Raw genomic sequence first — 286,143 nt, 5'->3', positions numbered from 1 at the left:
TAACTGCTGGGGCGGTGTTCTAACTTGGGGGGCGCGGGCTCTGATTCAACCGGCAACGGTTGACTGGCTGAAAAACAGGATATAGAGCCAGGATATGGGCTGTTTTAAGCTTCCTGATTCATAGGGGCTAAAATTTTCCACAGCTCCCAACACCTTAGTCCAAAGGTTGATGCTGTAACCACTGAGCAACCGGCTAGGTTACAACATCTAAATGAAGATAAGCCAGTGTAAAATTGGGAGGGGGTAGGAAATAGGCTTGATTAATCAAATTGTTAGGTAGGATAAGGGTCTCAGGGTCTGAGCAGTTCTATGTTATTTCTTCCTGATGTAAACATGTAGCATGGTATTTTTCAGATGCAGTATAGACAGAATGAGCTGCAAGAAACCCAACCAGATAAATGTTGCCAAGAAATCAATAAAATTATATTTTTTAAATCTTACAAATTAAATGACTTCTTTTTTTAAAATAATAAACCTTTACTGTTCATATTACTACAAATGTTCCTCATTTTCCCCCCCCTCCATTGCTCCCCTCCACCAGGTTCCACCCCACCCTCTGCCCTTTCCCCACCCCCCATTCTCCTCATCCATAGCTGCACAGTTTATGTTCAGTCTCTTCCCACACCCCCCACTCCCATTTCCCCTGAGAGTCGTCAGTGCACTCCCCTTCCATACCTCTGATTCTATTATATTCACCAGTTAATATTGTTCATTAGATTTTTTTTAAAATATATTTTATTGATTTTGAACAGAGAGGAAGGGAGAGAGATAGAGAGTTAGAAACATCGATGAGAGAGAGTCATTGATCAGCTGCCTCTTGCACACCCCCTACTGGGGATATGCCCGCAACTAAGTTACATGCCCCTGACCGGAATCGAACCCGGGCCCCTTCAATCCCCAAGCCAACGCTCTATCCATTGAGCCAAACCGGTCTCGGCTGTTCATTAGATTTTTTAATTCTCTTGGTTTTTAGATTCACTTGTTAATAGTTATGTGTTTGTTGTTCATAGTTTTTATCTTTATTTTCTTCCTCTTCCTAAAGAATCCCCTTCATCAATTCATATAATTCTGGTTTGGCGGTGATGAACTCCTTTAGGTTTTTTTTTTTTTTTTTTTTTAGTGAAGCTCTTAATCTGGCCTTTGATTCTGAGTGATAGCTTTGTTGGGTAGAGTATTTTTGGCTGTAGGTTCTTGCTATTCATCACTTTGAATATTTCTTGCCATTCCCATCTGGCCTGCATGGTTTCTGTTGAGAAATCAGCTGACAATCATATGGGTGCTCCTTTATAGGTAACTACCTGCTTTGCTCTTGCTGCTTTTAATATTCTCTCTTTGTCTTTTGCTCTTGGAATTTTAATTATGATGTGTCTTGGTGTGGTCCTCTTTGGATTCCTTTTGTTTGGGGTTCTGTGTGCTTCCTGGACTTGTAAGTCTAATTCTTTCACCAGGTGGAGGAAGTTTTCTGTCACTATTTCTTCCAGTATGTTTTCGGCATTTTGCTCTCTCTCTTCTTCTGGACCCCATAATTCTGATGTTGGTTCGCTTGAAGTTGTCCCAGAGTTTTCTTACATTATCTTCAACTTTCTGGATTCTCTTGTCTTCTTGCTTCTGCGGAGGAGTGTCTTCCTGCTCATTATGTTCCAAATTTTTGACTTGATTCTTGCGATCTTCCATTCTGTTTTTAGGACTCTGTATAATATTTTTTATTTCAGACAATGTATTCTTTATTTCTAGTTGATCCCTTATCATCTCCTCATAGGTCTTGTTTATTTTATTGGCCTTTTCTAGGAAATTCTTTTTTCTTTTTTAATGTATTTTATTGATTTTTTACAGAGAGGGATAGAGAGCTAGAAACGTCGATGAGAGAGAAACATCGACCAGCTGCCTCTTGCACACCCCCTACCGGGGATGTGTCCACAATCAATGTACATGCCCTTGACCAGAATCGAACCTGGGACCTTTCAGTCCTCAGACCTACGCTCTATCACTGAGCCAAACCAGTTTTGGCTAGGAAATTTTTGAAGAACCTTATAAGCGTGGTTTTGAGCTCTATATACAGTCGCTTTTTGTCCTCCATTTCTTTCGTTTCTGATCTGTTTCCTTGTCTCGGCATTTTCGCAGCTTCCCTCAGTTGGTAGCCTTAAAAGTCTCTGTGTTCAGCTTGGATGGAGAGGAGTTTCAGCGTGGAGCCTACAGCCTTGGCTTCTGTCAGCCCCGCCCTATGAGGCTCCTGAGTCTCAGTGTTCCTCAGTGTCCTTCGGTACTCGCTGCAAGCACCTTTGTGAGAAAGGCGCCCTCGAAGTTAGCCCACTACCAGATAGTCTAGGCTCTCCCCAATGAGCCCAAAACTGGGGTTCAGTTCAGTTGGAAGTGGGGTTAGAAGTGGGGTTCAGAGCAGTCTGGAGCTTATGTCTCCTTCCCGCCAGGGCAATCCAGCGGCACAGTCAACCATCCTTCCTCTGCGAGTAACGTGCGCGCCTCCGGGACTGCCTTTCGCCGCTCTCCTGAGGTTCCACCTTACAGCCCAGGCTCCCTCCGTATGTGTCTGGGTCCCCAGGGTCTCTCCCAGAACTGGGGTTCAGTGCTGTCGGAACTGGGGTTCAGCCCAGTCCGGAGCTTTTATCTCCCTCCCTCTAGGGAACGCCAGACAGGCACTCAGCCTCCCCCTCCTCTCTGGCTTTGTTCTCTCCTCGCGCGCAGCGTGTCTCCGTACCTTAGGTTTTTACAGCTCCTCTGATTTTCCTTCTGGATTTCTCTTTCCTTCTCATTGTAGTATTTCCAGTCAGTCAACCTTCCTGTAGTTCTGGATAATGTCCATTTTGTATTTTAGTTGTATTTTTTTGAAATTGTTGTGTGAGGCTGCAGTTAGGTGTTTACCTATGCCTCCATCTTGGTTTCCGCTAAATGACTTCTTAATGTTGTCATTTTACTTTGATGACGTGATTTTGATTTAATTTGGGACACTTTTAAAAGGATACTTTGTGTTTGTAATTATCTTTAAAGAGTTTGCAAATAGCCTGGCTGAGTGTGGATCAGCAGTTGAGCATAGACCCAGCAAGCAGGAGGCTTTTGGTTTGATTCCCAGTCAGAGCACATTAATGTTTCTCTCTCTCTCTCTCTCTCTCTCTCTCTCTCTCTCTCTCTCTCTCTCTCTCTCCTCTTCTTCTCTGAAATCAATAAAGATATTTTTAAAAAAGTTTGCAAAAGAAATTTCTTCTAAATTAATTATTTTCTATGATTAGAAAACATAATTATTGCCCTGGCCAGTGTGGCTCAGTTGGATGGGTGCTGTCCTGTGCACCAGAAGGCTGCTGGGCTGGGTTTGGCAGGTGCAGCTAACCTCTGCTGGGGTGACTAGATTGGGACTAAGAATGTCAATGCAGCTCTTCAGCTGGACCCCTCTCTCTCCCTGATAAATCTCTCCTGCTCTCTTTGGGTGGCCTCTCTCCTACAGGGTAGTCAAACTTCTCTACAGCACACATGGTTCTAAGAGGGGAAAATGGAAGCCACAAGGCTGAAGCCTAAGAGTCATGTGATACCACTTCTACCATGTCCTATTGGTCAAAGCAAGTTGTAGATTCAAAGGGAAAGAAAAGGTAGATGCCCCCTCTTGGTGGGAGGGGCAGCCTGCACATATAGGAAGATGAGAGGTCTGGTCTACCATCTTTTTTTTAATCCTCACCAGGGCATATGTTTCTAGTTTTGTTTTTGTTTTTTAACTTATTTTTATTGATCTCAGAGAGGAAGGGAGAGGGAGATAGAAACATCAACGATGAAAGGGAATCATCGATCAGCTGCCTTCTGCATGCCCCACTCTGGGGATCGAACCCACAACCCGTGGGAATGGAACTGTGACCTCCTGGTTCCTAAGTCGATGCTCAACCACTGTGCCATGCAGGATGGGATGGTTTTATGATTTTAGAGAGAGAGGAAAGGGGAGAGAGGAACATGGAGTATGCACCAACCTAGGTATGTGCCTTGACCAGGAATTGAATCCACAACTGGACTATGCTCTGACCAATTAAGCCACACCTGCCAGGGCATACTTGTTTGATCTCAAAGGGAATGCAGGCCTTCTATTCTCCAAGTTCACAGGGGGGATGAGCCACATTGTCTAATAAAAGCTAATTCATCCAGACATCTGGCCCTGGGCCTGCAATAGAGATTTAGAAAATGATATAATCCGGAAATGCTCTGTAGAAAGGCAAGTCATAATCATCATGGAAAGGCCCCAAGATTGGCAGTCAAGAGACCTTAAGTCTGGGCTGGCCTCTCCACCTACTTGCTGTATGTCTCTGAACAAACCATGGTCAAATCTCTGGGCCTCAGTTTCCTATAGATAAGGCGAAGGCTTTTAACTAAGGCCCCCAATAGTTCTGATACTGTCTCTTCAGACAGAACTTCATGAATCCATCCAGGTAACAGCTGGCTCTATATACACTGCCACAGAGGCTCTTGGGGTCCATGAGGGTCTGAACAGGTGAAGGGCGGATGAAGGCAGGGCTGGAGGAGAGAACTGTATGCAGTGTGCAGGGCGGCTGGGGTCCATCTGGAAGCTGGCACAGAGCCCAGAGCAAGGGCAGCAGTGGCAACAGGCAAGAAGGGGTGGATGTGAGCGAATACCAGGGAAGGCTGTCAGGACCCAAGGGCTGTCTGAATGTTTGCAGGGAAAGCCCAAGGAAAGGCAAGGGGTACAGATAACTCCAAAGTGACTGGGACAATGAGGCCAGAAGAGCAGAGCAATTCTAGGGTTAGGTTGGAGGAATGTGGAGGTTATCATGATATATTTCTCTCTTCATTATAGAGGCAGTCCATGTTCACTAAAGGGAACTTGGAAAATAATTTAAAAACTAAAAAGAAAATAATTTAAAAATTAAAAAGAAATACCCCATATTTCCACCATTCAAATGCCATTACTTTCACCACTTTGTTAGACCATCACTTTTTTTCCTCTCATGTGTAGTCTTTCTTTTTATCAGAAGCAGCTTAAGATAGTGAGGGAAATATTGTGTTTTTGTTTCTTTGTTTTTAAATATATATATTTTATTGATTTTTTACAGAGGAAGGGAGAGAGATAGAGAGCTAGAAACATCGATGAGAGAGAAACACCGACCAGCTGCCTCCTGCACACCCACCACTGGGGATGTGCCCGCAACCAATGTACATGCCCATGACTGAAATTGAACCCGGGACCCCTCAGTCCAAAGGCCGATGCTCTATCCACTGAGCCAAACCGATTCCGGCTGTTTCTTTGCTTTTTATTGATTTTTAGAGCGAGAGGAAGAGAGAGGGAGAGCCTGCAACCCAGGCATGTGCCGTGGCCTGGCGTGGAACTGGGGATCTTTTGATGCTCCAGAGAGTGGGATGACACCCAGCCACCTGGGCCACAGCCAGGGTGAAGGAGTGTAGTTTTTGTTTGTTTGTTTGTTTGTTTGTTTTGTTTTTTAAATATATTTTATTGATGTTTTTTACAGAGAGGAAAGGAGAGGGATAGAAAGAAACATCAATGAGAGAGAAACATTGATTCAGCTGCCTCTTGCACACTCCCCACTGGGGATGTGCCAGCAACTAAGGTATATGCCCTTGACTGGAATCGAACACAGGACCCCTCAGTCCACAGGCCAATGCTCCATCCACTGAGCCAAACCGGCCAGGGCAAGAGTGTAGTTTTTGATGCCAGAGAGACAGGATTACATTCTGGCTGTCCCTTTTTTCAGATAGCACTTATTGAGTACTCAGTGTCACATATTTTTTTTGTATTAATTCGTTTAATCCTCATAATAACCCCATGCAGCCCTATTTTGCAAACAAAGAGACTAAGGCACACTGATATTAAGTGGCAGAGAAGAGCATTAAACCCAGAAGTCTCAAGTGTGAAGCTCACAAGCTCAACCCCGATACAGGCTTGCCTCCCACTCTTCATGTGACCTGGGCAGTCAGTAAACCTCTGCAAAGTGGAAATTATTCTGAGTTGTGTGAGCATTAGCAATTATATACACTGAGTGACCAGATTATTATGATCTCCTAACACATAATAATCTGGCCACTCAGTGTATATCCTATACAATAAAAGGCTAATATGCAAAATTTCCCCTCGATTAGGAGTTTGACCAGCAGGCAGGCTAGCCAACCACCCATGTCCCCTGCTCCTGGCTAGGCTGGCCGGACCTCACTCATGCATGCATTCATACAGCGGGCATCTAATACACACACATACACACACACACACACACACACACACATACACACTCGCGCGCTGAGAAGCCAGATTATTATGCATTCAGAGATCATAATAATCTGGCCACTCAGTGTATGTCCAGTGCCTGGCACACAGTAAATCTCTCATCTATTGGTGGCTGCTTACCACTTGAGTTTGTGTTTCAGTAAAGGTGAAGGTGGAACTTCCATCTGAACTCAGAATTCTAAATATGGAAATGCCCACTGAAGCAATAGAATTGCTTGCTGGGGCTCCAATCCCCGCTCTGTTAACTGCCACATGATTAACAAGTTAGTTAACTTGTCTGAGCCTGTTTGCTCATCTGGAAAATGGGGATAGAAATAGTACCTACTTTCTTGGTTTGAATGTATGGGGCAATATGTGGGAAATACTGAGCAACAGGGTTTGGGCACTGTTGGTGCTTGATAAAAATAGGTTTTGTAATGGTGTGTATAATGGATGTAATAATAAATCTGTTGTAATATAGTATTATCATAAGGTCAAATCTCCTTATTAGGATTCCTGTATGTATAAGGTTTTGGGGGGAAATAGGAATTAAACCATAAAACCCTTTATTCTCACCCAGCTGTGACAAAACTCAGAAAACCCAGAGAAAGGGATGCAGACCCTAGATTCCCACCCATAATGTGGACAGCGGGGAGATGTTGCAGCTCAGTCAGAAAAATGACCAAAGGTTTTGCTACAAAACCTAGTAGGTAAAGCCATTCTAGAGAACAAATTGGGAAGAATTTTCCCATGGAGGGGTCGGGGGTTAAGTCATCATGAAAAGATGTGGAGTCTCTTTTTTGGGAGAGAATTAATAGGACTAATCTTGCTTTGTAAAGAATGGTCTTTAAGAGGAATTCTTCATTCAGGAAAAGCAATGAGCATGGCTTAAAGGAATCCACGGTTCTGTGAAGGTCATTAATTCAACCACTTTGGTGAGCTGGAACCTCTAGCTTCCGAGGATGACATTTCACTGGGAGAGAGTGGCCAATTCCAGACCAGGAGCATCCCTGAGTGACAGGGAAGGCATCTGCGCACCAGGCGGGGAGCAGCTGACCCGGGAGCACCAACAGGGAGGGACTCAGCTCCGACAGACTCCAAGGTATCAATAAACAAACCCCAACAAAAGATACCACTGCGGTCCAGCAGAGAAGTCGGGCGGCGGGAAGAAGGGCTTCCCGGGGCTGGCAAGGGTGGTTTACAAGGTGCAGGCACCCGGATTCCACTCCTCGGAGGCGCAGCCGCACAGATTCCGGGATCCCTCACCGCCAGGTAAGGGATATGATTTCCCGAGGGCTGATGGCGGCGGCGACGGCGAAGTCATTTGCATCGGGCTTTCCCCCGTGTCTCCACTCTCGCCCCATCCGGGAGCCTGGAGCCTGCGGGAGGGACTGCTAACCCAGACCCGACAGGGAAGCGGGAGGCAGCCGCCCCACCCAGAGCGCCCGACCTTCTGGTGCCCCACTTCACTGGCGCGTCTGGGCCTCCGGGGCTCGGGGTGCTGTTCTGGGGCGCAGGCAACCCCCGCCCCCCGCGAGCTGGACTCGGTGGAGCCGGCGTAGAGCAGTCTCCGGGACGCGGTCGAGGGCGGGCGCCTCGGGGCTCGGCCCTCGGGGGCCCGGCTGCGGGGGAGGGCCGGGGACCCGGGCCGCGGACAGGTGCACCGGAAGCGGGGCAGGGGAGCGCCGGCCGAGGCGCGTGGGGCGTGGGCTGGGGCGGCGGCGCCCGGGTTAATGTCCGCCCCGCCCCGGCGCGCTGACTCAGTTTCACCAGAAACTTGGGAGAGGAGAAGGCGGATCTCCGGCAAACCTTGCACCTGGGCGGAAGCGGCGACCGGAGCCGCGCAGGAAGTCGGGACCGGAACCTCTGACGCCCCGACCCCACCCCGCTCACCTGCGCAGGTAACCGGGGCCCGGAGACGGAGCGGGCTCGGAGCATGTTTGGCCCTTTGTTCCCCGCTCGTGCGTGTGTCCGGGTACGCGACCTCCTTCCCCGTCCTTGGGGCCGCGGGTGGGCGGCCGGGTGTCCGGGGTTCCCCTAACTCCCCAGCTCTTCCTCCGGCCGCACCGCCTCCCTGGAAGGCTCCCCGGGCGGGTCCGGTTCCCGGCGGATCCAGTGCCGCCACCTGTCTCCTCCCCTCTCTCAGGTCGCCGGCGCCCTCGAAGCCCAGAGGCCAGCTCAGTGAAGGTGACCCCCGTGGGCGAGACGGCGACGGCCCCTGGGACGACCATGCCTCGCGGCCCTCGCTCCCGGGCCCGCGCCCCGGCGGCCGCGCTGTGGCTCCTGTGCGCGCTCGGCCTGGCGGGCACCCTCGCCGGGCCGCCGCCCACGCCCCCCGCGCCGCCCGCCGCCGCCGCCTGCCTGGACCGCTTCACCCCCGGGGTGCCCGCTTTCGTGCTCGACACCGACGCCTCGGTCAGCAACGGGGCCACCTTCCTGGGCTCGCCCGCCGTGCGCCGCGGCCGGGACTGCGTGCGCGCCTGCTGCGCCGCCCACGGCTGCAACCTGGCGCTGGTGGAGCTGCAGCCCGCCGGCGGGGAGGACGCCGCCGCCTCCTGCTTCCTCTTCAACTGCCTCTACGAGCAGAACTTTGTGTGCAAGTTTGCGCCCAAGGAGGGCTTCGTCAACTACCTCACGAGGGAGGTATACCGCTCCTACCGGGAGCTGCGGACTCAGGGCTTTGGAGGTAAGACGGGGGGGGGGGGGGGGGGTGTTTGGGGGGGGTGGTGGTGGCGATGAATGGATTGAGGGAGACCCCGAAAGGGAGACGGCTGTGGGGTCCTGGGAGCGGGAGCTTCAGGGAGGGGTTACTGAGAAGAGTCCCATTAGCCCAGTCCCCCCTTAGACGCAGGCGGTATGCACAGCAAACAAAGGTGCGGGAGCAGGGCTGGCATCCCAAAGCCGGGACCCGCGCCTGGAGGGAGGGGGTTGAGTGGGCTGGCGCTCTGGGCAGTGTGTTTGGGATGGAGGAGGCAGCTCCTCCGATTCTCGGTTTCTGGCTCTGTTATGCTGCTGAGTCGGGGAGTGAGCTGCCTGGAGGCCTCCCGATGACTAGAGGGCACCCCCGGGGCCAGGCACCCCCGGGGCCAGGCACCCCCGGGGCCAGGCACCCCCGGGGCCAGGCATCCCCGGGGCCAGGCATCCCCGGGCCCAGCACGCTCTGAGGCACCAGGTGCTCCTGATGGGGGAGAGAATCCTCCTCCGAGGATGGGCTGGGGACAGGTCAGCACCTCTGCACCCTGTCCCCCACCTGTTGGCCTTTGGTGGCCTGGGGGAAGCTGCTGACCACAGACACTACGAACAAGTCTAGTTGACCCAAAAAGGGAGGGGGAGGGGGCATAGCAGCCAGAAGCTCTGGGGTGGGAGTGAGAAGGGCTGTGGGTGAGTCAGTTCATCAGTATGTATACCTGGTAGGGCAGGGATGTCAGCTGTCCCGGCAGGTGTGTGTGCGTGAGCCAGGCCGGGCTCTCTCTCCCTGCCTTAGGATCTGGTACCAAGCCTTCTGCTCCCCTTGTTTACTTCCGGGGATAAAGGCAAAGGGGGCCGGGGCTCCTCCTCTTTCTTCCTGGGACTGAGCAATTAACTGAGATCAGGGCCCGTCCAGAGACCTTCGCTCCCAGCGCTCCACCTGCTGTTCTGGCTCCGGGGCGGGGATGGTCACAGCTGATGACCTCTGTTAGCACTTTACAGCTTTCTCACGGCTGTGCCACTCACCCTCTCCCCGAGGCCTCCTGACAGCCCCCTCTGAAAACGGGGCTGTTAGGAGTCGTCCCACTTTTCAGATCAGGAAACTGGCTCCCATGGTAAACAATGTGCCCATGAATGGTAGACCTGGGACTCAGGCAGGACCTCCGAAAGTCTGCGCTGTTTTTCACACAAGGCCGCCCTCTGAAAGAAACAACCCTGGGGGTAACCGAGCCCCGGCCCAGGGGCTGAGTCTGGGGGTGACCTCAGTTCTGGAAAGCGGAGAGAGACTGTCCTCTCCAGCCCTTTTCGGGTCTAGTCTCTCTCCGGGTTAAGGGCCCACTCTTCCCCCTGCCCTTCAAGGAGCTCTCCTGGGTCTCTGGGGTGGGGATTCCAGGAGGGGGCCCCGTGCCTGGGCCAGGACTGAGCCTGTTCCACAAGGAAGTGGCAGAGTGTAGGCGGTGATGACTCTAATTGACTTGCGCTGCCAGTGGCGCCCTTGGGAGTCCCCTCCGAGGCCAGCGCCTGGAACCCCGGAGTCCGGTCCGGGGGCTGCGCTGGACGGGCCACATGGTCTTGGAACCAGCCATTCTCATCGGGAGACTTTCCCACCCAAACTGGCCTGGTTGGCACAAGACAGGATGGAGTGGGACTCTCCTTGGCGCTGAGGGAGCTGGGTAGGGCTTGGACTGGGTGTGAGCCCCGGGCCGTTTCCAGGGTGCTACAGTGTTTGGGGAGTGGGGGAAGCTGTGGTGCCAAGGAACCCATACTCCGCTGAGTCCAGTTAGAGACTGGAGGTGGTCAGCGCCCGAGAAAGCCACTTTGTCAGGCAAGAGGGGCTGGTGCTTAGGACTTTAAACCTTTGGTTCTTGTGTGAGGCAGAGAAACCCTCCCCAGGACGGGTTTGTTGTTCCCCTTTCTTCCTGGGGCCGGGCCGGGCCAGTCCAGTCCAGTCCGGATTCCTGTGGCCTCCTGAGCACCTCGCTCCTTCCTCTCCTGCCTTCTCCCCCTTCCCCTGGGAGGAGGACTCAGGAGGCGGAGTCTGTTTGCCCGGAGATGTCCCGGGGCAGGCAGCTGAAGGCAGGGCTGGCTTTATTACCACTCTGGCCCTTTGCTCTCCTGGGCTGGGAAGGAGGGAGTGGTAGGACAGGTCATCTGCCCCTTGCTCCTGGGCACTGGGGCTTGGAGACAGCCAGCTGTGTGGGGGTGGACATGGCTGATTTGGCCTCAAGTCTGACACATCGCTCTGCCTTCCACTTCCACCTTGGGTGCCGGTGTCTGCCTGCCAGGGAGACTGCCCATAGTCTGTCTTCTTTCCCGTTTAGGTAGCCGGTTACTCAGTGAGAAGAGCAAGGAGGGAGGAATGGCTCCTCCCGGGCACTGCCCCCTCTGCTTTGTCTCTCAGAGGTCTCCTCTGAAGTGTCCCTGTGCCTCAGACTCCAGCCAGCTGTTCTTATTTCTCTACTTTCTCTTCTCCCTTCCAACTCCCTCTGACGCTGGACATGCCCTCTGTTGATCCCCTGGGGAGGCAGTTTGCAATATCCACAAAAACTGTACATGCCTGTTACCCACAGACAGTTCCTCTTTCCATTCTGTGGCTGCATTCTGCGTGCGTAGCACAACTCACCAGCCAGGTGTTCACTGTCGCATTGTTTATGATAGCAAGAATGGGAAAGGTCACAGTGTTTGCCAACACGTCCTGCAATTGAGAACTGTGGTGATATATTAATAATAGTAATAATAAATCCCGAGGCAGCATGGCGTGGTTGTTAGTAGAGAAGGAAGGGAAGGCCCTAGCTGGTTTGGCTCAGTGGATAAAGCATCAGCCTGTGGACTGAAGGGTCCCGGGTTCGATTCCTGGTCAGGGCACATGCCTGGGTTGCGAGCTCGATCCCCAGGAGGGGGCGTGGAGGAGACAGCCAATAATAATTCTCTCTCATCATTGATATTTCTATCTTTCCTTCTCCCTTCCTCTCTGAAATCAATAAAGAAATGTTTTTTAAAAAAAAGAAGAAAGGGAAGGAGGGAAAACTAAATCAAGAGGAGACCGGTGGTCTGGTTAAATATTATGGTATATTTATATGAGTGTGTGCAACTAAAAAAAAAACTATGTTGCATGCTTATGGGTTCAATGTCATCTCTGTTGATAGTCACACCCACACAAACTAGCAAGAGTAGATGTCTCTGGAAAGAACCTGGGCATTTAGGAGAAGAGGGAACTTAATGCTCACTATCCTTTTGTACTTTTGAATTTTACGTCATGTATCCCTATTACCTAAACTGAAAACAAAAATCCCAAGATTATAAAAGCAATCAAAAGTACACCGCTAAGCAAGTGAGTGGCCTGCAATATGGCATTTTGGAGAAAGAATGAGCTATGGAATCAGATAGAACAGGGTTCAAATCCCAGCTCTGCCATATAGAATCTGAACAACCCTGGGCAAGTCATTTAACCTCTTTGGTGCCAATTTTCTCCTCTGGAAGGAGGGATAAGAATGCAGTTGCAGCCCAGCGGGCATGGCTCAGTGGTTGAGCATCGACCTATGAACCAGACTATGATCGATTCCCGGTCAGGGCTCATGCCCAAGTTGCGGGCTCAATCCCCAGTAAGGGGTATGCAGGAGGCAGCCGAACAGTGGTTCTCTCTCATCATTGATGTTTCTCTCTCTCCCTTTCCCTTCTTCTCTGAAATCAATTTTAAAAAATGTTTTTTAAAAAAAGAATGTAGTTGTAGCAGGTTGTTTAGGAAGGTGGGTGATGTAGATCAGGGTGAGCAAACTTTCTGTGAGCTTCCAAATAGTAAATGTTTTATGCTTTGTGGACCATGCAGTCTCTGTTGCAATATTCAACTCTGCTGTCGTAAGGTGAAAGCACCATCCACAATGTGTAACTGAGTAGGCGATGCTGGTTCTGACACAAATTTGATGTTCTTTTCATGTCACAAAATATTATTCTTTTTGTTTTTTTCAACCATTTGGAATGTACTAGGTGGTGGGCTGGATTTGGTTTGCAGGCCTCGTTTGCCTACTCGTGCGGTCGCTGATGCAGGGGAAGTACCCAGCGTGGCAGCTTTGCTAATGACGACGACTCCAGCTTTGTTTCCAACTTTGGCTTCTCTGGAGCTCCCACTGTGTCCCTCCCCTCTGGCTGGTCTTACCTCCCTCGAATTTAAATTCCCTGTGACTGAATGCACACATTTCCTCTATGTCTGATTTCCCTCTGCCTTACCCTACCTCTCCATTCCCAGCACCTGTCAGACACACCCAACACTGATGCTGACACCCTCCTTTCCATTCCCTTAGCTCTCCCTAATTCAGGTCACTCTCATTGCATCTGCCCTGACCCACTGTACTGGCCACTCGCCAGCCTCCTAGTTCAGACAGCTGGCAGACAGGGGTCCCTGCTCCCCAGGCCCCCAGCCCATGGCCCTACCTTAGCCCTCCCGGTGTCCATCAGGCATCTAGGTCAGTGTCTGCTGCAGCCAGGGCTTCGAGGACTCTTACCCCTCTCTTGCAGCCAGTGTCCCTCCTGTACCACCAGTTGTGAAACATTCAAATGTCACTCCTCCTGCGTCCACATGCCCTGGGCCTGTATTCAAGGCCCTTTGAGGTCTGTCCAGGCCAGCCAGTCTCTTTCATGTCATGCTACCAGCCTTGCGAATCCCCAACTCCTTGCTTGGGCCCCTCATGTTTTCTTGTTTTAAAACAGTTTTTGTGCTTTGTTTTAATTGATTTCAGAGAGAGAAAGGGAGAGGAAGATAAAAACATAAATGATGACAGAGAATCATCGATTGGTACCTCCTGCAGGCCCTCTACTGGGGACCCTGCCTGCAACCCATGACCTTCTGGTTCATAGGTCGACACTCAACCACTGAGCCACACTATCCAGGCAAGCCCCTCATAATTTCTTTTGTCATCAACAACATAGCACATTCTTCCCCACAACTAAACAAATAAAAACAAAAATAAAAGAATCAATACATTCTTTCTCCCTTCTCCAAAAAGACTTTTTTTTTTTAATGTATTTTTATTGATTTCAGAGAGGAATGAAGAGGGAGAGAGAGAAACATCAATAATAGAGAATCATTGATTAGCTGCTTCCCGCACACCCCCCATTGGGGATCAAGCCTGCAACCCAGGCATGTGCCCTGACCCGAATCGAACCTGGGACCCCTCAGTCCACAGTCCACTTAGCCAGACCAGCGAGGGCCAAAAATACTTTTCTGCTTCTTCTGGTCTTTCAGAGCCTCTCCCTTCTCCGGATGTCCATCCACTTCCTTATCCTGTGTACACACTTCCTATGGCTGCATCTTGTTGGGTCTTTTCTCCCAGACAGCTTCATGTGCTTGGGTCTTACCTGCCATCTGGGTTGCAAGTCGTTCAAGGACCGGACTAAGTTCCTGTCCTGTGGCTGCTGTAACAACGTATTACAAACTGGGTGTCTTAAAATCACAGAACTTTGTTGTCTCACAGTCCTGGAGGCCAGAAGTTCAAAATCAAGGTGCTGGCAGGGCTCTGCTCCCTCTGACAATCCTGGAAGAGGGTCCATCTTTGCCTCTTCCAGTTTCTGGTGGCACCAGGGCTTCCTTGGCTTGTGGCTCCATGACTCCGGTCTCTGCCTCTGCCTTCACACAGCCCTTTCTTCCTCACTCCATGTTCTCCTAGCCTGTCTTTTTTTTTTTTTTTTTTTTTTTTTTAAGGTATACTAGAATAGAAACTGTTCTTTAAAAAAAAAAAATACATTTTTATTGATTTTGGAGAGGAAGGGAGAGGGAGAGAGAGAGAGAACCACCAATGATGAGAGAAAAGCATTGGTCATCTGCTTCCTGCATGCCCCTTACTGGGGATCAAGCTCACAACCCAGCATGTGCCCCGACTGGAAATCAAACTGTGACCTCCTGGTTCATAGGTTGATGCTCAACCACTGAGCCACACCGGCCGGGCTAGCCTCTCTCTTATAAAGACACTTGTCTTTGGCTAATCCGGGATGACCTGATGTGGAAACGCTTAACTTGATTACTTCTGCAAAGACCCTTTTTCCAAATAAGTTCACATTCATGAGTTCAGGAGGTTAGACATGGGGTCTTTGGGGGGCCACCACTCAGCCTACGACAGGCAGGAGTCCTGCTTTGTGCTTTGTGTCTCTCTTCAGCTCCGGGGAGGTCTCAGGTGCAGCCGCTGTCAGGCTGAGGGAGGGCCTGGTTCCCTTGGGCCCTCATACCTGGAGGCAGGTGTGTCTGAGGTGGCAGAGGCACCCTCTTCCTGTGGCCGCTCTCCCCGGACACCAAGACTTGTCACATTGCTGCCTGGGGACTCTGTGTGAGGGTCTCTGTCAGCAGAGGGGATGATGGATCTTAACTCTATGTTTACTTATTTGGCTTCTCAAAATTATTGTTGCTTTAACTTTTTTAAAAATATGTATTTTCATTGATTTCAGAGAGGAAGGGAGAAGGAGAAAGAGAGTAAGAGAAACGTCAGTGATGAAAGAGAATCATTGATCGGCTGCCTCCTGCACACTCCACACTGGGGATCGAGCCTGCAATCCAGTCATGTGTCCTTGACTGGAATTGAACCCAGGACCTTTCAGTCCACAGGCCAACACTCAACCCACTGAGCCAAGCCAGCTAGGGCGCTTTAACTTTTTTAAGCAGTCAGCACAAGACCTACTTAATGTAGAAGATAGGACTAAACCTCCCCTAAAAATTTTTTTAAATGGGATCAGATGGCACATGTTGTATAGTAATTTGCTTCAGAAAGTAAATCTTACAACATAAAAATGTATTTAATAGACCAAAGACATAATAAGTATAAATGGAGAGCAAGATGGTTTAGCCCTAGCCGGTTTGGCTCAGTAGATAGAGCGTCGGCCTGCAGACTGAAGGGTCCCAGGTTTGATTCCGGTCAAGGTCATATGCCCAGGTTGTGGGTTCAATCCCCAATAGGGAATGTGCAGGAGGCAGCCGATCAATGATTCTCTCTCATCATTGATGTTTCTATCTCTCTGTCCCTCTACCTTCCCCTCTGAAATCAATAAAGAAAAATATGAATAAATTAAAAAGAAGATGGTTTATTTGTGGGTTCCCACCTGTGCCCCATGCTGGTTGCTGAGTCCTAGGTTGGTCTAGGTGTGGCCCATAGAGCTCCTCACCCCCAGGAGAGATCTGGTCCGTTCAGTGAGAGTTGACCTTCCCCCACCCTCCCCCCAGGATCCAGGATCCCCAGGATCTGGGCAGGCATAGACCTGAAGGTACAGCCCCAGGAACCCCTGCTGCTGAATGGTGTGGAGAACACAGACTGGCACCTGCTGCAGGGTGACCCGGACGTCAGGGTAGAGGTGAGACATTGGTCTGGCTCCCTGGTTGCACCCAGCTCTCCAGAGCCCCCTTTCTCTCCGGGGCCATAGGCCAAGGTGGATAGATGCTGAGGATACATCTGATAGCAGGTCCCTCTGTTCGCCTGGGGTGGTGGCGGCTGGGAGGGCCCGGAGGAGCCCAAGGGTAGCAGGGGTCCCAGCCTGATGGCCATTTGTATGTATAGAGGAAAGACCCGGACCAGGTGGAGCTGTGGGGACTCAAGGAAGGCACCTACCTGTTCCAGCTGACATTGGACAGCTCTGACCAGCCAGAGAGCACGGCCAACATCACCGTCACCGTTCTCTCCGCCAAGCAGACGGAAGGTGAGGGGTGGGTAGGCGGCATCTAGAGCCGCCCCATCTGTTGGTTGGCCCCTCGGCCCGCTCACAAGCTCTCCTCCCCACAGAATACTGCCTCGTAACCAAAAAGGTGGGCCGCTGCCGTGGTTCCTTCCCCCGCTGGTACTATGACCCCAAAGAACAGATCTGCAAGAGTTTCGTGTATGGAGGTTGCTTGGGCAACAAGAACAATTACCTTCGGGAGGAAGAGTGCAAGCTAGCCTGCCGCGATGTACAAGGTGGGCCTTTGCATGGAGGCTTTGGGGCTCAGGTGACTTTCCCTCAAGGTAGGTGGTCTCTCTTTCCTAGTCAGGGAGGTGGGGAGGAGAGTCCCCCATTCCCAGGCCCCCCAGCAGCTCATCCCTGCCTATCTCCTCTCACGTCTTTGTCTTCTCTTTCCCAGGTTCCTCCACGGAAAGGCGCCATTCAGGTAGGCTTTGCTCCTTTCCCTAGTCCCCTCACTCCTGCCAGATCGCCAGCCCATATCATGTCCACGCCCTTGACCAAGCTGCTTTTGCCCAACCCATTCCTCCCCGCATAGTAAGTGGACCGAGCACAAGCACCCCACCCTTTGCAGCCTAGCGTCCTCCTGCAGGACCTGCCCCGTGTGTGTGTGTGAGGAAGGGTTCATGGGGGGCAGGTGGGGAAATAGTGGGCGTGTTGTGATTCTGTGCTGGGGCAGGCAGGGCCAGGTAGAGGATGGGCCCTTGGTACTTGCTGGCCTCTGCTGGAGCGTGACCTCACCCCCTGCTGATTCCTGCCCCACTCAGTGTGCTCTGACACCTGTCCCTCCTCCGAGTTCCGCTGCAGCAATGGCTGCTGCATCGACAGCTATTTGGAGTGTGATGGCACGGCCGATTGCTCTGACGCCTCGGACGAGGCCAGCTGTGAGGAATGTAAGGCCTGGGAGGCGGAGGAGTGGTGGGCAGCAGGGAGGGAGGTCCTGACAATCTACCCTGCATCCCTGGGAGACCATTGTGGGGGCTGTGCCTCTGAGCTTTCGTTTTTGCAGACACGAGTGGCTTCGAGGAGCTTCAGAGCTTCCGTTTCCCCAGTGACAAAGGTGAGGCCCCCAGATCCTCCGGGTGAGGGCAGGTGCTGTCACCGTGCCAGAGGCCTGCAGTGTGCCCGGCTCTGGGCAGAAGAGCCAGGGTGGGCTTCCAGCTCTCTTCTTTGGCTGTTTCCTAAGTATAATCAGCCTCTTTTTTCTTTTTCTTTTTTTAATGTTTTTATTGATTTCAGAGAGGAAGGGAGAGGAAGAGAAAGAAACATCAATGATGAGAGAGAATCATTGATCGGCTGCCTCCTGCATGACCCCTACCGGGGATCAAGCCCGCAACCTGGGCATGTGGGCCTGTGGGCATGTGCCCTGAGCAGGAATTGAATGATGACCTCCTGGTTCATAGGTTGACACTCAACCATTGACTCACACCAGCCTCTTAACACCTTCAGAAATGTAGCCATGCCTACAGATCACTGAGGTAGTATTTACTTAATATTTTTATTATCCAGCCGAAACCGGTTTGGCTCAGTGGATAGAGTGTCGGCCTGCAGACTGAGGGGTCCTGGATTCCATTCCAGTTAAGGGCATGTACCTTGGTTGCGGGCACATCCCAAGTAGGGGCTGTGCAAGAGGCAGCTGATCCATGATTCTCTCTCATCGATGTTTCTAACTCTCTATCCCTCTCTCTTCCTCTCTGTAAAAAATCAATAAAATATATTTTAAAAAATATTGTTATTATTCAATTACTCTTTTAAATTAATGTATTAAAAAGGAAATTTTACATCACTACCATAAATGGAAATTCACTATTACATACCAAAACTTGAGACTGACTATTAAAATAAGTATAATAAGACAACATTAATAAATTTTAGCTGGACATGGGTGTCTGCCAAGGCTTAGACCCTCAGCCACTTTTGTTAAAAGGTAGACCATCGTCAGTATTAGAGAGAAAACCAAGACCTTGACACAATCAGAAAAGCCGAAAGATTGTAAAAGGGATAATTATGTGAGTCAGGGTAGTTTACTTCCGTGCCTATGATTATTGTCCATAATATGTCTTTCTGGCTTCTGGCAATGCTGCACATGGGCCAGATGTTTCTGGGGCCCCCGCCGCCCTCACAGCCACAGCCTTCCTCAGTCTGATGTGGGTTGGGAGGTGGCGGGCCGCAGCTACGTAGAGCCTGGTAGAGGGCTTGCTCAGTCTCCTGTGCCTGCCCCTCCCCCCCCCAGGGCACTGCGTGGACCTGCCTGACACCGGCCTCTGCAAGGAGAACATCCCCCGCTGGTACTACAACCCCTTCAGCGAACACTGCGCCCGCTTCACCTACGGCGGTTGTTATGGCAACAAGAACAACTTTGAGGAGGAGCGGCAGTGTCTGGAGTCCTGTCGCGGCGTCTCCAGTGAGCGGGGCAGTGGGCAGATGGAAGATGGGAAGGGGAAGGCTTAGCTAGAGCGCCGTGCTCTGTCCCAGGGCCTGGGCTGGTCACTCCGCGTCTCGGAGCACCTGGAACGGGGGTGGGAGAGGAGGGCAGTGGGAGTCGGGTGCTGTGGAGCCGCTGAGCATCAGCCCTTCCTATTGACTTGTCTCTCCCCCATCATGCTGTAGAGAAGGATGTGTTTGGTCTGCGGCGGGAAGTCCCCATTCCCAACGAAGGTAAGTCCGGGTCTGCCCTATTACCAATGAGTAGTATCAACTCAAGCACCAACTGCGTACGATTGGTTGTGACTGCCTAAGCCTGTGTTGAGAAGGACCCTGAGGTTGGCTAGAGGGACAGAGTGTCACAAGCTATAGTCGTACCTCCCATCGCAGGGGGGGCAAGCACCGTGGAGAGTGTGTAGTGTTTGCTGTCAGTCCCAGGCCTTTCTCCAAGCTCCCTGCAGACAGAGCAGCTTGGAGCTGAGACCCGGGGCCCCATCAGAATCCGTCCCACTGAGCTCCCCATAGAGCCATTCATCCGACTTGGTCCTCCCGATACAGAGCGGGGTGGGGGGGTGGGCACAGAACTGAGCCGGTCCCAGGGGCTCTTCGTTCTGTCCTGTCTTGCCATAGGCTCCGCGGAAGTGGCCGTTGCGGTGTTCCTGGCCGCCTGCATCGTGGTGGTGGTGGCCATTCTGGGGTACTGCTTCTTCAAGAACCAGAGGAAGGGCTTCCATAGCTACCGCCACGGCCATCGCGCCCCCCAGCCCCCCACCCCCGCCAGCTCCACCATCTCCACCACAGAGGACACCGAGCACCTGGTCTACAACCACACGACCCGGCCCCTCTGAGCGGGGCCCTCCCCGGCTCTCGCCAGCGCTCACCTGACCCCGCTTCCTCCTCGCCAAGGAGGAGGCCCGGGCTGGGACAGACTCTGGGGCCGGACCCTTCCTGCCGTTCCTCAGGCCTCTGCCTCAGAGGCTTGTCAGAGATGTCTGAGCTACACTCAGACCACTTGTTCCTGGGACGGCTCCGTGTCTGAAAGGAAAGAAAGCCTTGGAGCCAGGAGTCCCACAGATGGACCTGCTTACCTCGGATTTCAGAGGAAGTTGCAGGCCTGTTTCCTGCCCCGCACCGTGGTGCTGGGGAGGGGACTGGGCGGCGCCAGAAGCTAAGGCCCAACCCTGTCCTCCAGCACCACTCCTCCCACTCTGCGCCGTTCAGAGCGGGGAAGGACTCCTATGAATTCTGTGCTGTACAGAGTTGCTTTTTATTTAATGCCCCCGGCGGGGGGGGGGGGGGGGGAGGGGGGTTGGAATGAGAGGAGTGAAGAGTGGCCATCTGGCTGCTGCTGCCTCTTCCCTTCCCCCAAGAGTGAGTCCCAACTCGGCCTGACCTAGCCATGGAGCCAGAGCTGCTCCCAGCTCCCTGCACTCCCCAGGCCTCCCTGGCACCACCCCCTCCGCGCCCCCACCTCCCACAGGCCCAGTGCACCCAGAGTGTAATAAAGACGTTTGTTCCGTGGGGCTTCTGCCTCTCTCTGTGGGACCGGAGAGGGACAGGGCTTGGGGGGGAGGGGGGATGTGACCGCCCAGTCCAACCGGTTCAGGCTCCGGCCACCCTGTTGAGCAGGTTTCCACCCTTCCCGAAACTGCACCAGCACCTGAGGGTGGGGAGAAGTGCCAAGTTTGACCACCAGAGGGGCGGGGTGAGGGCCATGGGAGGAGGGGGCCCAGGGAAGCCGCATGCTGCCCTGTGGTATTTCCTCCCGGTTTGATCCTGGGGCAGGTCTTCACTGCAGTGTGCAGTTAAGACAGGGAGGGTGGGCACACAGACGAGCCCTGGTTCTTCACTGCCCTTTTTGTGGGGCCCAGGTCACCCCTGTCCCCTCCCACCCACAGGAGCCTTGGCCTCACAGGAGCAGAGTGCTCCCCGGACTCTGGACGCCCACCCAGGAGCCTTTAGTTGTGCTCCAGTCCCACCCACACCCTATCTCCCTTTGTTTGAGCCACATCTTGGTGCAAAAAACAAGGCATGCTTTTAATTAATTCGTTTATTCTTTAGTTCAACAAATTAAGCCTCTATGTGCTAGGTATTGCCAATCATTAGGAATTCTGTCTTGTCAAGATAAGCACACACAAAGCACTATGTAAATGCTTTACGCGTCTCAAGTTACTGTCTCAGCACACAATCCTGTATGTAATACTGTACAGGTACTATAATTCCCATTTCACAGATGAGGAAACGGACAGCAAAGTTCTCAAAGTCTTAGAGCTGGTGCGGGGAGACTGGATTTAAATCCTAACTGGCTCCAGAGCCTAGTCTTACAAAAGGGAGACTCGGATTGCGGTAAGTGCTCTACAGAAGAGTAAAATGGCAATGTGAGAGGCTGGAGGCTAATTTTAAACAACTGGAGTCTGACCCAGGTGGACATGCATGTCACAAGTGCACAGCTCTGGGTTTCCATAGCTGCGCACATCCAGAAGATAAACACCCAGGTCAAGAAGCAAAGGGTCCTAGCTCCCCAGGACAGGGAACTTTCCTCTCTGTTTTTTGTGTGTGTGCCTATTGTGCTCAGCCTGGACCACCTCCCCCTTTCTCATCTTTCAGCCTAAACTCGTTATTCCTGAAATCCTCCTGCTCACAGTCAGTGAGTGACATCCCTGCTTCACACCCTACGTCTGCTAACAGGACCCTGCGCTCAGAGCACCCCCTTTCCCTTTCCGGAGCTTATTGTCTTCCCACGGGGCTTAGCTCCTTGAGACACAGATGGCGTCTCAGTGGTCTCTGAGTCTCCCCTCACTCCATGACCGTAGTGACTGGTGCTGCGCTACACGGAGTGGATGGCAGAGGGTTGGGCCCCTGACCTTGCTTTGCTCGACCCCTCTCACGGGGCACTGCATTTTTGTTTCCGAATTTGCCAGCCACTCATCCACCCTTCAAGGCTCAAAACGACTTGCTCCTCTTTTGGTCCACCCAGCATTAATCAACTCCTATTATTTCAAAAAGCATTTCGAGGGCTGAGGTGATTAATGACTCCTTAAACTCTGTATCCCATTTCTTAGAGCAGTTATCAACACAGAGTAAGTGCTTAATGAGTGTTTGTTGGGCCGAAGGGAACATCCTCTCAGGGAAGGGTAGAGATGAAGTGAGTACATGCCAGGCAAAGAACCATCCCTGGGTCAGCCACGGCGATAAGAGGTGAATTCGCACAAGGGCCACTAGGGGGCGCTCTCACCGCTGTTGGGCGCTGTGATCTTGGCTGCAAGGGTTTGAGCAGAGTACACAGTCCCAGGCAGGGGTCAGGTGTGAAGCAATGAAAATTGAGATGCCATCCCTGCCGAAACCGGTTTGGCTCAGTGGATAGAGCGTCGGCCTGCGGGCTGAATGATCCCAGGTTCGATTCTGGTCAAGGGCATGTACCTTGGTTGCGGGCACATCCCCAGTAGGGGATGTGCAAGAGGCAGCTGATGGATGATTCTCTCTCATCGATGTTTCTAACTCTCTATCCCTCTCTCTTCCTCTCTGTAAAAAAATCAATAAAATATATTAAAAAAAAAAAAAAAGATGCCACCTCTGTTCTCCTGGAGAACAGGCAGAAGAGATGTATATACTGTTGGCTCCAGATTGCTCCTTATCTTTGTGACTTCCCCAGCTGTCCTCTGTCCATTCCCACCCACATGACTCCTTTCTCGGAATCTCACACCTCCATCCCTTTGCACAGGCAGTTACCTCCACCTCAAATGCCTCTTTTCCCTGGAAACTCCTACTTACCCTGTCCTCCAGCTCAAAGAGCCGTCCCTCGTTCCCAGGCAGAAGTCAAAGCTGCCCTCCATCCTGTCAGGCTCACACAGCTCTGCCGAGGAGTAGATGTCTGCCCTCGTGTGGGCAGGACTCCTCAGGACAGGGATGGGGCCTTGTTATCTCTGCTTCCCCTGTGCTTGTGGCTCTGAGGTATCCAGCAAATGGCTGCTGAAGAAAGCAGAGCTGGTCAAGCCTTAGAGATTAAGAAGGTTGACTTGGGGTGGTAAACACACAATACAATGAACAGATAATGTAGAATTGTATACCTGCAGCCTATACAGCTTTATTACCACTGTCACTCCCAATAAATTGGATAAATAAAAAGAAGGAGGTTGGAGCTTCAGGGAAGAGGTATGAAGTGAGATGCGCAGGCCCTGGCTGGGGTGGCTCTGTTGGTTCGAACATCGTCCCATGGAACAGAAGGTGGCAGGTTAGATTTTATGTCAGGGCACATCCCCAGGTTGCAGGTTTGATGAAGGCACATGCAGGAGGCAAGCAATTGGTGTTTCTCTCTCTAAAAATAAATAAATTTTAAAATGTGGGCTAGAAGGGGTCAATGGGGGGTGTGAGGGTGGGCATACGTAATACTTTCAACAATAAAAATTAAAAAAAAAAACACCTGTGGGTGTTCCAGGCATAACAAAAATCATAGAGAGCAAAAGCTGGGTAGTGGAGATTATGGATCTTGATTTGTTTGGAGACCAGCAAGCTGCTCAGTTTGGCTCAAGCACTGACAGGGAGGTTGGTGGGTAGAGGCCACATTGATGGGCACTTGGGGGTTTGGGCGGGTGAATGGGCTGATCTAAATTCACGTTTAAGAAATAGACAAGTCCTGGCTGGGTAGCTTAGTTGGCTAGAGCATCCTCCAATACGCCAAGGTTACAAGTTTGATCCCCAGTCAGGGCACATACAAGAAGCAACTAATGAATGCATAAATAAGTGGAACAACGATTGATAGTTCTCTCTCTCTCTCTCTCTCTCTCTCAAATGAATAAATTAATATTTTTTTAAAGTTGAAAAATAAATTTAAAAAAAAAGGCAAAGAAATGGGCAGGTAAGCAGGCCCTATCACTAGAGGTCGAGCCACAGGGAGAAGGAGGTAGCCATGCCCAGTAAATAAGACAGAGTAACCTATGTGAAGTACAATACATAGTAGATGTACAGTAAAGACTAGCTGAAAGGTTGTACCTGGCAGCCTGCAATCACACTTTGACCCAAACAGTGCTTTCTTTAGTTAAGTTATCAACATTTAAAGAGTCAGGAAACTTCATTTAAAAAAAATCCTGCCCTAGCCAGTTTGGCTCAGTGGATACAGTGTTGGCCTGCGGACTAAAGGGCCCAAGTTCGATTCCGGCCAAGGCTCATGCCCAGGTTGCAGACTCGATCCCGACCCTCCCAGTAGGGGATGTGCAGGAGGCAGCCAATCAATGATTCTCTCTCATCATTAATGTTTCCATTTCTCTAGCTCTCTCCTTTCCTCTCTGAAATCAATAAAAAAATATTTTTAAAAAATATCCTTTTCTAGCTTCTTGTGAAAACAGGGCACTGGCAATCAGGAACCCATATTTCTGCAATAATGCAGGCGCCAGATTCAGGTCCTCTTGAGGTGGGCAGGTGCTAACAGCCTGTCGCTCCCAGACATTCAACTTTGGGGCTCCATCATCTTATCCCTTATAACCATCCCGCCTTCCCTATATTGGAGAGTTTTAACAAAATTTATTTGTCCTAACAGTTCAAATAAACACTAACAAAACCCTGATTGTTTCTCCCAAACCTATCCCTGCTCACTTAAACAAACAGCCCTGAATGAGGAGCGGTTTGTCCTATTGCACAAGACCGCTCCCTTCCCCACCCAACCACAGCCAGGCTGAAGCCTGGGAAAGTACTGCTCAGGCCCCCACCCCCCACCCCCCGGGAGGGGCTGTCATCAATAGTGCCGCCTGGAAGCCCCACACCCCGAAGCTCAGCTGGCCTGGGGGTGCCCAAACTCTCCCACAGGCTCTCTGAGAGCCTGCCGGGTGGTTCCTGGGCGATCAGCCGGGCGCCAAAATCAGGAAAACAAACCGAGAAGCCCCTTGCTGTGGGGTTAAAAAAAAAAGACAAAACAAAACAAATGTCCACAGTGTTAGCTCTCATGACAAAATGACAGGTGGTTTTTGTTTTCTTCTTTTTGTCAACCTGCATTTTCTAAGTTTTCTACAATGAATAGCTATTGCTTTTGTAATAATAATTGTGTTTTGAGCAGGTATTCAGATATATTTTAGAAAGAAACAAATCATCAGTCCATGAAACTCTGGGGTAGAAACAGTGGGGATGGAAAAGAAGCGAGAGCTCTGGAGATCTGGGGAAGGAACAAATTCAAAACTTGGTACCTGGATTGTGAAGAGGGAGAAGCGGAGTCAGTGGAGCCTCCAGGTTTTCTGTCCTGGGAGTCTGGATGGGTGGCTATGCCACCACCAGTGACAGGGCTGACTGCAGGAGGGCCAGCTTCAGGGGAATCAGGCAGAAGGTGAGGGGCCATCAGGTACCAGGTGAAGACTGGTTGTATTGATATTATTATTGGCATCTTATTTTGTTTGCCTATCACTTGCCTTACTGAGGAAGGAATATATTGATATATATATTATTATTTATTTATTTATTTATTTTCCCCCAGAGAGGAAGGGAAAAGGAGAAAGATAGAAACACCAATAATGAGAGAGAATCATTGATCAGCTGCCTCCTGCACACCGCACACTGGGGATTGAGCCCACAACCTGGGCACGTGTCCTGACCCGGTATTGAACCGGGACCTCTTGGTTCATAGGTCAATGCTCAAACCCTGAGCCACACTGGGCTGAGGAAAGATTTAAAGAGGACTATAAATTATGACACGAATAGAAAGTAGGACCAAGAATAAAAAGAGCAAGAAGGAGCATAAAATAGGGCTAGGAACAAAGCAAAACCATGAATCTTGTAGTCTTTGGGCCATATAGTTAGCTCTGAGGGTCCCAGTTGTGGTGCATTCTCATGAGGCTCAAACACATTGGAGGTGAGGGGGTCTGGGCTTGGTGCAGAGTATCAGGCTCCTGGATTTGGGCGTAAGCCCAAAAGGTGAAGAGGGAGAAGCGGAGTCAGTGGAGCCTCCAGGTTTTCTGTCCTGGGAGTCTGGATGGGTGGCTATGCCACCACCAGTGACAGGGCTGACTGCAGGAGGGCCAGCTTCAGGGGAACCAGGTGCGGAGTGGGGAGATTACGGTGAGAGAGAAGCAGAGCAGACCTAGAGAGGAGAGAACAGACAGTGAGGCAGAGCCTCTTTTTATTGACTCACTAACTCACTTGGAGTTATCCTCCCAATGGATTTTTTTCTGACCCACTTACTCTCTCCTGCATGATCCCCTTTGCAATCAATCAGTTTATGACCTTGGGGTAATCAGGTTGACCAGGGTTAGTCTGTGGTTCCCAGACAGATCTATGAGAAGTAAAGGACTTGGACTAGATGGCAAGATCTTTTCGATCTTAAAATTAGGATGTTATTTCTTGTTGCAGGTTCCAGGGCCCCTGAGTGCATAGCTGGGGGAGGCTATCAGAGCCAAGTCATTGAGGCCAGAGAGGGGCAGTCACTGGCTCCAGGTCACACCGCCAGTGGTGGGGACAGAGCCTGGCCAGGATGCCAGCATTCCTGAACCCCAAAGTTTTTGCTCTGTTGACCAGACAGCTGGGCTTGGTTTCTGTCCTTTCTCTGGAAATGAGACAAAGGAGCCCGAAGCTGGGCCAAGAAGCTGTCAGGGCTGGTCCCGAGCCCCAGGAGGCTGGGAACCCACGGCCACACCCAGGTAAACACAGGCCAGCACTGATACCTCTCACTTGGCTCTCGATAGCTTCCTCTAAATCAGTTCCTCGCTATTATCTTGCTGATTCCTGCAGGTGCCCTGGGAGCCAGGGAGGGGCAGAGAGTATTAGCCCCACTTCGTAACCGGGAGAAACTCGGATAAGGAGGAAGGCCGTAATTTACCCAAAGTTGTCCAGCAAGTCAAGGATGAGGCTGAAACAGGAGGCCTGAGGAAGGTGGAGTGGCCAGCACACGGCCTATTGGGTAGGGGTGGGGAGGTGCTATGGGTAGAAAATGCACACAGAGGCAGGTCCCTTGTCTTCACCGGGAGGGTGGTCTTGCTGTCCCTGGAGGGATAGCTCTGGGGACAAGCTGTGCTAGCTGCCCAACTGTGCAGGGGACGGGGCAGGGAGAGGAGAGGGGTGGAGGCAGCTCATGGCCACAGAGAATACAGGTCTGAGGGAGGAGGCCGGCATAGGTCAGGCATCCTTGAGTGAGGTGTGTGCTGCCTGCTTTTCTTCCAGCTTCAAGTGGCCCCAGGGACCCCTAAGCCCACACTGGGCCCAGAGGCTCCTCTGGTGCCCTCACTACCAAGGGGCCGGGGAGTCATCCGGATACCCGGGGACAGAGGCAGGTTGGCACAGGTGAGAGTCAAGGAGGCCATGGAGCTGGTGACAAGGACTGGCTCTGCCTTCCAAAGGGGTTAGAAGCAGGATGAACGTAAGTCCAGGTTATTAATAAAGCTCCCCTTCAATTTCAAAAATATCTGAGTCATCCCAGCTAGGGGACAAATCCTAGGTCCAGTGGAGAAAGGCTGGAGAACATTCCATTAGAAAGGCAGACCTGATTCAGTGCTGACATCTCTCCTCACATCCCACCTCCAGCCCGGTCTCCCTCCACCTCACTACCCAGCCTACAACAACCTCGTCTGTCCCATAAACCATGTTTCCCAGCCTGGCCCTTTAAGAGAATCATTTCTAGGGGCTGGACCCCCCCCCCCACACACACACACCCAGGTGGCACACTGGAAAGAGGCCTGGACGCAAGGTCAGGAAACCCAGGTCCAAAGCCCAGCTCTGCTTTTCCCTTGGTGATGTGGCTCTGGGCTGCGGTCTCCTCATCTGATAAGTGGAGCTAATAAGAGCCATGGGGGCCCTGGCTGGGCGCTCAGTTGGTTAGATGCTGTCCCAATACGCCAAGATTGGGGTTTGACCCCTGGTCAGGGCACATACAAAAATCAACCAATGAATGCATAAATCAGTGGAACAACAAATTGATGTTTCTCTCAAATAAATAAACATTTTTAAAGAGCCATCTGGCCTATCTTGAAATCCAGTTGTAAGAAGAGAAGATGGTAATAGGTCAGGCTGCCTAAGCATGCTGCGTTCAGGGCCAGAAAGCAATGGCCCCTGGGACAGCCAGCACTGCTTTGCCACCGGGTGACTAATGTGGCCCCTCAGCTGGCGGAGCTCTGCTCACGGAGGATCTGGCCCAGGCCCAGGAGGAGCTGACAGCATAGCCCTGCTGGGAGCCGGGCTTCCTGGCAGCAGGCACCGTGGCAGGTCTGACCTGTGAGAGCCACAGTAACCGCCTGGGGCCTGGGCTGGTTGCAAAAGGGGCCCGGGCTCCTGACGCAGTCTGCTCTTGGTCTCACTCACTCTGCCAGGCGGGTTCCCAGGAGAACGGGAGCTCAGGGAGGGTGTGTCACCTCTGCCCTGGGCTCTGTTCCGCTCCCAGGGGAAAGCAACCAATGAATTGCGAGGCACACACCACGCCAGGCCCGGCACACACACCCAGCAAGAGGTGCACACGGAGAAAGACAGCCACACAGAACTGACGTTAGGCAGACAGATACATAGACACTCAGCTCCCAAGAAACTAGGCCCAGACACACATACAGGACTATGTATCAGACACACTCCTAAGGGCAGACTTCCGGCTACACAGACACACGTACAGAGCTATATACATCTTCTATAAACATAGACATCCACACTTATAGACATAAATACACAGACCTGCATGAATATGGAGTTATTTAGAGTTTTGCATAAAGACAATACACACTTTAAATACACAAGAGCAAAAACAGGGACACAGAAAAATGCACATGGACACAGATATATAAATGTCATCATTTAGTACTTGTGCTGATTGGACACCTGCAGTCTGCTAGTAATGCTTCCATAGAAAGAGCCTCTCCCCACCAAGGCGCACATACATGACACCAAGATCCCTCAAGAGAAACTTGGGCCCAGCTGGTGTGGCTCAGTGGTTGAGTGTCCACCCAAGAACCAAGAGGCTGCGGTTCAATTCCCAATCAAGGCACATGCCCAGGTTACAGTAGATCAATGTTTCTATCTGTTCCTCTCTCTTCCTCTCTCTCTAAAAGCAATGAGAACTTTTTTTTAAAGAGTAACTTGGGATTGTATTGGGGCTCAGTTTCTAAGTCAAAGACAATAATGTCTTTTCTGTAGGTGGTCACCAACCAATGATAGAAAAAATAATCAGCCAAAACCGGTTTGGCTCAATGGATAGAGCGTCGACTTAGGGTTCGATTCCGGTGAAGGGCATATACCTTGGTTGTGGGCATATCCCCAGTAGGGGGTGTGCAAGAGGCAGCTGATCGATGACTCTCTCTCATTGATGTTTCTAACTCTCTATCTCTCTCCCTTCCTCTCTGTACAAAATCTAATATATATATATATATATAAATAATCAACTATTGATGTAGTCTTATTTATAATAGGGGGGAAAAAAAGTTAAAGAGCCCAAATGCCCCCCAAATGGGGATCTAGTTGAAGAAGTTATTTATAGTCAGGGTGAAATAGTAAGCAAACAGAATCTATGGTTACAGCCTCAGAATTTATAATTACATGAAAATTACTGTTAAATTTTTAAATAAAGAAAAGAAAAAATACAAAATTGTACATGTAACATGTCACAAAAATGCTTCTAAAATATGCATATAGCCCTGGCTGGTGTTTCTCAGTGGTTAGAACATCGGCCTGGACACTGAAAGGTCCTGGGTTCGATTCCTGGTGAAGGGCACAAACCTGGGCTGCAGGTTCCATGGCCAACCCTGGTTGGGATGAGTGTGGGAAACAACCAATTGATGTGTCTTGGGTGAGGATTAATAAAACAACAACAAAAAAATTTTCAATATGCATACAAGGAAAGACTGGAAGAAAGTTTATCAAAATGTAATTATTGCCAAAATCGGTTTGGCTCAGTGGATAGAGCATTGACCTGCGGACTGAAAGGTCCCAGGTTCGATTCCGGTCAAGGGCATGTACCTTGGTTGCAGGCACATCCCCAGTAGGAGGTGTGCAGAAGGCAACTGATCAATGTTTCTCTCTCATCGATGTTTCTAACTCTCTATTCCTCTCTCTTCCTCTCTAAAAAATCAAAAAAATATATATATTTTAAAAAATATGTAATTATCTTGCCAGGCCAATTTTGCTCAGTGATTGAGTGTCCACCCTTGAACCAAGAGGTCACTAGTTCGATTCCAGGTCAGAGCACATGCCCAGGATGCAGGGTTGATCCCAGTAGAAAGCCTGCAGGAGGCAGCCAATCGATGATATTTCTCTCATTGAAGTTTCTAACTCTTTTTTTTTTTTTTTAAATATACTTTATTGATTTTTCACAGAGAGGAAGAGAGAGATAGAGAATTAGAAACATAGATGAGAGAGAATCATCGATCAGCTGCCTCTTGCACACCCCCTACTGGGGATGTGCCCGAAACCAAGGTACATGCCCTTGACTGGAATCGAACCCGGGACCTTTCAGTTCGCAGGCCGACGCTCTATCCACTGAGCCAAACCGGTCCTGGCTGAAGTTTCTAACTCTTTATCCCTCTCCCTTCCTCTCTCTCTAAAAATCAAATAAAAACATATTAAAGCCCTAGCTGGTTTGGTTCAGTGGATAGAGCATCGGCCTGTGGACAGAAGGGTCCCAGGTTCAATTCTAGTCAAGGGCACATGCCCCAGTTGCTGGCTCAATCCCCAGTGCAGGAGGCAGTCAATCAATGATTCCCTCTCATCATTGATGTTTCTATCTCTCCCTCTCCCTTCCTCTCTGAAATCAATAAAAAAATATATTTTAAAAAACATATGAAAAAATTTTACCTTTGAGAGTTCACACTATGTAAATTTTTAATCTTCTAATTCTTTGAATTTTCCAATTTTTTCTGAGTATTTATATGAAAAAACTAAACACATTTTTAAAATCCACTAAGGGGTGGTTACACAGACATTAAACATTTTTTTTTTTGAATATATTTTATTGATTTTGTACAGAGAGGAAGGGAGAGAGATAGAGAGTTAGAAACATCGATGAGAGAGAGTCATCGATCAGCTGCCTCTTGCACACCCCCTACTGGGGATATGCCCGCAACCAAGGTACATGCCCTTGACCCGAATCGAACCCGGGACCCTTCAGTCCCCAAGCCGACGCTCTTTCCATTGAGCTAAACCGGTCTCGGCCAGACATTAAACATTTTAAATTGATAAGCACATATGTACAAATGTATATGTAAAAAAACGAATTTTATCCAGTTAATCTAAGCAAAAGAAGGAGAGATAGAGAAAGAAATAAAAACAGTACCAGAAAAGTAGAGAGAGCCCTGGCCAAGTAGCTCAGTTGGTTAGATTGTTGTTCTGATACACCAAGGTTGCAGGTTTGATTCCCAGTCAGGGCACATACAAGAATCAACCAATGAATGCATAATAAGTGGAACAACAAATTGATGTCTCTCTGTCTCTCTCTTCCTCTCTCTCTAAAGTTAAAAAAAAAAAAAAAAAAAAAAAAAAAAAAAAAAAAAGGTAGAGAGAGACTGTGTTGTAGAGAGACAGAAGCAGGGTTTGGGACCAGAGGTGACACACAGGCCTTTCTGGCAAAGCCATGCTCTTAGGCCTGTCCCAGGCTTCAGTGACACAAACCCGGAGCTGAACTGGTTGGCTTCTTATCTTAAGCTCTTAAAGCCCAGCAGCAAAAACTGCTTGAGCCCAAGATCCCATGAGAGCACAGAGGCATGAGTGGGACTTTCTCTCAGTGTAGCTGGGGAGATACAACTTGAGTGCATGACCAAGTTCAGTGTCTTCGATGTGCTGAGGGAGCAGTGTGGCCACTGCTACAGTAAGACACATTTCCTGGAGAAGGCAGTGTTGGAAGATGGTTAGAGGAGAAACAGGCCATGAGTAGGGGACACTTTCCAAACTATAGGATTTGGCAAAAGCAAAGACTTGGAGTCAGAATTCCAGAAATAACTGGGAATCAGGAAGTGGGGATCACTGAGACAGGCTGGCCTAGTCCAGGTTGGGTCAGATTTAAGCAGGCCTTGAACGCTGAAATGAGAAGCTGGGAGTTCATTGCAGGCACTAAGAGCTGGTAACAGTCTTGAGGCAGAGGTGCCAGAGGGAAGGCAGTAGTGTTGGAGGGACATAGGGGTGAGGCTGATGGAGGTTCTGACCCGGCTCGGCGACCCAGCAGGAGAGGACACAGTGATGTGGAGGCTGGTACCATCAGAGACAGAGGGAAAGATTGGGGGGGAGAGGGGCGCAGGGCAGAGGTCATCTGATCACACTTCCTCTCCCAGTCCTTGGTACATCGAAGGACCCTTGGAGCAGTTAAAAAAAACCTCTAATTCAGAGTCCTGAGTCTTTCATTTTGCAAATAAGGAAACTGAGGCACAGAGAAGGGAAAAGATTTGCCTAAGGTCATGGTTGATGTCAGACCCTATCTTGAAGCCAGGTCTCTGCCCCAGCAGGGGCTGTGTCAGGCCGGGCTGAGGTAACAGAAGGCTGTGCAGCTGGAGTGTGAGACTCCCTCAGGACCTGGCAGCCGTGGGCAGCTCAGCTCCACGGGAAGGGCAAGGGCACAGAGGGAGGGGAGTAGCTGGGGCTCTGGGGGACGGGCCCTGGTGGGGCAGGAGCCGGACCGTCTTGGCTAAAACTAATCTTGGGGATTATCTGAGGTTTCACTTGGCTGGGCTTTCCGTCCCTCAGCCATTCTCTTCTTCACACACACACACACACACACACACACACACACACAGCTGGAACTTCCTACAGAGGGAACTGGACCGAGACAGGGTGAGCGCTCACCTGGCCCAGCAGTTGCTTAACAGGTGTCTGCGGTGTGCCTTAGAAATCCCTCTCCGCAGGAGCAACGCTTACCCATGTACCTGACTAGAGTGTGCAAAGTGCTCCTACAGCCACGTGGTGATATCAGTGAGACATTACCGTTTCCTCTGGCCTCACTTCCCTTGCGGGTGAGATAAAGTGCTCTTCCCGCACCCCCTGCCAAGGCGCCCTTTAACGTTCCTTCCGGCTCCGATTTCAGGGAATGTTCTCTGGATTCCTGCTCCTCTCAGGGTCCTCACAAAATGAACCCTCACTCCCACGGGATTTCTGAGCCCAAATTGCTATTTAAATGATTGACAATTGGTCCTGTGACTAGGTCCTCACATGAGCTTTGAGTGCCAATCAACCCAAGCCCAAGAAGTGTGGCCGCTTGCTGACGTTCAGGCTGCATGGGATTCTTTCGTGCTCAGGCTCTGAAACAGAGCCCCCGCCCGGGGCCCGGGGCCCTGAGGACTGTTAGAAGGACCTGAGAAGGAGGGTTAGAGGGCTCAGGATTGCCCCAGAACTCAGCACTGAGCAAGGTGCTCAGGGAAGGAGGGGGAGAGGGAGGGGCACCGCCCGCCCAGTGAGGTCATGGGAAAGCAGCTCTGGCGCTGACACCTGGGGAAACCCGTTTCCAGGCTGCTTCCCACGCTACCTCTCCTGGGAACCAGCTAAGCCCCAAGCGGGGAGCCCCAAACCTGCCCCCCCCCCCCAGTCCCGTTCCCATCACACTGTCCCATCTAGCCCAGGCCCCACCTTTCAATCTAGCCTCAGTCCTCTGGTACCCAACCAGTCTCTGTCCTCACCACTGGGCCTTGAGGGGGGCTGTGGGAGAGCCATGGGTTCATCATTTCAAGAAATGACACAGAGCCAGCAGCTTCAGAAACGTAAACCTTTATTTGCAGTCCGCATGGCCCTACCTTCTAGGCTGCGACCTTGGAGAAAAAGGTGATCCCCGGCCCCTTCTTCCTTCAGATTCTGGTTTGTAGCTTCTCCCCCCTCCTCTGCTGGGCCTGGTCTCTCTCACTTCCTGCCCCACGCCTGGCCCAGCCAGTTTGGGCAGTGCTAGGGAGCCCTGAGACCCAGTTCTTCCCAGGGACCAGCCCCGCCCGCCCTGGCCTTGGGGGTTGAGGGCAGCCCCGGTATCAGTCTTACTCCTCAGCTGCTCCACTTCTCTGCTCTGCTCTCCCTCCTTCCAGGCCCGGCTCTCTCATCCACCTGCCTTCTCCTTCCAGAACTCCAGTCTCAAGGCTCCAGAAGCCTCATTTCCCGCTCCCTCTTGACCTCTCACTGATTTCTACCTCACACAGTCCATCCCAAACTTTCCGAAGAGGGCTGGGTGACACCTCCCCGCTCTCCAAGATGCCCAGCTACTCCCTGGGCTCTCCCTCACCCCCGTGCCAAGGAGGAGGTGGGGACCACCACAGGGGCTCCTGATTCAGCCAGCGTGACCTGAGGGCCCACGACAAGAAGCTGGGAATTGGATCCCAAACTGCCTGGAGGTGGCCGACACTGATAGGACCATCCCGTGAAAACCAAAGTGCTGGGATCTCTCTGTAAGCCTGGAACCACAGAAATCCACCTTACAGCCTTCCTTCTGCCAGGCCCGAGGCTCCACCCGGCATGAGTGGGCAGTTCGAGGCCCCCGTCCCCAGAGAGTTCAGAAGGGAACAGAGTCTCCCGGGGTAGCCTGGCCCCGCCAGTAGCCCCTACCCCCGGCTCCAGGTGTCCGTGTCCGTGGCTTTGTGTCCATTGCTCCCCCCTCCGCCGCAGCTGTTCACACAAAGCAGAAGAACTTCTTCCAGCGGCAGCGGGAGAGGGTGCGCACGCCCTTGGCGTTCAGTTTCTTCTCCAGCCGGGCCTTGTGCTCGATAGCGCTGAGAATGGCAGAGTCGAACACCTCCTTCAAGTTCTTCTGGGTCAAGGCGGAGCACTCGAGGTAGCAGCAGGCCCGGATCTTCTCAGCCAGCCCCTGAGCCTGGGGCTGGGGCACGGGGCCCTCGCGGCCGCCCTGGTCCAGCTGGATTAGGACATTGACATCGTCCCTGAGGTCGGCCTGGGTGCCCACCAGCAGCACCGGCGCCTGCGGGTTGTGGGTGCGGATCTCGGGCAGCCATTTCTCCGTGATGTTTTGGAAGGAGCTGGGCTGCACCACGCTGAAGCAGGCCAGGAAGACGTCGGTGTCCGGGTAGCAGAGGGAGCGCAGGCGGTCAAAGTCTTCCTGGGGTGGGAAGGCCAGGCCGCTCATGAGTGGGATTGTTTATTCCCCACCGCAGGGAGCGGGAACCGCTTCCCACATGGGGTTGGAAACCCGGGGAGACTCTGGGAGCCGGGGAGGGGCGCAAGGCCTCCTCCAGGCCTGATGCCACTGGGGCCTCCCAGCCTCCGGACCGCCTCCCCCCAAGGCCGGCAGCGGCCACCCCAGCCTCTCACCTGTCCCGCCGTGTCCCAGAGCTCGATGCGCACCGGCGCCCCGTCCACCAGGACTTGCACTGCAGGGGGGGGGGGGGGGAAAGAGGGGACGGGGGGAGTCGGTGAGGGCGGCGTCGGGGCCACCAGGCCTCACAGCGCCACCTCCGGCCCCCTCGCCTCCTGTGAGGGGCTTCCCGCCGCCCCGCCCCCGCCCCCCGGTGCTCAGTGTAAGGTTTGAGGCCCCCGGCGGCGGGGAACCTACCGGAGAAGGTGTCCAGCGCCGTGGGGCGGTAGCACGCGGGGTACCCATTGCAGGTGTAGCTGACGATGAGGCTGCTCTTGCCCACCGCGCCGTCGCCCACCAGCACGCACTTGATGCCCAGCTCCGTGGTCGCGCTGCCCCGCCGCGGGGGAGGGGTCGGGGCCCGCAGTGGGGACGACTCGGCCTCGCTCAGCTCCCGCGGGGGCATGGCCCGCTGCGGGGACGGCCGGGCGCCAGGCTCCGTGCGCCGGGAGAAGCCGGGTCCGCCGCCGCCGCCGCTGCCGCCGCCTCCGACTGGGTCCGCCGAGGCTCGGCGCGCCGCCGGCCGCTAACAGCCCTTATACGAGGGCCCGCCCACCTCATCTGCATATCCATGGGGCGGCCCCGCCCACCGCCGGGCCTCCTCCGCCCCGCCCCCTGCGGGCGCCGCGCCGGGTGTCAGGCCGGCGGAGAAAGGATGCTCGCTCGGAGAATCGCCCAGGTGCGAGGACAAAGAATCGCCAAAAGGAGGCAGATGGAGGTGCTTTTCCAGAGAAAGACATGGAGGATGTGTCTTTAGGAAGAGGAAGCAAGTTGCGGAGCATCAAGGGCAGCTAGTTCAAATGAAACTTATTCAAATTAAAACAAACCTGACATATGGTTGTACGGGTATACAAAGTCTGGATAATAATTTTATCAATTAAAGAATTATTTTTAAAAATATATGGACGAGCCGAAACCGGTTTGGCTCAGTGGATAGAGCGTCCGCCTGTGGACTGAAGGGTCCCGGGTTAGATTCCGGTCAAGGGCATGTGCCTTGGTTGCGGGCACATCCCCAGTAGGGAGTGTGCAGGAGGCAGCTGATCGATGTTTCTAACTCTCTATCCCTCTCCCTTATTTTAACCATTAAAATGGTAGGATCCCCACTATCCACTTCTATTTCCCCATGTCTACATCCTATTTCTCCTGTGTCCAAACATCTGGGGATGCTAATAACCCTTAATTATAGTCCCAAAGACTTCTCAGCCACAACCACTCATGTTTATTCACCTAGTGAGTGAAAAAGGCCCCAAGCTGTTGTCTTGCCATTGTGTCCCACAGAAGGTCTGGAAAACTGTTCTTTTCACTGTCCTGGAAAGGGAGGAAAGAATGGGGACTTTCACACCAGGAGACCTGTCACAGTATTCCTAGTTCTTCGGCTCATTTGCTGTGTGACTTCCTGAGAAATCACTTAACCCTTAAGTGCGTTTATTTCTGAAAGCCCTTCTGGTGCTTGCAATCTGTGATTTGGAGAATGTAGACAAGTTGACCCAGCCTACACACACACACACACACACACACACACACACACACTGTTCTTTACAGTGCTCTTGTCCTTTTACCCAAGTTTTTAAAAATATACATATTTTTATTGGTTTCAGAGAGGAAGGGAGAGGGAGAGAGAGATAGAAACATCAATGGTGAGAGAGAATCATTGATCGGCTGCCTCCTGCATGTCCCACACTGGGGGTTGGAACCCACAGCCTGGGTGGGCATGTGCCACAACTAGAAATCAGATTGTGACCTCCTGGTTCATAGGTCGACACTCAACCACTGAGCCACTCGGGCCAGGCTTACCCAAGTTTTAATAATAGTTTAATTGCAGCTGTAAATGTAAGAGTAATCCTGTTTAATACTTTTTGTAGGCAGGAGGAGTATATATGATACACAAATGGGGGGAGGTGTCAGCTGGGCCTGGGTAAAAGCTTTGACTTGGCCGAGACAGGCCATTCTTCTCTACCCCACTGGGCGGGGACACTCTGACCTTGGTCCCTCTGTGGGAGCTGGTTTAGGGACAGTCTTGTCAGCAAGAGGGGGAGGGAGGAGACAACCTGGGAGCTGGTGAGTCACCTATTTCTCAGTTAGGACTTGCACTTCTAGCTGCTTCTGCTGGGAAAATACCCTCCTAAGGTGGGTTGAGTCTCACGGCCCACCTGTCAGATCACTTTCCAGCCACACTGACTGCACATTTGCTACGATTTAAACTTGCCCGACATTCTCCTTGGGGAAATGATTAATTTTAGGACTCGGTCAGGAAATACACCAGATGGATCCTGTAGCATTTTATAGTAGCAGAAGGAAGTATAAGCAAATAAAAGAAGAGGAAGATGGAGATATGAGAAATGGACACAGGAGCCAACTGAAAGAGCTTCCAAAGGCCAAATCTGGAACAATGTGAGCAGCAAAATACAGAATTATTGAACCACAGCCTAAAGGATAAAATAAATATCCATAGGTCTAGTCTGACATAAATAAATGATCAAGCCCACAAATAAAAGGGGGATAATAGGCAGATTTCCCATGGAGAACGCAAATAATGTATGTACACAGTCCGCCCTCACGGGGGAGCATAAACCCCTACTGTGCATAGAGACTTCCTGGGGGAGGGGCAGATGGGTAACTTTACAGGGGAGAATCCTTAACATTCTTTCAACCAGGTGATGAAAATTAAGATCCAGTTAACAGTATGTCCCCTGGATATGATGTGGTGCAATGGCGTTCTTACCTCTGGTCTTCCCCACAGGATCATCAATCTAACAAGAAAAACATCAGAAGAAAAATGAAGAAAGAAAAGCATCAGAAAAGTTCCACTTGAGAGATATTTTACAAAATCTCTGCCCAGTACAGTACTCTTCAAAATTATCAAGGAGGTAATGGGGGAATAAGGACACATATGTAATAACTTAATAAAGAAATTAAAAAAAAAAAAGAGGCAAACTGGCTATTGAAAAAAAAACAAACTGTCAAGGTCACCTGGCTCTTGTGGCTCAGCAGTTGAGTGTCAACCCAGGAACCAAGAGGTCACTGTTCATTTCCCAGTCTCTCTCTCCCTCCTCTCTGAAATAAATAAAACTATATTAATAAAAATAAAAATCAATAAAGGAAAAAAATAGACAGTCAAGGTAATCCAAAACAAGGAAAATCTGAAAATCTGTCATAGTCAAGAGGAGCCTAAGGAGGCATGATAAAATGTAATGTCTGCTGCCTGGGTTCCTGGAACAGAAAAAGGACAAGGAATTCTGAATAAAATCTGAACTTTAGTGAACAATAATGTATCAGTGCTGGTTCATTAACTGTGACAAATGTCCCATAGTAATGTAAGATGTTCATAATGGGGAACCTGGGTGCGACGTATATGGGAACCCTCTTATTATCGTCTCAATTTTTCTATAAATCTAAACTGTTCTAAAACAAAGTTTATTAAATAACAACAAAAGAAAACAAAAAAACTAAAACGTGTCCCTGACATTGATGTTTCTCACACACACACACACACACACACACATGCACCCGGTCTCACTTCCTTTCTCTATAAAAGTCAATACAAATATATTGAGAATTTTTTAAAAACCTACAGGAGTCCCTATCAGCCACAGATAGAGGGTAGGGTCTCTGCCTGGCCTGGTACCAGTTAGAGTAACTCCCTGGATAGGATAAACAGTCACTGAAAGTGATTCTTAAAAGAATTTTCAAAGACATGGAAAAATGTTAAAAGATAATGTTAAGTAATGCAGAATCTTGAGCCCAAGTATTTTTAAAAAGTGAACACTTAGAATAAAAGAGATTCCAGTATGAAGGATATATACCAAATGTGAGTCATTACCACTAGCTGAGAAGCGTGTTTTGCCTGACAAAGAATGAGCATGAAGCATGCTAGCTATTAGTACTATGCTGCTTATCAGCATTTTCTCCTTTTTCTGAGATGAACATACTACTTTAAAAAAAAAAAAAAAAGTTACTGAAGTTTAAAATATATGTTTATTGTATATTTAGAGAAAAAGAAAAAAAATGCACTGACATGTCAACAATGATTCCCTCTGGCAGAATTATGAGTAGTTTGTTCTCATTCATCCATTCTGTGAGATTTTTCACGGACACACTGAACAAAACACAGTGCAAAGTGCTGAGCACACAGTGAACAAAACAGGGTTCATCTGTTCCCCAACTTTGCTCTGCCTGACATTAACCCCCTTTCTCTGAACTCATTGTTTCACAAATCCTAAAAACGTCCCTTGTTTCTTAGGTGCACATCTCGCACTTTAATCCTATCTAATAAAGAGGGAATATGCTAATTGACCCTCATGCTATTGCAAATATGGCGGCACTCACAGTCAATAAGGAGGAACTATGCTAATTGACTGTCACACCCTCAAAGATGGTGGTGCCCACAGCCAGAAGATGATGGCACCCAGTCCTCTCAGCCTCACTCGGGTGGCAGGCACTCAGCATGGCTGGTCCCACCAACCAGGTGGGTCCAGCTGCTCTGTGCGCCTGTCTCCATAGTTCCCCAGTCCCTTAAGCCCCCCAGCTGCCAGGGTAACCAGGGCTGGCCGAGGCTTGCACTGCAGGCAGTGGCAGCAGCAAAAGTGTGATGGCGCGTTGCCTTCTCGTGATTGCTGGGCCGCCTCCCCCCTCTAAGAGCTCCCAGACTGTGAGAGGGGGCAGGCTGGGCTCAGGGAGCCCCCTCCCCTCCAGTGCATGGATTTTCATGCCCTGGGCCTCTAGTTAGACTATAAGCAGCTAGAGGACAGGGAAGGTCTTATACCACTCTGAGCTCTTACTGCCTCAGCCCAGTAGCATCTCACTGTAGGAGCTTACTAACTACTTATGGAATGAATTAATATATCAATGGTGAAGCATGGTTTGCAAAATGACAAGAAGACTAATTGGTGGGTTGCCCCACCTTTCCGGATGCCACAAGTACTTGTCCAAATGGCCAAATGCTAGGCCAAACCAAATCCCTACTGGCTTCTCCCCAGAGACTGGCTTCTCCCCAGAGACTGGCTCCAGGGGTCCAAAGCCTCCTCTTAAACAGAAGCTGGAGCCTGACAGTGCTGAGGTCCATTCAAGTCTCTGGAGTTAGCCCTAGAGCATTGATGATAATCATGGTCACGATGGTCATCAACAAATTTACGAAAAGAAGACTGAATAAACAAGTATTCAATTAATACCCACATCACGCCAAATTCTCTTCTTGGCATCGCTTACATAAATTTACATTATACATAGTTATATCAGGGATCAATTATTTAGCACCTGACATGGCCTCAGAAATATGCTAGTCCTGCCCTGGCTGGTATGGCTCAGTTGGTTGGGTGCCCTCCTATGCACCAGAAGGTTTTGGGTTTGATTTCCATCAAGGCATATGACCTGGGTGTGGGTCCTATCCCCAGTGTCGGTTGTAGACAGGAGGCAGCCTATCAATGTTTTGCTCTCATATCAATGTTTCTCTCTCTCTCTTTCTCCCTCTCCAAAATCAATAAAAACATTTAAAAAAAAACTTGAAAAATATTTTTTAAAAAGATGCTAGTCTTGTGCTAGAGCAGCTTTTTGGAGGAACTCTGGTGGTATGCTTGGCATTAACACTTTACATTAACCCTTTAGTGGTGGGATCCTCTGGAGGATGGCAGGGAGGGGCACTCAGGGAAGCGGGTATTTTAACCTCTGGTGCCCATACTGGCATGAACCTGCTGCACTGCAGCAGTCTGGCTGGATTTGGAATGAGTATGAGTCGAGCAAAGAAGGCTTGGGAACAACCTGAAGAAACAGCAGGAATCAGGCACAGAGGGGAAAGAGAGAGTAGAGAGACTGTGGTCCAGTTTGGAACTAAAAGTAGCTCAGCCTGGCTGATGTAGGGACTTGTGAGAATGAGCTGGAAAGAGGCAGGAGCCTGGTCCAGGTCACACCACAGCTCCTCTCACTGGGGAGCAGCTCCGCCTGGGGTGACCAGGAAAAGGTGTCCCAGGGAACAGAACTTTGAGTGCTCACACCAGGAGGGTCGGTCCCCCTAAGCAGGTCTCTTGTTGCCCCTGTTAATAGTTATAGCCTGTTCTTACAGCGCTTGAAACTGGAAACAGAGCAGGATTTTCCAAACCATCATGCAATCAGCTTTCACTAGTTTTATATGAAAGAACTTACAGAAAAGGTATAGCTTTGGTTCATATTTAAGTTTATATAAAGCTACTATCCGAATCCAATTCATTTCCCCTCCTTTATCTCCAATGACAGCTTTGCCAATAAGAGACACGTTAGCTTGGTGCTTCAGAGCACGGGCTCTGGGGCAAAGCATGTGGATCGGTATCCTGCTGGTGTCACTGGCTGTTCTCTTCTCTGCTCGTCTGTCAGACAGGACTGGAGAAGCCCTCACCTTGTAGAATGTTGTGGAATCAGAAAAGCCGCACAGAGAGTGCTCTGCGAGGGCGCGCTGTTATTGTACTATAATTGTCTTCCTCCCGGTCAGGCACATTTGCTCAGGTGCCGTCAAGGCCCTGCCCGGGAATGAACAACACCTGTTGGCCAGGTCAGGTAAGGTTCAGGATTTTGTTTTCTGTGATCCAGATAGGGAGCACAAAAAGAAAGTAGTGTTTATTCGGGTCATCATTCTACCATACTAGTAACATTACTGCCATCCCTATTTCATAGATGAGGGCACCGAGTCTTCATAGAGGTCAAGAGACTCGCCCGAGGTCTCACCAGCAAGAGAGAGCCAGATCTCGGAGCCAAGGTCCAATAACACCCTCTCTTTGTCCCTCCCTTAAGAATTACAAGCTACAAAGTGGATTATCTATTGTTTTGTTATCTTTTGCCTTATATACACTCATTGCCATTCAGACATTTGGTCAGAGATTTTCTTTTTAATATATTTTTATTGATTTCAGAGAGGAAGGAAGAGAGAGAGAGAGAGAGAGAGAGAGAGAGAGAGAGAGAGAGAGAGGAACATTAATGATGAGAGAATCACTGATGGGTTGCCTCCTGTACGCCCTCTATGGGGATGGAGCCCACAACCCAGGCATATGACCTTGACTGAATCAAACCTGGGACCCTTCAGTATGCAGCTCTATCCACTGAGCCAAACCAGCTAGAGTGGTCAGAGATCTTTCCTAAATTTTGTGTTGTCATCAGCTTTAGAAATCATTTTCACACAGGATGCACCCATTTTAACTGTATAGTTCAATGAATTTCAACTAGTATGTCCACCTATGTTATCACCACCCCCACAATCAAGATACAAAACATTTCCATCTCCCTTAAAATGTTCCTTCTTGCTCCTTTCCAGTCAATCCTCCACCCCACGCAGGTCCTGGGCAACACTGATCAGCTTTCTGTCACTATAGCTTAATTTTTGCCTGTTTTAGAACTTCAAATAAATAAAATCATGCTCTCAGTAATCTCGTGTATGGTTTCTTGTGCTCAGCATGTTTTTAAGATCCATTCATGTTGTGTGTAAGCTTAATTTGTTCTTTTTTATTGCTGAATAGTATTCCATTGTATTGATATATCACTATTTATTTATTCTCTCTTTTTTGGAAGAAATATTGATTTTTGGAGAGAGAGATACATCAAATTTTTTTGTTTGTTTCACTTATTAATGTGTTTATTGGTTGATTCTTGTATGGGCTCTGACCAGAGGTCAAATCCACAACCTTGGCATATAGGATGGCGCTCTAATCAGCTAAACTCCTGGGCCAGGGATATTTGTATGTTCTCTCAGTGATGGACATTTGAGTTTTTTCCAGTGTGGGGCTATTAAGAATAAAGTTGTGCCCTAACCAGTTTGGCTCAGTGGATAGAGCGTCGGCCTGCAGACTCAAGGGTCCCAGGTTTGATTCTGGTCAAGGGCATGTACCTTGGTTGCGGGCACATCCCCAGTAAGGGGTATGCAGGAGGCAGCTGATTGATGTTTCTCTCTCATCAATGTTTCTAACTCTCTCTCCCTCTCCCTTCCTCTCTGTAAAAAAAAAGTCAATAAAATGTATTTTTTAAAAAAGAATAAAGTTGCTCTGAGCATTCATATACAAATCTTGATATGGACATATGTTTCCTTTCTCTTGGGTAAATACCCACAAATGGAATTGCTGCATCATAAAGTAAGTGCATGGAAGTGGCTGTTAGTGGCTGTACCATCTTACATTCCCACCAGCAATAGGTCCCAGATGCTCCACAGCCTCACACCCTTGGGGTTGGTTGGTCTTTTTAAACAGTTTGGATTTTATTGTTGTTGTTGCTATTGCTTTTTTTTTTTTTTTTTTTTTTTTTTGCTATTGCTTTTAAATCCAAAAAAATCTCATTAATTTTAAAAGTTTAAAACAGTTTCTGCAAGAGGCCATTGTGTGGGAAAGCTTAATTCAGACATATGCAGTGTGTCATATGTAACCATGTGAATGCACATTAACATGCCAGGTCATGCGTTCATTCAGCAGGCACTTCCCAAACCCTTACGGGTGTCAGGTCTTATGATCTAAAGCAGGGGTCTTCAAACTACGGCCTGCGGGCCACATGCGGCCCGCAGAGGAGTCTGATCCGGCCCGCCAGGTTTTTTGGGCAGTGAGCGCAGCCGAGGTGTTACAGTAGGAATTAGTAGTTCATATAGTCCGGCCCTCCAGCTCTCTGAGGGACCGTGATCTGGCCCCCACTTTAAAAAGTTTGAGGACCCCTGATCTAAAGGGTTGGATGCAGGACAAGGGCTGGTTGTTAGATGTTATGGGTTTCGTATTAATCAGAGAAGGTTCCCTGACTCAGACATCTTTTGAAAAGTATTCTAAACCAAAGGACAGATAAGAAGCATGGTGACTGGCTCTGAGGCAGTGTCCTGGGAACCCTCATTTCCTGGGCACTGTCCCCAAAGGTCCCTAACTGGACTGTGACAGGATTTGGCGTTCAGAGAATCACAGAAGGTTAGAGATGGACACAGTAAGAAAAGTTAAGGTTTACAGTTGAGGAAAGAAGAGGAGCTCAGAAGTGCTAGGTGAGTTTTCCAGCAGCGGCATGTGGCTGCGTGTGATTTGTATCCTGAAAAGGGGAGGGGGCTGAGAAATTGCGTGGAGGGGAGTGAGAAGAGTGCCACGGACCAGCCTGAAGTCGGTCCCGGCAGAGGTGGTGCTGGTCAAAGCATGGACCCCACTAAGATCCATACTCCCCAAAAGAAGTTTATAAAACCATACCAAACACTAAAACTTTTCATTTTAAGACCCAGTGGTTGCAAAGGATGTCACTTCTAGCATACTGTGAATATTGAAGTTTAAATAAAGCTATTACCTCACTTTCAAATGCATGCATTGGAATTTTTAAAAATATTTTTTTATTGATTTTAGAGAGAGAGAAAAAAATTGATCAGCCATGGCCGGGCCCAGGGCAGCCGGACCCAGAGCAGCCGGGTCTGGTGCGGCCAGGCCCGGAGCAGTGGTTGCCAGGCTGGGAGCGGCCAGGCCCAGAGCAGCCGGGTCGGGTGCGGCCAGGCCCGGAGCAGCAGCAGCCAGGTCCAGAGCAACTAGGTCGGGAGCGGCGGTGACCAGACCCGGAGCAGCTGGTTGTGGAACGAACCAGAGCAACAGAGGCCAGGCCCGGAGCAGCCAGGCCCGGAACAGCTCACTCCTCGCCTGCCCCTGCCCCACGGCTGCCTCTCAGACATGGCTGGAAACTTTTGCGGGAACTTGAGGGTCTGCTGAATCAAGTGATGAAGGCTTAGATCTGGATGTGTTGAGTTAGTATAGGGCTGGGGTGTTGATCTGTGAGTGCCTTGGGTGGGGCCTGGATGAGGCTGGTTGACCTATTTGGAAATGTCTTTTGTGTGAAATGTATCATTGGGCATGTGGTGGTATTATTGATATGAGAAAATGCTAAGTAACTGATTTACTATCGAAAAGGGATTTACTATCGGGGAAAGGGAGGGAGGAAGAGACTGAACATAAACTGCACCTATGGATGAGGACAATGGGGGATGGGGAGGGGGCGGAGGGTGGGGTGGGAACCTGGTGGAGCGGGGAAGAAATGAGGAACCTTTGTAACAATATGAACAATAAAGATTGATTTAAAAAAAAAAAAATTGATCAGCCACCTCCTGCATTGCATGTCTCCCCCCAACCAGGGATTGAGCGAAATTCAGGCATGTGCCCTGACCGGGAATCAAACCTGCAACCTTTTGGCTGATGAGATTATGCCCAATCAACTGAGCCACACGGGCCAGGGTAATATATTACACATTTTGATAAAAATAATTATACATAAAAAATAAAATTATAGCCCTATCCGGTTTGGCTCTGTAGATAGAGCGTCAGCCTGTAGACTGAAAGGTCCCAGGTTCAATTATGGTCAAGGGCATGTACCTTAGTTATGGGCACATCCCCAGTAGGAAGTGTGTGGGAGACAGCTAACTGATGTTTCTCTCTCATCAATGTTTCTAACTATCTCTCTCCCTTCCTCTCTGTAAAAAAACAATAAAATATATATTTTAAAAAATAATTAAAAATTATATTAGAAATACATCTCTTTATTAGATGCATGACTTTTCTGTTTATATTTTCAAGTAGTTCATGTATTCCTGGATAGAATGCTTGCCTGAGATAAAGTTCAGCATCAATTCTCTTCCTATGTATTTTTTGTTTTGTGTTGATATAAATGTGGAGAAACTTTGTTCACATTAATCATTAGCTGGGAATAAAAGGAGGTTTGATACAGCAATAATACTGGGATATGTGACCCCCTTCAAAATTATATGCCACGACCTAGTTGGTTTGGCGCAGTGGATAGAACATTAGCCTGTGGACTGAAGGGTCTTGGATTCAATTCTGGTAAAGGGCACATGCCTAGGTTGCCAGCTCGATCCCCAGTAGGGGTGTGCAGGAGGCAACCAATCAATGATTCTCTCTCATCATTGACTTCTCTCTCTCTCTCTCTCCCTTCCTCTCTGAAATCAATAAAAATATATACATATAAAAATCATATGCCACAATGTGGGGGAAATGGGGACATCTATAACACTGTCAACAATAACTTAATTAAAAATTATATGCCAAAAATGTTAGTGACTTCTTTCCAGTCTGTTAAAACCAGCTTAAGTGACCTGGCTTGTGTGGCTCAGTGGTTGAGCATTGACCTATGAACCAGGAGGTCACAGTTTGATTGCTGGTCGGTTGCAGGCTTGACTCCCAGTAGGCAGTATGCAGGAGGCAGCCAATCAATGATTCTCTCTCATCATTGATGTTTCTATATCTCTTTCCCTCTCAGAAATTAATTTTTAAAAAAACCTGCTTAGGTTCTCAAATTGTATTTGAGTTAAAGAACTACAAACCTGTTATCTCGTCTTTGTCCTTTTTGCGGGAATAGCAGCAGCAATTCCAGTGGTCTCTACAGATCTCTCTGCCCTAAAGCGCTGGCTGCGCTGAGGGGTGGGCTGTCTCACTATAGGTTAATGCGTGGTCCCCTGTTCTGTTAAAGAGAAGCCAGGGAGGGAGGTGGAAGGCCCCTGCTTTTGCTAATTACTTTTATTTTTTTAAATATATTTTATTGATTTTTTTTTTACAGAGAGGAAGGGAGATAGAGAGCTAGAAACGTCGATGAGAGAGAAACATTGACCAGCTGCCTCTTGCACACCCCCTACCAGGGATGTGCCCGCAACCAACGTACATGCCCCTGACCGGAATCGAACCCGGGACCTTTCAGTCCGCAGACCGACGCTCTACCACTAAGCCAAACCGGTTTCGGCTGCTGGTTACTTTTAGAAAAGAGCTAAGGAAAGCTGGGGCTTTGGTCACTGATCCCCTTAAAACTATTTGGTTCCTTGTGCCCCTTGGGAGCCTTCTATGCCCCAAAGGGTGGGTGAAGCCTGGTGTGGAGGGCTGTGCTCCTGAGGAAGCTTTTATTTCTCACTAGACCAGCGGCCCACAGCCCTGGCAGGTGCTGGGGATGGAGGGCAGGCGGGTCCGCACACGCTGAGGGTGGGGCTTTGACATTCACTCAGCGGGAGAGGAGATAACGGTAACAGGGAAGAAAGAAGGGTTTTTGATCCTTGAGGAGATTCGGTAGGTGTGGAAACATCTGGAAGGGAACCACACAGGTAAGAGAAAAGACTCAGCGTATTTTAATAGGAGCCAACAACGCGCCAGGCTCTGTTCCCAGCGGGGTACACAACACACCTGTCCTGCCCTCAGTGAGTTTCCATAGTCATCCCAGGGTGGAGGCAGAAGCAGAGGGAAGTGGGAAGAGGAGAGTGAGGGGGGAGAAGAGGAAGCAGGGGAGTGGGAGGAGAGAGGGAGCTAGAGATAGAAAGTTATAGGGCCATTGTAATGAAGGGTGGTCGTTATGTGGGGGCTCAGGGAGTACCTGTGAGGGGCTCTGATCCTGGCAGGGGAGAGGATCAGGGAAGCCAGTCCAGAGGGGACAAACCCCAAGAATAAATTCTCAAGTGTTTGGGGGAGTAGGGTGCATTCTGGGAATATCCTTAGATCAGCACTGAGAGAGAAGAACAGATCCAATCGAGCTTAACTGGGCAAAGGACTTCTTCGTTTCCTTAATAAGTTTTGTAGTTCTATTTTTAAAATGTACTCATATATTATGATGATTAAAATAAAAATTAAATTTCAAAACAAATTCCTAAATCTCCCACGAAGAATTCCAGATGATTTACACTTTACCTTCAAGGAAACATAAACCTCCACTCCTCTGGTGTGGGCTGTGTGTGATGTCGCCCTGCCAAAGAGTGCAGTACGGGAAGGGGAGAAAGAGCAGCTTTCTGACGGAGGAGGCTGGCAGGCACTGCCTCAGGCAGGTGATCAAGGTCAACATCAACAGTGAGAAGTTATGTTGATATGAAGTGTGATAATGGTACTTTACCTTCCCAGAACCCATAACTGCCCTAACCAGTTTGGCCTAGTGGCTAAAGTATCAGCCCCATGGGCTGAAGGGTCATGGGTTCAATTCTGGTCTAGGTCAAGGGCACATACCTTGGTTGCAGGCTCAACCCCCAACCCAGTAGGGATGTGTGTCGGAGGCAACCAATCGATGTGTCCCTCTCACATTAACGTTTTTCTCTCTCTGTCTCTCCCCCTCCCTTTCACTCCCTCTAAAAATCAATGGGAATATATATATATATATATATATATATATATATATATATATATATATATCTCCTTGGGTGAGGATTAACAAAAACCTATAATCCCAGCTATAGGTTTATCAAACCCATATATATATATCTCAAACAAATTCCATTAGAGAGCATCCTACAAAATACCTCTTCAAAACCGTCAAGGTCATTAAAAACAAGGAAAAGTCGGAAAAATTGCCACAGTTAAGAGGGACAGGCCCAAGGAAACATGACAACTAAATAGAAGGTCATATCCTGTACGGTGTTTCTACATTTCACAAACGTAGAAACAAAAGCATGAGAACGCTGATTTATGCAATTGTTTAATGAATATTTATTAGTGAGTTAGTGACTGGCCCACGGTGCGAAGTCTCCTCCAGTCAATGCCCTGCAGGGGCTTCAGGTGCCACTGTTTGGATTGAGCTCAATCATGTGACCTCTGCCTCTTTCCCCCAAGCAGCTCCTCCTCCTCCTGGGCTGTGGTGTCACTGCACCATCTGCCAGGCTCCCAAGAGAAGTCCTACCCTCTTCCTCCCTCCTCCCCTGAATCTAACTTCACACTAAGTCCAGCAGGTCCTTCTCAGAAATGTCTCCCCAGGGTCTCCTCACTCTGTCTTCAGATGGGGCCGTCCCTCACCACTTGTCCTCTGCACCTGCCTCAGGTCCCATCCTTCCTGATGTGGACTCCACCCAAGCCACATCAGATGACTCATCCCGAACCAGCGCCTCCGAGGGCCCATCCCATGGCTTTCTCAGGCTGCCACAGCCAGTCCCACATGCTCCTCCACAGTGCTCGGCTTTCCCCCAACTTCAGACGTCACACTGTTTGCAGGCCTTTGCTCTTGGTTTCCTTTCTTTTCTTTTCTTTTTCTTTTTTTTTTTTTTAAATTATTTATTGATTTTGCTTTATATTTTTTTATTTATTTTAATTTTAATTCTTTATTGTTTAAAGTATTACACATGTCTTCTTTTTCCCCATTGGCCTCTCCCCGGCCACTCCCACCCCCGATTTTGCTTTTTAGAGAGTGGGGAAGGGAGAGGGAGAAACAATGATGTAAGAGCTTAACACTGATTGGCAGCTGCCTCCTGCACGTCCCCTACCAGGAACCGAACCTGCACAGGACGCCGGAGGAGCTGAGCCACCCCGCTCAAGGTCCTCTTGGTGTTCTTGAGCCCTGTCTAATGCCTTTCTCTTTTTGCCCTTGGAAATCAAGCATGCACTTCAAGTCCTAGCTCAAATTCGCCTGCTTTTGTATTCCAGTCCTCTCTCTCCCTCACCCAGCAGTCAGTCTTGGTCTGTCTCATGGCCCTACCACATGGATCCGGAGGGACAGGAGCTGCTGGTGGATCTGTGTCTGTCACTGTGAGTTCCCTGAGGCACCTCTGTACTCCCGTGCTCAGCAAAGTTTGAGTGATTTCTTACAATCAGCTTCTGTTATATCACAACAGAATGTCAACACTTCATAATTAAGTGCCAGTAAGTGGCCAGGGCAAGGAAAGCCATTGTAGCTCTTAGGGGGAGGTTGTGGTCCAGCGAGGAGGTGACTTGAGAGTGACTGTCAGATTAAATTCCTATTTAGAGTTTATTGAGCATATGTTCTTTTTTTTTTTAAAATATATTTTATTGAGTTTTTACAGAGAGGAAAGGAGAGGGATAGAGAGTTATAAACATCGATGAGAGAGAATCATCGATCAGCGGCCTCCTGCACACCTCCTACTGGGGATGTGCCCGCAACCCAGGTACATGCCCTTGACCGGAATTGAACCCAGGACCTTTCAGTCCGCAGGCTGACACTCTATCCACTGAGCCAAACTGGTTTTGGCTATCAGGAGCATATGTTCTATGTTAGACATTATGCTATAGCAATGAGCTTTCTCCTAGATCACTTCATTTACTCTTCAAAACAGACCTCCTAGGTAATTATTGCATCTATTTCTGTAGATGAAGAAACCGAAGCTAAGAGCAATCAAATGTGCAGTGTCACAGCTAACGAGTGACTGGGGATGGATAAGAGAGCTGGGCTGCTGAGACGGGTTTTGCTCAGTGGATAGAGTGTCGACCTGAGGACTGGGGGGTCCTGGGTTCGATTCCGGTCAGGGGCATGTACCTTGGTTTCGGGCACATCCCCGGTGGGGGGTGTGCAGGAGGCAGCTGGTCGATGATTCTCTCATCAATGTTTCTGACTCTCTATCCCTCTCTCTTCCTCTCTGTGAAAAATCAATAAAATATATTAAAAAAAAAAAAGAGGGCTGGGCTCTGGGCTCTTCCAAAGTCCAGCCAGCATGTGGGAGATGCGGCTGTAACCACCTCCGCAGGGATCCAGTGTGTTCCGTGTCTATAGTAAGCCAGGCCCACGTAGGCCCCACCCCACACATCCCAGAGAGCAGTGGGGAAGAGGGAGGCTTTCAGAACGGCGAGGGGGTGGCTGGAAGGACGGTGTCCCTGAGAACACCCCCATGCTGACCCGCTCCGTGCCGGGGGGTCACTCTCTCCGCACAGTCCACACCTGAGGGATCAGCTGGGCCTCCCTTTCTCAGCTGGCATTAGTGCACAGTGTGCTTGGATTTGAATATGGCCCCTGGCCTCCCATTTCCTGGTCAAGACTTTGAACAAATTCACCATCTGAACTTCAGTTTCTGCTCTTGTGAGGTGGGGGAAAGAGCAGTGCCTACTTCACAGTATTAGCGTGCACATCAAATGAAATAACAGCGACTAATTGGAACTTAGTCTGGTGCGTGGCACACTGTCGGCAATCAGTAAATGTATCTTTTATGATGACTTGACCTTTGGCTGGACCTGTTTATGTTTCCCTGATGCAGATGACAGGTGAAATGGGGCGGGGCCTCATGCGAGGAGCAGGACAGCTCTCCGGCCGGGATCCCTCCTCCCTGCGGAGGCCTCCTTCCCTGCCCGCCGGCTGCGGCGCAGCGCCCCTGGCGGGGAGAGCGGCTCGCAGCCGCTGGTTTCGGGCAAGCGAAGGGAGACACAGGCTTGAAGGTAAGTTACCTCAGACGCAGTAACCTGTCACCCCATCCCCGGCAGGGGCCACTCCAGGTCCAGGGAGCCCTCAGTGTGGGCTGGGGAGGGTGCAGTCCTCAGCGCCTGGCAGGGAAGTTTGGCAAAAGAAGCGTGACCACAGAGAGAACTGTGCAAACCTGGACCCTTTTGAGAATAAAGCGGGAGCTTTTAGTCATTACTTGGGGGCTACCGGTTAAAGCTGGATGGTGGTGTCTCTCTCCTCACTTCAGCAAAGCAGAGTCCATGGGCCTCACAAAGAAACAGACTCCACGGGCCGGTTGTGGCTCAGTGTTTGAGTGTTTGACACTCCACCCCCGTCTGGGCACTTGCCCAAACTGCAGGCTCGATTCCCAGTGGGGTATACGGGAGGCAGCTGATCAACGATTCTCTCTCATCACTGACGTGTGTGTCTCTCTTTCCTTCTTCTTTCTTCTCTGAAATCAATAAAAAGTATTTTTTAAAAAAAAAACAAAAAGAGCCGAAACCGGTTAGCTCAGTGGATAGAGCGTCGGCTTGTGGACTGAAAGGTCCCAGGTTCGATTCCGGTCAAGGGCATCTCATCAATGTTTCTAACTCTCTATCTCTCGCTCTTCCTCTCTGTAAAAAATCAATAAAATATATATTAAAAAGAAAAGAAAAAGAAAAAGAGCTGAAACCACAGTTTGGCTCAGTGGATAGAGCATCGGCCTGCAGACTCAAGGGTCCCAAGGTTCAATTCCAGTCAAGGGCATGTGCATGTACATTGGCTGTGGGCACATCCCAAGTAGGGGGTTTGCAGGAGGCAGCTGATCAATGTTTCTCTCTCATCTATATTTCTGACCCTCTATCCCTCTCCCTTCCTCTCTGTAAAAAATAAATAAGTAAATAAATAAATAAATAAATAAATATATTTAAAAAAAGAAAAAGAAACCGACTCTGAGTCAACTAGTCGGTGGAAGAGGGAAATCAAACTGCAGTCACACCCGATTCCTTGCAGTCCTGTTGTTTAGGACTCCACACCCACCTCCAAAACTTATCCCTAGCTCCTGCCGGGTTTGAAGGTATTTGCAGCACTCTGGCCACATCTCTGGGTAGCCCCTGCTGTGCCCCAGAGCTTGGAACCGTGCCTGGCACAGAGAGAGTGTGTTTGTGAAATGGGTGACCTGAACAAATCCATCAACAACGTTCCTAGCATTAATTATTTACTTATTGGCCATCGACCTTCAAGGATGGTACCGTACTTAACTCTGTGACCCCAGCACCTCGCCAGAGGCCAGGCAAAGGGTAAGTTTTTGGTGAATGAGTGAATGGAAGCAGCCTGGCACCCCTTAGCTGTGCCTTGTCTTCTGCCTTCCTGTCTGGCCTCCCCCGACCCCAAGGAGCCTTTCACTGCAGAGCAGGTCAGAGGTAGGTCAGGGAGCACATGACTTCCCACTGGCTGGGGCACCCAGCTCTGCCCCCTTCTGTAAGCGGGCCCCTGGTTGTGGAAGAAGAGATCAGGACTACTTCCCTGTGCTTTGTGAAGGCAGGATCCAGACAGCGATTAGACTGAGGAACAGGACGTTCTCCTGGGGACCTAGGACGTTCTCCTAGGGCAGCGAGCTGCTTACAAAGGTGGGAGCGGAGCTGGCCAGGGAGGCTGAGTCCAGCTGAGGGAGGAAAGCCTAGGCATGGAAGGTGGCAGGGACCCGCGAGGCTGGAGCTGGAGGCTGGGCAGGTCGGGGAAAGGGGCTGAGAAAGCCGGGATTACCTCCTCGTGGCAAAGCCCGGAACTGCAGCGGGTGTTGGAAGGAGAGGCTTGTGTTCAGCGAGGCCAATCCGCCACCCCACTCACTGGCCTGCAGTACCAACGCGGCCAGGCCTCCGCCCCAAGCTGGGAACCGCAGCTGCACTCTGGTTCCCGCCCTCAGGGGAGGACTGGGTCCAGGCCCCGCCCCCGCCCCGCCTGGCCCCGCCCATATGACTGGCCCCGTCCGCTCCGCCCGGCCCCGCCCCTCCTGGCCCCGCCCCTCTCGCGACGCCACCCAGTGGCCGCCCCGCGAAGTTCCTGCGCCCGCGCACGAGAGGGCCTGAGAACCCGGAAGTTACGTAGTCGGCGCGCGTCCAGGGGGCGGGAGTCAGCTGAGCTACCGGGGCGAGTGGGGATCACCTGAGCTCCGCTAAGGGGTCGGGGATCTCTTGGCGGCGGGCGTGGGGTGCAGGACTGCTCCAGGTTCCAGGGGGAGCGCTCCTGAGCCATCTCGTTCCGTAAGGCGACAGCGAGAAGGTCCTCGGGATTTTAAAGAGCAGGAGGGCGGCGATCGCCAGGTCTGTCAGATCGCTGTGTAGAAGCTGGGGAATCGCAGGCTCCAGTCGGGGCGCAGGGATCCCTGGCGGAAGCCCCGTTTGTAACCCTTGGGGCGGCGAGTCCCGAAGCCAGGCCCCATGGCGTCCATCCTGGATGAGTACGAGGACTCCCTGTCCCGCTCGGCCGTCTTGCAGCCCGGCTGCCCCAGCGTGGGCATCCCCCACTCGGGTAAGGAGAGGGAGGGTGGCTCCCAGAGCCCTGGTTCGCCTCCTGGGCGTGCAGTTTGGGTCCAGGCCCCTGGTGCTCCCCGGTCTCTCGTGGTGATGGTCGAAGTTTGAAAGAGCAGCCGCGTGATCCGGGCCCTGCCACTAGGGTCCTTGTAAGAGGGAACTGGGACCCAGATAAAGAAGTAACTTGCCTGCAGGGCTGCAGTTGGGAGAACTGAGAATAATAGGCTTCAAGATTCACCTGATTCTGTGCTTTTCTCGAGGGCCTTTCTGGAGATGGGAGGAAGAGACTGGGGAAAGAAACTGGTGAAAGGCGGGTGTTGTAGGAGAAGGAGAGATGGTCCTAGAGCTAACTTCGTCCCCAAACAGGAGGAAATGAAGTGTTTTAGGCCTTTGCTAGAGCTGGGTGAAGCCTGGCACTGAGAGGAGACATTTTTGCAGAAAGTAGTACAGAATTGGCAGAGGGGTCTGAAGTGCTGGGGGTTTTGAGCAATGGTAAAGGAATGAAGTAAAGCCAGAGAGAAAGCAACTTCTGCTTGTTAACCAGCTGATTGGAACGGTTTTCCCAGGTTCCCTGTAGACTCACTGAGAGCATTACTGCACGGGCAGGGAGGAGGGGAGAGGGTGAAGCTAGATGACTTTAGTTGAGCTGGGGTTGCTGGGCCAAAGATTGATAAGGGAAAATGCCCAACCCCCACTCCCCATAACCACTGGGAGCAGGTACACCAGGGCGTGACAGCATCCACAGCATCCCAGGGGTTCCAAGAATCAATTCCTCACTTCTGTCCGAAGGGTGGGAAGAGCCCAGGACCCCGAATGCAGAGGTGATTAGTAAGCTACCTGACATATTGGTTAGTTAACCAAGGCCCTGGGTAGGACTCTGTTGGGAAAGTGGAGAGCAGCACTGTTTCGTTGTTGTTAATCCTCACCGGAGGACACTTTCCCATTGATTTTCAGAGAGAGTGGAAGGGAGGGGTAGACAGAGAGAGACATCGATATGAGAGAGACACACTGATTGGTTGTTTCCTGCACGCTCCCTGACCAGGGCTAGGGATCAGGCCTGCAACAGAGGTATGTGCCCTTGACTGGAAAGGGACCTGAGCCCTTTAGTCTGCAGGCTGACACTATCCACTGAGCCGAACGGGCTAGGGCGGGAGCAGCTTGTTGCTGTTTCTTGCCTTTCTCCCTCTCTCCCATCGCTAACCTTCCCTTTGCCTCTCCCCTGTAGGGTATGTGAATGCCCCGCTGGAGAAAGAAGTGCCCATCTTCACGAAGCAGCGCATTGACTTCACCCCGTCCGAGCGGATCACCAGTCTTGTCGTCTCCTGCAATCAGCTCTGCATGAGCCTGGGCAAGGACGCACTGCTCCGGTGAGTGAGGGCCGGACATGTGGGAATAGGAGTGGATTGGTGATACTTTGGGACTGTTAACGAACTCGTGCCTTGCTACTTCTCGGGGCAGGTGAAACAGGGGATTTGGAATTTTCAGGAAATATTCTTCCCCAAGAGAACCAGTGTAGGGTGGTAGTTAACAATAAGATGAACCTGGATTCACATTCTAGCTCTACTACTTGCCAGCGCTGGAATCTTGAGTAAGTCAGCCAGTCTCTAAATGCATCCCTTCATCTGATAAAGATAATACCAGCCCCCCACTTAGTCACATGGGTCAGTGGAATCCTGAATAAATCCACTCTAAAGGGAAATATGGTCTGGCTGGCGTGGCTCAGTGATTGAACGTCAACCTATGAACCAGGAGGTCATGGTTCAATTCCCGGTCACAGCATATGCCTGGGTTGCAGGCTCGATCCCCGGTGTAGGGGATGCAGGAGGCAGCTGATCAGTGATTCTCTGTCATCATTGATCTCTCTTTCTCTGTCTCTCTCTCTCTCTCTCTCTCTCTCTCTTTCTTCCTCTCTGAAATAAATAAAAATATATTTTAAAAAATTGAGATAATGTATTTTAATACATCTGGAAATAAATACATATATAAGTTGACAAAGGTATTAGCAAATTATCCCAGGAATAATTACTTGGGATAAAACAGCTAAACCTCTATGTCACAGAAATAAATTCTAGGTGAAATCGTTATCGTTATTTAAATATAAAATATAAACAATGCACCCTGGCCCTAGCCGGTTTGGCTCAGGAGAGAGAGTGTCAGCCTGCCAATTGAAGGGTCCCGGGTTCAATTCTGGTCAAGGGCACATGCCAGGGTTTCAGGCTCAATCCCAGTGTGTGTGTGTGTGGGGGGGGGGGGGCGGTATGCAGGAGGCAGCTGATCAATGATTCTCTCTCATCATTGATGTTTCTATCTCTTTCTCCCTCTCTGAAATCAATAAAAAAACTATGCATAAAAAGAAAATAAATAAAAATAAACAACGCACCCTGGTTGGTGTGGCTTTGTTGGTTGGAGTGTTGTCCTGTCATCCCATGCGCCATAAAGACGGCGGGTTTGGTTCCCGGTCAGGGCACATACCGAGGTTGCGGGGTTTCATCTCCAATCGGGGCGCATACTGGAGTCAACTGATAGATGTTTCTCTCACATCAATGTTTCTCCCTCCTCCCATCTCTCTCTCGTTCTCCCTACCTCTCTCTAAACATATTCTCAGATGAGGATTTCTTTCTATATATATATATATATATTTTAAATCTTTATTCATATTATTACAGATGTTCCTCTTCCCCCCCCCCTCCGTTGCTCCCCTCCACCAGGTTCCCACCCCACCCTCTGCTCTTTCCCCACCCCCCATTGTCCTCATCCATAAGTGCACAGTTTATGTTCAGTCTCTTCCCACACACCCCTCTCCCCTTTTCCCCAAGAATCGTCAGTTCACTCCCCTTCCATACCTCTGATTCTATTATATTCAACAGTTAATATTGTTCATCAGATTTTTTTTAAATTTCCTCGGTTTTTAGATTCACTTGTTGATAGTTACGTATTTGTTGTTCATGGTTTTTATCTTTATTTACTTTCTCTTCCAAAAGAACCCACTTCAGCAATTCATATAATTCTGGTTTGGTGGTGATGAACTCCTTTAGCTTTTTTTTATTAGTGAAGCTCTTTATCTGGCCTTCGATTCTGAGTGATAGCTTTGCTGGGTAGATTATTTTTGGCTGTAGGTTCTTACTATTCATCATCTTGAATATTACTTGCCATTCCCATCTGGCCTGCATGGTTTCTGTTGAGAAATCAGCTGACAATCATATGGGTGCTCCTTTATAGGTAACTACCTGCTTTTCTCTTGCTACTTTTAATATTCTCTCTTTGTCTTTTGCTCTTAGAATTTTAATTATGATGTGTCTTGGTGTGGTCCTCTTTGGATTCCTTTTGTTTGGAGTACTGTGTGCTTCCTGGACTTGTAAGTCTAATTCTTTCACCAGGTGGGGGAAGTTTTCTGTCACTATTTCTTTCAGTATGTTTTCGATATCTTGCTCTCCCTCATCTTCTGGGACCCCCATAATTCTGATGTTGGTTCACTTGAAGTTGTCCCAGAGGTTTCTTACATTATCTTCAATTTTCTGGATTCTCTTGCCTTCTAGCTTCTGTGGAGGAGTGTCTTCTGGCTCTTTATGTTCCAAATCTTTGACTTGATTCTTGCGATCTTTCATTCTGTTTTTAGGACTCTGTATAATATTGTTTATTTCAGACAATGTATTCTTTATTTCTAGTTGATCCCTTATTATTTCTAGTTGATCCCTTTTCATATGCTCATAGGTCTCATTTATTTTATCGGCCTTTTCTAGGAGATTCTTGAACAACCTTATAAGTGTGGTTTTGAACTCTATATCCAGTCTCTTTTTGTCCTCCATTTCTTTCGTTTGTGATCTATTTCGTTGTCTTGGCATTTTTGCAGCTTCCCTGATGGGGCGGAGTTTCAGGGTGGAGCCTACAGCCTTGGCTTCCGTCAGCCACGCCCTATGCTGCTCCTGAGTCTCAGTATTCCTCAGGGTCCTTCAGTACTCGCTGCAAGCACCTCTGAGAGTGAGGTGCCCTGGAGTTTCGCCTGCTACCAAACAGTCTAGTCTCTCCCCCAATGAGCCCGGAACTGGGGTTCAGTTAGCCAACCGTCCCTTCTCTGCGCACAATGTGCGCGCCTCCGGGGGCTCTGCCTTTCGCCACTCCCCCGGGGGTTCCGCCTTACAGCCCAGTCTCCCTCTGTATGAGCCTGGGTCCCCAGGGTCTGGCCTAGAACTGGGGTTCAGTGCTGTCGGGTCTGGGGTTCAGCACAGTCTGGAGCTTTTATCTCCTTCCCGCTAGGGAATGCCAGCCAGGCACTCAGCCTCCCTCCTCTTCGGCTCCGTCCTCTCCGCGCGCACCGCGTGTCTCCGTACCTTGGGCTTTTACAGCTCCTCCGCTCTTCCTTCTGGTTTTCTCCTTGCTTCTCGTTGTAGAATTTCCAGTCAGTCGACTTTCCTATAGTTCTGATTAATGTCCATTTTATATTTTAGTTGTATTTTATTGAAATTGTTGTTGTGCGGCTGCAGTTAGTTGTTTACCTGTGCAGCCATCTTGGATCCTCCTCTTTTTTAATATATTTTTATTGATTTTAGAGAGGAAGGGAGAGGGAGAAAGAGATAGACCCATCAATGATGAGAGAGGATCACTGAGCCACATCAACCAGGCAGGTGAGGATTTTTAAAGAAAAGAATATTTAATAAATTTCTACGTTCTTGGGCTGAAGGAAGGTCTTCCTACTTAAGCTAGAAAATCCAGATGCCAAAAGCAAAAGATATAATTAATTGCATAGTAATTGCTATTGTGACAGAACAAATAGCAATGGTTCAGTTCAAGACAAAAGATGGTGGGAAAATAGTTTTTCCACATGACTAACAATCTACATCCTTGTTTCTTAAAAAGCCCTTAAAAATTAATAGAAAAGGGAGAGCAAAGAATATAAACAAGCAGTTCACAGAAGAGGAACTCCAAATTTCCACTAAACATCTGAAAATATTTTTAACTTCTGGGAATTCAAATTAAAGTAACACTAAGATGCCATTTTAAAAAATCTATCAGATTGGCAAAAATTAAAAACAGTAATATGTGTTGCTGGTGAAGATGCAGAGAAATGGACTCTCATACATTGCTGGTGAGAGTATAAATTGCCACTATCTTTTGGAAAAATAATTGGTAATGTCTGTTAAAATTTGAAATTATAACTGACCCAGCAATCCCATTTTGGGAAATACATAACTATAGAAATAAAAGTACTAGTTGCAAGGATACAGATTCAAGGATATTGATTGCAGCATTATTTATCTGTTTGTTTGTGTATTTATTTGTTTTGTTAATCCTCATCTGAAGATATTTTTTCATGGCTTTTCAAAGACAGTAAAAAGGAGAGGGAGGAGAAGAGAGAGTGAAACATTGATGTGAGAGAGACACATCAACTAGTTGCCTCCTACACACACCCTGCCCATGGGCAGGGAACAAACCCACAATGGGGTACGAGGAACAGGTCCTTGACCAGGAATTGAACCTGAGACCCTCCAGTGCCAGGCTGGTGCTCTAACCACTGAGGACACTGGCCAGGATGATTGCAGCATTATCTCTGGTAGGAAAAACGACATGAGCTGAATGCTTACCAGTAGGAAATGATGATTAAATTATGGTTCAGCCATAAAAGAAATATGCATTTATTAAAACAAGTTAGAGTTGTATCTGTTGACTCAGTGAATGCTCATGAAATATCCAAGTGAGAAAAGCAAATTATAAGTTAAGGTGTGTCCCCCGCCCCCCCCACACACACACACACGCACTATGAAGTCATTTTTGTAAAAATTGACAAAACACTATATTATAAATATGGAGAAAGTTGTTAGCATCAGTGTTCTCTGTTGGGAATGACAAGTTTGAGAAGAAAATCATTAGTTTTTTCTTTATACATCTTTACAATGATTTCTTTAGTTAGAATGAGCATATAATTTAAAAAGATTCTAATAAGGGAACTATAATTCAAACAGGAGTATTTCTCAAGGTTATTGTGAAGATTGAGATCATACTAGATTAAGCTCTTGGCATGGTGCTTGATATATAGAAAGAACTCAGTAACCATTAGCTACAATTTGTTGTTCATTTTTCACCCCAGGAGTCTGGCATACCCCTGCTTATTTTCCTGGATGCACTGGAGGTCTGTTGAGTAGAGGAGAAAGATTTCTGCTTAGTGGACTTCTCAAAATGAGGTTCGGGAGTTCTCAGCTGAGGGTTAAGGACCTGCCTGTGTTTCAGGGTCCCCGTGGGATTGTGTTCAGAGTTTTATGTGTATATGTAGATTTCAGGGAAGAAAGGCTGTGGCTCTCATCAAATTATAAGGAGGTCTGTGATTCGAGAAAAGGATCTGCCCTCCTCTTGTCCTGACAGCATTGACCTGGGCAAGGCCAATGAACCCAACCACGTGGAGCTGGGGCGCAAGGATGATGCCCGAGTTCACAAGATGTTCCTGGACCACACTGGTAAGTGGAGGATGGCGGGCGGGCGTGGGGCTGAGGTGAGTCACTGCCTGGCGGCGGGGGTCTGAGGGTGGCAGGGGCCAGGAGGAGGCTGAGGGTGGGATAGCAGCAACCTCCGGGATGCCACGCTCTCCCCTGTCCCAGGCTTTCACCTGCTGATTGCTCTGAGCAGCACGGAGGTCCTTTATGTGAACCGTAACGGACAGAAGGTGCGGCCGCTGGCACGCTGGAAGGGGCAGCTGGTGGAGAGTGTGGGCTGGAACAAGGCCCTGGGCACCGAGAGCAGCACAGGCCCCATCCTGGTTGGCACTGCCCAAGGCCAGATCTTCGAGGCAGAGCTCTCCGCCAGCGAGGGCGGGCTTTTCGGCCCTGCCCCGGACCTCTACTTCCGCCCGCTGTACGTCCTGAGCGAGGAGGGGGGCCCGGCCCCCGTGTGCTCCATCGAGGCCGAGCGGGGCCCTGACGGGCGCGGCTTCGTGATCGCCACCACCCGGCAGCGCCTCTTCCAGTTCATAGGCCGCGCGCCGGAGGGAGCCGAGGCGCAGAGCTTCCTGGGGCTCTTCGCCGCCTTCGCGGACCACCCACCCCCGTTCCGCGAGTTCCCCAGCAGCCTGGGCTACAGCGAGCTGGCCTTCTACACCCCCAAACTGCGCTCGGCGCCGCGGGCCTTCGCCTGGATGATGGGGGACGGGGTGCTGTACGGGTCCCTGGACCACGGGCGCCCCGACTCCCTGCTGAGCGAGGAGCGGGTGTGGGAGTACCCAGAGGGGGTGGGCCCCGGCGCCAGCCCGCCCCTGGCCGTGGTCCTGACCCAGTTCCACTTCCTGCTGCTGCTGGCGGACCGGGTGGAGGCGGTGTGCACGCTGACGGGGCAGGTGGTGCTGCGGGACCACTTCCTGGAGAAGTTCGGGCCGCTGAGGCACATGGTGAAGGACCCGTCCACCGGCCACCTGTGGGCGCACACCGAGCGGGCCGTGTTCCGCTACCACGTGCAGCGCGAGGCCCGCGACGTGTGGCGCACCTACCTGGACATGAACCGCTTCGACCTGGCCAAGGAGTACTGCCGGGAGCGGCCCGACTGCCTGGACACCGTGCTGGCCCGGGAGGCCGACTTCTGCTTTCATCAGCGCCGCTACCTGGAGAGCGCCCGCTGCTACGCCCTGACCCAGAGCTACTTCGAGGAGATCGCCCTCAAGTTCCTGGAGGCCCGGCAGGAGGAGGCTCTGGTTGAGTTCCTGCAGCGCAAACTGGCCAGCCTGAAGCCGCCCGAGCGCACCCAGGCCACGCTGCTGACGACCTGGCTGACGGAGCTGTACCTGAGCCGGCTCGGGGCCCTGCAGGGCGACCCCGAGGCCCTGGGCCCCTACCGGGAGACGCGGGAGCGCTTCCGCGCCTTCCTCAGCAGCCCCCGCCACAAGGAGGCGCTCTTCGCCAGCAGGGCCTCCGTGCACGAGCTGCTCGCCAGCCACGGGGACACGGAGCACATGGTCTACTTCGCCGTGATCATGCAGGACTACGAGCGGGTGGTGGCCTACCACTGCCAGCACGAGGCCTACGAGGAGGCCCTGGCCGTGCTGGCCCGCCACCGGGACCCCCAGCTCTTCTACAGGTTCTCGCCCGTCCTCATCCGCCACATCCCCCGGCAGCTGGTGGACGCCTGGATCGAGATGGGCAGCCGGCTGGACGCCCGGCAGCTCATCCCCGCCCTGGTGAACTACAGCCAGGGCGGCGAGGCCCAGCAGGTGAGCCAGGCCATCCGCTACATGGAGTTCTGCGTGAACGTGCTGGGCGAGACGGAGCAGGCCATTCACAACTACCTGCTGTCGCTGTACGCCCGCGGCCAGCCGGCCTCGCTGCTGGCCTACCTGGAGCAGGCCGGGGCCAGCCCGCACCGCGTGCACTACGACCTCAAGTACGCGCTGCGGCTCTGCGCCGAGCACGGCCACCACCGAGCCTGCGTCCACGTCTACAAGGTCCTGGAGCTGTACGAGGAGGCCGTGGACCTGGCCTTGCAGGTGAGCCCGGGAGTCCTGTCGCCATCTAAGAGAGGGGCCGGGAGAGCAGCAACGTCAGTGCTGAGGGGTTCGAGAGGTGGCTGTGCCCCGGGGGCGCTGGCTTCCTTTGCGGAGAGGTGCTGCAGTACAGAGGCTAAGCACGGGGACTCTGAAGTTGGGATTTGAATTCCGATTCTCCCACTTTCTAAGCTGTGTGACCGCAGGCTAGTTCTGAACCTCTCTGTGCCTCCGATGATTCATCCAAAGAAGGAGGTCATAGGAGAGTACTTCCCTCAGATGAAAGTGCTGAATAGGAAAAGCACTCAGAACAGTGCCTGTTGCTTAGGTAAGTCCTACACACACGCTAGCTATTGTATTACGGTCACAAATGCAGAAGGACATTTCTCAAATCAGTTGAATCAAATGAGTTATTACCTAAAGGACTTACTGAATGTCTGAAGGCAGGGCCCCAAAATTGGATTGTGATTGTTTTTAAGTTCACTAAGATTGAAGCCCTCCGTCATAAGTAGCTTTTGCAGAGCTGTGGGGGGACGGGCCCACCCCTGACACAGGTTTCTGGCTCGGCTCCCAGAAGCCCCTCCTCAGGCCCAGGGTCTCCCTCGGCGCCGGGCTCTCCCACAGCCTCTGTCCTGGGCGGGAGGAGGCTTGACCCTAACACTCGTGGCTGCCCCCCAGGTGGACGTGGACCTGGCCAAGCAGTGCGCCGATTTGCCCGAGGAAGATGAGGAACTTCGCAAGAAGCTGTGGCTGAAGATCGCGCGGCACGTGGTGCAGGAGGAGGAGGACGTGCAGACCGCCATGGCCTGCCTGGCCAGCTGCCCCCTGCTCAAGATCGAGGACGTGCTCCCCTTCTTCCCCGACTTCGTCACCATCGACCACTTCAAGGAGGCCATCTGCAGCTCCCTGAGGGCCTACAACCACCACATCCAGGAGCTGCAGCGGGAGATGGAGGAGGCCACGGCCAGCGCCCAGCGCATCCGGCGGGACCTGCAGGAGCTGCGGGGCCGCTACGGCACCGTGGAGCCCCAGGACAAGTGTGCCGCCTGCGACTTCCCGCTGCTCAACCGCCCCTTCTACCTCTTCCTCTGCGGCCACATGTTCCACGCGGACTGCCTGCTGCAGGCCGTGCGGCCTGGGCTGCCGGCCTACAAGCAGGCCCGGCTGGAGGAGCTGCAGCGCAAGCTGGGGGCCGCTCCGCCCCCCGCCAAGGGCTCCGGCCGGGCCAAGGAGGCCGAGGGCGGCGCTGCCGCCGCGGGGCCGAGCCGGGAGCAGCTCAAGGCTGACCTGGATGAGCTGGTGGCGGCCGAGTGTGTGTACTGCGGGGAGCTGATGATTCGCTCCATCGACCGGCCCTTCATCGACCCCCAGCGCTACGAGGAGGAGCACCTCAGCTGGCTGTAGGAGGGCAGGCGGGCAAGCACAGCGACTCGCCGGGTCTTAGGAAGGCGGTGAGGGGGCTGCTGCGAGGCCGTGGCTGTAGGAGGGCGCGGATTACAGCCGGTGCCCATGGGGTATCCGCGCTGAGCCCACCTGCCCGCTGCTCAGGCTGCTCCTCGGCCGCCTTCGGGCTGCTGCTCCGCCAGGCCGGCAGCCCGCCTCCGGCACAGGGCACGGGCCTCTGACCGCCTTCCCGCCCCCTCAGCATCGAACAGCTCGGCTTTCCTTCTCGCTCTCGGCACACTTCCTGCTCAGCTTCTAGAGCACATGTGTCAAACACAAGGCCCGCGGGCCAAATCCAGCCCGCCAGGCCTTGCAATGTGGCCCGCACCGCGCTGTCATCACTGCACTCCGCTGTCAGTTTATGACATTGTCAGTTTATGACTGTTCAGTAGACCATTCGGCCTGCGATTAGGCTGGATTTTAGATTTTGGCCCCTTCTCTGATTGAGTTCGACACCCCTAGTCTAGAGCAAGAGAACCGTTCTCCCCTTTCACTCCGTGCCTCTCCTCTCCCAGAGGAAGCCCTCTCTCCTGTCTGCCCCCGGGGCGCAGGAGTGAAAAGAACCCCCTCCAAGTCTGGGCGTGGGGGTGGGGAAGGCGGTGCGGCAGGGGGTGCGGGCGTGTGCACCCTGTTGGGTGTCCGCTGTGAGGGGTGCCCGGGCAGAGGCCCGTGGAGGGCAGCGGGAGCTGGTGATGGCGGAGAGCATTAAACTGCATTGCACTGTGGCTCTGGAGCTGGTGGACCGTGGTGATGCTGGCTGAGTGGGCGGGGCCCGGGAGGGTGGGGGCCGCGGGGAAGCTGCCTGGGTCCTGCGTGCTTCCGAGCCTTGGCCCTGTGTCTTCGCCTGGAAGTGTGACAGGATGGTCGGCCCGTCCCTCCCCTCTGTCCTCTGATTCTTGGCTTCTGCTGGAAATTACCACCCATCGTCCTGTTTGGAACAGGGGCTGTTCTTCCCTCTGCCAGCAGGGGGTGCTGCTCCCCACAGAATCCTTTGCACGCAGGCAGCGGGACGTGCTGATTTCTCGCTTCCTCCAGGAGTGCTTCCTCAGTCTGTTCCTTCCCCAGGTGTCCCAAGCATTTTTCTGGGTGTCTCGGTGACCTCACCGTGAATCTAAGCCCCTCGCTCCTTCTCCCTCCATCAGCCCTTACAAATACTAGGTTTTACTTCCCCTCTCTGCCAGCTTGGATTCCTGAGGGCCAGGTGCTGCCCCTCTGATGCCGCCCCGTCACTGTCTGGCACTTAGCCATAGTGCTGAGGTCCAACATGGAGGGGAGGGTGCCATTGCTACCATCCCTGGCATTTGGCAAACAGGTTTTTTCCTCTCTAGCTCCTGTGCCCTGCCCCTCCCCCATGTTACACTTCTTTCGTTGTGGCTGGAAGCTAAGCCACAACCGAAGATTCTCCGAGCGGGGCCTTCCTGTGACATCAGCGAACGGCCTGTGCTCCTGACGCGGGGTCCACAGTCCACAGCCTGCTCGCTGGGTGTGGCCCGCTGGCTGCCAGACTGAATAAAACAACAAGCGAGTGTTCCTGGAATCGGGCTGGGGTCAGGGCACCTGGCTGGTGTCTGCAGTCTCTTCTTTCTCCCTGCGGTCAAATCCTCCTCCAAGACGTGTCTGCTGCGGTCCCGGCGGAATCTTGCCCATCTGAGTTCCCCAACCACTGGAACAGCAGCAAGGCTCTGCCAGCCTACGGGGCTGGAAGCTGCCTCTCCGATGAGCCTCAGATTCCCCATGTTCCCCCAGAAGTGAGAGTGGGAGTGTGTGTGTGTGTGTGTGTATGTGTGTGTGTGTGTGTGTGGGTGTGTGTATGTGTGTGTGTGTGTGAGGGGGGGGGTCTCACTGGGTAAGCAGAGGACATCAGAATCCTGTTCCTTTCCCGATCCAGGGAGATCTGGAAGGCTCCTGTTCCCTCTCCCCATGGGCCTCAGGCTCTCCGCACACCTACACGTGCCCAGTAGAGGACCCGGGGTGTTGTACCTCCCCCCGCCCCCTCCCATTTGTACATATTGGGTCTAAGCCTTGGCCTGCCCCTGGCACGGTCCCTTCCCTACTTAGAACAGCTTGGGGCTTCTGTCTGTGCACATAATGGGGGCCTAATATGCTAGTTAAACAAACACTGCCTGTCGCCCCCTCCTCCCCGAGAACTTGGCTAAGACAGCCCGGGACGCCCCTGCCCCTTCTGTCCTCTCTCAGCCTGCCCATCTGGTCCCGGGCGGCTTCCTCATTCCTGGAAAAAGGCCCCAGGTTTCCCTGGCACTGACAGAGAGAGAGGGGTTCCGTTGAGTCAGGGCAACGGGAAGCCACAGCTCTTAGATCCCTGGAAGCCAAGCAAGGCCTGGAACGAAGGGGAGAGAGAAGGCCCTCAGGGCCTTGGCCCTAAGCCTGGGGGAGGGCCAGCGAGGGGGGGTGGAGCGGTGTGGGCAGCGGCCAAGATGAATGAGCTGCTCCTGGAGCGGCCACTGGAAATAGAAGGAGTGGCCAGAGGCAGTGACGCTGGGATCAGGGCAGGAGGCCTGTAAACAAGGAAGCCACCTGGGGGAGATGCAGGGCGGCCGCTGGTCCTGGGAGCAGGTGCTTCCTGAGGCCCGCCCTTGAGAGGCCCCTGGGGAGCCGCCCCGCGGGCTGGCAGAGGACACTAGGGGACGCTGTCTACTGGCTTCCCCGGCCGCCGGCTCCCTCCCACAGCGCCCGGGGGAGTGGCCCTCGGAGGGTGTGCCAGCCCGGAGTCAGGCCTGGCTCACCCGCCTGGCCACCCTCCCTCCTCTTGTCCCCGAGGCAGGCTGGCCAAGGGCACCGGCCCTGGCAGGGAGGGCTCCGGGCACAGTCTGGGCAGCCTGGTGTGGACTCATTCCCCAGGGACCACCGACCCTCAGAGTTCCTGCCCCCAGGGCTTGGATGGCAGGCACCGGGCCCATTGGGGGCCACAAAGCCACCGTCTCCCGGGCGCCCCCCCTGGCGCCAGGGAAACGAAAGGTTAGGGGCCCGGAGGGACTTATCCGGCCCCACTGGGTGGGTGGGGGCGTGAGGGGTACACCTCCCCCCCACTCCCCCAGCTCTGCAGATTCTTCGAGACACTTTCACAGGCGGAAATTCCCAGAGGTCAGAGGAGGGAAACGGTTAATTCCTTTTATTCAATGGGTCCCCCCCTCCCCACCTCCCCCCAACTTCCTCCCTCCACTTCCCGCCCCCCCCTGTGTGAACAGGAAGTGGAGAGGAAAAGGCTCTGAGCGGAGCAGCTGGGAGCAGGAGGCAGGGAGTGGGCGGCAGGCTTGGTGCCAGCCCTGCCCCTCATGGCTCCTTGCTGCAGGGCCAGGCCCACTGCGGCCTGGGAAAGACCCCGCAGCCCCGCCGCCAGCGGCCGGGGAGCCGGGAAACGGCCCAGCGTCCGAGCCCCTGCCCGCAGCCCGCCCCCGCCCGCCCGGGTCACCTGCGAGGCATCCTCTGCCCAGGACCCAGCTGCCCTCGCCACTGCAGCCCCACCCCCACCGCAGGCTGGGCACCCGAGCTGGCAGGCATCTCTTTAGGCAGCCGCCAGTCCTGGCACTGGCTCCAGCCCCTCGGCCCTGCCAGTTCTTTGAAGCTCATGCAGCGCTTCCTGTTTGGGGCGGGCAATGCCAGGGCCCCTCCCCCACCATTGTTCTGTAGAGACCATAGGTCCATCTGTTGCCCCATGGTGGGGCCCCTAGGCAGTGCCACAAGGGAGCAGCACCACAAAGGACCCTGCTGGCAGCCCTGCTTCTGTGGAGTGCGGCTGCGGCAGGCTGAGGGTGGATGGTGGTCAGAGGCAGGCCCGGGTGGGCAGCGGGACAGAAGCAGGAGGCCAGATCCAGTTCTTGGGCAGCTGGAGCCTCCACCTGGAACACGGAGGTGATTATATCCAGTCAGGGGGCGCGGAAGCCAGCAGGAGAGGGAAACCATTCTTACGCCCGGATTTCCAAAGGGAAAACTGAGGCAGAATGGGATGGTCTGGGATGGCCCATTCAAGGGGCATCAAGAAGGTTCTTCTTTCCGAGGGATTATTGCCCCTGTGGCTGAACGTCCTCTGACGTGGTGCTCTCTCTCCAGAGCAGCTCTGCCTTTTCTCAGCTCTCGCCTTGAAGTAGCCCTCGAACTGGGCGGGCAGGAGCCGTGAGGCCATGGGAGGCGAGGGCGGCCCCAGGTTGGCGATCAGCAACCAATATCCGCAGAGAACAAGCCCAGGCAGGCCTTCAGAAAAAGAGGAAGGGGCAGTGGTCTGGCCACCGGGAGGTTCCCAGGCTGCCCGCCATGGCCAAAGGTCTGTTTGCTTTTCCCAGGTGTGAAGGCAGGTGCCGGAGCCCTGCAGCTGGCCTCCGCTGCCGTAGCCCCATCTCACAGCTCTGACCTCGACCTGCTTCCTCTCACAGGGCCAGAAGCCCAGCCACGGTCTGGCCCGTTTCCCTCACCAGATCCTCTGGCTCCTCTTGCCAACCCAGGGCCTGAACTTCCTAGGTCACGGCTCCCAGGATGTCAGAGCGGCAGAGGCCTCCGAGAAAGGCTGTGGGGGGACGTGGGACCTTTGTTTCTGTAAAAACTTGCATGGATGTCCCAACGCCTGAACTTCATAAGCTTCCCTGCTGGAAGCCAGGCTTGGGGGAGAGGCACGCCCCTATCCACTGTCCTCTCCCATCTCTATCTCTAGGGGAGGCCAGGGTGCCCAAGAATCCAGCTTGAAAATCACCGAGCTGCCAGTCCCACCTTCTGATTTGACAGGTGCCAGATCTCGGGAGAAACGGGTGGCGGCACTAGGCGCCATCCAGGATCCCGTCCCTTCTCCAGGAGACTGAGCGTCAGTCAGCAGCGGATTTGGGAGCCAACCACTGTCCCAGGCCCCTCACTGCGGTCGTTCCTCATCCAAGCGGGTCGTGCGAGGGCCAGGGAGGTGATCTGGAAAGAGCAAGCGCGGGTCTCTGCTCGGCCGTCCACCAGCCGCCAGCTGAATCACACCCTCGGAACCTCAATTTCTTCGCCCGTGAAAGGTGAAGCTCAGGCCAGAGCAGTGAAGCACATCTGCCAGGGGCCCGGGGCCCGGGGCCTGGCGCCTGGGCAGTTCCCCGGCTGCTCTCTCTCCTGCTCTCTCTGTGCCTCACAGGGCACCCGTGAGCCCTGCCATGGCTCTTCCCGCGGAAACCCCTCTGGTCCCTCTGGGAATCAGGCTGGAATCGAAAGAGGCTTCGGTGAAAAGGTTTTTCTGGTTCTCGAACGTGGCGATGGTGGGGAAGAGAGGCTGCGGCTGCGGCTGAGAGGAAGCCCTCAGGCAGGTAGGAAGGATACAGCCGCGCAGGTGGGACAGGGGCGCACCTACCTTGGGGGACGGGTTGGGGTTCTGGAGGAGAGAGGCGGACAGGATGACCGAGGAGGCCGAGCCAGGCCGGCCCCTCTGCCAGCCTGCCCTCACGGTCCAGCCAGGGCTTGCACAATAGCCGGGCTGACTGGAGCGCTGGCACTCCCCCGGGAGCCTCAGGAAGTCCCCCTTTGACCTTTGACCCCCAGGCCTGCTACAGGCCAGAATCCCAAGCAGCTGTCCTCTCTTTTACCTTCTGTCCTGGTCCTTTCCCTCGGGTGAGACTCAGAGACACCCAAGCACGCACCTCAGAGCTCCTCCTTTCTCATGTTCTTGGGGGTGGACCAGCCGGAGCCTCCCCGGGCAGCTCCCCCTGTGGGCTGAGGGACCCTGGGAGTCTGGCTGTCTGAAGGATGCGCCCCAGCAAGTGCTCCTGGATGTCCAGCCGTCCTCCCAGGTGCGTTCCTGGCTTCCTCCCGGTCCCAGAGCCCGCGGGTGACACCGGGACAGCAGGCAGCGCCCGCCCTCTGCCACGGAGTCCGGAGCCCGAAGAGCCCTCCACTCCGCGGAGCCGGGTCCGAAGAGCCCCGAGGCCGCTCCACGCTGAGCGCGCTGGGCCTCACGGCACGCAGTTTCACAATCAGACAATTCCCTTCGGTTTTCTAGCGGGATTTTTGCTTTTATTTTTTAGGGTTTCTCTGCTTTTTTTTTTTTTTTTTTTTTAAGTAATCAGTCTAAATTTGTCATTACAGATCCCCCATTTCCGTCCCTACGGGCCTCACTGTCATCCCCTGGAGCCTGGAAACCATATGTGTGGGCAGAAACCCCCCAGCACCCCCCCGCAGTACCCGGGCCCGGCCTGGCCTCCGCAGGGGCAGCCTGCTGGCTGGGGAGGAGTCGACACTCCAGGCTGGGGCTGGGAAGGGAGTTTCTCTTTGGACCTTCCCAGCTTCAGCCATGGAGAAGCCGTGTGGTCTGGTGGTTAGGGCTGGAACACACGGGTTCTGTCCCCAGCGATCTCTTTGACTAACGCCAGAAGCCTGGGAAACTCCGAGGGACTCAGTTTCCCCGCGAGCCGGGGGACTCCGGACTTCACTGCCTGGCTTATCTCCTATCTGTCTGGGTGAAAAGTGCTTGATCCAAAATTTTTACCGCCACTTACAAGCTGTGTGACCTTAACAAACGGCGTAATCTCGCTGAATGTCAATTTCCTCATCTGTAAAGTAGAAGCTATTATTGTACCGACCTCCTGGTTGTTGTTAAAGTTAAATAAGAAAGCATGTTCTCAAGGGCCCAGGGCCATGCCTGCTGTACAAGCCAACACACAGTAGATGTTACTGTTAACAAGTAGAAACATTGCCGAAACCGGTGTGGCTCAGCGGTAGAGCGTCGGTCTGCAGACTGAAAGGACCCGGGTTCGATTCCGGTCAGGGGCATGTACATTGGTTGCGGGCACATCCCCAGTAGGGGAGTGTGCAAGAGACATGGGAGATGTTTCTCTCTCATCGACGTTTCTAGCTCTCTATTTCTCTCCCTTCCTCTCTGTAAAAAAATCAATAAAATATGTTTTTAAAAAAACAAGTAGAAACACACAGTGAGGTGGCAGCGTGGTTCTCCGTGGTGCTGGCCTGAGTCCCTGCCGGCCGGCCTGCCTCTCCTCTCAGGCTGCCCAGTCCAGACCTTCCTTGGGCCTCCTCTGGCTGGAGAAGGGGCAGGGATGACTACCAGTTGTGAATCAGAGCAGAGGCCTGGCTCCTAGTCCCTGTCTCCATGACGACCCCAGCCCCTCCCCTCCTTCCTTCCTCAGGAGCTTTCTGTTTACTGTAAACAGCTGCCCCAGCTCAGCCCTAGCTGATCCTGCCCAGGGCCAGCCAGGCCCTCTCTGAACCTCTGAACCGGGGATTGACGATGTGCGAAGGTCTAGGCCCGCATCCCGGGCTGTGTGAGGCCTTGAACAGGCTCTGCTCTGCCATCTTGACTGGAGGAAAGGGGAAACGGGGAGGGGAAGGGCCTGTCACCTCGGACCAGGCCAGCCAAGGCCTGAGACAAGGAGCAGATGGGACTTAATTGAGGAGGACCGTGCTGAGAGAGCGTGCTGGAGAGACCTGTGCCTTGGCCTTAGGCTGACCTGGGTTCAAATCCTGACCTAGATTTACTCACTACGTGACCTCTGGCTGGGCATTGAACTTCTCTAAGCTTCACTCCGTTTATCGATTTGTAAAACAGAGATAACCTTTCTCAGAGGATTGGCCGCTGTGTAGGTTGGTGATAACGCATGTACGTTATCACGGCACGTTGCTAGCCTGCACTGAAGGTGGCTGGATTTATTAATTCAGCTCTCAGATTCTCTCCTGCTCAGGGGTCTTGCACGAGTCCCTGCCTTTCTCTCCATCAGACACCTCAGTCACACAGCCTACACACATGTGTACATGTGCACCAAGCACATATACCCATGCACTGCACAGAGCAAACACAAACCAGGCAACGAACTGAAACTCGCAAATGGCTGGTGCCCAGTAGAACCTCCATGAGGTGAAGTAGGAGTCTAGCTGCTTTCTAAGCCTGTGCCTGGGCCTGAGCGGCTGACACTGGAGCTGGGTCACCACAACTGCCTTCCTCTCCCTTCACTCTGCCCCCAGGACTGCATACACACACACACACACACACACACACACACACACACCCTGCCCAGCTGCCCACAGCGCAGGGACACAGGGCACGGTTCTCCTCCTGGGTCAGGCTTCCAGGACACAGTGTCTGGGCTGTGAGCTCTTGGCCCCCAGCTCCGAAGGGGCCCACATTTGACTTTCCAGTATCCTTGGAAGTGCCAGCCGGTTCGGAAAGCCTTCGAGGGTGAGACTGAGGCCTGCATTCCCCTGACCACTAGAATCAGGCAGATTAAGGTTAGGCACGGGGCATTCATCGATTTGAGTCACTGCCCACAGACCCATGAGTAAGAGCGGCCCTGGATTTCCAGCCCAGCGTGCCCATCGGGGTCTTCCCCAGCTGGGCCCTTGCTGGTTCCAGGCGCAGCCATGGGGTCCTGCCCGGGCTCGGCTCCCTCCGGAGCTCAGAGCCATCAGCGGAGGCTTGTGGGCTTAGCTGACGCAGTGCCCCTGTGTCCCTTTGCCAACTATTGGGTCTAAGGAGTTTGTGTGCCCACCGGGCCTGGGCTGCGTGAGAGGAGAGGAGCCCCCGGACTGCGGCTAGCGCAGCGGACCGGCTGGAAATCCCCTCTTCTTACCTTGGCCGGGTGAGGAAACAGCTCCCGGCAGAGGGCCGCCTCCCGCCAGGGACTTTTCTCCTGGGGGTGACACAGCCGCAGGGCAGCTGCCGGGACCCCAGCCACACTGCGGCCTGAGGGCGAGGGTGGTATCGCACAGGACCGCTCTCTCCCTTCGGGAAGCGTGGCAGCCAAAGACTCCAGAGCCCACGTGGGGTTTAAGCAGGCCTGGGGATGGGCGGGCAGGAGGGAGGGCTCGGGGTGGAGAGGGTGTGGGGGCGGGGGTGGCCAGGAAGGTCCACGCTGTTGGTGACATTTGGTAGTCTCACCAGGTCCAAACCATCCGGTACCCAGCCCTCACCAGCCCCTCCTCCACCCTCCCTCCCCTCACCCAGCATCCAATCTGAGCAGCTCCTGCGGGATAGAAAGCCCTCACTCATCTCCCAGCGGGGTGGTCTCCAAACTTTTTTATTATGAATATTTATGTATAAGAATATGCACTACAGTCAAAACATATATATATTAACGTTTATCTTTTACCTAAAAAATAAGTCTAAATAGAAGCCCTCCTAGTCCCCCCTTCACAGGTGACCTTGCTCACTCACACACACACACACACACCAGGAGCCTACCCCACAGACAGAGAGGGCGGGAGGGCTTCTCAGGGCAGACCATCCACCTGGCAGGAGGGCCAGGGCTGGGGGTAGGGGCTGGGGCTAGTCTCTTACTCCATTGCAAACCACAAAGAACTGAGTCACCCACATCTGAAGCCCTGCTATTTGCTGTTGTCAGCGTGAAAGAAACGTGGTCATTTTAGATCGGGCGCTATTGCCGCAGCCGTGGCCGTGCTCAGCTCCCATCCGAGGGCCCGGGCAGCCTGTCCCTAGAACCTCCGCACCCCAATGGAGAAACGGGATGTTCAAAAAGGAAGGACGCACAGGCCCCTGTGTGTGTGTGTGTGTGTGTGTGTGTGTGTGTGTGTGTCACGTGGTTCACACATGTACATGTGGGCCTGGGGTGTGCCATCCGAAGAGTATTTGCTCAGTGGCAGCCTCTGTTTCCGGTTTGCTGGCTGTGGGGGCCTCAGGCAGGTTACACAGGTATGGCAGATGGAGGAACTTGGAAAGTCTTAAGAAGCCTTGACATTGACTCAGATACTTTATCTCATCTGCATGCTCACAGCATAGCTGTTTAGGTGTGTGTGGGGGGGGCAGATCAGTAAGTCTGTGCTGGAGGTGCGAGGGCAGCCTGCCTTTCTCCCCCGGACCCTCTCCCTGTGCTGGCACACCTGGCCCGGCCCATGGGTTAACCCTGCTAACGGGGAGCGGGGCCCACCGGCAGAGGACGGTCTTTCCTGCCACGGCCAGACTGCCCCTGCTCCAGCCTGGCTGGCGGAGGGCCGGCTTCCTCCTTCACTGGAAAGCTCAGCTTGTGAGAGCAGCGGAGGGGGAGGGTGGAGGGAGGGCTCGATGGCCAGTGCCCTCCCCCCTCACTGACAGCTGTAATCTGCTTGGGAAAATCTCTTTTTTTTCCGCACAGGAAAAAATATTAGTTGTCCCGATAACAAGGAAAACAAAATCCAGCGCAGGGCATCAGAGACTTCCTGAGGCGGGAAACAATGTCCAGGGAGCTCGGCGGAGGAGCCGGGGCCGGGAGCTGAGGGGGAGCGGAGAGGACACTGGTCCAGGCCTCTCTGCCGTGGGGGGAGGGGAGTGACAGATCGAGGAACTTGGAAAAAAGATTTCCCCCACAAAAACCTTGAAGTCCAGGCTGTTAAGCTATATCCGGGAAATGATTCAAGACCGTCACACATCCCTGCACGGAGCAGGCCCCTCAGCTCAGGTGCTCCGAGTCCACCCCTGTCCTTCCCTCCCGGGGGCCCAGCTCCTTCTCCTGGGTGCTGCTCCCCACGGGCACCCCTCCCCCAGGCTGCTGGCCTGCTCTGCCCACAGCTGCTTCCCCGGGTAACTTTCCACTGAGGGTTAAGGGGTGAGGAAGGGGAGGGCCTCTCCAGAGCCCCACCCCCAGGCCTAGGAGCCTCCGGTGCCCATTTCCCTCTGCCCAGGACACTTGTGCTATTTGCTCCGATGGGTGTGGCCTCGAGGGGCAGGTGCGGGCCTGGGAGTTGAAGCAGAGCCCTGAGCTCCCAGCGAGCAGTGGTTCCCAACCGCGGCCGCACACGGGGTCACGTAGGGAGCTTTCAGAAAACACCAGTGCCTCCCAGGCCTCATCCCAGAGCAGTTACAGCAGAATCTCTAGGGAGTTATCCAGTGGTTCTTGTGTGTCGTCAAGGCTGGCAATCCCTGCTCTGTGACCCTGTGACCCTTTGGTCACTTGCTGGCTGGCCCCTCGGTTCCAGGTTGGAGCCCCTCAGAAATTGCCACCTAGCTGTGGCCTCAGAGGTGCCCGCAGAGTTCTCTGCCCAGCTGGAGGCCAGCTGCTTAACCCCAGAGCAGGTTCTGGGTTACCCGGCCCCTTCCCATAGCTCTTTCTCCTCCTCCTCCTCCTCCTTCTCCTTCTCATCCTCCTCCTCCTCCTCCACTTCGCCTCCTCCTCCTCCTTCTCCTCCTTCTCCTTCTCCTCCTCTTCTTCCTTACTCCTCTTCTTCCTCCTCCTCCTCCTCCTCTTTCTCCTTCTCATCCTCCTCCTCCTCCTTCTCCTCCTCTTCCTTACTCCTCCTCCTCCTCCTCCTCCTCCTCCTCCTCCTCCTCCTCCTCCTTCTCCTCCTCTTCTTCCTTACTCCTCTTCTTCCTCCTCCTCCTCCTCCTCCTCCCAGGGCAATGATGCCTGGGTCTTTGTTCTCAGCCAACAGGAGCGTGACCAGAAACCTGCCCATAGTCAGTCCCACTCACTGTGATTAGAACCCCACTTTGTCCAGCTCTCCCGCTCAGCATCCCCCACATCCCAGTGTCATCTCCAGCCTGATTCTCAGAGGACCCAGGCTTCTTCCCTTACAGTGCCCTCAGCCTTGCTCTGCACAAAGCCTCGGGCCCCCGCTCTGAGCACAGGGGCTGTCATTTTCCCTAAAGGTTGGGGATCCCTACCAGGCTGTTGCTGCTGTGCTGTGCCAGATACTGGGCTTCCATGGTTCAACTTTGAAGTCAGAGACCATTCCGGTTCGTTTTTTATTGTTTATAAGCAGGTAGCAGGCACCTAAGTGCTAGGTCTTCGGGGGGAATCACGTCCAAAGAGCCATAGTCCCTCCTCTCAAAGGCCTTCACAGCACCGAGGCCGGGCTGTCCTGAGCCATCACACCGTAGTGCCCTTCCAATTCCCCGAAACCTTCCCGGAACCCTTGAAGGAATATTTCTTTCCTAAGTAGAACATAGTATGTCCCTCCCCTAACAGAAAAATAAAGGAAGGTATTTCAGGGGCCAGGGACAAAGTGGGGTTCCCATCGCACCAAATGGAAGGGGCAGGGCAGCATGGGCTGGGGCCGCAGCCTGGCTGACGAGAACTCACCAGGGTTTCTTTTTGTTCCTAGTCAGGTCCCCGGGGTCTGGCCAGAGGGCCCGTGGGCTCCCACCCCTCTGCTCAAGTGTCACGTCCACCTAAGGATCCCGAGAGCCTGAGAGGCAGGGCCCCGGAGCAGGCTTTTCCCTCCTCCTAAGGGGCCTTCTTGGCCTGGGCCTCACAGGGTCTCCCCTTCCCTCTGGAGGAGCCCAGCCGGCTCCCAGCCCCCACCATAGCCTTCCAAGCAGGTGGAAGATGCACGGACAAGCCGCCACCTGGCTGGGGCGAGGGGAAGCCGTGCGTGTCCCTGGGGCCCCGTCCCTCCAGGGGGAAACAGTTGGCCGAGAAGCCTCTCCCCAGCGGCTCAGGCTCTGACTCTCGGCCGGGGCAGCGGGCAGCAGGCTTCGGCAGCGTGGGGTGAGGGGGCTTGGGGGGGGGGGGCTCTACCCCAGCTGCCTCGCTCTGGGTACTAACAGGCCACACCAGGGGCAGCCAAGATTGAGGGGGGGCACCACCACCTGCTTTTCCTTGTTTTGTTTTCAGGGCACTAATTACTGTGCTGAGCTCCGAGCTGCCTAATGAGGCCGTTTGGATTTCCTGTTGTTCTGGCTTCCCAAGACCCTTAAAGGGCCAGCGCCGCACTCGGAGTGGCCCGGGCGGGATACCGGCCGCTCTGGTGAGAACGAGCACAGGAGGGCCGTTCCTAGGCTCAGCCTGGACGCCAAGGGCAGTGGTGGGGGTCTGAGCTAACACTTCCGGCCGCTCTCCAGGCCCTCCGGGGGGCGGCCGCTCAGAGGTGCGCAGGCCGGAAGCAGGAGCTCCAGAGCGGTGTGGCCCGGTCAGAGCCCGGGGCGCAGGGGAGGAGGAGGTAAGGAGGCCAGGCCGAGGAGGAAAGGCTGGTGATGTCACCGGTGCCCAGACTGTGAGAACCGCTGCCGCCCCGGGCAGGAGGGAAACTCTGTGACGTCCTGTCCGCCCCTGCCCCCCGCCCTGGAACATAAACACTTGTTGTCCAAGAGGCCAGCGCCACTTCCTACGGGGCAGACAGGCCGGGCTGGAGGCCCAGAGGCAGGGCTGAGCCCGCTCCGAACAAAGGCCTTTGCCCCAGTTGGATGCAGAAAGGCCTGCCGGTCAGACGCCCCCTCACTCAGCCCCTCCGTGGCTCGGCCTCCAGCGGGGCTTGCAGGATGCACCCTAGGGATCCTCTCTGCCCGTGGAGGAGCCGAGCAGAGCTGGGTGTGCCAGGCAGCCCCTTCCAATGCTCGGTGCAGGCTGCAGATGGGCTGGCAGGCAGGTGGGGGGATGGGGGGGGCGCCCATCTGCTTCCCGAGTCGCCCTCAGATGGAGGCCCAGCCTCAGTCCTAGACCAGTCCCAAGCGCCCCCCAGGCTGCCCCAGACTGTGGGTCCCCCGGGCCCGGAGGCCTGGCCTGCAGCGCCCGCCCCCCCAGACGGGGTGACGACATTGTTGTTCTTATACAGGGCCTTCCGCCTGGAGTTCCGGCTCCGCTAAATGGTGGGAATGAGGGTCCCGGGGACAAAGCCAGCCTGGTTCCCGCAGCCACCTCAGAATGGACGGAATCCCCATTGTGTGCGGGGCGTCTTGTGCCCGCCCTCCCCTTGCCCTAGCCGGACATGCCAACAAACAGCTCATTGAGCCCGGGGGAGGGGCCGGAGACAACAATGTCCCCCAGAGGACCAGGCCAGTGAGCTCAGCTGGGGGTGGGGGCTGCCAGGGGGGCCGGAGGGCGATGATCTCAGCGCGGGGAGGGCCGGCCTTCGGGCAGGCTGACCACAGCCTGGCCTCCCCGCGAGGCTGAGAAGGGCTGGCCTCACCCTGGCTGCCCCACCCCCCAGGGCTGAGCTGGGAACGGACTGGCACTTCTCAGGCTTAGATTGCCCCAGCCCGGGGCGCCAAGCAGGCGCAGCGGGGGCGTGGGGGACCCAGCAGAGCCACCTGGACCTAAGAGGCTGGGGGACCCTCCCTCTGGCAGAGCCATTCCACAAGCCCCTCAGTGAGGCCCAGCCCATACCACCAGCCCACACTGACCACAGCGGGACTCGCAGATCAGCAAGAGGATGCCCTTCCTATGGCCAGACCCATCTCACCAACAGGGATCAAACTATCTCCTGGGGGTGGGGGTCTGTCCCTGGAGGAATTCAAGCCCTGGACTATAGAGTATGGGGTTTTCTAAGTGCCCGTGAGAGCTCACCCCACCCTGAGCCTCTGGATGCAGGGCCCCCGCTCATTCCTTACAGATACCTCTGCTCTCCCTCTGTGGGTGAGCCAGCCCTTTATCCTCTTCCGCCAAGCCTGGGCGGCCAGGCAGGGCCTTGGGCCTCTGAGAGAAAAGGGAGGCAGGGGGAGGGCTGGCTGGGAGAGAGGCATGGCCAAAGCGGGCCCCAATCTCAGGATAGGAGCCAGGGAAGCCCTGAGCCGGTCATTTGTGCAGGACTCTATCTGGGAAGCAGGGGTGAGCGGGGAGAACAGCCGCTGGCAGGGACCAATGAGCCTGGTCAGCAGAGGTCTGGCATTCTCAGGGGCCAGCCATCTCAGGGGCAGGGCCTAGGCATCGGTGAGCACCTGGCCACCAGCCATAGAGGCCTCTGGTTGCCCCCGGCTTTCCTGCTGCACCTCCATGCTCCAAGCCACCCTGTATGCCACAACCAGACGGTGATTAATACCCTCCTCTGCTCAAAACCCAGCTGGTTCCCTCCAGCCGTCAGTCAAGTATGAGTTCACCTGTCTAGTGGATTTCCTAGCTATCTAACCTCAGGTCCAACTCCCTCCACATAGCAGGTTACTCCAGCTGTACCTTCTTCATTTCCACCTGATCCTTTTCCTCTCCCCATCCCCCCTGCGAGGAATCCTCTCTTTAAAAAAAAAAAATATATATATATATATATATATATATATATATATATATATATATATATATATTATTGATTTTTTTACAGAGAGGAAGGGAGAGGGAGAAGGATAGAGAGTTAGAAACATTGATGAGAGAGAAACATTGATTCAGCTGTCTCCTGCACACTCCCCACTGGTGATGTGCCTGCAACCAAGGTACATGCCCTTGACCGGGATCGAACCTGGGACCTTTCGGTCCACAGACCGATGCTCTATCCACTGAGCCAAACCTGTTAGGGCCTCTCTTTTCTCTTCATCTCAGTTCTGCTGTATTTTCCAGGCCCGGTACAATCCCCCTCCCCCACAGAGCCTCCTTTGTCCCTTGAGGCCCCAGTCCCTCTCTGAACCCTCGTTCTATAAGTTGTTACACTCCTTTTATGAGCCTTGATTTCATCTGCACATCCCATGAGCATCAGGAGTTGAATCCAATGTTCCCTTTGGCCTCACTGACCTTAGCCCAGTGCTGGACCCATCGTAGACTCATCCACAGCTGGTTGACCAATGAACCCAAACTCTGCGCATGCCTGCCACACACACAGGCCCCGGGAAAACTAACCAGGGAGCACAGTGCCCTGCCCCAGGTGAAACGTCTTTTGCCTGCATTCTCTTCTTGATTTCAGAAAGGAAGGGAGAGGGAGAGGGAGAGGGAGAGGGAGAGGGAGAGAGAGAGAGAGAGAGAGAGAGAGAAACATTAATGATGAGAGAGAATAACTGGTTGGCCACCTCCTGCATGCTTCCCACCGTGGATCAAACCCACAACCCAGGCATGTGCCCTTGACCAGAATCGAACCCGGGACCCTTCAGTCCGCAGGCCAAGGCTCCATCCACCGAGCCAAACCGGCCAGGGCTGCGTTCTCTTCTGTTGATGGCAGCTTAATGGACTTGCCCCAGCTCTCCCCAGCTTCCTCCTCACCTGGAGAAGGACTGTGGCAATGGGAATGAAGCCACAAAGGAGAGAAGGGGAGGCAAGAGGAAAGGAGTTGGCCACAGGGAGACACAGGGACCTGCATGGCAGAATGGCTCCAGCAAAAGGCGTGTTCACGATGCCCAGGCAAGACTCACGAGGCTAAGGTGAGTGGGTACAAGAGGGTTGAAACCTGTCTATTTCTAAATGGATAGAGCTCGCCCAGGCTGGCTCCCTGGTGTTGGAGACCCTGAGCACTCACAGTTGCTCTGGAAGTTCATTCTGGGCTGGACAGCTCCAGAGGGCTTGCTTTTCTGAGCATGGCAGCCAGAGGGCTCGGCAGGAGAGGCAAAGTGGCATTAGCTCACAGCGGCCTAAGGTCTAAAAACCTCCCTGGGGCTGAGAGGAGGCCTCAGTCCTGGGGCCTCCCGGGTGTCTTTGGATTTCTTCCCTGGGGACAGTCTAGACACAAGGAGAAATCTCTAGGCCGGAGGTTCTTTGCTAATCACAGTGTAGTTACTCATTAGTAATCACCAACATGAAGTCCTCATCAGCTCCAGGGGAGAGTTCAGCCTGGATTACCAGCTGGGATACATCGTCCAGGCGCTGTCACAGGAAGTTCTCCCTGTGTCTAACCTCAATCCTTCCTGCCACAATGGGAGCCTGCTTCCTCTCATTCGGACTGTGGGGGAAGAGGGAGACAGCCAGTCACCATCTCCTGCGTAAGACCCCTTGCCTACTTGACCACGGCGGTCAGATTCCTCCTCGGCCTTCTCCCGGGAGCAGGGACCCGCCTGCTCAGGCAGCTGTTCCCGGACTTGGCACCTGTCCCTGGTTTCTCTCTCTGCGTGTGCGAGCATCTGAAACAGCACTTTCTGGTTCGGGCTGGCCCTTCCTTCCGGGGGGCTGCAGGAACCATGGCCCGAGCAGCCCGCACCCCCAGGTTCCTGCTGCTGCAGAGGGCGAGCCGCCTGGCTTCAGGCCCTGGGTGGCACCTGGGATCAGAGGTCAGAGATTGTGTGAAGAAGTGAGGAGAGGTCAGAGTTTCCTCCAGAGGAGTTGCTGCTCCGTGGAGGGAGGTGAAGGGCACACAGGACCAGGGACACCGGAGTCAGGGGACACGTGGGCCTGGATGCCGATGGAAAACCAGAAAAGGGGGCTGAGGGGGAGGGGGAGGGGGGCTGCGAGAACGCCCCACCTGTCAGTTGACAGAAAAGAGAGGTTTCGGGGACAGTGAGCTGTACGCCGGGGAGAGGGCGTGAAGGGAGGACAGTGAGGCCAGCACAGCCAGGGCAGGACGAATGGGCGAGGGAACGTCTCCGACAGGAAGGAAAACCTCTGGGCAGGGCAGCCGATCCAGGATCTAGGACCAAGGCTGCTAGAACCTTTGCTTTCAACTCAGGCTCTGTGCCATACCCACCCTGTCCCTCAGCTCAAGCTGGCAGAAGGTTCTCTTCTGGCCCCGTCACTCTCAGCAGAGCCTCCACCCTGTGCCCCGTTCTCCGGGCCTGCAAGCCCTCCCCAGAGTCCTCTCCTCTGTGCCCTGAGGGGCCTGGGCAGGAGGGAACGGTGAGGCCTGAGCTGAGGGTCTCCATGCAGAGGCCTCCCCGAACCTTCCCTCCCTTCCCCTCAGCCTGCTGCTCCTCGGCCAGGGTGGGGACAGGAAGGAGCTAGGGAAGGGGAAGCCAGGGGCTCTGGGAAAGTTGCTGCGGAGTCTGCCCTAAACCCCGGACTCCTCTGTGGCTGGAAATACCCGCTGTATAGCTCTTGGCCCTGGCCTTCCAGGCATCCCCTGGGTTTGGCAATGAATCGGGGGCAGTTGCCAGGTCACCTCCAATGAGGCCCCTTGCCTCCAGCTGGCAGGTCTCCACCCTGCCCCTCCTCTCCCCTTCCCTCCTGACCAGCACCCAGAGGCCTGGGCGGGCTTCCAGGGGGCTCTCACTCAGCTCAGGGGTCCTCAGCCTCTCCCCTCCCGAGCCCATTGTCTCTGCAGCCAAAGCTGCTCTCACTGAGAAGAGAGGGCCCTGTCCCTATCAGTTGCCACCTGCCCCGGCGTTTGGAGAAGACAAAGGCATTAGCGTGCGGAGTAAGCGGAGTGAGCCGAGGTCCTCGGGCTCCTGGGAACCTGGGAGAGAGAAGGCGGGAGGCCTTCCTGGTTCAGGAGGAGCTGGAGGAGGCTCTCTGACTCATGCATAATGGTCTCACCCACTCGGACATCCTTTCTTTCTTTCTTTTTAAAAATATGTTTTTATTGATTTCAGAGAGGGAGAGAGAGGGGGAGAAAGAGAAACATCAATGATGAGAGAGAAACATCAATCGGCTGCCTCCTGTATGCCCCCTACTGGGGTTTGAGCCTTCATCTCCTTTCTATGCCCCACCTGGCTTTTCTCCCTCCCTCCCTCTCTCACCTTTTGCTCCTCTTGCCTCATCGCCATGACTACCTTCAGCTCTTCTTTTCCTTTCCTTCGCCGTCAGGGGCCTTCCTCTCCTCCACGTCTGTCCCTGGCTCTCAGGGTGTCACCTGACATGGACAGGGCCCTCTCTTCCCAACGAGAACAGCTTCGGCTGCAGAGACAATGGGCTGGGGAGAGGCTGAGGACCCCTGAGCTGAGTGTGAGCCCGCTGTGAGCGGTGTGGGAGGGAAGCCCGCCCAGGCCTCTGGGTGCTGGTCAGGAGGAGAGGAGAGAGAGGAGGGGCAGGGCGGTGACCTGCCGGCTGAAGGCAAGGGGCCTCATTGGCGGTGACCTGGCAACTGCCCCCGATTCATGTGTCCCAAATGGGAATCCACCATCATAGGTCAATGCTCAACCACTGAGCAACACAGGCTAGCCTCAGACATCCTTTCCATAGTACCTTTGGGTCATGAATCATGGACCACTGGACAGTCCAGCCCAGTCCGTGTGCCCCCTTGGTGATGGGGAGGGCAGAGCCTCCTGAGTGGCCAGCAGCCTCCATGGCCAGAGCAGTTCAGCAGTTGGCTTCTTCCTCCTACACACGTCTGCTCTGAAACACACTGTGAAGGACGAGGAGTATCAGCTCAAGACCCGCATTTGGCCCTGGCAGAGTGCCATTTCTGGAAGGCCAAGGCCATGGGCGATTGGTTCTCCCAAACCTTGTCTCTTCTCCAAGCCCATTCTTTTAAAAAGAAATAAAGAAGAAAGGAAGGAAGGATTTCAGAGTGGGAGAGAGATAGAAACATCAATGATGAGAGATAATCATTGATTGGCTGCCTCCTGCACGCCCCCTACTGGAGATCAAGCCCGCAACCTGGGCATGTGCCCTTGACCCGAATGGAACCTGAGAATGACACTCTCTCCACTGAGCCAAACCAATTAGGGCTCCAAGCCCATTCTTAAACCTCCCGGCTTTCCTCTCCAGCCAGGAACCTTGACACACCCTCTCCCCACAAGTCTCTCAGACCGAGGGTTTCCACTCGGCCCATCTCCTTTCTGGGCCTCACCTGGCTTTTCTCCCTCCCTCTCTCTCTCACCTGTTGCTCCTCTTGCCTCATCCCTATGACTATCTTCAGCTCTTCTTTTCCTTTCCCTCTCCTCCACGTCTGCCCCTGGCTCTCAGGGTGTCACCTGTGAAAAAGGAAGTTAATGTGTTTTGGGGGGTCCTGCAAAGGCATAATCACCCCTCCAGGTCACTCTCACCATTATCCTAATGTACAGATGAGAAAACGGAGGTGAAGAAGCATAGTTAACATACAAGCCCAGAATAAATGACATGGGGGGAGTGTAGAGGGCGGAGAACAAGCCCAAAACCACACAGTTGGGAAGTGCCAAGGGCCGGGTCCATGCCAAGCTTATGGGCAGACTCCTAGTAGGTTGGGGAGAGGGCTACACTCGGCACCTCAACCCTCCCCGTCTCCCTCCGGAAGATTCTTCAGGACGCAGTGTTTCGGTGGTGTCCATGCCCAGGTCCTAGCCCTTCCTCTTCCTCACTGGGCTCTCCTGTGTCAGCTGCTGCGTTCTTCCCCGCCCCGCCCGCCCCTCCTCAAACGCCGCGAAGCCCTTAGCAGGTCCTCAAGGCGGCCACCACGCCATCATCTTCCTCTCCTCCGCCAGCTCAGGCCTGTCCTGTGGGGAACCCGCTCGGCGCCGCGGGAAAGACCCGGAGCCGGCATTTCCTCGAAGCGAGTCCAGAGAGAAGCAAACCGGGCCCCGCGGGGGGCCGCCGGCCGGGCGGGAATCCCGGCCCTAACCACTGGGGGCCCTGGCAGGGGAGGGGAGGGAGGGCGGGAGCTGGCTCTGCGGCGGCATCTGTCCCCGGCTGGCGGGAAGCTGCTGCATTAAATTGTAAAATCGATTTATTGACCGGCAGGTGCGAGCGGCGGCAGATGGAGAGTAGCGCTGCCGGGGCGCATCTGCGGGGAGCGGCGGCATCGATCCCGGCCCCCTCCGAAACCCGTTGGCCTCGCTCTTTTCTCCTTGGCTTGCTCCCATTCGCGGGGCCAAGGTCCGCGGAGCCGCGGCGCCTAAGTGTCTAGGGTGGCTCGGCTCCGTACCCTGCCCGCCTCCCGCCCCGGGGCCGGGCTGCACCCCGCGGCCGCCGGCCCTGCCAGCCCCACTGCCCCAGTTGGCACGCGGGGCCGGGCTGACGCGTGGCAGCGCCCGGCAGCAGATGAGGCACGCGCCGGCCTCATTTCAATGTGAATGGAGCGAATGGAGCAGCCATGTGGCAGCAACAGTTTGCAAATCTCCCCGCCTTCTGTGCTGCTCCCCCAGCCGCCGCTCCCTGCACGTGGCCCCTGCTCGGCGGCGACCGCAGAGGCACTCCTGGGGCTTAAGTGCCCCCCCCCCCCAACCAGGCCTGCTCCCCGCCTCCGCACCCCCTGCTCTCCTACCTGTGCTATTTGCCCTGCGGAGAACGCCGTCCCAGGGCTGGGGCGGGGGGGGGGGGGCGGAGGGGGGGGCTGGGGAGTGGGATGGGCTGCCCAGTGGGGAGGAACCCTTGTCGCACCCCAGTAACCCGGGGTCAGTCTGAGGGCAGGGCTGGAAGATAACCTTGGAGCTTCAGGCCAGGGGGTGCGGGTGCTGCCTGCTGGGGGCTTTGTGCAGCTGGCAGGCAGGGAGGGCTGCAGAGCCCCCCCCCCCCCCCCCCCCCCGCAGGAGGCTGTGGAGTCTTGCATGAAGCTGGCCTGCACCGGGTTCCGGCTCAGGATTCCAAACACACTGGCGGGTGAGGTTAGGGTGAGGAACTGAAGCCCTGGCCGCAGGCGGAGGTCGGTGGGGCCAGCGTCTGTCTACCTACTGGCAGGGTCAGAAGACATCCATCTGGGTCCAACCCACTGAGCCGTCCGGCCTCCCCTCACCTCACAGCCTCCTGTTCCTGGGACCCTCCAGGACTCACTCCTGCCCACACGCTGGGAGTGGGAGAAAAGTGGGGAGAGCCCCAGATGTGGAGGCTTCAAATTTCGGTTTCCTGCCCCCCAGTCTGCCCCTCCTGCTCAGCAAAAGTGAGCAAAGCTTGCCCGGCCAGTGTTGCTCAGTAGTTGAGCTTCAGCCTACAAACCAGATCACAATTCGATTTTGGTTAGGGCATATACCTGGGCTGCCAGCTCAATCCTCTGTAGGGGGCGTGCAGAAAGCAGCTGATCAATGATTCTCATCCATGTTTCTATCCCCCCTCCCTTCCTCTCTGAAATTAATAAAAATATACTTAATAAAAAAGTGGGCAAAGCTGGAGCTCAAGTGGGTACCAGAGCGGGCGGCAGAGTCCCGGTGGGATAATTCATTTCAAACAGGTGCTTCGTAATCGGTGGTGATGTCTTCCCTCCTCAGGTGAGAGGGTCTCTGCGTCTCCTGCCTCTGAGGAAAATGGTGATGCTTTTGTTTGGTCTTTGTGTGCCAAGAGCTTCTGGACATGTTAGTCCGGCGTGTATGAGGAGAGTGTTTCAGATCTACCAGGTACTAAGCACACCCTGTGGGGCTGGAGTCTCCAGCGCCAGAGAAGAGCAGAGCCTTCCTGAGTCCCCAGGCCAGGACTTGGGGTAAGGGGACAAGACGCAGGGGGGGCTGGGTGTCCGCTCGCTCGGGGAGCGCCGAAGGCCGCTCTTTGGCACCCTGGGTAGGTCTAGGGACCCACCGAGTGTGGCAGAGAGAAGATGGAAACCCCACTTGCCGGGTTGGCTGGGAGGCATCCCCAGGGCCTGGGGCCTCCGCCTGCCCATAACCTACATTAACTCTGGAGCGCAGCCTGGGCCCATCTGCCGGCCCCCGCCCCACCGCGGCTCCCCACGCCAAACCCCTCGCGCCAGATGGTGGCTGGGAGGGGTGGCCGTGCGTGGGGGACCCCGGAGCCCGGCTCTTCACCTCGCCCCTCCCCCAGCCCACGCTCTCAGCCTCTTGTTTCTCTCACCCTCCACCTCCCGTCCTTCACCACCACCCCGCGTCAAAGGATCAGACCGTGCTCGGCACAGGCAGCTGTTGGGCTCCACTCCGAGCCCCCCTCAGCCTCTCCCGGGCCCGCACCGCGTCCCAGCTCCCCCCGCCCCGATCTTATCGCCCGACGACAGCCATCGCCGTTCCGGAGGGCTGACAGCTGAAGCCACTGGGGTCCTCCCCCCATCCCGCCGCCCTCAGCGTAGGGGGGGAGGGAGAGAAAGAAAGAGGGGGGGGGAGAGAGAAAGAGAGAGAGAGGGCTCTCCTGCACCCCCTCATTCCCCCTTCCCCCATTGGGAGAAGCCGGCCTTCCCCGAGCTCAGGTCCCCGGGGATCACGCAAGGTTCCGGGAAAGCAGCTGCACCGCCGCCGCCCGGAGAAGTGGGGCCGCCGGGGAGACTCCCGAAACTAAACCCTGGAGTCCGAGGGCTTCCAGCTCCGCCGAGGAGGAGAGGGCCGGGTTGGCCCGGCCGCAGCCCTTCACCTGGACTTGAATCCGCTCCGGAGCCGGGAGAGTTCCTCTCTGCACCGGCGGAGCGTCGGGACGCCGGCGGGCCGGCGGGGGGGCGGGGGGCGCCGGGCAGAGCGGGGCCAGGTGATGGAGGGGGCGTGGCCGGGCTCATTAGCATACAGCTGACGCCCGCCGCGCCCACCTCTGGGCCACGCCCCCTCCCCCGCGGGGACCGCGCGCCTTCGGGCTGGCACGCGCCGCCGGCGGGGGAGGAGGGGGACAGAAGGGGACAGGCACGCGCTGCACACGCCCCCCGCCCCCCACCCCGCCCACCCCCCGCCACGAGGGAGGGAGACACCCACCAGGTGGAGGGAGGGAGGGCGCAGAGCCCTCGGACGCTTGGCCTCTCTCCAGGCGGCGAGCGGCCACCGGGAGGGTCCGAGCTCCCGCCGGCTTCCCTGCTGCGCCCGGGCGGCGCGGTGGGTGGGCGCTCGCGCGGGGGGGGGGCGGGGAGGGAGGCCCGGTCAGGCACGGGCTCCAGAAGCTCCCTGAAGAAGCAGGAAACCGGAGTCCTGTAGCTCTGGTTTCGCTTTCCCGACATAAGTCCTCTTTACCTGCAGCAGGTGACTAGCGCGGGCTGCGGGCGCCGTGCACCCGAGGACTCTCCCTCGTGTCTCCGCCCCCACTCCCGTCCCGGAATCGCCCGCTCCGCTCCCGTCCCGTTCACCCCGGCCCTCCTCGCATCCACCCCGGCCCTCCTCCCACTCTCCCCCTGCCCGGGCTCCGCGCTGAGCTCCGCGGCGGCGGAGGCCGGTCTCCCGGCACGCGCGGAGCTGGGGGACCCAGGGGCTGCGAGCGGCGCGGATGGGCGGGGACCTGAGCCTGACTGGCTGGCGGGGAGGGGGAACGGCGGGGGCGGAGGCCCCCTCCCGGCGGCGCTGAGGCTGTAGCGGCGAGAGGCCGGGAGGGGAGGGGAGAGTGACAGGCAGCCAGGAGAGGAGCCAATGTATATAAGGAAGGCTCCCGGGCGCGCAGGTTTCAGTAGCGGCGCTGAGCGCGGCTGGGATCCCGAGGCCGGGAGCGGCAGCAGCTCCCTCCGCCTCCGTGCAGCGCGCCCGGGCACCCGCCGGCCTGCAGCCCCGGGATCAGCCGGAGGACACCTCCTCAGCGCGGCCGCCGCCCCGCCGCCCTCACCTGGATTACCTCCCGCGGCGATCTGAGCGGACCTAGCGGGGAGCCGCGGCGGCAGGGAGCCTCGGAGCGGAGCCTGGCTTCTCAGAGACTCCTCCGCGGGGGGACGCACGGGGAGGCGGCGTCCCGGACCGAGCCAGCTTCAGGGCGGGCGGGCGGAGAGAGCGACGCCCCGGGGAATGGCAGCCGCCTCCAGTAGCGCGTCTGGCTGGGCGCTACTGTTGCTGGTGGCACTTTGTCCGCAGGTAACGTCCCGCGCCCCCTCCGCCCCCTCCCGCCGCGCTCCGCGCCCGCCGAGCTGACGCCCCCTCCCCGGTCCCTGTGCGCAGCGCGCGGCCGGCTCCGGCGTCTTCCAGCTGCAGCTGCAGGAGTTCTCCAACCAGCGCGGCGTGCTGGCCAGCGGGCTGCCCTGCGAGCCCGGCTGCCGCACCTTCTTCCGCGTCTGCCTCAAGCACTTCCAAGCCGTCGTCTCGCCGGGGCCCTGCACCTTCGGCAGCGTCTCCACACCTGTGCTGGGCACCAACTCCTTCGTGGTCGGGGACGACAGCAGCGGCGGCGGACGCAACCCTCTCCAGTTGCCTTTCAACTTCACCTGGCCGGTGAGCACAGCCTGGGCGCGCTGCGAGGTCCCGAAAACCCAGAGGGGAGGGGGGGGATCCCTGGTACCAAAGCCTTCTCCCCAGATGTCCTTGCTCTCCCACAAAACAAAACCAGGGGCGTTCTCTTCTGATCCTTTCTTTCAAACCCCCCCCCCCCGCCCCCATCCTTGGAAAGGCTCTCCCCAGTCTCCCTTCCCCACTTCTACACCCTCTCTCCGCCCAGTTCTTGGGATGTGGTTGCTATCACCCCCGTGCGCCCCCCGCCTCCGAAAGGTCCTCGTGTGCATTCCCCCATCCTGCAGCCCTCCTCCCGCCCGGGGCGCTCCTCTCGCCTTTCGTGCTCGCGCGCGAGGCGGTGCGCAGACCCGTTGGGTTGACCCGGGCGCGGTAACTGTATCCTGCAATTAAATTAATTAAACCGGCAGCAGCCACCAGGCACCCCACCACCCCCGTGCTCATCTCGCTATCTCTCTGTCTCCCCCTCCCATCCCCCTCCTCCCGGCTTCCCAGGGCACCTTCTCGCTCATCATCGAGGCTTGGCACGCGCCCGGAGAGGACCTGGGGCCAGGTGAGTAGCTCGCTCCGCCGCCACTGGGGGGCGACACGGCGCAGCGCCGAAAGGGTTAAGGTGCCGGCCAGGCAGGGGAAGTGCGGGGCGAGGGGGCGGGGGGCCGGACGCTGAGCTCGGCCGGGAGCTGCGCCCCGCGCTGGCCGCTCGGATTCCGCCCGCTGCCTGGACTCCGAGCACAATTGCGTTTCCTGCGGGTTATTTTTGGCGTGGGAACGCGGGGAGCACGGCGGTGAGAAAGGCCGAGGCTGCCAGCGCCGCTGACGGGCCCCTTCCTGTATTTTACACCTTTCGCGAATTCCGCTCCTTTGGAAAGGGAATAATGGCTTTGGGATGTTGTTCTGACACAGAGGAAAGGGATATTTCAGCAGCACAACAATTCTCACTTTGAAAAGGAAAAAGAGAAGCATTACCCACCTCTGAGGGCAGGACCCCTGCATGGGCACCCGGGGACCCCCTGCTCCCAGGGTCCTCTCTTACACAGCTTTTCTTTCTTTCTGATTTTTTTTTTTTAATTTTCCATTTTGACCTCTTTTCCTCTTTCCCCTGCCTATCTGCTTCCAGAACACTAGGATATCTTAACATCCTTCTATTGTCCCCCTTTTGTTTTTTTAAAATATTTTTTATTGATTTCAGAAGAGGAAGCGAGAGGGAGAGAGAGATAGAAACATCAATGAGGAGAGAGAATCATTGATGGGCTGCCTCCTGCACACCCCTTACTGGGGATCAAGCCCTCAACGCGTGCAGGTGCCCTTGGCTGGAATTGAACCCGGGACCCTTCAGTCTGCAGGTTGTTCTCTGCCCACCCAGCCAGACTGGCTAGGGCTCTTGTCCCCCTTTTGAGTAGTATCAGGCCCCCTGCCCAGGCACACACACAGGGCAGCTAAGGAGAGGGACCTTTGGGTTCCTTTGGACTGTGCTTGCTGGCAGGTGGGGGTCATCTGGACAACTGGTTTGAACCAGCAGCTGCTGGCACCCGTGGGGACAGGCTGCCCTTCCCTGACCTGGCCCTCTGCCCCTTCAGAGGCCATGCCACCAAACGCGCTCATCAGCAAGATCACCATCCAGGGCTCCCTCGCGGTGGGCCAGAACTGGTTACTGGACGAGCAGACCGACCCTCTCCCGACAAGGCTGCGCTACTCGTACCGCGTCATCTGCAGCGACAACTACTACGGGGACAGCTGCTCACGCCTGTGCAAGAAGCGCAATGACCACTTCGGCCACTACGTGTGCCAGCCAGACGGCAGCCTGGCCTGTCTGCCGGGCTGGACTGGGGAGTACTGCGAACAGCGTAAGCAGCCAAGTTCTCTGCCGCTTGCCTGGGGGGGGGGGGGAGGGGCGGGCTGAGCAAAAAAACAGACCAAACGTGTCTTCTCCTCACTCGCTGGGCCTCGGGAACAGCTGGGGGTGCTTAGGACAGGTCTGAGGTCTGAGAGCTCCTCCCGGTGGTGCCAAAGCCTGTGAGGATCCCATTAGTGCATCGCATCCAGCCGGGCCTCTCCTTCCCAGTGCCACCTTTTCAGACACCGATGGGTCCTCTGAGAGGCCAGGAGTGGGGCGTGAGGCCAGGAGAGCTGGGGGCACCCCCAAGGCCAGGATAGGGGGAGAGGGCCCAGAGGCGTTGGCATCCCACCCTCACCCAGCGCTGTTCTCTTTCCTCAGCCGTCTGCCTCTCTGGCTGCCATGAACAGAACGGCTACTGCAGCAAGCCGGGGGAGTGCACGTGAGTAGGGGACAGGAAGTGGGCCAGGGACATCCCTGGGCCAGGCCACCAGCTCACCTCAGCTTTCCTTTTGTTTCACAGCTGCCGCCCGGGCTGGCAGGGCCGGCTGTGCACCGAATGCATCCCCCACCACGGCTGCAGCCACGGCACCTGCACCACCCCCTGGCAATGCACCTGTGAGGAGGGCTGGGGCGGCCTGTTCTGTGACCAGGGTGAGTGGGGGCAAAGAGAGGGTGCAGAGGGGGTGGGAGAGATGGGCAAGCGGGGGGGGGGGGACAGAGGTATCACCTGGGCCCTTCTTACGGGGTGACCGCCGAGCTGGCTTTCCCTTATCCTTCCGGGAGCTTGGGGCTCTCACAGATCTTCACAACCAGCCTAGAATAAGTTGGGGGTGCTTCTCGTCCGCTGCTGAGGAGGCAGGGTGGCTGGAGAAGCCCAGAGGGTGACAACTGAGGTTGCACTCACACATCCTAGTAAGGCCATGCCCTGGCGGGTGTGGCTCAGGTGGGTGAGCGTGGTCCCAAGCGCAAGAGGTCAGAGTCAGGGCACATGTGCGGGTTGTGGACTCGATCCCCAGTACGGGCGCGTTCAGGAGGCAGACCATCAGGTTCCTCTTTCATGGAGGTTTCTGTTTCCCTCCCTCTCCTTTCCTCTCTCTCTCAAATCAACAAAAACATTAAAAAAAAAAAAAAAATTCTAGTAAGGCCAGATAGAGAGAGGGATGCTGGGCTTAGTTCCTCCTTCGACCTCAGTTACCTATTAACCCCCTAAGTGTTTGCTTACCTGCCGGGGCTGTTTGAGCAGTGCTCCCCTACACAGCTGTCTGGTGAGGTGTGCCCACCAGCTGCCTGAGGCCGTGTGCGCGGGCGCCGGGCGGAGTGGCATCTAACTGACTCTGCAGTGTGGGCAGGAACAGTCGCCCTTGTTCATCCTCGGCTGCACTTGCCAGGCAGCTGCCCGAGCCCACACTGCCTCTTCCTGGTGTTTGGCGGGTCCGGCCGCTCCTCGGGCCGCGCTGGGGTCTGCCAGCTCCAGCTATGGAGGAGGGCTCCTTTATCTCTTTCATCCTGGGAGCCAGCTGCAGCATGTGCCTCCCGTTTTCAGGGGCAAATGGGGTGGCTGCTGCCATGGAAACACCAGCACAAGTCTGGGTAGGGTAGGCAGAGGGCTTGCCAGGAAAGAATTTGCCCAGGCCCTGCCTCGCCGGCACCAAGGGCTCAGAATTCAGCCCCTGTATTCTTTGTGGGCGTATTGCTTTCTACCCCTCCCGGCAAACACACACACACACACACACAGACACACACAAGCGTGTTCTCTCTCCTCTGCCCACATTTGCTCACAGGTGACACAGTCATATACTCATCGCATGCAAATACAGCCCTCACAGTCCCAATATTTGTTCTGTCTGGTTCTCCCTCCCTGTCCTTCCCAAATAGGAAAACAAACACTTACGTTTCAAAATACCCTCCTCATGAATTCCCCTTTAAAAAAAATGTCGTCACTGCTTACGGTGGCTCTCTACCATCTCCACCTGTTCAAGCGGCTTCTCTCAGCCTCCCCTCCTCCGCGAAGCCTTTTCTGCCTTCCTCCTAAACACGTGCCGTGCCCTCCACTCCTCTTCCTCGCCTACCTTCTACCCTGCCTGCGCTGTCTGTGAGCTCACCCGGCAGGCGGCTGTCACCTGTGTTTTTCAGCGTTGACTGGCTGCACTGGCCACGTATGCGTCCAGGTGCTTCAATTCAGGACTCCTTTGGGGAGGAGGAAGGGTGTTGGGGCCCCCGAACACTGAGCCGGGGCCTCGGGGCCAAACACAGGCAGTGAACGCACACTGCAAGCAGCCCGGAGGTGGGGCTGATTCCCTGGCTCTGCTCAGCTGGCCGGCTCCTGTCTCTGCAGATCTCAACTACTGCACCCACCACTCCCCGTGCAAGAACGGGGCCACCTGCTCCAACAGCGGGCAGCGGAGCTACACCTGCACCTGCCGCCCCGGCTACACCGGCGTGGACTGCGAGCTGAAGCTCAGCGAGTGTGACGGAAACCCCTGTCGCAACGGAGGCAGCTGCAAGGTGAGGCCCAGGCTGGCGCGGGGGGTCTGGCCGGGTGGTTCCCGTGCCTTCTCACTCCAGGCGGCCGCAGGCAGGCCCTGGGGGCATGCGGGAGCTAACCCCGCCGCACACCCCCGCCCCAGCGCCTGACCTCGGCCCTTTTTCCTGGCGTCTCTCCAGGACCAGGAGGACGGCTACCACTGCGTGTGCCCCCCGGGCTACTACGGCGCGCACTGTGAGACCAGCAGCTTGAGCTGCGCCAACTCCCCTTGCTTCAACGGGGGCTCCTGCCGGGAGCGCAGCCAGGGCACCAGCTACGCTTGCGAGTGCCCTCCCGACTTCACGGGCTCCAACTGCGAGAAGAAAGTGGACAGGTGTACCAGCAACCCGTGTGCCAACGGTGCGTCCTGCTGTCTTGCTAACCCGCCCTGAGAGCCTTCTGGCGAGGGAGAGTCAGGAGAGGAGAGAGGCCTTGTCTGTCACCCAGGCAGGCTGACCTGGGCCCCCTTCTGCTCTGGGAGGTGACGGGCTTGCTGGGTCAGCTGGTAGCTTTGGAAGAGGAGCAGGTTAGCAGTGGGTGCGGGCCTTAGGAGAAGGAGCGGCGTGTATCCTGAGTGGCTTCTATTCCTATTCCCATCGGAGCCCTGTCCCTGCTGGGGTGGCCTCTCTCCCCCCTCAGGAAGCCCTGGGCTGGAGAAAGGGATGTTGGAGCCGCCTGTCCTCCCCCAGGGAGGCTGGGGAGGCGGGGCCCTGCTGCTGAAGACCTCGCCTGGCTGCACGGCCGGCCGCACGAGCCTGGGGTGGCACAAGGCTCCGGGAACGGTCAGCATCTTTGGGGATGCAAAGCATGCTGGGTATCTGTCTCCTTGGCCTCCCGGTGACTCCGCTGAGGCCGGTGGCCGCACTGTGCCCGGGGAAGCCCCGGGAGCTGGAAAGGAGCTGGGAGGGCTGCGATGGCGTCTGCTGTCCGGCTAGTCACTCAGCGAATCCCTGGGGCCACGGTCTCCGTCACGGGATGGGAAATTGAAGGCCTGGCCTCTGCCTTTCGTGGCTGTGAGGATTAGGTGAAGCAGTGACACTTACATTTGTTTGAACATTTCCTATGCACCAGGCATGTGCGCCTGCCCTCAGGCATCACCCCCCCTCACCCTCAGGGGTCTCCCGTGGAGGGGACAGCATGGGACTCCAACTTAACACACAGGGAAACCGAGGCTTAGGGAAAGGTGAAGCAGCAGGTGCCAGACCCACAGCTAGAGACAGCTGAGATTCAGGCCCCCGCTCATCGGGCCGATTCTCCCGTAAAGCTCCGGGAGAAGCTGGTGGTGTTTATTCCTGAGCCCACGAAGGCGCAGCAGCCAGGGTCCCCTCCGCTCCGGGCCTCAGACCCTCCGCGCAGGGTCCCTCGGTGGGGAGCTGTGACCTGGGCAGAAGGACCCGGGCTCTCACCCTCTGCACCGGCGGGGCTCGCAAGCGGCCGATCGCTGACCCGTGCCCCGTGTGTGCCCACAGGGGGCCAGTGCCTGAACCGAGACCCCGCCCGCCTGTGCCGCTGCCGCCCCGGGTTCACGGGCACCCGCTGCGAGCTCCGCATCAGCGACTGCGCCCGCAGCCCCTGTGCCCACGGCGGCACCTGCCATGACCTGAAGAGCGGGCTGGTGTGCGCCTGCCCCGCCGGCTTCTCCGGCCGGCTGTGCGAGGTGCCCCCCGGCGCCCACGCCTGCGCCTCGGGACCCTGCCTCAACGGGGCCACCTGCTACCCCGGCCGCGCCCCCGACAGCTTCGTCTGCAACTGTGCCTACGGCTTCGCGGGCGGCCGCTGCGAGTTCCCTGTGAGCGTGCCACCCAGCTTCCCCTGGGTGGCTGTCTCCCTGGGCGCGGGGCTGGTGGTGGTGCTGGTGCTGCTGGGCATGGTGGCGGTGGCCGTGCGGCAGCTGCGGCTCCGGCGGCCGGACGGCGGCGGCAGGGAGGCCATGAACAACGTGTCGGACTTCCAGAAGGACAACCTGATCCCCGCCGCCCAGCTCAAGAACACGAACCAGAAGAAGGAGCTGGAAGTGGACTGTGGCCTGGACAAGTCCAACTGTGGCAAACAGCAGAACCACACGTTGGACTACAATCTGGCCCCAGGCCCCCTGGGGCGGGGGCCGCTGCTGGGGAAGTTCTCCCACAGCGACAAGAGCTTAGGGGAGAAGGCGCCCTTGCGGTTACACAGGTGAGAGCGCCTGCAGGCCGGGGCCTGGCCGCTGGGCCCCCTCAGCACCAAGCCACTGCCGGCTCTTTAGCAAATGGGGTTTTGCTACTGATTTTCCAACAAAAGTTCCGCCAGGGGTCTTTGTCCCTCTCATGCATGCATTCATTCATTCATTCACAAGGTCAGGTGCCCACATTGTGCCTCTTGGGACTTCCGGCTTTCTGTCACGGCTTGCCTCTAGCGGCAGTGCTGGCCTTCGCCAGGCCTGGACCCTCGGATAAGACCGGGGTTCCTACCTGCCCCCTGGCCAATGTTGGGCATCCCCAGTCCCTGTGTCTTCTCCTCCCAGAGCCACTCCTGCCAGTGCCCTTTGGCTCTCCAGGGTCCGGGTTAGTGCCCCCCCCCCCCCCCCCGCCCTCTCCCCATACCTCCCTCAGCGACCGGTCTTGTGTTCCCTCAGTGAAAAGCCGGAGTGTCGGATATCAGCGATATGCTCCCCCAGGGACTCCATGTATCAGTCCGTGTGTTTGATATCAGAGGAGAGGAACGAATGTGTCATTGCCACCGAGGTGAGTGCGGGGCTCGCCTGCCCCTCCCGCCTGGCCCTGCCTGCCTTCGGGGCTGGGACAGTGGCCTGGGCACTCTTGACCTTGGGGGCCCCTCTGGGTGGGTCAGGACCCTTCCTTGGCAGGCCAGGCTCCGTGGCTCTCGGGTCCCTGCTCGTCTCCTTGCAACAGCGGGTGTGAAACAGGAGCTGTGCCGGTGAGCCCTGCCTGGTCTCTTCCCGCTGTGAGCGCGGGGCCCGGCGGCCTGGCACCCGGCCAGCTCCCGGGCGCTGCTTCCCAGCTGCCGGCGGGCACGGGTGGCTGCCTGTGCCTCCTGCCCCTTCTCCCTGGCCGCCTCCATTGGCCCACTTACGAGCACAGGCCCCCAGGCATGTGCCCGTGCTGGGACAGGAGATCAGGGGGCTGCCCTACCTCCCCTTCACCCCGTCCGCCCTATTGGCTTCTCCCAGGGAGGCCCAGGGCGGCCACGGCGGGGGGGCTTTGTGCGCCAGGTAACCCACTCTCCCACCCTCCCCGTGCTCCCCAGGTATAAGGAGAAGCCTCCCAGGACATCCCAGCTTCGCCCCGCGGCTGGACCTTCCTTCTGCATTGTTTACATTGCATCCTGGACGGGACATTTTAATATGCAACGTGCTGCTCTCAGGAGGAAGACGGAATGGCATGAACTGGACAGACTGAGCACTTGCCAAGAGATGCAGTACCTTCCGCACCGTTGGGTGTCTGCCTGGCATCAGATTGGCAGCCGCACAGCCAGGGGAACGGAGAGGAGGAGGGGTGCCACGTGGGCTCAGAGGGCTCCTTCGGAGTCCGGCCTGTGTTCCAGGGCGCGTGGCAGTGGTCCCGCAGGGCCCGGAGCCGCCGCGGCCTCCGCTGGCATCTGTGTTTCCAAAAGTGCCTTTGGCTCAGGCTCCGTGGTGACAGCTGGGTCCGGATCAGAGAGGAGAGAGGAGGCCGGTCAGGGCAGGGCCGTCCGGGGGCCAGGAAACCACCAGGTGTGGCTGTTGGCAGGGGTTGCCCTGCAGGTGAGGTGAGCACCCAAAGTGGGAGGAGCACTTTCTGCCCACGTGCCTCCAACCGCTGCGTCTGGGCCTTCTTCAGAACACCACCCAGCCCTCCCTGGGCCAGGCCCACTGGGCAGAACGCGGGTAAGCCCTGCCTGGCTTCTGCAGCCTCTGGCTTTGGGTGCCTCTGGGCTCCTGGGAGCAGACAGGTGGAGGCCAGCCAGGGTGCCAGGCCCGACGAGGGAGCTCAGGGCGGTGAGGCTGGAAATGCCAGGAGGGAGAAATCGGGGTGTCATCACCCAGGCCCTTTCCTCCCGCAGGCCCATTCCTGTGGCCTGGAGCCTGAGCTCCCCCCATGCCCACTACTGCCCCTAGCGGATCTTCAGAAATCAATAATATGAGTTTTTATTTTGTTTGTTTTTTTTTGTAGTTTATTTTGGAGTCTAGTATTTCGATAATTTAAGAACCAGAAGCACTGACATTTCTACATTTTATAACATTATTTTGTATATAATGTGTATTTATAATATGGAACAGATGTGTATAGGAGTTTATTACTTCTCGGGTCCTGTCTTTGTGATGGCCGAGTGGAATCCTGTCCCAGCCTGACTCCGCTCCCCGTACTGCGGCCGGTGGTACGCACTCAGAGTGTCCCCTGGCCCTCTGCACACACTGGGCCTGGCCCGCCGTGCTCCAGGCTCTGCTCCCTCCCAGGCCTCGCCCATCCAGGCCCCAGCCTCGGCCGCCTTCCCTGCCTGGCGGCTGGAGGCTGTCTGTGGCTCTCCGTCCTCCTTGTGCTCCCAGCCCTCCTCGGGTGATGTGCCCTCTGACCTAAATCCGTCCCCCTCTTCTCTCAAGTCTGAAAGAGCTCATGGGCTCCAAAGTCGGCCTGGGGGGTACAGGCGTTTGGGGGAAGAGGACAGTCCTGCCTGTTTCCCTCTTTCTGAAAGGATTCCGTGGTTGGGGAATGGAGGCTCTGAACACGGAGAATCTGGTCCTCCTTCCTGCCGAGGCGGGGTTTAGGGGGACTGGCACCGCTCTCTCTTCCCGCCCCAGCGGGCGCCGGTCTGGGGGAGGGGAGCTTCGCCTTGGCCTGTCCTCCTTGCAGCCGGACAAGAGCTGAGTCTGGGCACCTGGGCAGCAGGGAGGGGAGGAGGAGGGGAGGGTGGCCTTCCTGAGTCCAGGTTTCTTTGGCCGAGACACTAATGAGGGAACTGCCAGGCTCAACTTTATGCCTAGTTTCCTCTCAGGTGCAGAATGGTCCTAGGCTGCCACAGTCCTTTTTACAGCCACAGACATACCCCATGGAGAGCAAATGATGGGGGGGGGGGGGGCGGGGGCGGGGGGAGAGCCATTGACAGAAAGCTGAGCAGATGCTCCCAGGGCTCAGCCTGTCCACAGGAAGGCAAAACAGAGCCTCCAGAAGCTCCCAGTGGAGTCCCCGTGTATGCAGTGCTATTCGCCTCCTTTTCCCTCTTTCCCCTGCCACACACACAGCTCGCCTGCCCCTAATCTGGGTGCCTGCGCCAGAGCCCAGGGAGCCAGAGACCGGGCTCAGCCCACTCCCGGCCCGCACAGCTCCACGCCCCCTCGCTGGTCCCTGTTCCCTTGTTGCACACACAGGGTATCAAACAGGAAAGCATTCAGGGAACCGTTCCCACAGCCGAGCCGGCAGCGGGGGGAAGAACAACACGACCTCACTCTTCCTGCCCAAAATGAAACAGGAAAGCGGCTCCCGGACCCTGGGGGGCGGGGGAAACCGGGCTGGGACACGCAGGCCAGATGACGAGGCTCCCATGTGGGGGACAGGTAGGACACCCGCAGGCCTGCACGTCCACACCGCGAGGCCGTGCTGGGCGGCACGGGCTGCCAGCGCCTCCGAGCCCTGGAGAGCGCTGGCCGGCTGACCCCTCGCCGGCTCTGCTGCCCTAGACCGGTCGTCGGCAAACTCATCAGTCAACAGCACAACGATTGAGATTTCTTTTGAGAGTCACATTTTTTACACTTAAACTTCTTCGAACGCCGCTTCTTCAACATAGACTCGCCCAGGCCGTGGTGTTCTGTGGAAGAGCCACACTCAAGGGGCCAAAGAGCGGCGTGTGGCTCGCGAGCCGCAGTTTGTCGACCACGTCCCTGGACAGAGAGCTGGGAGAGCCCACCACACCAGCTTTCCGGGGAAAGCGGTCTGGGCGGCTCCAGCTTGTAGCTCATGCCAGTCTCTGCCGCTGTGGACATGGCAGGAGCTGGCCAGGCCCTCGGGGTGTGAACAGACCTCAGTGGAAGCCCCTCTCTCCCCAGGATTCCCAGGTCCCTTCCTGGGGGTCCAGCCCCTTCTCATAGGTAAGGCCCCAAAGACCCTCCTGATGGAGTGTCCAGGGGCACAGGAGGGCTCCCGGGCTTGGCAGGAGCAAGGCCAGGTGACGGCTCTAGGCTCACGGTGGAGTGCACGCTGGGCTTAGCAGATGCCCATGTGTAATCAGCACGGGTGTTTCACAAGAGAATCCAGAGCGTAGCAGTTCCTTAGCAGCCAGGAGGCAGGCAGCCCTGCCCACAGGATAAGTCTGACCCCACAGTGACCTCCAGCTCTGAGGACAGCTGCTTTTCCAGGGCCAGTGGCTGGGAAACACCTGGCTCTCACTGCAGGGAGGTGAGTCAGGGAGACGCTGTGCAGAAGAAAGAATGAATGCCTTTATCCTGCTTGCTCAGCCCCGGTGCCCTCTGCTGCCACAGGGCCCGGTCAGACCGGTCAGGGGTACAAGAAAGGAGTGGCTCCGACCTCCCCCGATTCCAGCTAAAGGAAGCCACTGGAGCAAACTAGGGCAGTATGGATGCTCCACCCCTAAGGGGACCCCCGGGCTCTCCCCTCCCTGCAGCACCCCCGTCTCCGCGTGGGTCCCCAGGACCCGCGGCCGGCCCCTCCTCACCCCCCGGGCCGCCGCATTCCGGGAAAGGGGGGAAGTGACTCACTCCGGGCGCGATGACTGTCCCGTCCCGCGGGGAGGATGCGCTGGGAGGTCCCGCCGGCTTCCCGGGGCGGCCGCGCCCTCCCTCGCGTCCAGCTCCCGGTTCGACCCCGCGGCCCGGCGGATCCCTCCGGCCCGGAGGCGATCGGCGGCGGAAGAAGGCGGTGCGCGCCCCGCGCCCTCCACCTGCCGCGGCCGCCCGCGCCCCGGAGGTCCGGCCCCCGCCCCCGCCCCCCGCGCTCTTTGTTGCAGCTCCGCTTCCTGTTTGCGGCCGCGGACCGGGGCTCATTTCCCGGGCCGGGAAGCCGCCGAAGGCCGCCAGTTTCTCGCAGGCTCCCCCGCCCTCTGGCTCCGCCTCCCGCACCCCCAATCCCGCTTCCCGCCGCCCGGGAGCCGCTCACCCGCCGCCCGCGCTAGAGGGCGCTGCGGGCCGCCGGCCCCCCGGGCGGGGTCAGCCTGCTCGGCCCTGGGCCCGTGGAGCCAGCCAGGAGAGGGGCAGCTGGACACACATTCAGTTTTCTTTCCTCCTCCTCCCCCTTCTCCCCCTCCCCTCCCCCTCCTCCTTTTTTGTAAAAAATATTCTTAATGATTTCAAAGAGGAAGGGAGAGAGAAACATCAATGATAAGAGAGAATCATTGATCAGCCTCTCCTGCATGCCGCCTCCTGGGGATGAAGCCGGGCATACGCCTTTGACCAAAATTGAATCCGGGACCCTTCAGTCCGCAGGCTGACACTCTATCCGCTGAGCCAGACCGGCTGGGCATGAATTCAGTTTTCCCCGGATGGTGCAGAGTTCCCTCCAGGCCCCGCACCCCAGCAGAGGGAATATACCGGAGAGAGCGCAGTGGGAGGCTTTCCCTTAAATATGACTCAGAGTGTCCAGAGGCAGGGCTCTTTCGCATACTCTGACCTGGCACAGCGGCCAGCTCCCTCCCGCCTCCTGGGCCTGGCCACAGTCTGCAGTCCGCCTGCCTTCTCTCCTCCAGCATCCTGAGTGGGAGGAGATGGGGACGGTGGACAGGGCACCGGGTTTGAGTCCGGAGGCTGAAGCTCCGTCACACCACCTGTCATTGCCAGGTGACTTGGGACAAGTCCCTCCTTCATTCCGTCCACACTGTTTGAGCCCCTTTACATGCCAGGCATTAGTGGTTAAATATGGTCACTGCCCAGGGACGCCAGCCATCTCTAGTTAATTATCTGTGACCTCTCAGAGGATGGTAACACATCTGGCACATTATGAGGTTGAAATGATTAGGGCAGTGGTCGGCAAACTGCGGCTCGCAAGCCACAGGTGGCTCTTTGGCCCCTTGAGTTTTTAGCAAAGGCCAGCTTAGGAGTACCCTAATTAAGTTAATAACAATGTACCTACCTATAAAGTTTAAGTTTAAAAATTTTGGCTCTCATAAGAAATTTCATTCGTTGTACTGTTGATATTTGACTCTGTTGACTGATGAGTTTGCCGACCACTGACTAACTGTTAGGGTATGAAAATATTTGTGGCCCTGACCGGTTTGGCTCAGTCGGCCTGCGGACTAAAAGGTCCCAGGTTTGATTCCGGTCAAAGGTATGTACCTTGGTTGCGGGCACATCCCCATGAAGGGGTGTGCAGGAGGCAGCTGAATCGGTGTCTCTCGCATCAATGTTTCTAACTCTCTAGCCCTCTCCCTTCCTCTCTGTAAAAAATCAATGAAATATATTTTTTAAAAAGAAAATATTTGTGAGCAGCGAGTTCCCCCACTGAGTGGCTGTCTTCTCTAGCTATGCTAGCAAACCACAGGGTGGGGGTGGGCCTGGCGGAGCTTGGAGTCTGGATGGATGGTCTCAGCAGGAGCCCTGGGACCACGGAGGCTGCTGAGACCCCAGGTTGCCTCCACCATTGCTCCCCTTTGTGCGCCTGTCTTTATGGAACACCACCCCCGTGAGCATACTGGGAGGGTTTTCCTGGCTGTGGGAGGGGCCGCAGGGCCCCAAGTCCTCGACAGTCTCCTTCCCCTTGGATATCTGCCCCCTACGTGTGGCCCTGTTACCTGTAACACCTTAGCTAAGATCCGGCTCTGCCTGCTTCCTCATCCCTAAGGCCCTCTGAGGCCACAGCACAGGGTCCAAAAAGCCAACTGAGCCTACGGCCAGACACAAGGAAACTGGCACCTCAGGAATCTGGATTTAGCAACAGGTAGGCTCTGGGCCCAGGCCAGCCTGTGCTATGGCAGACGCAAAGCCCTGCCAGGCAGGGCCAGCCTGTCTGTCTCCTGTGAATTTTATCCTGGCTCAGGTTGGAGGAAAGGCAAGGCCTGGGGGTTGGCAAAGAGGCTGCCTCTTGGATTGCTGTCCCTTTTCCTCCGTGGCAGGCCTCTGGGCCAGGCCAGCATGCTAGGCCTGCGTGTTCAGTGTCACCTCCATCAGTGACTGCCTGCGCTCAGCGTCCCCCTCAGTCTCTGGATAAAGAGATCCAGTGCATGCTAGGATCGCTTCCCACTCCCCATCAGCCCTTGGGGGGTGGTGCCCCAGCTGCTGTCATTTAAGGGGCTTCACTTTCTTGGCTGTCTGTGGGCCCCGAGTTTGCTTCCACAGTCATAATTCTCCAAATGGGCTGCTTTCCTGGAATTCTTTTCTTTCTTTCTTTCTTTCTTCTTCTTCTTCTTCTTCTTCTTCTTCTTCTTCTTCTTCTTCTTCTTCTTCTTCTTCTTCTTCTTCTTCTACTTCTTCTTCTTCTTCTTCTTCTTCTTCTTCTTCTTCTTCTTCTTCTTCTACTTCTTCTTCTTCTTCTTCTTCTTCTTCTTCTTCTTCTTCTTCTTCTTTTTAATACATTTTATTGATTTTTTTACAGAGAGGAAAGGAGAGGGATAGAGAGCTAGAAACATCGATGAGAGAGAGTCATCGATCAGCTGCCTCCTGCACACCTCCTACTGGGGATGTGCCCGAAACCAAGGTACATGCCCTTGACCGGAATCAAACCCAGGACCCCTCAGTCCACAGGCTGATGCTCTATCCACTGAGCCAAACCAGTTTCGGCCTGGAATTCTTTTCTAAAGCCAGGTCCTGTCATGCGGCAGCATTTCCGTGGAGTTTGATGTCTGATTCTGACCCTATGGCTGTCCTCTCCACACCAGCCTTGTCCTGCCGCTACAATGCTCCCTCCTTAGCCCAGCAGCCGGCCATTTCCTGCTCCCACACACCACGCCTTCCTCTTCCCTCGGAGTGGAAGCCAGGCCTCACGCATCATCCCAACCTTCTGCTGGAGCCCTGGCCCCTCCCCTCCCAGACAGAGTAGGCAGGAGGGCGGAGTAACTGGAGCCGTGGCCACAATAGGTACCTGGTCAGCTTCACCTTCCTCCCTCCCTGAAAGGGACAAGTGGGCAGGGAGCCAGGTTTGCCCACCATCCTATGAACCCTTCTGCCAGGACAGGAGTGAATCTTACTGCCCCTGCTTTTGCTGGTGGGGAAACCAAGTAGCCTTTGCCCCTGGGTCCTGGGTTCAGCTGGCATAACCAGCAGAGCATCCGTCTTCTCCTCTCCCTCTCCTGCAGTGGACTGTGTTCTCTCTCTTTCCATCTGTTTGCCAGAGTATTGGTGGGACCTGTGTCCTTCTTGCACATGGGCCAAGGCCTACGGACTCGTGTATCTCTCAGAGGTCTGTGGGGAGTGTAGCCCTGCATAGACTGTGGGTTATTTATTCTTTTAATTAATTTATTGATTGATGGATGGATATTTTTGAGAGAGAGAGAAACATCTATTTGTTGTTCTACTTATTTATGTATTCATTGGTTGTTTCTTGAATATGCCCTGACCAGGGATTGAACCTACAACCTTGGCATATTTGGACAATGCTCTAACCAACTGAGCTATCCAGCCAGGACCAATTAATTTATTTTAGAATCCGTTCCCTCAAGTATACACAGAAAACCTTTCTTTGCTCAAGCAGCTATTCTATTTATAGCACCCTTGGGGGAGACTATCACCCATTCTGCCTCTTAAAAAACTCCTTTAGCCTAATGGTGTGGCTCAGTGGTTGAGCATCAACCTATGAACCAGGAGGTCACGGTTTGATTCCTGGTCAAGGCCCATGCCTGGGTTGCAGGCTCTATCCCCAGTGTAAAGGAGGCAGACAATTAATTATTCTCTCTCATCACTGATATTTCTATCTCTTTCTCTCCCTCTCCCTTCCTCTCTGAAATCAATAAAATATATACAGATATATTAAAATACACACACTTCTTTAGTACCCTATTTGCTGGAACAATCTACGAACTGTATGGCAAAATTGAAGGATGAGATACTGGAAGCTTCCTCCATTGAATCAAACTTACCCTGATCACTTTCCTGAGCCATCCAGTTCTTGCTGAGAAGTAGGGTAAAGGAAAACACCCTCTTCCTATACATTTCTTCTATTCTCAGTGCTCTACTATAGCAGGTCCTCAAGGTGTCATTTTGTTTGATGCTGTTTTAACTGATGAGAATAAAAATATCAATTCCTGGCTGGGCCACCATCTGTGTGGTTTCCATGTTCTCCCTATGTCTGCATGGGTTTTCTCCAGGTTCCCTGGTTTCCTTCCACATCCAAAAGATGTGCATGTGAGGTGAATTGGTGTGTCTAAATTGTCCCCAGTCTGAGTGGTGTGTGTGTGTGTGTGTGTGTGTGTGTGTGTGTGGGAGGGTGGTCCTTTGATGGAAATGGGTTCCCTGCACTCTGAGCTGCTAGGATAGGCTCTGGACACTCCTGACCCTGCCACCTATCAATAAGTGGGTTGGAAAACATCATCTTATTTGTTTTTGTAACCAGACAACCAAAGGGTCCAGAGTGCCTGTCACTACTTCAGCCAATTAAGCAGAGACAAGGTTGAATCATATGAGAATTTATTCTAGTAATGCCAGCTGTATGGGAGAGCAGCAGGTCATCCACAAAAATCTGCTCTGCCTCTCCCTATAAGCCAGTTTTTTGTTTTGTTTTGTTTCGTTTGTTTGTTTTAAAATATATTTTATTGATTTTTTTACAGAGAGGAAGGGAGAGGGATAGAGAACTAGAAACATCCATGAGAGAGAAACATCGACCAGCTGCCTCCTGCACAGCCCCTACAGGGGATATACCTACAATCAAGGTACATGCTCTGGACCGGAATCGAACCCGGCACCTTCCAGTCCACAGGCCGATGCTCTATCCACTGAGCCAAACCGATTCTGGCTATAAGCCAGTTGTTAATATTGGGTAGAAGGACAAAGATTATGTGGAAAGTAGGAATTACAAGCATGGGAAAATAGGCACAGTATAATCATTACAGATTACATCCCATGCGGGCTGGGATAGGGGGGTCACAGAAGGTGGGTGCCCCAGAACAAGATTACAGGCAATAGGGGCTTGGGGCTATAAATAGTGGGTGCCTCTAGGACTAGACTATTTCAGCCACGAGGTTGTAAATCTTCCCATAATGATAGGTAGTTCTCAGGAAAGGAGGATGGACTGCATTCCTATATTAGCTCCCATGTCCCAGGTATACAGCTCTTAGCCAGGTTAGAATGCACTTTCTCTAATCAAATTAGAGCCATCATGGTTAACAGAGCATGATTAATATTTCTTATAATTGTAGCTGGTCCCCAATATTCCATTTCTGCCGCTAACATTCCCCACTGCTTTTTCTATCATCTCAAATCTATGAGATTAGTCTTAGATAAGAAATCTCATCCTGCTGAACTGAATTTGCTTATCCCTAGGAGGAGAGATTAAATAAGGCGGTGGAGTAAGTGGATGCTGCACAGACATGCTCCCAGGACCAAACTGGAATTACAACTAAAATACAGAAAAACTTCCTGAATAATCAACGGAAGACTCACTGGAGAGAACCCTGATAACCAAAGACTTGAACGTGGAGACAGCACAGAGACTGGTAGGAGGGGCAGAAGCGTGAAAGGGCTGGCTAGGCTCCTACAGATAGCGACTGAAGTTCTGGAGAGATATTTCATCTGTGGGAGGTTGCTAATGAGAACTCTGGGGTATAATTCTCAAGCTGGGCCCCCCCCAGCAGAGAGCACCAGGACTGAGAAGGGTATCCACATAACATACGGCTAGGGAAAGCAATAGGGTTGCTATCTGACAGGGAGAGATGGTTGAAAATTCAGACACTCTTGCCGAGACCGGTTTGGCTCAATGGATAGAGCGTCGGCTTGGGGACTGAAGGTTCCCGGGTTCAATTCCGGTCAAGGGCATGTACCTTGGTTGCGGGCATATCCCCAGTAGGGGGTGTGCAAGAGGCAGCTGATCGATGACTCTCTCTCATCGATGTTTCTAACTCTCTATCTCTCTCCCTTCCTCTCTGTACAAAATCAATAAAATATATTTTAAAAAAAAGAAAAAAAAAAGAAAAGAAAATTCAGACACTCTTAAAGGGCCAACACACAAATCCCCTGTGAATAAAAAAGAAAAAAAATTCCCTGTGAAGCCACCTATCTTGTGCTCTGACAGAGAGAAAACAGAGTGCACTGGAGCTGTGTAAGCAGAAGCCAGGATTGGGGGTTCTGGGGTAAGAGCTCAGAAGGCAGACACCTGGTTTCCTGTGCTGAGTCATTCCCTCACACTGCAGAGGTCATCTTTCTAATGCAGACATTTTCTATACAGTTGGCTTTGCCTGGGGGAAGACAAGTGACTCACTCTATTGGAAAACAACTTGTCCCAAGGTGTGGAGTTTCTAAGGCCCAAATAGAGACTGAGAATAACAATTAGCCTTCAGGCAGAAGCAAATGCTCCAACCCATTGAAAAGAATTTGTGCCACACCTATAGATGACTGCCTGAGGGCAATTGAAGACAGAATCTCATCAGTCTGTGGACAGTAGTGGTCTCTGGAGGCTTTGAGTCTTTGCCTGATCTAATTAGACAGAAACATTATTTGACACTATCCAGCACTAGAGATTGAGAGACTTAGCAGATCTACTGAATGCATAGTCACAAACCCAAATAGGCAGCCAAAATGAAGAGACAAAAAAACAATCCCCAAATGAAAGAACAAGGGAATTATCCAGAAGAAGAGATAAATGAAATGGAAATAAAAAGTTTTCTGATATAGAATTCAGAATAATGATGGTAAAGATGCTGAACAGCATGAGAAAATATATAGTAACTATGAAAACAGAAATAAAGAATGACATAGCACAAATAAAGAACATAATGGAGGAATACACAGCACATTAGGAAAAGCTGATGATCGAACCAGTGAATTAGAAGACATGGTTGAAAAAATCAGAGACACCCCCCCCCCCAAAAAAAAAAAAAAAAACAATTAAAAAAAGGAGGACAGCTTAAGAAAGCCGTGGGACAATGTGAAGCATAAGAATATTCAAATAACAGGTTGCCAGAAGATGCAGAAAGGGAGAAAAGGATAGAGAATATGTTTAAAGAAATAATGGCAGAAAACGTCCTTAATCTGGCAAAGGAAAAAATCATGAAAGTTCAGGAGACACAGAAAACCCCTAAATAGGCCCACACCCAGACACATCATAATTAAAATGCCAAAAATTAAAGACAAAAAGAGAATCTTAAAGGCAGCAATAGAAAACCAAATTGTTACCTACAAAGGAAGTCCCATAAAGCTAACACCTGATTACTCATCAGAAACTCTACAGACCAAAAGGGAATGGCATGAAGTACTCAAAGTAATGGAAAGCAAGGATCTGAGACCAAGATTACTATATTCACCAAGGCTATCATTCAAAATAGATGGTCAAATAAAGAGCTTCCCAGACCAAAAATTTAAAAAAAGAAGGCTAAAGGAATACATCACTACAAGCCAGCATTGCAAGAAATGCTAAAGGGACTGCTATAATGAGAAGAAGAAACAGAGAGAGAAACCTAGGCATACAGAATTAATATGGCAACAAATAAGTACCTATCAATAATAATCCTAAAGGTAAATGTATTAAATGTCCAACCAAAGGTATAGGGTAGCTAAATGGATACAAAAACATGACCCACCTATATGCTGTCTACAAGAGACCCACCTCAGAACAAAGACATACACAGGATGAGAGTAAAGATATAGAAAGGAATTTTTCATGCAAATGGAAAAGTAAAAAGAAAAGCTGAAGTAGCAATACTCATATCCAATAAAATAGACTTCAAAATGAAGACCATCGCCCTAACCAGTTTGGCTCAGTGGATAGCGATTGGCTTGCGGACTGGGGTGTCCTAGTGCCTTGGTTGCAGGCACATCCTCAGTGGGGGTGGAGGGGTGCAGGAGGCAGATGATTGGTGTTTCTCTCTTATCAATGTTTCTGGCTCTCTGTCCCTTTTCCTTCCTCTCTGTAAAAAAAATCAATAAAATATATATATTTTAAAAAAAATATCATCATAAGACAACAAAGGTCACTACATAATTCTAAAGGGATGAATCCAACAAGAGGATATAACCCTGGTAAATATACATATATACACCCAACATTGGAGCACCTAAATATATTTTAAAACTCCTAAAGAACTTTAAGGGAGAAAATTGACAATAATATAGTCATAGTAGGGAAATGTACCACCCCACTGACTTTACTGCATAGATCTTCCAGACAAAAACTTAAGGAAACGGTGACTCTAAAGGATACACTGAATCAGGCGGATTTAATTGACATTTATAGAACATTTCACCCAAAGCTGCAGGATATACATTTTTCTCAAGTGCACATGGATCATTCATATAGACCACATATTATTAAACATGTGGACACAAAAGAAGTCTCTACAAGTTCATGAAGAAGAAAATCATATCAAGCATCTTCTCAGATCACAGTGGAATGAAATTAGAGATCAACTACAATAAAAACACCCCAAAACATTCAAACACATAGAGGCTAAGTAGCATGTTATTACACAATGAGTAGGTTATCAATGAGATCAAGGAAGAAATAAAAAACTTCCTGGAAACAAATGAAAATAAACACACAACAACCCAAAATCTCTGGGACACATCAAAGCAGTCCTGAGAGGGAAGTTCATATCACTACAGGCTAACCTTGGGGGGGGGGGGGAATTCACAATAAACTATTTAACCCTACAACTTAAAGAACTATAAAGACAACAAGAAAAGCCCAGAGTAAGTAGGACAAAAATAAAGATAAGAGCAGAAATAAATGACATAGAGACTAAAACTCTCTCTCTCTCTCTCTCTCTCTCTCTCTCTCTCTCTCTCTCTCTCTCTTTCTCTCTTTCTTTCTCTCTCTCTCACACACACAGACACACACACACACACACACACACACACACACACACACAATCAATGAAACCAAGAGCTGGTTCTTTGAAAGGATATAAGTAAGATTGATGAACCATTAGCCACACTCATCAAGGAACAAAGAGAGAGGACCCAAATAAATAAAATCGGAAACAAAAGTGGAGAAAGCAGTTCCCAGGGATGGAATACAGTGAATGCAGGATCTTGGGAGATGGTTTCCCTAATTTGTTGAATGCTGCTTTCTATCAATTGAGAATTGTCAAAAAGATTAAAACAGCACATTCTTTAACAGCACACTGTGGTTATACCACAACCAGAAATAATCTATTGCTGCCCAGTTCTCTAGAACTGCCTCCCTGACCTGGCTTAGCTCTTTTATTTTTTAAAATTTGTTTATTGATTATGGTATCACATAATTGTCCTCAACCCCTTCCCCCATTCCCATTCCAAACCCCTCTTTATATATGCCCACCCCCTGTTGTCCATGACCTTTGGTTAGGCTTATATGCATGCACACAAGTCCATTGGTTGATATCTCCCCTTTGCCCCTACCTTCCCTCTGAGGTCCAACAATCTGATCGCTGCTTCTTTGTCTCCAGGTCTGTTTCTGTTAATCAATTTATGTTGTTTATTATTTCCCCTAGATGTGTTAGATCATGTGATGCAGGGAATTCCCTTATAAGGACCGAAACTGAGACAAGCCATAATGGTTATGCTGGGAGGCAAATGAATCAGTCTGTAGTGAGTTCCTTTCTGGGCCAAGAGTTCTTTTGAGTCCCCATTTCAATGTCAAACAGTTCCTTATGTGTACATGTCAGCCATGGTATTTCAGATCTGGTTGGTTGACAAATGGTGTTTATGCAGTTCCGACCATCTATGGTTTGGTCCTGGGCACCCTTCAGCGACACACGGCTCCTGTCTGCTAGTATGGTAAGGCGTTGTCAGCGTCTTCCATCTCTGGACTGCTTCTCTTCCATGGCTGGGGCACTCCTGTCAATTCCTCTCTGTTGCAGGAATCCACATGATCTCAGAGTTGTTTTCTAAAAATATACAAACATATTCTTGACCAAAAGTTAATAAAGGGATATTTTCTATGAATTTGACTTGGGATCCCTTTTCATTCCCCCCGTCCCCCCAATGATTTTCCTCTGGCTTGTTTTGACACCATGTATGTTTTTCATGTGTATCTTGTTGCATTTAAAATGAAAGTTAATTTTCTAAAGTACAAATTTTCTAGATGTAATTTACTCGCTGGATATTTTTCCTTACATGATATTTTCCCACTATCACCCCCTTTTTTAATTTAAATGTTATAATGTAGTCTTGGAAATTTTATAATGTAGTCTTGATAGCTTTTACATTTTAATTATTTGCTCTAAAATATGACTGCTTTAGGTTCATTACATGTTGTGAAATTTTACCATGAGATGAACTGCCAATAAGTATTTTGTTAACATTTTAGGAACAGCTTTTTGTACAGTGCAATCAATTTTCCTAGAATATTCGCTTATTTCAATTAGCCAATTTAATTATCTCTGAGAAATTGACTACTATTTAACTGTCAAATTCAACACTCTATCAACAATCTTATTTTACCCTGTGTATATTAGTGGAAAGGATTATTTGCCTTTTTGAGTAGGCCCTGAGCATTCCTGATACTAGGCTGGATTTGGATATCAAAAACCCACTTCCCCACACCATGAGTACAAGACATCTCAAACGAGTCTTGTTGCAGTGAGATTGCTGTTGCTGTCAGCTAAGTCTCTGTCTGTTACCTGAGTCCCAACTTGAGCTGTGCATGGGAAGCAAATCAGCCTTGGGGGCAGGAGACCTCCCTTAGAAGGTGTGAAGGTTCAGGTGCCTGCTGAGTTGGAGGGGCGGTAAGGGTCTGTGTCCCACCCCAGGTTTTCTGCTGGCTCCCCTGCGACTGTGCCTGTCTTAGGTTGTTCCTTCCCTGAGGAATCTTACCTGTCTCTGGCTAACCAGCCATCCTCCGGGGCCAAGCAGGGTGCTGGCTTCTAACCCATGGATAGCCCTGGAAGTGGCGTGTAGGGCTTTTACAACGCTACAAGCCTGCCAGGTCACTTCTACAGTAAGGGAGCCTACCATTACCAGCATAACCAAAATGGTTAAAGGAATATACTCACCAGGTGGAGATCATCATTGCAGTCCAGTGCCATGGCCGTGAGATGGACTCTTTTGGTTCGAACCCTGTGACATTTCTGGGGCGTAAAGATGGTCAGTCAGCCTCAGGAACAAGGCCCTCTGGTGGCTCAGCCTCTTTGTCCTGAGGGGCTAATTAAAGCTCAATCATGAAATTCCAGGAAAGGAGATTAAAAAAAAAAAAAAAAAAAAAAAAAAAAGCCTATATGATCAATTGTTATTCTTGTTGTGTTCATGCAAACAATCAGGCCAAATTGAGACTAGACTTAATAAAGTAAATAAATTGGTCTTAATTTGGCTCTTTAATAAAAATGAGGGTAGTTTTAGGGGGGAAATTGTGTTTCAGTAGACTCTGTAACACAACGTGGTGAATGTTAGACTCAAAGCTTTATTTTTTACCTATGAATTGAACCAGATCCTGAATTTATCTCTAGCTTTTACCCAAGTAACACTAAAATTTGTAACAACTCGTTAGAAGCCCTGCCCATACTCAGGGCATACCATCGCTAGACATCGCTGCAACCTCCGTGCCCAGGCCTCGTCGTCCCTCTGACCAGAGAACAAGGATCTCTTGGCTCTGAAAGGAACCGTCCTCCCTCCTCAGCTTGAAGCAGCCGCAGAAGAGACCCCGCACCCATTTCCTAAAGCATTCAGAGACAAGACTCTTGTGGAGGGATATGGTAGGCCGTCAGACAGACATGAGCAGAGTAAGGACCGGAGGCCGGCCAGCTGGAGGAGACACGGACATGACCTTGAGATGGGCTTCTCACCACTCCGACTGCTCCGAAGCCGGCATTAGAGGTACCCGTGTAGAGGGAACTTTTACATCTTGCCTCGTAGGAGTTGGGACACCTACTGCTAACATATAGAATTGTTCCATTCATTTTGGGAAGAAAGTCACACTCTGGAACCTTCATGTGTTGGGACCTCGGTCTGGGGAAAGCATGCAGGGGTGTTTTCCCTAAAGGTTGCTGCAGTGGCTCCCTGTGGGGAATGTCTGACTTGTACTGGGTGCTCTAGTGATTGTCTTTAAGTATCTAATAACTGCAAATGAACTCTTCTGATAATTTCACCCTCCCTTATAGCAATGGACATATTAAGCTGCTGGCTGGGTGGTTTCTGATATGTGGCTCTGCTCTGAATAAAATGGAAAGTGAGAAGGCTAAAATAAAAATAATAAGGAGCCAGCATGTAGTGAGTGCTCCCATGCAGCAGGTGACGGTTAAGTAGTTGTTCTTTCAAACCTTATCAGAGCCTACAAGGTGGGTACTGCTATTCCCCACTTCACAGTTGAGAACCACGGACTGTTCCAGGGGTCATCAGATAGTAAATGGTGGAGTGAGGCTCAAATCTGGGCAAGCTGGTCCTGGCTGGTTTGGCTCAGTGGATAGAGCAGGTCCCAGGTTCCATCCTGGGTCGGGGGGAACATGCCTGGGTTGCAGGCTTGATCCTCAGTTGGGAGCGTGCAGGAGGCAGACGATCCATCATTCTCTCTCATCATTGATGTTTCTATCTCTCTCTTCCTCTCCGAAATCAATAAAAATATTTTTTTAAAAAATCTGAGCAGCTGGGCTGAGAGCTTTTTCACCCTCCTGGAATCAGCAGCTTTATGAAGCAATTTTACTATTTAGCATAAATTAACACGATCCCCTAGCTCCTAACACACACCCTTCCTTTGTTTCAGATAACACCAGGAGTTGATTGCAGTGACTGGAATGAGAAGTGAGAAGGAAGAGGTCATAAGGGAATGAGAAATGACTGCCTGAAGGGGAACAATCAGGAAAGATTGATTCAGGAAAGGCCCAAAAAAGAAGCTGCCACGTGCACATCGTGTGTGACTCTTCATCGTGAAGGTGATGCTCTCTCATCATCTTTCATGAGCTGGAGCTTCTGTGGGCTTGACATCTGCAGCCCCTGCCTGAGGGGGTTTGGGGAGAAAAGAAGGATTGGTTGCCGCTGATGTTAAAGAGGAACTAGCTGAGTGGAGTGTCCCACTCGGAGGAAGAGAAACTGATGTTGTTGGTAAGAATAAGCCAGGAATGGGAACCAGACGGGTTCCTGGGAAGGTGGCCTAGACCTATTTTGAGAGGGTCAAGGTTGAATCTGTGTCTTACAGGAGTCCTCCTCTTCTAAACACCAGGGTGCCCTGGCCTTTTCCAAGTAAGAGCTTCCCTCCTACCTGCTTTTGTGGGAAATCTTCCAAGAGCCAGCACTGGGTTGATTCCCCCGGGGATTCAAAGACGAAGTCTTCCCAAAGGGAGCGCTCAGGCTCCTGGGAGGCAGAATGTCAAACACTTATCAGCAAGGGGGCCCTGGGGCTGGACCCCTGTCTTCAGTCCCAGGTCCCACCACTTGCTGTGTCACCACAAGTAGATTACCCAACTTCTCTGGGCCCCAGGTTGCCCATCTGTGAAATTATATTCATCTCACAAAGTAGTGAAGTTTGTAATTAGAACAGATGTAAAAAGCATTTAGCTAACTGTCTAGTTCAAGGTAAACTTGAGATAAAGGATTATTTCTGTTATAAGTATGAAACGGAGGGCACAAAAATATAAACAAAAGTGAGGTAAGGGGATGTGGAAACACAGAGGAGGGAGTGCCAACTCTGCCTGGAGTAGCAGCTCACTAGAGGAGTTATTAAAACCTGGGCCTTGCCGAAACCGGTTTGGCTCAATGGATAGAGCGTCGGTCTGCGGACTGAAAGGTCCTGGGTTCGATTCCGGTCAAGGGCATGTACCTTGGTTGTGGGCATATCCCCAGTAGGGGGTGTGCAAGAGACAGCTGATGGATGATTCTCATCGATGTTTCTAACTCTCTATCCCTCTCTCTTCCTCTCTGTAAAAAATCAATAAAATATACTTTAAAAAATAAATAAATAAATAAATAAATAAAACCTGGGCCTTGGTCCTGGTAGGAGGGGTTCTCAGAATGGGCATCTTGAATATGTTTCCCAGATAATTCTGCTATGCTATCTGCCCTTAGCTCCAGAAAACCATTTATTATGCTTCTTTTTTAAAAATCCTCACCGAGGATATTTTTTCTATTGAATTTTTTTTAGAACGAGTGAAAGCGAGGGAAAGAGAAAGAGAGAGAAACATCAATATGGGAGAGACACATTGACTGGTTGCCTCCTACACAAGCCCCAACCGAGGCGCATGCCCTTGACCAGAATTGAACCTTGGACCCTTCAGTCTTCGGGCCAACACTCCATCCACTGAGTCAAACTGGCTGGGGCTAACTTCACTTCTTTCAAAGAAACATTTTTATTATTAAAAAGTCCACTTCATAAGCCTTGGAAAGTAGAAAAAAGAATCACCCATAACCCCAATATCACAACACATTCATCAGCAGCACGTGGTGCCCCATTTTTCCCTCACACATCTTATTTTTGTTGTTTTAATAGTTTTAATAATGGTGCATGTGATAGTCATATTTTGCATTTTTGCCTTACTATGCAATCATAGGGTTATTATGTTGTTTTCATAATGGATTTTTAATTTTAACTTTTTTTCCTAAATAGAAGTGGCTTTTGTTCTCTTTTTTAAAAAATCCCAGACAATCTGAACTAGTATAAAAAGAAAGTATAGCTGGAGGGGACCGAAGAGGGAAAAGGGGACATATGTAACACTTTCAACAGTAAAGATTAATAATAATAATAATAATAATAATAATAATAAAGTACAAATCTCACATAGTCCTACTGCTTAGACATAATCATTGGCCATGTTTATGTGTCCTTCCAGATTTTTTTCTAAACAATGAAACATATACAGACTTTTTACATTTAAAGAGTTATATTAGGTAATGGTTTCTAATGACTGCACAGATTTTCTTTTTATTTATATCAAATCTATGTAACTAATAATCTATTGTTGGATACTTGTTTTGTGTGTGTGCGTGTGTGTGTGTGTTCTCTAACTTGTGAATTGACCATAATTTACTTAAATAGTTAGCTATTTTTAGATATTTAAGTAGTTTTCTTCTTTTGTGTTTGCTATAATTAATAACAATGCTTTGAAAAATCTTCAGGCATATGGCTTTCCCCCTATTTTGAATAATTTCCTGGAGTGGAAGTATTGGGTCAAAGGGCAGGGACGTTTTATGATTCTTGATTTGTATCACCAAGCTGCTTTTTCAAAGAGCAGCTTTTTTGTTTGTGCCTATTCAGATCCTTCCAGGGGACAGGATAGAGAGCAGAGGAGAGAGTGAATATGAAGAATGGAGGGAAAGAGAAAGGAAAGAAAAAAACCATTTTGTCTGTAATTTTTTCCAACTGGATAACTAATTCATGCTCCTTGCAAAAATCCTAACTTTTCCATAAATGACACTATAGTGCAACATCCCTACTGGAGAAAACATCCTACACACCTACTTTAAGTTCAGACAATTTTTTGTCGAGCCCCTAACTAGTCCCATTTCCCCTGCCAGAGGGCTCAGCCCAGGCCCGGTCAGCACTCTCCCGCGAAGGACAGGCCTCCCCTGTCCGGCCAGCAACGCCCAAGCGACCTTGGCAGTTGCACGAACCCTGGCTCTTCCCCAGTCTGTGGGACCCGGGGTCCCCACTCCTTCCTGGAGGCGTGGCCCTCACGTGAGGCCGCCGGCTTTGGGCGCCTGGCTGAGTCACCCCCTGCAGAGCCCCTGGTCAGCCCCGTGACTCAGTTTCTCCATTTGCTCACACGGCATACGGCGTGAAGCACCAGCGCAGAATGCGGAAAGGGCCTCCGGCGGCTTCTCCGGGTGCGAGCTCCCAGGCGGAGCCCCAGAGGCGGGCGTGTATGCCGCCCAGAGCGCCCCTCGGGGCCGTGCCCTGGCCCGGCCCGGCCCGGGGAGTCCGTGCCGCGCTCGGCCACGCGCACCTGCTGGGCTGCGGGGAGACACCCTCTGGGGACCCGCCCGCCGGGGTTCGCGAAGGGCCCGGGCCGGGGGGAGCCGCCGGGGGGACGCCGCCGGGGGGACGGCCGTGCCCACGCTCACTCCGGCCGCCTGACGCAATCCGGGGCGCCCTTGCCGCATGCCAGCGCCGGGAAGCCTCCCTCGACGCCGTTGCATCACTCCTGACAGGTTTGCCGCAGCCATGGAGCCGGACCAATCAGCGGGCGCGGTGGGGCGGGGGCGGGCCGCTCAGGAAGCCAATCACAGGGCGGAGCGGTTAACCGGTCAGCAACGCCCAAAGCTCATTGGCCACAAAGGGGGTTCGCCCCGCCCCAATCGCCGCGGCAGCTGGCGGCGGGGGGCGGTGCCCGCCCACCGGAGGGTTTAAAAGGGGCCGTGGCGGGGCTGCGCGGCTGGAGCGACCGAACGGTGCCGGCCAGGTGTGCGCGTCCGCCCGTCCCTCCGCGCCCGCCCGCGCCCGCCACCTGCCCGGAGGACGCCGGCCCGGCCCTGTGCCCGGCACCATGAAGCAGGCGCCCGCAGCCCAGAGCCCCGCGCCCGCCCCGCCCGCCTCGCCGCCCGCGCAGCCCCCGCGGGGCGCTGGCGACCCCCCGGCGCTGTGGATTTTCGGGTACGGCTCCCTGGTGTGGAGGCCCGACTTCGCCTACAGCGACAGCCGCGTGGGCTTCGTGCGCGGCTACAGCCGCCGGTTCTGGCAGGGAGACACCTTCCACCGGGGCAGCGACAAGATGGTGAGCGTGCATGCCGCCGCGCCCGGGGCTAGGGATGGGGTCGGGCCGGAGGGGGGGCGCGGCATGCCAAGGCTCTGTGGGCAGACGAATCCGTGCTGAGGGGGGAAAGAGGCAAACCAATGCCCGAGGGCGGGGGGTGGGGGGACAGAGCTGTGGCTTAAATTGACGTGCCCCGTGGTCCCTGTGTGATGCCTGGAGTCTGTGGTCCTGTATTGTTGATGAATATTTCTGGTGGATATCCTGGGGCACTGCCCTGTGTCTGTTTCCCTTGCATGCATGCGTCACTCCCTCCCCTGCCCCCTGGGTGAGCGGGCTCTCGAAGGCCTGTGCTGGCAGAGTTCATAGGTCCCCTGGCTCGGATGGCAGAGATTTCTAACTTGTCTCTTCCGAAATCTTTTTTCCTTCCTTCCTAGCCTGGCCGAGTGGTGACCCTTCTCGAAGACCATGAGGTAAGTGCCTGAGTGAAGAGAGGGACCCCGGGGCCAGGTGGCAGCAGAGTCCCTGGCTGCAGATTAGGTCAGATGTGCTTCTGGCAGAAGGAAAGGGTGGCCTGGTTCTGTGCGTCACTTCCCGTGAGAGCCCGAGCCGCACGTTCCTGAGCAGCTTACCGGTGATGCCTCCTTAATCTGGTTAAGAAAGGGAGGGGAGCTTGCGTGCAGAAGTTGCTGCTGGGAGGCTCCTCAGCCCTCCTCCCTGCTCCCTTATAGAGCCTTATAGGTCCCTGGGTGGGACGCCGGGCGGAGCCGGGGTGACTGACCCCATAACTGACCCCATGCCCGCTTCCTCCTAGGGCTGCACGTGGGGCGTGGCCTACCAGGTGCGAGACGAGCAGGTGAGCGAGGCCCTGAAGTACCTGAACGTGCGGGAAGCGGTGCTCGGCGGCTACGACACCAAGGAGGTCACCTTCTACCCCCAGGACAGCCCTGACCAGCCACTCCAGGCCTTGGCCTACGTGGCCACCCCCCAGAACCCCGGGTACCTGGGCCCCGCTCCCGAGGAGGCCATCGCCACCCAGATCCTGGCCTGCCACGGCTTCTCCGGCCACAACCTCGAGTACTTGCTGCGCCTCGCAGACTTCATGCAGCTCTGCGGGCCCCAGGCCCGGGATGAGCACCTGGCTGCCATCGTGGACGCGGTGGGCGCCATGCTGCCCTGCTTCTGCCCCACCAAGCAGGCGTTGGCACTGGCCTGAGGGCGGAGCCCCCGCAGGGAGTGCCCACAAGGACATGGGCGCCCGGGCCCCTCGCCCGGGCACACAGACAGACTTGGACACAGCGGGAGCCCACTGAGAGGGCAGCCAGGGCTCCTCTGCCGGAGCCCCTGCCTGTCCATCTGCCTCCAGCTCTCCTGCCTGGCATTGACTTACTACTTGAAACTACTTATTGCACCATGTTGGTGTGACGGGCAGGGTGGGGGGCCTGCCCTGGACACACGGGCCCGCTGAGCGGTGCCCACCCCGATATCTGGCCAGATTCCCCCCAGTGCTGCTAACCCCTCCCCATCCAGGCCTCCCCTCCAGCTCCCTAACCCCACACCATGCCCAGCCCCAGAAGTGCCGCCTGCTGGTAAGGGACCGAGGGAGTGAGGGGAGGGCCCCTAAAGGGACTGAGCCCCCTTTCACCCTGCTCATCACCCGGGTCCCCAGGGCAAAGCCAGGTCTGGAGCCCTTGGCTGCCGAGGCTGGGCCTGGACCTCTCACGCACTTGTCTTTGTTCGCCTGTCCTGTGTGTCTGTCTGTGCAGTCCTGTCTGTCTGTCTGTCTATTCCTGGGAAATGGATCCCTGGGCTCTGGGGCCATCCCATCTGTCCCGTACTGTTACCATAAACTGATGTCCTAGTACCTGTGTGGCTGCAATGTGGTTCTTCAGACGGGGTCGGGGTGAGTGAGGCGGGGAAGCCCTGGATGCCTTAAGCAGGGAAAGGGCTCCTTTTTCTCCATCTTTCTCCCAGGAGCAGGCGGCTCCGCAGGCAGCTGTCCGGTCACACATCCTGCCGGTGGGCACCACTCAGGTCTCAGTCTCACCAGGAGCACACGAGTCCTGCAGAGTTCAGCCTGTGCGGCCGGACTGGCAGCCCCGTGAGCAGTGGCTGCCGCTGGCCTGGCACCCGTGTCTCCTGCCCCAGAGGCTCTGGTAGACCAGGCCCGGACCAGGCCTTTCTCTTCCTAACAGTGAGGCTGACCGCTGGCTTCCTGCTGCAGGAGCATGTGGGTCAGGGTAGGGCCTGCCGACTTCTGGGCTAATGACCTGCGGCCCTTGGACTTCGGAGGTCCAGGTGCTCGCTGCTGCCTCCTCTGGGGTATGGGCTGCACCTTCTCTCTTACCCTGACCAGCCAGGCCCCTCCCACAGTGGAATGAGTTGCTGGGGTGCCCTCGGGGCTACTGCTTTTTCACCCACGCCTGCCCTCCCTCCCCCAGCTGCTACTCCACCCTGACTGCCAAATGCCAACGCTGGTCCCAACATCCCAGCCTGGTCCTGGCTCCGCCACAGGGAATGGCCCCTCGGTGGCTCAGCCTCTGCTCCTGCAGAGCGGGCGCAGGGCCCTGGGGGCGGCTTTACCATCAGAAGAGCTTGGCTCAAAAAAAAAAGGGCCTGGCTCCGACCCAGCCCCTCCCCTCGCTGGCCCAGGGACGGCCAGGAAGGTAGCCAGCCTCCTGGGCACTCGTTCACGCTGGGTGGGTGCTCAGTGTGTGCGTTGCTGCTGCCCCTGTGGCTGGTCTGGACTGTCCGGGTGTCCCCAGCAGGGTCAGCTCCAGCCACGATGGGCAGTGTGGTGCCCGGGGAGTGTGCCAGGTGTTGGCAGCCTCAGGTGTTGGCCATGGATGGGCCAAGTGTGGCGTCCAGTCAGACCTGGGAGCTCAGTCAGGGCCTCCCGGCAGGAGGAGGCAGGGTGGCAGGGAGCCCTGGTGCCTGCCTCCTGTGCCCTGGTGGGACCGGGCGGCCAGTCTGGGCACTCAGAGCAGAGCCTTCCTTTATGCCGAATGGGGGTGGGGAGGACTGCATGGCAGCTGCAGGTGGGTTCGAATTCTTAGTATTTCCTCAGCTGCTACAGGACAGACACTGATCTGGTGAGGGGGGGCGGGGGGAACAGTGAAAAAATCCTCCTCCTCGAGGAACTCGGAGCTGGAAACAACGGTGACGGTTCAGCATGAAACGGGCTGTGACGGGAGGAGACGGGTGCTCAGCGCAGAAAGGCTCCTGCCGGGGGAGGACATCGGGGAGGGGACGATAGGTCCGAGCCCTGAGCTGGCAAGGGTCTTCCGTGAGCAGAGGCAGGAACAGCCTGTGCCAGGGAGGGGAGCCAGGTCAGACCGGCTGGGACAGAGTGGCGAGGCCAGGGGACACGGGCTGGACGGGCGGGACTGCGCCCGCATCCTGCTGGCCAGGCTGGGGAGCTGGGTGTTCCCTGAGGACCGGCCCTGAGCAGGTCTGCCCGGGCCGCCCAGAGCTGTGTGGGTTCTTGACTTGGTGCAGGAAAGATTTCACTCTTGTCCAGGTGATTTGTAGAGGACTTTTAGTAAAACTGAGGACAGTGATACAAGGAAGGGCCTAGGCCCCAGGGCAGTGGTCGGCAAACTGCGGCTTGCTACCCGCGGTTTGCCGCTCTGTTGACTAATGAGTTTGCCAACCACTGCTAAGGCATTACCCTTACCCAGAAGTTTTGACTTCAGGTTAAAGACATTAGTACATTATTAAAAAAAAAATTTTAAGTGTTTTCCCTAGCAGTGGTTGGCAAACTCATTAGTCAACAGTGTGGCAAACCGCGGCTCACAAGCAGCAGTTTGCCGACCACGGGCGTAGGAGAGGGGCAGGTGGAGAAATGAGCATACGCTGGGCTGCTGTGCTTTCCTTTTAAGTTCATCTGTCCCTGAGTGTGGTTGGCAAATGGCATCAATTGGGTTTCTGCTGTCTGTCTCCCCGAGTGGGGTGATTTAAGCTACTGCCGTAGGTGTGCCGGTTAATAGTGCGGATTTTGTAATCAAAGAAAACATGATAACTTTAAAAAGAAACATCAAAAGTGCTTTATTCAAAATGATGTCCATCACTAGCTACACATTTCCCCCATCTTTCAGGTAATTTGTGGATACCGTCCCAATAGAACGGTTTTTTTGTTTTGAGGCAAACCATTCAGAGACCCAATTTTCCACTTCTTCATACGTTTTGAAGTGCTGCTCAGAAAGTGCGTGCGCCATTGATCAGAACAAGTGGTAATCTGAAGGAGCAAGGTCTGGGGAACAAGGTGGGTGGGTTAATGCTTCCCAGGCAGGATCTTAACTGGATTTGAAGTGTGTGATGGTGCATCATCATGAAGCAAAATTACTTTACCATGTCATTGGGAAGATTCTGGTCATTTCATGATCAAATTGATTATTTGTTGTCAGTAGCAATCAGTATTAACGGTTTCACCTGGTTTTAGAAGCTCATGATACACCACGCCTTCCCGATCCCACCAAACGCAGAGCATTGTCTTCTTTCCGAAGCAATTGGCCTTGCAGTCGATGTTGATGGTTGACTTGGATCAACCCATGATTTTGTGCGTTTGGGATTCTCAAAATAAATCCACTTTTCATTCCCAGTCACAATTTAATGCAAAAATGACTTTCATGCCATTAAAGCAACATTTTACTGATGACTTTTTGGCTTTCCATTTGTCTTTCGAAAATTGATGTGCCACCCATTTTCCTTCCTTTAAAATTTTTGTCATTGCTTTGCCGAGACCGGTTTGGCTCAGTGGTAGAGCGTCAGTCTGCGGACTGAAGGGTCCCGGGTTTGATTCCGGTCAAGGGCATGTACCTTGGTTGCAGGCACATCCCCTGTAGGGGGTGTGCAAGAGGCAGCTGATCGATGTTTCTCTCTCATTGACGTTTCTAGCTCTCTATCTCTCTCCCTTCCTCTCTGTAAAAAATCAATAAAATATATTTAAAATAAATAAATAAATAAAAATAAAAAAATAAAATCTTTGTCATTGCTTGTAAATGATCAGAAATTGTTTGCTGAGCAATGTTTAATCTTTCTGCAAGTTGTTTTTGAGTTTGACCTGCATCTTCATCCAATAGTGCTTGTAATTGTTGGTCTTCAAACTTTTTCAGTTGACCTGGAAGTCTTTGTCTTTCACATCGAAATCATCACTTTTAAAGCCTTTAAAAGTTCACAAGTATTTTGAGATGGAGCATGTTCACCATAAGCTTCCCAAAGTATTCAGCAAGACGTTTCTTCAAAATAACGAATTAAAACTTCCCACAAATGCTCTTTTTTTTTGGCACGAAATTCTAGATTTTAAAAAATATATATATTTTATTGATTTTTTACAGAGAGGAAGAGAGAGGGATAGAGAGTTAGAAACACTGATGAGAGAGAAACATCGATCAGCTGCCTCTTGTATACCCCCCACTGAGGATGTGCCTGCAACCAAGGTACATGCCCTTGACCGGAATCGAACCCGGGGCCTTTCAGTCCACAGGCCAACGCTCTATCCACTGAGCTAAACCAGTCTTGGCTCAACATTTCTAAGTATAAAAATATCTATGATGTTAACACCTTCAGCAAATTTGACATATGGAATTTTGAAGCTTGTTGTCAATACAACAATATAGCATACATATTAAATTGCATATATATTAACATATGTGTAACTCCATCTATTGAAAAAAAATTCACATTATTAACTGGTACACCTAATATTTACTCTCCGGTTGGAGAGAAGTAAAAACTATATGTATAAAAGCCTAAGAGACCATCCGCCCGTTCCACCGTCCCACCGGTAGCTATAACACGCAATGACCACCGTGGCAGACGCTCTGGCTGGTAGCTGTGACACACAATGACCCCCGTGGCAGACGCTCTGGCCAGTAGCTATGATGCGCACTGGCCACCAGGAGGCAGATGCTCAAAGCAGGAGCTGCCAAGCACCAGCAACTTTGCAGAATGCCCTCTCACACTCAGGGACCCCTTGGGGGATGTCAGCTGAGGGATCCCACCTGCTGGAGGGACCCTGCTCACTCTGCAGACGGCCTTTGACCTCCGGTGCCACCCCAGGTGCAGCTGGCCAGAGAGGGACCATGGAGTTTGGCTCCAAGGTGTGTCCAGCCCATCTCACCCAGTCCCACCCCGCTGGCCACCTTCCAATTTCCTTTCAATGTTCACGAAACTGTGCCCCGGGCTTCTAGTTTACTCTTAAGTCCTTGGTTACAGAAACAGGATTTACTAGATGGCTGCAAACTGCTTGTTTAACTATTTGTCTTAGTTTCCCTATCCCACTTGTCCTGGCTTACTGGTCTGTCTCACTGTGGAGTTGGCTTTCCTCCTTCTGTAGATTCTGGGCCGGGAAGAGACTGCGTAAGAAGGACACAGGCGCCCCAGCCAGTTTGGCTCAGTGGATAGAGTGTTGGTCCAAGGACTGAAGGGTCCTGGGTTCAGTTCTGGTCAAGGGTACATACCTGGGTTGCAGCTGGGGAGTGCAGGAAGCAACCAATCGATGTGTCTCAACCAATTGATGTTTCTCTCTGTCTCTCCCCCTCCTTTCCACCCATTCTCTCAAAATCAATGGGAAACACTGAGAGTTAACAACAAAAAAGGAAGGAACAGCAGCTGCTGTGTCAGTTTGGAGGAGGAAGGCAGAGGAGTGGGAGAGAGGTGACGGTGGCCTGAGCTGAGGTGCGGCATGGACAGGAGGGTGGGTTGGGGAGCAGGGAGAGGGGTGAGGTCGTCAGGACTCGGGTGATGCGAGTGAGGGAGAAAAGAGAGGGCCTGAGCTCGGAGTTGGAAAGGGCGGGGTTGAACTGGGGGTGCCGGTGTGGGGCAGTGTGCCCCGCAGTAATGCTTAGGAGGCAGATGAACATGTGGGTCTCACTCGGACTGGAGTCAGAGATGGGAAGCCATGCACATTCCGATGGCGCTTGAGCCCTGGGAGCAGAGAGGAGGCCAGGGCCTGGCCCGCCCGGAGGCCCCGCCCCGGTGACCCGGTGGAGCCAGAACAGCTGGGAACGAGCAGACGGAGACGCGGAGGGGGGTCAGGGGCAGGGGCGTGTTGCCAGGACCAGCAGCACGGAGTGTCCCTGGTGAAACGCTGGGGCCCCCAGGGGCCTCCGGGAGGGCAGCGTCAGACACCGCGGTGAGGACCGGCCTGGCCTGCGGGGGGCGGTGCCGGGGACAGGCCGGGCGGCCGCGGCCACAGGGAGGGTGTCCCAGGGCCGGGGGCGCACAGGGCAGCCCCGCTGCGCGGGGGACCACGTGCCCAGGCGCCCGGACAGGCCTGGTGGGCCGCGTTGTCCGGGAGTGATTATCACCTTCATTCTCAGGAGTGTCCGGTCCGGACAGTCAGCGACGGTGGCTGTAGACACTGGGGCGGGGCAAAGCTGCTTCATCGGCCGTTGGCAGGGGGCTGGCCGAAGCCCCTGACCGCCTGCCCTCTGTCCTCCCTGCCCAAAGCATGCTGCTTCGTACCCCCTCATCCCTTCCCTGGCTCAGTGCTGGGTGCCGCCCCAGCCCACCCGAGGGTGCAGCCCAGGCCAGCCCTCCTCTCCCGCAGGCTTAGCCGCCGGCCAGCCTCCAGATCCCACCTCCTCACCCCTCCGTGTGCTGCTCCCTGTGCCCGCTCACCGCCTCCCTAACACCCCTCCTCTGAGGGGGGGGCTGTCATGGCCTCCGATCGCGTCTTCCTCCCGCCCTGTCACTCCCGTGGGCCCGCGCTGTGACCGGACAGCGCCCGGGGCCGCGGGAGCTGCGGCTGCCCGGCCCGCTCTCTGCCGGCCTCTCGCCCCCACAGCTCCCCCCTCACCCCGCACCTGCTGCTCCTCCCCCTCCGCTATTTCTGGCCGCCAGCCTGTGCTCCCCCTGCTCCCGCCCCCAGCCCTGCCCCAGCTCCTCGCCCTCAGCGCTCAGACCCGCCAGGCCCGCCCCCAGCGCCCCCCTCTCACCGCCCCCGTTTGTCTGGGCGCATCTCTGTCCCCGCCGAGCCCCCTCCCTCCGCCAGGGCCCGAGCTGCCTGTGTCCCCGCACGTAGCCCCGCGCAGGGCCCCGGGGAGGGGGTTTGAGGCTCACCCTGCAGGACGCGAGGTCTGGACCCCAGGAAGTTTCCCTCTTGCCCAGGAGAATGCCAGCTGCCTCCGGGCCCATGCTCCCTCTGAATGCTATGGCCCAGCCCAGGAGAGCGGGCACTGGGCAAGGGCAGACCACCAGGCATGGGCGGCCCCAGCGGGCACCTCAGGGGGCAGCCCTGCCCCTCTCCCCCTCAGCCTGGGAGAGGCCTTTGGCACATATGGGGCGGGTCACCCCCTTGCTAGTCCTCCCCTCTGGGGCACTAAGCTGGAGGGCTGTGCGCCTCCCGGAGCTTGGCCTGCCAGGCCCAGCCTGAGGGTGCTGGCGATGGGGTGTAGGGGCGGGGGTGTAGGGGAGGGGAGGAAAGGGAACAGGAACAGACCCACCTTTGGCTCCCTGCCCCCCTCCCCACAGTCAAAGCCTCCAGCCAGGCCCAGCCTGTCCTGGGCCTGGTCCCCTCTGTGCCCCGTCAGGAGGGGGCAGGGGACGGGAGTGTCCCACCAGCTGGGAGAGATGGCGAGTGTGCGGGGGTAAAGCTGATGACACGCTGCCACGTGGAGCGCCTGAGCCATCTGTCCACAGGAGCAGGCCCTCGCCTGCCCGGGGGTTCCCACAGGAAGGGAGACCCGGTTCCTCTCACATGATTTACCGCCCACAGATGGGAGCTGACCTGACAGAGCCCACAGCGAGCCTGAGACATGCAGGACCCTCGTGCCTTGTCTCGCACCCTTGACTCCCTCATCCTCAAAGTCTGTGCCCGCAGCCCGGCCTGATAATTTATCACTTAGATTTCAGGGCTCCGCTGAGGTGCCACCTCCTCCAGGAAGCCCCCCTGACCACCAAGGCCCCACTGGGGGGCCTGTCACTGTCTCTGGCACCTGTGCTTTGCAGCTTTGATAGCACTGAGCTGCTAGAATGAAAGTCCACTCACTCAGCAAGAAGAAGGCACTAGAGAGAGGAGGCTGTCTCCCCACATGAGGGCAGCAGTGGGGAGGAGGGGGCGGGCGTGCAGGGGAGGGGAGGAGCCAGACTTACCATGACACCCCCACCCCAGATCTGCCAGGGCCTCTCAACCCACTCAGGACATCGAACTGTAGTTTAATTGCAAAGAAAGAGCACTGGGCTGAGATCCAGAGGGTCCAGTCTCTGTTTTTTAAATGTTTTATTTATTTTTTAGAGAGGAAGGAGAGGGTGGGAGAGAGAAACATGGATGAGAGAGAAACATCATCGATCGGCTGCCTCCTGCACACCCCACACAGGGGATCAAGCTCACAACGCAGGCGATTGCCCTGACCAGGAATCGAACCAGCGGCCTCTTGGGTCCTGGGTCAATGCTCGACCATTGAGCCACACTGGCCTGGCCAGTCTCTGTTTTAAACTCCTGGCACTTCTCCTCTCTCCAGGCCTTAAATGTAAAATGAAGAGTTTCACCAAAAATCAGTTCTCACCCAATTCCGTCCATTCCTCTTTTCCAAGAGGGGGGTGGGCTTGGGGTCCGAGGGGCTGCGTCTGAGAGCCAGAGCTCCGTGTGAGACCTCGGTCAGGCTATTGTCTCTGACCGGCAATCGCTTTGTCTTTAAAGCAGGGCCGATCCTCTCAGCTGCCTCGCAGGCTCTTGGGATTCGATGTGCTATCGGTGAAGGACACTCTGTACACTTCAAAGCCCGAAGTGAGTGCGTTATGATTATTTCACACCGTTGTTTTCCACCAACACCGAACTAGTTACCGCACCAGCCGGAGCCACACCTTCCGCCCCCGCGGGCCTTTGGCTCTCGCAGGGAGCCGGCTCGCTCAGGCCCTGAGGAAATATCTGCTGAACAAATAAGTGGATTCGTGAATGGACCTGATGAATGACCTCATGAATGAACTCCTCAGTGAGCAGAGAACTGAGATCAAATCGGATTGCCTGGGGGAGAGGGAGAAAGGGAAAGGGGAAGAGGCAGAGGAGGACGGGGGCATCTCAGGGCTGCCAGGCTCCGCCATGCGGGGAGCGCGGGCAAAGAAAGGCCGGGAGGATGAGAGACCAACTTGGGGCAGTGAGAGGAGCTGCTTCAAAGTCCCCATCCTTCTCTCTCCAGTGCCTCTTCTGCTGCTCACAGCCTCCGTGGGGCCAGCGAGTGGAGAGGGAGGAGGGGGGGGGGGGGGCTGGAGCCAGGCCATTCTGGTTGTTTACCAACAGCACAGTCCTCCGGGGCCACGACACAGTGAGCGGCATCTGACCCGGCTAAATATATCTCCTCCGCTGGTGGGGACCACACAGCCAGCCCCGGAGGCCAGCGAAACAGCTTCTCCCGCTGGCTGTGCCCTGGGCCTCCTCCTGACCCCAGGGCCCTGGGCCCCCAGGGAGCCAAGGCCAATGGGATCCAAGCAAATGCAATTCCTGGCTGACCCCAGGCAGATAGTTTCATTTGGACAGAGTCAGAGGACGGATGGGGGGAAACACTAATTGCTAAGCAGTTAGGACAACCAAATGGCTCATCTCCCTCCGGTGGCATGCTTGCAGTCATTACGAATGTTTAGAAAGAGTATTTACTAATGTTAGGGAAATATTTTACTGTCTTAAATCTCTTCACATTATAATAAAAGTGTAATATGCAAATCAACCGAATGCCGAACAGCGGAAGGACCATCCAGATGCCCATCTGAACGACCATCCGACCATCCGGGACCACACTATGACACCCCCTGGCGCCAGGCCAACCAAGGTGGTGCGATGCGATTGGTCGGGGGCCGGCCATCACCCGTGTTTGCCCCGCAAAGAGAAGCCCCAGGCCACTGGCCAGCGGGCAATCCATCGGGGGGCTCCACAATTGCCCCAAAGAGGGAGGCCCAGATGCCGACCAGCGGGCTGCAGCAGGTGGGTGGGGCCTCCCTCTGTGAGGGAAGCCCGGGTCCCGGTGCCAGAGGGAAGCTGGTGCCAGCAGCCGGGGGAAGGAAGACCTACGCTTGCATGAATTTTGTGCTCTGGGCCTCTAGTTCCTACATAATGTTAAATCGGGGGGGGGGGGGGGGAAGCATATGAAGTTAGATCATAGTATGAATAAAATCATGAATTCTGAAAAGCATAGGAACGTGTCTGGAAGAAATTACCAGAAACTGTCAACACAGTTTGCCTCCCAGGAGGGAGAATTGGGGGCCAGGGAATGAGGTGGGAGAGAGTTTTTCTCCTTATGCCCTTTTGTATGTTTTTGATTTTTACTTTGCAAATGTACTACTTGTTCATAAGTAAGTATGTCAAGAATATAATAAAATAAAATGCAGATCTGCAAAAGAAAAGGTATATGGCCCTGGCTGGTGTGACTCAGTGGTTAGAGCATTGACTTGCACACTGGAGGGTCGAGGGTTCGATTCCCAGTCGAGAGCATGTACCTGGGTTGCAGGTTCAATTCCTGGCCCCTGCGGAAGGCAACCAATTGATGTGTCTTTCTCACATTGATGTTTCTCTTTCTCTTTCTCCCTCATTCCTTCCACACTCTCTACAAATCAGTGGAAAAGAATATCCTCAGGTGAGGATTAAAAAATAAATAAAAAGAGCCGAAACCGGTTGGCTCAGTGGTAGAGCGTCGGTCTGCAGACTGAAAGGTCCCAGGTTCGATTCTGGTCAAGGGCATGTACATGGGTTGCGGGCACATCCCCGGTGCGGGGTGTGCAAGAGGCAGCTGGTCAATGTTTCTCTCTCATCGATGTTTCTAGCTCTTTATCTCTCTCCCTTCCTCTCTGTAAAAAAGTCGATAAAATATATTAAAAAAAATAATTTAAAAAAATAAATAAAAAGAAAAGGCATACCACAAAAAGGTGCTAGAAACAACCCTCAGAGGTAGACAGCACTTACGGGCCATGCAGGGTGCTCCCTTCTCTTCCCAGAGGGGAAGGTGGCCCCATGCCCTGGTAAACCAGAACACTGGCCTTGCAAACTGGAGCAGGGGCCTGTCCATGTTCAGAATCTAGCTTGAGACACACCTGCCTTAAAATAGCTCCCTGTGGCGTCTGACATTCCAGCCCCTGCCTTTGCCTGAAGAACCACTTCTCTGAAGCCCCAGGAGAACATTAAGGGGGGGGGTGGGGAGAAGGGGGCCTTATATATGGTGGGAGTGCCCAGACAAGGCCCAGCTGTGAAGCACGGCAGGCTGTGCTGCCGGGCCTTGGGCCTTCTTTTGGAAGCTCTGGGCTCTCTGACTCTGCTGCAGTTTGACAGGTTTTAGGCAGAGATAGGACAGGCCATTCATATGCAAAAGCCAATGAGCACAGCTTGGTGGTGGTGGTGGTGGGGGTGTAAATTGGGTGGGTTGGGGTCTCTGACAATCACCAGGGCGGAGCAAACAGTAATGTCTGCCAGTCAGCCCTGCACCAGAGAGGTCCCTGAGTTTCTGCATCCCATGCCCCTGTGCAGGAACAACAGTAGCTGCAAGCACCTGCGAGAAAGCCGCCCTGGCACTCCTGTCCCGATGCCAGACAGTCCAGTTTCTCCCCGTGTGTGTCCAGGTCCCCCAGAGTCTCACTCGGAGCTGGAGTTCAGAGCCAGCGGGAGCTTGTATCTCCCTCGCATTTAAAAGAGCAGCACATCCAAGTGCCAGCACTTTCCGTGCCTCCGCTCCTCTTACCGTCTCCATGTGCTTTCTTCACCCCCTTAGCTGTGGAACTTCCACTCAGCCAGCTTTCCCACGGTTCTGGGTGGTAGTTGTTCTGCCTTTTGGTTGTGATTTTGGTGAGGTTGTGAGGGGCAGCAGGTATGGGTGTTTACCTATGCCGCCATCTTGGTTCTCCCCCAAGAGCTCACCTTTTCGCACAAGCCTGCTTCCTCCTGCGTGGAAGAGCGGCCACGCAGAGCCAGCCCCGGCCAGCTGAGAGCCCCTTCCTCCCCTGAGAGCCTCCCTCTGCTGGAGCATAAGCTTAACTACATCAGTCTGGGATTCTCTGGGGTTTCCTCTATTTCCATCTTGGGAACCCAAGCATCCCAATGTCAATAGCACATCTGCAGTTAGTCCCTAGGGATGGCCAGCCTGTTCCCATGACGGTGACGCAGGAGGAGGGAGGAGGCCAGGAGGCAATGATGCTGTCCTCGCTCTCACTGAACTCGAATGGTGGACTGTATTTGCTTAGAATGCCCTCAGACTGCCTTCCAGTGGAGAGCGTGCACCAACGTGCACCAACCTATCGCCTGCACCCCTTGGCAGACCTATTCCTAGGTATTTAAATTTATCAATTCGGGGGGCGGGTGTCAATGAGATTTAGTGAACTGGTTCAAACAAGAACACGCCTATCTAGAATACTTGGCTTACTTAGAACATTAAGGTACTGGAGCCCAGAAGGCAGAGGACCAGAAGGCAGGACAGACAGGCAGGCACTGAGCTCAATTACTTTTTTCCTAGGAGCTCCCACAATTCCTCCTTCAGAGTACCTTTCATTGGTTCAGAAGTTCTGAATTAGGCAAAACACTGAAGTTGCACAGGTCCTATTCAAAGCAGACTAACTTGCAGCAGGTTAGCTGTCAGCATCATTTAGTGTTAGACACACTGCAGTCACATCCCAGGGGACCTGAGCACCCGGAGCTCACATGACCCAGCTCCTCAGGAAAGAACATGTTCTGTATGGTTTGTTTAATGACATTAAAAAATTCTATTAAAGCCCTAGCCAGTTTGGCTCAGTGGATAAGTGTCAGTCTGAGGACTGAAGGGCCCTGGGTTTGATTCCAGTCACGGGCACATGCCCAGGTTGCAGACTCAGTCCCCAGTGGGGGGCATGCAGGAGGCAGCCAATCAATGATTCTCTCTCATCATTGTTGTTTCTATATCTCTCTCTCCCTCTCCCTTCCTCTCTGAAATCTATCTATCTATCTATCTGAGAGTTCTAGCCAAGATAAATCCTGGTGACTTCAGAGAATTAAATGTCAGCTCTCTGAAAGACTTAGCTATTCAGAAAGATTCTGGATATCAGTTTATGCTGCTTTTCCCAAATCCATTGGGCTAAGTGCAAACTGAGACCACTGTGCTGCACTGTCCCCAAACCCCTGCCCCCTCCTGCAGACTGCCCTCCTCGGACATTCCCAGGTCAGTGACATCATGACTTTTCAAGGGTGTGTCAACAAAAATTACCAACCCGAGGTGGGGAGAGAGATTTTATACAGCTGAGAGACTATTCAGCTGAACAGTTTGCACACCCAGGAAGCACAGCTTGAGGTGGAAACTGAAAGTGCACTCCACCAAGACAGAGGGAAGGCTGCGTTATAGAGGAATTTCCCCGCCCTGAGCCCTAAGTGGTCCACTTTTATAGAAATGAAGCATCTACATTTATACGGTTCTGGTTGGTCCAAGTTGTGCAATTCTGAATGGTGCTTATGGAGCAATTCGGTGTAGCTGGCAGAGATGCAAATAAGGACATAGTTGCGCAGTTCTGATTGGATGGCAGGTCTCAGTAGAAAGCCTAAACTGGGAACTCCCTGATGAGGGTGACTCAGGAGGCAGGAGGCTTTTCCCTGAAGGGCTGGGTGCGTGAGAGGCCTCAGTCAGCACTGGCTGTTAGACTCTGGTTACAAACTGGAGCCCAGTTAACTTGAGGAGTCCTTCTTGGTAGATATATTCCTTTTCTAGGTTCCCAGGTGCAAGGGGCGGAGCTCGGGCCGCCCGGACCCTCACCGGGGACATGGGAAGGAAGCCCTCCCTTCTCCTCTGTAGCAGGCATAGCCACGGGGTGGGGTTGGGTGCTGGTGGCAGTGAGGGGTGAGACATCCTCACAGAGGGCTCAGGGGCCGCCAGCTGTCTGGGGGCTTAGAAAACCCCCCCTGGCTCCTTTGAGCCTCTGTGTCCCCGCTTCCTTTCCACACACAGGCTGCCGGCCTAAGCCCCGGCCAGGTGAGACCCAGAGAGGCCCCCCGAGCCTTGAGGCCGGGCTATTTCTTCTGGAGCTTTGGGACCCAACACCAGGAGATCCCTCAGGCAGGGGGGCGGCTGCTCACAGGAGCACACTCCCCTGCACTCTGAGAAGAAACTCACCTCCGAGGAGGGAATTAGGGGCTGGGAGGCCTCCCGCTCAGGGATCTTCCTTTCTCTCACTCGAGGTGCCAAGAACTGTAGAGCAGAGGCTGTGGGAAACAGATGTCATCTTGAGCTTTTTAACTTCCTGTGTCCAGTCCTGCTTTTACTTCACATCCGTATTTTGATGAGCGAGAAAACCCATACGTAAACAAAAAGTAAAATGCTCATTTGGGGTGGTAGCTCATGGGGAACCAGGAGTACAGCATGGAGCAGAGGGCCCAGCAGTTTGGTTCTGTAATCGAGCTTCGGCCCATGGACGGAGGGCCGCGGGTTCTATTCCAGTCAAGGGCATGTACCTGGGTTGCAGGCTCAACCCCTGGCCCCAGTCGAGGTGCGTGTGGGAGGCAAGCAACCCATGTGTCTCATACCAAAAAACCAAAATGAAGTGAGACCATAGGAAGAGGTCAGGGGCACCCAGCTTCCTCAGGGCCCTGGACACCCAGGAAGTGGGCCTCAGGCATGTCTTTCCTCCTCCTTTTCCTTCTCATCTTTCCTTCTCCCTCCTCCACCACCCAGCCCTGGGGCTGCCACCTGGAATTAGCATCTCCATAGCCCAGTCCTGGCACTGTCTGCCCAGACATTTCCTGGGTGCAGATGGGGAGGTCATTCCCATATGGACTGAAATAGCCCATGTTCCTGCACCCGGAGTCCTCAGGAGCCTGCATGTGGGCGCCTTTCCCCAGGCAGGTGCCTTCCTGAGCACCATCTACCACCATCGAGCAAGAGCCTGGGCTCAAGGTTTCAAGACAGCCAGAGGCCCTGCTTTCTCTGGAAGGGACCTGCCCTCCCATTTAAGTGGTCTGAATGTGCATCATGCAGATGGCTCAGCTGGGCAGCCGGCCCTGACCACGCTGCCTCCCAAATTGCAGGGCCTCACCACACGCCGGCAGCCTCGGAGAAGCATGGAGAGCGGTCAAGTTTCTCCATGTCCCCGAGGGCTCAGGAATTCACGCAGAAAGACTGACCCCGAGGAGTCTGGCTGTCATGATAAGAAGACAGGCAGCAGGAAACAGCGAATCCAGGGATCACAGACCCTCCAGGGAATGCCGGCAATTACAGAGGCCACACAGGACCGAGGGACAGCAGGTAAGAGGCCCTTTCCTGTACCTAATGAGGTGCTACCAGGGGAGAAAGGTGACGGAGAGAATCATGGATTGACAGGTGGTTTTTTTTTTAATTTTAATTTTATGTTTATTTGAGTCAAACTCATGATATATGCCAAGATCTCAAATGCTCTATGAATTAACAGTTAAAAAACAAACCATCCAACCAACCCTGAGAAAACACATATGGGACTGAATTTTCCTAGAGATGCTAAGATTACATTTTCTGTCAGTAGGTGGATTAAGATGAAAAACAGGGAAAATAAAGTTGTATTTCCCACACAGGGCTGCCTGGTGGGGCAGAGGTCAGTTTATTCTGAATGGCAGGCGGGAGGCTTGTAACTCCAGGTGTGGCCCAAGCACTAGCAGCAAGGCCAGCACTTGGGATGTCCTGGAAATCCAGTCTCAGATCTCATCCTAGATCTTCCAAAACTGAATGTGCATTTTAAGAAGATTCCAAAGTGATTCGTATGCATATAAAAGTTTGGGAAGCATTGTTTTAGGAATGATTTAGAGGGTTTTTTTTTTCTCTTACAGCTAACTCCACCCAAAACCTTTACCTGAAAGAGGAGAAAGCAGAGCTCTCTTCCACCTGGGAGGCTCATAGCCCTTAGCTCATCACTCACGACAACCTTGTTGGTGCTTCAGAGGTCCTCAACTCACATCTGAGGGTTTCTGAAACACCAGAGGCCAGCTAAAACCACTCATCTTGCCCAAGCCCCTCAGTTTGACATTTTATTTATGCATTAATGTTTGTTAATCCTCATTGGAGGATATTTTCCCATTGATTTTTAGAGAGTGGAAAGGAGGGGGGAGACAGAGAGAAACATCAATGTGAAAGACACATCCTGACCAGGGCAGGGGATCAAACCTGCAACTGAAGTGCATGCCCTTGACTGGAATAAAATCCAGGACCCTTCAGTACCCAGGCCAGTGCTCTATACACGAACTAGAGCTACAGTTTGCTATTTTATAAAAATACTAGTAGCCCTGTGCACAAACTCGTGCACCAGTAGCTCCCACCTTGGGTCCCCCCCCACCCAATAGCTTGCTGCCCTGCCCCCTCCTGCTGATCTATGATCCAGTCATTATGCAGTCAGTCCTTATGCTTCACGGCTTAACAACCATTTGCATGTTACATCTTTATTATATCTATTATAGCAGATGTTTTTATTGATTTTAGTGAAAGAGTAAGAAACACGGATATGCAAGAAACACCATCCACCACCTGCCTCCTGCCTGTCCCGCTGCTGGAGGAGCCTGGGAATGTTCCCTGACCTGGCCTGGAACTGGCAGCCCCCTGGTGTATGGGATGATGCTCAACAAGCTGAGCTGCACCAGCCAGGGCCTCGGGGAGCTAAGGAACTATTTCGAATGGCGGGTAATATGCTGTGAAGAACCAAAGTGAGGGTGTGCGGACTACATGTGAGAGCCAGGGCGAGGCTTCTGGATGGAACAGGCTGGCAGACACAGGGCAAGGCTGCACAGAAAAACGCAGCTCACTGCTTAGTGCGGACGACCAGTCTCCTCGCCCAGCCCAACCCTCAGGACCACGGTGGTCTCCAGAGCCCTGCCTGCTTCAACAAAGCTCTAGGCACAGAAATGGATAGTAAGCCCCGGCAGGCCCTGCATTTCCAGGCCTGCTCAGACAGATCCATCTTCCAGTCCCCTTACCGAGCACTCCCAGAGCCGGCTCCCGTGGCAAGGTGACCCTGAGGCTGAAGGGCCAGCCTGCAGCTTGTCCCTCCCAGCTTTTTGTATGTTAAGGGACTGGCTCCCTGGATTCATAAGGTAACCTAGCTCTCACATGGGAGATGGACAAGTCTGCAGAAAGTGGGGTAGACAGGACAAGGATTCGGGACTGGAAATTGTTAATGAGTTTGAAAACTTCACTTTTAAGATTCAAGTTCCATCTCTCCCCTCAGGTAAGAAGGCACATTAGGCTGTTGGCTGTTTCTTCAGGGATTGAATTGAAAGCGGCTGAAAGGGGAGTATGGTCCTGTGTTTGGGGTCAGAGGAGATCGGAAGGCGCTAATCCAAAACTGTTCTGGAGAGCAAAGCCGGGCAGGGATCTGAGCTGCCGGAACCCCAGAGGCTCAGGCAGGGTTGTCAGAGGCCTTGCGTAGTGACCGGAGAACCCACCCTACTGGGCTTGTTGACCAGGAGCCACAGCGGTGAGGACAGCAGGGCAAGGTTAGTCGGGAAACTGACACTGGTTTGTTCTGTGCGAGTGTGAGGCCTTGGTCAAGTTTTCGAGGAAGAGCAAGGCCCCGTATCTGACAGTGCTACTTGAGAATAAGATGAGGCGGCGGGACCTTGTGACTGGGTGAGCAGCAGCTGCCCAAGAGCCAGCCCACCCTGTCCAGGGAGGCCACACTGCCAGCAAACGGGAACGGTGTGAGCCCTGCTTAGAGGTGATGCAAGAGCACGCTGGAGTTTTAGCTCAGAGACACCAACTGCTGGTCCAGGCTGGGAACTCTCTCTTTCCAACTGATCGGAGAGCTGTTTTCAGAGCCTGGATGTCTTTGAATTCCTAGTAACCCATTTCACTGCTTTCTTTCATGATTCTTACAAACACAGCTAACCGTGAGAATACTGAGTTGCTGTCACAGTATGTCTTATAGCATTTAGCAGGTCTTCGAGCAAAGTTGTTACATTAGAAGGTTGAAGAGGAAAAAACGATTGCCGGCAGGGCCACTGTCTGTGTAGTTTGCATGTTCTCCCATGTGTGCACGAGTTTCTCAGGGTATTCTGGTTTCCTCCACATCCCAGACACGCGTGTTGGGTAAGCTGGTGGGTCTAAGAGGCTCCGGACTGAGCGGGCAGGGGCTGAGTGCCGTGATGGAGGCATCCTGACCAGGGCTGGTCCTCCTTGCGCTCGGAGCTGCTGGAACAGGCCCCAGCACCAAAGACATGAGCTGGAATAAGCGGTTCGGGAAATAATTATCTTATTTATTTTTATTAATCTTTATTAAATTTATGTATAGCTCATATTTATCCCAATGTTTAGTATTAGAAATATTTTGGGAGTTTATTTAGAAATTTAGTGATGTTTTGTGGCCAATAATATTCTACAGGAACTTAATCCTTATTTATATCACTTGGCATATAAGTCGGTTTTCTTCTTCTCATTTTGCTTAATGTTTCAGTTTTCAAGAACCTATCGAGGATGTTAGAGGACTTACTGTATCTCTGCTGGCTTAATGGATCCACACTGTGTACTGAGACTTCAAATGGGCTACTTGCTGGGGTTTATACACATGTATTTGTATACATATCATTTTTTTTGTTTTGTTTATTTTTTAATGTTCTTACTTATTTCAGAGATAGGAAAGCAGAGGGAGAGAGAAACATCAATGATGAGAGATAATCATTGATTAGCTGCGTCCTGCTTGTTCCCTACTGAGGATTGACCCACAACCCGGGCATGTGCCCTGACAGGGAACCAACCGCGACCTCCTGCTTTACAGGTCAACACTCAACCACTGAGCCACACCAGCTGGGCCATGTCACAGTTTTAGGAACTGGGACCAGGAAGTTGCTATTAGATTGAGATTTTATATACAAGGTAGGCAAAATTGATCCTGGAGTCTAGTTCCTAGTCGTAACCAGACCACACCCCAAAAACCTTGGCCTTGGCACGCTAGGCAAACTCATAAATCCCATCAAGGATACCACCAAAGAAACGCCACAGGGACATCCCCGTCCCACTGATCGCCTGTCCCCTCCGACCATAGGCATGATGTTGGGGCTGTCCTTTATCCTGCCATACACCCCACCAAAACCCAAAATACCCCTAAGGAGAGGCAGCTGCAAAGACCACAGACACCCCAATTTACATAAAATTATCTCACTCCATTTTATTTAAGATTTTTTTCTCCAGTTAGTAAAAGAAAGATGTGTCTCTCTTTATACATATGTACAAGTTCAGTTATAAAAATAGACAGCACATTCAAAGAGAAAAAAGGCTTGGCATTTTTCTGATTCCCTCTAAACAGCATCTGTACACAGGAGGCTGGGTTTGGGCGGGAAATCTTAATGATTTAAATTAAATGATTCCCCTACCACCCCTACTCCAAAAAAAAGTTTTAAAAATTAATCTATCTAAATTCAATTCCGCGATTTCATGTGTGCAAATTAGAGGCTGGCTCGCCTGGAAGCACCTGCTCCCCCAGGAACACCAGGCCGGGGCAGGCAGGACACCGGCAGACACCTTCCTTAGCCTCTCGTGGAGGGAAGCAGCTCAGGCTGGGGGCGGGGCTGGAGGGTGGGTGCGGAGCTCGCCCCCTCCATCCTCTCCTCCTCACCCTGCTGTCCCTTCCTTTCTCAGTGCAATACAGACAGTGCATACAGCCAAGCAGGGGCTGAAGGGCGAGGGTGGGGAGACTGTGCATTCGGGAAGGGGTGAGGGGAGCCTGTAGGAGGGGCGGGAGGCTGCCCTGCTGATGGAGGTGGCTCCTGGTCTCTTTACTGGCTTCTGGGAGTCCAGGGCGGGAGCTGCTGCCACTGCTGCTGGTGGGACCTGAAGGCTCCCTGGTGTGAACCATGCAGGACGGGAGGAAACGCTAGGAAAACAACTGCCTCCAGGCCGCTCCTGTCACCCTCACAGCCACTCCTGCCTTCTGCACTCACTGCTCTCCAAGGTGACACTGACAAATGGGGTTAGAGACCTGGGCAGCTACCCAAAGACTGGGCATGCCAGATACATGATTTCCTCCCTTCCTAGTCCTATAGGAAACCCCAGCTCTAAAAGAAGTTTCTACCACAGAAGGCTCTTCACCGCACTTGAGGCCTTTGCAAGGGACAGGACCAGAGCTGAAGAGCGGAATGGGAACGAGACAGCGTGCCTGAGCATCTGCAGGGGCTGTCAGGCCCTTCCCCGAATGAGGTTTAAGACGTTCATCTGAGATGCTGCGGGCCTTTTCCCCACAGGCTCCCCCGGAGCACATTCTTGAGCCACAGGTGATAAAAGTGCTCACACTAACCACCTGCCGTCCTTCACTTGCTGCAACTGGTCACTTCTGCCCTCTGACCCGGGATGGAAGAGGCTGCACGGGCAGGCCACCCAAGGCCATGTGCAGGCTGGACCTCCAGCTCGGGGTTTGGTTGAAGGAAGCTGGAGGCTAGGCGTTACCATCCTCCAGACGGGTTGGTGCCTTTGCCCTGCTTCCGGGCCAGGGAGTCTGGGGCCAGGCTGCTGGTCAAGTGGAGGCTCTTGGGAGTCCCAGGAACACTATTTCCTTTGCTCAAAGGGGAACTCAAGGGAGAAGAGGCGCTTGAAGGTCCAAAGTCAGCAAGGCCAGCAGGCCGCCCCATAGATGTCTGCAGAGGACTGCTGGCAGAGATTCCTGTAGAAACGGAGAAGGACAGAGCGTGAGCACCAGTCCTGTCTGAGCTGCCTCAGGCATGACCTTGGTTACTGGAGTCTGGGCTGGAGGAGGAGCGGGAACCCCTCCTGCCAGTCTCCTCTTAGCACATTCGCTTGCTCTTCCTGTCAACGGTTTTGTTTTTCGGTAAGAGGGATGTACTTTTTAAATAGAAATATGACACCCACCCAGCCCTGCCCACATGGCCTCGTCGGCAGGGAGTTAAGGTATCACCTTGGTGCCCAAGGACAGAACACACACTACACATGTGGGAAGCCAAGGGTGAGGCTGAGCTGTAACTTTCTAGGCACTAATGAGCTGTTTAAAAGAGAGAGAGAGGAAGAAAGGGGGAGAGAAGAAACATCAATTTGTTCTACTTACTTATGCATTTATCAGTTGATTTTTAAAAATTTTTATTGATTTTTAGAGAGGAAGGGAGAGAAAAAGAAATATTGAGAGACTGCCTCCTGCACACACTCTGACCGGGGATTGAACCCACAACCTGGCTATGTGCCCTGACGGAATCAAACCTGCAGGGCCATTGGCTGATTCTTGTGTGACCTGACTGGGGATCAAACCCACAACCATCAGGAAGACACTCTAACTCGGGTCGCCAACTGGTGGTCCGTAAACCACTGGTGGTCCGTGAGGTCGGCAAGGTTGGCGACTGCTGCTCTAACTGAGCTACCCGGCCACGGCAGCACTGCTGCCTTTTCTGTGCCGCTCCAGCCCGTGCTGCACCCTTCGTCCCTCCTGCCCCCTGGAGGTCAGGGCTCCAGGAGAAAGTCTGATGAGTGAGACTCTGCCCCAACAGCCTTGGCTGCTGGCAAGATTGTTGTTTTCCAAAGACGTAATGAGGGTTAAGAAACACTGGCTTCGGTTATTATCTTTACATTAGTGGCCCGGTGCATGAAATTCGTGCACATTAAAAGGGGATTATTTAGAGGAAATAATTTAATATTGTTATTTACCCTTTCTCTATAATAGAAGTGTCAGAGATGAAAGAAAATCAGTAAAATGTATATGAAAACTTTACTCCTGCCAGAATCTGGGGCTCACCACAGGACCCAGAGTCAAGTCCCTGCCCGCACACCCTCATTGGGCTCGATTCAGACCCAGCCAGTCCCATCCTTGTCAAACCCTGCCGGGCAGGGGGTGAAACCTCAGGTCTCCTGGCTCTGTGCCAGGATGGGGGGCGTGGCCTGAGGTTCCCCAGCCCAGACCAGGGTCAGGGCATGGCCTAAGGTTCCCTATCAAGCCCCACTTGCAGGGGGACACAGCCTCAGGTCCCCTGAGTTCCCCCGACCCAGCACTGGAGGTGCGCCTTGAGGTCCCCTGTCAAGTGCTGCCAGGTCGGGGATGCAGCCTGAGGTCCCCTATGGGAGTGGGGAGGCGTGGCCTCAGGTCCCTGCTGATTGCTTGTTAAGGCTCCTTATGGGAACCTGGCCTCAGCTGTGGGTGCAGCCATCTTTGTGATGGAGTGATGGTCAATTAGCATATTCCCTCTTTATTAGATAGGACTTGAGCAAATAAATGACAGCTGGCATTCCTACAGGAGGCGGAAGGGGAGGCGAACTAGCACTTCCTGAGCACTCTACTCAATAAAGCCCTTACTTGCTACAAAAACCCTACTAGCCAAATACTGAGCCCATGTTTAAATGGGAGAGAGGTCTGTAACAGGAGCTCCCCTCCTACCATCTTGGTTGTCTTGCATTCCATTGTTACAACTACGCCCCCCCCCCTCCCAACCTTGTCATGGCCACAACAGCCACCTCCTTTCTCAAACTTTCCAGAGCCCATTGTTACATCCTTGGTAAGCTCTTGCCCCTCCAGTCTTGCCAACCTTGACTCCCATTGCTCTTTTTCAAAGCAGCCTGCCTGACCTGCTCGGTAAACCCTAATATGCCCACCTGCACTGCCAATTTCGCCACCAGTCTAAATCCTTCCTCACCCTTCTTCCTTCTGAATTATGGTCTGGCTACTCTGTCGTCAGTCTGTGTTTCCTCCTTTTGATCTACAACCACAATTAAGGCCTCTCTCTCTTTTTTGACTCAGTGCACACAAACTGCCTTGTACTGCTGTTAAACATACTCCACGTACAGCTGTCCCTTCCTACTTCTATTATATACCCAAGAGCAGGGCCCATGTGTTGTATCCTATGCACACAGCAAGTGCTTAATACCTCAGGTGATGGATCACACTGCTGGGTAAACGTAACTATGCTAGCCTGCACTACTGAGATGTACAATAATTACTGGAATATGGGGCTTGGGAAAAACACCTGTTCTCAAAGCAGAAATAATTCTGACTGTTTAAAGTTGCACAGTCCAGAAATTCAGCTCTCTTTTCACAGCTACTTCCACCTCGAAGGTGGCCCTGTACTAGCCACAAGGACAAGGGAGAGTCAGGACCGCTCAACACAGAAGCAGAGCTCGATATGGGCTTTGAGAAGGAGATTCCTGGATTGGGGTCTCCTGCCTGCTTTACCTGGCCGAATGCTCAACAGACTGCCCCCCCTGAAGGGGGCCTCCCAGCACCCAGGCCTCCGTACCTTTAGACACGTTGTACCCGTATGCAGCGAAGGCGGCCGCAGATGCGGCCGCAGCCCCCGCTTTGGCGCCTGCCATTGCTGCAGCACTGCCCGCGGTGGATTTTCTGCTCCGGCCTTTCGCTGTTCCTTTGGCTGTGCTCCCTGAACCTTTGGGGCGGCCTCGGCTTCGGGCTGAGTGGCCACGCCCTGCGGTTGGCATTTCCTGGATGGAAATTCCTGTGGAAACACATGGGCCAAGAGGGAAAATGTCAGTCTCTTCATACGCTAACAGAATCTTCCCCGACAGGGAAGGCTGGCTCTAAGGGGCTTTGTTTCAGGATTTCAAGGGAAATCTATGTCCTCATTGAATGGCTGGGCCACCAAGGCACACAGAGTTAGCTATTGGCTAAAACAGGCCGACTCCTCAAATCTCTCCCGAATCTCCTCTCCAATGAGATCATTCCTGAGTGAGCCCCAGGGACTGGCTACCTGAGACCCACTGCTCACTCCAATGCGCCTGCCTCGGAGAGTCAACCTTTACTCTCAAGCTTAGCCCTAGAGCTTCTCGAGACATAGAAGCCTGCGCCCCACAGAACAAAGCGAGGAAAGGCCCAGCAAAGCTAACTAAACTAGCAGAAATAAGGGTGAAATATGAAAAACTGGGAAGACTAGAAAACAATGAAGTGTGAAATCTTTATAAAGTTCTTATTTTACTTTTCCTAACCTTTCTCTTTTTTTCCTTTCATTTGACAGGGCTAATGAATGATCCTACAAATTCTTTTTGCTTCATTCTACTCTTCTTTAAAGGAAGTATAAAGAACCATTATCCTAGAAGGAATCAGGACCTCATCCCACAACTGAACCAACACTTTCCTTGAGGCAGTGGCCCAGGCCCAAGTTGTAAGGGATAGCAGCACCACTTACCGTTCACGGTGTCCGAGACGGAGCCTGTGATGGAAGCGGGAGAGTTGGTGGCTCGAGACTGAGGGGCTGAAGAGGCTGGGTCATCCACAATGACCAGCATGTCACTGCTGCTCTCGTCAGGCGGGATGGAGCCGGTGTGCAGCTCACTGCTGATGGAGATCTAGAGGAGGAAGGGCCGAGATCACTATTCCTCCCGGCGCCCGCCCTACCTATGTGAGGGCGTGCTTCTCAAGTCTTGCCACTCGTTACCTCTCCTGCCTGGCTTCTCCTGAGTGTTAGGACCCTGCTTTAACCCCTGAGGGTTAGGTCCCTGCTTTAACTCCTGAGAAGCCAGCCTGTCCTCATTTGTTTTCTTATGGATTTTATGTGCAACCCCTTCTAAAGGGGGGAATACTTCAGGAGAAGCAACGACTATAAGGTCAGGATAGTCCCCTGATGTGATGAAGGCTTCTAAAAGGAGACTCACCTCACTGAAAGGGCTGGGCATGGCGGAGTCTACACTAATGAAGGAATCGTCCCCATCAGCAGAGAGGTTGGAGTTATCAGCCGAGGGAACAAATGGGATCACCAAGTTCATACCCTCCTTTCTCCTTTTCCCATCCAATTCATCTTCTTTTTTTTTCTGGGAACACACAAAACAAGACATATGGACAAAGCATGAGGATATACACCAAAAGAAAGGCAGAATCAGGGCAGAAATTTGACTTCAAAATTAAATTTCATTGTTTGTAATTAATGTATTTGTAAGGAAAAAAAAAAAACTTAAAAAATATATATTTTATTGACTTTTTACAGAGAGGAAGGGAGAGGGATAGAGAGCTAGAAACGTCGATGAGAGAGAAACATCGACCAGCTGCCTTTTGCACACCCCCTACCGGGGATGTGCCCGCAACCAATGTACATGCCCTTGACCGGAATCGAACCTGGGACCTTTCAGTCGCAGACCGACGCTCTACCACTGAGCCAAACCGGATTCGGCAAGGAAAAAAAGTCTTAAGGAAGCAGGTAAGGGATGGCTTAATAAGAGTTCACATAGCCCAGTCGGTGTGCTCAGGGGTTGAGCGTGGACCTATGAACGAGATGGTCACAGTTCAATTCAGGGCACATGCCTAGGTTGAGTGCTCGATCCCCAGCGTGGGCAAGAGGGCTAATCAAGGATTCTCTCTCATCACTGATGTTTCTATCTCTCTCCCTTCATCTCTGAAATCAATAAAAATAGTCTTTTTAAAAGAAGAGTTCATGTAGCCCTAACCCGTTTGGCTCAGTGGATAGAGCATCGGCCTGTAGAATGAAGGATCCCAGGTTCGATTCCAGTCAAGGGCATGTACCTTGGTTGTGGGCACATCCCCAGCAGGGAGTGTGCAGGAGGCAGCTACAATGTTTCTAACTCTCTATCCCCCTCCCTTCCTCTCTGTAAAAAAAAAAAAAAGAGTTCATGTATATTCTACCACAATAACACAGAGTTGAAAGGCAGGTTAGTCACACTGAAAGCTGCACCAAGCCTAATCCTCACAGGACACAGTGCATAGCCAGCTCTGGTGTGTGTATCCAAGCTGCAGCACTCACCGGGGGTTGCACTGATGTGGTCTCACAAGACAGAGGGCTAATGCCTTTAGCATATTTTCTGCACATCTGTTTTTACTCTGCCTTCATTTATTTTATTTTTATTTAAAAATATATTTTATTGATTTTTTACAGAGAAGAAGGGAAAGGGATAGAGAGCTAGAAACATCGATGAGAAACACCGATCAGCTGCCTCCTGCACACCTCCCACTGGGGATGTGCCCACAACCAAGGTACATGCCCTTGACTAGAATGGACCTGGGACCCTTCAGTCCACAGGCCAACATTCTATCCACTGAGCCAAACCAGTTAGGACTCTCTGCCTTCATTTTAAATACGTATAAAGAGAATGAAGGTTCTTACCATACACAAGGAATAATGTGTTTTTTTGTTGTTGTTATTTTTTTGTCATTATTTTCTCACTTTACATGTAAAAAGCTTAAGGAGTTAGTGACTGGGCTCCACTTAGCAGGTCTAGTTATTAGGGACCTGGAGTCAATCACACAATGTGCTTGGAAAATTCTGGGACTCACATCCACTTAACTGCTTTTGTTTCTGAACCTGTATCAGGGTTAATACGGTATATCTTTAGCTGTTGTGGGTCAGTGGATAGAGGATCTACCTGCAGACTTAAGTGTCCAAGGTTCGATTCTGATCAAGGCACTTACCTCGGTTGCAGGCTTGATCCCTGGCCCTGGGTGAAACACATGCGAGAGGCAAGCAATCCCTGTCTCTCTCTCACATCAATGTTTCTCTCTGTCTCTCCCTCTCCCTTCCACTCTCTCTAACAATCAATAGAAAAATATTCAAGCGTGAGGATTAACCACAAAAAGGTATATCTTTGTGCAGGTCATATTGTCACTGGTCTTTTCTGAAACTTCTGTGCTCAGAGTAGGGATGGCACCTGATGCAAACCCAGTAAGCCCTACAACGTCCTTCCTGGGAAAACAATCTCCCCTCCTTTGATACTGTTTCTGAATGTTAACATTTTAATTCTAAATAGCACTAAGTAATGGGTTAGAGATTTGAGGATGGAGTCATACAAGAGAATCTGAGGAACTGGGTAGAGATGGCAGCCAGGCTAAGCAGGAACATGATCCTTCATTTCTGGGACTTGTCAGGTTTGGAACCATAGTGGGTACAAACTGTAACGGGGGCATCCTTCAGGCTAAAAACAGTGCTGCTGAGCAGAAGGTACGATCTAGGGTGTGGGCTTTACAACAGAAAGAGCTAGTGTACCTCCTGGGAGAGGATATAATATACACAGGCTCTTAAGCTGCTGACTATAGAGGCTATATGGCCCTGAGGGAAACGAGGTCCAATACAAGTGTGGGTAAAGGAAAGAAGCTGACCTCCACTTAAAACAAACAATTTTAACATGTTTAACATTGACTTTAACCAATCAATATGCTTCAGATAAACCAGAGTCCAGGAAATGGGGCATATGCAATTGTCAGGCTTGAGGGCCCAAAGCTACCAGGATGCCTGGAGCTCAGGTGGCTAACTTGTTCAAGAGCGGGGGCAAAGCAGGGCTGGGGAAGATGAGAAGGGCAGTACAACCCAAAGATAAGCCAAACCCACCAAAAAAATAACTTACTAGAAGGTAGTAAAACCAACTGTCCTTGGACATATAATAAATGAGTCAAAACTCCTGAAATAAGGGAGACAAACAGCTCGAATCCTTGGCATAAATTGTAGAAAAGGATATGTGCACACTAAGCTGGCCAGAGATTTATTTTTCCAGTGGTAGAGGACATGAATGGTACGCTAGCAGAATCATGGTAGAAGGACTGGATCTAATAACCTCTTAATATCAGCAAGAATAGAACACACAGCTGGAGCTGTATAACCAACCAGTACCCAGGAGGGTAAACCACATACTCCAAAGCCTTTTCTATAGGTACTGTCTCACCCCACCACCTTGTCAGCCACCCAAACCTGAGATACCTTCTCTGCGTACTTCTCCCGCTTGCGCTTGCGCTCTTTGACTCGGTTGGTTTCTTCCTGCTGCCGTTTCTCTTCTTGCCGCAATCGTACTATCAAGAAAATAAAAATCTGATGAAGTATCTGAGGCAATCATAATTCTCATTTTGAAATTAAAGTGACCATATCCTGTCCTGGCTGGTGTGCCTCAGTTGGTTGGGCATCATCTGTGCACTGAGGGTTGCTGATTCAATTCCCAGTCAGGGCAGATTGCCGGGTTGCAGGCTTGATCCCTGGGAGGGGGGCATGCAAGAGGCAGCCCATGTTGCGCTTTCAGATCATTATTTCTCTCTCTCTAAAAATCAATTTTAAAAATCTTAAAAAAAAACCCCACAAAAACGAAATGATAATATCCTTTGATATTTATATTCCAAAGTATGACTTCTATCTGTCCAAGTCAGATAACCGGTGGTTTTCTAACTTGGAGAAGGAATAGTTTTTGGATTCTTTTATTTATTTATTTATTTATTTATTTATTTATTTATTTATTTAAATTTTATTGATTTCAGAGAGGAAGGGAGAGGGAAAGAGAGATAGATGGAAACATCAATGAGGGAGAATCATTGATTGGCTGCCTCCTGCACACCCCCAACGAGGAAACGAGCCCGCAACCCGGCGTATGCCCTTGACCAGAATCCAACCCGGGACCCTCAGTCCGGAGGTCAACGTTCTATCCACTGAGCAAAACTGGCTAGGGTAGTTCTTGGATTCTTACAGTTTTTGGTTCAATCCATGATTCAGTTTAACTATGATGGACCTTTCCTTGCCTTTGCTCTTTTCTTTCAGTCATTCAATATCTCTGCATTGCACAGATCAAGTGTGGTTTTGAGTCTGAAAGGGTTTTAGAAGGTGGTGGCAAATGTGAGCACATAAGAAAGGAGCTTCGTCATGTGATGCTACGTAGTCCTCAGAGGCTCACAAGGTGAGTCTGAAACCCACTTTTCTCAAAAGCCAGTAATACACGGGAGAATGGTTTGTATGTTACAGCAGTGTGCTTCTCCATCTTCTCCCCATAAAAAGATTTCTCTGGGCAGAACACAGAAAATTTATTACTGCTGAGGAGTTGAGAAATATAGCCTTCCTGGTGCAAATTTACTTAAAAATATATGGAAATTTTACCTTCTACTCCATAACACATCTTTATTTTGGTTTTAATATCTATAATAATAAAAGCATAATATGCTAATTAGACAAGACGTCATTCTGGACAACTTTCTGGGCGAAGCCCAGGCTGCGAGGAAGCCTGGGTGCCTGCCAGTGGCCAGAGGGAAGCCGTTGCCGGCAGCTGGGAGAAGGCAGCGCCACTCTTGCACAAATTTTGTACATCAGGCCTCTAATCCTATATAATAAAGAGGTGATATGCAAATTGACCATCACACCCTCACACAAGATGACCGCCCCCATGTGGTCAGAAGCTGGCCACTACAAGATGGCCACCAGGGGAGGGCAGTGTGGGCAAACTAGGCCTGCAGGGTAGGGCAGTTGGGGTGACCGGGCTGGCAGGGGAGGGCAGTTGGGGGTGACCGAGCCTGCAGAGGAGAGCAGTTAGGGGCCAGCAGTCCTGAATTGTGAGAGGGATCCCAGATTGGAGGGTGCAGGCTGGGCCGAGGGACACGCTCCCTCCCTGCCCCGTGCATGAATTCTGTGCACTGGGCCTCTAGTATTAACATAAAAATATCTCCTCCCAAATACAGTCTTTGGCTTTGCCTATCCTTGGCACGCAGCCAAGGGTCTCTTTCATTTTCAGATGTGTGGGCCAGAGAAACATCTTTTGTAGGGAGGAGAGAACACTGATAAGAGGTTTAGAGTACATACGTTTCTTTTCCAATTCTTCATCGTCTAGAAGAAGACTAACCACCTCTTTTGGTTTCAAGGTATCTGGTTTGAAGTTCCCACCAGAAATCACCATCCGCTGAATCTACACAAAAGCAGATCAGAATGTCACACCAGCACCTATTTCATGATGGCAAACCTCTGAAGAAAGGAACATGTTTCTCCTTCTGTCCGGGAAGCCCCTGCAGCCCCCATTTTCTTTTTCATGATGCTGACTGGATCAGCTGGACTATTTATTCCTTTCCAAAGAGAAATGACAATTTCTTTGGAAATTAACAAGTCTGGCCTACTATTCAGAACCTGATCGAATTGAGAGTACCAGGGCGAGAGCTTGTGAAAGCAAGACAAACATGAAGGCCATGACTGGTATCCTCTCCACATGAACAACAGCTAGATCTAGGCGATAAACTCCATTCTGACAGAAAAGGAGTGAGAAAGAGACAGGGCAGTAAGAGATTACTATTGTAATAGGACCTGATTTTTTCTTTCTTCTTTACTTTTTCCTTTCTGATTTTATTTACCATTCAGGAAAAGTTCAGCCCCTTTAGACCAACAAAAGGCAAGAGTCTCAAGTCTAGTCAATGGAGTGGAACTTTGTATTTTCTTCACTGTGCAGTACTTCCTCTGCTTCATGCTTACCTCACTCTTCTCCTTAGCTCTCTGCAGGATGCGTTCTTCAATGGTGCCTTTACAGATGAGCCGGTACACGGTAACCTGCTTTGTCTGCCCCAAGCGGTGGGCTCTGTCCATGGCCTGCTGGTCCACAGTGGGGTTCCAGTCGCTATCATAGAAAATCACCTGCATAGGCAGACAAGAACACAGCAAAGATTAAGGGACTCAATGTAAGAGCAGAAATTCTGAGAGCAACCCGGCCACTCATCTCTTTGTATATGACATTAAAATGAGAGGATATCCATTTATAAAACCAAGCTAGTCCTGGGCAAGAGAGCTACTCCGGACTTCTGGACTTTTTTCAGAATTTTCATTTAAAAAGAGGGAGTGGCGATAATATTAATAGTGAATACACACTTAATGCTTATTATTTCTAGTCATTGTTCTAGTTGCTTTATGTATAGTCACGCACTTAAATACCATAATCACTATTACTGAGGTACTATTAAGACCTCATTTTATAGATAAAGAAACAGGCACAGAGGAATTAGAGAATTTATCCAAGATTACACAGCCTAAGTAAGCGGTGGGCCTGGGATGTAGAGAATGTGAAAAAGCCTTCTAACATCAGGCCTATCTTGGCAAGAGACAGACATGGCTTTCCTGGCATTCTCAGGCTCCCTTCAATAGGGTCATTTCCTATCCCTTGAATTCCAGGGTAGAAAAGTTTAAAGATTCCCTGGAAGCTACGTATAGTTTGCTAAACAATGAACACAAACAGCAACAAAATGTACTGCTCCCTCCCCATCCCACAAGTGATCCTAAAAACAACAGATGCCCTGGCTTGTTTGGTCGACCTGCGGATGCTCAGTTCCGGTCAGGGCACATGCCTGGGTTGTAGACTCAATCCCCAGAAGGGGGCATACAGAAGGCAGCCAATCAATGACTCTCATCATTGATGTTTGTATCTTGCTCTCCCTCTCTGAAATGAATAAAAATATATTAAAGCGTGCGCGCGGTATAAATGGATACCTGGTATCTTAATGTTATCTAAGACACACACACAAACACACACACACACACACACACACACACACCCCAACAGACTCCTGGGTCCTCAGCCAACACAGGGCATATCTTGAAAGAAAGCCAGTTTCCAAAATGGCCACTTTTCATGCATCCTTCTCTATATCTAATCAAGTCACCAAATCAATCAGTGCTTTTTCAGAAACCAACCTACCCTTTCTACAATGTCACTGTCCCCATCCTGGACAAGGCACTTACCACCTGTGTCTGGTTCACTAATGCTTCCTGGATTTCCACTCCCTCTGCCAGCTGTAACACACCAAGTTCAAACACCCCCTGGTCATCAGACCCTGCTCTCTCTAGCCTTTCCTAAAATATAAACACGCCCCTCCCTTTCATCAGACAGGTTTCTTCCTGACTTGTATTACACATTTGTTTGTACCACTTTTGCTCAAGCTGTTTTTCTGACCTAGAATCCTTCATCTCTACTGGTCCTTTAAGATTCTGTTCAAGCTTCACGTGTTCAGGAAGGCCTCCTCCCTGATTTCTCCTGCCTCTAACAATGTCTCCTTTTCCTATTCCTCATGAATTGCTATTAGAAATAATGGCTAAAATCTGTTGAGCACTTACAATGTGTCTGGTACTAGTGGGCATACATATCACATTAAATTTTCACAAAGACCTTATGTATTTCTTTCACCTTATAAGTTAGAGATGACCTAACAGTGCTAAAAGTCTCCCCCCGCCTCCCGGCAACCTGCACTATCAACATCCCTTGCATTGCCTACCCTTGTCCAAGTTTCCACTGAATCCCTGTCGTCTATGGGTGCTCATGTGTCCTATTTCAATGTCTCCCATCTAGACCTGAGCACAGACAAGATTCATCAGTGCAAACTAGAATCCCAGATACTAGTTGATTGATACTAGAATTTCTAAGGAATCTGACAAAACCAGACAGTCTAAAAATGTAAACTGAATACTGATTTGTCTCTGTTGAAACTATTTCTCTATTATGCCTTTTCCATTGCTTAACATTATTCCTAAGTAATTTATTTGTTTTCTCATTTAAAAACAAAGGCTTCATTTTCGGGTGACATCACAAGAGGTGGACTCCTTTGGGTGAAAACAGGGGAGCCCACTTGCTGTCTGGACCAGGAAGCCTGGACTCTATTTGCAGCACTGCCAGGAATTTTCTTGTCTTGAGTCCCAGTCACAGCCTCAGCAATCCTTGCCATCTCACCTAAGTCCTAAGTTGAATCAAGCATTTTTGTATGACATGAAAAGCATTTGCTGCCTCTTGTCTGAGCTTCTCTGTAAGGCACTGGAAGCATTTGCTGTGTATGGTTATGGGAGGCATTACTGCCTCTGGTCTGGACAAGCTTGATCAGCTCTGGGAGGCAAGAGACCTCTTTCGGTCCTTGCCTAGTCTCCAAGCTCGTAGCCTGATCTCTGGGATGAGAGACATTGCTTTGCTTCAGTGTTTTTGTTTTTTTAAAAGCAGGGCATTCTGAGGTTTGTGTGACTGGGTAGGTAAGAAGCATGGTGTAAAGCTCTTGTCTGTGGGCTGTGCATGCCTGTAAATATTGTACTTAAGAGTGTCTCTGTGGTTGGGCTTAATTTGTTAAAGATGGGGCATACCCCACTGGCTGGGGGCCTCAGCTGCTTGCGGCAGGTTGAACCCAGAGCACAGATCGCAGGAGCTTCCCAGCAGCTGCCTGGGTTCTTAACCTCGGACACCCCCCCTGCTCTCCCTTCCCAAGGCATCAGCCGCCTGGAACGTGTGCTGGGAATAGCTCTTGTCTGTCTGAAACGTAACTTTGGTTCTGATGTTCTTTGCTTGCTTTCTTATCTTTTGGGGACTTAGTTCGCTCCTCGCTGTTTTATGAACACAGGAAACCCTCTGTCCCTGCTGTTTGGGCTTTCCACCGCTTAGATCCTCAGACCCTCAGACCAAAGAGCAAGACGGTCATTTGCCTTGCTGGGTAAATGTGAGGTAAGGTTCTCAGGCTAATGCCCCAGTCCCACCTTCTGAGAGTAACCACTTATTTAATTTAGAGGTTGTTTTTTGTTTCTGTTTTGAAATAGAACAAGATCTCTTCTAATATGCAAGATTTCCATGTTGTTGCATCACAATGATTCTACTCAGGAAGAAAAATATGGAAATAAACCTTTTAACCACCAAATCTTTCTCCTAGAAGGATTGGAGCTGTAGAAGAGCCCTCAAGCTGGCTGCAGAAGCGGCAGCCCCCTTGGAAAAGAAAAAAAAAGAAAGAAAAAAAAAAGGGTGCTTTCATATTAAAACTGGAGTTGTTGCAGTCTTGGAAACAACTGCAGAGTCTGATATCTCCTTCTGGCCCCATCCCTCCCCTTTTCTCCAGCCCCCTAAAAATTGTCAAGGTCATCTTATCTGTTACAAAATTTGCCAAGAAAATACCTTGGGTAATAATTGGTTTTAAAATCTCATAAATTTGTTAAGACATAATAAATAGGTATAACTAAAATGAAGGGTTTCTAAAAAAATGTTTTTATCTCAGAGAGAGGAATGGAGAGGGAGAGATAGAAACATTAATGATGAGAAAGACTCATCGATTGGCTGCCCCCTGCATGCAGCCTACTGGGAATTGATGACCTCTGGTTCATAGATTGATGGTCAACCACTGAGCCACACCAGCCAGGCTAGAATGAAGGGTTTTTATAAAGCTTTGCAGTATTAACTATATACACCTAAACATAGTTTTCCAAAGTCTTTGGGTAACTTACAACTTTGGAGTTTTGCTGTGTTAAATATTAAAAATTATTAAATATCTAAGTATTTTGAAATGATAGGACATTGAAATCCTATATAATAGAGGTAATATGCAAATGGTTGTTATGCTGTGGCACATAATGACTGATCAGCAAGAGGGCAGGGCAGCAAGCTAGGTACACAGAGAGCTACAAGTGGTGATGGGTGTGGCGGCCAGCTGAGGCAAGAGGCAGCAAGCTACTTGCATATGGATTTGTGCACAAGGCCACTAGTATTAATATAAGTTTGCCTATGTTTGGCTTTGAATCTGTTAATGAACATGTCTTGTCGTTTATTTAAATAGATTTCTTAAAAATGTGAATGCATTATTAATCTGAGGAATGTTAATTACTTGTTACCAAAAAGGTTAAGGTTTCTAATAATTAAAATTTTAATTACAATGGAAATTATATGGTTTTGGTTATATGGAATTGAAAAGAGATGATTCTGAAGTTGGTTATTTCTAAACGAGTTAAGAAGAAGGAAAAAAAAACTGAAAGGGACTAGGAAATTTGCAGAGGGTCTGTGCAAGTTTAAAACAAATTATATGAAGGAAGAAGAAAAAAGAAATATGTAGGTAAACTGAATAATACACTTAATTGATATATGAATCTATATTAAACTAATACAGAATTTGGTCTTTTTACAGTCTACTAAAAGGAAAACAGCTTTTTCTGTATTTGCCTAGGAAGCAAAACTTCTGCAAAGTATTGAAATGGTTATATATTGTTATATTAATCATGTAATTGATTACTTTAAAAAAAGCCATCTTCTTAATCATAGGAACTGAAGTTTTATTAGCCTATGTTTGTGTTTAATATCCTTTTTTAAAATTTTATTTTATTGATTTTTTACAGAGAGGAAGAAAGAGAGATAGAAAGCTAGAAACGTCAATGAGAGAGAAACATCGACCAGCTGCCTCTTGCACACCCCCTACCGGGGATGTGCCCGCAACCAATGTACATGCCCTTGACCGGAATCGAACCTGGGACCTTTCAGTCTGCAGACCGACGCTCTACCACTGAGCCAAACCGGTTTCGGCTTAATATCCTTTTGTTGTTACTTTGAATGAATTCATAATTTAATACTATTTCATCATAATAATTAATATACAATCTTTTGGTCAAATATGTTTGACAACCATCAAACTTTCTTTAAAAGTCTGAATTTTAAGAAAATTTTTCTTGACCTAGAATTGGCTTTAAGTCATTCCAACAGGACTTGGAATACCTTAAGGACTTGTTTTCTCTCTATAAAGGCAAATTTTATGCTTACAATACATGGGAAGCTTTGTCAAATAAAGAAATAATCATTTATGTATGCATATTAAAGTGGATGTTCTAGAAATTATATAAAAATCTCCAGGAGTCTATAAATTCAGATATACTTCCATTTATAACTGTTATTCTGGAATATTGTGTTTTGCAGAAAGGATAGGGTTACATGTCAATTGCATTATAATCAAATCCATAACAGTGCCATTTTAAATTTCTTCTTGTTAGAGACAGTCTCTGTTTTGTTATAATGCATTTGCAAAAATATTACATCATCTGAGAGATCCATGGAAAGGACTCCGACTTATTTTAAGTTACATATTTCTTAGAATAGTTTCAGATAATCCCCTTTGAACGGGATGAAAATTATTAGAACTCTATAAAGTATCTAGATTTGCCCTAGCTAGTTTGGCTCAGTGGATAGAGCATCAGCCTGCAGACTGAAAGGTCCTAGGTTCGATTTTGGTCAAGGGCACATGCCTATGTTGCAGGCTTGATCCCCATAAGGGGTGTGCAGGAGGCAGCCAATCAATGGTTCTCTCTTCATCATTGATGTTTCTATCTTTCTCTCCCTCTCCCTTCCTCTCTGAAATGAATAAAAATATATTTAAAGTATCTGGATTTATAAAAGTACTGGAAAGAAAAATCAAGAGAAACAAAAATTGATTATAGGACTGAATGAACTGAAAATAACTATCGTTTTTGTTGTTGAAAGTACTGCTGATTTTTAACCTTTTGTTTTTCAGATGTAAGGAAATTTGTTTCTGTTCTTAAAGTAATTTGGTAAATTATACTTTCATAAGCAATATTAAGGCATTTACATTTTCCTCCCTACCTATCCCCTCCAGAATTTGGAAACTCTTAATGAGTGACTATTATGGTTCGCATGGCAGCATATTTATTTGCATAAATCCAATAAGAATCAAATTTCTTTATAATAGGACATAAACTCAGTTTCCAAGTGTGGTTTTATTAACCAAGACATTGACTGGAATGATATGTCTGAAAGTGACATGCCAGGACTATGGATGGCACCAGAAAGCTTTGAGGAATGGAGATTGAATTTGAACCGATAAGCCTTGAAGAAATAGCCTGGTACCTTGCTTGGTCACATGGTTCATGACAGTCTTTCCAGGTAAGGAATGAAGGTTGCTTCCTGAGAGATGGCAAGGTGTCCTCAAGACATACAGGAAACTTTGGCTTTGGCTTCTCTGCCTTGAAGGGCCACAGTTCACTAGAGCTCAATCTAAAAAGATTCTCTATCAACTAATGAAATCCAGCAAAGCAAATCTGATAAAGCCTGTGTGATCAATTTGATCAATTGCTACTCTTGTGTTTATGCAAATAGGACAAAAAACAAAACAAAACTAGACTTGAAATAATCTCTTTGAAAATAAGGGTAATCGTAGGGAGAAAAATTAATGCTTTCATTAAAACTACAATGTCTAATTGTGGGTATTGGATCCCAGTATAATTAAATGTCTTCAAAGTTTTTTTGTTAATCCTAACCAGAGAATATTTTTCCCTTGATTTTTAAAGAGAGTGGAAGGGAAGGGGAGAGACACACAGAGAGAAACATCAATGTGAGAGACACATGGATTGGTTGCCTGCATTCAAGGTATGTGCTCCTGACCGGAATCGAACCCAGGATACTTGTGTCTGCAGACCGACGCTCTATCCACTGATCAAACTAGCTACTATGTCCAAAGTTTTGTTTTTAAGGCTGTGTCTGTGTATGCCACATTGGTCCCATACCTCACCAGAAATGAAACTACAATCTATCTGATTGCCACTGTGTGGTATCATTCCACTGGAAGCCTTGAAACTAAAAATCTTCTCAACTGGTTTATGACTTACTGCATGCACTAACCTCTGTGTTTTGTTTGCTTCTGTTTTCATAGAATAAATGCCTATATTTACATGACTGCTTGCTCACACAGTATAGGCTCACTGTAGAAGCCATCAGCATCACTGTGTCCTAAAAGTAAGACTAAAACCATTAGACTTATGACTCAGTCAATGAAGCATGGATTGTCTACTGACTTCACTTTAAACTGTTTTCCCCTTTTTGGCTCCCTCCTTCTTTTGTCAGACAGGGAGGACTTCAGAACTCCGCCATCGCATAAACCAAAAGCAGTTACTGGAGAGACCCAACATCCCTTTTCCCTGAAAGAATTCAGAGTCAAAAATCCATAAGGGGAAATTATAATAGGCCAGGAATAACACAATTCAGCAGCAAGACACTTTCCATAGAGAACTAATCTCACAGATATAGGTGATAATATTAACAGAGTGGGAATGATTGGGAGGAAGGGCACACAGTAAGAACAGGACGACACCCTGGCCTGTTTGGCTCAGGAGTGAGAGTGTCCTTGGCCCGTGGACTGAACGGTTGTGGGTTCGATTTCGGTCAAGGGCATGTACCTCCGCTGCAGGCGCAATCCCTGGGTTGGGGCACACGCAGGAAGCAACCAATTGATATGACTTTCTCCCATCCAAGTACTAACCAGGCCCGACCTGCTTAGCTTCCGAGATCAGATGAGATCGGCGCATTCAGGGTGGTATGGCCGTAGACTGATATGTCTTTCTCACATTGATGTTTCTCTCTCTCTCTCTCTCTCTCTCTCTCTCTCTCTCTCTCTCTCTCTCTCTCTCTCTCTCTCTCTCCCTCTCCCTCCCTCCCTCCCTCCCTCCCTCCCTCCCTCCCTCCCTTATACTCTCTAAAAATCAATGGAAAAAATATCCTCTGGTGAAGATTAATAAAACAAAACAAAAAAGAGTAGGACCATAGTTGTTTACTGATTATTCACCTTACTAACTATAAATAAGAGGCTTTCTCACGGGCCTTGGGAAACTGGAGGATGAGCTGCAAGAAGACAGACGGGGCGGTGAAAAGGTAAGAGACACCCTGGGGCCTAGATGGGTCCATTCCTCAGAAAAGAAAATACATTGTGAGAACAAAGAACAAGATGTGCTGTGCTTTGATGTGGTTGCTGTGCCTAGACCTGACCTCCCCCGGAGTTTGCTTCAGGAATGCTAACCATTCTCAAGGTCCCAGGAACTATTGGAGCTGGTTTAACACCACTGAACATTAATTACCTTGTTACTGGACTTTAAGTCCTGGAAAGAGACAGAAGGGACAAAGACCCTGTAGCCACCCCCACCCCCCCGCCCCCTCCACTCTTCCCTCTTCTCCCTTCCCTTCCATGTGGCCTCTTTTCTTTTCTTTAATATATCTTTATTGATTTCAGAGAGGAAGGGAGAGGGAAAGAGAGAAAGAAACATCGATGATGGGAGAGAATCATTGACCGGCTGCCTCCCGCATGTCCCCCAATGGGATCGAGCCTGCAACCCAGGCATGTGCCCCTGACCGGAATCGAACCCGGGACCCTTCAGTCTGCAGGCTGATGCTCTCTCCACTGAGTCAAACCAGCTAGGGGTAGCCTCTTTTCCTTATCCCTATATAATCAACCAGTTAGTAGGAAGGGTAGAGTAGATTTTTGGTGAATGACCTGCTACTTTCCCATACTGTAGGCATTATTAGTATAATAATCACATATGATCCAACCCTGTCTCTGCTTAATTGGCTCAAGTATGACAGACAGCCCAGACCCATTTGTTGTCCGGTTTCACCTCAAGTAAGAACCTCATTGGTGCCGAAACTAGTTTGGCTCAATGGATAGAGCGTCGGCTTGGGGACTGAAAGGTCCCGGGTTCAATTCCGGTCAAGGGCATGTACCTTGGTTGCGGGCATATCCCCAGTAGGGGGTGTGCAAGAGGCAGCTGATCGATGACTCTCTCTCATCGATGTTTCTAGCTCTCTATCTCTCTCCCTTCCTCTCTGTACAAAATCAATAAAATATATTAAAAAAAGAAAAGAAAAAAGAACCTCATTGGTTCTTCCTTTGTCTTGCTTCTATATCAGGTGTAACTTCTCAGTTTTTAGTTTAATTTAGAATTCTTGGAGAGAGAATAATAAACTGCCTGCCAAAGAAAGAAATCATTGTGAAAGCTTATTGTTAATCCATGTCCACAGAACTAGGATTTGGAAGTGTATAGCACTTGTCACTTGTAGAGGAGCACAGCAAATCTGACCGCAGGATATTTTGCAGCTTCAACAGATAGGCAAAATTCTAGAAAATCTGTTTTAAACTTTGAAGAGAAGAGAAGGCTGAGTTAATAAAAAGGAGACTGTCGCCGAAGCCGGTTTGACTCAGTGGTAGAGCCGACGCGGTAGAGTGGTAGAGTCTGCGGACTGAAAGGTCCCAGGTTCGATTCCGGTCAGGGGCATGTACATTGATTTCGGGCACATCCCCTGTAGGAGGTGTGCAAGAGGCAGCTGGTCGATGTTTCTCTCTCATCGACGTTTCTAGCTCTCTATCCCTCTCCCTTCCTCTCTGTAAAAAAATCAATAAAATATATTAAAAAAAAAAAAAAAAAAAAAAGGAGACTGTCAATTGGACTAGCGGGGAACATTACTTGCCTCCTATACCTAAAATAACAACATATGTGGGAAATGAGGGCTGATGTCACACCTAAAACATAGTACTTTCAGTGTTAAAGCCTGATGCAATGGGTCAGCTAAATTCATTATGGGATGTTCCATTTCATAGGTGCTTCCAAAACATTTACATTTTCCCCCCTGGAAGTCTCAGTGGCAACCAAACCTGATTTCACTTGAATTTTTTGAGCTCATAAACAGTAAGAAGATTAAAGCCTAAGGAGACAGGTTTGCAATTTAACTTCAACTCCCTCCTCCTCTGCCAGATTTAGTGGCTATTTATCATTTAGATGGATTAAAAGAGATGAGGAATTTGTTAGGAAGAGAGACTAAAATAAGATTTTATTTAGAAAAATACTTGCCTAGGGGAAAAGAATATGAAATATGCATAAGTTAATAAGTTAAAAGAAGAACAAAAATGAAAAACTAACCTAGTTGTATGGTTATTATCTAATTTTACAAATAAAACGAATAATGAATCAGCCATGACAGGAATTCAGAGTGAGGGCGGGGAATCAAAAAGACAATGACCAAGGCAGTGGGACAGAGAAGACACCTGGATTTGGTAAATAGGTTTATGGAACGCAGCGAGACATTCTGGAGAAAAACAAATAATAACGAAAGCATCAGAACTGACTTAATTAGGAAAAATGACAGCAAGTCAATCCACAAAGCTTGGCCCAGCAATGACTAAGGGGAAAAATATTAATAGTATCCTTCATGAAGTTGTAAACACCAGGCTGGACAGAAATGACGGGGGAGTGCGAGTTGAGAAGAGATCGAGGCACTTAGCTATAGGTCAGTGAGAAGTAGTTTCAGGGGAGAGGAACGGAAATGGAAAACGGGACCAGCACTTGGAGGGTAAGGAACGCCCCCCCTTCCCTAGAGAAGGGATGGAAGTCGAGTCCTTTGGGAGGGCTGAAACTGTCCCATGTTGTCTCACAGGAACAAAGGACTTCTCACATTGCAGCCAAGGGACAAAAGCTCCCCATTCTCTCTCTACACGTAAGCATTTACACTGTGACACAGAAACAAAACAAACAGTGCAGATTGAACCCCTCACTAAAGAGTCAGAGACCCCTACTTCAGGAAGAACACACAAAGAACACAGTAAGAGGCAGCTGCCATTAATCACATGCTAAAATCATGTTTTTACTAACAGAGTGGGCCAGAGTCCCACTGTTTATAAGCACGTTTATATATGCATTCTCGTCATAAGAGTTTTTTCTGGCATTTTAGGCTGACTATCCTCTTCTTGTCCATAAATGTCTCTGGGGATCTTCCAAAGCTAAATAAACTCAGGACAAAGGAAAAACACCAGCCAAGCAGCTAAACCTATTGTTTCTCTAATAATATACAGAGTATAACCTGACTTCACACAAACCATAACCTAAGGATTCATTTCAATCTGTCTCATTTTTCTGTGGAGTATTCCAGAAGGTTTTAATTTACAAGTGAATCCCCAAACTCTCCCTTCAAAATTAATGTAAATTATTTTGGAATTGAGAACTCAGAATATGTAGAGCCTCTCTTTAGCCCCCAGGATGAAAAGGGAATTCCTATTTCTACTCCGCTAGCTATGGGTTAGGGGCCCATTTTGGGTCTTTGTGGCTGGCAGGAGCTCTTACCCCCACAAGGCAAACTATGTGAGCATTGGAAGCATGATGTAGATCTCTCCCACTCAAACATGCTTATTATTTTTGACCAATCACTTGGACAACTAGAGGAACTATTCTTTAAGAAACCATAGACCAAATCTGAAATAGGCAGGCTGCAAAGTAAAATACATTTTGATCAAATGAACTTATCCAGCCTCATGGTCTTAAATGAACATCTCTGACCTGATGATTCCAAAACACATCTTCAGCCCCGATCTTCCTCCTGAACTCCGGAGACACCGTTGCCTGAGTGGTACTGCCATTTAGTACTTGCTAAAAATCTTGAACTTAATCCCCCAAAACCAAACATTTGAGTCCCCCCAGTCAAACCTGCTCCCCAAATATTCCCCTGAATTAGTAACTGGTATCTCCATCATTCCAACTGCTGAGGTCAAACACAATGGAGCTCTCCATCCATCACACCTCCTGCATGTCCCACATTCCATCTGCCAGCAAACTCTACTGGCTGTGCCTTCAAAATATATGCAGACTCCAGTTACTTCTCACCACTTTCACTGCTTCAACCCTTGTCCATCACCACCCTCTGTGTCTAACTTCTAACTGAACTTCTTATTTCTACCTCGCTCCCTATAGTTCTCCCCACCCCTATTCTATACCTAAGTCAGAGACACACATTTAAAACATACGGCAATTTATGTTAGATCTCTGTTCTAATTTTTCCAGTGACTTCCCATCTCAAAATCCTTACCATGGCCTATTAAGACCTACATGACCTGCTTCTGTAACCTTCATCTCACACCATTCTCCTCGTTCATTATGTTCTACTTAAAGAGGGCTGTATGCTGTTGCCTAATTATGCCAAGCATGCTCTCACCTCAGGGCTTTGCATTTATTCCCTCTGCCTGGAATGGTCTTCTTTCTGACAGACACATGCTTGGCTGGCTTCCTTACTTTCTTCAGATCTTGGCTCAAATGTCATCTCAGTCATCTTACCAGAGAGGCATGACTAGGCCATACAATACAACAACCCCTGATCAAAAATGAGGTTTTAAAGTTTACCAGGTGGCCGAAGAGTGATCTATGTTGAGGGAACAGTTTATACAAAAGTGTGATACAGGATGGTATGTTCAGAAAAACTACAAGTGAATCATTTCTATAAGGCAAATTTCAGAAGGGGGAGTAATCTGTTTATTAGGCTGGAAGGGGAGTTAAAGGCCACAGAATGAAGGGCCTGTGTGCCATGTAAAGGAGCTTATCTTGTAGGTGATGGAGAATTTTTGATAAGTTTTTTAAGCAAGGGAGTGGAATGGTTGTAAAGAAGGGATAAACAGAGTAGGTATGAGGCTGGGGGATGAGACTGGAGTCTAAACGATCAACTAGGAGAAAGGGATGAATCTTTTATTCACATTGTCAATATGACTTCAAGTTGAGACAGTATAAAATGCTTACAGAGAAGCAAAGGGCAAAGAGAAAGCCAAGCTTCTGCTATCTGATATGCTTTCTAGTGAGCCACCATATCAGAAAACCTGTAACAACAGCACCTACCACCAATGATAGCCTTCCCTTAAGATGACTGTGGCTAATGATGTGCATGTAAGACAGAATATGTCTAGCAGGCTATGGCCCCGTGGGTCCTCAGGCCCTAGAGCCCCATCCCAACCTGGTTAACTGGCTGAAGAGGTTTAGATGCCAAGGAAGGTATAGCTGATCCTATGGCTGATATTTAGAATCTGTTTTTCATTCTTTTTGTTGTTGTTGTTAATTGTTGTTAGGATATTTTTTTCAGTTGATTTTTACAGAGAGAGGAAAGGAGGAAAGGAAGAAGAGGGCGGGGGAGGAGAGAAACATCGATTGCACACACCCTGATCAGAGTCGGGGATCAAACCTACAATCCAGGTATATGCCCTTGACCAGGAATCAAACCCACTACCCTTTGTGCATGGGCTGACACTCTAACCGCTTAGGGTGAAGCAGGCAGTTCTATGGTGTAACAGTGAATAAGGAAAGGGGAGGACACAGTCTAGGAGTGGAGACAAGGACATGTGGGATCTAGTTCTAGCTCTGCTGCTGTGCATCTATGCAAGCCTCTCAACCCCTGTATTTCATTTATCCATGACCCTCCAAAATGCATCCTCCTATTTGCGGGAATTGTGATACTCTTATTTCATAGAGAGGCTCCAAAACTGCCACGTGAGATGGCATTTTAAGAGGCATGCCTTCTGCAAAACAATTTCCCATTTATGTATTTTTATGTCTCAAGATTACGGAAATTATACTATATAATAAAGAAGAAATATGCAAATTGACTATCATGCCCTCATACGAGATGGCTTCTCCCATGTAGTCACAAGATGGCCGGCAGGGGAGGGCAGTTGTGGGAGATGAGGCCAGCAGGGGACGGCAGTTGGGGGAGACAAGGCCTGCAGGGGAGGGCAGTTGGGGGTGACTGGGCTGGCAGGGGAGGACACTTGGGGGCAATAGGGTTGGTAGAGGAGGGCAGTTGAGGGCAATCGGGCCGGCAGGGGAGCAGTTAGGCACCAATCAGGCTGTCAGGAGAGTGGTTAGGAGGTGATCAGTATGGCAGGCAGAAGCAGTTAGGGGCAATCAGACAGGCAGGCAGGCAAGTGATTGGGAGCCAGCAGTCCCAGATGTGAGAGGGATGTCCCCCAAGGGGTCCCAGATTTGAGAGGGTGGAGGCTGGGCTGAGGAACACTCCCCCTAGTGCAGGAATTTCGTGCACTGGGTCTCTAGTTAAATATATTTTCTTCTCTCTTTCAGATGCTGAATTATCCCTACAAGGAGATTGGTTATGAAAGGATGGTTCATTTGATGAAATGTCTACTTTTTTCAATTCCAATTTCTTTGCTCTCCAACCACGTTTTGAAGTTTGGGATACAAAAATATGATGTTTTCCTAAGATAAAATAATGTGTAAGAGTAATAAAACAATGCTTACCTATTTGTTTAGTTAGAGCTCCTGGATGACTTAGTTGATTTTCCCCCAGTGTTTATTCACTACACATTCCAAGTGTTTAGAATAGTATGAGACACATAGTAGGCATTCATCAAATTTATTCCAACAGAATGGATAGAAAAGTCCAAAGGAAAGCTAAAATGTTCAAGTTCCAGGCAAAGCACAACTACTGACACTAATGTAACTGAAGGCAAAGAAAAAAGTTTGTGACACAAAGCAAAGGGTGGTACCAATAGAACAACATATTTATAGTAGAAAACCTGCATATCCAATGTATTGGCTCTCGTGACTTACTGTATCTGCAGCAGTGAGATTGATACCCAGTCCTCCAGCTCGGGTGCTTAGCAGGAACACAAAGATGTCATTCCTGCAGAAGAGGGAAGGATATGTTAAGAGGAAAAAACTAAAAAATAAAAATGGCATGTGGCATAAGAGAGGAATCCCTGAATACAGATCTAAGGCTAGAAAGAGTTGGTGGTTACCGAGGCCTGATCTAACATTTCTTTGACACACTGTACAAAGGTGCTCTGTTGCTAAGATCAACCATGGTTATCACTTTCCAATTTGCAGATATACTTTTCCGCCCACTAATACTAAGAGGCAAGAAAGTTATAAACATGTAGCACATATAACAGAAAAGTATGTTATCATGGAAGTAGAGGCCTTTGTCTATATGTAACAGCCATATTTTTAACAAGTCAAACCATTCATAGTCCATACAAAGGATATAAATAAATCAGTATTTCCTGGTGTTTTCCCCAGGAATCACAACTTTCAGTAATTTAACTATTAATTATAATTCCAAAGCACTCATTTTCAAATGAAGAAAGTCAGTCACAGAAAAATGACTCAAGCTCCTGAGACTAAGATCTAAGTCATGACTTCTATTATATATTCGTATTAAGTTGAATTTAGGGTCAATCCATGAACGCAGACTGGAATTAAAGTACTTAATTTTTGATGAATGCCAACATAGCTCTTACAAAGAAACAATCAGATTTAGTTTTCTGTTTCTCTTTACATTATATATCCCTTTAAAGAAACCTATAATTACAAATAAAACAGTAGATACTACTGTCATTCATTCAGGCAACAAATATTTATTGAATATCTTCTAGGAACAAGGCCATGCTAGACTACAGAAAGCATGCCCTAACTATAAGATTTATCTATATATATACATACAATTAAGGGCTCAGTCTGAGCCCAGTTCTTGCAGATAACATAAACATTTAAGATTTTGCATTTTCAGCCGAGACTGGTTTGGCTCAGTGGATAGAGCGTTGGCCTGCGGACTGAAGGGTCCCAGGTTCGATTCCGGTCAAGGGCATGTACCTTGGTTGCAGGCACATCCCCGGTGGGGGTGTGCAAGAGGCAACTGATCGATGATTCTCATCGATGTTTCTAGCTCTCTATCCCTCTCCCTTCCTCTCTGTGAAAAATCAATAAAATATATTAAAAAAAAAAAAAAAAGATTTTGCATTTTCACATTCTTGCTACCCAATGTTATTTTCTAGAATATTTCTAAATGCTTGCATTATACTGATGAGCAAATTTTACTGCCCTCTAAATCAGCATCGCCAACCGGTGGTTCTCGAGGTCAGAAAGGTTGGCGGCTGCTCTAAATTAAGCTGCATACCTTTTTTTCATGGCTATAAGGAGAAATACAACTGGAAATTCATTTAGATGGGTGTTATTCAATTGCAGGTCACACCTATCATTGGTCATGGAATCAGTTTGGTGGATCTGGACCACATTAAATAATGTTCACACAGCACTATTCACCATAGCTAAGACTGGAAACAATCTAAGTGCTCACCAGCAGATGAGTGGGTTTTAAAATTGTGGTACACCTACACAATGAAATACTATGCGGCTGTAAAAAAGACCTCCTATCACTTGCAACAGCATGGATGGACCTGGAGAGCATTATGCTAAGTGAAATAAGCCAGCCAGAGAAAGATAAATATCACATGATCTCACTCATTTGTAGAATATGATGAACAACAAAAAAAGATATAGAGACACAGAACCACTGAACAGACCATCAAACCTCAGAGAAAGGCAGGGAAGGGTGTGGGGGTAAAAGATCAACCAAAGGACTTGTATCTATGCATGCATATAAGCATAACCAATGAATACAGACAATAGGGGGATGAGAGCATGTGCTGGGGGTGGGAGGAAGTGGGGAGAGATCAATGGGGAGGGGGGGGGAAAGCAGACATATGTAATACTTTAAACAATAAAGAATTTAAATTAATGAAATGAAATAAAAGATATAGTATATAGTGCTTTGTACTCATGTGAAAAGAGTATCTACAATGTATTATACAATTAAAATGCAAGTGGAATTATAATATTAAGTTTTGTAAATAAATTTTTAAACTATTAAAAAAAACCCAAAAGAGGACTGAAGGGACCCGGGTTCAATTCTGGTCAAGGGCATGTACCTTGGTTGCGGGCATATCCCCAGTAGGGGGTGTGCAAGAGGCAGCTGATCGATGACTCTCTCTCATCGATGTTCCTAACTCTCTATCTCTCTCCCTTCCTCTCTGTACAAAATCAATAAAATATATATATAAAAAAAAAAAAAATAGAACAGATTAAAAAACATAGTCATGGCCGACGGGGTTCAATGAAGGGTCGCAGGTTCGATCCTGGCCTCCAATTGGGGAGAGGGGGGACAGGGGAAGGCCGACGGGGTTCAGTGGAGGGTCGCAGGTTCGATCCTGGCCTCCAATTGGGGAGAGGGGGGACAGATATGAGAAAGCAACCAATCAATGTGTCTTTCTCACATTGGTGTTTCTTTCTTTCTCTCTCTCTCTCTCTCTCTCTCTCTCTCTCTCTCTCTCCCTCCCTCCCTCCCTCCCTCCCTCCCTCCCTCCCTCCCTTCACCCCCCTCCCTCCCACCTCCCCCCCACCAACTTCCCTTCCATTCTCTCTGATAATCAATGGGAAAAATATCCTTAGAGAGGATTAACAACAAAAAATTACAATACATCATTACAGGTTACAAGGAAAAGTGCTGTCTTGTGAAATTTCAGAGATGGTATACAGGTACTAAATCCCAATGTAAAATGAATTTTATTCTATAGATTCAACTAAAAAGATATATGGAAACATGTTGACATCAGGATGCATTCATCCCTAGATGCTGTTCTTCCTTGATAAAGTCACTTGACTGCTGAAGGTCTACATCCTGAATATAAAATAGAGATGCTCCGAATACAGTTGAAGCGACTAACTGATGACATAGCAAGTGAAAACATGAATATCAGAGATGGAGTTATTTTGAAATAAGCATGCTGGTTAATCTGTAAAGACAGGTCCTAGTAGAAATCTGTCCATTATCTGCATTTAGTTAAACACAACTTTCCTAGAGGCACGCACGGATAACAAACAGAGCATGTCTGGAGGCCTCTTGTAGGTCTTGATTCCAAAAGCATTATACTCTTACAAAAGTTCTACTAATTTATCCTTGAGTCTTATCATGAATCTTAACATTTCATAACTTTATTTACATAATTTATTAGATGTCTCTTTTATGGTTAAACCATACAAGGCAAACCAAAAAGTTAAAAGGCATTTGCCAGTTTATAAACACATTTTCCCACAGATATGGGATGATGTAAATGGAAGTTTGATACCTCACAGCACATAGGAGAATACTTAACAGCAATAAATCTTCAAATAAAAACTGAGCTTTCTAAGCTGTACTAATCTCTATAGGACAATCCTTCCCACTCTGGCCCTGTAAAGACTGCTCTTTCCCATACATCTCTCTCCTGCTTTGGTGTGTACAGAGGTGGGATTAGGAACCAAAGGCTTCTCTCCAGTACTGTGTGAGCGCTGATGGGAGTCACCCAATGGCTAGAATTGTTTTGTAAATCTGAAAGAAGTCTGCAGGCGGGGCCTGGGTGGGGCCTGGGAAACGGGGTGAGACAGGGTGCGAGGGAGAATGCAGTTGGTAGCCACAATAAAAGAAGGGGTAGAGGCAGAAAAATGGTTTGGACAGTCAGAGAGATAAGATCCAAGATCTGGTCATCACTTATACACAGGACTATAGGAAAAACACACACAAAACACCAGGGAAAGGAATCTAGGTAAAAATAAATTAGCAAAACTTAAGGCAACATGATGGTTTGGGTGCCCTCTAGAGGGCTGAAAAGGGATATCAACTAAGGGTCCTTGATGGAATAAGGCCTTTGATTGGAGACCAGGCTTCTAGATGGTTTATGAAATCACATAGTAAAGACATGCCTAGCTACACTCTTACTCTCTTTAGTTAATGACCCACTGAGGCCACTTTGCTTTAAAATACCCAATAGTGCTGGGAGTATAAATAAAGACTTGCTGAGCCAGAATGAGACAACACGAGCTCTACAACACTCGCACCAAGAAAGAAAAGGCCACACCACACTCATTTTTTCCTATGTTTCCAAAGGCCCACCCTGAGTGATCAGATAACTGGGGGGATCCACTTGGTAAATGTCATGGGGGTAAAAAGAAGTGAAGCCACGGCCGAGGCAAACCAGAGCAAAGAACTTGTGAATGGCTCCTAGGATCACGCACTAGTCACATGTTCTGAATGCTGCTCAGTCAGGACATCCTGGGCAAACAGTCTTTAGTCTCAGTCAGACTCTTTCCTGGAAGGATCCCTCATAAATAAATCTTGTATGAAGGGAATGTAAATGGCTTTTTATAGGAGTTCTTGTTTACTCTGGCTGACCTTTGAGCCACAGGGCTTTCCAGTTGAAACTACAATTTTTTTCTTTTGATGTCTTTTCATGAATAATAATGAAAATATTTGGCAAGGCATGCTTTTTTGTTTTCAAAAACACCTATCTATTTCTCTATATTGGCCTACTGTAGCCACTCAAATTTATAAGTTGAGAAGTCCCCTCCACTCTCCAACCCCCACCTCAATTTGGAGGAATCTGCCTGGTAAGTTTGTGGTCAGCACCGGCCCAGGTCATTCCTCTACGTGAGACACAGATCATTTCTGAGCAACTGGAACTTCCTATCCAAGCTGTAATCTAGCTCAGAATGCAGGCAGGGAAAGAGATTTTAGTCTTTTGTTTTAGTTTGTCTAATATTAGATGCAGTGTTAAAGTGGTTATTTAAATGTTGATTAAAAAAACCAACTCACTGCTAAAAAATAAACAAAAGAAAAAACACACCTCACTATTCTCCAAGTAATTCTTAGCTGTAGTGTTTGGAAGCTCGAGTAAGGTTTTCCAGAAATGCTGTACAAAATAAGATATTTACTAAGTAAAGAATAGTATAATTTAATGGTGAAAATATCCTTCTTTTAGAGCTAAGATTTTCAAAACTATTGTGTGCTAGTGGGATTGCTCAAATAATTGCTTCACAAGTTAAAAGATTTTAGGAACCATTAATTAGATATATCTACTGATTTTTTCCCACTAAAAAGGTCACTAAAATATACTGAGCTCTAAATTCATAGTCCAGTTTTCTGGGAATTGGGTCAGCTAGAAGAACAGCTGTAGCTCTACAACCCAAAATCCAAATCATAACAAGCCAACATACTACAGCTCCGGTTGGAATCTAAACCAGTAGAAATTTTTATAAAGCAATATGACAAGATGCACAGTTTTAAATGTTCACATCCCTTCATTCACTGATTTACTTTGTATGAATCTATATTAATAACCTAAAATGGTGACAAGGCTTTATAAACAAAGATATGCACTCACCATTAAAAAAAAGTTTATTGATTTTTAGAGAGAGAGAGGAAGGGAGCAGGAGAGAGAGAAACATCAGCTACCTCCTGCATGCCTCCTACCAGGAATCAAGCCCACAACCAGGGCATGTGCCCTTGAGTGGAAATCAAACCGGCAACCTCCTGGTACATAGGATGACAGCCAATCAACTGAGCCACACTAGCCTGGGCTCACTCACCATTTTTAACAATTATAGTATACCCAGTATAAAGGAACACTGGTCATTAAAAATAATGATTACAAAGACTTTTTTAATGATATGGGAAAATGTTTATGATAAAATGATAAGTGGAAGAGATCAGGATACACAATCAAATCTATAACATGGTATCAACCTGTAAGTATAACATTAAAGACTAGAGGGAGCCCTAGCCAATTGGGCTCAGTAGACAGAGTGTCAGCCTGAAGACTAAAAGGTCCCAGATTCAATTCTGGTCAAGGACACATGCCTGGGTTGCAGGCTTGATCCCAGTGTGGGGAGGCATGCAGGAGGCAGGTGATCAATGATTCTCTCTCATCATTGTTGTTTCTATCTCTCTCTCTCTTATCCTTCCTCTCTGAAATAATAAAAATTTATTGTAAAAAATAATAAATAAAAGACTAGAGGGATATTCCAAGATGTTAATGATAATGGGATTGTGGGTGCTTTTTATTTTCTTCATTAACTATTTCTCAAATTTCCCTCAATAGGCATCTATATATATAAAAGGCTAAGTGTTCGTCCATCCGACTGGAAGCTATGATGCGCACTGACCATCAGGGGGCAGACACTCAACACAGGAGCTGCCATGATGTGTACTGGCCATTTAAAAAGAAACAGTGCCACGAACCTGGCGCTGACAAACCAACACTCAGCTTCCCCCAAAGGGGACACAGGCCCAGCCAACCACCCCGGATCGACACCCCACCAAATCACAGCCAACGCTGCCAAGATCTCGAGGTGCAAAATGTGGCCCACAGCCCAGCCCAGCCCGGAAATGGTTGCTGCAGATGCCGGGTAATGACATCACATAGCAGCACCCTGCTTCCTCTTCCTAGCAATTAGCCTCCATGGAGTTTCTTCAGCCCAAGTACCTGACTTGCTTTATAGCCAGGTGCAAACATTTTACAGTTTAACCAAATGTTTGTGAAGCATTTTCACGGGCCTTATCTCATTAGATTCTCACAGAGAGGGAAAACATATAATCATATATAAACATATATTTTGTATATAAGATTCTTGTCTATTGAAGCTCTTAGGTTGGAGTAGGTCAGGACAAAGTAAAATATGTTGCATTTTATTTCAGAATCATGAAAAGATGAAGATTAACTGGTAAACTTTTTTGGGGGGAGGCGGTTTATAACAATGTGGTGAGATTAGGAGGCACTATTATGCTTACATATGTCTCAAATAATCAATTTTAAAATCTACTGATAGCTTCTGCACCCATGTAACAAATTGAAATAGGTACAAAGTAGATCTTCCCTTCCAATGTTGGTCAAACAGCCTCCTAAATTCAGATGTATAGTTTTAATTTAGAAGTTACTGACCTGAATATACACTGTAAACCAAAATGTCAGAATATATCTCCTTACCTATGCTATTTTGTGAAGGATTATGCAATAGCAAAAACTTTCAATCAGAGGACATTCTATGTTGAACTATGGATTTGTTTTATGTGAAATTATTTTACATTTGAAGGAAACTGTGCATTAAAACGGAAATAAATTAAAATAATTGTAACCTAAATACAAATGGCTATGTGCTTAATTTTCTTCCCAAGAACTCAAAAGTAAAATAGTAACAGACTACACAATTAAAGGCCAGAAATTCAGAACGTTCTGTTTATTGAAAAGTAAGATCTCTATTCTTTAGCTCTTTAGGTTTAAGGAAGAAAATTAAGGGTGGAGTTCAGCAGACCTGTCACTAGCAGAGCTTGGCTTTCTCCTTAGAGAGCAGTAACCAGACTCTGCTTATTACAATGAGAACCTGCACTTAGGATAATTATGGCTTTGTGAGCCATCAGCATCCAGCAGGCAGCATCCAGCAGGAAATTTCATAGGCTCATTATCAGGTAGAAGTACTGTAACTGAGAGCTGCCAGCTGAATAGATTATAGACTACTGCAAGTTGTCATACTGCACTGTACTACAATGCTAGAGGAAAAGCAGGAAAAAGGAAGGTTTTCTTTTTTAACTTATACAAAGTGAAACAGGTAAGCAAAAAAGAACTAAGATTAACTATAGATTAACACCCAGAGATAGCCACTGTTAACATTTAGCAACTTTTTTTTACATACGTATTACCCACATAAGGAGGGTCTTGGTTCATACTCAGAAATCATTTATTTTATTGCCTAAAGAAATAGGCACTGATTTGGCAAGAAAGCAAATTTCAAACACAAAAATTTCAAAGCATTCCTTTTTCTCTCTCACAGACACACAGATCTGAACTGCTATAAGCAGATTTAGCTACCTCTTAAAATGGCAGGAACTATCATGATCACTTAATAATATGAAATGTATTGGTATTTTTAAAAAAATATATATTTTATTGATTTTACACAGAGAAGAATTGAGAAGGATAGAGAGAAACATCGATGAGAGAGAAACATCAACCAGCTGCCTCCCGCACACCCACTGGGGATGTGCCCGCAACCAATGTACATGCCCTTGACCGGAATCGAACCCGGGACCCCTCAGTCCCTAGGCCGACGCTCTTCCACTGAGCCAAACCAGCTTCGGCTGTATTGGTATTTTTAAAAAAACTCATAATCTGAAGCTCCAGAGGAAAACCAAATGAAGATTTTGTAATTGTTATTAAAATTACCTGTTCTGAAAATCAGCAACCATGTCCCGCCTCTCCGAGATCTTGGATGAGCCATCAAGCCTCATATAGGTATGCTTCCTGTAAACCATATATTCCTGCCAATCAAAAGTAAACAGATATAATTAGTCTGATGAAAATTGCAATTCCCACAAGCATCTACTCACTTTCTACCTCATCCATACTGTGAGCAAGTCATTATATCCAGAATGAGGAGAAACCAATTTCAAAAGTATGAGAATTTAATTTGTGAGTTTACTGCCAACATGTAAAAATCTAGGGTAACCTGGAGACCACAACCACTCTCAATATCAACTTGGAAACTAATCTTATTTCTCTAAGTTTCTGTAGGTTTCAGGATAAACAAACAAAAAAATACAAAATGAAATCTCCAAACCAAAGTGGCGGGGAGCGGGCCTAAGCTGCAGTCGGGCAGCACAGACATCCTTAGCACTGCCACATTGACGGGAGCCCGCCACCACCACTGCACTGGCCAGCTGTCAGCCCAGCTGAGAGGTACTCCACCTGTGGAGCACACTGACCATCAGGGGGCAGCTCCTGCGTTGGGCATTTGCCCCCTGGTGGTCAGTGTGTGTCATGGTGACTGGTCGTTATGCTGTTCGGTCAATTTGCATATTAATCTTTTATTATATAGGACACAACACACACACGCACACACACACACACACACACACACACACACACACACACATATATATTTATATTTATTTTATTTTTTATTTTTTATTTTTTTGCTATATCTATTTGTCTCCAGGTAGTTCTGTAAGGACTTTGATAATCATACTGTCAAATCATACAGTGTGTGGCTCAGTGGTGGAACGTCAACCTATGAACTGGGAGGTCACAGTTTGATTCCCTGTCAGGGCACATGTCCTGGTTACGGGCTTGATCTTCAGTAGGGGTTGTGAAGGAGGCAGCTAATTAATGATTCTCTCTCTTCACTGATGTTTCTATCTCTCTATCCCTTTCTCTTCCCTCTCTAAAATTAATAAAAATATGTATTTTTTTAAAAAAATTAATATTGAGTTAAGAAAAGAAATTTAATATTTCTCTTATTCACAAATTCTGACTATATCAAAGTTACTTAGCCATCTCTCCAAAAAGTCTAGGCTGTTGCCCAGCCTGTATGGCCCAGTGGTTGAGCATCGACCAATGAATCAGGTCACAATTCAATTTCTAGTCAGGTCATATGCCTGGGTTGCAGGCTCAATCCCCAGTAGGGGGCATGCAGGAAGCAGCCAATCAACGATTCTCTCTCATCATTGATGATTCTATCTCTCCCTCCCTTCCTTTCTGAATTCAATAAAAATATATTTAAAAAATAAAAGTCTAGGCCATTTAGAGATAGATGTTTAATCAAATGTTCATCTGGAAAAAAAATGCCTAATTTCTTCTGTTAATTTTAAGAACTGTGCCCACTTCCATTCTTAGTTGAGCGATGCTAAAAATACCTAATGACTTAGTGACAAATCAAATTTTATTTTGTTAAAATAAAAACACAAATTCTAATAAATTTGTTAGTACACATAGCATTTTTGAAATTTTATTTTAAAAATTAATATAGCCCTGGCCAGCATGGCTCAATTGGTTGGAGCGTCCTGTGTGCCAAAAAGTGGCAGGTTTGAGGTGGGTCAGGGCATATGCCCAGGTTGTGGGTTTGATACCTGTTTGGGGCAAATGTGGGAGGTAACTGACCGATGTTTGTTTCTCACAATGTTTTTCTCTTTCTCCTTCCTCATCCTCCTTTTAACAACCTCTCTTACCACTCTCTCTAAAATTCAATGGGAGCCGAGACCGGTTTGGCTCAATGGATAGAGCGTCGGCTTGGGGACTGAAGGGTCCCGGGTCCGATTCCGGTCAAGGGCATGTAGCTTGGTTGCAGGCATATCCCCAGTAGGGGATGTGCAAGAGGCAGCTGATCGATGACTCTCTCTCATCGATGTTTCTAGCTCTCTATCTCTCTCCCTTACGGTCTGTACAAAATCAATAAAATAGATTTAAAAATAAAAAATAAAAATAAAAAAATAAAATTCAATGGGAAAAATACCCTCAGGTGAGGATTAGCAATAAGTAAATAAATAAATAAATAAATACATAAAGCCAAGGGGATTTTGGACAAGATATACTCTTGGCATCTGAGTAGTGATTCTCAACCAGGATTAAAAATACCTATGCATGGACTCACCCCAGGAATTCTGAGTCTGTAGGTCAGGGCTAGGGCTTGGATTGGTTTATTTTTAAAATTTCTTTCAAGCCTTCACCTGAAGATATGTTTTTATGATATTTAGAGACAGAAAGAGAGAGAGACATCAAAGTGAGAGAAAAACATCGATCAGTTGCCTCTCACACATGCCTAGACTGGAGCTCGAACTGTAACCTAGGTATGTGTCCTGACCGAGAATCAAACCTGCAACTTTTTGGTGCCTAGGAAAATGTTCCAACCAACCAAGACAGGGCTGGACAGGTTTATTTTTAAAAAACTCCAAAGATGATTGCAATAGGTGCTCTGTATCAAAAGCTAAGAAAAACTACAGAATCTTACTATTTCAAATATGGCCCTCAGATGAGGAGTACTGGCAACACCTGAAGTATGTTTGAAATGCAGAATAGAGGGGCACGCCCATACATAGTGAATTAGAATTTGCATTTTAATTTTAACTCTGTGGCTTGTAAGTACACATAAATTTGAAAAACACTCCTAAAGCATTGAAATACCTTTTTCCAAGTAAAATCTTATAAATTTCTACCTAAGTCTGTTATTCTCTAACCCACTCCACAAGCTTGAAAACCAGTGTCTTAGAATACAAGTTATCTATCTATACTAATAAAAGGGTAATATGCTAATTAAACTGGGAGACCTTCCAGACGTCCTTCCAGACAAAGCCATGATGCTGTGGCCAAGGCAGAGGCAGTTAGAGGCAGTCAGGAGAGGGCAGCTGGAAGCAAGCAGACCGGCAGGGGGGACTGTTGGGGACAAACGGGCTGGCAGGGGCAAGGGCAGGGGCAATTGGCGGCGAGCAGGTCAGCAAGGGGGGAGGCAGCTGGGAGCGATCAGGCCAGCAGGGAGGGGCAGTTGGGGCCGATCAGGCCGGCAGGCAAAGTGGTTAGGGGCGATCAGGCAGGCAGGCAAGCAGTTAGGAGCCAACTGTCCCAGATTGCAGCAGTTGGACATTCTCCAAGGGGTCCCAGATTGGAGAGGGTGCAGGCCAGGCTAAGGGACACACCACCCTACACACACTCTGTGCATGAATTTTGTGCACCGGGCCACTAGTACTAAATAAAAGCAAGCATTCACATACCCAATGATGTAACATCAAGTGAGTAGGTTCATCTTAAAGTAGTAGCGATGATGATGGCTCGTACTTATACAGCATTTACCAAGTAACATCACTCTTCTATGTACTTTACCTGGTTTTGCTTATCTCATCCTCACCATAGCCTTCAAAGGGAGGTGTTATTATTGTTACTTCCATTTTACAGATATTAAGAAAGGTCTTTAAAGTGACCTAGGCAGTAATGAAGCTAGGATTGGAACTCAGGTAGGCTTGTTGCAAGCATGCCAAATTTGTGGCGGTTTGACGTTTATTCTAAAGTAGGGGTGTCGAACTCAATCAGAGAAGGGGCCAAAATCTAAAATCCAGCCTAAATCGTGGGCCGAATGGTTTACTGAACAGTCATAAACTGACAATGTCATAAACTGACAGCGGAGTGCAGTGATGACAGCGCGGTGCGGGCCACATTGCAAGGCCTGGCAGGCTGGATTTGGCCCGTGGGCCTTGTGTTTGACACATGTGTTCTAAAGCTTTTGGTTTAACCCTCTACTGCTTAAATGAAACAGAAGCACACCACCAATAGGGGGTAAAGGGAATATTGGGGGGGGGGGGGGGGGGGAGAAGAAGCCCAAAGGTTTTTAGTATATTTTGTTTATAACCCCCTATCCAAAGTCATCATAAAGAAAGGATAATTGGGCAATTGAAAAAAAAAAAAAAAAAAAAGGAAAATGCTTACATATCTATAACATGAACTTCCATTCTGACACTTTTTTTTATTTTATTTCAAAGTTGCCTCTGTTGTTCATTTTAATGCAACTTCACTTTCATAAAACGTTTTGGGAGGAAAGACTCCGTATGATTCACAAACCTGCAGATGTGGTGTAACTATTTCCCTGGATGTGTCCCTTTACATCTTTGGGATCCATCACCAGCAAAAACTGAGGCTCCTCTCAATGTCTATTACCACCTCTCTGCTGTCCAGGTAAGCTGCACCAAGTGAATGAATATGGCAGCTATCACTGCTATATCTAACACAGAAACCTTCGGAGCAAGACCCAACACGAGGCATTCATGGGTCCAACATAACCCACCTTCACACTACTTGTGTTATATCCTTCTCTCCTATACCCCATGCACCAGTCACAGCGCACTACTACTCCAAACGTCATCTACCTTCCCACCTCTGCCTTTTTACACCTGGCCTCCTTAGTCGGGAATGTCCATCTCCCTGATGGCTGAAATTCTATTTAAGTTCAGTTCCGATGTCACTGTCTATGCAAAGCCTCCCTCAAGTGACGCAGTTAGAAATAAATTTATCCTCCTGTTATGTTCAGCAATGTTTATGCTTCAGTATTTTTGGCACCAGTTCACGGTACACTTGAGTTATTTGTCTGTGATATATATAAAAGTACACACACACACACACACACACACACACACACACACACACAAACACCCCTGCCTCCCACCCCAAGATACATTCAAAGACCACAGTAAACTGATATTTATATCTGCCCTAGCTCAATGTCTTACTCACAGTTGGCATGAAAAAGAAGTGAACTAAACAGGATATAGGATGATTGTAAGTTGAAACATGTCCTTCTACCATGCTTAAGACCTAATGAAAATGCTAGTCAACAGTGATTGCAATTTGCTTTATATTCCCCGGGACAGTTTTAGAATACCCAGCTTTTCGGTATGTTCAGAATCACAGCTTCAAAAGGTAACTTGAAGCTCTAAGAGAAGACAGCTCATAAATGATAGAATGTCTATTCAGGATGAATCCTTCCCTAGTGAGGTACTTGCTGACTGGGCAAATTATACAACCCAGTGTCTCCAATGTCATTATTAGTTACAGATTATCTGGACATAATTCTGCATTGTTCTATTTTCATATATTGGTGCAATTCAAGATCTGTCTGGTTTTAGTACTTAGCAATCACACCACATACATGCACCAGTTGGCTAAACCTTTCCAAGTACCTTTGTCATATTTCATAGAAAATGCTGAGGCTTATTTCCTTAAGCTACAGACTCAGTTACTTGATGCATCAGGAATGAATCTCAAAAGAGATGGCCCAGAGATAATGTAGTAAGTCGTCTGCAGAGAATTAAAAGCTCTCTGCAACAACCCGAACTAGGGTAAAAATGAAGGTAGCATGAAAAGTTTTGTCTGACTTAAAGTTGGACACCACCATCCCAATTGCACAGGGCCTGTTTCTACAGTACCCCTACCAGCCAAGGCCCTACAGGTGACCCAGTAAATCTACCATATGCTCCCCTATTTATGTCCTTGACTTCTGCCCATGGTACATTAAAAATTCTTGGCCCTGGAAATTAAGCAGTCTCCTTTTATGTCCCCTATCCAGAAATACTATTTGGATACCATGGGGAAGGATAAAACATTTCAGATTACAGAATTCTATTTGGAAGAAGATCTGATATATTCATAAGAAATTGAAATTAAAGTCAGACTTTTGCCCAAGAGAAGGAGGCTATCGATCAGTTTAGAAAATACTGAGCAAATAATAAGTGCCTAGATCTAGTATTGCTCACAAAATGGAAACCTGGCCATACAGAAATATGTGAACATTTATTGTCTTTTAGTTCTGTGAGTCCCAGATATAGATAGCCAAGGCTGAAGCACTGAACAGAAAACCCCAAAGGCTGCTGTATGAGAGAGATGCTGACATGCTCCACGGCTCTACAACAGAGCGTCAATGCCCCTGAGTTTCTAACTCTGGCTCTATTGAAAGCATTTTGTTCCCTCTTTGACATACAGGGTACAGGATGTCAAGGGAAAAAGAGAATTCTGAAAAAAAAAAAGTTTAAAAAAAATCTTATACACCAATAAAAACCACAATACACAAGGTGAGGGTCAAGGTATTTCTTTAAAGAACAGGTTACACATACTGAGGATAGAAGGGTCTTTCTAAAACCTGCCTTTTAGGTTCATGCACCAGTTGTTTTAAAACTGAAATGACTCTAGCAAATGTTTACAGCGAAAGATTCCATTATGAATGTAAACCCACACTACTCTGAAAAGGTAAAGAAATGTAGACCTAATCCTGGACTATTCCAAGATCCACATTTCCATAAATGATAAGACATACATTAAACATTGTGGGCATTGAAATTCTACATCCACAAAATAAATTTCATTTACGGACTAACCTCTTGGAATACAGAATGTGGTTCATTTGGGTAAATATTAAATAAATAGACCAAAGAAAAAAATAAATGAACTTTCAGGAAATTTAACGTAGAAGGAGAAAGAACAGAATAGTATTAAGAAATCTAAACAACAGTTTCATTTTAGTTTTTCAGTAAAACATACAAACACCACCAATGTTTTTGGCTTCAGCTTCCTAGATGCATGTTACACATATGGCTAAGGAATGTAAGTAGTTATGAAATTCAGCCTTTGAATTTGCTTTTCCCTAATTCAAAATTCCTCATAGAGACACAACTACATTTAGAGAAGGTCTTCATGCTGCCTCGTTTGCAAAATCTATCCACAAAGTTTACTTCCCCTTCAAAAGACCTGCTGGATTAGAGAGATTGGAAGTGACTGTAGGGATAAAGTTTAAAGCACTCTTCTTGAACAAAATTCATTGTTATACTTTAATTTACTTATTTTAGTAATATTTACGAGGAACTAGAAGTGTGCAATATACAAGATGACGAACTAAAATGTAGGACTGTATCAACTTAAACCACCCACACTCACCTTCTTCTACCAGAGCTCGCTTTCTTGCGATTCACCCATTTTCCTAGAATTTCCTCTAATATGAATCAACTTTTTTGATTCTATAACATACTCAGATAATCTTAGAGAAAGATCATAATCTCGCTTACAAAATCCTTAACATACTGCTTTTCTGTAATTCTTAGCAGTAAGATCACTATTTCATCTATACTTCCCTGACTCTAGGGCAAGGCCCACATGGATTTTATCTAAAAAGAGACCCACTGAAGGAAAGTTAACTCATTGTTTTGGCTGTTGGCATCATCTGGTTTGAACAGAACATTAAAGATGCAAGCAATCCTTTTATTTTAAATTACTGCTATTAGGACCTTTTAATACAGTCAAGATTTATATCAAACACAATTGCTTAATCACCTCTCTTACAATCACCTAAGCATTCTCCATCATTTAGAAATAGGTAACCTACTTATCATATAAACCAGAAAGTTTGGTTTGCTGATAGCATTCTGGGGCTAACCACTACATTTAATATATAAAAGCCTAAGTGACCATTCGACCAGTAGCTCTGATGCACACTGACCACCAGGAGGCAGACGCTCAATGCACAAGCATGGAAACATGGAACAGATTGATGAATCTCAGAGGGAAGGGCAGAAAGTGATTAATCAAAGATCTTATATGCATAGCAGAGGCCCACTGCATGGATTCATGCACCAATGGAGTCCTTCAGTCTGGCCTTGGGGATCTGACTGAAACTGGCAGTTCTTTTTAAAGGCAAAAGAGCCAGCTGGTGTGGCTCAGTTGGTTGGGCATTGTCCCATGCACAGAAAGGTTGCCTGTTTGATTCCGGGTTAAGGCATATGCCCGGGTATCAGGCACATGCCCCAACCGGGGCTTGAACCCAAAACCCAGAAGTGTGTCCTGACCTAAAATCGAACTGTGACTTCCTGGTTCATAGGTTGACATTCAACCACTGAGCCAGGCCAGTCAGGCACCTTAGGAGCTTTTAAATGTCCTGATGCCTAGGCCTCACTTCAAACTTATTAAATAAAAACCTCTGGGGATGGGACCAGACATCAGTATTTGTTAAAGGTCGCCCAAGAGACTGCAATATGTAGTCAAGTTGAATACATTAACTCAAGATGAATAGCCGCTTTCTATTTTTTTACCTAAAGAAGAAATCTCAAATCTTATATTCCATATATAATTTCAGAGGACTTTTCAAGAAATTCCTAGGCTTTGATGTACTTTACAATTAGGGAATTTCTTCCCTAGTAAAGGAAGGGAGTAGGGGTGTTCTATTTCTTTGGAATAAGGAAGGAAGCAGAAATCCTTTGCATACTCTCTCACAACTGCCAGGAGTTGCTTCTCCTCCTTTACAGACAGAAAAATCACAAAGCTGTTTGAGTTCCCATTAAGCAGGAGTATTAGTTGTAGATATCTGATTCCTACAAGGTGTCCTAGTTTGCCAAGGTTCCTTCTCCTACCTCCAGCAGGTCTATCATCCTGGTCATCTGGGAGTAGATAAGGACCCTATGTCCTTGAGACTTGAGCCGAGTCAGCAGGACATCAAGGGCATACAGCTTCCCACTGTCAGTGATGAGGCTCTCCTTGCCTGGGGAGAAGAAGAGGGGGAGGGGAAACTGGATTTAATTGAAGTAGCAAAATCACTCACTGCAAAGCTGTATGCAGTCAGAATTACTGCAACCAGGATGCGTGCCATCACGAGAGCAGGAAAGTATTCTAGAGGATAATGCAAAGCACTGTTAAACTGTGATCCCATAGTGCTCTGGGAAGAAATATCCTGAAAGAGGGAAGTGTGGGTACCTCCCAATCAGACATAGGCATCTGAAAACTACTCCACTCCAACCCTTACTCAGGTACACATGGCATTTAAAAGTGACGTCCATGTCATATCTTCTGTAAGTGACCTGAGAAAGCTGTTTCTTTTTCCATATTATCTCTCAGTATCTGTTTCTGCTAGTCTTATGGCTAAATGGTTTACTTTCTCTGCCAGGCTGGGAGCGGCCAGGCCCAGAGCAACAGCTGCCAGGCTGGGAGCGGCCAGGCCCGGAGCAGCGGCTGCCAGGCTGGGAGCGGCCAGGCCCAGAGCAACAGCTGCCAGGCTGGGAGCGGCCAGGCCCGGAGCAGCGGCTACCAGGCTGGGAGCAGCCAGGCCCGGAGCGGCCGGGACCGGAGCAACCGGGCCCAGAGCAGCCGGGTCGGGTGCGGCCAGGCCTGTAGCAGCAACAGCCAAGTCCAGAGCAACTAGGTCGGGAGCGGCAGTGACCAGACCCGGAGCAGCTGGTTGTGGAACGAACCAGAGCAACAGAGGCCAGGCCCGGAGCAGCCAGGCCCGAAACAGCTCGCTCCTCGCCTGTCCCTGCCCACGGCTGCCTCTCAGACATGGCTGGAAACTTTTGTGGGAACTTGAGGGTCTGATGAATCAAGTGATGAAGGCTTAGATCTGGATGTGTTGAGTTAGTATAGCGCTGGGGTGTTGATCTGTGAGTGCCTTGGGTGGGGCCTGGATGAGGCTGGTTGACCTATTTGGAAATGTCTTTTGTGTGAAGTGTATCATTGGGCATGTGGAGGTATTATTGATATAAGAAAATGCTAAGTAAGAGATTTACTATCTGAAAAGGGATTTACTATCGGGGAAAGGGAGGGAGGAAGAGACTGAACATAAACTGTGCACCTATGGATGAGGACAATGGGGGATGGGGAGGGGGCAGAGGGTGGGGTGGGAACCTGGTGGAGGGGGGAAGAAATGAGGAACCTTTGTAATAATATGAACAATAAAGATTGATTTTAAAAAAAATAATAATAAAATAAAATAAAATAAAATAAAAAAATAAAAAAATAAAAATAAATAAAATAAATGGTTTACTTTCTGGAAGTATGAGAATATAAAGAAACAAGGCATGCTCTTGCCAACCCCTGGATTCACTTAAACACCAAGAAATGCAAATAAACATAACCTCTTTTGCCTTTTATTTAAAAAGTATTTTTATTGAACTTTAGAGAGAGGGAGGGAGGGAAAGAGAGAAACATTGATATGAGAGTGAAACACTGATCGGTTGCCTCCTGCCCTCCCCCTGCAACTCCCTCCACTTGGGATAGAGCCTGAAACCCCAGCATGTGCCTTGGCCCGGAATCGAACAGGCAACCTCTCTGTGCATGGGACAATGCCCAACCAATTGGGCCACACCAGCTGGCTCTTCTGCCTCTAAAAAAACAACTCAACTCACTCTCCTGGATGATTTCAAATAGGTTGGCTGGTAAATGCCATTATCCTAAGCTATAATTTAATAAAGACACTCTAGGGCTTATTCTGCTTTTTAAAAAGGTTGATATGTTTCTGTGAAATGGAAGCTGCTTTCACTCACTAACTTGTACTGTCTCCTTCCTCTTCCCATTAAAAAAATTTTTTATCCAAAGATCTTAAAGAATACTTAACTCACAAATTTTCATCTTATCCATTCAGTATCATTCAACTCCCATCACATTTCAGGAAGTAGAGTTTCCTGTTTGCAGACTGGTCCATAAACATGCCCTGAACAATTGCTGTTATTAAGAGGGGAAGAGATGAGGCTTAAGGGGCTGGGAGATTTAAGAGCATATGTGGAAGTGACTGGGGAACACAAAAAGGGAGAGAGAAAGGCTAAAGTTATTATTGACAACTAACTGCTAAAAGCAAAAAAGGAAACTATTAAGAAAAAAAAAAAAAGTCTATCCTTAGTTTCTAGGTTTGAACCCAAGGATTCTCCTCAGAATTGTGAAGCAATCCAAGGGTTCTCAACGGTCATTTCTCAGTTCTTGCTACTATTTGCCAAGTGCACAATTATTGTATAAACTGACAAGAACGGATGTGCTGACAGCACCATAACAAATCACCAGCCACTCTGTTTTGCTACAAAGCACCGGCCCTGGATGTTTACTCCTCTGCACTGCAGCCTGCCTTTTCCCACCTTCGGAACGCTGCCAGGCTACATCTGTCCCTCCCCCCCTGACGCTGTGACACACACCTTTGTTCAGCCTCTTTGTTTGGTCCTGTTTAGATTACTGAAATGCTCTTCTTTTTGTTGGTCTCCTTACCAACACAATCAAATGACCGCAGCTGGGACAGAACTGATTGCTAAGCCCTCTCTCTGGCACCAGACAGGGAGAACTGTACAAACTCCTAGTCTGATGAGGGAGCAATGCTTTCATAGCAACTTCAAGGTTTTCTTCTTGTCACAATTACCCTTCTCCTTTAATTGGATTCCCCAGGGCCCCTCAATTTTGATGGCTCCTAAACATTCCCCACAGAGCTACCAATCAATTTTAGAAAATAAGTTTCTTTCTTTTCTCATTAAAAGCACAGCAAGGTGGGGGGGGGGTGGGGGGGGAAAGCCCATATATTTTTCAGTCATTGAGCAAGAGTGGGTAAACTAAGCTCATCGATTTTAACAGCCTGCTAATCTCTATTTGTATATACCCCTTCAATACAAATATTTAAGGGTATACAAATGTCTTGCATCTGAATTTTTAGAAGTTTCAATTAATCTCAAAATCATGATTCAATGGTTGTCACATATTCCTACTTCCCACACCTATTTTAATTTGCTAAACAGAATGAATTGATGCTAGAATCCAGAAACCTCAGAGATGACGAAGTGCACACACTTTGATGGGTAGAACTCTGAAGCACCTGAGAGAAGCAAGAAGTGGTACCTGTTGTTTTCCTGTTATTGTGTAGGTGGGGGGTGTGGAAGTGGACAGACTGGATTTCTTTGGACTGCCCTGAAGGAAAAGGCCTAAGAAGACAGAGACTTCTGTAGTAGTCCTAAAACACTTAAATAATGAACAGCATTTGTTTTTCTGATGAACATGATAGAGGAAGTCAGCCTCTAGTATTTGTCCTTATAAAGATATAAAAAAATTGGTTTCTTTGTATACATTGGTGTCTTCTGGGTATGGCATCCTTTACACAATTTTTTCAGTTTGTTTTGTTTTGTTAATCTTCACTCATTTTTTCCATTGATTTTTTTTTTTTTTTTACAGTGGGGGGAAGAGGGAAAGGGTAATGAAGAAAGACAAGATAGAAACATCTATTTGAGAGACACATCAATTGGATGCCTCCCAATTGTGCCTCAACTGGGGTAGGAATCGAACCTGCAACCCAGGTATATGCCCTTAACCAGATCGAACCCATGACCCTTCGGTGAGCAGGCTGATGCTCTAACCATTGAGCACCTCAGGCTGGGGCAGATACCCAGTTTTTTAAAGAGCTAGCGAAGTTGCACTGGGCCAGAGTACAACCTATTGCCAAGCAGGGCGTAGAGCCAAGAACACAATTTCCTAGAAATTAGGCTGATTTTGCCAAGTCAAACCTGTGCCCAACCCATTTAAAACAAGAAAAATGTTGAAATGAGCAGACTTACTTTCTTGTAATCTTTCCTACAATTCTCTCTTATATTTCTATAGTCTTAAGAGTATTTTCACTTTGATACAGGTTCTTACTGACCACAGTGTTAAGATCCTGCTCAGAGACAAAACGAATGTATCTCATGGCAGTAAAATCAGGGTAACATTAAAAAATTATCTCCTTTTACCAAGGGGAGGAGACTAGACTTTTGAAGGGGTTGTAAATCCTTCTTCCAGTGAACACGGAAACACATTCAATGTGTGAAATTCAGGAGATTTTGGCTAGTTTCTCAAGGACTGTAATGGAACCAACCCTTCCCAGGAAAATAGAAAATGTAAAAGTACAGAGAAAAGAGATAAACTATAGGTTTCCAGTGGCCCCCTCCCCTGCCGCCCTGCCCCAGCCAGTCTACAGAGCACAATGGGGTCAGTGAGGAGCTGGTTGGTTCTCACAGTAAACAGCCAGTGAGGCTGGTGCTTTTTATCGATGCGAAAAGAACTCAGACACTTCCTGCTATTTAAACAAGGTCCATTTTTCTTTCAAAGAACAGGAAAAGCCACAAGAGATTCCCACAGCGCCAGCAATAAGTCTTCCACTCCTGTACTGGGAACTAAGCAGCCAGAATGAAGATGGGAGAAAGAAGAAATAAGGTGTTGTTCTTTCAATACCTGTGTTCATCTTCTGCCTGGGATTCTGCGGTTTCCATACCTGCTGGATTCTACACCTCTATTTCCACCAGCACTCAAGCATTCTTTATACTTGGGGTTTCCCCTCATTTTACAACAATATGCCTTCACCCACTGCTTTCACATGTACTAAGTCAGTTATGAGGCCATTTACAACACTGTTCTCATATACCCAAAAGGTATCTTCCAGTTCAGAGCATCCCTACAGCTTCTATAGCAGGTTGACCAGAAGTCTTTTGACACTTGACAAAGTTAACATTAAAATGGAAAAACCAGTCCTTAAACCCTGATCCACTTATTTCTTAGAAATAGCAGATTCTTTCTTTTGAATGTTTATCTCTAGTTTACTTCCGCTATATGCCAATAAGATGAATTCAATAAAAATATCAGAGTGTGTAGCTCTAAGCTAGTGTTTCAGTTTGCCTGCAGGTGTAAACAAAGAACAGGAGCTCATGACCTCTGTGCTCAATTTCCTTAAAAGTAGTCTCACTAAAGCAAATATGAAAACCTAGTTTCCTTCCACCCCATGACCATGACCATGACCCTGGAAGGACTGGAACTCTGCTAGCATTTTGTCACAAAACACCGTTTTTCTTCTGGTTATCATTCAGATCTCCAGTGTCACCTGCGGGACACTGTTTACAATACCTGAACTAGGTTTTCTGTGAGTGATGACATTCTCCTTCATCCCTGTGGCAAAGGCACAAGACAACCATATTCACTTGACTAAAGCCTTTTATACCAAGTATATTTCTACCTCCTCCCTTTTTGTAAGAGTGGCGTTCAAAATGTATTCGCTATTCCTCTGTAATAGCTATAAGCTTATCAAAGGAGATTATTTAAGCACAAATCTAAAACATATCTCTCTACGCAAGACACAAATTACTTAAATATACTTGCCAATAAGTTAGTTACTAAGGGCAGAAGAAGAAACAGAAACCCAAAACTTTGAATTCCAAATATCTGAAACCACCACAGGGAGCACCTTCCTGGTTTTGTCCTTGCCAAAACTGTTAATATATTTCAAGAGAGCAGAGGACTCACCTGGAATCCTGATGAAAGACCAGCCATTCTGAGGCCTGATGCTCCACAGTCCTCCAGCTGGCTCTGGGAAGAACTGGGACCGTTGATTTAGCCAGTCTGCTGCCAGTTCAGGGGCCCCATTCAACAAACACTGCTTGGCTGCCAGACTCCCTCCTTCCTTCAGCACTCGCCGCTCATACTCTGCACTTCTGTCATTGCAGTAAGAATCCAATGGCACTGCGGTGACCTACAATCAGAGTCAAATGAGATGGTTCTTTCACATTTTCCACACCCACTAAGCCCTTTGGGAACCTCAATTTTGAAATCAACTAATTCTTGGGCTTTGTGTTTTACCTTCCCTGATCTAACAAACTAAACTTTCCTTAATAATGATTTAGTGAGCCTTCCCAGGTAAAAGGTCAACCTCTTGTAACATGAACCTACAACAAAATTAAAGATCCAAAGAGTGTTGGAGTTTGTAGATAAACTGGGATATCAGGTCAGGAATAATTCTATCATATATATATATATATATATATATATATATATATATATATATATATATATGATGGCTTTGCAAATCCCTTCACTGCTGGATGTTGCTTTGGCAAAGTTGTATTTGCCAAATAGACTTAACAAGCAGGATTTAGGTATTGTAGAAATGGACTTGTTGCCCCCTATTGGACCTCATGAGTTTGCTGCTTACGTATTCACAACATGACATTCTATGACTCTTGTGTATATCTTGATCCAGGGCTCCTGCCAAAGAAGCTTACCAAAACATTAAAAGATATTTCACTAAGAACCGTTTTTAACAAGCACCCAGCATCTTAGGCTGAGCCTTGAAAATACTGCCCTGGTGTATATAAACAGTCAGCTAGCTTACTATGGAGCTGCAGGTGTCTCTGCAGAGGAATAGCGAATACCAAAACCAGAGAAAGAGCATCATTTACCAAAACCCACAGAATGTGCTCACGGATGAAGCTGACCTGAGTTTGCTAGGGCGCAGTGCCATCTGTGGTCCAGATGCAAAACTACAGAGGATCACAGCAAGCTGGGCCCCTAGAGCTCCAAAATGCAGACAGGCTCACACAGAAATTGGCTTATCCAGGTAGCACTGGATCATCTCATATTATCTATCCTCTCCACGGGAGTTTATTTCCAAGTTATATTTTTCCCACTGAAAGTTGAGCATAGGTAAATCAACACTGAAATACAAAACAGGTGGATAAAAATTGGGCCTTTCCCTGCTATGGTTTGTCCTGACAGTGGACCAGAGCCAACATCTACCCTCTGGTATGAGTACCAGAACCTCACAATCAATATCTGCTAATTCCATAAAAATGGCTAAGCAAGCAGTGGTCTCGACTACAGAAGTATGAGCAGTTCTATATATCTCAAATAGCATGCTTACTGTTGGATGAGTAGAACAGCCTATGGTAGATTAATGGCCAATTTTACATTCAAAGGTAACTGCTTTGGGTTGTTTTGTTGTTTGTTTTATAGATCAGCAGAACTTATATAAAAGACTTTGGGCCCAGTCTCAAAATAAAAAATCAAAAGCTAGAAATTCAGCCTGAAGTGAACAGCGACACAGGGGAAAACTTCCCCTGACTGGGACTCATTACGAGGCAGTCTTATTAGTTTAAAAACAAACCAACTTTTTTCTGCTATAAACTTTCACCCATTTCCCAACTTTCATTTTGCTGACATCCTTCCAAGTCCAGGATTGAAACTGGGAGGTTTGCAAGGCACAGTTCTTAGTGAAATATTTTTTAATGTTTTGATAAGCTTCTTTGGCAGGAGCCCTGGATCAAGATATATGCAGAACATAGAACATCACGTTGTGAAGACGTAAGCAGCAAAGTCATGAGGTCCAACAGGGGGCAAACAAGTCCATTTCTAAGTCAGCTGTGTCTTCGATAGTCTTGACCCACGTGGCCTTCCTGATGGTTCAGAAACAGGGGCCGATGAAGCATGACATACTATTTAATGGAAATGCATACTCCTTTCAGTACAACATAAGCTAACCTGTTTCTTGCTTCATTAACTTCCTAAACTCAGGGGCTGCCTCCTCAAGCATTCAGCGCGTCCTTCCTGAGGACACGTATATTCCTGCTCTAGCTCTAGGAAGCGTGACCGCTCCAAGCGCTAGTTTTTTCATAAGATGAATCTCCAGGTCAAGTTTATGACCCCTGCAGAATTATGTTCTCAACTAATGAGAAAACAGCTCCTATAATTCCTTCCTTAATGGCACAGTTCTTCCTTAACTGATCCTAGTTTTCATAGCATGTGCCAGGAAAATTTATTTGTTTTAATTCAAGGCTAAGGTTGAGGATTCAAAGGAAGTCAGTTTCTCTCCATCAAAGATGGGTGAGATAATAAATAAATAAATAAATATAATTATGAAATTGCATGAAATGTTGCCTTACACCCCAGGCCTGATCTGAAAGGTAAGAATTCATGTATGTGTATATAAAATATCCAGACATGTCTAAAGCTTTTTTTTTTTCCTGGCTCAAAACCATCGTGTAAGTGTTCCCCATTTTCAGGAGGGGCTAAGGAGGATGCTGGGAAGGAGCCCTAGGTCTAATGATAATAGCTTTCTCCTACTCCAACTGCTCCCACATCTTCCACGCCTTTATACACTATGACAGTCTCAGCTACTGTTTATTGTTCTTTATGGGAACAGCAGCACAATGCATGACCATTTAGACCAGCGGTTGCCAACAGGTGGTCCACAGACCACTGGTGGTCCGTGAGGTCTGAAAGGTTGGCCACCACCGATTTAGACTTCTGCCTCCTCAGAAAACAATACTCCGAAGTGCAGTTGGGGTGCATATGTGTGACTATGTTCAGAAAATAGGGTTGTTCTTCAGAGTGGTTGGCTCTAGACCTTGGAATGGTACAAACGAAGAATTTTTATGTCCATAAATGCAATTATAGTTCAAGGCAGTTCTCTTTTTATTGGCTCCATAAAATACTGGGAATATGAGAAGTAAAAATATCTTGACATACTTCTCTCAAAAATCTAGACTTCCTCTGACCAGGCCTTGTATTAGAAGAGGGAGAAGGAAACAAACCACACACCATGAAGCCTGAAGGCTGCCTTCTATGGGAGCACGTGGCTTTAGATATTTCCTTTAAAAAGTGCATTTCTCTGTATCAACTGGATAGTCAATGTAAACCAAATGAAGAGGACAGTAACAAGGGAATCAAATTCGTGTAACACATGACCAGCAGAAAGAAATCTAGGCAGGCAGGAGTCCGTGGGTCTCAATAATATCATCTCATTTCCAGTCATCATCTTTCTTTGGACCATCTGCTGGATTCTGATCTTTGATAACTTAATTAAGATGCAAGCTGATATAAATGATGGTAGAAAAAAACCACTAAGGAATGTTCAAAAGACTCTACCTTCTCTGAATAGAACTGTGAAAAAATAAACTTGCTAGAATGAGGGAAGGAAACAAGAAAAAAAAGCACACAGAAGGCTAAGAAATGTCAACCTCTTAAGAGTCTCTTGGCTACATGAAAAGTTGCCCCTGAAAGCAAAAGAAAACAAGACAGAAAGACAGAAACTTGATCTTTGCTCAAAGAATCTAGTCACATCTCTGCTCTGCCTCTCTTCCCTCCATGTGCTTCTTTGAGGTTGTATCTGGCATTGGTCAATAGGACAGAAAGAGAGAAGATGTAAGCAAAGTAAACCACCACAGCATGCCAAGGGGGCAGTCTTTGCAGCAATGCTGTTAACCACCACCCGAGTGCCCTGTTTTAGTGAACAGGTTATAGGAAGAATCCAACAGGTGCTCCACGTTAAAATGCAATAAAAACTGCCCCAAGTCTATACATAAGATCATGGCTGCCGAATGGCAAATACTGCACAACAGTCACTTTTCAGAAGGAGCACACTTGTGAACCACGGTGCAGGCAGGACTGCTGAGGAAAGTGAGAACACCAGACTAAGAAGTCTTCTGAAGCCAGGGTGTTATGTTTCCTTTTGTTATTTGGAGACTGCACTGAGGCGATAAGGCCAGATCAAATCTCATTGCCAATCTGTCCCCCTCCTCTGAAAAACCCTCAAAAACCTCAATGCAGGTGACAAATGGCTCCCTCTTCTTTTCAAATATTCCACTGTCCCTGACCTGTTGTCAAATATCACAATTGTTGTTGGGTGATAATCTACCTGACAGATGGCTTGCTGCCATGGTAGATTAGAGCCCCTGACTAAATGAGAGGAACTACAGAGGAGAGACAAGGTCAGGGGGGAAAAACACAATTATCTACCATTCAACTATTCTTTTTAAATTTTTTACTTTTTAATCCTCACCTGAGGATATGTCTACACTGATTTTAATATATATATTTTATTGATTTTTTTCAGAGAGGAAGAGAGGGATAGAGAGTTAGAAACATCGATGAGAGAGAAACATCAATCAGCTGCCTCTTGCACACCCCCTACTGGTGATGTGCCGGCAACCAAGGTACATGCTCTTGACCGGAATCAAACCCGGGACCTTTCAGTCAAACCGGTTTTGACTCTACACTGATTTTAGAGAGAGACGGACAGGTGAAGGAGGGGAGGAAGCAAGAAGGGGGGGTAACGATAGGTTGCCTCCTGCATGTGCCCCAACAAGGGAATCGAACCCATAACATGGGTATATGCCCTGACGGGGAAGCGAACCCATGACTTTTGGCACATAGGAGGCTGCCTCCAACTAAATGAGCCACACTGGCTAGAGTCAATACAATTTTTAAACTAACCCAGTTCAAAGTGAGAAGTGCTGTCTTGGGAAAGCCAAGACTGTGGTGAGGATGCTTTTTCTAAATACTAAGGATTTGTATGTTTCTCAAGGTCCAAATAGCTTAAAACAGTCGTTTAAGATATGGATGCCTTGAAAATTTGTTTATTTCTCCTAATACCATCTACTTTGTCTCTTCCCTTCTGTGGCACTTACTCGTGGACTGGCCACACACAAAAAAGATGGCAGCTCAGTGAGCAGGCAGCAACGAAGTGAGGAGGTAGCTGATCTCCGCTGATGGATGACCTGATCCGAGTAGCCACTCACTGCTTTACAGTGGCTGCTGAAAACCAGAGACTATAAAACAAGAAGTCAAATTAGTGCCATTGATAATTATGGTTAATGTAATCAAAACTGGAAAAATATCACAAGTTAAACATCTGATTTAAAGGCAATCTTCCTATCCTGTTTCCCCGAAAATAAGACAGTGTCTTATATTAACTTTTGCTCCCAAAAATGCGCTAGGTCTTATTTTCAGGGGATGTCTTATTTTTCCATGAAGAAGAATACGGTCACATTTATTGTTAAATGAAAACAAAGGAAATTTATTACCTGTATACGGTACGGTAGTACGGTAGTTGTCAACACAAACCAGACATACTATGAATCCTACAGTATCAAGAATTTACTCATTTATTCAATTACAATCATGTCATCATCTTCTGAAACATCATCATAACAATCCAATTCCTGAATTTCCTGGTGAATTTCTTGTGACTCCATTTCTTTCAGAATCAGTGGACCAAATCTCTCATGTTTAGCCTGGGGGGGGGGGGGGCTTATTTTCGGGGGGATGCCCTATATTTCACTCAGAAGGAAACCTGTAAGTAGGTCTTATTTTCGGAGGATGTCTTATTTTTGGGAAAACATGGTAGTATATATTATTAATTCTAATAAACAAACACTACTTAGAACCAAAAGTATATTATAGACAAAGTCCATACTAATTTCAAAACGTGGTTTTATTAAAGTACCTAAGCATCATTTCTAATTCTACCTTTTTCTGGAAAAGATGCTGTTAATTATAAATGGTGATAGCGGAACCTTCATTAGAGAAAACACTATGTATGTATGTGCAGGGAAATTTGGTTCATTTGTTATACCATTGATGCAAACTCAGGTCTTTTTTTTAATTTTTTTTATAAATATGTTTTTATTGATTTTAGAGTGAAGAGGAAGGGAAAGGGAGAGAAGCATCAATTGGCCGCCTCCTGCACAACCCCTACTGGGGATGGAGCCGGAAACCCAGGCACGTGTCCGACCAGGAATCATACCAGCACTGCCCAGCGCACAGGGCAATAATGAAACAGCAACATCAGCCAGGATGCAACCTCAACAATGACCACCAACAAAATTTTCTTTAAGGCAAATCTGCTTAGCATCACATGTGTGTACTAACACAGTGCAGTGTCATTCTAGTGATGTTAGCTATTTTATTTATGCAGTGACATCAATACAACTGGTCAGGAAGAAAAAACACTATCTCTTTAGTTCCTCTACCTGACTATGATTTAACAAATATAAATTCTTCAGTTAGATTACTGTATCAAAAGTTCATTTTCTTTTATTTTATTGTTAATCCTCACTAGAATCTAGATATTTCCCCTCTCCCCCATTGATTTTTTTAAAACATTTTTTAAGTCTTTATAGTTTGTTTGTTTGTAATGTATTTTATTGATTTTTTTTACAGAGAGGAAGGGAGAGAGAGAGAGTTAGAAACATCAATGAGGACCCATTGGTTTTTTTGAGAGTGGAGAGAGGGGGGGCAGGGAAAAGAAACATCAATGTGAGAGAAACACACAGATTGGGTGCTTCCTGCATGTGCCCCAACTGGGCCTGGGAATCAAAGCTGCAACCCAGATACATGTCCTTGACCAGAATTCGAACCCACCAGGAATAAAACCCGAGACCTTTTGGTGCAACAGACAATGCTCTAACCACTGAGCACATCAGCCAGGGACTGATAGTTTTTCAACATTGTCTATGTACTCATCTTTATGTTGGCTAGCATCTACATGGAAGTTTATTCATCTCTCTACATGTTTATGTCCATTATCCTCTGAATGCCTAGTGTGAGTATCATTATGATTATCAGACTGGGTGTCATCTGATTCTTCCAATACTGAATACTGAACAGCAAGGGACATTACTTTAAAAACCCTATTAATGAGGTTAAGGTTAAAAAAAATGAAAAGGTTAAAAAAAAATGAAGGTAAAGGTTAAAAAAAATGAAGCAGATTTTATGGTTTTCTGAAAGCGCATTTCTGATTATCAGCTACTCTTGCCCCTCCTGGGAGTGGAGAGAAAACACAAGTCTAGCAACCACTGCTCATATCACACCCAGCTACAGTACTAGTAGGGCTGCGAGTTGGGATGTCCACTGCCACTCAGGTAGCTGAGGTAGCAGCAGTAGCTGACCTAAAGACCTTCTTACTCATTTGTTTATTTATTTCATCCTCACCTGAGAATATTTTTTCCATTGATTTCTAGAGAGTGGAAAGGAGGGATAAAAGGGGGGGGGGGGGGGACGGTGAGAAAAACATAGACGTAAGAGAGACAGATCAATTGGTTGCCTCCTGGATCCTTTGGTGAGCAGATGGATACTCTAACCATTGATCAGCTGCCTCCTGCACAGCCTTAGCCTGAAACTGGGGCATGTGCTCTGTCTGGGAATCAAACTGACCCAATGGTTCACAGGTCGATGCTCAACCACTGAGTGACACTTGTTGGGCAAAAAGTCTCATTTTAAGTGAAAGGGCATAATATTTATAAATCAACTGCTAGATTACAGGGATTCTAGTTTCAGAAATACTTTAAGTGACCAAACAAAAACAGGGAAAATAAAATAGAGACAAAGCCTGAACACAATGGCTTCCCAGAGCTTTGTACAAGAGGTGTTGTCAGCTTTCACAATCTAAGGAAATGATAGACAGATAGATAGATACTGTAGTTGCAAATTAACATTTAGTGAAAAAGTTTTTGAAAACTTCCTGTTTAGGGGATTCTTCTTCAATAGTCAAAGCTCTCTAAGCCGTTAATAGAGAATAGTGTTTAAAAGTTAAACACACACCACTCTTTAAAAAAATATATTATGTTTAGATCCTTTTGTATAATTTAAATTGCAAAATCTGAAATGTCCCCAATTTCATGAGGTAGTTGGCTTACTACAGTTGGAGCATATATAAGCTTTCAATACCTATGATGCCTAATTACCATGAAAAAGTTTTAGACTGAGATAGGAGAGAGAATCAATGCTGGTACTCTGTTCCGGTCAATCCTCATTCTTAACGTAACATTTAACTGGTTATAGTAAAAATCTGTTTTTCCTCCCCAAAAGATGGTTAAATGGTATATTTCCTACAGAATCTGGTTTTTGTCTAAAACAATAATAACAAAAAAGATTCATATGTGTGAGACTTGCATTTTTTTTTTTTTTGACAGTTGCATTCTTTAATTCCTGCAAAACCATACAACAAAGGAGTTCTGTCTAAAGCCCACAGTGGCAAGGGAAGTATGTGATACTAAATTTATGAAAATTTTTAACTAAATACTATTTCTTCTTGAAATTCTCACCAACAAAGTAGGGTGGAACACAATGAAATTGGAACATAGCATAACAAAGAAGAAGATATCAGATAAGCATTCATTTCAAGAGATTTTTAAAAGGCCCCAAACTGTGTTCAAAACAACAGTGTTATCTGTTACTCCTTTGATGTTTATGTATTACCCCAAAGGCATATTATTAAAATGGTACTTGAACTCTGTAACACAGAATTCAAATTTCATATTCACTGCCAGGTGAGAACAAGGGTATGCTGGAGGGAAAAAAGGAGGTTCTCACTGTCCAGATTCATTGCATTCATGCGGGGTCGGGGGTGAGGGCAGAGGGAAAGGAAGAGGTTAGGATTGGTTAGAATGCTGAATATGATGTCAATAGTATGGGACCCGTGATAGCTCACCAAGAATAAGATGACAACACGTAGCTAAGTCAACACTCATTATCTGTCCTCAGAAGAATAAGAACAAAGCCTTCACCTCAGTGATTTTCATCTATTTCTGATACTAGAAAGCTGTAGTTAGGAGATAGGTTACTGGAACAATACCTACTACTGTTTATAAAAGAAATGAAGACATAAAAGGGAAAAGAATGAAGAAGTCTCTGCCTTAAGAGGATAAAGCTCACTATGTGAAAACTGATTCAAAGCTAATTTGGTAGCTAAAAAGGAATTTTAATTCAAAATTATTATTTGAATAGTGCAAGAGAAAGATTCCTGACACTCACTTGTGATTTTAGCATTTCCCCTCTCTCATTTCTCAGGTCTGTCTGCTTGAGAATAACACCAACCTTTACTTTTAAGACTGATCTTGAACACAGAATTTAGATTCAACTCACATATTCTTCCATCAAAACTTTGAAACGTAATTTGTGTTTACTTGAATATTAAAACAAGGCTACTCCACTTCCTAGTACTACAAAAGAAAGCAAAACAGAGTTGGAGTAACAGCAACTCTTCAGCATTATGTTTATGAATAATAAAATTTATATAATCAGAAATAAATTGACAAATCAAATGAAAATGAAAAATATAGAAGGGAACATAGCTTGAAATGAATGCTTATCTGATATTTTCTTCTTTTGTTATGCTATGATCCAACAAATGAAAATGAAAACTTTTTGCAAGGAAAGGTTTTGCTCACAAGGGGTTAGGTCTTATGAGCAATGAATTCCTCCTGTTCGAGATGAAAGCCAGATATTATACGGTATATAATTTGCTGTGGCTAATAAAACTGTAGACAAATGAATGACCTGAAGAGCAGGGAGAAATACCAACATCTTCTCCAGTTTAAGAACTTTCAGGGTGTCACAGTCAGAACCTGTCTATAGCCTAAGCCAAAATCTCAGAACAGCCGAAACTGGTTTGGCTCAGTGGATAGAGCGTCAGCCTGTGGACTGAAAGGTCCCAGGTTCGATTCCGGTCAAGGGCATGTACCTTGGTTGCGGACACATCCCCAGTAGGGGGTGTGCAAGAGGCAGTTGATCAATGACTCTCTCTCATCAATGTTTCTAACTCTCTATCCCTCTCTTTTCCTCTCTGTAAAAAAATCAATAAAATATATATTTTTAAAAAATCAGAACAGTGAATACCAAAACAAACTTTATAATGAAGTAAGCAATATAAAGGCATCAGCCCAGCAGTTAGGTCTATGGTCCTTTTGAGATGTTCACAATTTTTTGGATACTCCTTTCTTCAAAAGGTGGAGTACGATTCCCCTCCCCTTGGGTGTGAGCTAGATGTACTGTCTCCCAAAACTAGTTCATAAAGCACTGTGGCTCCTCCTTACTCTTTCTCTTGAGTCATTCACTCTGGGGGAAGCCAGCTGCCATGCCATGAGGACATTCAAGCAGCCTCATGGAAAAGTTGATACAGCAAGGAACTGAGGCCTCCAGCCAACACCACTTGCCAGGCATGAAAATGAGTAACCTAGGAAGCAGATGCCATGGCTCTAGTCAATCTTTCAGGTAACTGTAACCCTAGCTGTTATTCTGACTTCCTAAGAGCCAGAATCACCTACCTGAGCTGCTCCCAAGTTCCTGACCAAAGAAAACTGTGAGATATAAAATGTTTTTTGTTATAAACTGCTAGGTTTTAAGGTAATCTGTTATGTAGGTGTCTGTCTGTATAATAAAAGCCTAAGCAACCATTATGGCTGAATGACCAGAACAACCTATCACTATGATGCACACTGACCACCAGGGGGCAGACACTCGACACAGGAGCTGCCCCCTGGTAGTCAGTGCACTCCCACAGGGGCAGGGATCCTCAAACTTTTTAAAGTGGGGGCCAGATCACGGTCCCTCAGAGAGCTGGAGGGCCGGACTATATGAACTACTAATTCCTACTGTAACACCTCGGCTGCGCTCACTGCCCAAAAAACCTGGCGGGCCGGATCAGACTCCTCTGAAGGCCGCATGTGGCCCACGGGCCGTAGTTTGAAGACCCCTGCACAGGGGGAATGCTGCTCAGCCAGAAGCTGGACTCACACCCACAGTGGTGGCAAGCACCTCTCCCATCTCCATGGCAACACTAAGGAGCAGCAAGCCGAGTGATAAGAAGCAAGCAGGCAGACAATAAGGAGCGAGAGGTCCCGGACTACCAGAGGGCGCAGGCCAAGCTGAGGGAATTTCGTGCACTGGGTTTCTAGTAGCTATATAAGGGCTAATTTCCACAATTGACCATTTTTGCAATTACTCTTGAAATTTCCATACATTAACTACTTCTACTAGTATCCCTCAGTGTCAAGAAGCACAATTAGCCAAAATCGGTTTGGCTCAGTGGATAGAGAGTCGGCCTGCGGACCGAAGGATCCCGGGTTCGGTACCAGTCAAGGGCATGTACCTTGGTTTGGGGCACATCCTCGATAGGGGGTGTGCAAGAGGCAGCTGATCGATGTCTTTCTCTCATCGATGTTTCTAACTCTCCCTCTCCCTTCCTCTCTGTAAAAAATCAATAAAAAAAAATAAAATAAAATAAAAAAAGAAGTATCAATACATTTAGTTCTCAGCTCAAATGCAGGACAAAAATAACTAATGTACAAAATAAAAAGAAATCAATAAATGATTAAAGTTACCAATACTACTGATGTTTCCCAACATTTAAGAAAAAGTTAGGATTCTTCACAAAATTCTATTTTAAATACTGAAAAATATTACACTTAAAAAAATCATCTCTTAAAGACGTTTTTATAGGTTTTAGAGGGAGAGGAAGCAGAGGAGAGAGAAACACTGATGTGACAGATAAACTCGATCGGTTGCCTCCTGTATGCTCCTCGACTGAGAATAGAATTCGCAACCTATCTAAGTGCCCTGACCAGTAATAGAACCCTTTTGTTTATAGGATGATGCTCCAACCAAGTCACTAGGTCAGGGCAAGATTAGACTTTTAATTTTAGACCGAAGGACATTCCCTGAGATAAGAATACACACCAGGTTCCAAAGAGAAAAACAACAATAATACAATGCACCAATACTCACAGGTCCTTCAGCAAACATTTATATAAAAGGCAAAAGTAGAATAGTGATTACCTTTATTGATTTGTTCTGAATTAGAGGTATTAAATCAGAAGTAACACGAGGGAGACTTCTATGGGTGCTAAAAATGATCTATATCTTATTGTAGATAGTTGTTGCACAAGTATTTTACACATGTATAAATTCAGAGAGTTGTGCACTTAAGGTCTGTATTACAGTAAAGTTCTATACAACATATATATTTTCTATATACACATAAGTATCAATATACTGCTCCCACTGCTCTGGGAACTTTTTGGCTCCATCAGGCCATTATTTACTCTATTGGTTCTTTTACTGTAAAGGGAATGGAGTACTACTTGGATAGCTGATGCTGAAATAATTGCTTACCTTTAACAAAGGGCAGCTGCAAAGATTGGGAAAGGAGAGTGGAAAATTAACGCCTAGAAGGAAATCCTTGTTGCTCAGATGTCTCCGCTGGCTCTCCCCTTCAGGATCTCCCCAGGAGCGCAGCTGATGGAGCCTGTAGGAGGCTTTCAGAGACAGGAAAAGAGCTAACCATCTGAAACAAATCACAGCAGACATGCTTATTCAGTGCTCCATGGAGGTTTGAGGGTAGTTCACAGTAGTGAGGAACTTTGTCTCTCATTAACATGTCTCTTTCCTAAATCTTGAGCATTTCAGAAACAGTTCTTTCCTACTTTGAGATAAAACCATTTCATATTTCTGTTCTATAAACTCTACCTTTTGCATGACGTGCATTTCTACTATGAAAACTAAAATTCTCTGTAAAGCTCATCTCAATATTGAAAAATATTCAATCCTACCACAAAAACTCTATCATGAAAACATCCTCCTATTAGGGAGAGAGCTTTGCCTAATAAGGTAAAAGAATAAGATCAGACAAAGAATAAGATCATAGAACTAAGTTTCCCAGAACATTTAAGGCAGGCTATGCTGTAATCATTACTAACTAAAGGAATCATTTGCCCTGCAGAAGCGAATAAAATATAGTAGACTAATTAGAAATTAAGAAGGCCTGAAGACCTGGGAGCACTTGGGAGGAGAGCCTGATGTTTTGATTTATGGTACTAGAGGCCCAGTGCACGAAATTCATGCACAGGGAGAGTGGGGGTGTCCCTCAGCCAGCCTGCACCCTCTCCAATCTGGAACCACTCATACAATCCAGGACTGCTGGCTCCCAACTGCTCGCCTGCCTGCTTTCCTGATTGCCCCTAACCGTTTCTGCCTGCCAGATTGATCACCCCCTAACAGCCTGATTGATGTCTAACTGCTCCCCTCCCAGCCTGTTTGCCCCTAACTGCCCTGCCCTGCAGGCCTGGTCCCCCTCCAACTGCCTTTACCTGCAGGCCCAGTCACCCCTAACCGCCCTCCCCTGTAGGCTTAACTGCCCCCAACTTCCTTCCCTTGCAAGCCTGGTCCCTCCCAACTGCCCTTCCCAACTGGCCTGATTGCCCACAACTGCCCTCCCCTGCAGACCTGGTCCCTCCCCTGCTGGCCATCTTGTGTCCACATGGGGGCAGCCATCTTTTGTGTTGAAGTGATGGTCAATTTGCATATTACTTTTATTAGATAGGATATCATGTAGCATCCAGCAATTATTAAATGATCAAAAGAAAATGAAGACTTCCTAATATGAATTTTCTTTTTAAAAATATTCTTATTGACATCAGAGAGGAAGGGAGAAGGAGAGAGATGATGAAAGAGGATCACTGATCGGCTGCCTCCTGCATGCCACACACTAGGGATTGACCCTGCAACCAGGCACGTGCCCTGACATGGAATCGAACTCTGACCTCCCAGTTCAACCAGAGCCACGCAGGCCCTAATATAAATTTTTAACAATAGAAAAAGGATGAGAGGCTCTGTAAGATATAACATTACGTGTTTAACCTTCATAGTATTCAACCTTTGTCCTTGTTTATTTCCAATGGCTCTCTCATCAAACAACGAGCAAACTCCTCACTCACCTGGCCAGAAGTCCCTGAAGCATGAGGTTTGCCATTTCTGCTGGCGATACATCAATAAACCGAAGGAAAGAAAAACAGCTTTCTTCATTAACACCTAGATTACCAAAAGACAAAGTTAAACACAATAACAAGCCAAGAGATAATACTCAACTAAAACCTGTTTGCTAAACTACTGAATTTTGACTTAATAATAAAAACATATTTTAAAGATTCTGAACCACAGCTGCTTTTATGAAAGTCAGGGTGTCATATTTTTGTACCACAATCATAAGGAGAGTAGGCAGTCCTATGAGATATGGCACAGATGAGCTACAGTAAAGTTGGCTCATTAGTTACATTTGGGGTTTTTGGATCCTTGGCTAACAGCTTTCTCCTTTTATCATGCAAGACCAAAAGAAAAAAGCAAAGGACAGAAGTAAGAGATTCTGAATTATGGAACCTTTACCTTAATACTATGGACAATGTTCTAAGTTGAGCAGCTTCTTTTCCTTAGACTAATAAGAATCATGCACTGTCTCTTTCATGCCTCAAGAGTGTTAGAAATTCTTAAGAGTCAGGTATGAAATAAAGCTGGAAGGCCAACGTAATATTTTTTTTTAATTGCATCCTGTTACAGTCACAAATCATAGCATCTAGAGATGAAGATGACTAATTTACTTAAATCTTATCAAGACTTTATAAATAAAAACCTAGAATGCAGGCAAACCACGATTAGTTCCAAATCTGTCACTCAGCAAAACAAAGAGAAACACCCTGATGAATCCTTGGTAAACTATCCTTCCCAAAGATAAAGACAAACCAGTGGACGCAAAACTCTGGGGAGGGAGGGTATATATGGAAGGGGGAGGGGGGCAATGTTAAAATATGTACACAGGTAATAATTTAATTAAAAAATAAAAAAATAAAAATAAAAACACCTACCTTTTCTGTGAAAGAGAGACTGCTGGATATAGTCCGGTGCAAATGGAGAAAGAAGAACCCTTAACCACCTGTAAAATAAGTAAATAAAATAAATCCAAACCCAAATTTGATTTTTTTAAAAATATATATATATATATATTTTATTGATTTCAGAGAGGAAGGGAGAGGGAGAGATAGAAACATCATCAGAAAGAGAACAATTGATGGCTGCCTCCTGCAAGCCCCTGACTAGGGATCAAGCCTGCAACCCGGGCATGTGCCTGACCAGGAATCAAACTGTGACTTCCTGGTTCATAGGTTGATGCTCAACCACTGAGCAACACAGGCCTCTTTTACAGATCTCTTGGTGCAAATGCTAATTGCACACAAGAGCATATTTCTCATGTGGAAAAGCAGCTAGAAGTGGCTAGGGTCTTTAAGGTCATCCAGTTAAATTCTTTACAGTGCACAGATTTTCCTACCACAAGATCCCTTAATTATGTTTTAGTGAGGAATTCAAACATTCTCACTAAAATTTTTTCCACAATCCCACATTTACAAAAGCAATCTTTTAGAATAAACAGATATTACTATTTGCTCACCTGTCTCGTGAATGGTTGAAGACCCTGATCTGTCCGTGATGGTAGATAAATTTTGAAATCTGGTATGGCTTTAGGGAAATATGAAACGGAGACCAAGTTTCTTGTCGTTCAAATAACTCTGGGTGATTACACACCTAAGAGAAAGGGAAAGAACACAACATTGTTATGAGCAAACATCACTCTATAAATGGTGGGGGAATCCCAAACTCTGAATGTTTACCTTTGTGAATAAATACTCTGCCATTTTCATCTTTTTAACAGTATTTATGTGGCATCAAGGTTAGAGGCCTTTTACTTGAAGTGGGTTAATAAAGACAACTTCAGGGCAACTGATCTATAAGTTCTTACCTTTCTAAACTGCATGACCAGATTCATGAGGCTGCTGGTGGTGGTCTGTGCTTGCTGGGTAGAGCCCATAGAAGATTGCAATAAATCCTCAATAGAAATTTTGTTCTTTAGTGCCTGATATAGTAGCTTTTGTCGACTGGTCAGTTGGCAATACATTAGAATCTCAATCTAAAAACCAGTGAAAACATTTATATTTTGAAAAACAGTTTAGAACACATACAAGCCAGATGATTGAAAAAATATATATGCATCTCTAGAAACACATTATCCCTAAAAATCTATGATGTGGTTAATTATCCAGAAATGTGGGTTGTTTTTTTTCCTTGATTCTCTCTCCCTGCCACTCAATCTACATGCTGCTCCTGGGCAATTTCTTCCATTCCCAGTAGCACCAATCACTGCCACATCACAGTGACTTACAATAAAAATATATCCCTAAACTCCACTAGTCCCATACTGTCAACTCCCTACTATAATAAAATAGTACCACTCAGAGAGTGCACAGCAGTTTTATGTTTTTAGTAAAAAATCTATTTTTATTTGATTTCAGACAGAAGAGGGGGGAGGGAGAGTTAGATGAAAGAGAATCAACTTCCATCGGTGTCTCCTACTGAGGATCGAGCCCTAAACCTGCACTGAGCCACGAGCCACAATAGCTGGGCGAAGCAGTTTTATATGTTACATATCAGAAAACAACCATGTTTTCCACAATTTACTAACTTGATTAACAGCATTACCATTCACTGAGTTGCCCAAAGAGAAACTTTAGTCAGCTTTAATTTCCTCTCCCTCATACCCCATGTTTAATCATTCCCTAAGTCCCTCAACTCAACCTAGAAATTTAGTTCTTTATTTTATTATTGATTTCAGAGAGGACAGGAGAGGGAGAGATAGAAACATCCTATATGCTGAGACCGGTTTGGCTCAATGGATAGAGCGTCGGCGTGGGGACTGAAGGGTCCCGGGTTCGATTCCGGTCAAGGGCATGTACCTTGGTTGCGGGCATATCCCCGGTGGGGGGTGTGCAGGAGGCGGCTGATTGATGACTCTCTCTCATCGATGTTTCTAACTCTCTATCTCTCTCCCTTCCTCTCTGTACAAAATCAATAAAAGAAAAAAAAAGAAAAAAAAAAAAAGAAACATCCTATATAATAAAAGCCTAATATGGTAAGTGTCCAGTTGTCTATTAAACCAATTAAAGTGTTATATGTTAATGATATGCTAAGGCTGCTCAACTGCTCACTATGACGTGCACTGACCACCAGGGGACAGTTGATTGGTCAACCAGTCACTATAACATGCACTGACCAGCAGGGGGCAGACACTCCAACCAGTAGGTTAGCTTGCTTCTGGGGTCTCCCCAATTGGGACTGAGAGAGACGGCTGGACATGCCCTGGAGCCCTCACGCAGTCCCTCTCTGACCCCAATAGCGCACAATGGGTTCCCTCAGCCTGGCCTGTTCCCTCTCGGAATCCGGGACTCCTCAAGGGATGTCAGATGGGCAGTTTCAGCCAGATCCCACAGGCCAGGCCGAGGGACTCCACTTGTGCACGAATCAGGCCTCTAGTCAATGATAAGAGAGAATCATCGATTGGCTGCCTCTTGCATGCCCCCTTCTGGGGACCACAACCCGGCACATGCCCTTGACTGGAATAGAACCTGGGACTCCTCAGTCCATAGACTGATGCTCTATCAACTGAGCCAAACCGGCTAGGGCTAGAAATTTACTTCTAACCACTCTGGGATAAAAAAGGCCTTCAGGATTCATTTTTAAAATAAAGTATATTCCTTCCATCAGGTACTACATCTGTGTGACAGTGTTCTTTAATTAAAATCTGCCAGTTTCACACAACAGCCACCCAGATTTTTAAAAAGAAATGAAACAAAGGTACACTGCTCCTTTCTTTGAAGGTGTGCATCACCATCACAATCTTCCAAAGAGAGTTACTAATTTCAAAACAACCCATCCTTCTGACAGTGATGGAGAAGAACTGATATTACCAAGGATCTGGAAAGCTGCCTTTGTTAGAAATAGGTGGACTCTGTGGAATATGGAAAAAAACTCCAAAGGGAGTGAGAACTGATAGAAAAAAAAAGGAGAATTCACAGAAGTCTGATAAAGATACCTGGCCTGCAATATTTATAAACCAAAATTATTGACTTTGTATGAGAAAAAAATATTATAACCCAAAGCACATTAAATTTCAAAATCTAACTCAGTTGCGGAAACACAGGAGTCAGAGGAACATGTCTGACAACAACATGATGATGTAATTTGCAAAATCCAGTATGTGGGAAACTGTCTAGCACAAATAACTCAGTTTCTTCAACAAAGAATGCAAGGGAAAGCAGAGGGAGGAATTAAAAGATACTTACCGTATTTTTCGGACCATAAGACGCACTTTTTCCCCCCAGAAGTGGGGGGAAAAAGTCCCTGTGTCTTATGGTCCAAATATAGCCTACACATATACTGTAAAAAAAATAGTTTTTTTACTTGTCCGGCTCTGTGCGGTTTCTGTGTGCTTGCCCGGCTCTAAAATGGTTCTAAATGCTGCTGTTTACTTTACAGGGTTGATTACATGTGTTTATGACTGTGATGTTGGGTTTTAATGCACATAAAATATTTTAGGACACTATTTGTTTCAGAATCTTTTTTTCTTCATTTCCCTTCTCTAAAAACTGGTGCGTCTTATGGTCCGGTGCGTCTTATGGTCCGGAAAATACGGTAAGTCCTGGTCAGTTAGAGAGTCAGCCCAGGGACGGAAGGGTTGCCTGTTTGATTCCCAATCGAGGGCATGTACCTTGGTGCAGGCTCAATCCGTCCCTGTCCAGGAGAGTGTGGGAGGCGAACAATCAATGTATCTCTGTAACATTGATGCCTCTTTTTTCTTTCTCCCTCCCTCCCTCCCTCTCTCTCTCTCTCTTTCTCTCTCTCAAAACCAACGGAAAAATATGCTCAGCTGAGGATTAAAAAAGATAGAGACACTTAAGAGACATGTCATCCAAATGCTATGTGTGGATCTTGTTTGGATTCTGATTTCAAAAATCTAATTCTGAGAGTGAGAGAAAAAGAGGCGAGAATCAACTGCAGATATCTGAGCATTGAGTGCTATGTAATACTACAATAAAGTAAATGTCATTTTCAGTAGGGGCAATAATGATATGTGGTTATATATTTTTTAAAAGACCAAATTTTTAGAGATATATATGAAAATGTTTATAAATGAAATAAAAGACATCTGGCTGGGACAGGTTTAGCTCAGTGGATAGAGTGTTGGTCTGCGGACTGAAAGATCCCAGGTTCAATTCCGGTCAAGGACATGTACTTTGGTTGCGGGCACATCCCCAGTAGGGGGTGTGCAAGAGGCAGCTGATCGATGATTCTCTCTCATCGATGTTTCTAACTCTCTATCCCTCTCTCTTCCTCTCTGTGAAAAATCAATAAAAAAAAAAAAAAAAAAAAAAAAAGACATCTGGGATCTGATTCAGAATAACCTAGAAGGGTGGGGGATACTAGCAGCCATGAGTTGATCATTATTGAAGGTGTATGGTGAGTACAAAAAGGTTCATTATATTATGTTTCCTAATTTCATAATATTTCAAATTCTCCATAAATCAGACTATAAAACAAGAAGAAAAAATATTATTTGTTGTGATTATATCATATGAAATCTTTGATCCACTCAGGTTTAAAGGTCTTCTCTGAATCAAACTAATTTACTTTTCAAGTAAACATTTATCAAGAAACATTTTTTCTCCCTGAACCTAAGGTGGTGCCTAATAAGGCTTAATAACTCATAAGGGTTTCTTTCCTTACCTTGTCAGACAATTCATTTTCTACATCTTTCTTGATTCTCCTCAGCATAAATGGCTTCAAGATCATGTGTAAGCGAGAGAGTTGATCTGAAATGCCAGGAGGACCCCCCATAAGTAATACATTAACACAAACGAAAAGTCATAAACATCTTTCACTAAACTGTTTTAACACCTTTTGGCTTAATGATTCTATGAAAGAAGACTGAAACAAATCACCCCCCCACCCCCCGCCCAAGTAGGAGACCAAGGAATCTGAATTTTCCATAGTATCTTCATATAGTCAACTGGGCAAATGCATTTTGCTCTCACTCAGACCAGAGACCACTTTATTTTTATTAGAATTCACCTTTATAATATTTGAACATTTTTATCAATAAAATAGAGTCCTCATATAGGTCTAATACAGGCTATCTGTGGCCCCCAATGTTCCCCAAAATCATGTTTTCAAATTATGTCAGCAAATAACAACTTGTAGTATTTAAGAAATTACTTAAGGACTTTTCTAATAGTTAAAAGATGTCACTTCATGTTTCTATAACAAACACTACATGATTCTCTTAAAAAATAATACTTAACAAGATCAACAGTATTGACACACAATGTTAAAAATGTTCACAATAGAAACAAATTTTAATATAAACAGAAACTAACAAAAATGACCCTTCTAGTATTTTCAGTTTTTATCACAGGAAAAAAGCCTTACTCCATTCCACAAAGAACAGAAGTCTGATAGGAGTTTTTCAGGATCTATGTGACTCTGCCTACTCTGTCTTGATTACCCAACAATACAGTAAAACCTCAATATACAGACTAATTTGGGTGAGGAGGTGTGTTAAAGCTGAAAGTCCTTTATATAATAAAGGAGGTTTTCTGAATGTGAATGTTAAAAAATTGACAAATCAGTTAGTTTACCTGTTTTTACTCATGTAGACACGTTTGTGTTATTAAAATTAATTATGTATGAAAAGCTTAATTTCACAGAAAAGTGTTCTGTATGTGTTCCTGTAACCTTACATTTATATTGGATGGGTCTAATAAAGGTGTACATTCACCAGCAATCTTAAGTAAACAAATGTATGCAGCTGCAGTGTAGCTTAGTGAACATGGAAACATCTGGCAAGGCATGCGTTAAAACTGTGCAGAAAGTCACACCACACGACAGCAGAACCAATCACTGCGCCCAGTGAGATGTGACCGCGTGCTAATCATTCACTGAAGATTGTTTACAAGCGCTGACTCTTGGATTTAAATATGTAAACTATCGTTGGAGATATGTAATATTTATTTATTTTGGCAAAATTACTACAGCGCTTTAACAAAAACAAAAAAATTGTTAATTTAATTATAAATAAATCTTGGTTAAAAGCATTTTAAAATTAACAGGGTTTTAAATTTCACATATGATATACAGACCAGAAATTTTGTCTGTTAAATCGAAAGTCCTTTAAATCAAGGTCCACAAAATTAAGGACTTACTATACAGCAACATCATCTGAATCAATTAGTCCTTCTGTAAATTCTTTTAAACATAAACAAAGCACGTAATTTTTTTTTTACTTTTAAAATTGTTTATCCAACTTGATTGGTAAAGATGTCCTTCAAACATGAAAAACTGATCTAACTATGGCATCTGAACAAAGGACCATAAAAGCTTCTAGTTATTGTATCTATTATTAACTTGTCTTTTTTATCTCAACTATTTCTTTCTCTTTAGACAAATATCCCAATCAGGAGGAACCTATTCTTTTTTTTTCTTTTTCTTTATTGAAAAAATAAAGAATAAGTTCCTAAGTATACAAGAAAACATTCCTAAAAAATAGGTTCCTAAGTATACAAGAAAAAAAATTGTACATATAGAAAAGGCATACAATATGTTTTTGCCTATTCTGATCCACAGAAGAAAGTTCATAAAAGTACTTACTTTCATCAATGGCAGATTTATTTTCGGCATGGCTCTCAATATCCTTGGAAAACCACTCATTAAATTCCTCATGTGAATCAAATAATGTTGGCATAATGAAATGCAGCAGAGCCCAGAGCTGGAAACAAAAGAAAAGTGAAATAGCTGCAAAGTAACAAAATGACAGTGTGAGGGTTTGGAGAGAGAGAAAGTTGCAGGTATGTATGTGTGTATGTTTGTGTCTTGGTGCATGTGTATGTACGAGTGAATGAGAGGGTCAAAAACAGTGTGTGGGCACATACTTCATCACCTAATACTAATTATATAAAATGCTACAGCAAAATGTAGTTACTTTTCAGTTAATTTCAAATTAAAAGTCTGAAAGTGCATGTCCCCTCAGATTTTGCGGTGGAATAGTTTTAAAGATTTTACACATATTAAAAAACCCATTTCACAATTGTATAAAATCTGAGGTAACATAACTTGCTAATAATAACTCCAGATCAGAGTTAGCAAATTATAATCTGTCGTGCCAAGTCTGATCTGCCATCTATTGTTACAAATAAAGTTTCATTGAACATACCACATTTACTCATTTATGGTTGCTTACATATTATAATGACAAAATTAAAAAGTGTAACATTAACTATATGGCAGGTAAAATCTAAAATATTTACTATCTGGCTCTATACAGAAAGTTTTCTGACCCCTGCTATAGATGATCAATTATCTTCTCTAAAGAAAAAAATGTTACCTTTTAATTCTAGCATAAAAACATCTCTGCTTTGGATGGGTAGCATCCCTAATGTGGTCACTGTTTATTACATAAATACAAAGAAATAAAGCTTATTTGCTTTTTGTCAGAGAATTAAAAAATAGAAACGATGCAAAAAACCCCACTTAGGGTAATCTATGTTCAAATTCTTCTTTACGTGGGAATTATAATTTGCATAGAGTATAAATACTCAAGGTTGGCATGTGTGAAGACTTCAATTCTCTGTTGAAGCCACTCTGTTTAATGCAGACCTAAAACTGAGACCTAGTGCCTACCTCTGCCATGGTGTTCTGAATGGGGGTCCCAGTTAGCAGAAGCCGATTCCGACACTGGAACTGCAAGAGGATCTTCCAACGAACACTGTCCAAGAAGATGAATTACAAATTCCAAGTTAGCTATAAGTCTTTCTCCACCCATATTTCTAAAAGCGTTTTCCAAAAAAATAACAAGCACTCAGAATCAACTACTCCACTATGTACACAACTGAAAATATTATTCAACAAAGCTGAGAAAGGAAATTTCAGACTGACTTCTGCCTCTATACTGAAAATATGGGACAAGGCTTTACGAAAAAAGCCCCAAACAAGCCGAGAAGGATCCTTTCTGGCTTGATAAACTCCTCTTTGTATTGACACAAACCAGTTTATTATAAGGCATTCATGTGTAGTAGAAAGCTTTAAAATTGATTTTAGGGGAAGCCTGTGAAAAGAAAATGCAGAGAATCTATCATCTACGGCACATGTGTCAAACACAAGGCCCGTAGGCCAAATCCAGCCCGCCAGGCCTTGCAATGTGGCCCACACCGCGCTGTCATCACTGCACTCCGCTGTCAGTTTATGACATTGTCAGTTTATGACTGTTCAGTAAACCATTCGGCCCGCGATTTAGGCTGGATTTTAGATTTTAGCCCCTTCTCTGATTGAGTTCGACACCCCTACGGCTATGAACATTTCCTACTTTGAAAGAGTGCAGTATGAAGAATTGCCCTTCAGACGATGAAGTGTTCCATAAAAAATACCACACTGCCAGTTAACATGGACCTTTAAAGAAGTCCTATGTATTCACCAACAGTTAATAAAATTCCTCAAACCCAAGGTTAATACTACTGAATAACACTTTATAGTCAAACACTTGCTTACTATTCAGATTGGGAACTTAAACGTATTAGAATATTTTCCCTGACTGGTGTGGCATACTGCACTGGAGGGTTGCTAGTTCAATTCCTGTCAAGGGCACATACCTGGGTTGCAGATTCATCTTTGGCACCAGTAGAAGTGTATGAGGTAGGCAACCAATTGATGTGTCTCTCTCACATCCATGTTTCTGTCTCTCCCCCTCCTCCGGTCTCTCAAAAAAAAAAAAAAAAGGGGGGGGGGAATATTCTCGGGTAAGGATTAACAACAACAAAAAATTATTCGGGGAGAGATCAACCAAAGGATTTATGTGCACACATATGAGCCTAACCAGTGGTCTAGAACAATAAAGGGGTGGGGGCATGAGTGGGGGGATTGTGGGGGATTGGAATGGGAGATTGCGGGCAAATATGTGATACCTTAATCAATAAAGAAATTAATTTTAAAAATAAAATAAAAATTATTCGAATATTTTAAACATATAACTTCCATAAAAAGGTTCTAATAAGCATCCAGGGACTAGGACAACCTGCATAAAGCATACAGAACCTACAATCCACATAAATGTAACATTCTACTTCCTATTAAGACCTCCTGTTTAAAATAATCCCTAGAGGAAAGGGCAGATACCATTTTCTCCACAAAAATTTTCCTTGAAGAACAAAGATCTATTAAAATGTCATAATTATTGAGTAGAAAAACAGAATTAGAAAAATTCTTGTATTTTAAACATTAATATTTATGTTGCATGAAAAATGCAAAAGGGAACTTCTGACTTCTGGTCAGATGAATGGCTTATGGGGAGACCATATCATTCCATCTTCTGAAACCTCTCTGATCTTTATTTTCACGTGTGTATATAGGACACAGATACAGTTGACCCTTGAACAACATGGGTTTAAACTGTGAGGGTCCACTAACATGGATTTTTTTCAATAATATAGTAAGTGTATTTTCTCTTATGATTTTCTTAGTAACATTTACTTTTTTTGTTGTTGTCTTTTTTGTTAATACTCACCTGAGGATACTTTTTTCCATTGATTTTTTTTAGAGAGTGGAAGGGACGGGGAGAGACAGAGAGAAACATTGGTTTCCTAGTGCACATGCCACAATGGGTCCAGGGATAGAGCCTGCAACCAAGGTACAAGCCCTTGACCAGAATTAAACCCATGATCCTTCAGTCTGTAGACTGATGCTTTAACCACTGAGCTAACCAGCTAGGGCAGTAACATTTTCTTTTCTCTAGCCTAGTTTATTATAAGAATTCACTATATAATACATGTACATATAAAATATGTTAATAAACTGTTTATGTTACTGGTAAAACTTCCAGTGTTTGGAGAGTCAAAGTTTGATGTGGATTTTCAACTGCGGGGAGTTAGGGGGACTGATTTTGGCACCTTCTAACCACCACACTGTTGAAGGGTCAACTGTGTATCCTATTTCTACATATCCTCAGTCCAAAGAGTTTGAGTTCTACTACTCATGTTACCTGGAACTACTCTTGAGCGCCTGAGCCTCGTCCAGTACCATGTACTGCCACTTGACCCGCTGGAAATACTTTACGTCCTGCACCACCAGCTGGTAGCTGGTGATAACCACGTGGAATGGAGCATCCTGAGTGTAAAGGGTCTTCTGTAAATACAAGAGGGCAAGGGTGAAAAGAGATACCTAACAATTCATATAAGATAATGAGGAACAAATTGTATTTTCTAAGGCCAAGTTTATAATAGCTCTAAAGAAGTGCTTCTCCCATCTGGGAGATGTACAGTGAATTAAACCACAACTGTTTTTAAGTAGTCACCTTAATCACAAATCATCTTAAAAACTAGTATTTAGCTTATTAAAGAAAAAAAGTTATTTAATCATGGACTTCAATCAAATCCAGCTGACTGTCTATAAGAAAAACGTTGTAACAATGTAAAAGAAAAAAAGTGCACTTGCCTAGTGCCAGAAATATGTAAGAAGGTTTTGTATATGAGAAATTACTCAAATCAATTGAAGAAATAATTATCTCATATATATACATTGAGAGTTACCTGACTCCAGAATCTCCTTATGACTTTTCTATCATGAGGATTTCCCCAATATGGTAGCACCTGGAAAAGGACCAATACATTACTCAGAATGATTTTAAAAGAACCTAAAACAAAATAAATCTAGAATTCCTCTTCTGTCATGGCTTGACTAGCACTCCTCCTCCTGCTGACCAAATTAAATACACATTCAAAAACATCTGTTTGAAAGTATCAAAGAGTTAAGCTACTGAGGCAGTGGAGAATTAAAGAGACAAAGCGCAAAAAAGAAAGCAAGCCCAGAAAGGAAATCCTGGCACCTGTACATGTTCCCCCTGAAGTTGATCCTTTCCAAAAGTTCTGGCTGAGAGGCTAAGAAACTGAGCAGTTTTTTGTTGGTGGTGCTTTTCGTTAAGAAATGCGGAGCCCACAGAACAAAAAGTAGTTCAAGGAGGAGGGATTCTGATAAGCATCAACCTCCTTGGGCTTAAACTAGGATCAAAGGGTATATACATATACTAGTAATGAAGATAAACTATATACAGACTGCCTTAACAGACTCAGTCATTCCTCAATATTTATAGGAAATTGGTTCAAGGACCACCTGAAGATACCAAAGCCCATGGATGGCAAAGTGTTTGCATATAGCTTACGCATATCTTCCTATATACCTGAAATCATCTCTAGTTTATTTATAACACCTAATATAATGTAAATGTTATGTAAATCGCGTGTTATACTGTATTTTTTGGGGAATAACAAGAAAAAAAGTCTGAAAGCGTTCCAACTTGTACATCGTAGGCTTAATAATACAGTACACATCAGCACTATACAACTTTCCCACCAAATATTCTTTGAATCCACAGATGGTTGAATCCCTCAGATATGGAGGGCCCACTATACTGAATTTCAGCTTCAAATAATCACAATTACTGACTAGATTAAGGGAATTTGGATTATTAAGTGTCCCAGAAAAATAATTTACTAGTGACAAGAAACCAAAACAAAACTCAAAACATAGAAATCTTCTCTATGGAAGAAAATAAGTTTTTAGAACCAACAAATATCTCTAGAATTTCCCCCATACACTGTCTGGCTTACAATTAAAACAGAACCAGACATATGGAAAGACCAGACCAGTTGATTGAAAAGAGAAAAAAAGAAACAAAGCCTCAAGAGATCAAGATATGAAAATATCAGAAAAAGACTTAGAATTCAATGATATGTTAGATTCAGCTTACGAGAAAGTTAGTGAACAAGAAGAAAATATCCAGACTAAATCATGGAGAAACAAAAGAATGCAAAGTTCAGAATTTTTGTGTGTGTGTGATATCTTTGGGCTTTCTTTCTTATTATCCAGACAGGGGAAAATGTATTTCTTGAATTTATAGCTTGATGTCTTTTGTAGTTTTCAAAAAATCTCAGCCAGATGGAGGCACAACTATTCAGAAAGGAATGAAGATCAATTAAAATAATGAACATGTAATATGAATAAAACTAAATAAATTTAAAATGTTTAAGTAGAATGTGTTATGTGGTTAAAATTATGCTACTTTTTAAAAAGTAATACATGTATTCTCCTAGCTATCAACTGAAGAATAAAATGAATATATAATTAGCAAGTGAAGAGGGGAAGAAAAGGAGAAACCAAGATGGTAGCATAGGTTAAGTACCTAAACTTCTGCTTTGCACAACAATTTCAAAACTACAACTAAAAGACAGAACAGACATCATCGAGAACCACAGGAAAGCTGGCTGAGTAGAAATTCTACAACTAGAAGGAAAGAGAAAAGCTCACAGAAAATCATATGAGCTGCAAAGAGCTGAGGTATGGAGACACTCACAGAGAGGAAGGGCAGCTGAGTGCCTGGCTGGCTTTCTCTAGCGGGAGGGGGAAGGAAACCCCTGACTGCACTGAACCCCAGTTCCAGCCGAAACCCCATGGACCCAGGCTCATATGGGGGGGAATCTGGACTGTCAGGTAGAGAGAAAGGCACACAGAGACTCAGGGGACCTGTGGATGACAGGGGTCCAGAGGCTCATGTGCACAAGTGCGCAAGTGAATGCACAGAAGACTGACTGAGGAGGTTGCCACAGGCTTTCCCTAGTGGAAGGGAGTTGGAAGCTCCTGAGTACGCTGAACCCCAGTTCCGGGCAAGCCTCTGGGGACCCACGCTCTTACAGGGGGAATCTGGACTGTCAAGTGGAAACTCAGGGGAGCAGAGGTTTGGAGGTGTGTGCACAAGTGCAGGGCTGATGGGAAGCCAAGACTATCTGCTCAGCCTTGAGACTCTGACCCATCCAAGCTGAGCACAGAGGCTTTTGCAATTTTGCAAGTCTGGTCCCATAAGACTGTCTCCAGCACAGAAGGTCTCCTGTCATAGACACAACTGATACTCACAGTAAATTAGCCTGGGGGTCAATTCCTCTCAGTGATACCAACAACAATCAAGACTTAACTACAACAAGGTTGTACACTCAGTCCACAAAGGGGTGCACCAAGAGTGTCCACCTTAGATAATTGGGGAGGCCGACCCACTAGGACATATAGGAAACCTAGCACACAAAGCTACCCTACCAACTCAGGGAAGCAGTGAAAATGCAGAGGCAAAGACATATCACAAACAAAAGAAATGGAGGAAAACAAACGACTGGATATAGAATTCAACACCATGGTTATAAGGTTTTTCAATAATTTCCTAGAAAAGCCAATAAATTTAGTGAGACCCTCGTGGATATGAAAAAGAACTAGAAATTAAGCATATACTGACTGAAATAAAAAATAATATACAGAGACCTAACAGCAGACTAGAGGAACACAAGAATCAAGTAAAAAATTTGAAATACAAAGAAGCAAAAAACACTCCACGGGAAAAGCAAAAAGCAAAAAGAATCCACAGTGTAAGAAGCCTCTGGGAAAACTTCAAGCATACCAACATCCAAATTTTTGGGGTGCCAGAAGAGAGAGAGCAAGATACTAAAAACTTATTTGAAGAAATAATGACAGAAAAATTCCCCCACCCGCCGAAACCGGTTTGGCTCAGTGGTAGAGGGTCAGTCTGCAGACTGAAAGGTCCCAGATTCGATCCCGGTCAGGGGCATGTATGTTGGTTGCAGGCACATCCCCGGTAGGGGGTGTGCAAGAGGCAGCTGGCCGGTGTTTCTCTCTCATCGACGTTTCTAGCTCTCTATCTCTCTCCCTTCCTCTCTGTAAAAAATCAATAAAATATATTAAAAAAAAAAAATTCCCCCACCTGGTGAAAGAAATAGACTTACAAGTCCAGGAAGCACAAAGAACCTCAAACAAGAGGAATCCAAAGAGGACCACACCAAGGCACATCATAATTAAAATGCCAAGGACAAAAGACAAAGAGAGAATCTTACAAGCAGCAAGAGAAAAACAGTTAGTTACCTATAAGGGAGCACCCATACGATTATCAGCTGATTTTTCAACAGAAACTATGCAGGCCACAAGGGAATGGCAAGAAATATTCAAAGTGATGAATAGCAAGAACCTACAACCAAGATTACTCTACCCAGAAAAGCCATCATTCAGAATTGAAGGTCAGATAAAGAGCTTCACAGATAAGAAAAAGCTAAAGGAATTCATCACCACTAAACCAGAATATGAAATGCTGAAAGATATAATTTAAGAAGAGGAAAAAGAAAAAAGTAAAGATAAAAATTATGAACAACAAATACATATCTATCAACGAGTGAACTTAAAAGTCAAGTGAATTAAAAATCTGAGGAACAGAATAAACTGGTGAGTATAATAGAATCAGGGGCATAGAAAGGGAGTGGACTGACAATTTTCAGAGGGAAAGGAGTGTTGGGGGTACAGGAAGAGACTGGACAAAAATTGTACACCTATGGATGAGGACAGTGGATGGGAAGGGTAAATGCAGAGGGTGGAGGGGGAACCAGATACAGGGGAGTTATGGGGGGAAAAAGGAGGAACAATTGTAATAATCTGAAAAATAAATATTAAAAATATTTTTAAAGGGGGCAAGAAAAAAAAAGGTAATAAAATCTAATTAATCCAAATGGAGCCAAGAAAGGAGAGAAAAAGGAAAGTTGAGCATGTGAAAGAACTAGAAAGCAAACAGCAAGGCAGATTTAAACTATATATACAATAATTACATTACAAGTAAGCATAAATATCTGCCTATAATAAAAGCATAAGGACGACATTGCCGACGAAGCAGGGGCTTCGCGGGAAGCCGGGTCCTGGAGGGAAGCTGGTGCGGCAGCTGGGGGAAGGAAGGCCTGCTCTTGCATTAATTTCGTACACTGGGCCCCTAGTTTCATAATATTAAAAGATTCAATTCACCAGGATTATCAAATAATTATAAATTTGTATATATCTCAAAGAGCCTCAAAATATATAAAGCAAAAATAAATAAATCCATAATTGTGGAAAATTTTAACACCTCTGACAGTCAGTCAGGCAGACAAAAAAAAAAGTCAATAAAGATACGGAAAAGCTGAACAGGTTAAAGTTAACAAACCTGACCTACTTAACATATATATAACACTACACTCAACATCTGTAGAATAAACACTATTTTCAGACATATATAAAAACTGACCATATGCTGGTCATAAAAGCAAAGTTCAACAAATTTTAAAAGATTAATATCATAAAAAGCAAGTTGGTTTTTTGTTTTTTTTTAATCACAGTGGATTTCAGCTATAATAAGAAAAAGGTACCTAGAAAAACATCCTTTGTTTGGAAATTAATAAACACACTTTTATTTTATTTTAAAATATTTTTGTGGATTTCAGAGGAAGGGAGAGAGATAGAAACATCAATGATGAGAGAGAATCATAAATCCATTGCCTCCTGCACACCCCCTACTCGGGATCAAGCCCACAACCTGGACATGTGCTGGAGCCAGGAAATGAATCATGACCTCTTAGTTCATAGGTCCACACCCAACCACTCAGCAACACCAGCCAGGCAGAAACCACATTTTTAAATGACCAATGAGCCTATAAAAACTTGCAGTAAAAGTTAGAAATTATTTTGAATTGAAAGATAATAAAAAATGTATTGGGCCAAAACCGGTCTGGCTCAGTGGATAGAGCATCGGCCTACGGACTGAAGGGTCCCGGGTTTGATTCCAGTCAAGGGTATGTACCTCGGTTGCGGGCACATCCCCAGTAGGGGGTGTGCAGGGGGCAGCTGGTTGATGATTCTCTCTCACCGATATTTCTAACTCTCTATCCCTCTCTCTTCCTCTCTGTAAAAAAATCAATAAAATATTTTTTTTTAAATGTATTGGATGGCTATACTCATGCTTAGAAAGCAATTAATACCCTTAAATACACATATAGAAAAAAACAAAAATCAACCATCTAAGTTCCATCTTGAGACATTAGAAAATTAAAAAAAAGAAAATTTTAAACTTACAAAAAAAAGTAGATAAGAATAATAAAAGTGACTAAATAAATGAAATAGAAAACATACAGAATAGCCTGTATCAGGGATGAAAAGTGGTACATTAACTTTAAAAACATAAATCATATTTCATGGGGAAAATGAGGACATGATCACACTAGAACCATAAAACAAGTGTTACTTGCCAAGTAAAATGAACTTTCAGTTATTATCATCTTAGATCTAAGTATCTTTTGAATGTAAACTAATTATAATCCTGAACAGAGTCTACACACCTATGCTCTTTAGGGAGGTGAAAACGTTTCTAACAATCTAAAGGAGTAGTAGCAATAGAAACAATGAATCAATAAAGCAGAGGTCATCCCACCTTTTCTGTAAATGGCCATGTAATAAATATTTCCGCTTTGCAGGCCATACAGTCTCTGTCACAACTACTGAATTCAGCCATAAGTAATACATATACAAAAGAGCATGACTGTGTTCCAATATATACAATTTAAATTTCATACATCATTTGTTACAAAATATTTTTAATCTACAATTTAAAAATGTAAAAACTATTCTTAGCATGCAAGCTATACAAAAAAACAGGTGGCAGACTCCCCAGTAAGTTAAATATAGAATGATTTAGCAATTCTGCTCCTAAATACATACCCAAAAGAACTGAAAAACAAAACAGGTGTTCAAACAAAGACCTGTACGTGAATGTTCACAGCAATGTTATTAACAATAGCCAAAAGGTAGAAACAATCCAATTATCCATCAATAGATGAATGGATAAATACAGTATCCTATATAATAAAAGCGTAATATGCTAAGTGTCTGGTTGTCCAGTCGGCCATTCAACCAATCAAAGTGTTATATGCTAATGATATTCTAAGGACACTCAACTGCTCACTATGACATGAACTGACCCCCAAGGGATAGACAGTTGACCTGTCAACCAGTCACTACAATGTGCACTGACCACCAGGGGATAGACGCTTCGACCAGTTGGTTAGCTTGCTGCTGGGGTCCGGCTGATCAGGACTGAGCGAGACGGGCTGGACATGCCCTGGAGCCCTCCCGCGGTCCCTTCCTAGCTGGCCAACCTCCCGTGTTCCTCCCCAGCCCTGACTGTGCACCAGTGGGGTTCCTTGGCCTGACCTGTGCCCTCTCACCATCTGGGACCCCTCTGGACATGTCGGAGAGCTGGTTTCAACCTGATCCCACAGGCCAGGCTGAGGGACCCCGCTGGTGCACCAGGCCTCTAGAATCCAGATAATAAAATATTATTCAGTCAAAGGAGTGAAATATTGATATATCCTATAACACAGATGAACCTTGAAAACATGCAGTTAGACATAAAAGCCCTTACACTGCATGATTCCAGTTATATGAAATATCTAGCTAAAATAAGCAAACCCATGGACACAGAAAGATTTGTGGTAACCAGGGTCCAGAGGAGGTTTCTGTTTGACACCATGAAGGAGATTCTGCAACCAGATATCAGTGATCACTGCACCGTATTGCATATGTATTTAAAGCTACTTCACTGTACACTTTAAATTGGTACATTATGTCAGCGTTTTTCAACTGCTGTTCCGCGGCACACTAGTGTGCCGTAGATGTTGCCTGGTGTGCCGTAGGTGCAGACAAGACAAGAATTTTATAATTTTTCACTATTTTGTTTACTTAATATTTCATAATAAAGTAATTATAAAATACTTTCTTTGTGTTTATTTGATTCCTATTCAAGAGAATTACTTTATATATAGTCAATATAGGCACAGAGTTAAATTTTTTAACATTTTCTAATGGTGGTGTGCCTCGTGATTTTTTTCATGAAACAAGTGTGCCTTTGCCCAAAAAAGGTTGAAAAACACTGCATTATGTTATGCGTACTTTAACACAATGTTTAAAATCTAGATCCCTGGCTCTCCACACAGTGGTTAGAGCATTGGCTGTGCATCAAAGGGCTGTGGTTTGATTCCTACCCATCCTCCCTTGGGGCATTTGTGGGAGACACCAATTGATGTGTCTCTTTTACACTGACGTTTCTTTATTCCTTTTTTCTCTTTCTCTTCCTCTTCTTCTTCCTCTTTCTTTCTCCCCCTCTCCCCCCCCTACTCCCTCCCCCACCACCACTCCCTTCCTTCCATTATCTAAAATTAAATGAGAAAAAAATATCCTTAAATGAGGATTAACAACAACCAAAAAAAAAAAAACAATAAAAAATTGGGACAAACAAATGGAAATTGGAATTGGCCCAAAGGCCATAATTTATTGACCTTTAAATTATAACATCAAAAGAAAGTTCAACATGCAAATGAAAGTTCAGTTCACGGATAGGTATAAAGTCAAAAGAGAGATAACAAAGCCATAAATAGAACTTCATTGCCATCTATTGGTCAATGAAGGAAATACTGAAAATTTAATTTGATGGAAATTTTTAAGAATAAATTTCTAACTTCCTGATCGTTCAACTTGTACTGAACACCTCAAACAACAACAACAAAAGCAGACAAAAAGAAGGGCCCTGGTCAGGTGGCCTGGATGACTGGAGTGTCAACCCATGTACCAAACGCTGTGGTTTGATTCTGGGTCAGGGCATGTGCCTGGGTTGCAGGTCCGAACCCATCAAGGTGCATAAGAGAGCCAAGTGATAATGTTTCTCTCTCACTTTGATGTTTCTCTCAAATCAATAAACATATCCTTGAGTGAGAATTTTTTAAAAAGCAACACAGAAAAAGATGGGGAGCACCATATCCCACATGACAAATAAATACAGAAATTATTCAACAAATTGCCTTACTTGATCTCTTCTTAGAACATTAAAATTTAGTCAGCCAACTTAAAAGCTATACTCTTTTTAAAAATATTTTTTTAATTAATTTCAGAGAGAAAGGGAGAGGGAGAGAGAAATAGAAACATCAATGATGGAGAGAATCATTGATTGGCTGCCTCCTGCATGTTTCCTACTGGGGATCGCGCTCGCAGCCTGGGCATGTGCCCTTGACCGGAATCCAACCTGGGACCATTTAGTCCGCAGGTTGACGCTTTACCACTGAGCCAAACCGAGTAGGGCAAAAGCTATACTCTTAATGTGCTATGTAAAGTTTCTAAATCTTCAAGATTTAGAATATGCATTGTACACAGGGAAAGGAAATAGTGCACTTTATGATACTGTAAAGTGAAAAATGTGATGTCTAATATAAAACTATTGTATTTAAAATTGGGGGGAAAGGTTTCTAAATCTGTAATTCAGCCACAAATGTGGGGCCACAGTCATAAAAGTGTCTCAAAGTAGAATATCCCAGACACGGCACTATTCCTTAACAAAATATATGACAGAAAAATACCTGCTTCCCATTTCCACTATTTTATGTGTACCCTTTAAATTGCACAGGACCAACAATTACTATGGAGACCCAAAATCAGAGCATTCATGTAAATATCCCCATACATAATCTCCATAAAATCCTCCTCACCATGCAACTTCATTATCATTATATCTTGGAGGAACAGAACACATATTTAACTTATTTTCCCCCTTTACTTGCAAACAATAAAATAAATCCTACCCATTCTCTTATATTCCAACAATTTTCCATAATTAAAACTGTTTAAGTCATGTTCATGTCGTACCTTGATGCAGCATACTTCCTTATTGATCACTTCTTACCTCAATCTAAATTCTTGTCCTCTGAATTAGTTAAAATCAAATTTCACATTACCAACTTTAGACATTACCACATATATCTTAGTACTAATCTGGACTAAGACTAAAGATCTGGTCCCAGAGGATCAAGAAAACAGGTAATTCATGAATATACTAGAGGCCAATGCACAAAATTCGTGCAAGAGGCTCAGCCCCCGCCGCAGTTCTGTTTGGAAGGACATCCAATCTAATTAGCATATTAAGCTTTTATTATTATAGATGGGGAAGGAATGAAGACCATGCCATATATTACAGGGCATGTGCCCTGATGATAAGCCAAAAATCTACATTAAACCAGCAAGGCTATTTTCTATTATGGTAGTTTGACCAAGAGCATCAATTTATGTAGCTAATGTAGCAAATCACTCAAATTGAACTTTGGCTTTCTCACTTATGACACACAAAGATTTATTGCTCCTATTTGTAATTTTTATACAAAATGTATGCAAGTTATTTTGGGGGACAAAAAAGTAAGAAATTAAAAACTATTATGAGCACTTTAATAAACAAAAGAGTCAGAAAGTTTATTTTAAAGAGCAATATAATTTTTGTTGAATGATTTTTACCTTGAATTTAGGAACAAATCTAGTAAACTCCTGATGCCAATTGTTAAGTGTAGAAGCAGGTGAAATTATTAAGAAAGGTCCCCAAATGTTCTCTCGCTGAAACAGAAAAACTGGGTTAGCAAACTGCAGGAAAACTGAAGATATTTAATTCAAAATTATAATTAACTATAAGAGCTGTTTAAGAATAGAAAGTACATTGTAACAAGAGAAATGATGTTTATTCCAACATAATGGCACATTCAATAATATTCTACGTTAATAATAACACAGAAAAGAAGTTGTTTATACACACCTTGAGGGGAAAATAGCAAGCAATTACTGCCCTCCCCATCCACCTCTTACAGGTCCTAAGTTACATCATTCACAAAGCACTTAGAACATACGGTACTAACTTTGTGTTGCTTTCCCCTGTACTAGATGATCATATAATTGTACTGTTATCTAAAGCTTTTGCTTTTTTCAAAATGCTTTTACACATATTTTCTCATTTAATTTTTAAGATGTTTGCAGAAGTGGGAACAATCTTAGAGAGTTAAAGTGAAGTCAGGGCAAAGAGGTTACATGAATTGTCCAAGTTTACACTGCCAGTAAGTGCAGAGCTGAGATGTGAAGTCAGGTCCTCTGACCTAACCAGACATTGTCTTTGCCACCACACTAGTGGTTCTCAACTGAGGGTGGAGGTGGTGGGGGAGGTTGCCAAACCATACATGCTCAAAAATTGTCCTCGTCTTCTTGGAAATCAAAATGTTTCACTACATTATGTTATGCTGTAAAGGCTTTGAAGGCAAGGAGCCAATGCTAATGTCTTAGTATGCTACAGAGCCTAACACAGTGCTTGGTAGTGGCTGTTTCTCAATAGAAAATGACCCTAGGATCTAGAGAGAGAAAAATAGAAGGATAGCATCTACCCACCTCAGCCAGATGGGCAAGGAGGGCAATGCTCTGTACTGTTTTACCAAGGCCCATTTCATCAGCAAGAATGCCATTAATACCCTGGAAAAAAATACGCATGGTTAACACCTCTCACATTCCATCATACAGGGCTCAACCTACTGCCAAAAAGAACTGATCAAAATGTTAAACTTGTTCAAACAAATGTGACTAGAGATTCCAAGCTTCAGCACTTTATCCACTGCTGTAATGATTCATTTGCCAACTCCACAGCTACAACTGTGAATCATGAAGCCAGTTTTTTAGCTAGTAATCTAATCACAGAAGCAAGCAACCACTTTCCAAGACCACCTAAGACAAACTATACATATAATACAAATATTATCCAATAAAAACTCCATGTTAAAAATACAGAGACATCTTTTTGACTCTTGCCAGCCAAAGGATAAAGCTTTTCAAAAGGAATGAAACCTAAAACATTATCTTGTGCTTATTTCACAATATATTGAACCAATGACTTTAGGAAAACAGGTAACAAGTGAAAGATAATAGGTATAACATAATTCTAAAATTTACCTGTTCATAGAGATTTGCTAACCAATTCATGCCTTTCAGTTGATAACCTTTTAATTTGCCATTAAAAATTGTGGGCTGTGGAATATCCTCACCAGCCCGGATAGATGGATTTGCCAGGCTGTAACTCTCCCCAAACCCACTGCCAGACTTGTTTGCTGCCCGTAGGGCAGCTGCTCGACTTTCTTTTGCATCTTCATCAAATGACCTTGTCTGGAAAATAAAAATTTATTAGAAGAAAAATGTAACATCTCTTGGGCTAATTGGAACAAAATGACTGATATGTTATAAAATAATATATCATATTATATATAAAGCATAATACATTAAAATAGATTGCTAATATTTTAAAATCAATTTAACAATTATATTAAAAATATGCTCTTAATGGACAGACACTAAGCCTTATATATGATTACTTGCTTCATTCAGAAATTTATTGAAGTTTTAATATTATTGAAGTTTTAATATACACATTTTTTAATTATACTTATTGATTTTAGAGAGAGAGGGAGGGAGAGAAAAAAACATTCATTTGTTGTTCCACTTATTTATACATTCTTGGGTTGCTTCTTTATATGTGCCCTGACCAGAGATTGAACACCCAACCTTGGCATATTGGAACTATACTTTAACCAAATGACTTACTTGACCAGGGTCTAGAAATTTATTAAAGTTTTTAAAAAAAAAATTTTTTTATTGATTTTAGAGAGGAAGGAAGATATAGAAACTTCAATGATGACAATCATTGATCGGCTGCCTCCTGTACTCCCCTAACTGGGCATCAAGCCATGTGCCCTGGCTGGGAATTGAACTGTGACCTCCTGGTTCATAGGTAGACACTCAACCACTGAACCACACTGGATGGACTTATTAAAGTATTAATATAAAATTTGGTTGGTTGGGATTAATGGAAAGTATGTCGAGTTTATGTCTACCCTTGGCTTGTACCTACCCTACTAAAATTACATATAGGTTCCTAGACAGTCTATTAAATTGTTTAATTAATTCAATACAACTGGAGTTTCTTTCTGACTTCATTAAATATCACTATATCATGAATAAGCAAATTATTACTGAAGTGAATGAAGGTACTAACTTATTAGTTTTCTTAAGGCATAATATAGCTCTCTTAACAAGCAAAAGTGTGGTCTTTTCTAATGCATTTCCAATGTGTTTCCCATGATTTCTCAAGAGAACAAAAAATAGGAAACTTTCTAATTTCAATCAACACACTCCTGAAGCTTAAAAATATAAAGGCTCATTTTCCACCTTTCCTCAATCACCTACAGATAGACACATTTGCCAATGTTTTTCATATAAAATATGATTAAGACTAAAAGAAGACCTCCTGAGTAGAAGGTTGTGGGTTATTACCAGGGCCCATTACAGTTTATCTTTTCATTTTTAAGACTCACCCGAGCTTGATGAATTTGGTAAGCATTTTCAGCATTCTTCAGGGCCTGGGCTTTGAAATGGTTACTATCTGAAAAGGAAAACTTATAGATTATCTACCTCATTAATTGATCTCATTCAAAGATGCAATGCACATCAACATGTTTGGATCCGTGACTCCCCATTCTACTTATCCCTAGGTTCACACAGGATGAGGAAGCATACAGTCTCTGACAGAGGTAAGGAAGTTACAATGGAGGCAGAGGGCTGCCATGGTCTCCCATAACCAAAGCCAGCACAAAAATCACCAGGAGCCCTGGCTGGGTGATTCATTTAGTTGGAGTGTTGTCCTGTACACAAAAAGGTTGTAGGTTTGATTCCCGGTCAGGGTACGTTCCTAGGTTGTGGGTTTGATCTCCAGTTGGGGTGTGTGCTCAAGGCAACCAATTGATGATTTTTCTCTCTCACATTGATGTTTCTCTCTCTCCCTCTTCCTCTCTCTAAAATCAGTAAATACATATCCTCAGGTGAGGATTTTTTTTTTTTTTTGCCAAGAGATTGAGTTCATCTTCTAATTCTGGGTTTCTTGCACAAAGCAATGTCAAAGCCAATAAAACAAGACAACAAGGATTCAAAATTGCGATATATTTATGCCAGGTGAAATTATTCCAAAAGAAGAACTACAGACACGTGTAAACACCCCCCCCGAAGATACTCTGAAGCATCCCCATCTCTCTTTTACTCTTAGCTCAACATGATTTTGATCACTATTCTCTGTAAAATTCCTCTCAAACTCCATCCCTATGCCTCCCTCCCTGTGTTCACAAAAATACTAAAACTAAACAGTCTCTTTCTCATACCTGACTTGCATCACCAACAACCTTGTTATGTGAGAGATGATGTTCTCTTCTGAGGCATGTTCACTGAATTCTTCCAATTTAATACCTTTTATTTCTACTAATGTATAAGAATATATAAAATATTCCCAAACTTGTAAGATCATATAACCTGACCCTTTCCTTTTCAAATTCTTGAATAAAAGTTTATATTCTTGTTTTATGAAACACATTTTCCTACGCTGGTATAATAAATTCCCCTTTACTGATCAATATTACCTATCAGCTAAGACAAAACTTGTAAGAATTAATCATGTGTATAATCTAAGATATGAAAAAATGGAGGGTATCTGCTTCCTATAACTTTTGATCTGGGACTCACCATAATCTTCCTGTGTGATGTTAACTACCACCCCTCCACCAATGTCAATTTGTCTCTGGGTAGAACTGTCTTCCAGTTTCCTTAGGATTTCCTCCTGGATTCCATCATGACCCATGTCTCGTTTGCGACTCATAAAATGGGCATACAACTCTGTCTGGGTGATTAGGAAGTTCAATTTTCGTTGTTGCCTCTTGGCCTAAACAGGAAAAACATTGAAGTGAAGAGTCACACCATTAATCACAAACAAGAGATAGTCAACAGAATTCACCAAACCTAAATATAGTTTGCAATGTAATTCCTTTACAAAATCTTTGTCATTAGAAAGGTGAAAACTGCTAGTGAACAATTTTTATAATAACCAAGACCTGGTACTAAACACAAATAACCTTCATTGATAGTTTAATAATAATATATACTTTGCTCTCCTTTATAATATGACCATCTTTCTCTATTTGGCTTCTGTCTAAAATGTTTATTTCTGCCCTAGCCAGTTTGGCTCAGTGGATAGAGTGCCTGCCTGTGGATTGAAGGGTCCCATATTCAATCCCAGTCAAGGGCACATGCCTGGTTGCAGTCTTGATCCCCAGTAGGGGGCGTGCAGGAGGCTGCCAATCAATGATTCTCTCTCATCATTGATGTTTCTCTCTCCCCCTCTCCCTTCCTATCTGAAATCAATAAAAATATATTTATAAACAAACAAACAAATAAATAAATAAAATGTTTATTTCGGCCCAGCCAGTGTGGCTCAGTTGGTGGAGCATCGGCCCATGAACCAGGAGGTCACATGTCCAGGTTGTGGGCTCAATCCCCGAAAGGAGGCATGCAGAAGGCAGCCAATCAATGTTTCTATTTCTTTCTCCCTCTCCCCTCCTTTCTCTGAAATCAATAAAAACATATTTAAAAATAAATGCATAAAATAAAATGTTTATTTCTTTACTATATTATTTTTTTATAGTAGCACTGAGAGAGCAACTAAATTCAAACAACATATTTTATTTCATAATCTAGGTGGTAAATACATTTGTAAAGCTTCATTATATTAAAAATGGAAACATGTCAAAAACTCTTCTTTATAACTAAAAATCAAAGTAAGGGCTAGGAGCTATAAATTATTCTTGAAGTCAATGCAGAAGGTAACTAAGAATAAACCAATGAAAGGAAGAAAATGCTCCCCAAAACAAATATAGTTTACGTGTGATAATGATAGTTAAAATATGGTTATAAACCAAATATAATACATGCTCAGAAACACATACTTTTTTTTTTTTTTAATGTAAAAAGCTAATTCAAAGTGCCTCTGAAATAACTTGGTAAGGAAAATAATCATTCTGTCAATAAATAGTTACTCATCAAAATAAACAATAAAATGAGCAAACAAATACCATAAAAATCAAATAATATGAAATATAGCACACATAATAAAAGCAAAACTTTTAAAAAAGAAATATTTCATTAACTATTTTATAATAAAATCTCTACAAATTGTATGTGACTCATTCTTAGATCTACTTTCCTCAAAGAAAAACAATAATATATGGAACAAGGCCAAGAAAGACCCAAGTCCCAAAGTAAGCCACATAAAACTATTCTTTTTTTTTTTTTTTTTAAGGATTTTGTCGCATTTGAGCCAAATTCAAATTAGAAGAAAATCGGAGAGTTTGAGAAAACACTGAGCTTATTTTTCATAACAGATATAAATGCTCATGACCCAAAGCTAAAGTACAGTCAAGAAAACCTTTCTAAAACTAAAACAAAAAAGAGTGATGTCGGGGACCTAGCTGGTTTTGCTCAGTGGATAGAGCGTCGGCCTGTGGACTGAAGGGTCCCAGGTTCGATTCTGGTCAAGGGCACATGCCAGGGTTGGAGACTGGATCCCCGTGTGGGGTGTGCAGGAGGCAGCCAATCAATGATTCTCTCTCATCATTGATGTTTCTCTCTCTCTCTCTCTTCTCTCTCTCTGAGATCAATAAAAAAATATTTTTTTTAAAAAGAGTAAAGCCGCCCTAACCGGTTTGGCTCAGTGGATAGAGCGTCGGCCTGCGGACTGAAGGGTCCCAGGTTCGATTCCGGTCAAGGGCATGTACCTTGGTTGTGGGCGCATCCCCAGTAGGGGGTGTGCAGGAGGCGGCTGATCGATGTTTCTTTCTCATCGATGTTTCTAACTCTCTATCCCTCTCCCTTCCTCTCTGTAAAAAATCAATAAAATATATATATTTTTTAAAAAAGTAATGTCACCTTAAAGAAGGCAACTACTAATGTTTAAATAAAAACCGTAAATAAAAGGAACAATAAATATCCATCAAAAAGTTTTATTTCAGCCGGGACCGGTTTGGCTCAATGGATAGAGCGTCGGCTTGGGGACTGAAGGGTCCCGGGTTCAATTTCGGTCAAGGGCATGTGCCTTGGTTGCGGGCATATCCCCAATGGGGGGTGTGCAAGAGGCAGCTGATCAGTGACTCTCTCTCATCGATGTTTCTAAATCTCTATCTCTCTCCCTTCCTCTCTGTAAAAAATCAATAAAATATATTTTAAAAAAAGTTTTATTTCAAAAGTTCAAAGAAAAGACACACAAGTCAACATAAATGTAGAGAAAACTGTCATCATAGATAAATTATGTCATCAACATAATTATAATTGGGACAATGTCTCACAAACCTAGATCATAATAAGCCAAGTTGCTTATAAAACTTTTTAAGATCTGTAACTAATTCTTAAATGCCTCTACACTCAGTAAGTATTCCCAATAGCATCAAATGCTTACTAATTCAATAATACTGTATGTTCATCTTGCAAGCAAAGATAAAAGTTACCCAGGGGACTTAAGTGAACTAGGCAAAATCCATATTCGTTCTCAAAGGCATGATAAAGGAGGGAAGATCAATAGCTCAAGACAGGTTCCACAGCTCTGCTTGGCAAGAATACTTCTAAAAGAAAACATCCAATCCTTTGAATCCCTTCTTTCTTGGACCTCAACTTTCCTTCCACTCATCCCAACTGGTTTCCCAAAGGGAACACAGTAACTTTGTCCTCTTATTCTCCCCTCTTGCTTCCCTAAACAACATACTCAACCTACCTCAGACTTAGCAAGGGTACTAGCTGCAGTTTAAAACAGCAAAGTAGGTTAGGGGGTGGGTCTCAGAAAACTGGGCTAGTTGTCCATTGTCCCTATCTGGCCCTAAATTTGGCAAACAGCCCTGATCTTCTAACAAATCAAAACTGCAGCCAGCACCTGGAACCAAGCCAAGATAAGCTGTAAGCTAATTCCTTTAGCTTTTGTTCACCTCCCTCCCTCTCTCTCTCTCTCTCTCTCTCTCTCTCTCTCTCTCTCTCTCTCTCTCTCTCTCCCCCTTTGTTGGTCCTAGAGAAATATACAAAGAAACAGGCTGCAAAAATTAAGAAGAAATTGACCTAAAAGAGAGGTGAGGGCCAGGGAGAGGGCCTTATTGAAAGAATACGAATATAATTGGTTTTCTGGACTAAAATCAACATCCTCAAAACATTTTTACACAACTTCACTGATTAGATTTATAAATTCTGAAGTGCAATCTCTTAATATGGCTGCAGCAATTAGGATTTTCAAATATTATGCTACTGTCCTACCTCCCGCATTTCCTCATCCAACTTCCGTTGCTCTAAGGCTTCCTTTTCAGCCCGCTTACGGTGTTCCTTCTCCACCTTCTCGTACTTCTTCCAGTACAGAAGCATCTCCTTGGTAAGGCGGCGGGCACGAGGCAAGGTCTCCTTACAGTTCTTCTGGGCCTGCAAGGCGGCTCGACGTACCTCCTTCATGCACTGGTGGGCAAGCTGCAAACAAACATTATCACAATGGCGGATCCACACCAACGCCAGTGCTCCCTGGGCTCCAAATCCTAGCATTCCTCCTTCTATTCAGTGCACACAGTCCTCCTACCGCCACTTCTCTCTGCCCCCCAAACTGATTAACATCCCTGTACTACACTATGATCCAGTTTTAGACCCTGGGGTAGTATCAAGGATGAGACATCTATATAATAAAAGCCTAAGCAACCTTTATGGCAGAACCACCAGAACAACCAGTCACTATGATGGGCACTGACCACCAGGGGGTAGACACTCAACACAGGAGCTGCCCCCTGGTGGTCAGTGTGCTCCCACAAGGGGAGTGCTGCTCAGCCAGAAGCCAGGCTCACAGCTGGCAAGTGCAGCAGCAGTGGAGAGAGACTCTCCTGCCTCCACGACAGTGCTAAGGAGCAGCAGGCGGCGGTAAGAAGCAAGGGGTCCTGGACTGTGAGAGGGTGCAGGCCAGACTGAGGGAATCACCCACACACACATTTTGTGGCCAGGTCTCTAGTCTGTAAATAAAATGCCTTAGAAAATAAAAAAGAAAAAGTATAAAGATCTGAGATGTGCTAGAAAGTTACAAAGTGTTATCACACACAATAATTAAATTTATCAATGCTTATTATATGTAAGCACCAATCTAAGTCTAATATACATTAAGCTAATTTATTCTTCACAAAACCCCCATGAAGTTGGTATTATCATCATCCTCATTTAATAGATGAGGAAACTGAGGATGAGAGATTAACTAGCTTAGGGAAATACAACAGGACCATTAGCTCACTTAATCCTCACAGCTCTCCAAGGAAGCTGGCTTACTCCCCTCAAAGGGAAGGTATTAATATAATAATTTCTTAGATGAACACAGGAAGATTCCATGGTCTGCCCAAGGAATTAAGAACAGGCTAAATAAGATCTTACCAAAAAAGGTTCAAATACCAAAAATGTGAGGAAGAACAATGTTACTTATAAAATCGATTGAGAACATTAAGAAACTCTCTTAAGTATGATCAGATTCATTATCAATAGGTAACAAGAGACAAAAGTAGCAATTATGTATCCAGACAAGAGCAGCAATTATGTATCCAAAGAACAAGAGCACATTCCAACAAATCATAAAATGGAAAATAGAAAGCTAAGCTACAATTTTACCTTTCGGCTATTGGTGAGAAACAGGTTCCGAGCTGAAGCTTTCTGCTTGTTGGCCTAAAATATTTAAAAAAAAAACACACAATTATTTCACTTAGGATTCCTTTTTGAAAAGGTATTATGTACAAACATTGTCTTTTATCCAACATGAAGGTTAAAAATAAAGCACCATCCTGGCCGGTTTGGCTTAGTGGTTAGTGTGTCAGACTGAATGGTCCCGGGTTCAGTTGCAGTTCAATCTGCAGCCCCAGTAGAAGTGCCGTGCAGGAGGCAACAACAACAAAGAAAGCATCAAGTGAAGCATATTCAAATACATTACTGACTTGAGAACCACATATAAACCTACTAAACTAGCATTAAAAATAATAAGCTCTAAGTTAGTGCTGTCACTGCCTTAGAGTCTTCTGTATACTTTTGGAAAGAATTTAAGTTATATTTAAGGCTATAAGTGGACTAGGAAAATGTAACACCATATCCTAACTCTAATATCACCCTTGATTAAAATACACTGCTTTCCCAGGCTGATCTGCAAAGAAGCTGAGTTGCAGGGCACTCAGATACAGAAATTGTTAGAAGAAAGAGAAAGTCCCCCAGTTTGTGATTCCAGCTCCACCCCAGCCAGGGCAAACATGCTGCCACTGTTACTCAGTTTCTGCCACCATTAAGCATCATTTTCTAGAACAACAAAAGTTCTGAGGCAGACCTAACAGAAGGTGACTCAGCAACCTCGAGCTCCTTACTATGTCTTCCACTACAGTTAAAGAAACCGAATTCCCCAGGATGGCTCATTTGTCATAGGAGAATATACAGAAGAGGCAGAGGTGAGTGGCTCTCTGACTATTAAAAAGCTCTCCCTAATTTTGAAGAAACAATGGATTAAAAATTATAGAGGGGCCCTAGCTGGTTTGACTCAGTGGATAGAGCGTTGGCCTGTGGACCGAAGGGTCCCAGGTTTGATTCCGGTCAAGGGCACGTACCTCAGTTGCAGGGTCCGACCGGGCCCAAGCCCTGGTCAGGGCACATGCAGGAGACAACCAATAGATGCATTCCTCTCACATTGATATTTCTCTGTCTTTCCCTCTCTATAAAAATCTAACGGAAAATATCCTCGGGTTAAGATAAGCAATAACAAAAATAAAGTTACAGAGGGCATGAAAGCTGTTTCTATAATATACCCAACTCAGACTGTCTGCTTAAAGAGTTTTTAAGGCAGTTTACCAAAACTTCTTCTTACTGATTCTTCTTTTCTTTTCTTTTGTTAATCCTCATCCAAGACATTTTTCCATTGATTTTTTTAGAGAGAGTGGAAGGGAGGGGGAGAAAGAAATATCAATGTGTCTGAGAAAGACACAGATCACATGTTCCCTGACCAGAGCCAGGGATAGAGCTTGCAACTAAGGTATGTGTCCTTGACCAGAATCAAACCCAGAATCCTTCAGTGTGCAGGCAGACGCTCTATCCACTGAGCCAAACCAGCTAGGACTCTCCTACTAATTCTTCAGCAATTTTTAAAGACAAGAATCTCAAATATTTCCACTGAATTCCTTATAGGAAAGACATCATCTGAAGCCTCATCACCAGATACCTAAAGCATGTTTCCTCATAACTTTTCCCATCAAGAATACTCATATGTAAACTCTCTCTCTCTTGATATTCTTATAAATTTCTAGACAGAGAAACTATACCAAGGCATCAAAGCTAATATCACCAATATTGGTTCAGGTGTGCCATGTGCCTCCTGATGTGATATGAAAAGAACACATCTCTTCCCTAGTAATCCAGCAAAAAATGTAAAACGAAAGCATAATCATGAGGTAGCATCATACGAACCCAAATTCAGAAACGTTCTACAAAATACCTGGCCTATACTCTTCAGAATAATAATGTCATGAAAGATGAAGACTGCAAAATTGTTTCAGATTCAAGGACATGAGAGACATGAAAACTAAATGCAACATGTAGTTCTAGATTGGATCCTGGATTGAATCAGTAAAGGAAAAAAAAAAAAAAAAAACACTGTAGAGGACATTTTGAGACAACTGATAAAATTTGAATTATGGTCTGTAGATCAGATAATTTTTATAATTGCATGTGGTTATTTGTGACAAGATGTCCTTTTTCTTAGGAAGTTCACACTGAATTATTAGGAGTAAGTTTAGCGCAAAGTCTCAAACGTTCAAAATGGCTAAGAAAAAGTATACATTTAGGTAAAAAAAAAAAAAAAAAAAAAAAAAAAGCAAATGAGACAAACAATTGCTAAATATGAGTAAAAGATACCTGGCAGCTTCTTGCATTATTCTTGCCATATATTTTTAAAAACTGTTTTGAACAAATTTTAGACTCACAGAAAACTTGCAAAAAATATAGTTCCCTTACATACCTCCCCCTGCTTTTCCTAATTTTAGCATCTTATATAACCATAGTATAATTAATAAGAAAATAATTTAATCCTGATAAAATATTAACTAAACAATAGATCTTATTTGAATGTCAACGATTTTCTCACTAGTATCCTTTCAATGTTACAGAATCCTAAATAGGATCCTACATTGCATTTAGTTGCTTTTCTTCTTAGTCTCTTCCTGTATGTAACATTTTCTATGTCTATCTTCCTCTTTCATATCCTTGACACTTCTGAGAAACACCAATCAGTATTCTTTTAAACATGCCAAAATTTGTGGTTCTCTCAATGGTCGAAATGACATGCATTTTGACAGAATTCCAGAGAAATAATGTGTTACTCTTATTGCATCATATCAAGAAGTTCACAGCATCAATATTTATATTAGTAGTGATGTTTACTTGGATCATTTGGTTAAAATGCATTCTGCTAGTTTTCACCAGTATAGTTACTTTTGATTTGTACTAAAATATGTATGCGGAGGCAGGTGCTTTGAATCTATGCAAGTTGTTTCTCCTCTAACTTTTGACCTCTAAAATTTTTTAAAAATATATTTTTATTGAACTTGAAGAGAGAAAGGGAGAGAGATTTAAACAACAATGATGAAAGATATTCATTAATCAGCTGCCTCCTGAATGCCCCTACTAGGGACCTAGCCTGTGATCTGAACATGTGCCCTGACCAGGAATCAAACTGTGACCTCCTGGTTCATAGGTTGACAACTCAACACTGAGTGACACTGGTCAGGCTGCCCTCTAATTCTAACATTCATCAATGGTTCCAATCTGCAACAATTATTACTATAGTGCTTGTGTAATGGTTCTCTTATTTCCTTCCTTCTATACTTATTTATTGGAATTGTACTGTGAGGAAGAGTTGTTCCTTCCACCTTACCTTTTTATTTATTCATTTTTTTACACCAGTATGAATTCATAAACATTTCTTTATTCTAGGAGTTAAAATTCAGAATTATTATACTAGGATCCCAGTGCACGAAATCGCACAGCCCACCCACCTACCCACTGCCCTGCCTTGACACCTAAACCTCTCCAGCGGGCCCAGTCCCTCCACCCCTCTGGCCTTCTCTGACTGCTTCAAGCCCTGCCCTTAATCCCTCCAGTAACCTGGGGCTGGTGCCGCCTTCTCTGGCACCTCCCCACTTCTGCCCGTCTCCGGAGCAATGCAATCATGGGGCTGGAGGAGAGCCTGCTTCCTGTGCTCCTTCCCCAGGCAACTGAGCAGCGGGGCGCTCTGAGTGTGAGCGGTGGGTGGTGAAAGACTGTGATGGGGGCGCTATGGGCTCTCACCCCTGCCTCCCAGGCACAGGCCTCCTCCGGGTGCCTCCCCACTTCCACCCTGTCTCCAGAACAACCACCACTGCACACGCACAGGCAGCCTCCTTAGCGGTAGTGACTATGACACCTTAGGACCAATTAGCATGTTTCCTCTTTAGATAGACAGACAGACAGACAGACAGACAGATAGATAGATATAGATATAGATATAGATAGATAGATATTTGTTGCTCAAATTACTCTAACTTTGGCCATCTCCTTCAGGTTGGTTGCTATGTTCTTCTGACAAGCCTCCTCCCACCCTACCCACCCCAGATCCTCCAACTTTTTTCAATTACTTTCCTCTTTTCTGATACCACAAGATGTTTAAGGCTCACCTTATATTTTCTCTGGCAAGTTCTGGAAGCCCTGGTTCCTTTTATCCTATCTAATAAAGAGGGAATAGACTAATTGACCATCACTCAATTAGCCCAATTGTCTTTTGTCAGGCAAAAATTTAGCCGGGACCGGATTGGCTCAGTGGATAGAGCGTCAGCCTGCGGACTGAAAGGTCCCAGGTTCGATTCCAGTCAAGGGCATGTACCTTGGTTGCGGGCACATCCCCAGTGGGGGGGGGGTGCAGAAGGCAGCTGGTCGATGTTTCTCTCTCATCGATGTTTCTAACTCTCTGTACCTCTCAATTCCTCTCTGTGTAAAATCAATAAAATATATTTTTTTAAAAAAATTTATTCTATGTAGTTAAATTTACCAATATTTTATTTTATTGGTTCTGAATACTAAGCCACAATTAGAAACTCTTTTCTTACATAAAGCTTAAGTATGTAATGCCTGTATTATTAATAGCCATATGTTTATAAATTCTCTAACGAACATCTCCACCATTTTTTTTTAATTTCCTCTATTATCACCTATCTACTTGCTGTCAATTTCTATTGCTCTATGTAATAAAACTATGCTCAAGGCCAAGGAGCATCACACATATTTGTCTTGTGAATTCTGATCAAATTCTAGAAAACCAGTGAACTGACAAGAGTACTACTCAGCATTCTTTCAATTTCAACAGATTAGTTTCCTTTTTGAAGTGTGAAAGCATCTAGCTCTCACAGCTCCTCTTTAGAGAGCAGGCAGAAAAAATACTCTTGCTACTGCCTGCACTGGAGGCACTCACTCACCTTTGGTAGTTCCTTTTTCACAATGCTGAGCCATACTTTCCTGCGACGAGCATTAAGCTGTTCAATGGATAAGTGCTTCTTCTTGATGCCAGGAGGAGGTGCATCATGAGAGAACTTGGCAAAGACTTTGGTCTGGTGGTGGTGTCGACGAGGGGATTCTTCAGAGGAAAGTTCTTCATCCCTTCGCCTTTTTTTCTTCACTTTTTTTAACTTGGCTACAAAAGAAACAGTCTTTCAGAGGTTGCATTTCTTCCCTTCCCCAGGAGACAGCAACAAAACAACCGCATCACTTTAAGAAAATTCAAGGTTCTTTCCTCATTCTACCGGAAGCTGGCAATGTTTATTTGGAAGATTTGGAAGATTTGGAAGATTCAGGCCATGAATCTTCCAAGAGGAAGATCTCACTACCTTGGAAAAGAACACTGGATACTCCCTTTGTTTACATGAAAGAGAAACACAAAATAAAACAAAAAACTGACTTTCTTTTGAACCCAACAACAGGAAAGAAAATTTATGAAGTATCGGGGGCTCAAGTAATGGTCAAAAGGAAGAAAACATTTCTACTTGGGTAGTAATATAAAGTAGCTAAAGAGAAACAACAGAGAAAGAAAAACTGCATTAACTGATATGATGCTAAGACTTGTGAAGAGAAAAGTATACAAGGAACAGAAACCTAATTAGAGGGAGAGGGTGTGAAGAATGAGAAAACAGAGATAGACGAAACCGGTTTGGCTCAGTGGATAGAGCGTCGGCCTGCGGACTGAAAGGTCCCGGGTTCGATTCCGGTCAAGGGCATGTACCTTGGTTGCGGGCACATCCCCAGTGGGGGTGTGCAAGAGGCAGCCGGTCGATGTCTCTCTCTCTCTCATCAATGTTTCTAACTCTCTGTCTCTCTCTCTTCCTCTCTGTAAAAAAATCAATAAAATATATTTAAAAAAAAAAAAAAAAAAAAAGATATAAAAAAGGAGGATGTGGGAGAAAGAAGGGAAAAAGGCTGAAAAGAATCTTTCTGAGTAGAGTTGATACCTTCAAGGGAAATAAAATCTGTCTTTACAGATAATTTAACATCCCCTTCCTATTTCCTTCCTGATTTCCAGCTGCTGAGAGCTCAGTAAGATAGGAAAGGACATTTCCTGACAAACATGCAAAAATACATCAGGAAGCCATACAAAATCCTGAAACAAAGAATGAGTTAATGTGGAAGGCAGGCCAACACGCTCACCTTTAAGTTTCTTTTCCTCCTTAAATTTCTTTTTTTTAGGTCCAAGCAGGTGACGTTGTTGCTCATAGAAAGGGTCATATGTGGAGAGCAGGCCTGCACTGTAGTACTGGTATTGCTGCAACTGAAGCAAAGACAGAGATCCTTAGAAAGGCCTACCTGTGTTCTACAGCACAGTCTTCAAGTCATCTTTACTATGGAGAGCTGAGCCAGAGAAAAACCCTACCTCCTAAATATAGTATTTTTCCCATAAAGAGACCAATAAAGATTTAGTACATCAAAGTGAATTATTTTCTAAACTTCAAATCAAAATGGATTTATTGGCCAAGGACATGCAAGTTGCTGGAAATAATTTCAGAGATGAAAGGTTTTTAGGCTTGAGTCTTCACCAGAATATTTACTTAGACCTGACACATACAAGGTAGATCAAAAGTAGGTTTGCATTTGTTCATATGAAAAATAAAGCAATTATCTATATATATAAAAGCCTAAGCAACTGTCTAACTGTTCAAACATCTGACTGGTAACTATGACATGCAATAACCACCAGAGGGCAGACGCTCAATGCAGAAGCTGTTGAGCTGTGGTGACTTGGCAGCTAAAGACACACCAGAACCAGAGAGGAGGTAGCCCAATTCTGGGGTGTGTCACCCCAGAAATGCCCTCTTGCAATCTAAGACCCTTCAGGGGATATCAGAGAGCCAGTTTCAGCCTGATCCCCGAGGTCAGGCAGAGGGATCCCACTGGTGCACAAATCTGTGCACCAGGCCTCTCTAGTTAATAAATAATAATACAAGAATAAATTGTGAATGGTTATTTTATATGATTTGTCATGAAATTAGTTCTAATAAATCATTCTATCACGTGAAAAAAAATAATAAATTGTGCTTTTCCTATATATAACTGTAAACCTACTTTTGCCCTACCTTGTATTTGAGGCAAGCAATTCTTTGCAGAAAGATCTCCTCTTGGAATTCATCAAGATATAAACCATATTTCTACTATCAATAGGTCCTCAATTTTTCAAGGTTTCTGATGCCTTCTATTCTAGCTTTTAGTCTTACATTTGGTTTAAACAGTCACCAGCCATCCCAATTCTTCAATATTTCAATTCTTTTCTACCACTAAGGGAGTCTGACAATATTATGAATAGTGCCTATGTTGCCAGAATTATAACATACAAATAATTCCTTTGCTTTCCAGGGAGTAGTTAATACTTTCAAACATTTCATTTAAATTGACCCCCAAAGCTCACATTAATTCCATCACAATTATTACTAATGGATAAATATGAATTAAAATATGTAGTCCAATGTCAAATCTCTTTTCCTGGATTGTGGCCGAATGAGTTTTCCAAGAAATGAAAATAGAGTAGAAGAGTGACATGGAAAACTATTACAAGGTCTCCTGTCAAAGGTCAAAATTAAATGAACATTCATCAAGCTATATACTTAAAACCTATGAATATTTCCGTATGTATGTTTTATTTCAATTCAAAAAACCACAAATAGCCCTACATGGTTTGGCTCCATGGATAGAGTGTAAGCCTGCACACTGAACGTTCATGGGTTCAATCCTGGTCAAGGGCACATGCCAGGGTTGTGGGCTCCATCCACAGTGGGGGCATACAGGAGGCAGCCAATCAATGGTTCTCTCTCATCATTGATGTTTCCAACTCTCTCTCCCTCTCCCTTCCTCTCTGAAATCAATAAAAATGTATTTAAAATAATAATAAACGACAAATATTTCAAGTACCAAGTGCATTAACATTGTACCTTAAGGAGGAACTCTTCATCCTAATCAAAACAGTCAGATATCTTACTGTTTATCACTTCTACAGGCTTATTGCCTTTAGCATATTATCCAAAGTTTTCTGAACTAACTCTGGACCTTAACTAACTGATGTAAAGTTTTTAGATATTCAAATATGCTACTACCCTTTATGTACAAAGTGTTACACTTCTGTCAAAAATCAGAAGGCTTTGCCTGGTTAGCATAGCTCAGTGGTTGAGCATTGACCTATGAATCAGGAGGTCACGATTCAATCCCCAGTCAGGACACATGCTTGGGTTACAGGCTCAAACCCCAGTATGGGGCATGCAAGAGGCAATCAATGATTCTCTCTCATTATTGATGTTTCTCTGTTTCTCTCTCTCTCTTTTCTTCCTCTCTAAAATCAATAAAAATATGTTTAAAAAACAAAACAAAACTGTATCAATCTAATATTAGTATATGAAGAAAATAGTTTTTTCAAGATAGGAACACTTCCAAAGAGCAAATGTATTTAAAACAAACAAACAAACAAACAAATACTCAATAAATTCAAAATGGTATAGCCACTTTGGAAAATAATCTGGCAGTTCCTTAAAAGGGTAAACATAAATTACCATATGACCCAGTGATTCCTAGATATATAGAAATGAAAATACATGTCCATACCGAAAACTTGAATTCAAATGTTCATGGCAGGTCTACGCATAACAGCTTAAGGTAGAAACAACTCACTATTCATAGGTATGATTCATGATAGCCAAAAAGTATTAAAAAAAATCCAGTTAGTTCATCAACTGATGCAAATAATATACAGTATGTCCATACAATGGAATATTTGCAATAAAAAGAAGCAAAGTATGGATTTATGCTACAGCATAAAATTTGAAAACATTATGCTAAATGAAAGAAGCTGAACACAAAGGACACATGTTTTCCACTTGTATGAAATATCTAGAATACACACATTTATAGAGACAAGTGGTGAATTGATGACTGACTGCCAGGAGCTGAGAGAAATGGAGAGAATAGGGGGAGGGCAACAGCTAAGGGGAGCAGAGTCATTTCAGAGTGAGAAAATAATCTAAATTAGATAGTGATAATAATTACACAACTATGAATATACTAAAAACCACTGAATTGTGTACCTTGTATGAACATAATTTTTTTGGTGTGTGAAATACATTTCAATAAAGGTATTGTAACCATCACCACCCTATATAATAAAAGCCTAGTATAATAGGTGTCTGACCATTCGTTCAACTGTTTGATCAGTTGCTATGATGTGCCCTGACCACCAGGGGACAGACGCTCCGACCAGTAGGTTAGATTGCTGGTGGGTCCAGCCGATCGAGACTGGGCAAGACAGGCTGGACACACCTTGGAGCCCTCCTGCAGACCTTCTCTGGCTCCAATTGTGCACTGGTGGGGTCCCTGGCCAGCATAGGCACAGTGAGTATGAGCAGCAGTAGGCATGGATGACAAGAAGGAGACATACTGGCTGTGGAAGATTTGCAAGGCAATGATGCAGCTGTGCCTGCCCGAGGCTACCTGGTGATTCAGGATGAGCTGAACCAGACACTAGGAGTTCAAGGCCCAATTTGGGGACAAGCCAAGTGAAGGATGGCCAGAGCGCACAAACCTGACACTGCTAGTGGCCCACAATGATACCCCACTGACCAGATGTTTGTCTTTTTCCCAGAGGAGCCCAAGGTAGGAATCAAGACCATCAAGGTGTACTGCCAACGCCTGCAGGAGGAAAACATCGCCCAGCCCTCACTGTGGTGCAGCAGGGCAGGACACCCTCCGCCAAGCAGTTCCTGGTCAGCATGGCTCCCAAGTACATCCTGGGACAGTTTCTGCAGCAGGAGCTGCTCATCAGCATCACGGAGTACAAGTTGGTCCCAGAGCATGTCAACATGACCAAGGAGGAGATGACAGATCTGCTGGACAAATATAAACTCCGAGAAAACCAGCTGCCCAGGATCCAGGCTGGAGACCCTGTGGTGCACTACTCTGAGATAAAGCGAGGGCAGGTAGTGAAGATCATCTGGACAAGCAAAACCGCAGGCAGAATCATCACCTACCGGCTGGTACAGTAGCCATCCTACCACCCAGCAGACTCTGGGAGCAGCAAATGGACTGTAGCCACCTTACCCAGGCAACTGAACTGCTGGCGGTTTCCCCTGCTGTGATCTGCTCAACCCTGGAAATCTACCTGCGGCTCCTCTGGAGCCCAAAGCAGGCTGCGTGCTTGCCTTCCCTGGGCCGAAGGTCCCTGTGGCCTCACACTGACACTGAGCCCCTCCTGGGATCCTGTGTAGTGGTTCCTCAAGAGGACAGGATGCTAAATAGAGGCCAGTGAGCCAACCAGCAACCAAGACAGTCCTAGGTTCTTTCCCATCCCCCGCAAGCACTCCAAGCTGGATCCCCACAAATGGGACCTGGGTCTGAGTCTTCGGGTAAGCCCCCACTTCCAGCTGCCATTCTCCATGCTCCTCTCACAGTGGCCCTATCCTTGACAGGCTGTGTACTCTGAGGTCAGCAGGCAGGGAGATTAAAACACATCTGGATTTGAGTTGGTATTGAAGCAGAATATTTTTAAATTAAAGGTATTTTGAGTTAAAAAAAAAAAAAAAAATGATGTATCTTCAATGAATATAGCCCAGAGGGTAAATAGCCAGTATGAAGGTCTGCAATGTCTCCTGAAACTCTTACCTCCTTGTCTTTACTATATTTATTCTGGTGAAGTTTCTTATATTTGTGCAGCCGCAGCATGTTATGAAGTTCTTCTCTGTTGAGATTGAGTTCTTCCTCCTCCTCTTCTTCTTCCTCTTCTTCCTCTTCTTCATCGTTCTCTTCACTCTGAGAATCTGCCTCACTGGATTCATCACTTAGCAGAATATTCTGAAAAAGGGAGGAAATGGAACTTCTCTTTGAAACAATTCCTTTTACAATACAATAATTTTTAATTGAATTTATTGGTGTGACATTGGTTAATAAAATTATATAGATTTCAAGTGTACAATTCTGTAATATATCATCTGTATATATTGTACTGTGTGTTCACCACCCCAAGACAATAAAAGCATTTTTTTCCAGATCCCAAAACAATGACAAAAATAGCTGGAGGGCAGTCAGTCCAGTTTCCCTTATACTATTCTTTCCCAATCCAACTGAAAAACAAAAGGATAACCATTAACTCCAGTACACACAAATTAAAGAGCACTAAAACATGGGAAATGCTATAAAATCAACAAAGTTAGATTTTACTAACTACTTACACTATATATATGATAGTTTAACTAAATGTCAAATACAAAAGCAACACCAAAACCAAAAAAAAAAAGCTATCTATATATAGAAGCCTAAGCGACTGGCCAACCAGTAACTATGACGGGCACGGACCACCACAGGGCAGACACTCAATTCAGGAGCTGCAGAGCTGTGGTGACTTTGCAGCTGCAGTTCTTGGGTAACCCAGAACCAGAGAGGAGGGAGCTCAATTCCGGGGTACATCACGGGAGAACCACCCTCTCGTAATCCGGGACCCCTTGGGAGATGTCAGAAAGCGGGTTTCAGCCCAATCCCCACAGGCCAGACCAAGGGACCCCACCAATGCACGTATCCGTGCACCGGGCCTCTAGCCTACTGGCTCCCCACTTCGGGTCTGGCTCCCTACCAGGCCTCCAGCCCATTGCAGAGGTCGTGGGTCTGGCCCTTACAGAAACTTTTCAACTCGATTAGCTAGATGATGAGAGATGTGCAGACATCTCTCATCATCTACTGGCTGTGGCCCAGACATCTAAAGCCAATGCTGGCCCACCCACTAATATCGATTTCCAGTGGAAGCAGTGAATTTTCCCACTACCACTCAGCTGGGAAACCGGCTGCGGCTTCCATCCTTCCAGGTGGACAGTAGCACCAGCAGGAAACCTCTAGGGGGAAAAGGAGGCAAAGGAGCAGGTCAAGTGGTAAGGAGGTTCCTACTGCCACAGGACTCCACTTGGGTGGAAGGGCCTGGCCGGGGAAGCCTGACATTGAGCAGGGTCCTGCTCTAGGCTGACTAGATTCCAGATTTAGTAAATCCTGTTTGCTAAATAATTGCATTTTGAAGCTAAATTCCCACAAGTAGTCAGTTACCTTCAAACGTAGGGTAAAGTGAGATGAAATATACGAAACAGATACAGAAAGAGACATAATATTGGGGAAAGAAAGAAGGGATCCTGATTCCGGGGTGCATCAAGAACCAGCCTCTCACAATCCAGGACCCTGGAGGTGGTTACAGCCCCATCCCTGCAGGCCAGGCCAAGGGCCCCACCGGTGCACAAATCCATGCACCAGGCCTCAAGTAGGATATAAAAGAATATAGAAAGCAAGCTGTGATGGCTAATAAAGAAACAATGCCCAAATTCATTCATGAATGGATAAACAAAATGTGGTATTATACAGATCATCAAATATTATTCATCAATAAAAAGGAATAAAGTACTGATATGTGCCACAACATGAAATTTGAAAATGTTATGCTAAGTGAAAGAAGCCAGACACAAAAGGCAACACATTATATGATTCTGTTTATATAAAATGTCCCTAAGAGGCAAATCCATATAAACAGAAAACGGATTAGTGGTTGCCTGAGGCTGATGATGTAGAGAATGGGGATAAAATGCTAATGAGTATAGAAGTTTCTTTTTGGAGTGATGAAAATATTTGTTATTGCCGAAACTGGTTTGGCTCAGTGGATAGAGCATCGGTCTGTGGACTCAAGGGTCCCAGGTTCGATTCTGGTCAAGGGCATGTACATTGGTTGCGGGCACATCCCTAGTAGGGGTGTGCAGGAGGCAGCTGGTCGATGTTTCTCTCTCATCGACGTTTCTAACTCTCTATCCCTCTCAATTCCTCTCTGTGTAAAATCAATAAAATATATTTAAAAAAAAAAAAATGTGATGGCTAGCCCTATCCAGTTTGGCTCAGTGGATAGAGCATCAGCCTATGGACTGAAGGATCCCAGGTTTGATTCCAGTCCAGGGCACATGCATGGGTTGTGGGCTCGATCCTTAGTAGAGGGCGTGCAGGAGGCAGCCAATCAATGATTCTCTCTCATCATTGATGTTTCTATCTTTCTCTCCCTCTCCCTTCCTCTCAAAAATCAATAAAAATATATTTTTTAAAAATGTGGTGGCTAAACAAAGATTTCTGCATTCCCAACAGCTTAAAGCCTCACTGATCTGAAATAAATCTGGTCTTTTGCACTTGAGTTTTTAAAAGGGCCTATTGATAATAAAAGAATACCTTTAAGTTACTTTCCATTCTTCTATTGATAATAACAAAATAATACTTTAAAGTTACTTTCCATTCTTCACAAAAAAAAGTACGAAATAGAGAAAAATTAGTTTCAATAGAAGAAATGCTATCCTTAACTCAGTTTGGCCAATGACAGTAATCTTGTAAGCGGCTTAACCATACTGTGCCACACTCTTGCTTATAAATACTCCAATAACTTACTATTATAACTAGAGTAAAATACAAATTCCTTGACATGGTGTACAAAGGCCCCAAGTGATCAGGTTCTCTAACCTCATCTTCTACCATCCCCTTATTCACTGTCCCCAAGGTATAGGAGTTTTCATTCTCTCTCAAACATACTGAGTTGCTTTCTTTCTCAGAACTTTTGCAGTTATTCCTTCTGATTGAAATGCTCACATCTTAAACCTTCACCTAGTTCTCTCTGATCATTGAGAAATCGTTAAAATGTTACTTCTTTAAAGCCATATTTATTTGTTTGTTTGTTTACAGGCTTACTCACTGCCTCCCTCCATTAGAATGTAAGCTCCACAGGGCAGGAATCATGTCTATGAACCATAGTATCTGGCATATAGGATGCACTTAATCAACACTTGGTGAGTGAATAAATTACTCAAGGACAGATGAAAAGTAGATTAAATATCCCGATTACGATGTGAGCCAGTGAGGGCAAGAATCTTATCTAAGATTAGAGGCCCGGTGCAACAAATTCATGCTCTTGGGGGAGGGTCCCTCAGCCTGGCCTGCACCCTCTGGCAGTCCAGGAGCCCTTGGGGGATGTTCGACTGACAGCAGTTAGACATCCTTAGAGCTGCCACGGAGGTGGGAGAGACTCCCACCACCATGGCTGTACTCACCAGCATGAGCAGGGCTTCTGGCTGAAATGAGCTCCCCTTTTGGGAGTGCAATGACCACCAGGCGGCAGCTCCTATGTTGAGCGCCTGCCCCCTGGTGGTCAGTGTGCATCATAGTAACTGGTCATTCTGCTGTTCAGTCTGTTTGCATATTAGCCTTTTATTATATAAGGATAGTGTTTGGTTGATTACCTCCCACCCACCCACCTACCCATGATAGGGGTAGGGGAGGAATACGGGAGGTTGGCCACCCAGGGAGGGATCATAAGAGGGCTCCAGGGCTTGTTTAGCCCATCTCACTCAGTCCCAAGTGGCCAGACCCCAGCAGCAAGCTAACCTACCAGTCAAAGTGTCTGCCCCCTGGTGGTCAGCGCACATCACAGCAAGCGATTGAACTCCCATTCTCCCGTTTAAACTCCCAAGGGGACACTTTGCATATTAGCTTCTTATAAATATAGATATTTGTACTCAGCAATGTTTACTAAAACAAACTTCATTATGTCTTCTAGATCCTTCTCTATAATCTCTTCAAAAAAGACGAGTGTCTATAAAAAATTTCTGCCAATGTGCCAGAATGCATCAAAACCTTTCCCTTTTAGGAATGACAAGCCCTTCCCACCCAGAACAGGTAATCCAATTCCAACCAGCAGCTATGTTTAAACAATGTGTCCATTTACACTTGAATGGCTACACCTTTTGATAGCCTAAGGGCAAGTGTACATGTAAACAAGTTTGCTCTCAATTCCCAGGACAGAAAAAAAACAAGCTTAAAATTATTAGATTTTAAATTTTATTCTTAGAAGTGTAAAAGTTTATTAATTAAAAAAAAAAAGGAGATTGAAAAACCTGATGAACAATAATAGCAGTTCATTGATATGGGAGAGGAGTGGTCTGACTGTTCTAGGGGAAAGGGAGGGAGGAAGAGACTGAACATAAACTGTGCACCTATGGATGAGGACAATGGGGGGTGGGGAGGGGGCGGAGGGTTGAGTGGAAACCTGGTGGAGGGGGGAAGAAATGAGGATCCTTTGTAATAATATGAACAATAAAGATTGATTAAAAAAAAACCTTTCCCTTTTACTTGTTAACAGGTTACTTGAATTCTAAACATTCTGTCTTCTCTTACCTTTAGCCACTTCCTGCTTTTCTTCAACTTAGAGAAATTATATAAATTCCCTTTGTCAGATTTTGATTCTGTGTAAAGAAACATAAAGAATAATAAAATGAAAAGATGACTACACCAAAAGAACTGAGAGTCCAAAGAGGACTCTCACACCACACTGACCTGACTGTAGAACTCCATTCAATGAGTACGTGTTTAACATTCCAGAACTGCTTGCTCCAGAAGTTTCACCGAGCAATGAATTTGGAGGTTCTTCCTTAACTTGTATTAAGGGATCCCCAGACTGGGGCAATAAAGGATTACTGTCATCCAGTCCATCTTCACTTTCATCACTAGAAATTAAAGAATGGTGAATCCACAATCAGGGCTGATCCAGCAAAATATTTTAATTTATGGTTAGTAGACTGAACATTTTTTAGAAAAAATTGATCATTTGAAAAAGTTCAGTTTTATTTGAAAGGAAATATATCAAACATGCTAAAAATCATGAATTATTTTAACCCTAAAATCTACAGTGAAAATGGGAATCAGAAACATGACTAAATATCATAGTGGGAATATGGACGGACTAACATACCTGGAAATATTCCTGTTGAAGATGGCCGATGTCTGTCGCAGGAAATGGTCCAACCGGAGGGCCCTCTCCAGGTACTGAAGATAGAGGGGCTTTGCCAGCTCAGTGCAGCCGCCATCGTCCCCGGCACCCAACTCCGAGGCCATAGAACAAATCTGTCTTCATGCACAAGGGTCTCTGACTGCACGGCTATAGAATGGAGGTAAGTAGTGAAAAATGGAATACTATTATTGTCCCGTTATCATAACTGTTTTTTATAAAATGTGAAAAGAAATCTTGTCTATGGAAAGATCATTCATTATAAAGTTCACAATAGGCACTGCCTTCTAATGCAAAAGCAGAAGTTAAAAGGATGAGAACATCAAAATACAGAAAAAATTTCATGTCACAATGGAAGTGGTAACATTTTATCAATGTAAAACATCACAGAATTCAAATCATAGTTCACATCTTCAAGATTCAAGTGTTGTATTCCATTAAGTAAAATGCGGTCAGTTTTAAGATAAAAATTCCTCCTCTGGCCGAAACCGGTTTGGCTCAATGGATAGAGCGTCGGCTTGGGGACTGAAAGGTTGCGGGCACATCCCCAGTAAGGGGTGTGCAAGAGGCAGTGGATTGATGACTCTTTCTCATCGATGTTTCTAACTCTCTATCTCTCTCTCCCTTTCTCTCTGTACAAAATCAATAATATATATATATATATATATATATATATATATATATATATATATATATATTTTTTTTTTTAAATTCCTCCTCTGGATACCCTCTTCTCAATCAAGTCTTTCTTTATCACCATCATCTCACACAGTACGATAACTGGCTACAGTGGCGATTCCACAGTGGTTGTTCCGGTCTTTGGCCTTTATGTAGCCATTCTTGCCCCAAGCTTTACCCCAGCTGTTCTTGACAAACCAGTATTTATTGTTACTTGATTGCCTTCCATTGGTGCTGCTCATAATAAATGCCATCTTCATAGAACCAGAAGCTAAGATGGCTTGCATCTATAGCAACAGAGATGGGCCCCACAGTTGCCACTGCCTTCATGAGGGCACTCTCCTGCTCAGGGAAGTCCACGAAGTCAGTCATTGGCAACAGAATCCTCAGGCCTGTATTTACAGATTCCAACCTTTGCATGATATGAATAGGACTCCTCTGAGTCCAGCCCTCCATTGGATTTAACATACTGGATGACATTATCCATTAGGCCACCATTGCAGCCCTCACTGCTTTGAGCCTGAGAGCAGTCTACAAGGTTCTGCTCACTCAATAAGATACATTAAAAGGATTATACACCATATCTAATAGAATTTATTCTGGGAATGCAAGATTGATATAATATTCACAAATCAATAAATGTAATACATCACATAAACAAAATGAAGGACAAAAATCACATGATCATATCTTTAAATGCAGAAAAAACAATTGATAAAATCCAGTTTTCCAAAATATCTGTCCTTCCAGGGCATTAGTTGCACTAACTGCCCAATAAGAACCACAGTGACGCTCTTTCTTCATGGCAGTTACATAGTCTTCTTCTCTCCAATCTACATTTGGGAGGATTCTCCTTTTCTTGTGCTTCTGGTTTTGATGACCATTTATCACCTACATGAATTCTTTGTTGGTCATGTCACCAAAATATTCATTGCCAAGGTGAAGCTCTGTCTCCCTAGGCTGTATTCCTGGTTGTGTAGGTCAATCATTTTCATATTCTTCTCCCACACTGTTATCCTTCATCCTTCTTCATTCGAGCCAGGTAGCTTACTGTGTGTTGCCTTCCATCGGTGCCATTGTGCCTCTAAACTTCCATCAACTTTTGGAGAAGCTGAAGCTATTCCTAAGTAAAAGGCAATCAAGAAGAATGAAGGATATCATTTTTTATATCCTCGAGGGTCTCATTTTTCATATCCTCTTTGTGAGCGCAGCAGAGCAGGCACAGTCAACACATACTGGTCCAAGATCTCCCATCAGTGGCATTTTTATACACCAATAATGAAATATCAGAAAGATATTAAGAAAACAATAGATGGTTTGGCTCAGTGGATAGAGCGTCAGCCTGTGAACTAAAGGGTCCCAGCTTCGATTCTAGTCAAGGGCACATGCCTAGGTTGCGGGCTTGATCCCCAGTGAGGGACGTGCAGGAGGCAGGCAATCAATGATTCCCTCTCATCATGGATGTTTTTATCTCTCTTCCCTTCTCCATTCCTCTCTAAAATCAAAAAAGATATTTTTTTAAAGAAAACAATCAATTTACTACTGCAACAACAACAAAAAAAGGTAGGTAGGAATAAATTTAACCAAGGAGATAAAAGACATATACTCGAAAAATTATAAGACACTGCAGAAAGAAATTGAAAAAGATACAAATAAATGGAAACATACAATGTGCTCCTTTATAGGAAGAATTAACATCATTAAAATGTCCATAATACCCTAAGCAATCTATAATTCAATGCAATCCCTATCAAAATACCAATAGCATTTTTCACAGAACCAGATAAGTAATCCTAAAATTTAGATGGAACCACAAAAGATGGCAAATAATAGCCACAGCAATCTTGAGAAAGAACAAAATTGGAGGTATCATGAGATCTGATTGATATCAAATTATACTACAAGGCTCTAGTAATCGAAATAGCATGGTAACAGTTTTAGAAACAGACACATAGATGAATGGAACAGAAAAGAGAGCCCAGAAATAAATCCATGCCTATATGGTCAATTAATATTTGACAAAGGAGGCAAGAACATATAATGGAGTAAAGACAGTTTCTTTAATAAATGATGCTGGAAAACTGAATAGATACAGGCAAAAAAATCAAACTAGACCACCAACTTACACCTTACACAAGAATAAACTCAAAATGGGTTAAAGACTTAAATATAAGTCACACAAGACTATAAAAATCCTAAGAAGAAAACATAGGCAGTAAAATTTCAGGGATTTCTTGTAGCAATATTTAATTCAGGAAAGGATGACTATGTGTGATTGTTACACCAGGATAAAAGTTATATCAGAAATTTGTAGCTCCTACTAATGGTGTTATTTACAAATATTTATATCTTTATTTCTCCACAGGCAAGAGAAACAAAGGAAAAAAATAAATGGAACTAAACTAAAAAGCTTTTGCACAGCCCTGACCAGTTTGGTTCAGTAGATAGAGCGTCGGCCTCGGACTTAAGGGACCCGGGTTCAATTCCAGTCAAGGGCATGCACCTTGGTTGCGGGCACATACTCAGGGGGGAGTGAGCAGGAGACAGGTGATCGATGTTTCTCCCTCATTGATGTTTCTGACTCTCTATCCCTCTCCCTTCCTCTCTGCTAAAAAATCAATAAAGTAATTTTTTTAAAAGAGGTTTAGCACAGAAAAAAAAAAAATCGGCAAAATAAAAAGGGAACCCATTGAATATAACATATTTGCCAATGATACTTCTGACAAGGGGTTAATTTCCAAAATATATAAAGAATTATAAAACTCAACATCAAGAAGACAAACAACCCAATTTAAAAATGGGCAAAGGACCTAAATAGAAACTTCTCCAGAGAACATACAGATGGCCAAGAGACATATGAAAAAAATGTTCAATGTGACTAATCATCTGAGAGATGCAAATTAAAACCACAATGAGATATCACCTTCCACCTGTCAGAATGACTATCACTAATAAAAAGTGCTAGTGAAGATGTGGGGAAAAGGGAACCTTCATGCAATGATGGTGGAAATGAAGACTGTAGCAGCCACTGTGGAAAACAAGTACTGGTATGTAGTTTCCTCAAAAAATTAAAAATGGAATTGCCGTTTGACTTCTGGGAATATATCCAAAGAAACCCAAAATATTAATTGGAAAGAATATGTGCATCCCCCCTACGTTCACTGCAGTGTTATTTACAACTAGAGGCCTGTGCACTGGTGGGGTCCCTCAGCCTGGCCTGAGCCCTCTTGCAATCCAGGACCCTGCGGGGGATGTCAGACTGCGGGTTTTGGCCCAATCCCTGAAGGCCATTCCGAGGGACCCCACTGGTGCACAAATCCATGCACCAGGCCTTTAGTATGCATATAAGATCTTTGTTAATCTCTTGCACCCTTCTCCTTCCCCCTTCCAAGATACATCAGTCTGTCCTATGTTTCCATGCCTATGCATTGAGCATCTGGCCCCTGATGGTCAGTATAGATCACAGTACCAAATGGTCCAACGATCACTTAGGCTTTATATAGATAGACAGATAGCCAAGATACGGAAAGAGCGCCAATGCCCAACAGTAGATGAGTGGATAAAAAAAGCTGTGGTACAGGAAATCTTAACTTTTGCAACAGCATGGATGGACCTAGAGATTATAATGCTAAGTGAAATAAGCCAGTCAAAGACAAAAACCATATGATATTATCTCACTTATATTTGGAATCTAATGAACAAAATAAACTGACAAGTAAGTAGAAACAGAGGTATGCATACACAAAACAGACTGACAGCTACCAGAGGGGATTAGAGTCGGGACTGGGACTCTACATCACACAGACACGGACAATAGTGTGGTATTAACCGGAGGGAAAGGGGGATGTAGGTAGGTGGAGGTGGACAAAGGGGGAGGGAAATGGGGACAGAAAAAGACTTTTCTTGTTTTTAATTCTTGGTTTAAAGTATTACCTATGTCTCTTTTTTCACCCACTGACCTCTCCCAGCCACTTCCACCCCAGCACATGCTCTCACCCCTCTACTGTCTGTGACCATGGGTTATGCTTATATGCATGCATACGAGTCCTTTGGTTTGTGCACATGATGTTTTATTCAGTTGTACACTTGAAACTTGTATGATTATGCAAACCAATATCACCCCAATAAATTCAATTTAAAAAAATAAGTACACGCAAAGTCACTTAAGAGATGTAGAAAGTGCCATGAGAGTTCAAGAAAAGATGATTATGTATGTTACACCATAATAAATGTTATTAAAAAATTTGTAACTCCTACTGATTGCATTACTAACAATTATTTACATATTTTAATTTTTTTATTGATATTTAGAGAGGAAGGGAGAGGGATATAAAGATAGAAATGTTGATGAGAAACATCATTGATCGGCTGTCTCCTGCACAACTCCCTACCAGAGATCAACCCCACAACCTGGGGCCTGTGCCTTGCCCAGGAATTGAACCATGACCTCCTGGTTCATAGGTCAATGCTCAATCACTGAGTTCCATTAGCAGGGCACAATATTTTACATCTTTTGATGAGAAAAACTACAGGTTAGGCTGCTAGGTATGTATGACCAAAAGAATAATAAATGAAAAGCCAGATGAATATAATAATACAAAATTTAAAGCTTCCAACTTCCCACTAAGAAATACCCAATTCAAATGGCTCCACTGGTGAATTTTACCAAACATTTAAAGTAGAATTAGCCGAAACCGGTTTGGCTCAGTGGATAGAGCGTCAGCCTGCTGACTGAAAGGTCCCAGGTTCAATTCCGGTCAAGGGCATGTACCTTGCTTGAGGGTACATCCCCAGTAGGGGGTGTGCAAGAGGCAGCTGATCGATGTTTCTCTCTCATCGATGTTTCTAACTCTCTATCTCTCCCTTTCTCTCTGTAAAAAATCAATAATATATATATTTTTTAAAGAAACTGCTTAAAAATAAAGTAGAATTAGTACCAATCAATCACAAATTCTCCCAAATAACTGAAGAGAAAAGAACACTTGCCACATCATTCTATGACTCTGGTAATAATCTCATTCCAAAACCAGACAAAGATATCACAATAAAACTATAAACTAATATCCCTTACAATACAGACTTTTTAAATCCTCAACAAAATATTAACAGTTGAATCCAGCAACATGTAAAAAGGAATATACACTGAGTATATTACCAAGTAGAATTTATAATACAAATGCAAGGCTGGATTATATCAATCAATATACTACACCACATTAACAGAACGGAGGATAAAACCCATTTAATTATTTCAAGTCTCAAAAGATGATTTGACAAAATCCAATACCATTTCAAAATAAAAACACTCAAACAAGGAACAAAAGGAATTCCTTCAACCTATTAGAGCATCTATGAAAAATTCACAGCTAACATCATGGTCAAAGACAGAATGCTATCCCTCTTAAGATCAGAAACAAGACAGGTTCACGTTTACAACTTCTATTCAAAATTGTACCAAAGTTCTAGTCAGGGCAAAAAAGAAAAAGAAAAAAGACATAAATGTCATCCAGATTGGAAAAAAGAAAACTATAGTAATAGATGACATGATCTTATATACAATCCTAAAAATGCACTAAAAATGAACAAGTTCAGTAATCCTTTAGGGTACAAGGTAAATATGCAAAAATCAATTGTTTCTATATACTAGCAATGAAAATTAAATTAAAAACAACCCATTAATATTAGCATCAAAAAGAAGAAAATACGTAGTAATAAATTTGACCAAAGACTTATATATACTGAAAACAATAAGACAATTAAATAAATAAAAGGACATTCTATGACTCATTAGTATCAAAATCCAAGCTGGCCCTGGCCAGTGTTGCTCATTGGTTGGATCATCAGCATGCACACCAAAGGGTCTCAGGTTTGATTTCCAGTCAAGGGCATGTATTTGGGGTGCAAGTTAAATGCCCAGCTCTGGTTGGGGAGCATACAGGAGGCAACTAATCAGTGTGTGTGTGTGTGTGTGTGTGTGTGTGTGTGTGTGTGTCTCAACCTCCCTCCCTTCCTCTCTCCCTTCCACTATCTCTAAAAATCAATGAAAATGTATCATCAGGTGAGGATTAACTACAACAACAAAATCCAAGCTGGCTTTTTTATTCTTCCAGAAATAAGCAATCTGATCCTAAAATTCACATGGGAATGGTGCAAGAAACCTAGGATAACCAAAACAATGTTAAAAATGAAGTACAGCCGGAACCGGTTTGGCTCAGTGGATAGAGCGTCGGCCTGCGGAATGAAAGGTCCCGGGTTCGATTCCGGTCAAGGGCATGTACCTTGGTTGCAGGCAACATCCCCAGTAGGGGGTATGCAAGAGGCAGCTGGTCGATGTTTCTCTCTCATCGACGTTTCTAACTCTCTGTCCCTCTCAATTCCTCTCTGTGTAAAATCAATAAAATATATTTTAAAAACAAAACAAAAAAAAAAACGAAGAACAAAGTTGGAGGACTCAGACTTATGACTTAGGATATGTAGCACTGAAATAAGGCTAGATACTAGATAAATTAATGAAACAGAGTTCAGAATCTAGAAACACATTTATAGTCAAATGATTTTCAAACAAGGGTATCAAAATAATTCAATGGGGAAAAGAAAGAACAAACAGCCTTTTTAACAAATGGTGATGTGACAACTGGATAGTCATATGCAAAAGAACAAAGTTGGACCTCTTTCTTACACTGTACACTAAAATTAATTCAAGAGATCACAGATCTAAATTTTTAGAGCTAAAACTATAAAACTCTTAGAAGAAAACAAAGTGATTATAAATATTCATGACACTGGATCCGATAATGATTTCTTATATATCATACCAAAAGTAAAAGCAACAACAAAAAATAGAGAAATAAGGCTTCATCAAAATTTACTTTAGTGCTGAAAATGATATCAAGAAACTGAAAAGAAGAAAAAAAAAGAAACTGAAACCCCACAAATGGGAGAAAATATTTGCAAATCATGTATCTGATATGTGACTAATAACCAGAATATATTTTTTTAAAACTCAATAATAAAAAGACAAGTAATCCAGTTTTAAAATGGACAAAGGTTGTGAATAGACATTTCTCCAAAGATATACCAATAGCTAATAAGTACATGAAAAGGTGCTGGCCAGGTAGCTCAGTTGGCCCTACAGTCCCAGGGCAAGGGTACACATTTCACCTAGGTTGCAGGCTCCTGCCTGGCCCAGCCCCATCCCTATCAATAAGAGAGTAGGACAGCTTGCCTTGCTTTTCAGGTTGACCTCCCTGGGCCCTTGCATACCGATACAAATAGTAGCCATCTGCAGGTTGCTCAGTAGTTCCTGCTGGGTGGCCCCAGGCATTGGCTAGCTTTGCACCTCCCAGGAGGCCGGCCCACAAGGGCAGTGTACCCAGAGACAACTTCAGACCATACCAGATGACAATTTTAGACATTCACAGCGACACACTCAAGGACAAACTCAGTGAGCACCAAAGCCCCACTGAAGCAAGTCCTGCTCCACAGGGGTCTCTCCTGCACAGCAGCTCTCCCACTATAGTTGCAGCTGGTCCTCAGCCAGTTGTCCTGGGTGTTAACTCCTCCCAGTCATGCCAACAGCAATCAAGGCTCAATTACAACAAGACTGCACATAGCCCCACCCAGGAGTGCATCCTAGAGGGGCCAGCTCGGGAGACTGGGGAGGCTGAGCCACTGGGCCATACAGAACACCCACTACACAAGGCCACTGTAACAATTCCAGTAGACATAGCAGCTCTACCTAATACATAGAAACAAACACAGGGCCGAAACCGGTTTGGCTCAGTGGTAGAGCGTCAGTCTGCGGACTGAAAGGTTCCAGGTTCGATTCCGGTCAAGGACATGTACCTGGGTTGCGGGCACATCCCCAATGGGGGGTGTGCAAGAGGCAGCTGGTAGATGTTTCTTTCTCATCCACGTTTCTAGCTCTCTATCTCTCTCCCTTCCTCTCTGTAAAACATCAATAAAATATATTTTTTTTTAAAAAGAAACAAACAAACAAACACAGGGAACATGCAGAGACAAAGAAACATGCCACAAATGAAATAGGAGAAATCTCCAGAGAGAAATAAATGAAATGGAAGCTGGCAAATTACTGGATACATAGTTCCAAACAATGGTTATAAGGTTGCTCAAGGATCTAAATGAAACTTCAAGGGCTTAGTGAGACTTTGAATGATCTTAGTGAGAATGTCAAAACATGAGAAAGAACCAGTCAGAAATTAAGCATACAGCCCTAGCGGGTTTGGCTCAGTGGATAGAGAGTCAGCCTGCAAACTGAAGAGTCCCAGGTTCGATTCCAGTCAAGGGCATGTACCTTGGCAGTTGATCGATGTTTCTAGCTCTCTATCTCTCTCCCTTCCTCTTTGTAAAAAATCAATAAAATATATTTTAAAAACAAAAGAAATTAAGCATACACTAACTGAGATAAAGAATAATTTACAGCCGAAACCGGTTTGGCTCAGTGGATAAGAGCGTCTGCCTACAGACTGAAAGGTCCTGGGTTCGATTCCCGTCAGGGGTGGGTACCTTGGTTGCGGGCACATCCCCAGTGGGAGGTGTGCAAGAGGCAGCTGATAGATGATTCTCTCTCATTGATGTTTCTAACTCTCTATCCCTCTATCCCTCTCTCTTCCTCTCTGTAAAAAATCAATAAAAAATGTATAAATTTTTAAAAATAATTTACAGGAATTCAACAGATTGGAATATTCTGAAAATCAAATCAACAATTTGGAGTACGAGGAAACAAAAAACAGCCAATCAAAAGAGAAAAAATAAAAAACAAATCCAAAAATAAGAAGACAGTGCAGCCGAGACCAGTTTGGCTCAATGGATAGAGCGTCAGCTTGGAGACTGAAGGGTCCCGAGTTCGATTCCGGTCAAGGGCATGTACCTTGGTTGCGGGCATATCCCCAGTAGGGGGTGTGCAAGAGGCAGCTGATCGATGACTCTCTCTCATCGACGTTTCTAACTCTCTACCTCTCTCCCTTCCTCTCTGTACAAAATCAATAAAATATATTTAAAAAAAAAAAAAAAAAGACAGTGCAAGGAGCCTCTGGGACATCTTCAAGCATACCAACATTTGCATTACTGAGTTACCAGAAGGAAAAGAGAGCAAGATATTGAAAATATATTTGAAGAAATAATGACAGAAAACTTCCCCTGATGAAAGAAATAGTCTTACAAGTCCAGGAAGTACAGAGAGTCCCAAACAAGAGGAACCCAAAGAGGTCCACACCAAGACACATCATAATTATAATGCCAAAGATTAAAGACAAAGAGAGAATCTTAAAAGCAACAAGAGAAAAGCAGTTAGATACCTATATGGCAGTGCCCATGACTATTAGCTGATTGCCCAACAGAAACTTTGCAGAAGTTTGGGAATGGCAAGAAATATACAAAGTGATGAATAGCAAGAACCTACAACCAAAATTACTCTATCCAGCAAAGCTATCATTTAGAATTGAAGGTCAGATAAAGAGCTTTACAAACAAGGAAAAGCTAAAGGAGTTCATCACCACCAACCAGTATTTCATGAAATGTTGCCCTTCAAGGAGGAGGATAAAGAGGAGGCGGCGGAAGAGGAGGATAAGGAGGAGGAGGAGAATGGTAAAGGGAGGGGGAAAGGAAGGGAGGGGAGGGAAGGGGAAGGAAGAGAAGGGAAAAGGAGAAGGTGGATAAGGAAGAAGAGGAGGAGGAAGAGGAGGAGGGGGGGGGGGAGGAGGAGGAGGAGGAAGAGGAAGAGGAGGAGGAGATGATACTATTCTCTTCACTATTCAGTCTACACAGTCAATTTGAACAAGGCAGATATGTTTATATCAGACTAGGTGCTCAATAAATACTTAAATTAGATTTTTTTCCTCTATTCAAGAAGTTTGTGGGGCCGAAACCGGTTTGGCTCAATGGATAGAGCATCGGCTTGGGGACTGAAGGGTCCCGGGTTCGATTCCAGTCAAGGGCATGTACCTTGGTTGCGGGCATATCCCCAGTAGGGGGTGTGCAAGAGGCAGCTGATTGATGACTCTCATCGATGTTTCTAACTCTCTATCTCTCTCCCTTCCTCTATGTACAAAATCAATAAAAAAAAAATTTTTTTTAAGAAAAGAAGAAGTTTGGGGGGTTGGGGAGAGAGAGTCTATGATAAAGAATTGGAAATTCAAATTCTTTGAATGCTACTGTAGTAAGGCTATATACACACATTTAATTGCGAGCTATATGCCAAACATTTTATATGCATGATTGTTTTATGTATCATTAACTCATTTAATTATTTTATAACACAGACACTATTATAACCTCCATTTTATAGATGGAGCTTAAGTAACCCACTCAAGTCAGAAATGGTAGAGCCAGGATTGGAATCTAAGAAGTTGAACTTCAAAGTCCCACATACTTAATTATTCCAATACTCTCTTAAGGCCTTCCAATAAACCAGAGGCTCCAAAAGCATAAAATCATGCTAACAGAGTGTTCCAAGCAGCATATTAATTTATTCAACTATTTATTTAGATCAATATAAACTTTTAAATATTGATTTTATATTATGGATAATCCAGTGTTGATTTGTTTATTCTGCTGCTCAAACTGTTCAAGTTTTGGCATTTGAGAACTCTTTTAGTTGGCTCATCAGTGTGGGATTGTAGTTGTAGCTGTGATGGTTGGAGTACTTCCTCACTTTCTTGCCCTATAAGATGCTCCAGGCTCATCTTTTATATTTCTTGCCCCAGTCTTAGGATCAGCCATTTCTCTAACTAGCTCTAGTTCCTTTTTTTGGACAATGAGATTAAAAACCAAGAAGTAGAGCCGAGACCGGTTTGGCTCAGTGGATAGAGCGTCCGTCTGGGGACTGAGGGATCCCAGGTTCAATTCTGGTCAAGGGCATGTACTACATTGGTTGCGGGCGCATCCTCGGTGGGGGGTGTGCAGGAGACAGCTGGTCGATGTTTCTCTCTCATCGACGATTCTAGCTCTCTATCCCTCTCCCTTCCCTTCTGTGGAAAATTAATAAAATATATTTTTAAAAAAACACACACACAAAAAAAACAAGAAGTAGGTACTAAGTGTGTTCCTGGCTTTCTTTTAACTTTCTAGCTGGCAAGAGCACAAAAATATATCGGTATCTAAACCCCACTGTGCACACATATCTATAAATATTTCAATATGAAAGCACCTACATCTGTAGTAAGCTAGACATGGGTTCATATGCATGTCTCCAACTCTAATTCATTACTACATGGCCCATTCTAGCCTCCTCCCCTTGCTTATCTGTAAATTCCCACTCTAACAAGTGAGAAACCCGTCTCCCAAGATCCATTTGCTTAGTTACTCAATTATAATATACATATATATCAGTATCAGAATTAACCTGTAGCCCTATGGGACACAATTTTATCAATTAGACAGCGCTTATGTGCAGCTCCTTTTGTCTTAGATTCCACTCCTTTCCTAATTTACTTAGGTCAACACTACCCTCCTTCCCCTGTAAGGTTGTTTCACACATCTGTAATACAATTAGATTCTCTGGTCACCATTTGCATTCCTCCTTCCTGGGATCCCTGCGGACCTAAAAGATTTTTGCTTGATGTGTATACATTATAGAGTTTACTCTTTGCACTGGAAAGCCCTATGTGTTTTGACAAATGCATAATGTCATGTATCCACCATTACAGTATCCAATAGAATAGTTTTATCAAGCAATTATGTTAACAGAATTAAATCCTCTATGAAAGTAGTGTGGTTGGGTAGAAAGAGAAACTAAAGTCAAGCTCTGTGATTTTAATGCTACTGACAAGCCACAGACTTTAGAAATAGCAACTATCCTATCCTCTCAGGGCCCCAACACCCTTATTGTAAAATGAGGGAGTTCAGTTAGATGGTAATAACATACAGCATTTACTAAAACACTATGTGTCAGGGATGGTGCTAAACAATTCAGGTAAATTATCTCATTTCTCACAGCTTTACATATAATAGATACTGTTATTATCCCCCGTTTAAAAGATGGAATTAAGGCTTAACATTAACTTGCACACGATCATCTAGCCTGAGAGTTGTACAGCCAAGACTCTAGAGTAGGAGTCAGTGCATTATGGCCTGATGTCAAATACAGCCCACTGCCCATTTCTGTAAACCCTTGGCAGATAAGAATAGTTTTTACGTTTTTAAATAATTGGGGAAAGGAGGATCTTATTTCATGACACATGAAAATTACATAAAATTGTAATTTTAGTGCCCAAAAGGTTTTATTGAAATACAGCCTCACTCATTCATTTATAAATTGACTTTGGCTGCTTTCACACTACAATGGCAGAGTTGAGTAACCTGCAACAGAGAAGACTTAACCAGCAAAGCCTAAGAGCTAGTATTTGACCCAGAAAAACTTTCCCAAACCCTGCTCTAAAAGCCTGGCCTATGATTATATTTCTAAGAATTATTCTTAAAAGGGTAAACTATCAGAACATTAGAACAACATCCTGGACAGAAATATTTTAGAGCCTGAACTAAAAAATTCTGTTGCAAAATACCACCTTTTTACTTGAGCTATAATCTTATTAAACTGGAAGATATTTCTATTCACATCTACTGGTATTCATTATATAAACAGGAGTTATTGCATAACTATTTTATTGATGTATTTTTCTCTACCGCACCAAAAAAGATGTGACATATTTTCTATTCATAATAAAAATGGTTCTGAGTTCCATGCTTTATAAATTAACTCTTTATTAAATAAAAACTCTAGATTAAGCTCTTGATTAAACTGTCAAAAAGAAATGGTACCTATAATTATAGCTAATACTTGCTCAGCACTGTGTGTCAGGTACCATTCTTAGTACTAGTATGTATTCCTTGCTGTCTCCTAATTATCTTCTATGGAATAGGTACTACTATTATCCTAATTTAAGAGATGAAGAAATTGAATAGCTATCCAGAAGTCACACAATAAGATAGAGAGCCAAAATTTGAACATAGGTCATCTCACTCTAGGATCTAGAACAAACATGTCAACCTCGTGGCCCACAACAAATATTTCTTCGGCCCAGCCAATATAATGGTAAAAAACATTTTAATAAAAATTTTGTAACTTAATTTTTACAATATCATGTTATACATAATTATTCATAACGAACAACGTTCATTCATGACTGATTCGTGTTGCATTCATTTCCCTTACATGCCTTACCAGCAGGGGCACCATTTCTCTCCACTAATACTAGCAACAAATATTTTAGTAGTGATTGCCACGTCATTAGCCTTGTACTGACTTGTTTGGTGTGTGCAACAGGAAATATTTTGGAGTTATTCAGTGTCTGGTAGTTACTGTTCAGGAAAAAATTTATTATTAAAATATTCTATTATTTATGTTAATGATTATTTCAGCCCTTTGTATTCAGCACATCTCTATCAAAACAAACCTGCGTTTCTATGAAAATTAAAGCTTTTGTGTGTTTTTTGCAGCACACATAACTTAAACCTTGTTTATTTGGCCCATGTTAGGCTTTGAGTTTGACATGCTTGATTTAGGAGTTGTGCTATAATATACTGCCAGTGGATTACAATGCAGATTAGGGCCTTTAAACAAATGAAAAGAATGTCATTTTTTAAAAATATTTTTATTTCAGAGAGGAAAGGAAAGGGAGATAGAAACATCAATAATGAGAGAGAATCATCGATCGCCTACCGCCTGCACACCCCACATTGGGGATTGAGCAGCAATCCCGGCATGTGCCCTGACAGGAAATTGAACTGTGACCCCTGGTTCATAAGTCAACGCTCTACCACTGAACAGCGCTGGCCAAGCTCAATATATTTTTTTTAAATCCTAAATGCCTGGATAGCGTGGTCACTAGTTCCAAAAGCCTAGGTTTGAGGCTCCATCCCTGGTGAGACCCATGCAGGGGCAGCCAATCAATGTTCTCATTGATATTTCTATCTCTCTCTCCCTTTCCCTTCCTCTCTCTCTAAAAAGAAAATCAATTAAAAAATAAATAGAAAACGCTAAGTACTAGTAATTCATATCAGCACCTTAGAGAAACATCTAGGTTTATTATTCTCTATGGCACATAGAATTTGCATAACTGGCCCTGGCTGGTTTGGCTTAGTGGATAGAGTGTCAGCCTGTGGACTGAAAGGTCCCAGATTCGATTCCGGTCAAGGGAACATGCCCAGGTTGTAGGCTAGATCCCCAATAGAGGGTATACAGGTCATCACTGACATTTCTTTCTCTCTTTTGCTCGTGTGCGCTCGCAAGCGCGCGCGCGCGCGCGCTCTCTCTCTCTCTCTCTCTCTCTCTCTCTCTCCCTCCCCCTCCCTCCCTCCCTCTCCCTTCCTCAATGAAAGCAATAAAAATATATCTTTAAAAAAGAATTTGCAGCCTAAACCGGTTTGTCTCAGTGGATAGAGCATTGGCCTGCGAACTGAAGGGTCCCGGGTTCGATTCCCGCCAAGGACATGTACCTTGGTTGCGGGTACATCCCCAGTAGGGGGTGTGCAGGAGGCAGCTGATCAATGGTTCTCTCTCATTGATGTTTCTAACTCTCTATCTCTCTCCCTTCCTCTCTGTAAAAAATCAATTAAAATATATTTGGGGGGGGAAAAAGAATTTATATAACTGTGTTTATCTTTGCAGAACCCCTCGGTATGTCCCATACATATAGCTACAACTGTATTAATTCACTGTACACCCTCAGGGTCTACCACAATCCCTTGAGTGTGGCAGATGCTCAATAAATGGTTATTGGAAAGATCAAAAAGCATTCACTTGGTGTTCAATAAATATTTATTGAATGAATGAAAAGAACAAGGAGTTTCATAAACCAGCAGTCACCAATCTTTCGGACTCTGCAGACCACCAGCTGGTGACCGCTGTCATAAACCAGCAGGTACAAGTATTACTAACTGTTAACCTGAAATGAACTAGGCCTGGATCACAAATGTCTCTGGCTTTGTAATCCTTAAATTATGCCTGGTCTGTACTTAAGCCTTAACCTAATAAATTTCATAAACCACTCATTATTCAACCCATGTCAAACTATATTCATCTTTCAAACTACTTCTAATTTTACAGGATTATTATTCATGTTTTTTCCTAATTCAATACAATTTAATCATAGTCCATCTTAGTCTTCATCATTCCACTGTAGTCTAATTTCTTTTTTTTTTTTGTGGTCTAATTTCTTTATCTTCATACAAATGTCTCACTATTGTCTTCATTTATATTGCTATCTTCTGAAAACTCCCCTCCTAAATTTCTTCTTCCTTGAGATACAATAATTAGAATCCGCTAAATAGTTTAAGAGTAAGTGTATTGTGGTTTCATACCAAGATAATGCAGTCCACTTTTAAATTTTATTTTCCATACTCTCTTGGGAATGACTAACATTTTGTTGGCCTTTTGGGAACCATTCAGGCAACATTCTCAGAGATAAAATGACCACTTGGCCCAGCATTCTTTTTACCATACTGATGATCACTGGCCATTTTCTGTTCATGTACAAAGATATGAGATTTACCCAGTTTATCTTACGTACTTATCAACTAACTTCTTACCCTGAAAAGCTTAAGTTGTCATGCACAAACCAAGACAATTTGTTCTTTTATAAGAAATAAGAATAGTTTTAGTACCATTACCAAAAGGTGAACTCCACTTGAATACCCTAGGAAAACCCTATATGCCATTCATGTCATTCCCTCCTACTACTTAATAGTTTCCCCTCATCTAAACCAAAACTAAATGTGTAGCACAGCATGGGGGTGGGGAAGTCTGGAGGGGATCAATGGGGGGGAAACAGGAGACGTATGTAATACTTTCATCAATAATTATTTAAAAATAAATAAATAAAAACAATGTATATCGCAGCCTTTCTTTTCTTTTTTTTTTTTTTTAAATATATTTCATTGATTTTTTACAGAGAGGTCAAGTGAGAGTTTAAGAAAAAACCTGGTAGTATAATGCAGTGTTTCCCAACCTTCTCTCATGATGAGAATCACCTGGTGGAGTTGTTAAAACACAGATTCCTGAATCCCAACTAAGAAGTGCTAAACTAGAATTTTTGAGAACATATAGGTAAAATTGCATACCTAACTTAGTGCTCTGTATATAAAATCTGTCTTAGAGCACTAGTTAAGTATACAATTTTACCTATATGTTCCCAAAAATTCTAGTTTAGCACTTCTTAGTTGGGATTCAGGAATCTGTGTTTTAACAACTCCACCAGGTGATTCTCATGAGAGAAGGGTGGGAAACACTGGTATAATGGAAAGACATTGGGTTGGGAGAAAAAAAGACTTGAGTTTGCCAAAACCGGTTTGGCTCACTGGATAGTGTCGGTCTGCGGACTGAAAGGTCCCAGGTTCAATTCCGGTAAAGGGCATGTACAGTGGTTGCGGGCACATCCCCGGTAGGGGGTATATGCAGGAGGCAGCTGGTCAATGTTTCTCTGTCATCGACGTTTCTAGCTCTCTGTCCCTCTCCCTTTCTCTCTGTGGAAAATCAATAAAATATATTTAAATAAATAAAAATAAATAAAAAATACTGTAATTTTAAAAGAAAAAAAAGAATTATTAAAAAAAAAAAAAGATTTGAGTTTGAGTTCTACTTGCCAATGGATAGGAATGGAACTTTTTCTGAGTTTCAGTTCTCCTTATTTGTAAAATGGGAATAATAATTTTCACTTCTGAGATTAAATGGCATATTTACTATAAAACAGCATATTGATTAATGATAGTTTATTTTCATCTCTGAATAAATTAACATACCAAAGGCTGTGATTGCCCTAACCGGTTTGGCTCAGTGGATAGAGTGTTGGCTTGCCAGCCTGTGGACTGAAGGATCCCAGATTTGATTTCTTGTCAAGCGCATGTACCTTGGTTGCAGGCACATGCCCAGTAGGAGGTGTGCAGGAGGCAGCTGATCCACGTTTCTCTCTCATTGATGTTTCTAACTCTCTATCCCTCTCCCTTCTTGTCTGTAAAAAATCAGTAAAATATACTTTAAAAAAATAAAGAAGAATCAATAATCCTTCTTCTTATGGAAATCACTAGTTTCTCCATATGAAATAACTTAGTTACATGTGCAGGACTCTTTAGGGCAGAGGCTCTAAAACTCTAAGTCTTGCACTAGCCAGTGTGGCTAAGCGGTAGAGTATCAGCCCATGCAATGTAGGATCAAGGGTTCGATTCCTGGTCAAGAACACATACCAAGGTTGCAGGTTCATTCCCAGTGCCAGTAGCCTACTTGAATGTGGGCGGCAACTAATCAATGTGTCCTTTAGGAGGATTAACAACAATAGCAAAAAACTATGAATCTTAAACTATGGGTCCATGAATTTGGATGGAAGAAATTTACATCCTTTTCACTAGCCTATCGCTGAAATTAGCATTTCCTTCAATTCTGAATGTAGGCAGTACACCACAGCAGTATTAGTGGACTATCACTAGTTGTTATTTAATTCAATAATAAAAGCAAATGTCTTACATCATAAATTTAAATATTTGACCTATATATATTAAAAAGTCATATTCCGAGAAGAGGTTCACAGGCTTTCGACTGCAAAATATGTAAGAATCCTACTTGCTCTAGAGACCATTACAAAGGCTGTCAGTCCTTAGTAGTGAAAGTTTATAAAGACATGTCATAGTTTACTCACTGTCCTCTAGTCCAGTGGTGGGCAAACTCATTAGTCAACAGAGCCAAGTATCAACATTACAACAATTGAAATTTCTTTTGAGAGCCAAATTTTTTAAACTAAAACTTCTAACACCACTTCTTCAAAATAGACTCGCCCACACACAAGGGGCCAAAGAGCCACATGTGGCTCGAGAGCCGCAGTTTGCCGACCACGGCTCTAGTCCATTAAAAATATGAATAGCATTTAGTCCCAATTATTTTCTTATATTTAAGTTGTCAACTACAATTAGTATTACTGATTTCCAACTTCTGACCTAACATATATGGAAATCTCGTATGTTCTTATTAATTAAGCACATATCATTAAGCTTCTTTGTGACCAACTTTTCAATCCTAAGCAAGCCTACTGTATCATCATTAGCAAGTGAATCCAATGCTTCTCTAAGCGAATTTCTGACTTAATGTATAGCCATGGTCTGAATATTTGTGCCCCACTCCAAGTTCACATATCCCCAAGTTTATGATACCAGGAGGCAGGACCAGAGCCTTCATGATTAGGATTAGTGCCTAATAAAAGGTGTTTAAGTATTAGCAACTATGTTCTCATCCTCTGCATGCTACAGCCTATCATATCAAAATTCTTATATTTAAGATGCAACTTAGAAACTTATCAATTTCACTTATTTTCTTCCAGAAACTCAAAGTTTCCTCTTAACTTTATTACATTGCCCTCTCTAAAATTCACTGCATCCCAGAATTTATGTTTTGTGTGAACTTGTAAATTGACATGTTAAATCCCTAAACCAGTTTTAACCTTCTTGTGGGCTGAAGAGGTGTCTAGTAGTCCTTTCCTTGCCCTTCGTCTACTCAAGTGACCAGTCAAAAGCTGTTATGATACCTTCCCTCAGAAGTAATATGACAAACTCTCATTAAGTGAAATTGTATCACCAGTTGTTGCTTAGACAATCCCATTTCCACCTTTGATACACTCAAAATGTTTTTATTAGTCATAAACTTTTCTAATCACATTTGTGCTGTTAACAGTTATTTCCTATCTTTGAAAAATGGTTTGGATTCTTTTGAAATAAAAATGTAGAGAAAAAAAGAACAGGGTAAATTAAAATAATGGAATTTAATCCTTAAAAACAAATTCATTTTACAATCTAGTAGGTATCCAACTTTTACCATATATAATAACCTCAAATTGTCCTTTTATATGAAATATTAGTATATTTCAAGCACAAAACACAATTTGAATGAAATATTATTTGGCAATAAAAAGGAACATGCTACAACATAGATGAACTTCGAAAATATGTTAAGTGAAAGAAGCCAGTCACAAAAGTACACAAGTGTGATTCCATTTATACAAAATATCCAGAATAGGCAAATCTACAAAGACAGAAAATATATTAGTTCCAGTGGCTGTGGTAAGGAGGAATGAAAAGTGACTGCTAAAGGGGCTTCTTTTCGGTGTGATGAATTTAATAGGGTTGATAGCTGTACAACTCCACAAGTACATTAAAAATCACAGAACTGTACACTTTAAAAGGGTGAATTCCTAGATATGTAAATTATGTCAATAAAGCAGTTACTAAAAAACGAATTAAAAGCCACCACTAATAAGCTACAATGAAAACTTCCTTGTGGGAAAGGAAATCATGAAAGTTACTGATCAGGAAAAGTAAGCTGGTCACCAGTTCCGTTAGTGAGGTCAACCCCCTAATCCTCTCTCCCACTCTTACCAACAGACATAGGAACATGCAACCAAGTAGTGTTTCAATCAAAGAATTCGGTACAGTTGGCCATTAACTAAAATAGTGAGTGCCTTCTGAGGCTCTATCACTCTCAAACTGTAGGGGGCTTCTACCCTCGGTGATTACGGAAGTGGTAGCAGTTTTCATCAGCAAGCTCAAGAAGGAATGTCAAATAGGATGACATTTGCCTAAACACCCTAAGAAAGCCGAAAAGACTAGGAGTGTCACCCACACACTCCTAAATCTGCACGTGTTAGGCTGCCCCCACCTAACACCAGCAAGCAGCATGCACCGCAGACCCACACTCCAACTTACTCCCAGAAATTGACACGCTACCAAGCCCTTAGATCTCGATTGCTATGGATAGGTATAACCTTCACGGGGTTCCCACTCGAACCTAACCAGCCCTCGCCCTGCCCCACCCCACCCCCAACCCACACACGTGTTAGCCCGACACCGCCCCACCGGGTCCCACGTGCACCTGGTCTAACACACTCCCCACATGTGGGCGCCCCACGGGCTCCCTCGGCTGGCTGAGGTCACCGCGTGACCCCTGGTCTCCAGAGGTCTGAGAGGGAAAGAACAAGGCCCAGGTCCCTGAGATCCCAACCCTGCGAAGAGTGTTCACACCCATCCTCCCATTAAGCCCAACAAATCCGAGGGCCGGGGGCGACGGCCCCTTTAAGACGCGGCCCAGGCGTCGCCCGCAGAGAGGGGCGCAACGGGGCCTACACGACCCCCACTCCGTTCGCCCGCCCACGTCTAGTCGCCTCACCTCGGGCCGCCGGGCCCCGCCGCCGCGGCGGCGGCGGAGGGGGGGCGGGGTGCGGGCGGGGTCCGGAGGGGGGGGTCGCCCCGCCGACGGTGGAGCCGCGGTTCGCTCTCTGAGGCCGCAGGACGGTGACTGCGTTGGGCGTGGACGCTCCTAGCCCGCTCCCTCGGCGGCTCCTGGGACCCCAAGATGGCGGCGGCGCTGAGGCGGCTGCGGGCGCTGGGCCGGCGGCGGCGGCGGCCACTTTCACTCACTGAGAGGAGCGGAGCAGGGACACGGGGAGCCATGGCGGGGGGGAGGAGAGGCGCCATAGCCAGGCCAGAACAATCGAGCCGCTACTCAGCTGGTTTACCCCTACCCCGCCCGCGCTCACTGCTCATCGCCGGCCCGTGCCTTCCGCAGAGCAGTTGCTCACGGCCTCGAGCTGCTCGCACCCCGCCGCTGCCGCCTGACGCCCCGCGTGGACCCGGGTTCGGGGGGAGACCCTGATCCATGCCATCTGAGTGCAGATTGGTCGGGGCTGGGACCGGCGAAGATTGCCGAAAGGCGGCGGGGAGGAGGAGAAGGATGTCGTCGCTAGAGTGAGCAAGCAGATCTCGCGGGAGTAAATATCGCGAGACTTCTCCAGGCCTGCAACTGCTAAAGAAAGGTTACTTTTCCCGGAAGTAACGTCAGTGGTAACGGCCCGGGATCCTGGGAATATTCCTTCCCGCAGGCAGAAGAGAGAGAGGGTGCAAGTGGTTAACTTATTAAGGGTTACCGAACTCTGAGAAGATTCATTTGAAAGGATAGGTTCAGGTGTGATATTTTAATAAGTTCCTGGCCTCTTGGGCAGGGTTTTGCACCGTCGGCGAAGTGCCTGATGTGTAGAGCACCCTTACACGGTAGTTGGGGTCTCTTCAGGCTCAGACCAAGACCGCTATCCTGTGACATAGGCTAGATGTCTGAGTGAGAGCTTAGGGTTCAGGGACTTGGGAACATACAGACTTCAACGAGCCTCTGAAAAAAGGAATAATTGATTTGTCTGTACCATTTAGCCCCACGCTACTTATGTTTACTAAACTCAATTAGCAGGATCTGTCATGAGGAGGACCTACTGTGTATATAGCCTAAATGCAGCTAAGGATTCGAACTTCCCGAAAGTTAAATATGCTATTTCAATTCCTTCGGGTCTCGAGTTTTTTAATTCATTTCTACCTGACCCTTAGTATCTAAGCAGAACAGCATTTGCTTAAGGTCGTTAAATAGATTTACTGCGCTAAATTCACTGGGCTTAAAAAGTTAACTTTGCCTCAGGGCAAAATACTATCCTTTGTGTAAGAAAGAAGGGAGCTTAAGAAAACATCTGCCCATTTATGCAAAAGAAAGAATAAACCAGAAATTAAAATGATTGATTTCGCCCTAACCGGTTTGGCTCAGTGTCGGCCTGCAGACTGAAAGGTCCCAAGTCCGATTCCAGCCCAGGGCTTGTCCCCTGGTTGCGGGCACATACCCAGTAGGAGGTGTGCAAGAGGCAGCTAATCAGTGTTTCTCTCTCATTAATGTTTCTGGCTCTGTTCCTCTCTTCCTCACTGTAAATAATCAATAAAGATATTAAATAATAAATAAAATGATTGATTTCCTAAAGGGAAGGGTGGGAAAAAGGGAAGGAATTGGGAAAAGGTAGAGGTTGATGAGGGATTGATAAAGATTTTTGTATTGGACTGAATCTTAAAATCATAGTTAATGTTTCATTTACCTTCCAAAATGAACACCTGCAACCGAGTAGAGTAACATATGAGTAACAGTGAGCTGTCTGTTTGAAGTATAGACCAAAGGGAAAGAATATAAGGAAAAAAGTAAGTTAGGGACCAGATTGTAGTTTTTTTAAAGTTCAAATTTAGGTTTTCGTTTTATATTACTAACGAATTAACACAAGTGGCTTAAAATTACACGATTTATTATCTTAAGAGTTCTGTAGGTCAGAAGTTTAATACCAGTCTCACTGGACTAAAATCTAGGTGTTGGCAAGGCTCTAGGGAAGAATTTAGCTCCTTTTCTGGCTTCCAAAGGCTGCTCTGGTTTCTGGCTGCCTTCTTCCATCTTTAAAGCCAGCAATGGAAGGTTGGATCCATCTCACATATCTGAACAATCTTACCCTTTTAAGGATCCTTATAAAACAAAATTTCTCTAAGAATCCTTGCAATTACAACGGGCCCACCCAGATGACCCAGGATAATCTCCCCATTTTAAATCAAGTGTTTAGCAATTTTAAATCCACCTGCAACCTTACTTTCCCTTTGCCTTGACACTTACCATGCTCACAGGTCCTACTGACATCCCTGGAGGTGGAGATAGAAAGGCACTATTCTACTCTCCACATCTGTCATAGAACTTCTGACATGCAACTCATTACATCTTTATAACTATCATGCTAGAATCCAGTTTTTTCCAACCTCTAGTAAGTATTGAATTTGTTTTTTAAAAATATTTTTAATAGATTTTTAGAGATGGGGAGAGAAACACCGATAAGAAAGTGAAACATGGATCAGGGAGTGCCTCTTTGCGTGTCCCTACCAGGGATGGAGCCCACAACCCGGGAATGAGCCCTGATCAGGACTTGAAACCAGCAACCTTTCAGTGCATGGGAAGACACCCAACCAACACCTGCCAGGCCCAGTTTTGCATTATTGATTTAAAATCTTTGTACACAAAAAAACACACACACACACACACACACACACACACACACACACGTACGTTCTTTGCCTTAGGACAGTGATTTGCCAACTAGAGTGTGTAAACATTTTTTTAAAATATATTTTATTAATTTTGTACAGAGAGGAAGGGAGACAGATAGTTAGAAACATCGATGAGAGAGAGTCATCGATCAGCTGCCTCTTGCACACCCCCTACTGGGGATATGCCAGCAACCAAGGTACATGCCCTTGACCAGAATCGAACCCGGGACCCTTCAGTCCCTCTATCCATTGAGCCAAACCGGTCTCGGCTGTAGACATTTTTTAAACATGCCATACCTGACTATTTAATCAGGGGCACTGATCTCTTTTCCCTTATATTGTAAAAAAAAAAAAAAAAAAAAAAAAAAAAATGGTGACAGCCAACACAGCAATAGCTATCCAGTGTGAATGAATTAAAATTTCACCTTTTTTGTCAGATCAGAAAAAAAAAATCTATATTTTGGTATGCCACAGAATTTTAGTAAATAATTTGTGTGTGCCATAAGATTAAAAACATTGAAAATTGCTGCCTTAGAGATTTAGTAGATAATATAAGATTTAACCCACAATTTCTTTGTAATTTGGATTTAAATTGGGGTTTGTTTCCCAAAAATAACTTGATCTTATCTTGTAGTTCATTGTAACATATTCTGTTTTCTATCCAAAAAGAGGAGTCCTTTGGATTTTATTTAAATACTAGAGGCCCAATACACGAAATCTTGCATAAGTAGACCTTCCTTCCACTGGCTTACCTCTGGCACTTGGTACCCTGGCTGACTCCCCTCCAGGTGCCCACAGGGACCCAACACCCAGGCTGGCTTTCCTTAAGCCCCAGCTTCATCCAAAAGATGTCCAGAAGGACGCCTGGTCTAATTAGCCTATTACCCTTTTATTATTATAGACTAGAGGCTCAGTGCACAAAATTTGTGCACTGGGGGGGGGGGGGGGGCCTCCGCACCAGCCTGCCCTGTGCCCTTTCACAGTGTGGGAACTCTGTGATCAATTGCCTCAAAGAGGTAGGCCCCATCCACCCATCTGGTGCTCCTCAATGGATGGCCCCAAAAAGGTAGGCCGGATAGCTATTGTTGTGTTGGCTGTCACCCCTAACTGTCCTCACCTGCAGGCTTGATCTCCCCCAACTGCCCTCCCTTGCAGGCCTGGTCCTTCCCAATTTCCCTTCCCTTCTGCCATCTGTGGTGGCCATCTTCTGTCCACATGGGGGCAGGATCTTTGAACACATGGGGGCAGCTATCAATATCTTGTGTGTTGGAGTGATGGTCAATCTGCATATTACTCTTTTATTAGATAGAATAGAGGCATGGTGCATGGGTGGGGGCCAGCTGGTTTGCCCTGAAGGGTGTCCCAGATCAGGGTGGGTGTTCCCTTGGGGTGTGAAGTGACCTGAGCGAGGGGACTGTGGTGGTTTGCAGGCTGTCCACGCCCCCCAGCGACCCAAGTGGAGGCCCTGGCATCTGGGATTCATTTATCTTCTACAATTGAAACTTTGTAACCTGGAGCAGAGCCAAGCCTTCTGCTCGCTCTGTGGTGTCAACCATTTCTGTTGGGATTTATTTATCTTCTATAATTGAAACTTTGTAGCCTTAAGAGGAGGCCTGGGCAGGCCAGGGTGTGCAGAAAGCTTGGCTTCCTCCATCGTTGGGGAAACCCAAGCCTCCCTCCTTCTCTCTCTGTGGCAGTAGTCATCTTGGTTGGTTAATTTGCATGCTTGCTCCTGATTGGGGGGTGTAGCCAGTGGGAGTGGCTTGTGGGTGTAGTGGGGTGGTGGTTAATTTGCATATTACTCTCTTATTAGATAGGATTATACCAACATTCATGGAGGCTGAGTATCACACATATAAGAAACGTGTTTTCATGCTTCCCAAGTAGTGTTCTGTTTCAGCTAGGAAGGTCAGTTACCACAACCAAACTTGTTCTTAACAAATAGGAATTTCATGTTCATTCAACCAGTCTCTTCCATTTTTCTGGGCCTATTCCTTTGCAGAGTAGAAACTGTAACCAGTTCTTCATATTATGCATTCACATGTAATGTCCAATCTTTCTATGCTGTCCAATTTCTTTAAGATAAAAGGAGTGGCTCACATCAGGACTATGTAGATGAGGAAGTTCCATATGGAGGAGATCACGTCCTCGCACATCTTCTGAAATATTGTAAAAACATATTTTAATAAAATAGACTCCAGATATATAGACTCACTTATATTTGGTTAATTCATTGTCAATCAAGATTCCAAGGCAATTCAATGGAGAAAGGATAATCTTTTCAAAAACTGCTTGTGGGAACAATTGGGCATCCATATATATATATTTTTAATATATTTTATTGATTTTTTTACAGAGAGGAAGGGAGAGAGCTGGAGAGCTAGAAACGTCGATGAGAGAGAAACATTGACCAGCTGCCTCCTGCACACCTCCCTACTGGGGATGTGCCTGGAACCAATGTGCATGCCCTTGACCGGAATCGAACCTGGGACCTTTCAGTCCGCAGGCCGACGCTCTACCACTGAGCCAAACCGGTTTCGGCATCATTGATGTTTCTATCTCTCCCTCCCTCTCTGAAATAATTACACATATTTGAAAAATAGCCATTCTGACAAGTGTGAGGTAATATTGCTGTGGTTTCCATTTGTATTTTCCTAATGATTAGTGATTGAACATCTTTTCATGTATATGTTGGCCATTTGTATATCTTCTTTTAGAAAATGTCTATTCATTTTTTTCTGCCTACTGTTCAATCAGATTATTTTGGGGTTTTTTGTTTTACTTTGTGTTGTTGTTTTTTGCTATTGAGTTGTGTTTTTTATATCCTCTTGATGATAACTCCTCCTAAATCAAGATGACAAAGATTTTCTCCTGTGTTTTCTTCAGTAAGTTATATTTTAGGTTTCAGGACTGTGATCAATTTTGAGTTACTTTATCTGTTGCAAGGCAAAGGTCAAAGCTCATATTTTATATATGGATGCCCAATTGTTCCCTCAAGCAGTTTTTGAAAAGATTATCCTTTCTCCATTGAATTGCCTTGGAATCTTGATTGACAATGAATTGACCAAATATAAGTGAGTCTATATATCTGGAGTCTAATTTATTAAAATATGTTTTTATTTCAGAAAGTAAAGAACAGGGAGAGAGACAGAAACATCAATGATGAAAGATCTATTGGCTGCCTCTTACATCCCCTACTGGGGATCAAGCCTGCAACCCGGGCATTTATCCTGACTGGGAAGCCAACCATGACCTTGTGGTTCATAGGTCAATGCCCAACCACTGAGCCATGCCAGCTGGCCTGGACTCTTTTTTTCCCATTGATACATACTACACAGTCTCGGTTACTATAACTTTATAATAAGTCTTGAAATTAAGTTGTATGAGTCCTCCATCTATGTCCACTTTTAAAATTGTTTGGGCTATTCTACATTTATTTTTTAAATATAAATTTTAGAATAGGCTTATCAATTTCTACCCAGAAAGGCTCCTGAGATTTTCATTTGGGTGTGTATTGAATTCACAGATAAATTTGGGAAGGATCAATAGCTTAACAATACTGACTCTTCCATACATAAGTTTTCTTTAATTTTTCTCAACTATTGTAATTTCAATATACAAATCTTGCACAAATTTCATTAGATTTATCTTTAAATATTTCAGGCTTTTTGCTGTTGTAAATGGTAATTTTTTTAAACATTTTAATTTCAATTGCTTGCTGCTATTGTGTAGAAATATACTTGATTTTTGTATATTATTCTTGTGTCCTACAACATTATAATATTCACTTATAGTTTTAGTAGCATTTTTATAGATTTTTTGGGATTTTTTACATATATTTCTACATGTTGTCTTTTTTTAAAAATAGAAAGAAATAACAGTATTTCTTTCATCTTTTCTTTTGTTTTTTGTTATTCCTCACCTGAGAATATTTTTTACATTGATTTATAGAGAGTGGAAGGGAGGGGGAGAGACAGAGAAAGAGAAACATCGATGTGAAAGAGACACATGGATTGGTTGTCCCCCGCATGTGCTCCAACTGGGGTTAAGCCTGCAGCCACGGTATGTCATTTTGACTGGGAATTGAAACTGATACCCTTCAGTCCCAGGTCAATGGTCTAACCATTCAGAAAAACTGGCTAGAGCTCTACATGTTCTCTCTGAATAAAGACATATTACAGAGGGATAGGAAGCAACTAAGGGGAGACCCCACTGGCCAAATCTGAGATAATTTGAGCATCGAAATAAGTAATTATAGCGGAAACCGGTTTGGCTCAGTGGATAGAGCATCGACCTGCGGGCTGAAAGGTCCCAGGTTCGATTCTGGTCAAGGACATGTACCTTGGTTGAGGGCACACCCCCAGTGGGGGGTGTGCAAGAGGCAGCTGATCAATGTTTCAACTCTCTCTCTCTCTTCTTCTCTGTAAAAAATCAAAATATATTTTTAAAAAAGTAATTATAGTAAAATATCATTACTTATAAGAATTCACGCAATGATAGATATATAGATAAATGAATGAATGAGTGAATGAATGGTACAGAAGAGAAAGCTTTTCTTTCAGTTAAACATAAATTAATAATTAACAAACAAGAAAAGGCCCAACGAAAGTTCATTTCTTAAGCCAAAGCATCAGGAAAAGGGCAGCCTAGCAAGACAGAAAATTATTACCAGCAATCACTTTACTCCACCCAAATTCCACAGAAAAAAACTATGGGCCAGCACCCCCGCAGGCCAGCAAAGGCTGAGTGGGGAGCCTAGACTTCCACTCTTGCAGCCCCTAACAAGATGCCCCAACACCCCTGGCAAAGTGGCATCAGAGAAAGCCCAGTACCGAGCCAGAACTTTCATCCCATCTGGGGATAACAAGAACCCCTACCACTGTGGCTCAGTTGGTTGGGTGCCATCCTGTGCAAAGGGGTTGCTGGTTCAATTCCCGGTCAGGGCACATACCTGGGTTGCCAGCTTGATACCCAGTAGGGGCCATGATGGAGGCAGCTGATTAAGGTTCCACTCTCACATAGATCTTTCTTTCCTTTTCCCTTTCTCTCTCTCTAAAATTAAAAAAAAGAAAATAGGCTTAAATAAGATCTAGAATTATATAAGGTGTCCCCCCCAAAAAATGTATACACACTTTGAATACCATTATTAATTCCAATGAGTTAAATCGAAAACGAAACAACAGTTGAGCTGTTAAAGTGTGTGTACATTAAAAATAATAAAAATAAATGAATATAGAAGTGTATATACATTTTTGGGACACCCAAATATTTAAAGACAAAATATGAAAATGTCATATTTCAGTGGAGAACCACTAAGAACCAAGATCTCAACTTGAGTGAAAGAGGACAACCAATAGAAGCCAACACTCAGATGACACAGATGACACATGGCCTGTTCAGGAAAAACAATTTGAATGACAGTGAATTTCTTATGAGAAACCATGGCCGATCGTGGAGTCGGGTGAAAAAGGGAAGGGACTAAGAAGTACAAATTGGTGGTTACAAAAGTCACAGGGGTATAAAGTACAGCATGGGGAACATAGTCAATAATACTGTAATAACTATATACGGTGGGTACTTGAAATACGGTGGGGATCACTTTGTAAAGTTTATTATTATCTAACTGGTGTAGTGTAACCCCCATCTTACAAAAGGACGCCTCAAAAGTCAAATTATGGAGTCATTTATTAAAGGCCAGTGGCATACGAGAGTCTGATGCTCCAAATCTCACAGCCCTGAACAGTTTGCCACATCTGGCTTCTATTGGCAGAATATCCCAAAAATATCGATTAAATCTTTTGGTCTGTAATGAGGAACCCGTTTCTCGATTTTACAGAAATGAAACTGAGCAAGTTAGTTATCTAAGTATCTATGAATCACTGAATCAACGGAAACACATAATCTGGGACCACCTGGACAATTTAGAATAATTGTGCTGTCCGGATTCTGGGATCACTGTGTCAACGGGAATGCACTCTGCAGCTGCTGAGGCGTTTTATGATCATTTGTGCTCTCCTGATCCCGGGACCACTGAGTCAACCGGAACACGTTATCTGTAGCTCCTGAGACAATTTAGGATAATTGATCTGTGCTGAGTCCCAGAAGAATGTGCTTCAGTAACCAGTGAGATCACCATCAATGGGATATTCAAACCATCATCAATGGAGTATTGGAATAGCGTATATAAGTTCAGAAAATAAAAATAACTTTTAAATGAGTACAAAACCTAAAACAGCAAGGTTAAAATATTAAACAGCAATTTTTACCCAAGTATAGTTGCTACCATACTTCATAACCACTATGTGTACATCTGAAACTAATACAAAATAACAGTGAATATAAACTGTAATTGAAAAATAAATTTTTAAAAATGAAGAAACCATGAAGGCCAGAAAGAAAAGGCATAATATTTTTCCAGTGATGAAAGAAAAGAATTAACAGCTCAGAAACCTAAGGAAAAGTCACTAGAGTTAAATGGCATACATTCAGGATTTTATTTTTTTTAATTCTAGGATTCAATTGCATACACACAATGAAAATATTTAAGTCTGTCAGGGGGCCAAGATTTTGATGAATTGCTACATAATTCCTAATAATATGAAGGGCTCCAGAAGTGACCTTGTTAACCCAGACCAGTAAGTTTCATTTTCCTTACTTAGCACTGATTTCTCGAGTTCCTTTCAAATTCTCACTCCTCCACAAAAACTTATCCTCATTCCCACTTCTCTTTCAATCCGACTGGATCTATACCTTTCTTATGCAAAAAAGCAGTGTTAGATGGACTGTCTCCTGCTAGTTCCAGCCCCGCCCCAGATGTTTTTAGGTACAGAGAGCCTGCCACCTGCCGTTTCCTCCCACCATCAACCTTCCTCCCCCTTCCTCTTCCTCCCCCATCCCTCACCCCCCACCAGCTCCAAATATGGAGGAACTCGCCTGGCACAATTTCTGTCCCTCTTCCTCTAGTGAGGATATAGTAGGCTGCCCTTGGCCTGGTGTGAACAGTCTAGGATGTCTGCAAGAACACTAAATTGAGTCTTCCTGTTTACCACTCCAATGTGCATGGTGAGTCTAGACAAAGACCTCTGACTTGGACCCTGGTTCTCACTCCAGTTTCCTTCCGGAGTGAGAAGGAAGTTTGTTTTTCAGTCAAAGCTCTGACCCCTTACACAGTTTCTAACTATTCCTCTCTACAGTATTGCTTACACTGGCTCATATGATTCTCTCTCTTTTACTTATTGGCCAGTATCCGCACTGATAAATCCTGCAACCGTGTCGTGACCCCGCATTTTGGGATCTTTCTTCAGAAACTGACCCCAAAATTATGTTCTTTGGACACAATGAGGGGCTTCATGCCAGCTCTCACTGGTTCATTCAGGTCTCCCCCATTCTAAGGTCCTTACTTGTCATTACAACAATTATTTCCACATACCTTATTTTTCCAATTATAAAAGCCTTAAACATAAAAGCTATGTTGAAATATAGTGGCAACCATACTTTGGTAAAAACTGCTGTTGGAATTTTCACCTTGCTATCTGACTTCGACCTTCGATTACTTGCTTAAACAATAGGGTAGTTACAGGAGATTGACTCCCACTGACTCAGTAGCTTCAGGGGTAGAAACTATAGATAACCTTTAGTTCTGCTTTTGTATTATGGGCAATATAGGGCCACATTCCAATGTCTAGCAGGATGTGATTGGGAACCAACCCTGCGGGCTGTCCCCAGTCTTTAGAATTTAGTCTTTAGGATTTAGGAACAAAAGGAAAATTCTTGCGGTTTAAACCTTTAAAAGGAATTGCCTACCCCTGAAACGGTGCAGTCATTTGGAGTCCACCTGCGTGTGGTGCTCTCCCGGCTGTCCTGGCCAGTCAATAAATCCTTGCCTGCTTTTTTTAATTAATTAATCAGCCTCCGGTGGTCTTATTTTTGAACCCAGGGTTCGACCCCACAACAATGTCTAATTTATCTTCCCATTTCTCAAATAACACATTGTTTGCATAGAGTAAGTAAATACAGACTAGTCAAAATATATAATAAATTAAAAGGTTTGTGAATATTTTCATAATTTTTTAAAATATATTTTATTGATTTTTTTACAGAGAAGAAGGGAGAGGGATTAGAGAGTTAGAAACATTGATGGGAGAGAAACATCAATCAGCTGCCTCTTGCACACCCCCTACTAGGGATATGCCCGCAACCAAGGTGTATACCCTTGATGGAAATCAAACCTGGGACCTTTCAGTCCGCAGGCTGATCCTCTATCCATTGAGCCAGACCAGTTAGGGCTTTTCATAAATTTTTAGGGAAAAAATTCTCCTTCCCAGTCAAACTAGACAACTTATTTCTAAATACACTCGGTGCTTGCTGAGCTTGCACCTACTTTTTTTCTACATTTATTCTCAGGATTTACGTACCCTAAACTTACTGACTAGCAATCTCTGAGATGGAGCCACAGGTCTGTTAGTTGTGGTGGGTTGAAACCTCGCCCAGAACGGGTTTTGCGGAATAAAGCAGGCTCTCTGTACCTGCACACAGGGTGCTCAGACCCCACCCTACAGGACCCGCTCCAGAGGCCTCGGCCTGAGCGCGCCACCGGGAGCTGTTCCCAGGCAGGCTCCTTCCGCCCGCTCCGCACACTTGGATTCAGAAGGACTTGAGAAGAGGCCCGGGAATCCACGTGGTAAATCAGCACGCAGTGGTTGTGATGCTGACAGCCCCGGAGGCAGACTTCGAAAAACAGACTTGAGAAATAATCTTTTTACCAGCAGAGATTCCTGTCATTCCCTTCCTTCCTGGTATGCCATTCAGTCCGTCTGAGAAGCTGACCCCTAACATCTGATATATGTTCCTGTGGCCGCCGAGTGTGATCAATTGCCAAACAGATTCGCTGACATCCCATGTGTTAACGAAAAAAAAAACCAAACCATTGAAACCTGTAAAGAATTTTTGTGAGTTTATTTGAGCCAAACTTTCGACATATGCCAGGAAGCAGGACCTCAACGGATTGAGATAATGCTCCGAAGAATGGCGGGTTACATTTCTCTATTTATACCAGTGTTTCCCAAACTTCTCTCATGATGAGAATCACCTGGTGGAGTTGTTAAAATACAGATTCCTGAATCCCAACTAAGAAGTGCTAAACTAGAACTTTTGGGAACATATAGGTAAAATTGCATACTTAACTAGTGCTCTTAGTGCTCATTTTTTGTTTCCTGGTCTGTCTTAGAGCACTAGTTAAGTATACAATTTTACCTATATGTTCCCAAAAACTCTAGTTTAGCACTTCTTTTTTTTTTTTTTTTTTTTTTTTTTTTTCATAACAAATTTATTTTTATTTTTATTTTTTTTATTAAATCAATCTTTATTGTTCATATTATTACAAAGGTTCCTCTTTTCTTCCCCCCTCCACCAGGTTCCCACCCCACCCTCTGCCCCCTCCCCATCCCCCATTGTCCTCATCCATAGGTGCACAGTTTATGTTCAGTCTCTTCCTCCCTCCCTTTCCCCGATAGTAAATCCCTTTTCAGATAGTAAATCTCTTACTTAGCATTTTCTCATATCAATAATACCTCCACATGCCCAATGATACACTTCACACAAAAGACATTTCCAAATAGGTCAACCAGCCTCATCCAGGCCCCACCCAAGGCACTCACAGATCAGCACCCCAGCGCTATACTAACTCAACACATCCAGATCTAAGCCTTCATCACTTGATTCAGCAGACCCTCAAGTTCCCGCAAAAGTTTCCAGCCATGTCTGAGAGGCAGCTGTGGGCAGGTACAGGCGAGGAGCGAGCTGTTTCGGGCCTGGCTGCTCCGGGCCTGGCCTCTGTTGCTCTGGTTCGTTCCACAACCAGCTGCTCCGGGTCTGGTCACTGCCGCTCCCGACCTAGTTGCTCTGGACTTGGCTGTTGCTGCTACAGGCCTGGCCGCACCCGACCCGGCTGCTCTGGGACCGGTTGCTCCGGTCCCAGCCGCTCCGGGCCTGGCCGCTCCCAGCCTGACAGCCGCTGCTCCGGGCCTGGCTGCTCCCAGCCTGGCAGCCATTGCTCCTGGCCTGGCCGCACCAGACCCGGCTGCTCCGGGCCTGGCCGCTCCCAGCCTGGCAGCTGCTGCTCCGGATCTGGCCGCTCCCAGCCTGGCAGCCGCTGCTCCGGGCCTGGCCGCACCAGACCCGGCTGCTCCGGGCCTGACCGCTCCCAGCCTGGCAGCCGCTGCTCCTGGCCTGGCCGCACCAGACCCGGCTGCTCCGGGCCTGGCCGCTCCCAGCCTGGCAGCCGCTGCTCCGGGCCTGGCCGCACCAGACCCGGCTGCTCCGGGCCTGGCCGCTCCCAGCCTGGCAGCCGCTGCTCCGGGCCTGACCGCTCCCAGCCTGGCAGCCGCTGCTCCGGGCCTGGCCGCTCCCAGCCTGGCAGCCGCTGCTCCGGGCCTGGCCGCACCAGACCCGGCTGCTCCGGGCCTGGCCGCTCCCAGCCTGGCAGCTGCTGCTCCGGATCTGGCCGCTCCCAGCCTGGCAGCCGCTGCTCCTGGCCTGGCCGCACCAGACCCGGCTGCTCCGGGCCTGGCCGCTCCCAGCCTGGCAGCCGCTGCTCCGGGCCTGGCCGCACCAGACCCGGCTGCTCCGGGCCTGGCCGCTCCCAGCCTGGCAGCCGCTGCTCCGGGCCTGGCCGCACCAGACTCGGCTGCTCCGGGCCTGGCCGCTCCCAGCCTGGCAGCTGCTGCTCCGGGCCTGGCCGCTCCCAGCCTGGCAGCCGCTGCTCCTGGCCTGGCCGCACCAGACCCGGCTGCTCCGGGCCTGGCCGCTCCCAGCCTGGCAGTCGCTGCTCCGGGCCTGGCCGCACCAGACCCGGCTGTTCCGGGCCTGGCCGCTCCCAGCCTGGCAGCTGTTGCTCTGGGCCTGGCCGCTCCCAGCCTGGCAGCCGCTGCTCCGGGCCTGGCCACACCAGACCCAGCTGCTCCGGACCTGGCTGCTCCCAGCCTGGCAGCTGCTGCTCCGGGCCTGGCCGCTCCCAGCCTGGCAGCCGCTGCTCCAGGCCTGGCCACACCAGACCCAGCTGCTCCGGGCCTGGCCGCTCCCAGCCTGGCCGCCGCTGCTCCGGGCCTGGCCGCACCCGACCCGGCTGCTCCGAGCCTGGCCGCTCCCAGCCTGGATGCTCCGTGCTTGGCTACTGCTGTTCTGGGCCTAGCTGCTCCCAACCCGGCTGCTCTGGGCCGGGCTTCTCCGGGCCCAGCCACTCCGTGTCTGGGTGTTCCTGGACTGGCCACCCTGGGCTTGGCCGCCTCTGCCTCAGGCCTGGCTGCCACTGCCCCAGGTCTGGCTGCTCCAGTGCTGGCCGTTGATGCTCTTGTTCTGGCTGATGCTGCTCTGGGGCCTGGCCACTGCTGCTCCAGGCCCAGCTGCCACTGCCTTGTGCCTGGCCACTCTAGGCCTGGTCGCCGCTGTTCCAACATTCTGTCCCTTTTTTCTCTTTTTTTTTTTTCTTTTTTTAAAAAAAAAACAAAACGCATTTATGTTGCAATGTTGGTTGGTGCGTTGAGTTCTGACGTAGTCTTTGATTTTTCAAGATCTTCTTTGTATTCTTTCTTAAGTAATTTTACTATCATTTGCTCTCACTTGATTTCTTCACATTGAGAACTTCTTTGGTTTCTTCCTCCTTGTCCTGGGAGCTCAGCAGGTTGGCCTGTGGCACCCCTTTGTTCTCCGCGGGCTCCCGCGCTGCTCCAGTCTGTTGCCGGGGTCGGCGCCGCCCAGGAAGTAGCCCCCGTCCTTGGCTCCGTTGCCAGCGCTCAGCAGTCGAAGGCTCAGGGGCACCCCCCCCCCCACTGGGGGCCCCGTCGCCCGGCTCCTTGCTGGCGCCCGGCTGGCCGGTGTCCGGCAGGAGCTCCTGCTCCTCGTGGCGTTCCTCCAGTCTGGAGCTTTCTTTCTTCCTCCCACTAGGGGAGTCCAGGATCAGAGTCAACAGACTGTCCTCTGCGCACAGTGTGCGCGACTCCGGGGGCTCGGCCTTTCGCCGCGCTCCCAGGACTCCACCTCACAGCTCCGTCTCCCCCTGCCGGAGCCTGGGTCCCCAGGGACTGGCCCAGACCTGTAGTTCGTGGCGGTCTGGACTGAGGCTCAGAGCTGCCGCCGGAGGCTTTGTTTCTTCCGGCTAGGGTAATCCAGCATCAGAGTCAACATTCAGTCCTCTGTGCGCCATGTGCGCGCGACTCCAGGGGCCCCGCATTTCGCCGTCCCCCGGGATTGTCTCCCCCTGCCGGAGCCTGGGTCCCCAGGGTCTGGCACATAACTTGGGGCTCAGCGCTGCCGGTTCGGGGGTTCAGCCCAGGCTGGGGGTTCTATTTCCTTCCTGCTAGGGAACGCCAGGCAGCACCCAGCCCTCTCCTCCTCTCCGGCTGCGACCTCTCCGCGCGCGCGTGCGTGCGAGCGCGCAGCATGTCTCCGTACCTTAGGCTTTTTTTCAGCTCCTCTGATTTTCCTTCTGGTTTTCTCCCTCCTTCCTATTGTAGATTTTTCAGTCAGTCGACTACCTGTAGCTCTGGGCAATGTCCACTCTACATTTTAGTTGTATTCCCTTGAAATTGTTGTGAGCTGCTGCGGCTAGGTGTATACCCGAGCAGCCATCTTGGATCCTCTCTAGTTTAGCACTTCTTAGTTGGGATTCAGGAATCTGTATTTTAACAACTCCACCAGGTGATTCTCATCATGAGAGAAGTTTGGGAAACACTGATTTATACACTGAAATCAAAGGAGAGACATAGGTGGGTTACATGAAATTCATTGGTGATGGAGTAAGGAGGCGGGAGAAAGCAAAGTGGTGCGAAACTCCTGGGACTGGATAAAAAGTAAAATGATGGACCTATACTCAGGTGAAAGCAGGAACAGTTAACATGATAACGAAGGAATTTGAGGCATCTGTCCTGGAGCCCACCACATTTGGTTGTGCCCCAGAGGCTCCGGAAAAAGGGAAGTTACAAGTTACCCAGACATCTCACAGATAAGTTATCTTAGAGGCAAAAAGGCAAATGGGCTCAGTGAAAAGATCGAAGTTGATCTTTGCCTGGGAAAATATGGGCCTAGAACATGACTACCCACTATAACATGTTTGTAGTTAGATATTTAATTTTCAAACCATCTTTTGTGGTTATTTTAGGTCTCTAAGTTTGCAAGGCTGCCACGCAGGCCTCCCCTGAGCTTGTCAGGTTAGCATGTGGCTCTTTTCTTTCACACATGGAACCCATGGAAGCTGCCCTCTCATCAGTTTCTCAGCATTTGTCCCTCAGGTGCTCTCCCAGAATGCTGAATGATAACACTGTACCAGATGTCTGGGCTACGAAGTTGAGCAAAACCTGGACCCACCTTGAAAGAGTGCAGCTTGATGAGGAAGACAGATACGAAAACCAATCATTATGACTCAATGCAGTGAGTGCAAAGATAGCAATAAGAATGAAGAATTCAGTGGTATACCTAACCCAGACTTGGCGGGTGAGGGTGCATCAGAGGTCTCCTGAAGTATAGGACACCTGAGCTGGACTAGCAGGATGAGTAGGAGTTATCAATCAATGCTCTCTCTTCCTCAGAGAAATCACTTTAGGAAACCTGTAAGACTATATCACTCTCTCCCTGGCAAAGTGTCGCTCAGTGGTTAGAGCATTGGCCCAAGTACCAAAAGGTCAAGGGCACTTACCTGAATTGCAGGTTCCATTGGGGGGGCATGTGGAAGGCAACCAATTGATGTGCCTCCCTCACATTGATGTTTCCCTCTCCTTCCTTCCCTACCTTCCAAAGGAGCCCAGCTGGTTTGGCTCAGTGGATAGAGCATCAGCCCACGGACTGAAAGGTCCTGGGTTCATTTCCAGTCAAGAGCTCGTACTTTGGTTGTGAGCTTAATTTCTGGCCCTAGTCTGGGGCCATGCTGGAGGCAACCAATCATATGTTTCTCTTGCATCATAGTTTCTCTCCATAAATATCCTCAGGTAAGGATTAACAACAAAATAAAAAATAAAAAAAATCAAGGAAAACATACCCTCAGGTGAGGATTAACAACAACAAAAAAAGGACATATTATCACTCTCTCTCAAGAAACTACTCCAGTTCTATTAGCCCAGATAAAACAGGCTTATCAGCCAGAAAAACATAAGCAAATCAGCCATTATAGAAAAACATTTTCCTACTTGTAGAAGATAATAACAACTGTGATTCCAAACCTGAGGTCTCTTTGGAACATACTTGACAATTACTTAAGAATTCCTTCTTGGAATGTGGTGAGATGGGGAACTAAGAAAACCTTTCTTCCAGGTTTTAAGATTATTTACCTAACAAGAGTTAATTTTTTTAGTAAATACTCAAAATAAAAAAGTATTACTATGGCCTTGGCTCAGCTGGGTGGAGCATGGTCCTGATACACCAAGGTTGCAAGTTTCCTCCCTAGTAGGGGTACATATAAAATGCAAACGATGAATGCATGCATTTGGAACAACAAATCAATGTTTCCCTCCTTCCTTCCTCTCTCTCTCTTTCTCCCTCTCTAAAAAATAAGTAAATAAATGAGTAAAAATCATCGCTCCAGCCTCTTTAGCTCAGTGGATAGAGCATCAGTCCATGGATTGAAGGGTCCCATGTTCAGTTCTGGTCAAGGGCATCTACCACAGTTGCAGCCTCCATCCCGGCCCTGGTTGGGGCACCTATGAGAGTCAATCAATTGATGTATCTCTCTCTCATCCATGTTTCTCTTCATCTGTCTCTCCCTTCCCTTCCACTCTCTCTAAAAATCAATGGAAAAATAGCATCAGGTGAGGATTAACAACCATCAGTAAATAAGCAAAAAAGTATTACTATGTACTATTACAGAAAAATTGGATAAAAAACTTTAAAAAATCAGCCATAATTCTACAATTCAGAGATGATGACTGATAGTGTTTGGTGCATTTTCTTCCTATCTTCTTTGAATATAGTTTTTTTACATGAGTTCAGAGAGGGAAAGAGAGGGCTCGAGAAATAAAAACATCAATGATGAGATAGAATAATTGATAGGCTGCCTCCTACACCCTCCCCCACTGGGGATGGAGCCTGCCACCTAGGCATGTGTCCTGACCAGGAATCAAACTGTGACCTCCTGGTTCATAGGTCAATGCTCAACCATACTAGCTGAGATAAATATAGATTTTTAAAAATTGATTATGATTTTTTTTTTATTTTATTATGATTTTTTTAAAATATATTTTATTGATTTTGTACAGAGAGGAAGGGAGAGAGATAGAGAGTTAGAAACGTCGATGAGAGAGTCATCGATCAGCTGCCTCCTGCACACCCCCTACTGGGGATGTGCCCACAACCAAGGTACATGCCCTTGACCGGAATCGAACCCGGGACCCTTCAGTCCCCAAGCCGACGCTCTATCCATTGAGCCAAACCAGTCCCGGCTGATTATGATTTTGATTATTGCTTTTTAAAACATAATCTAAGCATTTTTCACATTATCAAAAATTTTTCAAAAGCATTTTGATGGATGCATCATTTAGAGTTACCATAATTTACTGTAGTATTGACCTAAAAGCTAGACTATTTCCAAATTTTTTCATAGTTAAAATGAATGCTGTGGTGAATATTTGTGTTTGCATTTCCACTTAAATTCTTAGAACTGACTTTTTAAAAATAGAATTACAAATCAAAGGGTTCAAACATTTTTATATCTCTTACATTGTTGTTAAGTTGACTTCTCATATAGTCATACCAGTTTTCTCTGATGCTGTTCTCTTATTCTCTTATGTGATCCTCTTTTTAAAATTTGAGGAGGAGGGAGCAGAGATTGGCACTTAGTAATTTAAAGTGTTATATAGCTACAATGGAATCTCCTCAATAAATGGTGCTAAAACAATTGGCTATACACATGCCAACAATAATAATAATAATAATCTAGATATAGACCATATTAACTCAAATTGGATCACAGAACTAAATGTAAAAGTATAAAATTCCTACCCTGTTTCCCCGAATATAAGACAGTGTCTTATATTAATCTTTGCTCCCAAAGATGCTCTAGGTCTTATTTTCAGGGGATGTCTTATTTTTCCATGAAGAAGAATACGGTACACATTTATTGTTAAATAAAAATAAAGGAAATTTATTACCTGTATACGGTACGGTAGTACGGTAGTTGTCAACACAAACCAGACAAACTGAATCCTACAGTATCAAGAATTTACTCATTTATTCAATGACAATCATATCATCATCTTCTGGAACATCACCATTTCCTGAATTTCCTGGTGAATTTCTTGTGACACCATTTCTTTCAGAATCAGTGGACCAAATCTCTCATGTTTAGCAATAGCACTGTCTTTAAATGAGTACTTCTTGTCAAGGTAGCCTGCTCGCAGTGCATTTGCAATGCAACTGTCAGTGATTTTCTCCCATGAATTCTTCACCCAAGTCACAACTTCTTGCAGTTTACATTTCACAAAGTTTCCACGCTGATTTCTCTCCATTCTATTTTCAATGTAGTCATTAATTTCCTTGTGCAAATTGTCTTTGAATGGCTTGTTTATTGCAATATCAAGAGTCTGGAGATAGGCCTTATTTTCGGGGGGATGCCTTATATTTCACTCAGAAGGAAACCTGTAAGTAGGTCTTATTTTCGGAGAAACATGGTAGAAGATAGCATAGGAGATAAATCTAGATTACCTTGGATAAGGTAATGACTTCTTAGATACAACACCACAGGGATGATCCATGAGAGAAATAATTCATAAGCTGGACTTCATTTATTTATTTTTTAAATTTTTTTTATTAAGGTATTATATGTGTACATATCATACCATTGCCCCCCACTCCCATACATGCCCTCCCTCCCCAGAGTTTTGCGTCCATTGGTTATGCTTATATACAATAAGCTGGACTTCATTAAAATTAAAAAGTTCTGCACGATGAGAGACAACATCAGGAGGATGAGAAGACAAGCCACAGACTGGGAGGAAATATTTGACACATTTGATAAAAGACTGCAAAAAATATACATAACACTTTTAAAGGCCAACATTAAGAAAACAATCTGATTTTAAAAAGGGTCAAAGAGCCAGCTGGTGTGGTGCAGTGGTTGAGCATCAACCCATTAAGAGATCGCTGTTTTGATTCCTGATCAGACCACATACCTGGGTTATGGGCTCAATCCCAGTATGAGGTGTGCAGGAGCCACCAATCCATGTTGATGTTTTTCTCTCATCGATATTTCTATTACCTTCTCCCTTCCTCTCTCTCGGAAATCAATAAAAACATACTATTAAAAAATGGGCCAAAGACCTAACAGACATCTCACCAGAGAAGATATACAGATGGCAATTCAACATGTGAAATGCAAATTAAAACGAGATACCACTATATACCTATTACAAAGGCCAAAATCTGGAACCCTAACACCAAATGCCAGTGAGGATGTGGAAGAAACCAAACCCTCTTTCAGTTGCTAATGAGAATGCAAAATGGTACAGCCACTCTGGGAGACAATTTTACAGTTTCTTACAAAACTAAACATACTCTTAGCATATGATCCAGCAATCATGCCCCTTGATATTTGTCTCCAAAAGCTGAAAACTATGTCTGCATTAAAACCTGCACATGAATGTTTATAGCAGCTTCATTCATAATTGCCAAAACCTGGAGGTAACCAAAAAATCCTTCAGTAGATGAATGGATAAGTAAATTTTGGTACATCCAGACAATAGAATATTATTCAGTGCTAAAAAGAAATGAGCTATTAAGTCTCGAAAAAAGCCTGAGCTATCAGGTCTGAAATTTATATTACTAAGTGAGAACAGCAAAGCTGAAAAGGCTACATAATGTATGATTCCAACTCTATGGCATTCCGGACAAGGCAAGGCTATGGAGACAGTAGAAATTCCAGTCTTTGGCAGGGTTGGGATTGAGGGGAGAAGAGGGATGAGTAAGTGGAGCACAAACAATTTTTAGGGCAGTGAAAATATGCAGTATCACGCCATTATGATGGATACATGTCATTACACAATTGTCCTAATCAATGGGATGTACAACACCATGAGTGAATCCTATGTAAACTATGGACTTAAGTTGACTGTGATGTGTCATTGTAGGTTCGTCAACTGTAACAAATGTACCATTCTGGTGGAGGATGTTTGTAATGGGGAGGCTGTGCATGTGTGGGGGCAGAGAGTATGTGGGAAATCTCTGTACCTTTTGCTCAATTTTTCTGTGAGCCTAAACTGCTCTAAAATTAAAGCCTCAATGAAAAGAACAAAATGTATGTATCATCGCAAGCCCTTACAAGTCGAGTACTGAGGAACTGAAATAGCTATTTATAAGCTTGGGGTATGGGTTATATAATGAGCTGCATTCATAAATTCTGTTCTTTTTTAAAATTTTTAAAAAATATGTTTTATTGATTTTTACAGAGAGGAAGGAAGAGAGACAGAGAGCTAGAAACGTCGATGAGAGAGAAACATCAACCAGCTGCCTCTTGCACACCCCCTACTGGGGATGTGCCCGCAACCCAGGTACATGCCCTTGATCGGGATCGAATCCGGGACCTTTCAGTCCGCAGACCGACGCTCTACCACTGAGCCAAACCGGTTTCGGCCATAAAGTTCTGTTCTATCTAAGAATTATTTATCTGTACTCGGAAAAGAGGGACATTAATAATAACTTACTTTGTTAAAGGCCAAACAATTTTTGAGATATAATTCACATATCAAATTTACCCTTTTATAATGTACAACTGAGTGACTTTTAGTATATTCACAAGGTTGT

At 47.1% G+C, this 286,143-nt stretch overlaps 6 protein-coding genes, 2 long non-coding RNA genes and 2 pseudogenes across 13 annotated transcripts; 6 read left to right on the top strand and 4 right to left on the bottom strand.

Annotated features, from left to right (window-relative positions):
* Window positions 1-7,274: 7,274 nt before the first annotated feature.
* SPINT1 (serine peptidase inhibitor, Kunitz type 1) lies at window positions 7,275-20,547 on the top strand. 3 transcript variants are annotated; one of them, XM_084904784.1, is made up of 12 exons: window positions 7,275-7,325; window positions 7,988-8,124; window positions 8,370-8,909; window positions 16,113-16,240; window positions 16,444-16,582; window positions 16,666-16,836; window positions 17,001-17,027; window positions 17,368-17,493; window positions 17,610-17,660; window positions 18,834-19,004; window positions 19,211-19,258; window positions 19,655-20,547. In XM_084904784.1, the coding sequence occupies exons 3-12, from the start codon at window positions 8,453-8,455 to the stop codon at window positions 19,870-19,872; spliced, it is 1,536 nt and encodes a 511-aa protein (XP_084760910.1). In that variant the 5' UTR covers window positions 7,275-7,325; window positions 7,988-8,124; window positions 8,370-8,452; the 3' UTR covers window positions 19,873-20,547. The 3 variants fall into 3 exon arrangements, with proteins under 3 accessions (XP_084760910.1, XP_084760909.1, XP_084760911.1); XM_084904783.1 differs by lacking the exon at window positions 7,275-7,325 and having other exon boundaries at window positions 7,391-8,124; XM_084904785.1 differs by lacking the exons at window positions 7,275-7,325; window positions 7,988-8,124 and adding an exon at window positions 8,135-8,198.
* A 13,097-nt stretch (window positions 20,548-33,644) lies between these two features.
* Window positions 33,645-35,744, bottom strand: RHOV (ras homolog family member V). Its single transcript, XM_084871407.1, has 3 exons — window positions 35,439-35,744; window positions 35,198-35,256; window positions 33,645-34,985 (listed from the first exon to the last, which is right to left on the bottom strand). The coding sequence occupies exons 1-3, from the start codon at window positions 35,644-35,646 to the stop codon at window positions 34,542-34,544; spliced, it is 711 nt and encodes a 236-aa protein (XP_084727533.1). The 5' UTR covers window positions 35,647-35,744; the 3' UTR covers window positions 33,645-34,541.
* A 17,663-nt stretch (window positions 35,745-53,407) lies between these two features.
* VPS18 (VPS18 core subunit of CORVET and HOPS complexes) lies at window positions 53,408-64,456 on the top strand. Its single transcript, XM_084904539.1, has 5 exons — window positions 53,408-53,831; window positions 55,059-55,200; window positions 60,188-60,279; window positions 60,421-62,291; window positions 62,967-64,456. Exons 1-5 carry the CDS (start codon window positions 53,741-53,743, stop codon window positions 63,690-63,692), a joined length of 2,922 nt encoding a protein of 973 aa, XP_084760665.1. The 5' UTR covers window positions 53,408-53,740; the 3' UTR covers window positions 63,693-64,456.
* A 2,225-nt stretch (window positions 64,457-66,681) lies between these two features.
* Window positions 66,682-68,231, top strand: LOC311632998. The gene is made up of 3 exons (XR_014796877.1): window positions 66,682-66,707; window positions 67,800-68,010; window positions 68,120-68,231. It is a non-coding gene; the product is annotated as an uncharacterized lncRNA (long non-coding RNA).
* A 19,171-nt stretch (window positions 68,232-87,402) lies between these two features.
* Window positions 87,403-96,795, top strand: DLL4 (delta like canonical Notch ligand 4). Its single transcript, XM_084902560.1, has 11 exons — window positions 87,403-87,798; window positions 87,883-88,152; window positions 88,663-88,720; window positions 89,745-90,011; window positions 90,383-90,443; window positions 90,525-90,655; window positions 92,340-92,509; window positions 92,669-92,888; window positions 93,998-94,700; window positions 95,140-95,248; window positions 95,772-96,795. The coding sequence occupies exons 1-11, from the start codon at window positions 87,733-87,735 to the stop codon at window positions 95,775-95,777; spliced, it is 2,061 nt and encodes a 686-aa protein (XP_084758686.1). The 5' UTR covers window positions 87,403-87,732; the 3' UTR covers window positions 95,778-96,795.
* Window positions 96,796-107,770: 10,975 nt separating this feature from the next.
* LOC311628672 lies at window positions 107,771-115,697 on the bottom strand. Of its 2 annotated transcripts, none has more exons than XR_014796050.1 (3): window positions 115,254-115,697; window positions 110,562-112,849; window positions 107,771-109,454 (listed from the first exon to the last, which is right to left on the bottom strand). It is a non-coding gene; the product is annotated as an uncharacterized lncRNA (long non-coding RNA). The 2 variants fall into 2 exon arrangements; XR_014796051.1 differs by having other exon boundaries at window positions 110,562-110,636.
* Window positions 115,698-115,851: 154 nt separating this feature from the next.
* CHAC1 (ChaC glutathione specific gamma-glutamylcyclotransferase 1) lies at window positions 115,852-118,041 on the top strand. The gene is made up of 3 exons (XM_084895977.1): window positions 115,852-116,201; window positions 116,615-116,650; window positions 116,992-118,041. The coding sequence occupies exons 1-3, from the start codon at window positions 115,974-115,976 to the stop codon at window positions 117,391-117,393; spliced, it is 666 nt and encodes a 221-aa protein (XP_084752103.1). The 5' UTR covers window positions 115,852-115,973; the 3' UTR covers window positions 117,394-118,041.
* Window positions 118,042-136,217: 18,176 nt separating this feature from the next.
* On the bottom strand, window positions 136,218-265,224 carry INO80 (INO80 complex ATPase subunit). Its single transcript, XM_084904453.1, has 36 exons — window positions 264,650-265,224; window positions 243,778-243,963; window positions 243,363-243,532; window positions 243,204-243,271; window positions 238,635-238,823; window positions 234,150-234,270; window positions 232,928-233,142; window positions 228,063-228,116; window positions 226,692-226,895; window positions 223,092-223,287; window positions 221,897-221,964; window positions 220,482-220,691; window positions 219,927-220,007; window positions 219,015-219,110; window positions 209,369-209,428; window positions 208,822-208,964; window positions 206,472-206,556; window positions 205,443-205,560; window positions 203,523-203,608; window positions 199,705-199,872; window positions 199,357-199,490; window positions 198,776-198,843; window positions 197,855-197,948; window positions 196,254-196,425; window positions 188,990-189,130; window positions 184,053-184,278; window positions 178,400-178,527; window positions 169,914-170,008; window positions 161,656-161,728; window positions 147,211-147,369; window positions 146,554-146,656; window positions 144,703-144,791; window positions 141,659-141,814; window positions 141,193-141,352; window positions 140,290-140,505; window positions 136,218-137,720 (listed from the first exon to the last, which is right to left on the bottom strand). Exons 2-36 carry the CDS (start codon window positions 243,918-243,920, stop codon window positions 137,503-137,505), a joined length of 4,707 nt encoding a protein of 1,568 aa, XP_084760579.1. The 5' UTR covers window positions 243,921-243,963; window positions 264,650-265,224; the 3' UTR covers window positions 136,218-137,502.
* LOC311614517 (DNA-directed RNA polymerases I, II, and III subunit RPABC1-like) lies at window positions 237,391-238,021 on the top strand (annotated as a pseudogene). The gene has a single exon. The product of its transcript is annotated as a DNA-directed RNA polymerases I, II, and III subunit RPABC1-like (transcript).
* LOC311632964 (procathepsin L-like) lies at window positions 244,479-245,174 on the bottom strand (annotated as a pseudogene). Its single transcript has one exon. The product of its transcript is annotated as a procathepsin L-like (transcript).
* Window positions 265,225-286,143: the final 20,919 nt, after the last annotated feature.

The sequence above is a fragment of the Pipistrellus hanaki genome (genome assembly GCF_964339955.1).
Source record: "Pipistrellus hanaki genome assembly, chromosome: 1".
Lineage (NCBI taxonomy): Eukaryota > Metazoa > Chordata > Mammalia > Chiroptera > Vespertilionidae > Pipistrellus > Pipistrellus hanaki.
The sequence above is the reverse complement of the archived record's forward strand: the minus strand, read 5'-3'. Positions and strand labels throughout refer to the sequence as shown.

Excerpts from the sequence above, each read along its gene's own strand:
- SPINT1 (XM_084904784.1), top strand. The coding sequence starts at position 8,453 with ATGCCTCGCGGCCCTCGCTCCCGGGCCCGCGCCCCGGCGGCCGCGCTG. Across the intron at positions 8,910-16,112 it reads GCGGACTCAGGGCTTTGGAG|GATCCAGGATCCCCAGGATC; the intron begins GTAAGACGGGGG and ends CCCTCCCCCCAG. Across the intron at positions 19,259-19,654 it reads AGTCCCCATTCCCAACGAAG|GCTCCGCGGAAGTGGCCGTT; the intron begins GTAAGTCCGGGT and ends GTCTTGCCATAG.
- RHOV (XM_084871407.1), bottom strand. The coding sequence starts at position 35,646 with ATGCCCCCGCGGGAGCTGAGCGAGGCCGAGTCGTCCCCACTGCGGGCC. Across the intron at positions 35,257-35,438 it reads GGCGCTGGACACCTTCTCCG|TGCAAGTCCTGGTGGACGGG; the intron begins GTAGGTTCCCCG and ends CCCCCCCTGCAG. Across the intron at positions 34,986-35,197 it reads TCTGGGACACGGCGGGACAG|GAAGACTTTGACCGCCTGCG; the intron begins GTGAGAGGCTGG and ends TTCCCACCCCAG.
- VPS18 (XM_084904539.1), top strand. The coding sequence starts at position 53,741 with ATGGCGTCCATCCTGGATGAGTACGAGGACTCCCTGTCCCGCTCGGCC. Across the intron at positions 53,832-55,058 it reads CGTGGGCATCCCCCACTCGG|GGTATGTGAATGCCCCGCTG; the intron begins GTAAGGAGAGGG and ends TCTCCCCTGTAG. Across the intron at positions 55,201-60,187 it reads GGCAAGGACGCACTGCTCCG|CATTGACCTGGGCAAGGCCA; the intron begins GTGAGTGAGGGC and ends TTGTCCTGACAG.
- DLL4 (XM_084902560.1), top strand. The coding sequence starts at position 87,733 with ATGGCAGCCGCCTCCAGTAGCGCGTCTGGCTGGGCGCTACTGTTGCTG. Across the intron at positions 88,721-89,744 it reads CGGAGAGGACCTGGGGCCAG|AGGCCATGCCACCAAACGCG; the intron begins GTGAGTAGCTCG and ends CTGCCCCTTCAG. Across the intron at positions 92,510-92,668 it reads GCAACGGAGGCAGCTGCAAG|GACCAGGAGGACGGCTACCA; the intron begins GTGAGGCCCAGG and ends GCGTCTCTCCAG.
- CHAC1 (XM_084895977.1), top strand. The coding sequence starts at position 115,974 with ATGAAGCAGGCGCCCGCAGCCCAGAGCCCCGCGCCCGCCCCGCCCGCC. Across the intron at positions 116,202-116,614 it reads ACCGGGGCAGCGACAAGATG|CCTGGCCGAGTGGTGACCCT; the intron begins GTGAGCGTGCAT and ends CTTCCTTCCTAG. Across the intron at positions 116,651-116,991 it reads CCCTTCTCGAAGACCATGAG|GGCTGCACGTGGGGCGTGGC; the intron begins GTAAGTGCCTGA and ends GCTTCCTCCTAG.
- INO80 (XM_084904453.1), bottom strand. The coding sequence starts at position 243,920 with ATGGCCTCGGAGTTGGGTGCCGGGGACGATGGCGGCTGCACTGAGCTG. Across the intron at positions 209,429-219,014 it reads GATTTGTTCCTAAATTCAAG|GTGCTACCATATTGGGGAAA; the intron begins GTAAAAATCATT and ends GTCCTTTTCCAG. Across the intron at positions 146,657-147,210 it reads GAGCTAAGGAGAAGAGTGAG|ATTCAGCGGATGGTGATTTC; the intron begins GTAAGCATGAAG and ends GCTTTTGTGTAG.